This window comes from Loxodonta africana, chromosome 4, assembly GCF_030014295.1.
Source record: "Loxodonta africana isolate mLoxAfr1 chromosome 4, mLoxAfr1.hap2, whole genome shotgun sequence".
Lineage (NCBI taxonomy): Eukaryota > Metazoa > Chordata > Mammalia > Proboscidea > Elephantidae > Loxodonta > Loxodonta africana.
The window spans coordinates 79440806-79725010 of NC_087345.1; the positions used below are offsets into that span (position 1 = coordinate 79440806).

Sequence of the window (284205 nt, forward strand, 5' to 3'; positions counted from 1 at the left end):
GCCCAATCTCTATACCCAAAGACCAGTCAAGCGCAGCAGTGAGCGGGGTGGACGAGAAAGTTGACCTGTAATTGGCTGAGAGATTGGCTGAGAGAACTCACTGCCTTTTGTTTTTCCACTTTTATGGGGTCATGTGTGGGTGGTGGTTTAATCACAAAAAAGGGCCTTGGTAAATACCAGGATTTCACCATCCTATTCTTGTTTTCCATAGTCGAGCTATTTGTTTTTCCCCTAAGACAACTTCATGTTGATTCCCAAGTAACACACGGGCTGTCCCTACCCGAGATTTCACCAGGGGATTATGAGTAGGACGCCCCCCGTCCAAAGGTCCCTAAATCTATAATGGAATTTTATGCTTATACATTCTGCTATACACAGGCTGAAAATGAAACAGACACATAACACAGATGACAGAGATATTCCTGACTTTTCAGGAATTCTTCGATGTTTATGCTGGGGGCAGTGGGTGCAGAGAGGCCGCCCTTGCAGCCTGGCTCTTCCTGACTTTTCAGGGATTCTTTGATGTTTATGCTGGGGGCAGTGGGTGCAGAGGGGCCGCCCTTGCAGCCTGGCTCCCAGCATCTCCCCCTTTTTTATTTTTTAATTTCGCTAGATGAAGATCTGAAGCCACCTTTTGGATAGCTTGATTTAAGATTCGGAAGATGATTGGAAGAAAGAACAACAAAATCAAGAATAAACATAAAGAAATACCCGTGTTTAACAGAATGTTTTTAAGACTATGCTTTTGAATAAAGGAATTTAAGGAATCAATAAATTGTTTGGCTGTTTGAGAAGAGGAAAAATCTTTTTCTGCTTTTGTAATATCTTGTATTTCCATATGTAATTTGTCAATATTAAAACTCAAATCGGAATGATTTCATATGCCCTGGATATGATTTTTGATTTTTTTTCCAATTATGTATGGTAGTATTTACAGGCAGTGGAGTAACACAAATCCATTTGAAACTTACATGGCATCTCAAAGTAAGTCGCACTTTGAGATTAGTGATTTCTTGTCCTATATATAGAATTGCTTCTTCAAGGGCATTAACTTCTTGTTGTAATTTTCTATCAATGGCTTCTTGTGTGGCTAAGGCTAGAGTAATATTTTTACTTAAATTATTTACATAGTTTGCAGTATGAATCTGTTGTGTTAACGCCATAGCAGAAAGTGAAAGAGAAGTTGCTAAAGCTATGAGAGCGGAAATCCCCAGTATTAAAGCTGCTACAAACCGTTTGGCTCGAGATAAAATAGCAGAAGCTTGTTTTAAGGCTTCTAGGCCTGAATCATCATACCAATCTTCTTGTAAATGTACAGGAATCATAATATATTTTGGCTGTTGTAAAATCATCATACTTTCGACAGGAATTGCAGGATTTATACAACTGGTCAGTATACAATTTTCACAAGAACTAACATAATGTGTTTTCTTGTTTTCTATAACAATACTAGAGTGATTGTTGCGGCTAATTAATAACACATATGGAGCAGGTACACAAGCTTGAATATCAAAACTCTCATTATTAAAAGGACGGGACAAAGTGACATTGCCGGCAGCAGTTGCCAGTCTCCACAAAGATGGATGTATGTTACCCGTGAAGGTAGAAAGAATAGGGGGAACCCATCCATTTATATGCCAACGATTAACTTTTTGTGGGAGAGGGACTAAGGTATCTTGCCAATTAAAACGATATCGAGCTGATTGTAAAAATAGACGATAATCATCTTCAGGATTTAAAATACTACAATCAATAAGACGTGCAGACATTTCAGGCAAAGCATATACAACTTGTGAATTATACATACAATTTCTCCAAATAGGAAATCCTTTTGAAGGGTCAATCATAGCCCAATCTTGATTGCTCTTAGAATCCTCAGGAGGCGACTTATCACAGGTAGGAAAAAGAGGAGTGTGTACTTTTGGGATACCTTTAAGAAAGTCAGTTTTTTCTGGAAGGATGAGGCGTAGAGCCCATAATAATCTATAAGGCTGTTGGTTTTGATTTCCATTAGGTGAGTCAGTAATCATTGATTTGAAGCCAAAAGGAATACAGCCAGGGATAGTTTTTTGCAAATTTCTTAATTGAATACAAATAGGAGGATTATCTGACATACCAGAATAGGAATAATTAGAATTAAAGCCCTGAGGGTTCCAAAATATGGTTTCGCCCCCCAGTAATGCAGAATTATTAGTAAATACAGAGGGGGAAGGATCTTCCCAGGTGACGGGATGAAATATAGGAGGTTTTGGGACATAAGCCCAATGTATATCAGCCGTAACAACACATACCTGACAGGAAATGATAGCGAGCATTGCCACAAAAAGAGTACCCGCATTTACGGGAATATATTGATCCACGGTTAAGGTGTGAGCCAGATGAGTAAGTTTTTTTGAGTTGGCCCCAAGTTGGGGGCTCAGCCGCAATGGTTCGATGGGTTCTTGAATAGGGAGTATGTCTCCGGCTTCTCCACCGCACCTTGTCTCGAGATAAAGAGTTGTTGAGGTTTGTAGAGGGTTGTATAAAGTCAGTGAGAGGGGGTGGAGTAGAAGATGAAGAGGAGGAACTAGAGACAGGCGAAGGTGGGGGTGTAGATGGAGCATTTTCAAGAGGCAGATTTCTCAGAAGAGTCATGGGAGGTGTTAGGTTTGTGAGCAGTGAGGGAGGAAGTGTTGGAGGATTTTTGGTGGTTTTTGGGTTTTACATGTCTGATGAGTCTGTCGGGTATCCACAAAGGGGAAGTTTTGTCCTGTAGGAAAACACAAGCATAGCCTCTTCCACAAGAGATTAATGGGTCAGGTCTTTTCCATTTTCCATAACAAGAAACTACCCCCTGGTAAGCAGGTTTTTGCCAGCTGATACCAATCATAAGGAGTCATCCAGCTGGTTGACAGAATATCTATTAACGACAATGTGTATGGAGACAGGGGTCCATATTCTTTGCAGGCATTTTTAACCTCCTTGAGGAATTTATAAGAAAGAGGAGTCCATTCTGCATCCTCATCAAATTCCTCGCTATAATGTACTGGAAAGCACAAAGGGAGGGTAACGTCTCCCTCAGACAAGCCTTGTTTTAAGGATGCTTTGATTTTTGATTTTCCTGCCAGAGAAGGAGGTGGGGGAGGTAAAGGTACTCTATTTCGAGGAGTAAAGGTCAATGATTTAACCTCATACTTTGGAGGCTGTGACTCAATTTGCAACTTTTGTAAAGGAAGAACAATATCCTCATCTTGATGATATCTAGCAGCCTCCTCCTCTAGATCGACTTGCTCCTCTGGGCTCAGGGTGTCATTCGTGATTGGATTAGATAGACCAACAAAGGAGGGGGCTGAAGGGGTAGACACTACAGAAGGATGTTTCTGAAGCAGAGGTGTTTCTTCCTCCTCTAAAGTGGGGTCAGAGTCAGGATTGTCTAGTACTTGGAATGCTTTAACAGAATCGGGAGTTGGGTCAAGAGTATCTCTGATAAGCATCCATAATGCAAAAGCATCAACAGGCACCCCCTCAGGACCACATCTAGTATAATGTTTTTGTAGCTGTTCTCCCACAGCTTTCCATATGTCCAAATTAACCGAGCCTCCCTCTGGGAACCAGGGGCATTGTTCCTGAACAAAATGTAAAAACCGAGCTACTTGGCTTCTAGTCACTGCGGTTCCCCTTTTTTTGAGCATACACGTGATGATATCAATAAACAGTTTCCTTTCTGCAGAGGATGTTTGTCCCATAGTGTTTTTCTAGTATTCTCCTGCTTATACAGGGGTCTAACAACTTCTCATATGTTTTGCCTATCTTTCCTTTCCTATCCCCGTCCTCTCTAACGACGGGGTGGCTAAAGGGAGCTTTTCTCCTTTCTTATCTAGCTCTAGGCAACAGCCCTATCTACCCCGAGACGACGTTGCTTACCTTCAGGTCCCTGTTCGGGCGCCAGTTGCCGGGGGCCAGCCTCGGCAATGAACAGGGTTACCAGAGGAGGGGTAGAGTTCGGCGAAAAAAGAACGAGCTGTAGTGTGTCTTATATTTTCATTCTGCAGAAAAAGAAGGCTCTGCTCTTTATTTTTTACATGGTCTTTTATATCATAAGCTTACAAAAGCATAACATCGCATGATCAATAAAGGGGCAGTACAAGATATAATCATAAACATCATTTCCCAGAGACATAATTTTCCAAGTGACACATAGTACAGTTCCGCATACATACACAAGTACAATGAGTTTTTTGTTTAATTGAAGAGAATATTTTGTTGATATATTTTTACACAAAATAATAATTGACTTCATATTGCTTTACACTTATGCTTAATCTTGCAATACCTTCCACAGTTTTTATAACAATTAATCTTTTTGCAAAATCATTGTTACATAGGCTTTGTCCATCTTGTCCAGGGTGGTCAAGTTCTTGAAGCCCAGCCACTTTGGGTTACGTCATATTGTCCACGATTATGCCAAGGACAATTAGCCCAATCTCTATACCCAAAGACCAGTCAAGCGCAGCAGTGAGCGGGGTGGACGAGAAAGTTGACCTGTAATTGGCTGAGAGATTGGCTGAGAGAACTCACTGCCTTTTGTTTTTCCACTTTTATGGGGTCATGTGTGGGTGGTGGTTTAATCACAAAAAAGGGCCTTGGTAAATACCAGGATTTCACCATCCTATTCTTGTTTTCCATAGTCGAGCTATTTGTTTTTCCCCTAAGACAACTTCATGTTGATTCCCAAGTAACACACGGGCTGTCCCTACCCGAGATTTCACCAGGGGATTATGAGTAGGACGCCCCCCGTCCAAAGGTCCCTAAATCTATAATGGAATTTTATGCTTATACATTCTGCTATACACAGGCTGAAAATGAAACAGACACATAACACAGATGACAGAGATATTCCTGACTTTTCAGGAATTCTTCGATGTTTATGCTGGGGGCAGTGGGTGCAGAGAGGCCGCCCTTGCAGCCTGGCTCTTCCTGACTTTTCAGGGATTCTTTGATGTTTATGCTGGGGGCAGTGGGTGCAGAGGGGCCGCCCTTGCAGCCTGGCTCCCAGCATTCAGGAATTCCCATTCTTTGTAATGTTATCCGTAATTATTTATGACTCACACAGTCTCATGCCTTTGCATGGTCAACACATGTAAACATCTTTCTGGTATTCTCTGCTTTCAGCCAAGAATAATTAATTAATTAGTATATTAGGGATGCCAATAATTGCCTGCCATCCCACAATTTCTTCTAAGGGAACTTGTTTTATGCACAGATTCTCTTTCCCTAAAATGGACCATTCACTGAACCATCTAACTGCTGACCCTCACCATCACTTGATTGGGCCAGGGAGTGTGACACTATGTCCAATGCCATTCCCCTTTCTTCCACCCTAGTAGAAAAATTTCTTTATTTAGGTGTCTGTGGCCAAATGCATTATGATAGATTGAGTACCTACTTGGCTTAAGGGGGTGAATTTTGATTAGTCTAAGACAATCATGATAATTGCCATTTCCCTTGACAATTCTACCAATGAGATGTAAGGGCAAATCTCCTGGAGTTCTTCTGGGTAAGTTTTTCCTTGCTCTTAAAAAGGAACACATGATGGGAACAGTTCGTTTTCAGTCTCCTAGTGTTGTCAACACCTGTGATGTCTGAAGCTTTGGTAACCAACTTGGAATCATGAAAGAGGCCAAACTCAGAGGCAAAGCCAAAAGGCTGAGCATGGCAGAGCAGAAATGTGGAAGGAACCTGGATCCTCAATGAGATCACTGAGGACATGCCCTATGTCCAGATTATTGTTTTATAAGGTAAATGCTTAAACTATTTTGAGTTGGGTTTTCTTTTACTTTCAGCCAAGAGCATCACAAGTGATAAAGACAAATACCTGACTCAAGGGCAGCCGATGCATGGAAAAGTGCCAGAGGCATAGCTAAGGTATGGCAGGTAGGACTCATGCCCTGGGCACCACTTGAGGAGGGACACTAATGAGCAGTTTCTATTGGCCATGGCAGTTTCCATCACCAGCTATGAGAGATCATTCGGCAACTTAAAACTAATTGCCTTAAGTGCTATTTTCCATAGATAGGTTCCTGGGCATCACTCAGTCGTGTTAACGCCAAAGCGTGGAGCTAGGGCCCACACATTTCTGCTTGAAACCAGAGCCACCCTGCAGCTTGAAACCAGAGCCACATACTGGCCTAATCCCATTATGTCTTCTATTTGTGGCAAGCCAGGAAATTTTGTCCCCCTTGTTGTAATAATCACCTTTAGCTTGAACTAGCTTGAACGGCTCACTAGTCCTTGTAACCAAATGAGTCTGATGAGAGCAATTTGGGGAAAAATCCCACTTCCTTAAAGAATGGCTTGGTTATCTAGTGTTCTATAACAGAAATACCACAAGTGGTATTTCTTTAAATATGCTTTAACAAACAAATTTATTTTCTCACAGTTTAGAAGGCTAGAAGTCCAAATTCAGGGTGCTGGCTCTAGGGGAAGGCTTTCTATCTCTGTCAGTTCTGGGGGAAAGTCCTTGTCTCTTCAGCTTGTTTGCCGGTTTCCTGGAGATTTCCATGTGGTTAGCATCAATCTTCCCTCACCTCTGCTTCTTAGCTTTCTTGTTTAATCTCTTTTATATCTCAAAAGAGATGGACTCAAAATACACCCTACACTAATCCTGCCTCATTAACATAATGAAGACGGTCTATTCCCAAATGGGATTATAACCACAGGCATAAAGTTTAGGATTTACAACACATGTTCATGTATTTTCAGGGATCACAATTCAATCCATAACAAGGAATATGGACCTTATCACTTTAGCCTAAAAATCATAACACCCACAAAAAAAAAAAAAAATCCATTGCCATCGAGCCAATTCCAACTCATAGTGACCCTACAGGACAGAATAGAACTTCCCCACAAGGTTTCCAAGGAGCAGCTAGTGGATTTGAACTGCCAACTTCTTGGTTAGCAGCCAAGCTCTTAATTGCTGTGCAACCAGGGCTCCAAAAATCATAATAAATGCATTATATCACACCTTGTCTTTCTAGCTACCTCCATAGAGAGCCCTGGTGGTGCAGTGGTTAAGCACTGGGCTGACAACCAAAAGGTCAGCAATTGGAACCCACCAGTTGCTCCTTTGGAGAAAGATGTGGCAGTCTGATCCTGTAAACATGGCCTTGGAAACCCTGTGGGGTAGTCCTACTCTGCCCTATAGGGTCACTATGAGTCGGAATCAACTCAGTGACAATGGGTAAAATCTACCTCTATAACAAACTAAAGAAGGATCTAAATAAAATCATTTGACATGAAATTGTTCCATTATTATCCTTGATTAGAAACTTTTTTTTTTCACACTCCAGGATCATATGTCACTATGTCACGTTTAGTCACTATGTCTCTTTAGCCTCCTTTCATCTAGAACAATTCCTCAGCCTTTCTTTGTCTTTCATGACTGACATTTTTAAGAGTACAGGCCCATTGTTTTGTTCCCATTTTTTCCTCATTAATCAATTCATATTATACATTTTTTGGCAGAAACACTATATAAGCAATATTATGTCCTTTTCCATGTACAACATCAGAAGGCACCTAATGTCAGTTTGTATTGTTTGTGATAATGCTGCTAACTTTGATCATTTGGTGAAGGTGGTTTCCACTAGATTTGCCCTGCTTGCTTCCCTTCATACTTAACATTCTGTGGAACTATACTTTGAGACTGTGTAAGTATCCTGTTCCCTAGTACATTTCTACAACAAACTTTTAGCATCCATTGAGGATGCTTGCCTGAAAAAATTATTACTATGATACTTGCATAAATGGTGATTTTCTAATTCTTAAATCCCTCATAGAATTACTAGTTGACATTCTACTACAGTCTTCCTCCTTCCATCCCTCACTGCCATTTGCTTCCTTGTTTTTAGTGTCAGCATGAACTTGTGGATTCTTCTTTATTCGATGGGATATAATTCATTACTGTCCTTACTCCTTTCGAAGCTCAGATTACCCCAGGTTTGGCCAGGGGAAGCCCATCAAGCTGGCTCCTGTGTCCCTCCGACATGTTACCATCCTTTTTTGTCGTTGCTGTTGCTGTTGCAGTAGAGTCAACTCCGACTCCCGGCAACCTTACATGTCACAGGAGACGTTGCTGGTCCTGCACCTTTTTTTTTTTTTTAAGCACTTCTTTATTTTCTGGCATAGCAAGTATCCTGGGCTTGTGTTGTATTTTCCCTGCCCTAGCCATTCAAAGAGGAGACATCTCTTCAAGAAGTCCTCGTTCCTTTTAGTAGGGAAGGGCTTTTAGAAAACAAGATTTGGAACTAGATCTCTTCGTTGCTACTTGCCCTTTCAGCAAACAGAACTAGGCAATAGTTGTTTTTTGTTTTTTGGTTTTTTTTTCTTGCCCTCTCCCATTCCGTATTTGTAGCTCCCTTTCTAACAAAATGCTGGCTCCCAACAATATCAGTATAGTTACTTATTTGCTCAATACTATAATGCCCACAAAGTAGTTTCAGAATTGCTACACCTATACCATTACCGACAACCACCTTTTAATCTGCATTCAAGATTTCTTGGCAGATCTTTGTGTCTTTAGGCTGAGGATATACAGTCGGCCCTTCGTATCTGCGGGTCCTGCATCTGTGGATTCAACCAACCGCAGATCGAAGAAATGGGGGATCGGGGGGTGCTGGGAGAAAGTTCCAAAAAACAACGCTTGAATTTGCTCCACGCGGAGCGCTACGCTGAATCCACACAAATGAATGACATGTAAGCATACCCTGCTGTAGCCTCCCGCCATTTCACAGGTGCTGAGTCACTCTTGGAAACCCTGGTGGCACAGTGGTTAAGTACTACGGCTGCCAACCAAGAGGTTGGCAGTTCGAATCTGCCAGGCGCTCCTTGGAAACTCTATCGGGCAGTTCTACTCTGTCCTGTCGGGTCGCTATGAGTCAGAGTCGACTCAGTGACAGTTTTTTGGTTTTTGAGTCTCTCTCTAGCGCTCTTCGTTTGAGCTTTATTCACCCCGCATTCCATTTGTTCGCTACTTATGTTCACCCTTTGTTTCTGAGAAAAAGGGCTCCTAAAAGCAGTGAAGTGGTCAAAGCAATCTCTCAAAGGCAGAGTGTGAGGGGGTTGAGGAGAGCCAGAGAAAGGGGTTGAAAGCTAGTAAGGGCTGGCTAGCTAGCTATGTAAAGCACTACAGCCTCAAGAACTTCAAGATCACGGGAGAATAGCATCTGCTAGTGCCCAGGCAGCATCAGAGTTTCCAGAAGATCTCAAGAAACTCAGAAGAAAAAGGCTACCTTCCAGAACAGGTCTTCAATTGTGATCAAACAACTATTTACCTAGCATTTGCATTGTGTTAGGTATTATAAGCAGTCTACAGATGATTTAAAGTATAGGGAAGGATATGTGTAGGTTATATGCAAATACTACACCATTTTATATAAAGGACTTGAGCATCCACAGATTTTGTTATCCACAGGGGTCCTGGAACCAATCCCCCACAGATATATTATGTTCAAATGTTACTTTGGTAGGTTCTTTTTTTTTTCTTCCTTGTGATTATCCATTTGATATACAGCTCGGTTTACTTGTTTCTGCTTGTATTCAATTTTAGCATTTCTTCCTCAACCTTGCTGATTTAAGTTTGTTTCATAAATATGTAAAGGATTAACTTGGTTCCAAAAGTCAAAACTACACAAAAACACATCCCAGAGAAGTGTCACTCGTCCTATATCCCTTCCATTCTGTTCCCACCCTCCTCTTGTAAGTAACAAATGTCATTAGTTTCTGATTTATCCTTCCAATGTGTCTTTTTATTTAAAAAAACAGATACATGTATGTTTTCCCCTTATATCTTACCCAAAAGGTAACATGCTATCTTAGGCTGGGTTCTCTAGAGAAGCAAAATTAGTGAAACATCTATATATAGAAAGAGAGAGGGATTTATATCAAGGAAATGGCTCATACAGTTGTAGAAGCTGGAAAGTTCCAAGTTCGTGCGTCAGGCTGGAGGCTTCTCCTGACTCACGTAGCTGCAGGGGCTGGTGAACCTAAGATCGGTAGGCCTGACAACAGGCTCACAGGCTGTGGAGACTGACAAATCCCAAGATCAGCAGGTAAGCTGGCAGACCGCTGGCTCAAAGACTGCAAGGGCTGATGAACCCCAAGACTGGCAGTAAGCTGCTAGCGCTCAAGTCCCAAGAGCCAGAGGTCAGATGAACAGGAGCCAGCTGCAGGATCCAGAGCCAGCAAAAGCCAGCCAGCCTTGCCAGAAAACCCAGCTATAATGATGCAGGCCACACCTCCAAGGAAATTCCCTTTCAACTGATTGGCTACTCACAGCAGATCTCATCACGGAAGTGATCACGTTATATCAGATCTCATCATGGAAGTGATTACGTCATTATATGACTGCCAAACTACATCATAAAACTGGCAGACCACTGAGAATCATGGCCTAGCCAAGCTGACACACAACCTTAATGATCACACATACTGTATATTCTCTTTTGCCCTTTGCTTTTTTCACTTAGCAATAAATACTGAAAATCACTCCAAAAAAACTACCTGGTCTCTATTAATGTGTATGTAACATATGTAATCTATCTCCTACATATATACATTTAGGTTATATCCAACATTTTACAATTACAAATAATACTGTAATATATAATCTTATGCACACGTAGCTTTGTATTGCTGGAGGTATTTCTTCAGGATAAATTCCTAGAAGTGAGTTTGCTGAGTCAAAGGGTAAATTCATACGTAGTTTTCTTAGATCTTGCCATAATCCCCTTTATAAGGATTATGCCATTTTGCATTCATACCAGAAATAGATGAGAATTCACGGTTGGTTTTTGTTTGTTTGTTGTTGTTGTTTTAACCATTGATAATACTCACTTGAAAACACAGCCATAGCCAGTATGTCTATCTATATATCCTAAATTAAAATTGATGTGCCAGTGCCAGTGCCCATGCCCGGCCACAACTTATGACTGCCCTGACAGGAAACACAACAGAGAACCCCTGAGGGAGCAGAAGAACAGTGGGATGCAGAGCCCAAATTCTCATAAAAAGACCAGACTTAATGGTCTGACTGCCACTAGAAGGACCCCAACAGTCATGGTCCCCAAACCTTCTGCTGGCCCAGGAGAGGAACCATTCCCGAAGCCAACTCGTCAGACATGGATTGGACTGGACAATGGGTTGGAGAGAGATGCTGATGAGGAGTGAGCTACTTGCATCAGGTGCACACTTGAGACTATGTTGGCATCTCCTGTCTGGAAGGGAGATGAGAGGGTAGAGGGGGTTAGAAGCTGGCAAAATGGTCACGAAAAGAGAGACTGGAAGGAGGAAGAGGGCTATCTCATTCAGGGGAGAGTAATTGGGAGTATGGAGTAAGGTGTGTATAAGTTTTTATGTGAGAGACTGACTTGATTTGTAAACTTTCACTTAAAGCACAATAAAAATTATTTAAAAAGAAAAAAAAATTGATGTGCCAATCCCAAAAGAGTTTTAGTTAGAAGTCCATGGAATTATAATCACCCCCTTGCATCCATAGTTTTTATTATGTGAATTTGGAACCAGGTGGACTTTGGATTTTTTTTTTTTTTTTTTTTTTTACAGCTATGCTTTGGAACAATGTGACTGAGAACCTGGAAGAAGACAGGCACCATGCCCCCAGCATGTAGTCTGGCTGCCACCCTAGCAGGCTACAGTGGAGATATTATCCCCTTAGGATAACCACTCAAATTTATACCCTCACACCCTTGTCATTGTCATTGTCTCAAAGACTGGGTATTGAGTTGTATTCCTCTTCCCTGCAAAGTGTGTCATAGCTTCATCCACATATTTTAACCATGTATGAAGATAATTTCCCGCTTTTGGAAACTTTGGCACCAAGCAAGGAAAGGCTAAACCTGTGGATGTGAAACTAAGTGCCATCAAGAGATATATGCAAGGGGAAGACAGCATACATCAGATGTTTCTTGGGTCTGACTTAATTCATGCTGCAAATGCCAAGAAGCTCAAGGGTGTTGAATGAATTACAATGAGCAGGTGCCTTAAACCCTCACTTTGTTCTTACCATCCTCACATCCCAGGAGGGAAAAGGCATATCTATCTGTCCTAGTCATCTAGTGCTGTTATAACAGAAATACCACAAGTAGATGGCTTTAACAAAGAGAAATTTATTCTCTCACAGTCCCGTAGGCTACAAGTCCAAATTCAGGGCATCAGCTCCGGGGGAAGGCTTTCTCTGTTGGCTCTGGAGGAGGGTTCTTGTCATCGATCTTCCCCTGGACTAGGAGCTTCTCCATGCAGGAAACCCAGATCCAAAGGATGCGTCCTTTCCTGGCACTGCTTTCTTGGTGGTATGAGATCCCCTACTCTCTGCTTGCTTCCCTTTCCTTTTATCTCTTGTAATATAAAAGGTGGTGCAGGCCACACCCCAGGGAAACTCCCTTTACATTGGATCAGGGATGTGACCTTTGTAAGGGCATTTCAATCCCACCCTAATCCTCTTTAACATAAAATTACAATCACAAAATGGAGGACAGTCACACAATACTGGGAATCATGGCCTAACCAAGTTGGCACATATTTTGGGGGCACACAATTCAATCCATGACACTGTCAATGGACAAAGATTGCGGAACCAGCCACACAGCACAGTTCCTCTTTAAGGGAGTCAAGCGGCTCACCCATGTCATGTCTTCATTTTCACCTCCTCAAAGCTCACTTGCCTGGCTGGCTGTCAAGGGAGGACCTTGAAGCTATCAACTATGGAGGATGGAGGAAGCCACCCCACTCTCTCCCACCCTGCATTTGACCACATCTCCCTGCTTATGCTGCACCTCTTCTTTTCCTTGCTCTTTGCTTCTTATCCTTCTTTCCTCATTACCCTGGCCACTTCGCCCGTTGTCCACTAATACTTCAACAAGCCCATGCCGGCCTCCTTCCCCAGACTGATGGAGGTTGCATGGCATAGTGGAAATAGCATAGGCTTTGGACTAAAAAGAGTAGGTGTGACTCTTGGCTCTACATTAATGAGTTGTATGACCTTGGGCACATTATGAAAACCCTCTAAATCTCAGTTCCCTCATCTGTTAAATGGAGATAATAAGACCTACCTTGTAGAATTGTAGGATTAGTAATGATTTTAGTGTAGCTCGATAAATAGTAGTGCTAGTGGTGATAGAAGGAAAAGAGAAAGAACTTCAGCTTCCTATGCAAAAACCTCATGTAAGGAAAGCGAGAAAAGTAACTTTATACTTTTCTTTTCTTTTCATCTTCCAATCTGTGCTCCCTCACTTGAAAAAATAAATTATTTCCAAGGTCTTTTCTAATACTAAAATTCTGTAAATTTTAATGGCAAAAATAAAAAAGAACAAGTGCATATTAAACTCCTATAATATGCCAGGAAGGTCACATAAGATCTCCTTAAAAAAAGGTCAACTCAATTAAGTTAAACTTGCTAGGGTGAAAAATCTTTAGGTTTTGGGTTTTTTCTTCTTTCACACATTATTGCCAATGGTTTCACTGTGTATATGATTAAAGAGAGCAGCAAATGATAGTCATTCCTCTGTACAATAAGGACTTTGGCCTCTGAGGCTATTTTCATATATATGTTCACATTCACACACACACCCCCCACACATATGCACACATAAAGTTTGTTATTAAATACTGTTCATGCCTCAAATTTTCACTGCAATGCTTCATTGCTCTCTAAACCTGCACTGTCTGATATGGCAGCCACTAGACACATGTGGCTAAGAGCACTTGAAATGTGGCTAGTCCAAACTGAGATGTGTTATCGATATAAACTACATACCAGATTCCAAAGACTTCATCTGAAAAAAAGAATGAAATATATCTCATTAATATTTTTTATATTGATTACATGTTGAAATGGTGATATCTGAGATAGATTAAATAAAGTATATGATCAAAATTGATATCACCTGTTTCTTTTTACTTTTTTTAACATGACTACTAGAATTACCAAAGTAGCTCACATTATATTTCTATTGGACAGCACTGCTTGAAACAACTGGGAAGTTCATATAATGTCATCATCAAGTTGGGTGCCATCAAGCTGATTCCAACTCATAGCAACCCCATGTGACAGAGCGGGACTGCCCCATAGGGTTTTCTAGGCCGTAATCTTTACGAAGCAGATCACCAGGTCTTTCTCCCACAGAGTGGTTGAGTAGGCTCAAGCTCCCAACCTTTGGGGTTAGCAGCTGAGCTCTTAACTCTTGTGCTACCAGGGCTCCTTCATATAACATTAGTAATCTCCAAAACAGCTTATTGTCACTAACTTTTAGTAAATTTAATTCTGTGATTTTTTTTTTTTTTCTGCATACTCTTGGGAATAAAATCAATACCCACTCAGTGACTGTTTACATTTTAATTTTTCAGAGTGATTCTCAGGTCACTAGATATTAGTAACTATCTGATGGAGACTGACTGTTATTCTCAGCGGTGTGGCCCCGTTCCAAGGAGCCTGTCAGTAAAAGACCAGGCTGGGATGGCTGCCTTTCCACTTCAGTGTCTAGGAAGTTCATTTCATTAAAATTGAATTAGCTAAATCAATCCAGCTGAGCACCCTCCTGAGTACTGGGACGGCCTTTGGTGGAGATAACAGCATTATCACCAGGGAGCATGGCCTCCTTTTTACTCTGCTTGTCTCCCCTGAACATTACTTTTTGCGTTTTTATTATCTGCAAAGGTTTTTAACCTGTATTTTTTTTTTTTCTGTGAGATTTGCTTTGGTGTGTTCATGAACCCCTTGAAATCATATTCAGAGTTTTGTGTGTGTATGAATTCTTCTACAGAAGATCCGTAGCTTTATTTAGATTCTCAAAGGGGTCCAAGAACTACTGACCTAAGGAATTAAGCATGCCCACCTTTTGTACTAGTTGTCTACTGCTGCAGTATCAAATTACCACAAATTAGTGGGTTAAAACAACACAAATTTGCAGTTCTGGAGGTCAGAGGTCCTACATGGGTCTCACTGAGCTAAAATCAAAGTGTCAACAGCACTGCGTTCCTTTCTAGAAGCGCTAGGGCAGATCTGTTTCCTTGCTCATTTGTGTCGTTGGCTGAGTTCACTTCCTTGTGGTTGTAAAACGGAAGTCCCCATTTCCTTTGTGGCTGTCATCCGAGGGCTGGGCTGTTCCCAGTTTCTAGCGCTGCTCACATTCCTTCCCTCCATTTTCAAAACCAACAACAGTGGGTCAAATACCTCTCATACTTCGAATCTTTCCTGCCTCTTCTTCAATCTCATCCCTCTGATTCACTCTTCAGCCTTTCTCTTCCACTTTTAAAGCCCATGTGATTACGTTAGGCCCATTCGGATAATCCTGGATAATCTCCCTATTTTAAGGCTCGTAACCTTAATTCCATCTGCAAAGTCTATTTTGCCATGTATCTTAACATATCCACAGATCCCAGGGATTAGGGTGTGGGCATCTTTGTGGGACCATTATCCTGCATACCACAACTTTTTCACCCGTTTGTGGTGCTTGCTCCATTCCAAGCAAAGAGGTGAGGCTGGTGGCCAGCGCCTAGGCAGGGTGTCCCTCAGCAAAAAGTGTCTGTGGCAATGTTTGTCCTCAGCAGCTTTCAGTAATTGCTCAGTTACAGCAGGACCATCCAAGCCCCCCACCTACAGACTCACAGCACTTAGGCCCCAGTAGCATCCCCCTTCTTTCTGCTCCTCAGGCAAGGCTGTGACCTCCATGTTTCCACCTTTCCTTCTCTTTAAAAAGAAAAATGAATGAAATTCTTCAGTGGCTGTCTGGAAAATATCTAATAAAATAATTCACCCTAAGTGTTAAAAAGGCTGTGTTCAATGCTTTTTAAATGCTTCTGCTCACCTACATCCTCTTTGTTTTCTTCTTCTCAGCAGCAATCAGCCCCACTTACTCTAATGATTCTCAGGGACTCTGACTCATCACTCTGTCTTCTAGGAGACTCCCCTTTTGTGCCAGACCTTCAGCACCCACCTCAGCACATGGGCCTCCAAGAGAACATCTCGAACCCACATGTTGTTGAGCTTACAGACAACCAGGAAGGAGGTTGTGTTACAGGAGGAAGGCCCAGGTGTCTTGGCCTAAACCTTCTTTAACTTTCTCCTTTATAAGGAAAATCTCCCCCTAGGCATTTCCTCAGAGCATCCCCGTTTTGTAGACAAATAATCAAACATAAAAAGGTATTGAGAATTATTGTCCTTTATCAGCATAGATGGCCTTTTTATTTTTACTTTAAAACAAGATTTAGCAGCCAATCTAAAAAGTTCTTAAGAAAAAAAAGTATTCAGAGATTGTACCCTGGCTTGCTTATAAACTTTCTCTTTCTCTCTCTCACACAAACACACACACACAAACACATCTATTTCTCCTCTGTGTGACTGCAATAAAGATTTAAAAATGAAATCTGTTTTGTTGCTGACAGAATTCCATTTTCAAAACTCAAAGTTGTTCCCTTCATTAAACCATCTCCTTGACACCATAGACAAGATGGCAGGCCTCTTGAGGGCAACACTTACTCATCTACTGGAGGAGCTTGCCATGGCTGAAAGGTGGACGGGACATTTTAATATGGCTGTTTTGATTGGGGACATTTTTTGACAAGGTCTGAAAAACAAAACATTCTCTCTCTCACTTTTTATCACCAGGTAATATATACAATGCACGTTCTTCTTCTAATCCTTATATTCTACCTCCGATCTCTACCTCCCCCCCATCCTCCACCCTACCCCTACACCCTAGCTAACTCCAAAGATGGGTTCACAGTGACGCTCATAAAGCTTCACTTCAAGGCCCCTCACTTGCAAGGCTCCTGGGAGTGTTGGGAGTTCCTTGTGGAGGGGTCTGGGTAGGGCGGAAAGCCATATTGCAATCAGAAAGCATTGTTTCTTAAGCAAGTCTGGTAAATTGCCTAAAGAGATATCAGAAGAAAGGGTCATCAGTCTCCAAAGTGTCATTATTTGTTACTATTTTTTTCTTATCCTAAATAAATATTCACTTTTGTACCTAATTTTGCATGTTTTTTTTTCCTTGAAGCCTCCCCTCCCCACTGTAAAAGCTTCACTCCACAAAACCTGGATCTGTCCCTGCCCACTGCATCACAGTTCCCCAATCCACACCCAGGTCTCAACCCCTCCAACTTCATTCCTAACCCCACCCAGCCCCGCCCTCCCTCAACTGTGGGAACTGCAAAGGTGAGAAGTCAGTTTAAAAACTATTTCTATCACTTATCAGCTCTGGGCCCCGGTTGAGATATTTAAGCTTCAGATGCCTCACCTGTAAAAGGTAGATAATAATAATACCTATTTTGAAAGGCTTTTGAGGGTCATAAATGATGGGTGTAAAGTGCCTGTCATCCTCCTTGGCACTGAGTTTAAAGGACCTAGGGCTTACAACTACTGTGGTATGTGAAGACTGCGGGACACAAACTACACTCAAACCAGGTACATTCTGTGAATAGTTTTAGTCCTTAAACTTGCTGGTTGCAACCCATACCTTATCAAGCAGAGCGATGCTTTAGGTTTGACCCTTGTGTGAACCATCTTAGGGTCCAGTCCTGGGCATCTCACCCTTTGATAGTCTCTAGATCTAGCTCTTTGTCTTTCTCTGCAGTAACCCAAACTCTACCTTAGAGGACTGCTTCCTGCCCGCCCCCCTGAAATTCTTCCCTGCATCTCTTATACATAGCGTTCCTGCTTCCACCCTTATTTCTCACTTGGAAAAAAATGTACTAACTGTTGCTTCCCCCATCTAAGCTACTTTCTAAGGATTTCCCTGGCATCAGTTATTCCTCTAATATTCACTGAGCACCTGTATATGTACAGGATATTTTGTTAGACTTTTGGGACAAAACAAGGAAAATAAGACAAGGCCCTTCCACCTTAACTAGCTTTGTTATTGTTGGTGTTGTTGTTAGTCGCCATTGAGTTAACTCCAACTCATGTCAACCTTATATATAACAGAATGATACACTGCCTGGTCCTGCACCTTCTTCATGATCATTGGTACGTTTGAGTCCATTGTGTAGCTAGTGTGTCAATCCATCGCACTGAGAAACCCTTGTTTTTATTGGCCCTCTACTTTTCCAAAAGAGCCTGGGTGACACAGTGGCCTTTTGCCTCTGTTCTTTGGAAAAACAGCTTTGGAGATTTTTCCCCTAAATACAGAGGAGTTGTCACCTTAGCCCTAGTTCTTTGGAGAAACAATTTGTGGAACATCTCAGGTTACTTTCTACCCCGTTGGGCTGTTACTTTTGCCTAGGGGAGATGCTGGCCTCTGCCAACAGAAAACAGTACTTTTGTATGAGACCTGAGTTGATTGACATCTCATGGGTAATTGAGGTTGAACTCTGGTCTGGTCAGGGAGGCCCTACCTTGTAACTGATGAAGACTAGGATATATAAAGGATTGAAATGCAGAAGTTTTAGAGACCTCCTGGTTGCTAGGAGCCAGGAGGGGAGCATGTCCTTTGGGACAAGCAGGCTCCTCCCAAGCTTGGTTAAAAAATTTTTTTTTTTTTTTACAGGTGACGGAGTTGCCAGCTAAGAGCTAGGCCCGTTAGCTGGAAGAGCTATAGCTGAGAGAGATTGCTGGCTAAAACCTGGGCTGGCAGAGAAGCAGAGCCATGTGGGAGCAGAGCGGTCCCAAAGCTGGTACACTGGCTATAAGCTGGGCCAGTTAGTAGCAGAGAGGCCAGCAGCATAGAGCCCAATGGTGGACAGCCCGAGAGCAGAGAGGCCTGGTAGGGTAATGTTATTCAGCTATTGCATCCCCTCCTAATGGAGTCAGTGTTGCTCTTCCCCAGAATGCTGGGGATAAATTCGGAATGGACTCGGGCTGAGGTACAAGGCCGGGAGTGGCGTGACTGGGCCAGTGGCCAAGGCTGATGAACACCTTAGCAAGAAGAAGAAAAACATCTGGGCCTGGACGTGAAGTCCCTGGGAATGCTGACTGTCCAAGGACATGGGAGAAAAACAATGAGCTTTGATCCCAGCTGGAATGTACATAAGTTCGTGTCCCGGGCTAGGCAGTTGCAGAGTGCTAAACCGGTTCAGCCGCCGCCCTGGGCCACGGTCCCATAAGTACGCTTCCCAGTAAACCATATGTCATGATCACTGGTTCCGGAGTCTTTCTTTGGTCTCTTGGAGATGCAGCCGACCTTGGGTTCAGGTGCCACGGGGTTGTTACACAACAGGCCTGCACAGCAGAGAAGGCAGCTGCCCAGCACAGAAGCTTCACCCACTGATCAGTAGAGGAGGCCAGTGGCAGTAGCCGAGAAAGTCTTAGAGCTGTTCCAGCAGAGAGCTTATCTGCTCCATGAGCCTTTTTGCTCCGGGAGCTGTCCTGGTCAGAAGCTGTCCTGCACTAAAGACAGGATGTGCTGCCCACTTCGGGAACCCTCCCAAACTCTGCTTGTGTGCTTCCTGATGCTCATCCCATGTCGTTCCTGTTACTTCCAAGTTGATCCTGATCCTGAGATGTAGCCTGTTACTTTCGTAATAAACCACCTAACTATGAGTGTGGTCTGTGAGTTCTGTGTGACCATCGCGACAAATTATCGCACCCTGCAGAGAAGCAGAGAGTGCTGTGGGGGGAGCAGCTGGTGTCAGAAATAATGGAGAAGTGGGAAGGCAAAGATATAACTGACCTCCACTTCATAGGAACCAGCTTTGTTCTGATCCTGATTCTTGAATTTAGACAATTAATTATGCCAGGTGACAATGGCAGTACAGAGGGAGGATATCCCAGATGGAGGGGAAATGTGCCCCAGTGTGTCTAAAGGTCTGGCTTGGTTGAAGTGCTTGGAAGAGTTCTGAGAGATAAAGCTGGGAAGGGAAGTTGGAATCCGATTTTAGGGAGCCTGAATGCAGGCTGGAGAGTTCATTATGTAGGCAGGAGGGAGCCCAGGGAGAAGCGGATAATGAAAGGGAGGACAAATAATTGTGATGGAAAATAGAAAAATGTGATCAGCACTGTGCATTAGCCAAGCCAGTGAGACCACAGGGGTGAGGTGGATTGGAAGGGAGAAGCCTGGAGGCAGGGAGCCCATTTCAACGGCATCTGCACCCAGCCACTGTTTACAGGACAGAAACTCTGCAGGCTTAGCTCTTGCAAGGAGACTTTTTACTAGATACTAAGACAAACACTGAATAAATATACACACAAAAAAGCACAAGAATCATTTAAAAAAAAAAAAAAAAAAAAGCTTGTCCACCCCGCCCAAGCTTCTGTTCCTATTACAGCAAACTCTAGCCTAGGGCATGCAGGCCTCGTCCCTCATCCTCCATGACATCTCCCTCTAGAAGCAGTTGCCCTTCCATTTCTCCTTTCCTAGCTTCTCTTCTGGCCCCTTCTGCCAATCCTTTGCTCGCTGGCATTCGTCCTCTGCTCTCTCCTCCTGTCACACTTTCCTCTGCACACTCACTGGGCACTTTCACTGGGTCCCGTGATCTTAACCAGACCCACATATCCAGATGCCTGCTTAACATCCACCTGGAAGGCTTATAGACACTACTACGTTCTTTATCTTCTTCTTAAAATCTGCTGCACTCAGACCACAAGCCAAAACCCGGGGTGGCAGTCCCCTAGACTCTTCCCTTGCTCTCATATCCTCTACCAATTCTATATTCTAAATAGTACTCAAATTCATTCCTTCCTCAACATTCCCATTTCCACTGTCTCAGCCTTCATCATCATTCACTGAATTATTATAACCCATTGCCATTGATTCCAACTCATGGTGATCCTATGTGTTATATAGTAGAACTGCTCCATAGGGTTTTCTTGGCTGTAATCTTTATAGAAGTAGATTGCCAGGCCTTTCTTCCGCAGTGCCACTGGGTGGGTTTAAACCACCAATCTTTAGGAAGAATCCAGCGCAAACCATCTGTATCACCCAGTGGCCTCCTAATTAATTCTCTGCCTCCTCCTACTGCTACCAAAATTATTTCTAAAACATAAGTCTGATCTTGTAACTCTGTTGCTTAAAGCCTTCAGTGGCCCTCCACCCCCGCCCTACCTCACCTCTTCCAGCATAACGTTCAAATTCCTTAGTATAATGATCCAGCCCCCACGTAACATTTCAGGCTCCTCTCTCACTACTCTCTCCATTGTTCACTGATTCATTCAGCAAGGATTCATGGAGCATCTACTTTGTACTTCACGGCATGTGCTGCAGCCACAAGTGCAGTGCCTGGACACCCAGGGTACCATCCTGCCTTTCTGCACAGACTTCCTTCCAAGCAGCTGGGCCGCCCTCTGCAGGCCCCTCTCACTCAGCCTACCTGGAAAATTCTTCTGCTCCAAGACACAGATCAGATGCCACCTCTTCCCTCAAGCCTTCACTGACCTCCGGGTGAAGGTGGCCATTCTGCATTTCTGTCCTCACCACATGCGTGCTCTTCCACTGTACTGCACCCATCACAGTACATGGCACTTGCATGTCTATTTGTCCATCACTTCCCTGCACTTTCAACTCTTTGCAGACGGGGCTTGTGCATGTTTGATTTATCTTCATGTCTCCAACAGCACTTAGTACAGAGAAATACATTAAAAGCTCAAATCTTGTCGATTAATTTCTAAGACCTCTTCCAGCTCTAAAATTCTGTGATTCAGGAACAGGATAAAGATCAATATAATAATTGAGAATCTGTTACATATCCTCACCTCCTCCACCCAAAACTGTACATTTGGATTTTCATATTTGGGGTTTTCTTAAATATCCTGTGGGCAGCAAACAGCAACTGCTGATGCCATGCCAGTGTTAGTACTCTCCTCGCTCAACTCTGAGCCCCATCTGCTTTAAGGGTGTTAAGTAAAATTAACTGTTAACTCCCTGATCTGTGTATTTCTGTGATCACAAACAAGGAGGCGGGTGTCATACCAACTCTTGCCACAAGAGGGCAAAAGTGAGACGCGGTTTGTGTTAAAAACCCTCTGGCCACCAGATGGAGTCCAAACACCAGTTTAATGGAGTCAAGGACTTAATATAGATCAAGTGCACTTATAGTCGGTTTTCCTTTATTCCCTCTGCCTGAAAAGTAAAATCTTTCCGCAGGTGACCACACAAACATCTGGCAGTTGTCTAGAGCTATATGTCATTTTTCTTAGGAAGAGGGAATATAGGAACAAAGAGAAACACCACCAAGAACTTTTTAAAAATTGGTTAGAAAGAGATGTTCTAGCTCAAATTAAAAAAAAAACAAACAGAAATTTGACTGTGGATGGGGTATTTAGGTGAGTCCAAAGAATTTTCACTAATTTTTGTTTAGGTATGGTAATGGTGTTTTGGTTAAGAAAATAACAAATATACATAAGCAGAACAAAATAAACTCTCCAAAAAAGTTCTTGGAGGGGAAATTCCAACCGTAACCATTAAATTATATTCCTGAAAACCTGGCCCTCTCATCATGGAGCAAACAACCTAAATGAGACATGTTTGTGAACTGAAGAAACCCCTCGTAGGAGACAGTTTCGCTGAGCCAGGAAAAAAATTCCAGGCCACGTCCTGCTTCGAGTATCTAGAAGGTAGTTAGCAGCACTGCCTGCCGGGCCAGTACCCAGCACTTGGAGGACTGGGCGCGGGGGAGGGGCAAGGGGGGAGGGGCAAGGGGCTGCAGAAAGCAAATCCTCCAAACCTGCTTGAAGGAAATTGTCCCAACTTGCTTTGCTGTGAAGGGCAGCAAACTCAGGAGAGAGATTTTCATGTTAGTTCTGGACAGATCTCTGGAATTTATATTCTCCTTAAATGCTTTCAGGGCCTCCCATTAAAGATAAGTGGTAATCATTTACCTCAAGTAACAAATTTCCATTGTAAACAAAGAGTCACAGCAAGATAGTACGAAAAAAACTGCGCTGGGGATGCGAAGTGCCACGATTCTGAGGAACTGAGCAAGCAAAGCTGTCAAGGGAGCGTCGTCTTTAAGATTGTAGCCCCTGAAGAGATCATTCCACAGCCCGCTTCATGGACTTGTGCTGTCTCTCCTCAGCTAAAAGAGAACTGTTTATAGGGCACTGATTATAGGAGATATTTTTAGTCAAAAATGAACGTTGTACCCAACCCACAAAATGTATGTGACCCTCACTGACTCACCGCATATTATCCTCTGTCACAGCACCTAGAGATGTCCGTCACATCACTTAAGTCAGCCATTAAGTATTTTGTTTATTGATTATCCCTCCACTAGGTTGTAGGCTCAACGAGGCCAGGGCCCGGGTCTGCTCTCTTCACTGCACGCTCACAAGCTCTTTACAAAATGGCCAAAATGTGCATTTAGTAAACAGTTGCTGAATGAATAAATGAGTGAAGAGAAGGTTTAGTGTCATCCAAATTCTGCCAAATGAAAGAGGAGGGGAGAAACGGAATCCTGGCTGATTTCTACACTGAACATTCTTTTAGGCGTGAGGAGGGCTCTGAAGACTACTGCTGTTTTTCAACACTGCCCAATTATAATCACTATTCATTTACATGGGTTCCCCAAGAGGACTACTTAAGCCAGTTACTGACACTAAAACATAAAGATGTGAAATTTCACTGTTGAGATGCCAATCTATTTGAAGTATGTCCTAGTTTTACTCTTTCAATAGAAGGCCCTACTGACCAATCTCTTTACAAAAACCAAGTCCTCCCCTAACTGAACCTAATCATGGGAGAACCATTAGTAGGTACACTGCAAAGAGCTGGACTGGCGGGTGAGCTACTCCCAGCGTTGAGTCCCAGCTTAGCCACTTACAGCCATGTGACCTGGAGCAAGTCGTCTTTCTTGAGCCTCCATTTCCCACCTAATAATGTCCCCTCTCAGGGCTGTGTGCCTGGCACATGCTGGGCCCTCAGAACTATTAAATTCCCCTACTCTCACCACGAGCCAAGAGTAGCCAAGCCACCCAAGACACCTCAGACTTACTCATCTAGGCATTAGTAAAATTCTACTTAAGAAATGAGAATGCAAGTCACGTCTCCATCGCCTCAACCCCAACTTTCTCTCCCGTCTCCATTTTCATATACTCAGTAGATGTCCACAGCTCACACATACACTCCCTATCTCAGTCGCTGCTACTTATTTACACAGAGCTTTACTGCTCCCCACCACCACCCTCACAAAGTCCCAGTTACATCTTTTTACTTTATCATTCAATATGATCAAATGTCCAAGGGCCAAAGAAGGGAAGTATGTTGTCTTAGGCTGGGTTCTCTAGAGAAAGAAAACCAGTAAAGCGTATAAATATATATAGAGAGAGATTTATATCAAGGAAACAGCTGATGCGGTTGTAGAGTCTGGAATGTCCCAAGTCTGTGGATCAGGATAGTGGCTTCTCCTGATTCATGTAGCTGCAGCAGCTGGCAAACCCAAGATCGGCAGGTAAGCTGCTAGCTCAAGTCCCAAGAACCAGAAGTCAAATGAACAGGAGCCAGCTGCAGGATCCAGAGTGAGCAAAAAGCCAGAACGTCTGCTTATATCTGGATACAGGCCACGCACACAAGGAAACTCCCTTTCAACTGATTGGCTACTCGCAGCAGATCCCATCATGGGCTGATCACATATAAACACTGAGAATCACGGCCCAGCCAAGTCGACACACAATCTTAACCATCACATGTGTTATGGAGGCTAATGTCTTCCTAATCAATGTGCCACAGTCATGCATACAACATAGAGCCACACACAGTGGAGGAAAGGGGGAAATGTCTTTAATGAAAAGGCCTTTCAAATCAACTAGGAAAATCAGTTAAGAAAAAGCAAACTACCCAATAGAAAACAAGAATATAAACAGAAAGAGAAATGTGAAAGACTCATAACCAGGTGAAAATATGCTCTGGTTTACTCATAATTCAGACAAACCAGAAGAATGAGATATCATTTTTCACAGATCAGATTAACAAAAATTAAAACTGACAATGGCCAGTGTCGGCAGGAGTGTGGAAAAGCAGGCACCATTAGACACTATTGACAGGAGTATCAACCGGGCAATTAACTTTATTTACGAAAAAAATCTTAAATACAAAACTCAACCACATTAAATCAACGTCTGTTCATCAAAAGTTATCATTTAAAAAGTAAAAAGACAACAGGTTGGAAAAGGGATTTTCAGAACATTTAACAAACAGCAGACTAGTGAATACAAAATATAAAGAAAGTCTGTGAATCAATAAGAAAGGACAATCTAAAGGAAAAAATGAGCAAAGCCAGTTCATGTAAGAAGGAACATGCACGGTCAAAAAATACGGGAAAAGATGCCCAACCTCACTCGTAATCAGAGAAATGTAAATGAAAACCACACCAAGAAAGCACTTCACACCAAATCTGCAAAAATCAAGAGGTCTGGCACTACCAAATGCTGGCGAGGGTATGGAGTAACTCTACCTGCTGGGACGAGTGTAAATCAGCAAAGCCACTTGGAGAAACAGTTTCTAACGTCACTGAAGACTACCATATTCTAGGAACTGGCAGCTCCACTCCTAGGCATATCCCTGGAGAGATTCCCACATATGTACAACCAGGAGACATACACACACATGTTCATAGGAGCATTGTTTATAACAGAAAAAAAAAAAAATACTGGTACAACTTTAGTATCTGCTAACCAGAAAATGAATACATAAATTGTAGTACTTTCATTATAATTTGAAGTTATTCAGTAGTGAAAATAAGATTTAAAAAGGTACTAACACGGAAGAATTTCAGGAATAAAATATTGAGCGAAAGATGCAAATTTCAGAAGAATGCATATAGCAAAATACCATTTCTGTTATCACACGCCAAGCACTGCACGGGAACAAGAAACACCAAATTCAGAATCATGGTGTCCTCTGGGTAGAAGGGAAGAGACGGCAATCAAGGCAATCAAGAAGGGAAGAGACGGCAAACAAAGGAGGATTTACTCATTTTGGCAATGTTCTGTTTTTAAGCTGGGTGGTGGGCACACAGGTATTTATTCTATTCTTCTTTATGTCTTTTTGTATGTCTTAAATAGCACAGAAGAAAATTTTTTAAAATTTAATGTACATATACTTTCGCCTAATTCCACTGCTAGAAATTTATCTTACATATATATCAATACATCACAAGCATGCAACAATATACAAAGATGCTCACTGTAGCCATTCATTAAAAAAAAATTTAAACCGAGAAACAACCTAAATATATATTAACAAAAAAAAAAAACACATTGCCATCGAGTCAATTCCATCTCACGGTGACACTACAGGACAGCGTAGAACTGCCCCACAGGGTTTCCAAGGAGCAGCTGGTAGATTTGAACTGCCAGCCTTTTGGTGAGCAGCAGAGCTCTTAACCACTTTGCCACCAGGGCTCAAACATGGAAATATTATATAAAATATTCAGTGAAACACTAGAGCCAGACCGCCATTAAAAAGAATAAGATAGACTTGTGTGTGTTGTTGTTAGTTGCCATGGAGTCGATTCCAACTCATGATGACCCCACATGTGCAAAGTAGAACTGCTCCATTGGGTTTTCAAGGTTGTGACCTTTCAGAAGCAGACTGACAGGCCTTGTCTTCTGAGGAGCCTCTGGGTAGGTTCAAACCACCACCCTTTTGGCTAGTAGTATAGAGCTTAATCATTTACCCCACCCAGCCACCTACGAATTGTATGTAAAAAAATACATTTAAGTGAAAGATTCACAAAAGTGGGCCATTTGCGTAAAAACGTTGCTGCTGTTATTAGCTGCCATGGATTTGGCTCCGACTCATGGCGATCTTAACATACAACAGAACAAAACATCACTCGGTCCTGAGTCATCCACACAATTGCCAACATGCTTGAGTTCATCCACATTGCAGCTATTGTGCCAATCCATCTCACTGAGGGTCTCCCACATCCTCGTTGGCCTTCTACTTCAACAAACATGATGTTCTCCTGGAATGATTACCCCCCCGCATGAGACGCCCAAAGCAAGTAAATCAGACAATGTTCTACTGTGATCCATAAGGTTTTCAACGGCTAATTTTTGGAAGCAGATCACCAGGCCTCTCTTCCTAGTCTTAGTCTGGAATCTCCACTGAAACCTGTCCACCATGGATGACCCTGATGGTATTTGAAATACCAGTGGCATAGTTTCCAACATCATAGCAACCTGCAAGCCTCTATACTATGACAAACTGATAGACAGGTGGTGGGTAAAAACATTAGATATGAATATATATGTGTACATATATATAAATTTCCGATTTTTTTTTTTCACAAGAAGCCATTAACTTTGATCATTTCAGCAGAGTGAAAATCTGAAACAGGAGAGAACTTACCCTTTTCCTTTTAAACTTTTCAGAATGATTTGAGTTCCTGTTTTTACCACGAGTGTGCATTGCCTTTATAATGCAAATAAACAGATAAATCAGTGGAAAAAAATAAATAACAGCATAGGATTAGGATGCTGGTTTACCAAAATTTTAACAGCAAAAATTGCATTAAACTTCTTTTAATCATTTTTTTATACTCACCTTTTGGGGGGATTGATACCACTCAAAGAAATGAATCCAAAAGCCTGTTGCTTTGTACAGGATGGTAAATATTACAGCAGTTGAAGGAAATTATTTGTGGCTTTCTCACAGCTTTATATAACTATCCGCCAAGCATTTTACCAATATTTACTTTATTTCAAATCATCTTTCTAAAAATCATAAGCTGCTTTTTCACCTCAAAGATTTCATATTTTAAGAAACACATTCCAAGAGGAAATAAGGACCCGAAGCACGTTAGCAGAGCTGACCAGCAGGCCCCATCGGGTTGGTTTCTCACAGGCCCTAGGGACACAGGGCGTTGCACACCCAGATTCCTGCTTGGAGCTGCTCTGGGCCTGCTCAGCTGGTTCATCCTCCACGGCTGACACCTGGGCAGAACTGAGCTGCTGGCATCATCTCCAGGGTCAATACCTCTCCTTCACAGTGGGCACCCCCAGGGTCTGCAAGGCCTTCCTAGGCTCGGGCCTGGAAGTCCAGAAGTTTGTGGCTGAAAAGCAAGAGAAACCAGCTAAGTACAGAGACAGGCTCAGGGTGCAGGGTATCCCAGAAGCGAAACCCCATTTCCTGGCATAGCCTGGGGGTCAGGAGTGGAAGCAGAGCGAAGCAACTGAGACTGAGGCCCTCCCCAATCCAATGAAATCAGAACTAAGTTGTCTGTATCTATTTTACTTGGCTACTGGGTAAATTTATTTCCAAAAATAAAGGTGAATTTATTTCCACAATAAAAGTTTGGAAACCTGTGAATGAGAGGGTACTCTTAGACATGTGTTTCTAGAATATAATAATAAAACTTTTTACAACTATTTCTCCATTTCTTCAGCAGTTAAAAAAAAAAAAGGCCTGATAATACCTGCCCTCCTGACTAGCAGGGTTGCTGGGAAATCAAATTAGGTAACAGCCATCTTCAGCTAAGAGGCCCTTAGGAAACAAATTTGTTATTTCCTTCCTTCATAATGGAGGGTATTTCCAGTTCAAATAAGATTGTGTCATGCAAACAAGATTGCTAGAAGAAGGAGGAGGAGGAGGAGGAGGAGGAAGAGAAGTCAAAGAAAGAGGAGAAAAACAGCAACAGTTCAGGTACAATTTAAAAAGAGTAGCCTGATGCATGCTATGACATGGGTGAACCTTGAACACATCATATTGAGGGAAATAAGTTAGACACAAAAGGACAAATACTATATGATCCCACTTACATGAAATATTTAAAATAGGCAAATGCATAGAGATCCGAGCTTATTAGTGGTTGCCCAGCGCAGGGGCAGACAGGAAGGAGGAATTACTGTCCAAGGGGCACTGAGTTTCCATCTGGGGTGATGAAAACTTTTGGGAACAGTGGTGATGATCTCACAATATGGCGAATGTAATTAATGTGCTGAATTCGTATACTTGGAGATGGTTAAAGTGGCAACTGTTTTTGTTGTCGTTATGTACGTTTTACCACAATAAAATTTAAAGAGAGAGAGACTGTGGTCAAGCACCTGCCACTTAAAGGAAATATGGGAGAGGAATGGCGAGGTGGGAAGGGAAGTGGAGGAGAGAGGATACTTACATGTATTAAGCACTTGCTATGTGCCAAGCAAGGAGCCCTGGTGACAGCGGTTAAGCACTCTGCTGCTAACCGAAAGGTAAGTGGTTACAACCAACCAGACACTCCATGGGAGAAAGATGTGGCAGTCCACTTTCATAAAGATTACACAAAAAAAAAAAAAAAAAACCCTGTTGCCATCGAGTAGATTCATAGCAACTCTAGGGAACGGAGTAGAACTGCCCCATAGGGTTTCCAAATAACAGCTGGGGGATTCAAACTGCTGACCTTTTGGTTAGCAGCTGAATGCTTAACCACTGCACCACAAGGGCTCCTCCATAAAGATTACACCCTTGGAAACCCGGCAGTTCTACGCTGTCACATTGGGTCACCATGAGTCAGAATTAACTCAGTGGCACACAACAACATGTGCCAAGCTCTGTGTAGTGTGCAAGATGCTTTATATATTTCATTTCTCCTCACGGAATATGATGCAGGTACCATTACCCCCATTTCACAGATGAGAAAACTAAGATTAAGAAAAAATAAACAGCATAGCCAAGGGCAGGCAGAGACACAGCTCCCCCAGGAATACCACTAGGGCACATATTCCTCCACAGCCTTACCACTGGCTCCTTCTTCTACGGCCCTTCTAGGGTGTTCTACAGCCCTATTTCTCTTTTCCATATATTATCTGTAAGACGTGCAGTATTTCCTTTCTATATACAGATGTACTTTTCTGAACTTCCAGCTCCCTGGACATTTCTCAGTTAAGATCCTACTGTCCTTATAAACTCGTATCTGAAAGAGGTTCCTCATCCTGCCCCTCAGAGGCCCCTCTCTACCGGGGTTCCCCACTTCACTCTGCCTCGCAAGCTCAAAATGACCGTCACTTTTTGGTGATTTCTCCTCTTCCCCATTTACAATCACTCAGTTATTTCAATTCTTTCTTCAAAACATCTCTTACCGCTCGCTTTTCATTTCTACTTGTTCCCTTAACACCCAACACCAAAACCAAGCCAAATCGATTGCTGTCAAGTTGATTCCGACTCATAGTGACCCTAAAGGACAGAGTAGAACTGCCCCAGAGGGTTTCCAAGGAGTAGCTGGTGGATTCAAACTGCCAACCTTTTGTTTAGCAGCCGAGCTCTTAACAACTGTGCCACCAGGGCTCCTGTTAACACCCTAACCCTGGGAACTTGTGTCTGCCTGGTTCCTTGTAGAAGCTTCCAACTGGTCTCCCTCTGTGGTTCCAGTTTATCCTGATCACTCTGAGAGGTTTATCGTCCTTAAAAGCCACCTTTATCACAACACTTTTCTCTGCATTCCCACCTTTGGTGGACCACCCATTGCTTTCACTGGCTCAATCCACACTCAGCCCTACACTCAAGACTCAAGGCTGCCTACATCTACTCCCCCACCTCCTACACACACACACACACACAAAACCTTCCTGACCCATCCTCCACTCCTCCACTCCCTAATTTCTCAGTTTAACCAAAAGGATTGCTCACTCTACTGAAAGCCCCCCGAGCGCCATGCTCCTTTTCCTCCCTTCCACATTTGTGGTACCCTGTTCTCTCCACTTGTGACACTCCAGTTTCCCTAGCAGACTGCCCCACCCCCACCCCAGTCTAGGCATTGGGACCTCTGCTTCCCAAACTTCAGACTCATTATCTACACTGTTCCTTGGGCAAGTAATTATGCACAGTCTTGTAATTCTCTTTGGCCTGGAACAGGCATTGGAACTGATTTTGTTGTCGTTAGTTGTGGTGGCGTGGATTTGACTCATGGTGGCCCCACGTGTGCAGAGTAGACCTGCTCCCTAAGGTTTTCAAGGCTGTGACCTTTTGGAAGCCGTTCACCAGGCCTGTCTATCAAGGAGACTCTAAGTGGGTTCAAACCCAGTGAGTTCAAACCAACAACTTTCAGTTAGTAGCCAAGTGCTGCTTAAGGTTTGCACCCCCCAGGGACTCCTTTGAAACCGACTAGTGCTATTTAAAGGAGCCCTGGTGGCTCAATGGTTAAGTTCTTGGCTGCTAACAGAAAGGTCAGAGGTTGGAACCCACCAGCTGCTCTGCAGGTGAAAAGACCTGGCAATCTGCTCCCTAGAGATTACAGCCTAGGAAACCCTATGGGGCAGTTCTACTCTGTCCTGTAGGGTCACTGAGTCAGAATCGACTTGTAGGCACACACCCAAAAAACCCACTGCCATCAATCAAGTCGATTCCAACTCATAGCGACCCTATAGACAACAAGTACACTATTTAATCTCCCCGGTGTCTACATCTCCTCACTCCAAACAGTGTAAACCACTTAAAGGTCTAATAGGTCTTGGTTTCTCCCTGCAGTGCCTAATAGGTAGGTAGCAGGTGTTTGATGATATATGTGTTGATTTCCTTTTTTCTTCCCACATAGTTGGCCTCAAACAAATAGCCAGGGCTGGTCATAATAATAAGCAATAGCCTAAGAAACCTGATTTTGGCAACCACAAATCTATCACAGGCCATGTTCGTCTTAACCCCTCTCCTCAGGGTCCTCCACAGCCATCCAGGACATCAGCGTCTCTCACCCACCTCTCACCCGCTGCTGGTCTGAGAGGTCTCCAGCCAACCATCCCTGTGAGGCCGCCCAACCCGGCTCTGCCTGCTTATTTGGGGATAGTATTTCCAAGTCCTCCCCTGGTTCCAAGCTAAAAGGAAACATCCTTGGTTATTAAAAAAAAAAAAAAAAAAAAAAATTCTTAAATGAAATAAAATAAATAAACTCTGGTACATTTGTCAAAAGCACGCAGGGGGACCCCTGCCCTTGGAAGAGAAAGAAGACACTGCACCTTTAAGTCTGCAGCCAGTTGAGAAAAACAAGCTGTGATTTATATAAGCGGGAAAATCATGTGATTTGCAGGAACGCTCCCTCCTCCTCCTCCGGCCCCCTTCCCGCGTCGCCGCCCGAGCCCTTCCAAGAGTGGCCAGGGCTCTGCTGGCAGGGCGGGCGTGGGCGGGGGGCGCCGGAGCATCCATTCACAGAACCCGGGGCCAGGCGAGCCCAGGGCGGCGGGAACCACAGGGGCCTCCCTCCGCATTTGTTCAATTCTGCTGCTCTTCCCCGGTGGCCCTCTGACGCCGGGAAAGCCGGCCTTGGGCCTCTGGGGAGCAGTGGAGTTTGGTCCCCAAACAACCTCCCCGCGGATTTAGGAGGGCAGGACGCCCCCGCCAGCCCCGCGGTCGTTTGTCCGCCAGTACAAAGCTGCCCACGCGGGCGCTGCGCTCGCGTCCCCTGCCCCCCAGACCGGGTGGGCCTGTCCCCTCTCTCGCAAAAGTATGCGATGGAGAAACTGTGGCTTCCCCCCAAATTCCCAGGGAAAAAGGAAAGCCAGGGGCCCTCACAGGCTGCCTTCTGTGTCCCGGAACACTCGGCAGGGGGAGAGCAATTAAGAACGAATTTGTTTGGGAAAGGACAGGATGATGAAAATCAGCCATTTCTAGAGCTGAGAGGCAGTCGCGTGAAGCCCAGTGGACCTACCTTTCAGACAAAAAAAAAAAAACCTCGTGGCCTTTTCTGACAGAGCCAAAGAAAATAAATACATGATTTGGAGGCCCTAAGAACCAGGGCACAAATCTCTTAGACATTGAAGGGTGCTGCAAGGAGCCCACACCTTCGGAGTTAACTGCCAGCTTCTGAAAGAAAGAGAAATGCTAAGTCTCCTAAGATGCACAACCTGTAGAGTTGGCAAGACCTAAAGAGGTTACCTCAGCCTTCCCTTTTTCTCGGGAGGAATATACCTAGCCCAGCCAGGAACTACCTTCGGTGGGAGAGGCCTAACAATCCCTTCCCAAACCAAGAACAGGATGAAGTTGAGGGGCTTTCTCAAAGTAAAGTGCTGGAAGGAGAAGCAAGAATCCTTCCCGTAAACTACAATGATGGGCTCTGGAAGAGTCCAAGGAAGGAAACCCATGGTTTCTCGGAGTAACCAATTCCAGGGGTTAAACATTTTCCAAGATAGTGTTCAAATTCCGCTTTATTTTCCCCCATTTGTCACCTACTGAGGGTGAGGTATAAGCTTTGGGCTGTCAAAAAAAAAAAAAAAAAGAACATGAACAAAAGAAACTCCTTGTCATTGAGTCAATTTCAACTCATGGTGACCCCATGTATTACAGAGTAGAACTGAGCGCCACAGGATTTTCTTGGCTATAATCTTTACGAAGCGGATTGCCAGGTCTTTCTTCTGTAGCACCGTTAGGTGGGTTTCAACTGCCAACCTTTAGGTTAGTAGCCAAGAGCAAACCATTTTTGCTACCCAGGGACCTCATGGGCTGTCACATGGAGGGAAAACATGATGCCATTAATGAAGTTGCTAATCCATCATCGCACTGTGACCTCTGCCATCAGCCTGTGTACCAGCTCACCCTCCACATGCCACGCAGCCAGCTGGGCCTGGGAGGTCGTCCTGGCCCTCCTTCCACACATTCTTCCAGATCAGATCTTCGTGCTGAGATAGTTTCAGGAAGAGTTCCTCAATGCCTTTGTCACACCCTCAGTGAGAAGATTTTTCCTGAAGGGGAAAGCTCAAGTGGAGTGAATATTCTTGATTATTCTTTAAATCCTGAAGAAGAAAAACACAAATTAAGATAGGGATTCAAGAGAATAGCATTCTGTGTCAAGAGAATAGCATTCTGTGTGTTCAGACAGATACTGACTTCATTCAGTTGTTTGGCGAGTGCCTTCTGTGTGCCTGGCACTGAGCTAGGCACTGGGGTACAGTGTCAACAAGACAGACATGGCCCCTGCCCTGAGTGCCCACATCTGCTCCCTCACTCTGCCTGTCAGGACAGGAGCCTGTAAAAGAGCTTCCTCTCCTCCACCAGCATATGTCTGTCCCCACCCCAGCCCACCCACAGCATGTGTTGCCCCCAACCCCAGCTGCATATGCCTCGTGTTCTGCCAAGAACTTCTGCTATCAGAAGTCACTAACTCTCTGGTGATTGGGTGGTGGACATAAGAAGTAACCTAAAGTTCTATTCAGAACATGAGATAAAAGTTGGCAGCATCCTGGGCCCCTCCTAAAGAGGATATAGCCACCAAAATGTTTGATTTAATTCAGGCCCCACTTCACTCTTGCCACCTGCTTTCTGTCTTCACTCCTTTTCTGATATGTCTGGCTGCCCCATCCAGGTCTTCTGTTTGCTAAACTACCTATGCCAGGAGCCTGCCTATCTCAGAGCCCTCCCTGGCAAATCCACATGCCTTATTCTTAATGCAGCTCATCTGCTTCCATAAGGGGTCCTGAGCCAGTCAGCCCTGCATGGCCAGCATCACCCTCAGGCTCTGCTCTGTGCTCAAATGTCCACCCTTAACCACAGGCCTGTCACCCTCCACCTTCCAGCCCTCCCAGGCCATGCCAGCCCCTGACTTGTCTCCATTCTTTTCCTGAGTTTTCCTGTTTCTGGTTTCCCTCAGCCATTCACAGCCCCAGCCCAATAATGCGCAAAGAGAGGTCTAACAATATGCCTGTGGTGAACAAACATTTTAAATGCGCAAAAGGAAATCAGGCCCCAAACTGAAAACACTCTAGAAGCTACAAACTCTGTTACCTTCAAAGAGGCCAGATCTGGACCTCTGAGGAGTGCAATAACCGAATGAGTGAAATCAGCTCATCTCGTACACTATCTCTTTCAGGAAGTGGGCTTCAGAAAAAAAAAAAAGGCATCCCAGCCCCTGCCAAATTCCACTCGGATTCAAATTAGCCTTCCAGTGAAGTGAGGGGGCTGTGCTAGCTGATCTTTAAGATCCTCCTATCACCAAAGATCTAAAAGACTCTACAGTTCCCCCAAAGAACCTCCTGGAACGTTCCACATTCCCATCATTGAGTAGAAAGTGCATTTGTGCTCCAGGCCGCCAGTGAGGCATGGAGTTAGGTTTTCAGGCTTGTTTCACTCTTTCTCCTTTCCCTGAAAAGGCCTCTGGTCTTTCCCAAGCTGCCGGGGTAGAAGGGAAAATGCAGCTTCCCCGAGCAGAGGGGCCCGCTAGAGGGAAAGCTGGCCCAGGCCCCAGCGCAGGCTCGGCCTCTGACTCTGCAGGGACATTCCTCCCTCCCAACCACCAGGGAACTTCTGGAACTTCTAAACAGCACATCCTCAGGCCAGCCCAGGCCCTGTGGCATCCTGCACCCCAGTTTATAAGCATTTAGTGGCGACTAACACATTTGGCAAACCTCCTCAAGTGTGAGCCAAGCCAGGCCTTACTCCCCAGGACTTGACTGACAAAAGGATACTGGGCTGGGATAAAAATGGGGTCCAGACAAGCCCAAAGCCTTGGTTCTCTGGGCCAAGGCTGGAGAGGACCAGAGGAAATGTCCTCAGCCGGCCTTACTGCGGTCTCCGCCACCACGCAGCCTAGTCCAGAGATCTCAGGATGCATCAGTAATTCCAGGCAGGGCTCCATTCCCAGCCCACACTTAGCCTAGAACCTGGTAAGGGAATCTCCAAGTATTCTCAGCAATAGGAAGCACAATTCACTTTCTTTGCCAGCCTCCTCTGGGGTCTCTGAGTGGGAGCTGCCTTGTCCCTCTCATTGGGCTCCTGTTACATCTAGAAAGTCCAAAAAGCATACATCTCCATGAGCGATGGTCACACCCCCATATCTTTGCTTCCAGACAATTTTAAAGAAAAAGTTGTTTTGAAAGCCCAAGATGTGTTCTGGACTTGGCTTTGGTTCTAGCTCCATTCCAAGCTCCAAAAACAGTACCCTTCCCAAGTATATGGAAATCCTGGAGCTAGCGAGCGGAGCTGGGGGGACCTCAGAGAGCCTCTGCTTCCCAAATTACCCTGGCTGTGCCCTGTCTAGATTTTGCCAGAAGGTATCCAAGAAGAGAAGAGCCATCCACTTTCCTTTCAGACTGTCTAACCAGAGTGACTACCACCTAATAGTCAAGCAAATGACTTGGGCCCCAGTCCACCAACTGTGGGGGCCGCATCACTGTGCCCCCCAACCCCACAGTCCCCCTCACTCCTTTCCCCTTCTGTCTGTGTGCCCAGGATTCTTAGAGGGTTTATGCTTCCTCTGGTGACTTCTTGCTCTGATTTCGTGCTTTCTCATCTCTCAGCCTCCATCTGCATCTCACCTCCTGTGGCTGCTGTCCTCTTCCAGCACCTCTTTATCAGCTGTCACCCATCACCCGCTCAGTTCGTTCACTCCCCGTGAACTCACACAAGACTAACAGGTACAGCAGCAGACTTTTACTCAAAGTTTGGAGAAATAAAGGGAAATCACAGGAAGCAACTTAGAATCTACTTTTGTTAGTTGCCATTGAGTCAGCCCTTCTCCTTCTTCTACTCTTGGTAACCCCATGCACAACAGAACAAAATGCTGCCCAGTCCTGCGCCATCCCCCCGACCAGTTGCAGGTAGGGCAGTTGTTATCCATAGGGCTTTCACTGGCTGATTTTTGGAAGTAGATTTGCCAGGCCTTTCTTCCTAGTCTATCTTCGCCTGGAAGCTCCCTGAAACCTGTTGAGCATCATATCAACATGTAAGCCCCCACTGGCACATGAGTGGTGGCAGTGCACCAGGCCCCTTGGCCAGGAATTGAACTCCTGCATGGAAGATGAGAATTCTACTGCTGAACCACCACGACCATCTGATAAACATTATTCTTCTAAAAACTCCTCAACCGTTCCACACCTCAGAGAATTTCTCACTGTTCCCTGAGTCCCAACCTGTATGAGCTTCTCCACCCTCTCTCTTCCTCCAGGCACTTCTATCCAAACTTCAAATGCCTGTTGGTTTCTCTTGCAGAACCACTTGTCTTGCCCTCAACATGCCCAGAGATCTCATTTTTTCAGCCAGAATGTCTCCCCCATCAGGGTTCATCATAGCATAATCCTCAAGAAAGAACCACTACCTTCAGGGTGGATGCTGCCCTTCCCCCGGAATGACAAAACACTGCCTTTTTGTTTTCTAGGTAACATTTTCTTCCTATCCACCACCACCCCCCCACCGCCACCCTCTTACATCTGGTATCCCTGACAGTCAAGAGATTCTTCCCATCCACCCCAAGTTGCTCTTTTTTTTTTTTTTAATCTTTTCTGTTTATTTACTAGTTTTCAAAATAATAAGTTGGTTCAATACCAATTAAATTCATCCTTCCTCCCACTCTCCCTCCCCCTCCCTTTTTTTATTGTGCTTTAAGTGACAGTTTATAATTCAAGTCAGATTCCCGTAAAAAAAACTTATACGCATATTGTTATGTGACCCTAGTTGCTTTCCCTACGATGTGACAGCACACTCTTTCTCTCCACCCTGTGTTTCTCACATCCATTCAACCAGCTCCCCGTCCCCCTCTTGTCTTCCCATCTCGCCTCCAGACAGGAGGTGCCCACATAGTCTCATGTGTCCCAGATTGCTGCTGTTTTATTTTTTTACTCCTGTATAGGAATCCACTCAACAGTAATGGGTTTGGGCTTTGGTTTATGGGCTTGGAGCACTGTTAATCAGCATCCCTGTTTTGGTTGAAAATGGTGATCCAATTAAAAAGAAGTCAGCAACATTCTCTCTGACTCCAAGAGGGACTTACAGGTAGCTCACCAGATGGGGCCTTTGCCTTCAGCAACCGAGGATCACAGCACGTGGGGGAACCCCTGTGCACAGAGCTCTCATGCTCTCATTTTTCTGCTGACCCTGCCCATATCGCTGTAGGCATATGCTCCATTGTCTTAGGCAGCTAGTGCTGCTATAACAGAAACACCACAAGTGGTTGGCTTTAACAAAAAAAAAAAAGAGAAGTTTATTTTCTCACAGTAAAGTAAGCTAAAAGTCCAAATTAAGGGCGTCAACTCCAAGGGAAGGCCTTCTCTCTCTGTTGGCCTTCTCATCAATCTTCCCCTGGACTAGGAGCTTCTTCACGCAGGGACCCCGAGTCCAAAGGGCGCACTCTGCTCCCAGCATTGCTTTCTTGGTGGTGTGAGGTCCCTCTGTCTCTCTGTTCGCTCCTATCTTTTATATCTCAAGAAATTGCCTCAAGACACAATCCAATCTTGTAGATTGAGCCCTGCTTCACCAACACAACTGCCGCCCATCCTCCCTCATTTACCTCATAGAGGCAGGATTTACAATATATAGGAAAATCACAGAATACCAGGAATCATGGCCCAGCCAAATTGATACATACATTTTTGGGGGGACATAATTCAATCCATGACATCCCTTTTCAAATTGATGGAAAAGAGTCACAGAGGGGTTGCCACTGGAAGAGGAGCCTTCAGGTATTTGTTCTAAACCTAGTTCAATCATTAACTAGCTGTGCAACCTTGGACACATGGTTGAGATATCTCTATTGCAAATATCTATATAAAGAAGATGGAGATGATAGTAGCTAGCCCCCAGTGGGATAATGGCTGTGAATACACTTTGAGAAGTGTGTGCAAGCTGATTCCATCATCTCTAGTTCACTTGGTCAAACTAAAAACATCTCACACATAGGAAGGAAGTTGCTACCTGGAAATAAGAAGGTAGACAGCAAATAGCTCAGCAAATACAGCCTAAAAATAATACTTTGGTTTTCAGACAACATCCCTAAACCATCATCCTCATCAAAGGTGGTATGAAGGGATGTCCTTCACAGTCTAGCAGACTACTCTGTGCCATGAAAAAAAAACCATCTTCATAAAGATACTTCTTTTCTCCATGATTAGTTTTTATTCCAAGTTGCTATCCAGCTTTGCCCACAGGTTGCCCATTGTGTTGCCTGGATGAGGCATGGGAGTGGAGTTCCAATCAGGAGCATAGTCGGGAGAGGGAGGGTAGGAAGCAGCAGAGAAAGAGTTGCATCCCAGGAGCACATGTCCACAAACAGCACCTTCTGACGATGTTCAAAGTACTCCAGTACTTTGACATAAGTGTGGAAAGACTGGCGAAGAGATGCCAGCACAAGTAGGGTGGCTCCAAGACCACAAATCTCGTAAGAAGGTGGTACAAAGGTGGCTTCAGTTTGCAGAGTTGGCTGCCCCTCAGTCTGACCACCGGCTGGTTTCCCTGCTGCTGGGGCCCTGGATCCACAGGATACAGGAGGTAGCAGTCTATCCAGTAAGAGTCTTTCCCTCAGGCCTGAGGAGGAAGGTCAGGTCACCTTGGCCTTTTTCTTCTCTCCCTTTTGCTATCGCTGTCTGGCCACGATGGAGCCCCTGAGTTCTGCAAAGGTTTAAATACTCGACTACTAACGCAAAGATTGGTGATTCAAATCTACCCAGAGGAGCCTTGAAAGAAAAACCTGGAAATCTACTCCTGAAAGATCATAGCCACTGAAAATCCTATGGCGCACAGCTCTACTCTGGCACATATGGAGTCGCCACGAGTCTGAATCAATTCCATGGCAACTGGTTTGGTTGGCTGGTTGTTTGTTTGTTTCCTTTTGTTTCACCACAACCCTCTCTGGTCCTTCTCCCAGCTTTCTTTTTCCCTTTCCCTTTTAGGGGAGACTTGTCGACAGCCCCTTCTCACCCCAAAGGGAAAGATCCTAGGACTCCAAGTCTCTGGCTCCAGCCACACCTCAGGACCGTCTCACACACCTCCCAGGGATCCAGCTCAGCCCAGATGGAAGTCATCTGGTGAAGGCTTCATACTGATTTCACCAATAATTACGTTATGCTCGCCCACACCCATTCCCACATCACCACCTCCTGAATCCACTTTCCACTCACACAGCCAGTGCCAAGAAGCAAACATGGAAGTGAAGCCGAAGGAGCCCAGGCGATTTGGGGACACAACCATGGGGCTATGGGCCCAAGGCTTGGACCACATACGACTTCAGAATCCCAGCCTCGTTCAGCCTAGGCACCCAAGCAGCTGCTGCATCTCAGCTGCAAAATCTATAACATAAAAGGAACCAATTTTTTATTTAAAACAAAGGAAGGGCTATGGAGAGGTTTCCTGGGAAGCAGTTCTCTCACCAGGACTGGCCTGTTTTCCCTTCCCTTCTCAAGAATCTCCAGGTACCTGTCCTTACTGCTGTCCTAGAGCCCTGGCTCCACAGCCAACCAGGGGATCAAGGACCACAGGGCAGAGGGTTGTTGTGGGGCTCTGAAAATGTCACTATGAGTTCCAAAATGTTCTTCTTTTCCATTTGTGGGATTTTAACATTTCTAGTACCCAGTCCTGGTGATGCAGTGGTTAAGAGTTTAGCTGCTAACTAAAAGGTCAGCAGTTCAGATCTGCCAGCCTCTGCTTGAAAATCCTACGGGGCAGTTCTACATTGTCCTATAGGGTCGCTATGAATGAGAATCAACTCGACAGCAATGGTTTTTTGTTGTTGTTATTTAGTACCCTCAGGACAGACCAAGGGAAGTTTGATCCCAAAGGAACCTGGTGAAATAAACTGTTACTACAAATGGGGCCTCATCCCAGCCTCCTCTCCACCCTTTCTCTCAAAGGCAGCCTGTTTAAGAGCAAGCTGGTCCCACACTAACCTCACCACACCTTCTTTGGAGCTTAACTCTGGAGGAGCCAGGGTAAGAGGAGCCTGCCAAAGTGACTCCTCACAGGAAACCATGCAGTGTCCATAGCCAGAAGACACTAACACAGTCTGAAATGTGTAACCCACCACCCCCTCCACCAGCTGCCTTCTCCTGAGCTCCACAAGGAGAGTGACACTGAGGGAAACGAATGCCCCTAGAGGCCTCCAAAGGCCTTGGCCCGCCCCAGCCTTGTCACAGGGTGCTTTGAGGAACCACAGCTCTCGCTTCCCCAGCCTTTGCCCTCACAAAAGCTCCCTGTCAGAGCATCCCCAAGAAAAGGCCTCCCCTTCACACTACTCACTCTCCCCCACGCCCTTCCCCCACCACAGACATGCCATTTTCCTACAAGAGCAGATTCCAAGCCGAGTTAATGTCAGACACTGTCTCCTAACGACATGCTGGAACAAAGGCTGCACATGACTAAGTGTGCTGGGGAGCTTGTCAGGGCTTAGGCAAAACATAATTATAGGGAGAAGCAAAGCCACTCTCAGCAGCCACACCTGGCCGTACAGTAAACAGCACTTCTTCCTGTCGATCTAGGGGGAGCCGAGAGACAGGGAGGCGACAAACCACAATTTGAATCATTTGGGGGAGAAGCTATAAATATAATAATGAGTCATTTGTAAAATATAATTTCATCCAAAAGCCTGGAAAAAATAGGAAAGAAGCTCTTATGTTATTTCAGGCTAAATTGTTCAAGGGTGTTCTGCCAGAACATAGCAAGGGGAGGGGGCCTAGCAATTCTGGTGTTGGGGATGTCCCCTCGGGCCACCAAAAGCCAGGTTGGGGAACAGACACCCACACACACAGGCCTTCCCAAGCTGTCCTCTCCCACCTGGCCCCAAGCAGCACCCCTCCCGGCGTTCTGCCTTGGACACCACCTTCGCCTGTTCCCTCACTATATCCTGAGGTTGGAATGCACAAACTTCTGAGTTCACTCCTTGGAAAGCTGATAAGAATCATGGACAAGCCAGCCTTGCGACCGGGCTGGGCAGCCGGAGAACAGTTTAAGACAGGCACACTGTTTTTTTGGCAAGCTCTTCCCCAGCCCTGGGGCCCTACTAGCCTTTCATGAAGAGGGTGGTGTTTCTTTCCCAGTGAAGTTTCAGGGTCTCTTCCAGAGCTCCGCGTGGCCTCCATCCCAGCCCTGGGCCCCAGCTGCCCTGGGGAACAGAGGAGCCTTTACAAAGCTCTGTCTGGGAGAGAGGCTGGCATCACTTGGCTGGACCCAGGTCACCACTGCTGTTCTGGGGGTTCCCTGGAAGGCAGAGGGAATTCAGAACTCCCCATTCCTGAAAGAGCCAGAGAGGCTCTGGCTCCAGAGTATGAGCTCTGGAACTAGACATCTCCTGGGTCCAGTTACAGCTGGGCCACTTAATATCTGTGTGACCTTAAGCAAGTTACTTAACCTCTCTGGACTTAGTTTCCTTATGTGTTAAGTGGGTTGTTGAAAAGATTAAGTGAGTTAATATGTAAAGCACTTAGAACAGGGCATAGTGAATACTCAGTAATGTTAGCTCATAAGATTATTGCTATTATTTCTAACTGGGCATCTTGGTGCAGCAGGAAACACAGGACAAAGGTACCATGCATACATGGTTGACCTTTGGATAAACCAGGTGATCATAGATAAACAGGGGTCAGGTCCTCTCCTTGCTCTTCCAGCCATTTCATTGTCTCAGCCTGCCTGTTGACCCTACACAAACCCCTCAATCCCTGTAGCTGGAGTTTCCCCTTCATCCCTCCTTACACCCCAGCTCTGCTTCTGAACTGAGCTGCAGATGGGAGGAGGGAAGGAGGGTAGCATTCTACCTAAATGTTGAGGGGCCTAAGTCCACTGGTACTTTAAAACAGCTGAACACATTGTGCAGAGGTCCTAGCCAGAGCAATAAGTCAAGAAAAAGAAAAAAAGGGCATCCAAATTGGTAAGGAAGAAGTAAAAAATATCCCTATTTGCAGATGATATGTTCTTATACACAGAAAACTGGAAAGAATCCACAAGTAAACTAATAGATCTCAGCAAAGGATCAGGATACAAGATAAACATACACAAATCAGTTGGATTCCTCTACAACAATAAAGAGAACTTTGAAGAGGAAATCACCAAATCAATACCATTTACAATAGCCCCTAAGAAGATAAAATACTTGTGAATAAATCTAACCAGAGACATAAAAGATCTATACAAAGAAAACTACAAGACACTATTGCAAGAAACCAAAAGAAACCTACATAAGTGAAAAACACCTTGCTCATGGATAGGAAGACTCTACATTGTGAAAATGTCAATTCTACCCAAAGCAATATACAGATACAATGCAATCTTGATCCAAATTCCAATGACATTTTTTAACGAGATGGATAAACAAATCACCAACTTCACGTGGAAAGGGAAGAGGCCCTGGATAAGTATAATAGAACCTATTATACTGCCGCGGTAGTCAAAACAGCCTGGTACTTGTACAACAACAGATACATAGACCAATGGAAAAGAATTGAGAATCCAGATGTAAATTCATCCATCTATGAGTAGCTGATATTTGACAAAGGCCCAAAGTCTGTTAATTGGAGAAAAGCAAATCTCTTTAACAAACGGTGCTGGCACAACTGGATATCCACCTGTGAAAAAATAAAACAATACCCATACCTCACACCGTGCACAAAAACTAACTCAAAATGGATCAAAGACCTAAACGTAAAATCTAAAACAATAAAGATCATGGAAGAAAAAATAGGGACAATGCTAGGAGCCCTAACACATGGCATAAACAGAATACAAAATATAACTAACAATGCACAAACACCAGAAGAGAAACTAGATAACTGGGAGCTCCTGAAAATCAAACACTTATGCTCATCCAAAGACTTCACCAAAAGGGTAAAAAGACAACCTATAGACTGGGAAAAAAATTTTGGCTACGACATATCCAATAAGGGTCTAATCACTAAAATCTACACGATACTGCAAAACCTCAACAACAAAAAGGCAAATAACCCAATTAAAAAATGGGCAAAGCGATAACTGGGAGCTCCTAAAAATCAAACACCTATGCTCATCTAAAGACTTCACCAAAAGAGTAAAAAGACCACCTACAGACTGGGAAAGAATTTTCAGCTATGACATCTCCGACCAGCGCCTGATCTCTAAAATCTACATGATTCTGTCAAAACTCAACCACAAAAAGACAAACAACCCAATCAAAAAGTGGGCAAAGGATATGAACACACATTTCACTAAAGAAGATATTCAGGCAGCCAACAGATACATGAGAAAATGCTCACGATCATTAGCCATTAGAGAAATGCAAATCAAAACTACGATGAGATTCCATCTCACACCAGCAAGGCTGGCATTAATCCAAAAAACACAAAATAATAAATGTTGGAGAGGCTGCGGAGAGATTGGAACTCTTATACACTGCTGGTGGGAATGTCAAATGGTACAACCACTTTGGAAATCTATCTGGTGTTATCTTAAACAGTTAGAAATAGAACTACCATACAACCCAGAAATCCCACTCCTGGGAATATATCCTAGAGATACAAGAGCCTTCATACAAACAGATATATGCACACCCATGTTTATTGCAGCTCTGTTTACAATAGCAAAAAGTTGGAAGCAACCAAGGTGTCCATCAACGGATGAATGGGTAAATAAATTGTGGTATATTCACACAATGGAATACTACGCATCGATAAAGAACAGTGACGAATCTGTGAAACATTTCATAACATGGAGGAACCTGGAAGGCATTATGCTGAGCGAAATTAGTCAGAGGCAAAAGGACAAATATTGTATAAGACCACTATTATAAGATCTTGAGTAATAGTAAACCTGAGAAGAACACATACTTTTGTGGTTACGAGGTGGGGAGGGAGGGAGGGTGGGAGAGGGTTTTTTATTGATTAATCAGTAGATAAGAACTGCTTTAGGTGAAGGGAAAGACAACACTCAATACATGGAAGGTCAGCTCAATTGGACTGGACCAAAAGCAAAGAAGTTTCCGGGATAAAATGAATGCTTCAAAGGTCAGTGGAGCAAGGGCGGGGGTCTGGGGAACATGGTTTGCGGGGACTTCTAAGTCAATTGGCAAAATAATTCTATTAGGAAATCATTCTGCATCCCACTTTGAAATGTGGCGTCTGGGGTCTTAAATGCTAACAAGCGGCCATCTAAGATGCATCAATTGGTCTCAACCCACCTGGAGCAAAGGAAAATGAAGAACACCAAGGCCACACGACAACTAAGAGCCCAAGAGACAGAAAGGGCCACATGAACCAGAGACCTACATCATCCTGAGACCAGAAGAACTAGTTGGTGCCCGGCCACAATCGATGACTGCCCTGACAGGGAGCACAACAGAGGACCCCTGAGGGAGCAGGAGATCAGTGGGATACAGACCCCAAATTCTCATAAAAAGACCAAACTTAATGGTCTGACTGAGACTAGAGGAATCCCGGCGGCCATGGTCCCCAGACCTTCTGTTGACACAGGACAGGAACCATCCCCGAAGACAACTCATCAGACATGAAAGGGACTGGTCAGCGGGTGGGAGAGAGACGCTGATGAAGAGTGAGCTAATTATATCAGGTGGACACTTGAGATTGTGTTGGCAACTCTTGTCTGGAGGGGGGATGGGAGGATAGAGAGAGAGAGAAGCCGGCAAAATTGTCACGAAAGGAGAGACTGAAAGGGCTGACTCAAGAGGGGGAGAGCAAGTGGGAGTAGGGAGTGAGATGTATGTAAACTTATATGTGACAGACTGATTGGATTTGTAAACGTTCACTTGAAGCTTAATGAAAGTTAATAAAAAAAAAAAAAAAATGGGCAAAGGATATGAACAGGCACTTCACCAAAGAAGACACTCAGGCAGCTAACAGCTACATGAGGAAATGCTCACAATCATTACCCATTAGAGAAATACAAATCAAAACTACAGTGATCTCAGCCCAACGATGCTGGCACTAATCCAAAAAACACAAAATAATAAACATTGAAGAGGTTGTGGAGAAACTGGAACACTTATACACTGGTGGTGGGAATGTAAAATGGTACAACGACTTTAGAAATCGATTTGGCACTTCCTTAAAAAGCTTTTTTTTTAAAAAAGCTAGAAACAGAAGTACCATACGATCCAGCGATCTTACTCCTTGGAATATAACCTAGAGAAACGAGAGCAGTCACATGAATAGATATATGCACACCCAAGTTCATTGCAGCACTGTTCATAATAGCAGAAAGATGGAAACAACCTAGGTGCTCAACAGCAGATGAATGGATAAACAAATTATAGTATATTTACACTATAGAATGCTATGCAAGGATAAAGAACAATGATGTGTCCTCAAAACATCTCACAACATGGATGAACCTGGAGGGCATTATGTTGAGTGAAATTAGCCACAAAAGGACAAATATTGTATGAGACCACTATTATAAGAACTCCAGAAAAGGTTTAAACACAGAAGAAAACATTCCTTGATGGTTACAAGGATGGGGAGGGAGGGAGAGGGGAATTCACTAACTAGATGGTAGACAAGAATTATCTTAGGCGAAGGGAAGGACAACATGCAATACAGGGGAAGTTAGCACAACTGGACTAAGCCAAAAGCTGAGAAGTTTCCTGAACACAACCAAACACTTCGAGGGGCGGGGGTCTGGAAACCATCATTTCGGGGGACATCTAGGTCAATTGGCATAACAAAGCTTATTTAAAAAATGTTCTGCATCCCACTTTGGTGAGTGGCATCTGTGGTCTTAAAAGCCTTCGAGTAGCCATCTAAAAAACGATGCATTTAATTGGTCCCAACCCACCTGGAGCAAAGGAGAATGAAGAACACCAAAGACACAGGAAAATATTAGCCCAAGAGACCAAAGGGCCACATAAACAAGAGACTCCATCAGCCCGAGACCAGAAGACCTAGATGTTGCCCTGCCACCACCAATGACCACCCTGACAGGGAACACAATAGAGAGTCCCTGATGGAGCAGGAGAAAAGTGGGGTGCAGAACTCCAGTTCACATAAAAAGACCAGACTTAAGGGTCTGACTGAGACTAGAGGAACCCTGAAGACATGGCCCCTGGACTCTCTGTTAACCCAGAACTAAAACCATTCCAGAAGCCAACTTTTCAGACAAAGATTAGACTGGACTATAGAACCTAAAATAATACTCACGAGAAGTGTGCTTCTTAGTTCAAATAGATACAGGCTAAATGGGCAGCTTCTGTCCTGAGGCAGGATGAGAAGGCAGAAAGGGATAAGAGCTGGTAGAATGAACACAGGAAGTGTGCTGTCACATTATAAGAATTGCAACTAGGGTTGCATAACAATATGTGTATAAATTTTTGTATAAGAAATTAACTTGAACTGTAAACTTTCACCTAAAGCACAATAAAATAATATAAAAAAAATGAACACATCCTGAGATCTAACTTCAGCCTCTCCTTTTCTCTTTCCTCTGCTCACCCTTTTTTCTTCTCTGTCTCCCTTCCCTCTTTTCTTTCCTTTTCCTCATGCTGAGTGTCCCCTCCTTCCCAGTCTTGTACTCTTCCTCTTGTACTCAAAGCCCCTGTCTTGCCCAAACCACCAGGTCCTTTTTCCCTGCTGCTGAGCGCAGCCTTGAAGGTCCTCAATAAGACTTCTCCCCCTGAGGTGAACCCAACACCCAGAGAGGCCAGAAGAGGTCAACAGAAATAGTCTCCATGTCAATATTCTGCATTTTCCTTTCTCAGAAACCAGAGCTTCACAGCCAGCCCTAGCCCAGAAGAAAAAGTAAGAGGCGCCCTTTCTCCTGTAACTGCCAAACCATCAGTTACCAGATGGCATACTACCCCACCACTGGAGTGTGACCTTCCTCCTCTCTTGGCCTGGGTAACTTCTTTTTTTTTTTTTTCCTCCAGTAATTTTTTAATATTATAAAATACCTGTCAATGTTCACATTTCCCTGAATGTCTTATATTTTCTTTTTCAGTTTGTTTGCTTGAACCAGGAATCTCAATAAGACCCATACATGGAGATGGATTGATATTTCTCTTAAATTCCACCTCCATGTCAATCTCAATCTCTCTTTCTTTGCAATGTACTTTTTATGAAAATAAAATCTGGTTGTTTATCCTATAGAATTTCCCAAGCCTGAAATTTTCTAACTAAAACATGGTGGTGTCATTTAACATGTTTCTCTGTCCCTCGTATATTCTGTAAATCGGTAATTAAATCTAGAGGCTTAACCAGATTCAGGTTCGATTATTATTTTTGTTTTTGTTTGTTGACAAGATTACTTCACATAGGTGGTGAAGTATGCTTCCATCTGGAGCTGTACAATATCTGGTTGTCTCTTTTCATATTGTCTGTTAATCATAGCCTGTTGTGTTGTTGTTAGGTGCCGTCGAGTCAGTTCCGACTCATAGAATGAAACAGTGCCTGGTCCTGCACCATCCTTACAATTGTTATGCTTGAACCCATTGTTTGAACCACTGTGTCAATCCATCGTTGATGGTCTTCCTCTTTTCTGCTGACCCTGTACTGTACCAAGCATGATGTCCTTCTCCAGGGACTGATCCCTCCTGAAAACATATCCAAAGTATGTAACACAAAGTCTCACCATCCTTGCTTCTGAGGAGCATAGCCTAGATCCACTAATTCATTCCCATTGCCATCAAGTCGATTCCAGCTCATAGTGACCCAACAAGACAGAGTAGAACTGCTCCATAGGGTTTCCAATAAGAGGCTGGTGGATTTGAACTGCCATCCTTTTGGTTAACAGCCAAACATTTAACCACTGTGCCACCAGGAGATTGCAAAATGTGATATTTTAATTATACTATTCCTTCTTCATTTATTGGCTGGAACATCCCATTTCCAGGGTCCTTTATTGCTTGGCATAGATCCAGATTTCCACCTGTTACCATTTTCCTTCTGCTTTAAGGACTTCTGTCAACATTTCTTATAGTTCCGTTCTGCACTGATAAATTATTTCACATTTTCATGTCTCAAGAAGTTTTTATTTCACCCTCACTTTTGAAATACATTTTTGATGTATACCTATCAAAAACATCTTTCAAAAATGAAGGCAAAATTCTAGGATGACTTTTTTTTTTTTTCAGTAGTTTAAAGATGTTTCTTGATTGTAGTCTGACTTTCATTGTATTCAACAAGAAGCCTGCTCTCATTTTAATCTTTGTTTCTTTGTGCATAATGTCTCTTTTTGTCCCCTGATGGCTTTTAAGATAGTCTGTTTAGCACTGATTTTAAGTAATTTGATTATGATGTGTCTTGGTGCAGTTTTTAGGTGTTCTTCAGTTTCTTGTGGTTGGGGTTCATTGAGATTCTTTGATCTGTGGGCATACAGTTTTCATCAAATTTGGAATACATTTGGCCATTATTTCTTCAGATATTTCCCCTCCCCCCTTTCCCCAGAAATTATAAGTATATTCTCCAACTGGAAATATATTAGGCTACATGAAATTATCTCAGAGCTCACCAGTGCTGTTTTTCTACTTCTCTTTGTTTCATTTTGGATAGTCTCTATGGATATGTCTCCAAGATCACTAATTTTTTCTTCTGCTGTGTCTAAGTTACTGTTAAACCTTCCAGTGTAATTTTCTTATTTCACACATTAATTTTTTCATTTCTAGAAGTTTTATTTGAATATTTTTTATATCTTCTGTGCCTTTACTTAACATATTTAATCTTTCTTCTACCTTCTTGAGCATGTAATAACTATTTTAATATCCTTGTCTACTAATGTCCTTATTCTAACATCTGGGTCATTTCTGGGTCTGTTTCTATTGATTTGTTTCCTTTCCTTGTTATGGATTATAGTTTCTTGATTACCTGCATGCCTGATATTTTTAGACCAGATGGCAGACACTGTGACTTTTAACTTGCTGAGTGCTGGATATATTTTTATTCCCATACACAGTCTTGAGCTTTGTTCTGGGACACCCAAAACCCACTGCCATCAAGTCAATTCTGACTCATAGCGACCTCATAGGCTTTACAAAATTGTAAATCTCTATGAAGGCAGACTACCACATCTTTCTCCCATGGAGCCTCTGGTTGTTTTGAACCTCTGACCTGTCAGTTAGCTGTCAATAGCTTTAACCACTGCACCACCAGGGTTCCTTGTTCTAGAACCCAGTTAAATTAAATGGAAACAGTTGGATCCTTCCAAGACGTGCTTTTAAGCTTTTTTAGTTTGCTAGTTTTAAGCTTTATTAGTAATGGGGCTAATTTTGCCCCATTACTGAGGTAATCCCTTCTGAGTACTCTATTTGATGCCTGTGATTTGTGAAGTTTTCCTTTGTGGCTGGGGAGAACGAGAGCTATTCCTTGTGTGAGTTCCAAGGATTGTATCCTCTTCTGCTTTGGGTGATTGTTTCCCTAGGCTCAGGCAGTTACCTCACATGCATGCTCTGATTAGCTAAAAACTTGAGGAGACCCTCAGCAGTTTTCTGGATCTCTCTTATCTCTACCTCTATACACCTCTCTTATGTCTGATACATTGCCCTGTAATTGCTAGGTTGGCCTCCCTGGACTGTCAGCTCCATCTCCTCAACTGAGAGAGACTGTTGAACGCTGCCTGGGCTCCTCATCTTTGTGCTGCAGCCTGGAAACTCTCTCAAGCCCACAGCAATCACAGGGCTCACCTCTTTTGTTTTCCTTCTCTCAGGGATCACTGCCCTGTGCTGTCTAATGTCCAAAATCATTGCTTCATATATTTTGCACAACTTTTCAATTGTTTCACGTGGGAGGGTAAATCCCATCCCTGTTATTCCATCTGGGCCAGAAACAGAAGTTGTCCTGGGTAACTTCTACTCAAATTTGTACAGTAAGCCCAGGACCTTGATCCCAGCAGATTTCCCTACGCCCCACCATCATCTCCATTACTCCAAGTTGCATGTCCTTCCTTAGTGAATATGATTAATTTCACAGGTCTCTCTGCAGGGCCGCTATGCTGTTTCCTAGCATGTGAGCTTATTTAAGGTACTGTTGCATCTACACATCTTTTTATCCTCCCTGGTGTCTGGCATCAGTAGATGCTGAATTAATTTTTGGGAGAGTGAATGAAGAGAATCCCAGAGTAACTTGGTCATCACCAGGTAGAACTAAGCAATGATATAGCCCAACCCATAACTGGTCTGTGCTGCTAGACTTGGCACAAATAGGGTCACTGACACTGACAGCTGTCCTCTGGGTACTTCCTTCTTTGTGAGCTGAGCTGGCAGTGTCCAGAGCACTCCCAAGAATGTGCCTTTAAATATCCTGACCTTGACAATCCCAAGGCCCTTGATGGAGGGTGTGTGGAGCTGAGACATATGAGTCATCCAAGATGCCAGAAAAGTATAAGTGCTTCAGTGAGGCTCTCAGAATACTCCCTGCCCTGAGGTGTGGTGGAAGGGAGAAAATAAACATGAAGAAACCTAGTAAACACTCTCCCAGACCTTTGGCATATTCCCCACCTCCCACAGATGTGTCCACAACTCTCTATGTGGTGAAGGGGCATTGACAAAGTATCCCTGGCATACTCACCACCAGCTCACAGTGTCTGGATGAAGCTGCCCCAATAAGGGCAAAGCAGAATCAAGGAGCAGGGGCTCAGGGATTCAGGGCAGGTCAGTCCCTGGAGTGACAATCCACACACTTCCCAACACACCTTGACTCTGGATACCCATGCTTTTTAGGTCTAATAGACAAAGCTCTGCCAAGCTCCCAGTATATGTTTTGCACAGTGCTAGAGACTATGAGGATAAGAGACTATGAGGATAAAAGAAGCTCTGCTGCCTGTCGTTGAGTCAGTTTATTAATTTCCCTGAATGCGATGTTTCTCAAAGCTGGGTTCCCTGGCCACCTGCATATGAATCACTGGGGATATTTCTTAATAATGCAGATTTCTGGGCCCAATCTCAGATAGACAGAATTAGGCTCTTTGAGGATAGCCCAAAAATCTGTATTTTTAATGACCTTCATATGTACACAAAAACGTGAAAACCACTGCTTTAATGTTTCATCCCTGTGAAGGCTGGTTCACTGTGTTTGGGGATTTGAGAATTATGTGAGGAGTTCGAAACTCGCTGGCTATTGCCATCTGGGCTTAGAGTATTTTATGCACTGTAATTCCCTTAGCAAGCTTCCAGTCTATTTGCTTCTGGTTGATTCTATGAGCTAGTATATAAAACCAGAGGTCTTGCTGAGTCTTTGAGTCTGGAATCTGGCCTGGGGATTTCTTTCTCTAAGTAATAGGTGTTAGTGCTCTTCCCAGACACTTGAACTATATCTTGGAACAATTCTAAATAACAGGCTGGGAGGCACCTCAGATCCGATTCTTGCGTATAGACTATATTCCACTTACATCTATGATGGCAGTGATGTTCCCTTTTGTGTGTGTGTGTGTACTTTCTGTGTGCATACATGGAGAGGGGTGTAACTTCAGAACAATTGAGAGCATTAGAACAACAGTGTCCTCCATGTCTCCAGTTTCTCATTTATCTCTAAAATTCTAATCAATTTTTTCTATTTCTCAGATAATGTATGTGGTGTATATTTTTCCTGTATGTACAAGAGAATTTTTTAATGGTCAAAGATCTGCTAACACTTGACAAAAGCTCAATTTCATATTATTCATATTGTTTTTATGTTAACTGCCTGTGATTAAAATTTTCTTGGTCATTAGTTGAGGTGTTATGCATGGCATTTGTACTCCTGGAGGATGTCTAACATTAACATTTAGATTCTTTTGTAGATCCTGCCTATATGGTCATTTCAGACTATATAATGATGCCTTCAATCGTCTACACTGTGCATTTTCTCCAACATTTTGTTGTTGTTTAAGATATTTCCTCAACAGTTTAACAGTTTTTTTAAGGTAATCCAGTACAAATATATCAATATTTTCATTACCTGGAAAAAACAACCCATTTTTAGATAAATACTTTTCCTAAAGCCTTGATTATGTTTTGATTTCAGTAAATTTCCTGTTACATATAGTTATTATACATGTAAACACAGTTTAATTTTTTAAGCAATTTATTTGTCTTTGTCTTGAAGGAAGTAAAAACCAGGAGGTGCTTGGGAAGGGGCTAGAAAAAAAAAAAAAAACTAGGGAGTAGGCTTAATCCCAGTCTTACCTCATGCAATGTATCCCCTCCCCCCGCCCCGTCCCGCCCCCTGCTTCTGCTCATACTAACATACACTGGGCAAAGGTTTTGGGGTTTTCCAGTCCTGCCAGGCTCTAGAATCTCAGCTTTTTTTTACCATAGTCAGAAAGGGCTTCTCTTAGCAAAGCTGTATTTTCTTCCCTCTCTGTTTTCAGGTAGGCTAGTTTGAACAGAAATCCATGAAAACCCATTGCCATCAAGTAGATTCCGACTCATAGTGCCCTATAGGACAGATTAGGACGACCTCATAGGGTTTCCAAGGAGTGATTGGTGGATTCAAACTGCCAACCTTTTGGTCAGCAGCTGAGCTCTTAATTACTGCGCAACCAGGGCCCCTTTGAACATAAGCTTACCTTTTTATAGTACCTTACTAATAGCAACGGGAAGGACCTAACCCAATCCAACACTCTCAGAGTTTCTATTGAGTATTAAACTGCAACAGTCACAGCAGGCACATGATCTGCATCCCAAGATACAATAGAAAATCATATAACTAGCTATATTAGATTGACAATTTCTCAACCCAAAATGTAGGGGTCCTCACTGCTGTCCATGTTACCTCCTTGATTGAACCAATTGCATTTTTTAGGGCCTGCCTCTTGAAACAACCCACTTGTGGTACTAATTTCTGTATCAGTTAGGCTTATCAGGTTGGAATAAACAAAAATCCAACTCAACTGGATTGAACAGCAAAGTGAATTTATTGACACACGTTACTGTGAGGCCAGAGGAAGATCAGCTTCGAGGAAGGTTTGATCCAAGAGTTCATACAATGTCACCAAGAACTCAGCTTCCTGTCTCCCCTACTTTGGCTTTCATGATAGCTTCATCATCATGTTTCATACAGTGGCCCTCCGAGAAGCTCCAAGTTCTTCTCTAACAGTCGTAAAATGGCTATAGCGATTCCAGACCTCACATCATCATACTAGTAGTCGTTATACAAGTCTTGAGAGTCATACTCTCTCACTGACTTGAAATGTGTCAAGTGCCCATTCCTGAACCAAGCCACTATGGTCAGTGGCTTATTGGCTTAGGGATAGAAGTTGGAGATAAGAGTCCATCCCACTCAAATCTCATGGCTAAGGACAGGTAAAATTCTCCAAAGAAGCAAGGATGCAGAGACTTCGTCTCACTTACTTTGGACATGTTATAAAGGGGGACCAGGCCTTGGAGAAGGGCATCATGCTTAGTAAAGTAGAGGGTCAGTGAAAAAGATGAAGACCCTTGATGAGATGGATTGACACAATGGCTGCAACAATGAGCTCAAACATACCTACTATTATGAGGATGGCACAGGACCAAGCAACATTTCATTGCTATACATAGAGTTGCTATGTGTCAGAATTAATTCAACAGCACCAAACGACAACAACATGGTAGAAGGGGGAGAAGTGATACCAGGTAGGCAAGCAGCAAAGTTTACAGCCTAATGTAGAAGGAAGCAGACACCTAAACAATGTTACTAAAATGAGGTCAGGATAGAAATTGGGACAACATTAAACAGGGGAACAAAAGAAGGTGCACTTAAAGTCTGCCTAGAGAAATTCAGAAAGGCTTTTCAAAGAAGAAGTAGAAGCTTTCCTGGAAAGTAAGGAGGCAAAAGATGAAGGAGGGCATTCCACAGAGAAAGAAAAAGCATGTTTAAAGGTGTGGAGGTTGAGAAAGTCTACCACATTCAGGGCACTCCAAGTCCTGCTGGAGAATAGGGTAGAGGGAGTGGCTGGAATAGAAGGAACGCCAGCAGATGGAGCTGGACAGGTAGGCAAGTGCCGAGTCATAAAAGGCCTCATTGCCATTCTATGGATTTAAGAAGTTAGCATGTAGGTGACAAGGAGCTTCTGGAATAAACTGAAGAGAGGAATGACATTAAATTTTTGTATTAGAACAAGGATTCTGGCAACAGAGTAGTAGATGTGTTAAAGGGAGAAAGATCTCTAGACCTAGTCCCACTCATTTCCCCATATCAGTGAATGGCGTGATCATTCCCCATCTGTCTAGTGCCTCCCCTGCCGGTCATGTGGTAAGGCTGCACTTGCCCTCTCCCTTGAAGTCAGGTGTAGCCATGACTAATTTTAGTACTGATTTAAAGGGATTTGCCGCATTCCCTTTCCCTGCCTCAAGTGATTATGAAAGCTCGTACCTAGCTGCGTCCTCAAAGCAGTCACTCTAAAATAGCACACACATGCACACACGCAGGCAAGTTCTATCATACTGACCTGTTTTATTGCCTTCACGATGCTCAACCAGTATAACAAAAACCAATTGCCATCAAGTCAATACCAATTCCTGGCAACCCCATCTGTCAGAGTAAAACAGTGCTCCATAGAGTTTTCAAGGGCTGATTTTTCAGAAGTAGATTGCCAGACTTTTTATTCCAAGGCACCTCTGGGTAGACTCAAACCACCAACCTTTTGGTGAGCAGCCAAGCGTGTTAACTGTTTGTACCCCTCAAGGATGAAAAACTGAGGCCCAGAAAGGGTAAGTGGATTGCCCTGGGCAACACTGCAGCTGGTGAGTGGAGCCAGGATTCACTCCAGGGTTCCCTGACTGCAGGGCCCGTACTTTGCACCCCTACCCTACATGGCCTCTCCTCAATAAATGGCTTCTCCTTCCAGGTGGCACAAGTGGAAAGGAGTTGAGAGCAAGTGGGAATCAGGAGGCAGGCTGTCCTGGCTGGAGTGCTGGAGAGTGAGGTCTCATTGTTGGCCTGGAATGGATCAACTCCTTTCTGCCACATTCCCCAAACAAGGACCAGTATATGCCCAGCTCACAGCAGTCAGGGGCAAGGAAGGACCCACCCACGCCCAGCACTGGCCCCATCAACCTTGGTTGCATGGACGCCCTCTGAGAGCTTTCTCAGGATGCCTACTTCCCGCTGCAACAATCCGGGAGGAGCCCACTCAAAGGGGACATGGAGGCACCGCTCCCTGTGCTGGGATGCCCTGGGAGCAGCTCTTTCTCCCCAGAGCTGTCAGGGACAATCAGAGAGAAAAACCGGGACACTCTCCCCCACCAGGGTATTTTGTATGCTTTGCACTTGCTGCTGCGTTTCCTTCATCTAAAAGCTCTAAAATTTCAAATAAAAAGGTACAATGAAAGCAGCAGCAGGATAAATAGCCACAGTGATCTGAGCTGAAACCCTGAAAGCTTTATTCACATCTTTAGAAAAACTCTGAAGGCTCCTAGTAGCAGCTGCAGTACAAAGCCTCACACTTTAATTCTAAGGCTGCCAGAAATAGGTCTGTCAGGCCTGAAATATCACTGCATTTCATTACTCTTAAATGTGCGTTACCATCTCTGCTTCGTTACCAGCCCCAGCTGGGTATTCTCCAGATCAACTGAAAGAAGTGGGAATCTGGGATTTGTGAGGAAGGGGCGAGGATTGCGTTGAGGCTGGAACACAGGGGTGGGAGGAGAGACCTGATTAGACTGAGGCTCATCCAAGTGGAGGATCTGTTATTAGTGTGTCCCCTACACGGGAAGGCAGGCACTTGGGAGAGTCTGATGTCATCAACTTGGGCGGTGAAGCCAGGAGGAGACAGGGAGGAGGCAGCAGCAGGATGCACGGGTGGGTGGTGAGGAGAGTTGTTGAACCGAATGGGGCCCAAAAAAGCTGTGGGGAAAGGCGTTGAGGCCTTCGTGGCCAGGCGTCAGGTAAGAATCAGTCAGAGGCAAATTAGGCTGTCAAGTCCTGGGGAGTCTGAAATCACAGGCACAAAGTACCCAGTGGAAAATCCTGGAGGGAGAAGGCTGCTGGAGGTTTGGAAGTTTGAAGCCTGGAGTAATCTGCATGTTTGTAATAAAACTAACACTCGGGGCAGCTCTGAATAATTCAGTAGGTACTGGGATCTCGTTACAGTGCATTTCCCTGGGGTACAAAGGGAGAGGGGGCTGACTAGACACAGGCCGGCTGCCTTTGCCTGGCTCTCTGAAAGGGCGTGACAGATGGGCAGACGCTGGCCCACCACCCAGTCACGCTTCGCATGGTGATTGGTTTTCAAAGGCGGACAGGGTTTGTGAATGGAGCCAGCTTGTTGCGTGCTGCTTTCAAATGGATGCGGCTGAGTCGCGTGGCCAGCCCGGGCCCCCTTGTGAATGGAGTATTGCCAGTGGACGGTGAACAAGCCAGAGGTGACTGCCCCTCCCCTCCCCCTATCACTACTGAGGGCGAGGTGGGGGGAGGGGGAATGTCCCTGACGCTTCTCTGCTGATGTTTTTAACCCTCCAGTAGTGCTTGTCTGCTGTAGCCCTGTATCAGTCAGAATTTAGCTCAGCTGCATATACCAAAAAAAAAAAAAAAAATGAAAACAAGATGGAAAACAGTTGGAGGATTAGACAGTTCCTCAAAAAGTTAAATATAGAATTGCCATATGACCCAGCAATTCCACTCCTAGGTATGTATATACCCAAATGAGGGGCTCAGACAGATACTTGTACACCAATGTTCATAGCAGTATTATTCACATTAGCCAAAAGGTGGAAACAACCCAAGTCACATCAACAAATGAGTGGATAAACAAAATGTGGTATATACATACAATCGGATATTATTCAGCCATAAAGAGAAATAAAGTTCTCCTACATGCTACCGCCTGAACCTTGAAAACATTCTGCTAAGTGAAATAAGCCAGACACAAAAGGACAAATATTGTATGATTCCACTTCTATGAAATATCCACCAGTTGCCGTCAAGTCAATTCTGACTCATAAGGACTCTATGGCGACTCTACAGAACAGAGTAGAACTGCCCCATAGGGTTTCCAAGGCTGTAATCTTACGGAAGCAGACTGCTACGTCTTTCTCTCATTGAGCACTTTAACCACTGCGCCACCAGGGCTCCTTATGAAACATCTAGAATAGGTAAATTCATAGAGATAAACCCAAAAAACAAGTAGATTAAAGGTTAACAGGCGCTGAATGGGGAGCTATTGTTGGAGACAGAGTTTTCGTGGTGATGAAAAAGTTTTGGAAACAAATAGTGTTAATGGTTACACAATATTGTGAATGTAATACATGCCGCCAAACTGTACACTTAAAAATGGTTAAAATGGCAAATTTTATGTTATATATATTTTTTGTAGCTGCTATTGTTGTTTGGGAAACCCTGATGGCGTAGTGGTTAGGTGCTACGGCTGCTAACCAAAAGGTTGGCAGTTTGAATCCACCAGACACTCCTCGGAAACTCTATGGGGCAGTTCTACTCTGTCCTATAGGGTCACTATAAGTCAGAATCGACTCGATGGCAGTGGATTTGGTTTGGTTTTGGTATTGTTGTTAGCTGTCATCGAGTTGGCTGTGACTCATAGCAACCAGTCCTTTGCCATCTTCATGATCCTTGATATATTTGAGTCCATTGTAGCACCTACTGTATAGTGCCTTCCAACCTAAGGGGTTCATTCTTTCAGCACTATATCAGACAATATTCTGTTGTGATCCTTAAGTTTTCCTCGGCTAATTTTCAGAAGAGATTGCCAGGCCTTTCTTCCTAGTCTGTCTTAGTCTAGAAAATTCACTGAAATCTGTCCACCATGAGTGACCATGCTGGTATTTGAAATACCAGTGGCACAGCTTCCAGCATCATAGTAATATGCAAGCCACCACAGTACAACAAACTGTCAGATGGGTAGTGGAGATATATTTCACCACAATAAAAATTTTTTTTAATTAAAATTTATTTTTCTCTCTATAATGAAGCCCAAAGATAATCAGTCCAGATCTAATTTGTCAGTTCCATCACCCTCAGAGACCTAGGCTCCTTGCATCCTATTGCTCTGCTGTCCTTAGCAGACCACTCATGGTCCAGGATGGCTGCTCAAGCACCAACATTGTCCAATTTCCAGCCATCAGGAAAGAAGACGGGGAAAAGTGACCCAGGCTACACGTTAGCCATTTTTTTAAGATTTCCCAGAAGCTGCCACACAAAAGCTTACACTTTGTTGATCAGACTTTAGTCACATGACTACACCTAGCCGCAAGAGAAGCTGGGAAATGTAGTCTTTCTTTTACATGGTCATGTGTTTGTTGGAAGATAATTACCTCTGGATCTATCCCATTTCTTCCAGACTATCATTTTAAGGATATAGTGAACAGCTTTGGAAGATAGTATCTCCCTTCAGGGCAAAGGACAGGCATGTTTGCTGCTCATTATAGAAGACCTAGGTTCCCTAAATTCAGTGTTCCTCTCCTAAAATGCAACCCATTGTGTGTCCAGGCATCACTCAGCCCTCTTTGCCAAGCCCTGTGGGAACTGGAGCACAGAGAGCTGGTGCAAAAATGCTGATACTCTTGTTACTGCTCTTGCTGTAATAAACAGTCCTTCATCTCTGACACAGGGTGTTATGGATTAAATTGTGTCCCCGAGAAATGTGTGTTAACCTGGCTAGGCCACGATTCCCAATATTATGTGATTGTTCACCATTTTGTCATCTGATGTGATTTTCTTCTGTGTTATAAATCCTACCTCTATGATGTTAATGAGCCAGGATTAGAGGCAGTTATGTTAACGAGGCAGGACTCAATCTGCAAGATTAGATTGTGTTTTAAGTCAATCTCTTTTGCGATATAAAAGAAGCAAGCAGAGACAAGGGGACCTCATTACCACCAAGCAAGAAGAGCCAGGAGCGCAGGTCCTTTGAACCCAGGGTCCCTGCCTTGACAAGCTCCTAGACTGGGGGAAGACTAATCACAAGGACCTTCCCCCAGAACCAACGGAGAGGGAAAGCCTTCCCCTAGAGCTGGCACCCTGAATTTATACTTTTAACCACCTAAACTGTGAGAGAATACATTCTCTTTGGTACAGTCATCCACTTGTAGTATTTCTGTTATATATAGCAGCACTAGATGACTGAGACGGAGTATTGACTTCTACCAGTATCCATGAAACTGTGGTGTTGTGGTCGTGTGCCATTGATTCGGTTCCGACTCATAGTGACTTTATAGGACAGTGACTTTATAGGGTTTCCAAGGAGCAGCTGGTGGATTTGAACTGCTGACCTTTTGGTTAACAGCTGAGCTCTTAACCACTACACCACCAAAACTACAGCAGGCTAATTCGTTCACTTGCAAATAGGGTAAAATTTCAGACCCTTCACTGTTCTTGACAGTGTTCACCTAGGAATCAGGGTTTCTATTTAGGGTACTTACCAGAAATCTGCCGTGGGCTCCTTCCTAGAGTCTTAAACTGTCTGTCCACACAGGTGTTTTCAAGTACCTCTGCTTCCCCCTACAACCAAGAAAAGGGAAGCAGCCGTAAAGTGAAACTCCAGCCACTTCCAGCATTCCAGCTGCTCTTAAAATGCCTAAAGACAGGGGAGCCAATTACCCACTCTCCTCCACAGCCCTGAGCGCTCTCTCAGGGCCCCGTGGACTTCCTTGTCCTCATCCAGTCGGCTCCCAGAGTGAAGGAGATTGCTGAATCCTGCTTCAGCTTCTACATCTGGAATGACTCTGCTGACCCTTCTCAAAGTTCCCTAGAGCCAAACTGCTCCTCCTTCTCTACCTCTCCCACATCCAATGCCTCCCAGGCCAGATCCTCCTGGAGCTACAACCCTCAGGCTGCCCTTTCTGCAATTGCTGCCTGCCCTTGGATGACAGTCCTCCTCCAGGTAGTGAAGCTGGGCCCCAGCCCTCCCATTTGTACAACACCCCCCAACCCACGCCCAAGATTCTCAGCTAAGCGGTGGAAAGGAAGGCCTCCAGCTCACTCCACTTTCCCCTCTTCTCTGTTGTCCTACAAGCCAGAACTTCGAAGTCACCTCCCGTTGCCATGGAACATAGAGTTGTTATGAGTCGGAACTGACTCCACAGCAACATGTTAATGGGTTAATTCTTCCCAATCCTCCCCCATCCCCATCCGATCGGTAAACCCTGACTCTTAAGTTTAAGTTTCTGTGGAGTCTGTTTTCTCCACAGGAGGTCCACAGCCCTGGTTCAGGCCCTATCACTTCTCACCCAGATACTTATGTCAGCCACCTGCAGGTGCCCCCACCTCCAATCCTCCCTCCACAGAGCTGCTGATTGACCATTCTAAGAAGCAGATTGGCTCATAGCCCATAGTTGCTTCCTACCACCCACTGAACAAATACAAGCTCTTTACTATGGTTCCTAAAACCTATTCTGCTTCTCCAGCTTGTCTTTCCACCCTCTCCTAATCACCCCCTGTGCTTAAGCTACACAGGGCTACTCTGCAGTTTCTCACCCGTGTCATGCTCTCAAAAGCCCCTGTGCCTTTGCACCTGCTATTGTTTCTGCGTGGAATGACCTTCTTCTCTCTCTTCCTGTGCATCTTCCACCTCCTATCCATCTTTCAGGACCCACCTAAGCATGACCTCACCTGAGAAGTTTTCCCTATACTCTCAGCAATCCCAGCAGCTGGGCTCTGTCCCTCTGTGCTGGACACAATGTGTGCACTTATTACCTCCTTTAGGGCACTCCTCACAAGGTATGCAATTATTTGCTCCCATTACCTCTCTTCCTCCAGACCAAACCTCCTGGAGAGCAGAGACGGTAATTGTTTCTCTTCGTGACCCAGTCACGCTCAATAAACCCTGACTGAATGAATGGATTGTTCCTCACTTCATCTCCTGTTCCAAGGATGGCCCAATGGTGAGCTGTAGCCAAGTAACACAGCCCAAAATAGAAGTTTCTTCCCTGAGTGTATTAGGGCTGAAAGATGAGTCCAGAATGAAGGAAAAGGAACAATGAGGCTAGGGAGAGATAGATGGGAGTTTGCCCCTCATGAAGGTCAAGTAATGGGAGCCAGGTGGCAAGGGGCATAAAAAAGAGTCAGGTCCCAAAGGAAATGTGGACTTGGGTGTCTTAGTCATCTAGTGTCGCTATAACAGAAATACCACAAGTGAACGGCTTAACAAACGGAAGTTTATTATCTCACAGTCTAGTAGGCTAGAAGTCCAAATTCAGGGTATCAGCTCCAGCAGAAGGCTTTCTCTGTCAGCACTGGAGAAAGGTTTTGTCATCATCAATCTTCCCCTAGTCTAGGAGCTTCTCTGCACAGGAATCCCGGGTTCTGCTCCCAGTGCTGCTTTCTTGGTGGTATGAAGTTCCCCTGTCCCTCTGCTTGCTTCTCTCCTCTATATCTCAAAGAGATTGGCTCAAGGCACAATCCAGTCTTGTAGCTTGAGTCCTGCCTCAACATAACTGCTGCCCATCCCACCTTATTAACATCATAGAACTAGGATTTACAACACATAGGAAAATCACATCAGATGACAAAATGGTGGACAATCACACAATGCTGGGTGGGAATCATGGACTAGCCATGATTTTTGGCGGACACAATTCGTTCCATGACATTGAGTAAGATCACGTGGAGCAGCATCTGCATCCCCTTTTGGGTGTGTGCATGTGGGGCAGAGTGATGGGGGAGACAGGGAGAGGGTAGCCAGTGAAGGCCTTGGGGTCTGGATTTGTACCATGTGCTACCAGAGCCAACAAGCAGACCCAGAAGGAATCCCTTAATAGCACTCTCAGGAAATCCAGGGCTCAAGGCGTTTCCTAGGCCCCCAAGACAGGGAGCTGAGTCCATTGCCAGGGACTCTGCTTCCTGCCTCATTGCCAAGGAGAGAGACTCTGTACAATGATATCTGGATTACATATTAAAAGGCTTGAAGCCCTAAATGCAATGTGGTATCCTGGATTGGATCCTGGAATAGAAAAAGCACATTAGTGGAAAAATTAGTGAAATCCAAGCAAAGTCTGTAGCTTAGTTAATAGTACTGCACCAATGTCAATTTCTTAGTTGTGACAAATGTACCATGATTAGGTAAGATGTTAATATTAGGGGAAGATGGATGTGGGGTATATGGGAACTCTCCATACTATCTTTGCAACTTTTCTATTAGTCTAAAGTTATTCCAAAGGAAAAATTTTATTAAAAAAAAAAAAAAGACTTCAAACCATAAGCTCAAGATTTAAGAGGCAGGAAGAGAAAGAAAGCATAAATTTAAACAGAAGGAAAAGGAACAAGAAGAAAGGTCACATATCTAATTCTTAGAGTTAGGAACCTGAAGAACTTAGATATATTCATTCATCTTCTCAACAAATATTTATTGAGCACCTACTACATGCCAAGCATTGTTTTAAGAGCCAGGATACAGCAGAAGTAAAAAGGACCTAAATCCCTGCTCTCAGGGAGCTGACATTTTAGTTTGCCGTGATGCTGGAACAAGTTTCAGCAGAGCTTCCAGACTAACACAGGCTAGGAAGAAAGGCCTGACAATCTACTTCTGAAAATCAGCCACTGAGAACCCTGTGGATCACAATTGTCTGACCCCGTTGTGTGTGGGTTCGCCTTTAGTAGCCAACAGACCTTAGTGAGGAGTTCCTAGGTGGTGCAAATAGTTAAGGCGCTAGGCTGTTAACCAAAAAGTTGGAGGTTTGAGTTTGCCCAGAGGCTCTTCAGAAGAAAGGCCCCGCAAACTACTTCCAAATAATCAGCCATTGAAAGCCCTGTGGAGCACAGTTCTACTCTGACATTGAGTCAGAATCACTTGAGGGCAACTGATTTAGGCCTTTGTCTGGTATCTAACCCCATTTGTTTTGAATTGAAATGCGTCCAGCAAAAATATGTGTTGTAAAACTTAACCTCTATGCCTGTGATTATAATCCCATTTGGGAATGGGTTGCCTTTGTTATGTTAATGAGACAGGATTAGCGTAGGGTGTGTCTTAAATCAGCCTCTTTTGAAATAGAAAGGAGATTAAACAAGCAAGCAGGAGAGTTGAGATGGGGTAAAATAGATGTCAAGACACATGGAGATCTCCAAGGCACCAGAAAGCAGAAGCTGAAGAGACAATGACCTTCCTCCAGAGCTGACACAAAGGAAGCATTCCTCTAGAACCAGTGCTCTGAATTCAAATTTCTAGTCTCCTAAACTTGTTTGTCAGCTTATTGTACTGTGGTGGCTTGCACATTTTGGTGATGCTGGAAACTGTGCCACAAGTATTTCAAATACCAGCAGGGTCACCCTTAGTGGACAGGTTTCAGCAGAGCTTCCAAACTAAGACAGACTAGGAAGAAGGACCTGATGATATACTTCCCAAAATAAAATCTGCCAGTGTAAATCTTATGGTTAGCAGTGGAACACTGCCTGATAAAGGGTCAGAAGGTGAGCCCCTCAGGTTGGAAGGCACTCAAAATATGACAGAAAGAGCTGCCTCCTCAAAATAGAGCCGACAATAATGAAGTAGATGGAGTAAAGCTTTCAAGACCTTCATTTGCTGATGTGGCATGACTCAAAAGGGGAGAAGAAACAGCTGCAAACATCCACTAGTAATCGAAATGTGGAATGTACGAAGTACAAATCAAGGAAAATTGGAAGTTGTCAAAATGAAATGAACGTTTGAAGATCTATAGTCTAGGCATTAGTGAGCTGAAATGGACTGGTATTGGCTATTTTGAATCCGACAATCACGTGGTCAGATACTGTACCGAGAATGACAAATTGAAGAGGAATGGCAACACATTCATCATCAAAAAGAACATTTCAAGATCTATCCTGAAGTACAATGCTGTCAGTGACAGGATAATATCCATACACCTACAAGGAAGACCAGTTAATACAACTGTTATTCAAATTTATGCACCAACCACTAATGCCAAAGATGAAGAAATTGAAGATTTCTCCCAACTTCTGCCGTCCGAAATTGATCATCCATGCAATCAGGATGCACTGATAACTACTGGTGGTTGGAATGCAAAAGTCAGAAACAAAGAAAAAGGATCAGTAGTTGGAAAACACGGCCTCAGTGATAGAAACGACGCCAGAGATCACACGACAAGAATTCTGCAAGATCAGTGACTATTCATTGTAAATACCTTTTTTCAACAACATAAATGGTGTCTATACATGTGGACCTTGCCAGATGGAATACACACAGGAATCAAATTGACTACATCTGTGGAAGAAGACAATCGAGAAGCTCAATTTTATCAGTCAGAACAAGGCCAAGGGCTGACTGTAGAACAGACCATCAATTGGTCATATACAACTTCAAGTTGAAGCTGAAGAAAATTGAAACAATTTCAAGAGAGTCAAAGTACAACGCTGTGATGGTTCAGGTTTTGTGTGAATTTGACTAGGCTGTGATTCTCAGTGGTTTGGCAGTTATGATATAGTTTGGCAATTTTGTAATGATGTATTCACCTCCATGATGAGATCTGCTATGAGCTGCCAATCGGTTGAAAGGGAGTTTCCTTGGGAATGTGGCCTGCATCCAATATATATGGACTTTCTGGCAAAGTTGCCTGGGCTGTTGCTCTGCTCTGGATCCTGCATTTGGCTCATCATCACCTGACATCCCGTTCTTGGGACTTCATCCAGTAGCCCACCGTCTTACCTGTCGATCTTTGGTTCATCAGTCCCTGCAGCTATGTGAGTCAGAAGAAGCCTCCAGCCTGATGCCTGACCCACGAACTTGGGACTTGCCAGCCTTTCCAGCCTTGATATAAATCTCTCTCTCTCTCCGTATGTACGAATACCAGATGAGTTGTGGGATGACATCATACATGAGGAAAACAAAAGGCCATTACAAAGACAGAAAAGACCAAAATGGATGTCACAAGAGACTCTGAAACTTGCTCTTAAACATGGAGTAGCTAAAGCAAAAGGAAGAAATGGTGAAGTAAAAGAGTTGAACAGAAGATTTCAAAGGGCAGCTCAAGAGGATGAAGTAAAATATTATAATGAAATGCACAAACACCTGGAGTCAGAAAAACAAAAGGACGGAGCACACTCGGCATTTCTCAAGCTGAAAGAACTGAAGAAAAAATTCAAGTCTCAATTTGCAATATTGAAGGATTCTATGGGCAAAATGTTGAACGATACAGGAATCATCAAAAGATGGAAGGAATACACAGAGTCACTGTACCAAAAAGAATTGGTCGATGTTCAACTATCAGGAGGTAGCTTATGATCAAAAACTGATGGTGTTTAAGAAAGAAGTCCAGCCTGCACTGAAGGCACTGGCAAAAATAAGGCTCCAGGAATTGATGGTATACCAGTGGAGGTGTTTCAACAAAGGGATGCAATGCTGGAAGCATCACTCGTCTATGCCAACAAATTTGGAAGACAGCTTCCTGGCCAATTGACTGGAAGAGATCCATATTTGTGCCCATTCAAAGAAAGGTGATCCAACAGAATGCAGAATTTATTAAACAATTAGTATTAACATCACGCACAAGTAAAATTTTGTTGAAGATAATTCAAAAACGGTTGCAGCAGTACATCAACAGGAAACTGCCAGAAACTCAAGCTGGAGTCAGAAGAGGACATAGAATGAGGGATGTTATTGCTGATGTCAGAAAGATGTTAACCTGTGTTTTATTGACTATGCAAAGACATTTGACTACGTGGATCATAACAAATTATGGATAACATTGTGAAGAATGGGAATTCCAGAACACTTAATTGTGCTCATTAGAAACATGTACATAGACCAAGAGGCAATCGTTCAAACAGAATGAGGGAATACTGCGTGGTTTAAAGTCAAGAAAGGTGTGTGTCAGGGTTGTATTCTTTCACCATGCTTATTCAATCTGTATGCTGAGCAAACAACCCAAGAAACTGGACTATATTAAGAAGAATATGACATCAGGATTAGAGAAAGACTAATTAACAACCTGCAATACGCAGATGACACAGCTTTGCTTGCTCAAAGTGAAGAGGACTTGAAGCACTTACTGATGAAGTTCAAAGACCATGGCCTTCTCTATAGATTACACCTCAATATAAAGAAAAAAATCCTCACAACTGGGCAAATAAGCAACATCATGATAAATGGAGAAAAGACTGAAGTTGTCAAGGATTTCATTTTACTTGGATCCACCATCAACGCCCACAGAAGCAGCAGTCAAGAAATCAAAGGATGCATTGCATTAGGTAAACCTTCTGCTGAAGACCTCTTTAAAGTGTTAAAAAGCAAAGAGGTCACCTTGATGACTAAGGTGTGCCTGACCCAAGCCATGGTATTTTCAATCACCTCATATGCATGTGAAAACTGGACAATGAATAAGAAAGACCAAGGAAAATTAATGCCTCTAAATTATGGTGTTGGTGAAGAATATCTAATATACCATGGACTACCTGAGGGAAAGGTGACCAGAGCCACGTGGGTTTGTGGATGCACACACCTGTTTCCCGGAATTGCCTGTGGGTCCCAAAAAGCACACAGGGTCTAGAACAGGTGTAGAGAAGTCAGTCGTGAGTTCAAATTCTCCTTCTGCCACAGGCACTGCGTTCAGGGGGAGCAGGGCAGCCAGAGCGGGAAGAGGAGACAGAAAGACACGGGACTCCTGTGTGTGCAGTAAGGACCCTGTGTCTTGTCCCTGGTGCGTTTTACATATTAATTCATTGAATCCTCGAGGCAGCCCTTCCAGGTAGGCTGATCTCTGCAGATAAGAAAACCTCTGCTGAGGGAGACAGCTTACCCCAAACTAAGAATTGCCAGGGAGGGCTTCCCGCTCAGATCTGTGGGCTCCCACGGCCTTTCTGGGAGGGAGAATGGGGGAGAGGGGCAGTCATAGATGCATCCTAGAGGTGAGGGGTGGCTGAACTGTACAGCCTCAATTTCCTCTCCTCTAACGGGGACATCTGCTTCACGGGGTTGTGATGACATTAGCGGGCGGGCAGGGTACCCTGCACATAGCGGCCACTTAGCACATGTTTCCCAAAGGGCTCAGGTCCCCTCCTCTCCCACCTTGGGCCTTGGCAGGCCCCTTCTCCCTGCCTTCTGCAGAGGCTCGTTCTGTAAGGAAGATCCAGGGATCATTCCAGGTTTCTAGGAGGACCTGGGTCAGGTCCCTGTGCTCTGGAGCCTCAATATCTTTAGCACAACCCAGAAACCAAGGGTCACAGCAGAAGAAGGAACAAATCTGTCTTGGGAGAAGTACAGCCAGAATGCTCCTTAGAAGTAAGGATGGTGAGACTTGGTCTCATTTACTTTGGACATGTTATTAGGAAGGAATGATCCCTGGAAAAGGACATCACAATTGGTAAAGTAGAGAGAGGGTCAGCAAAAAAGAGAAAGACCTTCAACGAGATGCATTGACATGGTGACTACAACAATGGGCTCAAAGACAGCAATGATTATGACGATGGCGCAGGACTAGGCAGTGTTTTGTTCTGTTGTACATAGCGTTGCTATAAGTTTGAACGTACCTAAAGGCACCTAAAAACAACAAACTGTGAGAAGATAAATTTCTGTTTGTTAAAGCCATCCATTTGTGGTATTTCTGTTATAGCAGCACTAGATAACTACCACAGAATTTGGTACCAAAAGTGAGGCTACTGCTCTAACAAATACCTACAGTGTGGAAGTGGTTTTGAAACTGGGTAATGGGAGGAGGCTGGAAGAGTTTTAAGGTGCCTGATGGTAAAAGCGTAGATTGCCTTGAAGAGACTGTTTATGGCCATCAAAGGCAATTCTTGTGAGGGCTCAGAAGGAAGTGAGGAGGAGAACTATAGGGAAAGTCTCTATCATCTTGGAGAATACATATTGCACCAGGAACGAATGTTGCTAGAAATGTGGATGTTAAATGTGCTTCTGCTGAGGTTTTAAAAGAAAATGATGAGCATGTGATTAGGCAGTGGAGGAAGGGCAATGCTTATTATGCAGTGGCAAAAAACTTGTCTGAATTATGCTCAAATGTTTGGTGGAGGGTAGAACTTTCAAGTGATTAACTCAGATATCTGGCTAAGATTTCCAAGCAAGATCTTAAAATGGCCACGTGGTTTCTCTTTGCAACTTCCAGTAAAATGTGAGAGGAAAGAGATAGACTTAAAAATGAACTGTGCAAAATGAAAATAGAACTTAAAGATTTGGGAAATTCTGTTGTACAAAGTGTACATGTCCTAGAATGTTCACCAAGGATGTGGCTACACAATCTTTTGTTAAAGGGTAAGTCTCTGACTTACTGATGGATCTAACACCATAGCAGAAAATCCATCATCTTAGATGGAAGGGGATAGAGGAAAAAACAAAAGAAAAGAATGCTGTCTGCCTCTTGGAATTCCACAGGAGGAAATAGGCCAAAGGAGCTACATCTGTTGTCCTTCAAGAAAATAAAAGAACCACCCCGGGAGCAGCTCAGACATCAGCAGAATTGTTGGAAGGAGCATGGGAAGCTGGACCTCTCAGTTTCAAAGGATGGGGCCACAGTCTCCTGAATCTCAAAGGGTGTGGCCACAGCCTCCTAGGTTTCAAGAGGCCAGATCTTTGAAAACCTGGTTCCAGAGTGTGGGGCTGCCATTAAGGTGTGCCAGAGGGATGGAGTTGTCACCCAAAGCTAAGGCATTGGGGCTGCCATGCCCAAGGGGCAGAAAAACGGGGCCTGCCAGGACTGAGGGGGTGGGGTCCCCACTCATTTGGACTAGGAGAATGGGGCCACCCAAAGCAGAGTTGCCATCCCAGTGGGCCTGGAAGGCAGAGCTGAAGCCCAGGGCTGAGGGGCCTCCACCCAGAATTCAGAGGGCGTGGCCGACATCCAGAGTCTGGAGGGTGGGGTCAGGGCCCAGATGGTCTCAGAAAACAGAGGATTGTTTCCAAGCCTTGAGAGCTAATGTAAATTGTTCTGCTGAGTTTTGGACTTGCTTTGTGTCTGTTATCCCTTCTTTCCCTGTAATTTCTCCCATTTGTAATGGAAATGTCTACCTTGTGCCTTTCCACTATTGTGCTTTGGAAACAGATAATTTGTAGTCTAGATTTCATAGGTTCACAGATGAAGAGAAATTTTGCCCCCAAAGTCTCACCCATATTTGATTTAGATGATTCAGAAGATGAGATTTTGAACATGGAGTTGACTTCAGACTTTTGGGATGATGTGATGAGGTGAATGTGTTTTGCATGCGGCAAGGACATTAATGCGGGGGGCAAAGGGTGGAATGTTATGGAGTCACATGGGGTTGCAATGAGTCAGAATCACTTGAGGGCATCTGATTTAGACATTACTCTGCTATCTAACCCCACCTGTTATGGATTGAATTGTGTCCTCCAAACATATGTGTTGTAAATCCTAACTTCTATGCCTGTGGTGGAGCCCTGGTGGCGTAGCGGTTAAGAATTTGGCCACTAACCAAAACGTCAGCAGTTGGAATCCACCAACTGCTCCTTGGAGACCCTATGGGACAGTTCTACTCTGTCCTATAGGGTCACTATGAGTTGGAATCCACTTGAAACCAACAGGTTTTTTTGAATGCCTGAATGGACGTTGTTATGTTACTGTGACAGGATTGGTGTAGGGTGTGTCTTAAATCAATCTCTTTTGAGTTCTAGAAGAGATTAAACAAGCAAGCAAGGAAAGCAGAGGTGGGGTAAAATAGATGCCAAGACACATGGAGATAGCCAAGAAACCAGAAAGCAGAAGCGGAAGAGACAAAGACCTTCCTCCAGATCCGACAGAGGCAGAATGGCTTCTCCTAAAGCCAGTGCTCTGAATTCAGATATCTAGCCTCCTAAACTATGAGAAAATAAATTTCTGTTTGCTAAAGCCATCCACTTGAGGTATTTCTATTATAGCAGCACTAGATAACTGAGACACCACTCCATCCTACAGGCGCCAGTGAACAGCTTCAAAAACTGAAAAGTGGAACCAGTTCCTGTTCCTGTCACATAGGGTCAAGGAAGGGCTTTGCTTAACCAGAAGGAGTCAGGATGTCAAGGTGGCTGCTGTATGCCTCAGTTGGACTAACTCCTTCTTGGCTTCTGACTAGTCATGGAACTCTGTGCACCTGAGCTTTCTGTTTGTAAAATGAGCATAGTGTTAAGAAACCATCTTTCCCCCAGAGAGATGCTGAAGCTCTGTAGGCATGAGAGGGTGTTTAGGGATAAAAATGCTTGTATTAACATGATCGTTGTAAATATTTAGATTCAGACCAAGAACTTGGTTAGGGCCCCTCTTCTGCAGTTATTAAAACCTTCTGCTTTTCGTTGTCAAAGAATCCCCAGGATTGAAATAAAAAATTAAAGCAAACGCCCCGCGCTCACCCTGTGCTGGGCGCTGGACTGGGCGGTTAGCTTGGACCAGTTGATGATCAAGGCCAGGACTGAGTCCACGCACCCACTTTGCGTTTGCGCAATCCTGCAGCAGTCTGCAGGAATCACCCGATTGTATCTCCTCCCGGCTCCAGCCCCGGCTCCTAGGGAAGGCATAGGCGGCTGTGCTCCGCTCTGGACCCTGACCTGCGCCTGGGGTGCTTGCTGGTGGCAGTAGAAACCCGAGCCGCGCCCTCCAAGGGGCCCAGCGCAGGCGACCTGGGCCTCGTCCCTTCCCCCTGGGGCCCAGCACAAGCGGCCCCGCCTGGCGGCAGCCCAGCCGCCTTTCAGAGGGAAAGTTGTTGCTCAACGCTGAGGAATGCGGAGCCAAAGCGGCGGCGGGAGGAAGCGGCGGGAGATTACAGCGGCCGACCTGGGCCGTGCTAGGGTGGGCGCTGCAAACTTCGCCCTAATGTAAACAGCGCAGCTCCGGGCGGGGGAAGCGGGACCGCCAAAGGCCCCAGGCCCGGCCCACAGCCTAGGGAGGGTGGACACCGCGCGGCCCGGTCTTGCAGCGTGAGGCTAGGATGGCCCAGCCAAGGTTCCCGCCTGCGGAGGCTGGGTTGGGACAGGGACGCGAACCTCCCACTGAAAACACTAAGCGGTCAGGGATTTCTGTCCTTTTTGTTTATGATTAATACCCCTGAATCAGAACAGTGCCTCCAGCACAGTAAAAAAAAAAAAAAAAAAAAACCTTGCAGTGGAGTGGAATCCGAGTCAGTGACCCCCATGTCCGGCAGATCAAAAAAAAAAAAAAGACAGTTGGCAGTGGACTGGATTACGAGTCATGGCGACCCGTGTGTGTCAGAGTGGAATCGGACTTCACAGAGTTTTCAAGGTGTGGCCTTTAAGGAGATCACCAGGCCTTTCTACCAAGGCTCCTCTGAGTGCCTTCAAACCCCCAACTTTTCAGTTACCAGTCGAGCTGATTAACGGTTTGCACCACCCAGGGACTCCTTCAAACATAGTTGTTGTCAGGTGCGGTGCAGTAGAGCTGCCCCCAGAGGGTTTTCTAGGCTGTAATTTTTTTTAATCTTTATAGGGTCGGTATGAGTCGGAATGGACTCGACGGCAACGGTTTTGTGTTTTTTTTTTTTAATCTTTATGGGAGCAGATCACCAGGCCTTTTTTCCCAGGCATTTTTGAAAGAATGACCTCATCCCTTCAGACCTCGGTTTTCTTCTATGTACGACAAAGGATTTGATCGGAGGACCCTACCAACTCTGCAATTCTAGGATTCTGAGATTAAATCCCATGTGTACTGCTGTGGTTTTGCTTTTAGTTTTTCAGGGACATTTTTAGTGCTACCCTTTATGATGTGCCAGGAGTGAATTTGACACCAGATGGCTTTTTTTTTTTTTTTTTTAAATGAGAAAGAAGACAAAGGGAGGGAGAAAAATATTTTCCAACTGGCGGTGCTGACAGCATTTTGGAAGAGAATCCAGGGAGGCAAAGAGCTGTTTCAGCCTGATGCTTCCTCCTCCCGCACACTCTGCTGCCCCTGGCCTCCACCATAAATGGGGTAGATCATACTGGAGCTTTTTATAGATGAGGCAAATGGAGCATCATCACAGGAAACTCCACCCTGAATTTATACTACCTCTGTCCTCTCTGGCTCTCACAAAGGCCTGGTGCCTGAGCCCCACAGGGTTATGGATTCCAGCTATAGGCAGGGCTCTGACTAAAGGCTGACTCTGGTGTTAATTAGAAGAACAGAGAGACACCTGGCAAATCAAAAGCTAGAAGTCCCTGCCTTGGGAACATTAAGGAAGATAGCCAAAGTGGCAGTGTCTCTTCTGGAATTCCTCTTCTCACACTGGTCCTTGCTCAAAATGGCCTCTTAGCTCAGTTCTTAATATGTTGTGGCACAGAGAAATTCCTAGAATTTCAGCATGGCTGCCTGTGCCAGTTTGGCAGTGTGCATAGTAGTTTCGACCCAGGATGCTACAGTCAGACTGCTTGGGTTCCAATCTTGGCTCCACCACTTACTAGCTGTTTCACTAGAACAAGTTACTTGACCTCTCTGTGCCTTCATTTCCTCAACTTTAAAATGGGATAATAAAAGTTTTCACCTTATAGGACTGTTGTAGGGATTTAATGGCATAATACAGGAAATGTATCAGGTCTGCCTCTTCAACAGACCCTGTCACAATGTAGACACTCAATATTTTCTTATTTGTTCCACTACAGAGCCCCCCAAACGAGGACCTCGTACCAGGCAGATCCTCAAAGTGGCTGCCTTCAAATAGCCCCCTGTTGCACTGTCACCTCTGGGCAAAGGAGTCTCAGCCCAATTGACAAGTCCTTCTCTCCTCCTCCTTCTCATTCCAGGAGACTGGAGGGCGGCAGCACCAGATGGGAAGGAATCATGCATCAGGCTCCAGCTTGATGAACCACCCCCAAAGGAATCTGGGGGCTCAGTAAGAGACAGGCCACCAGTAACCCCAGGGAAGAAGGGAGCAGTCGGTAAGGAGATGGTGAACTGTTGATGCCAGGTTGCAAGCTTTCAACCAATGCAGTGGGCGGAGAGGGGCTCGGGATGGGTGCCCACAGTATAGAACCCTATTTGGAGTCCTTGAGTTTCTGCTGATGAATTGTTTTCTAATTGTTTCAAGTGCAGTGGTCTTGAATCCTGGATAGCCAGCAAGCTTTCTGAGGCTTACCGTTGTGTCTTACCATTGTGGTATCCATTCCACATAAACACACCCAGCAGAAACTACACACAGGCTAGCCTTGCAACATGCTTATTGATTGGCTGAGCTGTTAAAACCAGGGATGCAGGTCGGAGCTCCAGACTAGATGGGCAAGGGAAGACCAGGAGGCAGCTGGGCACTAGGGGACCAGAAGTCTGAGTCATCTGCTGGCCCCGTGTCTTCCCTTCAACCCATGGACTCTCCCTACAAATACCCCACTAAAACTTTCTCAGCTTTATGAACCCCAGAAACTATTGTCCTGGGACAATCTTTAAGCATTAAATCAAAAATATTCCCTGAAGTCTTCTTAAAACCAACAATAGCGTACCTTAACTAGTAAAGAGTATCTGCCTTGAGCATTATGTTCTTTTAAGATGTATATGGGATCAAATTGACAAAAGCAACTCAAAAGATTAGATACAAACCTCAGGGGGTAGTGAGTTAATGTTAATGGGGGAGGAACAACTCAGATAAGGTGAGAATGGTTGCACAACTCGAAGAATGTAATGAATGTCACCGAAATGTGTGTGTAGAAACTGCTGAATTGGTGTATGTTATGCTGTGCATATTCTCAACAACAAAAATAAAATAATTAAAAAAAAAAAGTTCCCAGCTTCCAGAAGGGCGGTGCTATCTAGGCTCCCAGCCTGTCCTGCCAGAGGAGGTGATTTCCATGCTCAGTCTGGGAAAATACATGTCTCCAGCTCCTCTGCCATGCCCGGACTGCAGGAGCCTTTAAGGCAAACTTTGCAACCACCTCTTTCCCTTTATGGAATGGGTGTTGGACTCTCACTGCTCTAGCCAGGAGAGAGCTACCTACCACCCTGACACATCTTCTAGAATCTTCACGTGGTTCTTCATGGAGCACTTCACCCTGTAACACTTGGGGTTGTCATGAGTCGGAATCAACTTATGGGTTTGGGTTTTTTGTGTTGTTGTTGTTGGTCACCTCTCACCTTCCTCATGGACATGCTGCTTCGTGGTTCTACATTTCAGCAGCACTCCCACCTCAGGTTGGAGACTCCATCATCACTCAGATCTGCCCCACCCCCAAATCTGAGTCTCAGATGTTTTTTGGCATCTATCTCCTTTCCTTCCTCCTCTCAGCTCCCCAGTCGGCCTGCTTCGGAAAACCTGGTCCAGTTCCTGGCATATAATCAACATCTCATCAGTGGTTGTCCTCACTGGGGCCCAATAATCCTTTTCATCTTTGGAGGACTCCCTATCAAGTTCCCCATAGCAACTTTTCTAAGCTCCTGCTGCTTCTCTTCTCTCCCTCCCTGCCCTCCTCCTAACAGGTAACCCAGTCCCCACCACTCTGTCAGCAGGAGCAAGAGTGGCCAAGCATCACCTCAAGAAGACATCTATGGCATCTTTCTGCCCCCTTTTTCTCGTCAAAATCACCTCCAAAACAAGGAGAATAAGAAATGTAAACCCAAGCTCCTTCTTCAATTAAATTAGAAGACATTTGGAATCCTGAACCCCATCATATGAAAACAAAATGGATTTGGGAGTGACAGATGATTCCACAGACCCAAGAAAGGCAAGCCAAAAACATCCAGGGGACTATACCTACAAGAGGCATGCTGATTATTCCCTCAGAACCCCAGGAAAGCTCAGGAACTGGAAGTGCCAGTCAGAAGTAAGTCAGAAGGCAGGGGTGAGGCAAGGTCTAAAAACTGAGGGATTATTTGAAGACCTGTCTAAACAGCAATTAAACCCTCAGGAAATCCACCCATACCTAAACAATCAGGTAACTGCCCCTTCTTCCACTCATGCAGGAGTTGAGAGAGATTTTGAAGATACTGAAACAGAATTTTGGGACTTTGAGGTGGGGATGGTAGAGAAGAAGGGCTGGATTAAAAAAAAAAAGCCGAGTATAAATCAACATTCTGAATTGTGTCACTCAGCCCTACTCCTGCCACTCACCTCTCTACTCTTCCCACACTACACCCTGCTGCAGGACTCTGTGCAGGTAGGTTTATAACCCTCAAGCAGGAGACCAGACTAAAGGATCCTTTTCAGGAAAACCAAACCATGCCAGAGGGACAAATCTCTGATAGTGACAACTGGGATTCACCAGTGACAGAGTCAGCCAGTCACCAGATTGCCCTGGCGTGAGCCCACACTGAGAGCTTCCAACTGGCTCTCTAGTGCCTCCCTCCCAAATAAGAATGGGTAGACAGGGATCACCAGACATCTGAGCAAAGTCTCCAGCATGATACAAACCAAAACAACAGAACACATGAAACTAGAGGAAACAGACAATACCAGGATAAGAAAATTCCGAGTTAATATCCTCAGACAGATAAGACACTGCACTCAGAGACCAAGAACATGAAACTGCTAAAAATTAAAACAGAACAAAACAACACCAGGAAACATGAACATACTCTTCACAATTAAAAGGGAGGGAAAAAAAAAAAAAAAAAGCTGCAACAAAATACTTAGCAAATGGATTGGAAAATAAGAGAGGAAATCTCCCAGAAAAACAGAACAAAGAGATCAATAACAGAGAAATAATAAGAAATCACGAGGCTCAATCCACAGGGTCCACTATCCAAATAATAGGACTTGCACAAAGAATGAGCAAAGAAAATGATAGGGGAAGAAATTTCAAGGCAATAAGAAATTTCAAGGAAATAAATTCTCAGAACTAAAGGATATAAATTGTTAGAGCAGAGGTCCTTAAACTTTAGCATGCATCAGAATCACCTACAGGGCTTGTTAAAACACAGATTGCAGGAAACTGTCACCAGGGTTTCTGATTCTGTAGGTCTGTGTTGGGGCCCCAGAATGTACATTTTTAAAATGTTCCCACAGGTGATGCTGAAGCTGCTGGTCCAGAGACCAGACTTTGAGAACCAGTGTTAAATTAAAATGACCCATCAAGTGCCTAGAAAAATGAATGAAAAATGGCCCACACCAATGTACTATAATACTTCAACACAAATGGGATATAAGAGAAAATCTTAAAAGTCAGGGAGAAAGGTGAATTCAAAGTCCCAAGAATCAAAACGGCGAAGGACTTCTCAACTGCAAAATGAAGAACTGGAAGCAAAGGAACAATATTTTTAAAATTCTGAAGGAAAATTATTTTCAACCTAGAATTTTATACCCAGCCAAAACTATCAGTGAAGTGTGAAGATGAAATAAAGCCATATTTAGGTATGCAAGCCACCACTCATCTGTCAGTTTATCATACTGTGATGGCTTGTGTCTTGCTATGATGCTGGAAGCTATGTCACCAGTATTTCAAATACCAGCAGGGTCACCCATGGCGGACAGGTTTCAGCAGAGCTTCTAGACTAAGACAGATAGGAAGAAAGCCTTGGCGATCAACTTCTGAAAATCTATAGATCACAACAGAATACTACCCAGTATAGTGCTGGAAGATGAGCCCCCTAGGTTGGAAGGCATTTAAAATACACGTGGCCATAACGATGGACTCGAGCATACCAATGACAAGTAAGATAGAGCAGGACTGGACAACATTTCCTTCTGTTGTACATGGGGTCACCATGAGCTGGAGCCAACTCAACAGCAGCTAGCAACTACAGGCATGAAAAAGTCTCTAAAATGTTACCTCCCCAGCACTCTTTCTCGGGAAGCTACTGTAGGATGTACTTCAATAAAAGTAAGGAGTAAAACAAGAAAGGAGAAGACACTGGGTCTAGGAAAAAGAAAAGGGCAAAGGGAATTCTTGTCTACTGGCAATAGGCAGTACAAGGATGATAGGTGTGCCACAGGCAACCCATCCAGAGAGAGGAAGGATGGAGCACACCAGGATGGATGTCTCCAAGGAAAAAAAAAAAATAGAACTGATAAGATTACATGACAGGTTTGGCCATATGCAGAATTGTACTGGGAAGGCATTTTACAGAACTGTTGACGGGTGTGGGAAGACAGAGCCAGAGATTAAAAGAAAACCAAGCAAATAAAAAATGAGGCAATTAACTCCAGGAAAAACTAAAAAGTTGTACAAGAAAGGAAATATAAACATAGTATACCACAATAAATTATATTAGAAAAGGAAATATAAACAGAATACTTGCCTTAAGAGTAAACAATATTTACAAAGTCAATAATGAAATCACTGAATATGGATTTAACCATAAATTATTATATAAACATAATGAGGGAGTGGGGGGAAGGAAAGAGTTGAGTAAGAGTCAAAATCTTTGTCTATCAAAACAAGAAGTCAGCAAATTACGTCTAAAATAGATGAATCCGGAATGTCAGGATATATATTATTTAGAAATAGGAAGGAAATGCCAGAAGAAACAACTAAAAGAGTTGAAAGTTGTTGCCCCTGGAGAGTAGGATAAGGGTTGAGAGAAAGGCCGGGGGGGGTTGTTTTTGTTAGAAGCCTTTTAGCACTATTTGATTTTTAAACTATGTGCATGTATTATCTTGACAAAAATAAATATTAATTTTACAAAGCAACTGCACCTTTGGTGCCACATCCTCCAACTACAGCATGCCTGCAGGACTCTGTGTAAACTGGAAGGACCAGGGATTTCCCCACCTTCATCCATTCCCATGGGCGTTACTCAACGGTTCACGCCTTTTCCTCTCTCAAATGCAATCTCTCCATCTCCTCTGGATCCTGCTTCAGCCTGGGAGCTGCACTCCAGCCCTACTGAACTGTTTCCAGAATGTGCTTCTGGGCCTTTGCATGTACTGTGCCATCTACCTGAGAGGCTATTCTTCCCTTCTCCACTCTCACCCCAACCCCATTAATTTATGTTTATACTTCAGGCCTCAGATTAGATAATACATCCTCTGAAGTCTTCCCTCCCAACCCAATCTGGGTTAAACACCCCTCCTTCAGGCTTCCACAGAGCTGTGCTTCCCCACTACAGCCCTTAAGCACACTGCATTGTAACTGCCCCTCACTTGTTTGGCTCTCCCACTAGACTGTAAACTCCATGAGGGCAGGAACCTTGTCTTAGTCACTGTAGCCCTAGATCAGAGCCTAATGCGTGATAAACCAAAAAGCGAAACCAAACCTATTACCATGCAGTTGATTCCAACTCACGGGAACCCTACATGTTTCAGATTAGAACTGCGCTTATAGGGTTTTCAATGGCTGTAATCTTACAGAAGTAGGTCATCAGGCCTTTCTTCTTTTTTTTAATTGGGTTTTTGGTGAAAGTTTACAGCTCAAGTTAATTCCTCATACAAAAATTTATATACATGTTGTTATGTGACATTAGCTGCAATTCCTATAATGTGACAGTACACTTTCCCTTTCACCCCGAGTTTCTTGTGTCCATTCAACCAGTTCCTGTCCTTTCCTGCCTTCTCATCCTGCCTCCAGACAGGTACCACCCGTTTGGTCTCATGTATCTGCTTGAACTAAGAAGGACACTCTTCAAGAGTATTATTTTATGCTTTATAGTCCAGTCTAATCTTTGTCTGAAGAGTGGGCTTCGGGAATGGTTTCAGTTCTGGGTTAACAGAGTGTCTGGGGGCCACAATTTTGGGGGTTTCTACAGTCTCTGTCACACCATTAAGTCTGGTCTTGAATTTGAGTTCTGTTCCACACTTTTCTCCCTGTCCATCCAGGACTCTCTGTTATGTTCCTTGTCAGGGTGGTCATTGGTGGTAGTGGCCACTATCTAGTTCTTCTGGTCTCGGTCTGATGGAGTTTCTGGTTTATGTGGCCTTTTTGTCTCTTGGGCTGATATTTTCCTCGTGTCTTTTGTGTTCTTCATTCTCCTTTGCTCCAAGTGGGTTGGGACCAACTGATGCATCCTAGATGGCCGCTGTCCAGCTTTTAAGACCCCAGATGTCACTCACCAAAGTGGGATGAAGAACATTTTCTTAATAAACTTTGTTATGCCAATTGACCTAAATGTCCCCCGAAGGCCTTTCTTCTGAGGCACAGCTGGGTGGATTAGAACCAACCTTTCAGTTAGTAGTTGAGCACGAGCCATTTGCACCAACCAGAGACCTTACTGCATAAGGGATCAATAATTCCGTAAATGGATAAATGAATGACTCACATTTAGTAGACTCAATAAATATTTGAAGGAATGATTCAAACACACATACACACAAAAAGCCACCTCCCTTCTAAAATACTAAGTCTTTGCCTCCATTCTACCATGTCTTTGGTCTACTCTCTCCTACCTACAAGGTCATACTTCTCAGGCAAGTTGGCTGTGGCCAGTGCTTCAACTTCGAAATCACTCACTCCTGCTGCAACCCCATAAAGAAGCCGGGCTCCCTCATGTGCCTCGGGTCAGCTCCAGTACAGGGCTTTCTAATCATCTGAGTTTCAACTAGAATGGAATGGGCTGGGTAAGGGGCATGTGTTTGCCCAGCCCTGAAGTAGATCAATCCTTTCTCAGCTTCTCTGTTTCCAGGCCCAAAGTACAATGCATGGGGCAGCTGTCAGAGGTCCGGGACCTAGGCTGTGGAGGCTGAACAGAGGCACCAGGTTAGGGCTTGTCTTTGGTCTCCCTGACAAGGATAGCTCTTGGCCTAAACTCAGCAGCTGGCTCCATCCAGGCTTCTCACCTCTCTGTCCATTTTGCTGGCCAAGGGCAGAGATTCTAGCCCTTTAAGCTGGCATGCTCCGGTGACTCCTGGCCAGTATCCTTGAATGGGAAGGAACGCGGCCCCTCTCTGGGGTACATGGAAGCCTGGAGATAAGAAGGCTGAGTGCCTAGCATCACCCTGACACACAGTAGGCGCTGGAGGGTAAAAACCGGCCATTCCTCCTTCCCGAGCTCTTGAGGCCTAAACGAAGTTGGTCCCCATAAGCATGGGAAGAGGGGACCAGAATCAGCATCACAGGAGGGCCTTAAGGTCGCGGGCCTGGGTCAGAGGCGCCCTGCTACCCCACTCCCACCCCGCCAGGGGACCTCAAAGGGCCGCCCTGGGTCTGGAATGCGGCGACCTAAGCAGTGCCCCGATTGGGCCGGAGGAGTGGTGGGAAGGGAGGGAGGAAGGAGGGGCCGCTCCCGGGGCTGGACGCCTGGAGGTGTGGGGGTAGGGCGCTGGAGAGGCCCCTTCTCTCCTTTCCCCACCGCGGAGCAGGGAGGAGGAGGGGGGTAAGAGGTTTGGCTTCATCCAGGGAACCTGTAAATACGGGCCGGGAAACCCGATCTACTCCTGTCGCTTCCCTATTTAGGAGAAGGGCCCCAGTCGCGCGATTAGTGGCTGCCGGGGGCGCAGGTCACGTGGCCGCCCGAGACTGGGGGTGGGGTGGGGACAGTGCACAGGATGTGCGGGGTCCACAGTAGGCGGGAATCCGGCCTGTGTGCAGACTCCCGCCCCAAATAGTTCTACTTGCCCTTATCTTACTCCCTCCTACACTGTGGAGGTGGCAGGGTCGGGGGTCTGCACCGCCCCAGGTTCATCCACCCCACGCGCCCTTTTTGAAAGCTGGGGCGAAGTGTGTCTGTCGGTTTCACCAAACCTAAAGTGTCCTCGGCCGCTTCTCGGCGCCGCTTTAATTAAAAGCCCGGGACATCTCCGACTCCCAGCGAAGGGGGCGGCCAGGGTGCCAGTAGGCTCCAGTCTGCCTCGGACTCCTGTCCTGTGAGGGGTGGGAGAAAGTGCCTGTGGCGCTGCAACGGTAAGGAGCGCCCAGGGGCAATCTAAATTTGCACCCTCCTCCCGCCCCGCCTGCTGGTCTAGTCGACGATGGGTGTGGGGGTGATTCGCTGGCCAGCCTCATCTGGCGCCCCCTTGGATTTGCGCCCAGGGGCAAATGCTCACCTCTAACCACCCCGCCTTGCTACGCCTCTGCGAGGCTGGCATCCTGCCTCCCAGCCACTCTGGCTCAGTGCCCAGGGAGATCCGCAGTGCCTGGAAGGAAGGTGCCGCAGTGCCTGGAAGGAAGGTGCCGCAGGGCCTGGCCTCCCACAAAGCCTACTACGTACCAGGCTGTGTAAGAGGCACTAGCAGGCGGAAACAAAGGCAGTGCCTGCCCCAAAGAGCTTACACTGGCATGGGGAACAGTCAAGTAACCTGAATTAAAATACCGGGTAGAGAAGCATCCAAGTCAGACTAGGGTCTGGGAGAATTTGAGAGTTGGTCCTTGAATTGTATCTTAAAGGATGAGGAGTTACCACAAAGAGGTGAGGGGAAAGGGCATCCAAGCTTTGAGACCTGCCTGCGCAAAGGTATGGAAGCACAGAATGTCAAAGAATCAGATAGGTCCTCTTGGCAGAAACATGGGTGGTGTAAGGAAGGTATGGGAGACGGGACTGTAATTTGGCGGGAGCCATAGCCTGGGACCAGGTGTGCCCAGCTAGGCCTTGGAGCTTCTTCCTGAGAAAGACTTGGGAAACTGCTGAACCATTTCCTATAGATGAGATCAGGGCGGGACAGGCTTAGGTTTGCCTTTTCTGGGAGAATTGGGCAGAAGGTGGGTGGGTCTGGAACCAAAGAAAAAGAGGTTGATTGGGAGGCTGCTGCCAGTCTCCCATGAGAAATAATGAGGACTTGACTTGAGAGGGGAGCAGTGGGAATGGAAAGAAGGAAGAGACCTGACAATACTTAGGAGGGCAAGGGCCACCGTTCATCAGGACTGACCGGGGTTGGGCATGAGTAGGGAGGAAGAGTCTTGGGTGACCTCAGGGTTTTGGTTTAGGGAACGAGGCAGATGAGAGATGCAGGAGGAACAGGTTTAAAGGAGAGGTTAATGACAGTGAGAGTAATACTTACTGAGCACTTACAGTGTTTTAGGCATTCAACACTTTGTATTATCTTATTTTGGAAACCCTGGTGGCGTAGTGGTTAAGTGCTCAATTCGGCAGTTCGAATCTACTGGGGGCTCCTTGGAAACTCTATGGGGCAGTGCTACTCTGTCCTATAGGGTCACTATGAGTCAGAATCGACTCGACGGCAGCTGGTTATTATTTTCTTTAATTCTCACAATTACCTATGTAGTAGGTGCTACTGTTATTGTGTGCCGTCGAGTCGATTCCAACTTACAGCAACCGTATATGACAAAACGGTAACTAATCCACGGGGTTTCCTAGGCTGTAATCTTCATGGAAGCAGATTGCCAAGTCTTTCTCCCACGGAGCTTCTAGTGGTATAGGTTAGCTGCTGAGCACTTAGCCATTGCACCAGCATTTAGCCTGGCACCACCAGCGTTCCTTGGTACTATCGTTAACCCCGTTGCAATGTGAGGAAACTGAATCAAGAGGTTAAGTAATGGCATAGTAGAGTTGGGATGATGAGCATGCCTGCACCATGCCAGGCAGGTCGGCAGAGAAGCTAAGTCCCCTCCCAGTAGCTGCTCCCTCCCTCTCAAGCACCCAGAATCTGGCACTACCATAGCTGTTCATTCACAGTCACTGGGTCTCCCTCCCTCACCCCTCTCCACCTCAGCTCCAGGACCTTGCCCTGGGAACTAGGAGAGGACAGCGCAAGCCTTGCGACAGGAGGGCACAGGGCTCTGGAACCCTGAGGCTGAGATCCCACTTTCCCAATTACGATACAAAACAACCGGAACTGAGACTGCAGAAACAGTTAGAGAAACCAAGAAAATGGATGTGTTCCATTTGTAATCAAAAACCAAACAAGAAAAATGTAACTTTTCAGCAACATCAGAAAGGGTCATAACAGGTCTCCCCCTTGGCCCAGCCCTAGGCTTATATTCTGTGGGGTAAGGGGCAAGGTCCTAGAGTAAGCATGCATCTCCCAGAAAGGAAGCTCCTCAGCTGTGTGTCTTCCAAAGCCTTGGCTCAGGAACACCCTGCCAGCCTCCACTAGCCACTGGAGACTGACAGGGACAGCCACTCTTTGTGAGCCCCACCCCCAATCACCCCACTGTTTGAGTGAGCGTGCTGTGTGTGTGTGTGTGTGTGTGTGTGTGTGTGTGTTGGACTATTTCCAAATTGCCTCTCACCAACCTTCCTGTCAGAGAGGGCAGGGGGAAAGGGATGAAGTGGGTAGGTGGAGCTGGGAGGGAGTTAGTGGGCCTTCTCTCCAGAGAGCTGTTAGGCCTAGAGAGCCCTGGCTTCCACTATCACTCCTAAACCTAATTAAACAGACTAAAGTCACACAGCCAGCAAAACAGCCCTGGGCCTGTAGGCAGGAGGTTATTTACAAAGTTGTTATAAGCAGAAGTTAGAACATCTGCTTGCCTCCCACCTCCTCTACTCCCTTCATTGTAGGAAAGAGGACTTTCTTACTTATCTATCTAGTGCTGCTGTAACAGAAAAACCACAAGTGGATGGCTTTAACAACAATAATTTATCTTCTCACAGTTTAAAACCAAAAAACCCATTGCTGTTGAGTTGATTCCAACTCATAGCAATCCTATAGGACAGAGCAGAACTATCCCATAGGGTTTCCAAGGAGCAGCTGGTAGATTCGAACTGCCAACCTTTCGGTTAGCAACCGAGCTCTTAACCACCACACCACCAGGGTTCCTCTCACAGTTTGTCGTTGTTGTTAGGTGCCATCAAGTCAGTTCCGACTCATAGCAAACCTATAGGATGGAGTAGAACTGCCCCACAGGGCTTCTAAGGAGTGGCTGGCGGATGGATGTGACCTTTTGGTTAGCAGCCAAGCTCTTAACCACTACACCACCAAGGCTCCCTTCTCACAGTTCAAGAAGAAGAATCTCACAGTTCAGGAGGCTAGAATTCTGAATTCAGAGTGCTGGTTCTAGGGCAGGGCTTGAACCAGTTTGTTGCAGTTTGAACCTCTGCTGAGAATTGGCATTTCCACCCCAGATACACTGAATCAGTTTCCACAATTTAGGAAGATTCCCCAGGTATAATACATTTTGAGAACCACTGCTCTACCAGTGGTTTTCAGAATTGGTCCCTAACCAGCAGGACTAGCATTCCCTGGGAAATTGTTAGAAATGCAAATTCTCAGCAGGGGTTTGAACCAGAATGATCCAGTTCAAAGCCCTGCTCAAGGGGAAGGTTTTCTCTCTCTGTTAGCCCTGGAGGAAGGTTCTTGTTTCCTCAGCTTCTGCTTCCTGATTCCTTGGAGATCTCCATGTGTCTTGCCATCTATCTTACCCCGTCTCTGTTTCTCTCATTTGCTTTTTAAATCTCTTTTATATCTCAAAAGAGATGGACTCAAGATACAGCCTACACTTACGCCTGTCTCATTAACATAACAGAGAAAACCCATTCCCAGATGAAATTACATCCATAGGCAGAACCTTATAAGCCAGTTGCCATCGAGGTCATTCCAACTCATAGCAGCCCTATAGGACAGTAGAACTGCCCCATAGAGCACCTGGTGATTCGAACTGCCGACCTTTTGGTTAGCAGCCATAGCTCTTAACCACCCCGCTACCAGGGTTTCCACCATAGGCAGACAGGTTAGGATTTACAACACATATTTTTGGGGATCACAGTTCAATCCATAACATGCCCTATCAAAAAGCCCAGAGAGATTTCTGGTGTGGAGACCTATTCCCAGTAAACTGAGGAAGAGCAAAGAACATGGCATCAAGAGTCTGAGCCTTGCCTGTCCATGTTTTGGGGTTCCAGGTTCGAGTCAAGACTGCCACTGCCTCTGCAGTCTCTGGAGGCACAGGCTTCTCTGAGACTTTCCCTCATCCACCCTCACTCCTTTGCTGCTGGATTCTACTGGAACCCTTGTACCTCTGACCTTGGAAGGGTTTCTGTCTGGGATTTTTTGTTTTGTTTTTTAATAATTTATTTTTGTTGTTGTTGAGAATATACACAGAATATATACCAATTCAACAATTTGTCCATGTACAAATCAGCAACATAGATTACATTGTACAAGTCGTGCAACCATTCTCACCCTTCTTTTGCAAACTGTTCCTCCCCCATTAACATAAATTCGCTGCCCCTAAGTTTCTTATCTATTCTTTCGAGTTGAGTTGTTGCTGTCTATTGATCCTATATAGACAGCTCTTTAAAAGAGCACAATGCTCAGTGCAGTCTGTTTTCTTATGCACAGAACCTAGCTTTCACCTCAAATCAAGAGGTACTTGAGGAGCATCTCCTCTGCATCTCTCTGGGACATCCAGAACCCCCCACACAGAAGGCATCCATAGCATACAGGCGATGAAAACAATGTTGTTTCACCTATGGGTCACAAACCAATGGTGGGTCGTGAAATCAATTTAAAGGGTCATAGCCAGCACCTTGGAAACCCTGGTGGCATAATGGTTAAGTGCTATGGCTGCGAACCAAAGGGTCGGCAGTTCAAATCCGCCAGGCACTCCTTGGAAACTCTATGGGGCAGTTCTACTCTGTCCTATAGTGTCGCTATGAGTCGGAATCGACTCGACAGCACTGGGTTTGGGTTTTTTTGCGTTTGGCCAGAACCTTAAAAAAAAAATTAAATACCATCAGGGCAATAGAAAATACTGGAGTGCGTTCATGTAACAAAGGTAAGTATCATCCCATGAAACTTTTGTTTCAGATATCTCAAAATATAAAATGTGTTTCTTACTGTGGGTCACTGTCAAAAATGTTTAGAGAACTCCTGGAGGAAAGAGGATAGGTAAAGTCAGAGTCAAGATGCATACAGCAAACACATAAAGGCCACCTGCTCTGTGTCAGGCACTACACTAGGTGCAACAGATCCAATAATGAATAAGAATTAGACAGCCCCTAGTGTCAATCCATCTTCAGTCTAACAGTTGCAACACAGGATGCTACGTGCTCTGAGACAGTATGTAACTAAACCTGACTGGTGACCCCATGTATGTCAGAGCAGAACTGCACCACAAGGGTTTTCAATGGCTGATTTTTCAGAAGTACATCACCTTTTTGACTTTCTTCCAAAGAGCCTCTGGGTGGACTTGAAGCTATAACCTTTCAGTTAGCAGTTGAGCACGATAACTGTTTGCACTACCCAGGGACCCTGAGACAATAGGTAGGAGGTTATAAAGCCTGATTCAAGATGGGTATCTGGGAGGGCTTCCCAGAGGAAGTGATTCAGTCAGAGTTCTTAGCTAGATCAGATAGTGACTAGATTCTACTATCGCCTCAATCCTACAGAAGGGAACTATAGTAAAGGGTCAAGAGTTCTAGCCTTAGAGTCTAAAGACGCAACTTCTAGTCCTGCCTCCTCGGTTTGAGAACTTGGGCAAGTCAGTTAACTTCTCTGGACCCTGTTTTCTCATCTACGAAATGGGCATAATATCTGTTCCATCAACCTCAAAGTGACAGAACAAATGGTACAGATAAAAAAAATAATAAACCTCATAGCGACCCTATACAGATAATGTATGTTAAAGTTCACTGCAAACTGTAAAGTGCTATAAAAGGGTGAGGGGTTGTTTCTATGGATGTGGAAACAGAAGCTTAGAGAAGTGAAGTGTCCTGCCTGATGCTACAGAGGCAGGTCCTGAACTAGGACCCAAGTCCTCAGTCCTTCCCCTGCACCTGGACTACCTTGCAAAAGAGTGGGGGCAGGGCCCCAAAGGGCCCCCTACCAAACCACCAAACCCACTGCCGTCGAGTTGATTCCGACTCATAGCAACCCAATAGGACAGAGTAGAACTACCCCATAGAGTTTCCAAGGAGCGCCTGGTGGATTCAAACTGCCAGCCTTTTGGTTAGCAGCCGTAGTGCTTAACCATTACACCACCAGGGTTTCCAAGGGCCCCCTGGCAGCCTGAATACTAAAGATTTACCTTAAGACTCCTATAGTTTTAATGATTTTTTGATAATGAGGGGAGGTAAATATGTCAGAACTCCCCCATTTCCCCTTCTGTTAATCAATTAGGATCTACCCAAGGTTAGTTTTTAAAGTTACATAAGCATCATTCAAAGCATCTGTAACAGCTACTTCCATTTTGGAAAAACAGCATTTCCATTAAAATGGTGTTATATAAAAAGGTTTGGTGGATGTGTATGTAAGAATAGTAGGCACAGCATGCCAGAGCTTTGTTAAGGTACATCCATATCACAACCTCCCCTGTCCTCCTGAAGGAGGAACTGTGGGGAGCAGGTGTTTGATGGTTGTGACCTACATGTCCTGGACCACCAGTGAGACTTGGTGCATGTTGGGCAATGGAAACTACAGCCAGGGGCTGCCCCCACCTCCCAGTAGAGGTAAGTCTTGACCTTTCTGGGAGACACTTCCCTGGCCATGAAGTGAGTTTCATTGGATCAGAACATTAGGGTTGAAAATGGCTCACAAGTCACCTAATGCAATCTTCCTCCACACCACTCTTGAGCTCCCTACCTTCCAAGACAGCCCATGCCACCTATGGACAGATGTAACAGCACTGGAAAAAGACCTGATAGCTAAAATCTGCGTTCCTGGAGCTATCACCTCTTGGGGACAAATGTAAACCCCTCATCTACAGTCTTTAGCAGAGGCCCATGAGAGCTTAAAGAGTTCTGGAGCTTTAGCCTGGGGAGGGTGCCCTGGGGCCTAAAGACCAAGGAGGGAGGGCAGCATGTGTCCACAGAGCTGAAGCTCTTCACCTCTATCCATCCAAGCCTTGAGGCTAGGTCTAGAGGAGTGGGGGAGGTTGGGTTGGGAGGAATGGGGAAACCCTGAAGCTGAGTGACTGGCTTTGAGCAAAGCCCAGCATCTCAGATCTCCTAAAATAAAGTCTGTGGGTCAGACTGCCCTCCGGTCAGCTCCAGCTCTTACATTCTAGAGTCCTACAGCCGCCCCCACATACACTCCCTTCCGGATTCCACGGTTGTACCCTTTTTGGGAAACAGTGGGTCCACAATTCGAGGGCCAAGCAGGAAGTAAGAAAACTGCCCCAAATCCTCCCAACTTGGCCTGAACCGGATTCGACTTCTCAGCTCGACCCGGTTACCCAAAATACAGAACCTGTCGGCCTCCTCAGCGTATGAACACTAAGACACGAAAACCCCATCACTGAATAGGTATACGTGGGCTGTGGAGTGGCCTTTTAAGAGTTGGGAAGGGGGTGTGGCCGAGGAAATGGGCGTATACAGCCCGGTGAGGGGGAGTGGCCCAGGGGCGTGGCCGTAGCGACTGGAATGTTGTTGGGTCCTCGCAACGCATAGTAAGGAGGGGCCACGCCCCTTTTCTCCAAGCGGGCCAATCAGAGTGCTGGAGCGGTTTCAAGTCTCCCCAACCAGCCTGCCCGCCCGCCACCCCACCCCCCTCGGGGATTCGCTTTTTCCGTAACCAAAGAGCAAAGCTCCGGATGACACGCAGCCCCGGCAGTTCATAGGTGGAGGGTCCCGGGACCTAGGACGCTGCCCTGGAGCAAGAAGCGCCGGAGGGCCGTAGAGAGGCCGGGTTCAGAGCGGGGAAGCGCGCGGGGGTGGGCGCTGCAGCCGCGGGTTGTTTATCTGGAGTACGGAGGGGAGGGGGGAGCCTGGAAACCGCCCCGTGTCCCATTTCCTCCTCTTGTTTTCGCTCCGGATTCTCCATGTTGGACGCAAACTGAGGAGCCCGGAGCTGCAGCCGGGGGATCGGGGCTGGGGGCACCCGGGGAAGCCGCTGCCCCGGCCGCCCGCCCTCCGTACAGGCCACCTCCCTTCCTGGCCCAGGGAGGGAACAGGAGGGGGGATGTGAACAGCTGCGGGAGTCGGAGTCTCGGGAGCCGGAGCCGGAGCCGGCCCCCGCCCAGGCCCCCCAGCCCAGCCCAGCGCAGCCCAGCGTGCGCGCCCGCCCGTCCTCCCGCCCAGCCAGCCCGGGCCCGCGGGATTGTTAGATGGAACACGGCTCCATCATCACCCAGGCGCGGAGGGAAGACGCCCTGGTGCTCACCAAGCAAGGTAGGGGCAGCAACTTCCCAAAACTTTGCGTCGCCCCCAGCGGGGAGGGGGCTAGCACTGGCCGGGCCCCAGGTCCCGGCCCTGGGCCTCCTGGGGCTCAAAGCTAGGAGTCCTAGCGAGTGTGACCGGACCCCCTAGTCCATCCGCCCGCGCGTCCGAATCGGCCCTCAGACCCAGGTGGGGGCTGCACGGGTCTCTGGCTTCGGGCGCCCGAGGGGGAGGGGCGGTATCCGTGCAGCTGTCACCGCGTACCGCACCCCTCCCCCCGGGGCAGGGAGACGGAAGGGTAGCGCGCGAAACCGGAGCCCCCTGGAGTCCGCCCCCTCCTGAGTTGGGGGGTGGGGTCGTCACTTTGCAGTATCACAGCGCCTGGCAGCTCCAGGGCCACCCGGAGAGGGGTAGGCAGGGGGACCGAGGAGTCCTAAGCTGGAACGGAGCCGGGAGGGGAGTCCAGCACTTCCCAGGTCCCCTGGTCCGAGGTCGCTTCGTTAGCGGGCGGTGGCGGCGTCCGGCGGGACTTGGGACCAAGTTCACCGCCTGGAGGCGGGGGCGGCCGGGTGGGGGAGGGGCTGGGCCCTGGAAGCGCCGGACTTGGGCGGCCCTTGCTCTGCGCTGGGCCCCGGACCTCGGCGGCGCGGGGCCTTCGCCTGGCTGCCTCCCGCCAGTTTTGCTGAGCAAACAAGCCAGACTCGAAGCCCGCCGAAGCCCCTCCCTGCCCCGGTGCGCTCCCCCGGGGCCGCCGCTGCACACACAGAGCCGCGTTTGTTTCGCCCGGGAGCGGTGTCCCTGGTTACATAATGCGCCGGATGGCCTCAGACTCGGCGTGTTTCCGACTCGCGCAGCGAAAAAAGTGCCAGTTCTCTGTGGGCAGAGGCCCGCAGCCCCTTGCCTTTCTGAGGGTCAGGTGGAGGAGACGCGAGGGGGAGCGCGGGCGCTCTCTGGGGCACGGGAGCAGGATGGCGCCGGGGCCTCCCCGGGGGCGGGGGAAAGGTTGGGGCCCGAGGGTGGAATCTCTTGTTAGTTTGCTCACTGTAGAGGCCCCAAAACTCCTCTTCCCCTCCCCCACGTTCTTCTTCTGGCGTTGGAGAAGGTGCCCAAAACAGCGGACGGGATTTCCACGGAAAGGAGGGAATAGCGTCGTTTTTTTTTTTGTCCTCCCCCGTAACTCCCCGGAAGGGGGCCACTTGGCCCAGAGGCAGGGGAGAGAGCACGCTCATGGGACCAAATCCAGAGTGTCTCTGCCCCCCCCCCCCCACATCCCGCTCCACACACACACAACAAGAACAGGGCGTGAAGGGCCAGTGCTGCAATCCAGTATACTGAAGGCCTAGAGCCTGGGCCGGGCAGAGCCGTGTTTCCTTCTGTTGAGCGTGGGGTCCCTGTGGGTCCCTATGAGTCCGAACTGACTTCATGGCACCTAACAACAACAGAGCCTGGTGGAGGGTAGCTGCGGGGCCTCAGTGTCTCACCACATCCTCCTCACCCCTGGTTTGGCAACATTTGAGTGGTCAACAGGTCACTAATTCCTGGGGTTCACGAACCCAAGGAACTCCCCACTCTTGTCTAGGGACGAAGAAGCTCGGTTGGCAGTGCCAGCCATTCCTCAGTTTTCTAAGTGGAATGTAGGGGGGAGTGCAGTGCATGCTTCCTGAATCACTGGCCTTTTCTCTAAGAAAGCCTGCGGTAGAGAAGGCCAGAGCCTTGCCTGCTCTGAACCCAAAGCCCCTGCCTCCTTGACTTCGGTTTTGGCATTATCTCTCTTCTCCTGACTGTATCACTAACAGACTATGTGACCCAGGCAGCAACTTCACTGCCTCCACTGGATGCTCTGCTCTGCTGAGGGCTGGAAAAGGGAGGCTACCTGTGTGTGTAATTTCATTCCTGACTTTTCCTACTGTGTTCGTAATCTCTCATCCCAGCAAAGGACCCTAAGACTGAGCAAGAGGTGGAGAAATTTGGGTGTGGAAGTATCCGAGAGGGGGCAGTGGTGATGAGAAGCCGGAAGAACAACTCTATGCTTCTCCTCCCAGGTCCTCTACTCTGATGGGCCCATGCCAGAAGTCAGAGATGGCTGGACTGCTGAAGGGCATTTACAAATCAGAGCTGGAAGTTTAATCCACCAGGGCAAATGGAGAGGAACAGAATAAGATACACAGCAGAAGGCAAAGCAACTAGCTACTTGGCAGTGCTGATGTTAGTTGGATTTTCTTGGATTTACTTCTTTCATTTTCTTTTTTTGTGGTTCGCTTCCCTCTTCAAACTTACTATCCTTGGAGGAATCTGAATTCTCAAGCCAGCAGCCAGCCAAGTCTCCCTCCCATTTAATTTAGTCGCATTCCAGAAGAGGCACGCTTCTTTCTGGGCTGCTTGGGCATCCAGCAACCACTCAGCCAGCTTTCTAAGGCCCTCATAATTCACAAACAAAGCCTACATCTTTAAAAAACAAAAAGGCAGATGTTTTAATTGGCTCGTTTAAGAGTTCCTTGTCCAAGAGTTCCTTGTCCACCCCCTACCCAACATTGCATCCCATCTCCCTTGCCCTGCCTCCCTTTGGAAAAGAAGAAAGGAATGTGAGGCAGTTTACTAATAAGTAAATATCTGGAAAGAAACAAATTGCTCCTACCTCGGATGACATTTTAGTGAAGTTGTTTGCCACTGCAGATCTTTAAAATCTTTTCTAGCATTCTGTTCTCTGAGCTTTTAGAGTGTTTGGGTGTGTTGATGATTCAAAAGTAATTACAGTAGGGGAAGTAGAACAAAGTTGCTGAAAGCACTGATGATAAAAGGACCAAAATTGGATCATCTTCCCAGACAAATGGGTGAAATGGCTTCTGGTCCAGCAGGGACAGGGTTGTGTGTAGCATCAAAAACAAAAAAGACGAGTTAATATCAGTTTAGTGAGAGAGTGGCCATTTATCCACAGCCCATACAAGGGTGTCGCTACCTTGCTGGGATATTGTGCCACGGGCTTTGGGGTTACATGGGGAAAAGGCAAGGAAACAGGGCCCTCCCCAAGCCTCCCAGTGTGGACTGAGGGGGAAGGCAACCTCTTCCAGAGCACGAAGTGACCCACAGGTGTTTGGGGGAACCAGGACATTTTTTGTTTTCTGTTAGGCCTGATGCCCCCTTCCTGGCAGGGAAGGAACGATGAGTCCTTGGTTTCCTCTTCTCCCATGGGGAACTTCTGTCAGCTCATGAAAAGGATGCCCCTCAGAGACTCTGACCTTCCCTAAGAATTAAGATGGTAGCACGTTTTTCTGGCTCTTACGGCTAAGCCCTTAACTTGAGAAGCTTAGAAGTAAGTCTTGCTGGAACTTTCTTCCTTTGCTTGCTGTGTATGTAGGGTCCAGGGTGCATGTTGATAGCTGGTTCCATCTGCCTGGGTGGTTCCTCTCACCTCTCCCCTTGATCATCCTCCATTCTTGTCCTTGTTTTGCTCACTCGCAGGTGGCTGCTGAGGCTTGCTCCTGTGTCTTTTTTGGAGTTTTTCCCCTATTTGTGTCTCTTTTGGGGACCTGTGTGGCGACTTAAGCTTGTGTTTGCTCACTCCCGAAGCACCCCAATGGAGTGCTGCTAACTCAGCAACAAGTTTCTAAACGCCTAACATCCAGGGGTTGGGGCTTTGTTGTCGCTCTTTGCCAAGTTAACTTGTAGAGCTTTCAACTGAGCAGTACTTCATAATTGCCACGGAAAACCCCTCAGGGGCTGGCAGAGGTAGTGGTGTTCCCGTCTCCTCCCTTCTCAGTTATAGGGGTCTTAAAGAAACTGGGTGGCAAAGAGGTGCTCATTTCATCCTCCCTGTGGGATTTTCCAAATCCCTTATAATCATGAGTTTTGTCAAAATGGTAAATACTATAGAAGACACGTTTCCAGCCAGGGTGAATTGATGCCTCTAGTCTTTCTGTGGGGAATTAATTAATATAGGAGAATTAAATAATAGTAGTGTTCGTAGCTCGCTGGGAAAGAGAGACAACGTGTAAATATACGTATGAGCATGTGTGTACGTATACACATGTACGCACACCTCTTTTCCTCCTCCTCTTCCTCAGCGTTCTATGTTTTTCCTGCTAGCTTTTGGGGGAATTTTGGGTATTGTCTTTTATTCCCAGCTTGGGAGGTTTGCTTCTCAGATTGGGTGAAGTGGGTCAAGGGAGTAAGTGGGTGGCCTGAGGGATGTTTAAGTTTTTATTGTTACTTCCAAAGAACTGTTCCTGTAGCAGAATTGATTGATTCCGGCCTGAGTTCCAATTTCTGCTTTTTCTTTCCTGTTCACAATAAATGAAATCACTTGAGTGTTTTGAGGGTCTTCTCTGTAAAATAGGATAATGATATTTACATTTCTGTAACGTTTGGTGCTTAGTAGGTGATTAGTAAATGTTAGCGTCTTTCTTTTTCACAGAGCAGGACCACTGCTTCTCCCCCCACCATTCCCCCAGTGACACACAGTGCAAACAGCTCATAGCCACATGGGTTTTATTGTTAAACGACAGGTGGCTGGGGGTCAGAAGGGACACTGATGTGGGGGCTTAGACCTTCTGGAAGCAAATAGCTTTGCTACACAGACCCCTTCTTTGTGGCAGTATGACTTGGGATGGGATTTTTATCTGTGCTAATATGAGCAGCTTGTGCTTTGGGCGTTTGCTGTTCTGCCTGGCACTTGGGTATCTAGGGGTGAAGAGAAGCCAGGGAGCCATGGACCTCTTATGAAGAGTCTCTAAAGAGTCTCTAAATCATCTCAGCTGTTGCTTGCTGCTGCTGTTAGTTGCCGTCAAGTTGATTCTGATTCGTGGTGAATCCAGTTGCTAGACCCCTCAAAGATGGGTATAGTGAATACTCAAGACAACTGTGTGCTGCAGTCCTTTAACATTTGCATTTGCTTTGAGAATTAACGAAATGAACTCAGTGAGATTTCAGATTTAGGGTGTTTTAGTAATGAGGGAAAAAGACTGAAGTTTTGTGGCGAAATAGATGTTCTTCAGCTGTCTCTGTGCTGCTTTGATTTTGGCGTTAGGACGTTGGGAAGGCACAAAGGCAGCATTAGACTGCTTTTCATTCTGCCTCAGCCCCGGGAAGCACAGAATGTACTAACTTGTTTTGGGGACATGGGATTGGGTGTGTCCCTGACGTGATTCTCTCCCTCTTCCGAAATGGAGGGATAATTCCCAGCTGGGATGCAGATGAGTATATTAACATGCACCTCTTAGGAGGGAGCTAGAAATCAAAGTGGAGAAGTGATTTCTTAGAACTGGAAGCCTCTCTGACCAGAGACCCACTAGAACAGAGTTTCTTTGTCTGGCAAAGTACCCAGCCCTTCAGGTGTGAGGATGCCGGCACAGGATCTGTTACGGCAGGACGGGTACTACAGCAAGCCATCTCTGGGTGGGAGGTGGACGTGTCAGGTTCAGTTCTCCAGCTCTGTAGGGGTTAGCCTTGAATCTGATCTCTGAGTGGACCTCCATTTCTTTCCCAAGTGCTCCTAGTTCCCTGCCCTCCTCCACCCCCATCAGGCTCTGCTCTCTCTTTTTACCCTGTACCTTCTTCCATCCTTGACATGTGAACAGCTTTGCATTCTGTCGAAGTTGCTCCTTCCCACCCGCACTGTTCCCAGGAAATGAAAGTGGCCCAACCCCAGTCAGAGCCAAGCAGAGATCATGGGATGACTCAAATGCCCTAATGCAGACCTGCAGAAGCACTTATCTGGGACAGTGGACCCCAGCTCTTGGGTCCTTCCATCCCAGGATCAGGGGCAGGCAGGAAGAGACAGCAGGCCCAGGGCTTTTGACTGGTGGGTAGAATAGGACAAGGCCTCTGGAAAGGAAAGCTGGACCCCAGGGATGGAGCCCTCCAAGGCCTGCAGAGACACTGAGCCGGTCAGTGAGATGGGGGCAGGGCCAAGGGACTTTGGCTGAATCAACCTCCAGACCTAGAATGGTTAATCAAAGACCACCTGGCAACCTCTAGCCAGTGGCTCTCAGCTGAGGACACACATCAGAATCTCCTGTGACACTTGCTAAAAATACAGACATCACCCAGACCAACTGAATCAGAGCCTGGGCAGGTGGGCCAGGCATACGTGAGCACCATACGCTCCCTGTGATTCTGACAGGTGTCCATGGAGAAGAGCCAGGTAAGCGCAGCAGTGGCCCTAGCTGTCTGTTTAGCCTGTGTGGGAGGATTCCCCTTGAGGAGTCGAGTTTTGCTGTTAAAGATCCTGTGGGTTTTCAAGGGGAGTCCTAAAGTTTTCCACATCTGAACGGACAAGGGTAGTAATACTCACTTACCTGGTACTGATGACAGCCAATATTTATAGAGCTTACTGTGGGCCAGGAAATGCTTTGTAGGCATTTTCTCTCTAGTATCTCACTTAATCCTTATAACACCCTTATGAGATAAGAATTATCCCCACTTGACAGATGAGGAAACCTTGAGAGGACTGAGCACCTTGCCCCAGATACATGGGTGGTCCATGTCAGCCAGGACCCCAACCTTGGCAAGGTCCTAGAGTAAAGCCTTAACCATGACCCACGAGGCCTCTCATTTACACTCCACTTTGTGGAGTGCCTTTGAGTCACAAGTCAGGTGATCTGAAACCACCTTGTAAGGGACCACACAGGGGAGACCTTTTCATTCCCGATTGACCAGTGAGAAAACAACCCCAGAGAAGTTGTGCCTTAGGCAAGACTACAAAGCAGTTGAGAGGCTGAACTGGGCCACAGTTCAGGTTTCCTGACTTCTAGCTCTGTGCGCTCTCAGGTGGACACACCTGTACTGGTTGGCTAGTCCTAGGTGAAGGTGTGGAGGCAGGGGAGGAGCAGGTGAGTGCCCCTGGAGGTAGATGCTCCCCTGGCAGGCTCCTTTTCAGCCCTTGCAGAGGCCAGCCAGATGAGGAAGGAACTGGTTGGCCAACCCCTAGAGTTGTGTGTGTGTGTCTGTGTCTGTGTCTGTGATTGGTTTTTGTGGAGTCCTGGGAAAGGCCATTTGCTGGGCTTGGCCCTGTCACTGCCTCTTTGTGACCTCTAAAATAAGTTGGAGGAACTCACTGTGGTCCTTTTTAGTGTGACTATTTTGAGATTGAAACTGATACAAGGATCTGTAACCGCTTAATGGAAACACTGGTGGTGTAGTGGTTAAGAGCCACGGCTGCTAACCAAAAGGTTGGCAGTTCGAATCCACCAGGTACTCCTTGGAAACTCTATAGGGCAGTTCTACTCCATCCTTTAGGGTTGCTGTGAGTCAGAATCAATTCCACAGCAACGGGTTTTGTGTTGTTTTTTTAAGTGCTTTACACCTAATGGCTAGCAGCTAATACTTACTGAGCTTTTACTAGGGCCAGGCTTCACCTTAAACTCTTTGTAATTCTCGAAACTCTGTAATACAGGCAGCGTTAGTCTTCCCATTTTATAGATGAAGAAACTGAGGCCCAAGGCCACGTACGTTGTATGTGGCAGAACCAGGACTTAAAGTCAAGTCTGTGGTACCTTTTGTAACCACTGAATTGTTTCCTGGTCTGAGGAGAGACAGTTGATGGTTCCCTTGCTTTGTCCTGTGCCTTTTCTGGTCCTTCTCTGTCTCGCCCAAAGCAGACTTACGAGTTGGAGGGGAAAGAGGCACTGGTTTCTCCTTTGTGACCAAACCCAAGCATTCCAGGAGTAAGGAGCAGAGGGCCAAGGCAGGGGCTGATATGGCTACCAAGGGGGGTATTTGTGTCCTGTTCAGCAGGTCTCGGTTAGCCTCACAGCCTCCCACAGTGGCTTGCTCAGCACCTCCCTAGGAGGGGAGGCGGGGCTCCAAGCAGGCAGATGTGGTTTCCAGCCCCGGCGATGGCACCTCTGCTCCAGCTGGTCCAGCATGGGGCAGGGTCTCCTGCTGAGGCAGGGGAGGATCTAGTCCTTTGGGTTTTTTTGGATGCCATCTTGATTCTCTCCTTGATGCTTGGTTGAGCCCATAAGAATACTTCCTGACATTATCCAGGAGCCTTGTAGAGTAGGGCTGGGGCTTACAGTAGGGCTGCTGACATGTATATGAGGAAATAATTCCTTGGCATCTTGTCCAGACCAGCTTCGTCTTCTGGGACAACCCTCTTCCTCTCATTAGGAACATGAGGGAAACTACATTCTCAAGATGGAGGCATGGTGACTGGGGCTTCCGTCCCTACTAGGTTTTGAACTTTTTCTCCTGTCATCCTGCCCATGGCCTCCAGACCTGAGGCTCAGCCTCTCCACCCTCACCTCCAGTGTGTTTTTAGCACATTAGAGCTGCCCAGGGTATTTTGGCAATAACTTCTTTAGTGGCTGATTTTGAAATCAACAGATTATCTTGATGATGTTTTAGAATACCCTGCTCCTAAAATTCAGCTCTTCTTCTTGAGTGAAGATCTGTCCCTAAAATTGAGGCCCTGTGTTAAGATCCATGACCAGGTTGCTGAAGGGGGACAGGAAAAGGCAGGAGGCAGGGTATGGGGTGATCTCTCTCCTCCCATCCTCACCTGACAGGTAGCATCAAGAACCCAGGACTGATGTAAGGCACAAGGAGGGCAGCTCTAGGAAGAAGAGAGGGAGATGCAGGGAGCTTTTCTGTCTATAGAGAAGGGGCACTCACAGAGACATCTGTTTGGTAGGGCTGCCCCAGTGTGGAGTGCTGGGGTGAGCCAAACAGTGTGGCTAAAACTAGTTTTTAAAAAAGTCCATGCAGTCAAGAATCACAGCTGCTCTTTGGAACTTTGGGAGCTGGTGCTGGTCCCGCCTTCCTTGTCACCTGGAGAGAATAGTGTTAGCAAGCAGGTGGGCATTGTAGAAACTGGTACACCCTCCCTGTTGTTTTCTCGGTTTTTCTATGTGTGGGATGTCTAGGCATTTCTCACCCTTTTTTCTTCCCCTGCTGACTCACCTGCTGGTCTGAGGAGCCCTTCCGTCCTCCTGGCACTTTGGGGCCCGTCCTCAGCCAAGGCACGCATGCCTCTTGCTGAGGGCCTGGGAGGACTCCTCTCCATGGGGAGCCCCAATCAGATGCATCTTGGCAGCAGGGCCCAGGCAGCCAGCCAGCCAAGAAGGGCCGGAAATGCTGCAAATACTCTCCATTCTCTGATAGCTGAGGGGAGGGAGACCCCTCAGAGAGGCCATTTTATAGTGATATTCAGATAAAAGCCTTTGCTGCCTGGGGCTCTGGAGGGTTAGGGGGAAGGAAGCACTTCTGGGGACTGAACCAAGAAAGCATCCTTCTACATGAATGGGCTTGTTAAAATCTGATAGCCTGAGACCTTGCCCTCTGCCGACTCCTAGGCGGATGTGTGAGGAGGTCCTTTTGCTGGGACACAAAGCTGTGTTATTGGCAACGGTGATAACCTGGACCTGACCTTCAGAAAAAAGGTTAAAAATAGTGTTGTCCTGGCAAAGCCTGTCTTCATCTTGTGTGTGTAAGCGTGCACTGCACATGCTTCTTAAGAGGCAGAGGGAGATAGTGTTCTCACCTGGAACTTGTTGGAGGAGGTGGGGGTGACACAAGGGAAGAGGACAACATTGCCTCAAGGGTGCCGGCTTCACCCTAGAGGGCTTCTAGTCTAACCTGACTTTGCCCTTATTTGCAGAGCACCAGTTGGGGAGTTTGTGAACTAGAAAATAACTTTTGTAGTGGATTTGGGACAGGGCCTTGGAATTGTTTTGGCTCCTTGAAACCTGCTCCTAATCAAAGTTCAGAGACATTTTCCCTTGTCCTCTGTTCTTGGGCTTCAGCTGCATGATGGCAGTGGGGAGGGCTCCTGATCCGTGGCTGGACTCTTAGAATGAGGCCCACACTGTTGCCAATTAGTGCTCCTCTCTCCCTAATTAAAACAAGCACAGCATTTAGCTTCAGAGTTTGCACAGCACATTACTATGACTTGTTTATTGTTCAGTCATGAGGGAGGTCTTGTTGTTATCCCAGTTTATGGATGAGGAAACTGAGGCTCAAAGAGATTGTCTGGCTGTTCCCTCTTAGTAACTGCAGAATCTGGACCCCAGCCCAGGTGACCCTCAGGGCGAAGGGATACCTCCCATGCCCCCCTGACTTCACACCCTGCCTCTGAAGGAAGCCCTGCAGCAGTGAGCTGGAGGGGTAGGCTGGCCTCCCTGCCCTCTTTGAGAGGCCCACTCCATTGGTCTGTTTTGGTCCTCTCCAACATCCAGCCCCCAATCAGATGTTTGGAGCAGGGAGACCAGATGCACTTCAGAAGCTGGGCAGGAGAAGAGGGCTGGGCGTCACAAGGGAGTGTCAGGGCAGGAAGCGGGGAGAGCAGCTGATCATGGCACCCACTGGAATCCTGCCCCCTTCATTGGGGAAACCATGTGCGATGAAATTCCCCTGGACCTGTAATTGTCTTGGGCCCAGTTTTCTTCTCCTGGGGAGGGGGCTCGTGCCCCTCCCCCTCACACATGGAAGAGACAGGGTGGCCTGCACCTGGCTGTCAGGGACACAATGCTGAGTGCTGGCTGAAAGGAACCATTTGAAAGACTCTTTGACATGAGCTTCAGATCCCACCCTGGTGTATGGTTCCCCCTCACCCTTAGACCTCCAGAACAAAGCGGGTCTTGGACCAAAGCTCTTGGCTCTGGCCCCTTCCCCCTCCTCTATTGTCCTCATGCCCATGCATCCCCCCCCCCCCAGGTATCTGCTGCTTGGAGCAGGTGCAGGCCTGAAGTGGGTGCCTGGAGTAGAATTCTCATACTGTGTTTTGCCCCTTTCACCTTTAATGGCCTGCCTAAGAGGACAAAAAAAGGGGGCCGGGGGGGTTGGACCTCAAACCATTCTTTTACCAGCCCACTTTAAAGAGGAATGGAGCAACAGAGAAGAGACCCCTGTAATAGTGCTTGAGAATGGCCGACCCAGCTGTTGAACTAGTAAATGCACATGATGCCCCTGAGCCTAGGAGTCCTTATGCAGTAGTGGTTGAGAGCCTTGGCTCTGCCTTCAGGAAGACCTGGGTTCAAATCCTGACTCTACTGTCATACTAGCTGTGGGGCCTTGAGCATGTTGCTTAAGTTATCTGTGCTTCAGTTCCCCTTCTGTAAATGTAGCGAGGATTAAATGATGTAATGATATGAAGTGTCTAGCACAGGCCTGGCACATGCTCAGTAAACATGATTGAGGCCCGGAAAGACTTGAGTGGTATGCCTTGGGCACCCAGCTCCTTCAGGGCCCAACTTGCCTCTCCTCGTGTAAAGTAGGCTTTTTTGTTTCTTACTGCTCTGGGCTGCTGCAAACCAGTGGCAGCTTCCCCAGGCCCGGCTTTGTAGAACTGACAGGCCCTGGAGGTCCCCCAGAATCACTCACTCAGCTAATCAAAGTTATTGAGCACCTGCCACACAGAGGGCTGGAGGCTGATGGATATACCAGGCCGAGGCCAGTGCAGGCCCTGCCAGAAGGCAGCCATGTTGGGGGGAGGCTGAGGTAGGCCTGATAGGTGCCTAAAAGCAGTGTTCATAAGGGTCAGGAGGACAGGCAGCCTGAGGAAGAATTGAGGGAAGTGGGGAACACCTTGCTGTTGTGGCTCTGGGGTACCCTCCCCAGGGGTGCAGCAGCTCTGTGATCTGTTCCAAACACCAGCCCCCTTTGTGCCCCTGAGGCCAAGGTATTTGTAGTCTCTGAGGCCCAGGGACTGCCTGGTCACATTGTGTTTTTTAGAAGACCCTCATCTCCCACAGAGTCCAAACCAAGCTGAGGAGTGCCCCCACCCCCCAAGCTCCCTGTCTAGGGCAGAGGCATTTCTGCCCTCGGGCCTCCTGTGGTGGGAGCAAGTGAGGCCTGGAGGCCTTACGATGGCCCCAGCCAGCTGCCCCCTTAACCCCCCTGCCTCTCAGGATCACTCAGCCTTCACAGCATCTGTCACAAAGATGCTGAGTGCATTCTTGATGGCCTCTCTTCACGAAAGACTCGGGCTGTGTGGCCTTTTAAGAAAGGCTCTGTGCTCCGGTTAAGCCTCTGATTGTGGTTCTGCGTGAAGAAACCATAAACCAAAGGAAAAGCTATGGTTCAGCTTTGGTCTTGGAGCTTTGTGTCAGCGTCTGCCCTGAGTCACTGGGCTTGGGATTTAATGTGGGCTGTGCAGGCAGGTGGGGAAGCTGGCCTTCCCTCCAATTTTGCATAGATTATTAAGAGTAGGGAGAAAATGCAAGGAATCTCTTACTCTGCTATCTCTAAGTGCTGGGCTCTGCTCTGAATTTTGTCTCCTTAACACAGAAGGGGCCTTGGGGATGTACCCAGTGCAACTTTTTCCTTTATGACTAAATCCGCAGTCCCTGGAAATCTTGATTCTCCACTAGGACCAAGAGCTGAAGAGTGGACATCCAGGTTTTTAGGCCAATTGCTGGGGAGGCCCAGTCATTTTCAAAAAGGTTTCCAGTGGTCATACCCATGTCAGGGCACCTGGCCCTAACCCAGGGAGAGGGGAGAGAGCTTTCTGGACTGACCAATTGGAAGAGCTGCTGTGGTCCAGCAGGCCTCTGCACCTGCAGGAAGTCATTGGCTTTTCTGTTGAGTCAGAGGTGAGTCGTGTTGTTCTCGGGGCAGGGCTGACTGCCACTTGACTGACTGCTGTGTAGGAGCCATTTATTCACCGTTGGTCTTAGGGAATAGAGTATGGTATTTTCTTTTTCCCCTCTTTCTTTTCTCCAGGGGCACAGGCAGCCCAATAACTGGACACTAAATGACTCTCGCATCACCTATTTCTGCAAGGGCCACTTTGGTTTGTGCTCTAAGGACTGAGCTGGGAGCTCTGTGTTACTCCTGGGTGGCCCTTACCACATTTCCTTCCCCTTCCCTTCACCCCTACCCCAAAGAATAACACAGAGGAAGTTATCCTAAACGGCATGTTCTGTTTTTCTTTCCCCACACAAAGAGGCATTGCAGTTTGTTTTCCTGCAGAGTAGTTCCCCATGCTTTACAATGGAATGGCTCAAGCTTAATTCTTAGGCCCATGTCCAGCTCAGGTCTAGGACACGCAGGTCCTTGGGAGAGACCTGTGGCTGAAGACCGTTTTGTGTGTGGTTGTGCAGCGCCACCTGCTGGCCATGGCACCCATCGCGTCTTCCTAGTAGGAACAGTTCTTCCAAAGCAAAAGGACCTTGCAAAAGATACTCTGAAATCCATTTACTGGTTGGTCCTTTCATGCCCATAACTTTCTGTATCAGCTTGGCCTTTTCTGGGGCTGCCTTATCAAGCCTTTTCTGAAAATGGCTTCATACCTCCAAAGTTGAAATAGTCACAGTAGGATTGAGCACCTGCAGTTTAAAAGCAAATACGTCAGCCAAGCACCAGAGGCTAGGTGTGTGTGTCCCAGAGGGATGGTCCACCTGCAGTTTACCAGTAAAGCCGTGTGTCTTTGAGGGGAGGGAGTGTTAAAGAAAGTGACTTGGACCGTGGAAAGGAGACAAGCATGTGAACAAAGAGCATAGCTCTTCCTTGGGTCTGTGGCTGTTCTGGAGTTTTTAGTCTGGAGTCTTTAGGCAAGTTGGGCTCAGTTCTGCAGCCAATGAGCTAGAGTTTATGAAAGCTGACACTGGACAGAACTGCACCTCCTGCTAACTTGAAAGGGACTAAGTTACTGTCTTGTGTAATGGGTAGTCTCCTGGAAGCTGGTGTTAGGGAGTTTTGTCTTTGTAAATTAATTTTGAGGGCACCGTCAGTGGGCTGCTACCACAGCAGAACAACACTTGGGTTCCAGAATACCTGGATTCTATACCTGACCTCGCCTTTGAAGCCTCTCCCAGTGGAATGAAGTAAATCCTCTGCAGCTCAGGTCCCCCATTTCCCAATCCAGAGAGTGGGTGATGCCTTCTGTTTCTGCTTTAAAGAGATGTTGGAATAAAGAATGTGTATGTTCCTATGGAAGCAGGTCACCAGGACTTTTAAGACAGCTTAATTTGGCAATTCTACTGTGATATTCTTCAAAAAGCCTTGCTTCGGTGTAGTATTTCACTCCAGTATGTCAACGTTTTATTTAGAGGTTTGTCTATTTATCTTTATTTTTATCTATTTCCACCATTAAAGTTTTAACGAAGTTAAAAAAAAAAAAGAACGTGTGTTTTCACTATTAACTGTGTTTGGTCATTAAGCAAGCACAGACTGTGTGGCCTGGTAAAGCGCAAAGACTAGAGGGGATATGGGCACGGGGTTACCTGTAGCTGAGGTCTCTGTCATTCTCTCTGCTCTAGGCCTGGTCTCCAAGTCCTCTCCCAAGAAGCCTCGTGGGCGTAGCATCTTTAAGGCCCTTTTCTGCTGTTTTCGTGCCCAGCATGTTGGCCAGTCAAGTTCCTGTACTGAGCTCACCCCGTACAAGGAGGAAACCAACACCATTGCTAAGGTACCTGTATCAGGGTGGCCAGGATGCAGGCGAGGATGGCCTGCTAGTGGGGGATCCCTGCAAACTATGGCAAGTGGGCACGGTGATTTTGCTGAGGTTGCAAAGATCTCAGGCTCAGAGGAGGCCCTGCCACTGTCCTTCGCTTAGTGACCCATATCATTTCTGTTGCTTCCCATTTGGGGTGTGGGCTTCCACATCCAGGTCTCCCTGTAATTCCTGAGGGCCCCTGTGTCCGAAACCTTTATAGGTTCAAGGAATTGTGCAGGGTGTTTTGCATATGTTGCTTTGTATGGTCCACACAGCAGCCCTGCAAGAAAATTTATCAGATTCCCACTTTACAGACATGGAGACTGAGACCCAAAGGGGTTAAGTAGATTCCAGAAGAGTTCATGGTTAATATATATGGTAGTGTCAGGATTCGAGCTCAGATCTCTCTTGGCTCTAAAGCTTTTGTTTGTTGTTGTTTTCTACTACACAAAGCTACCTTCTAAGTCACCCAACTTGCAGGAACCAGGAAACTGAAATGCTACCACTGATCTACCACGTTCTTGACATCCCCTTGCAGCAGCTCTCACCAGTACTGTGAGAGGCATTTGTAAATGTGGGGACATTCTTGATGGGTCACAATGACCAGAAAATATTTCTGGCATTTTAAGGGTAGGACCAACCCTATCCAAAAATAATCCTGCCCCCAGTCCCAGTGATGTTCCTTTCCAAAACACCAAGGCCTAGCCCACCCTTGTCTCTGTAAAAATCAGGCTAGAGAGTCAGGAATGGGAGGAGGTTATGAAATGTGTGGCCAGTTGCCTCCATGAACAACTAACTGCCTCTTTTACCATGAGACCAGAACTGGATGGTGCCTGGCTACCATTATTGACCATTTTGATCAAAGATTCCATAGAAGATTTGTGATCAAAAGGGAGAAAATGCAGAACAGAATTTTAAATTCTTCTGGACGCTAGACTTTCTGGAGCCATGGAGGGCGGAAGAACCCCTGAAACTGCTGCCCTATTAAACTATTAAAAACTGTTTAAACCTTAAACCAAAAATATTCTCTGAAATCATCTTAAAACTGAACAGCAATTTAGCTTAACTTGTAAAAAAGGGCTGCCTTGAACATTATGCTCTTTTAAGGATTATTTACATGGGATCAAATTGACAACAGCAACTCGAAAGATCAGGGAGAAGTGAGTTTACGTCGACGAGGGAAGAACAAAAAAGAGGCTAAAGACATGCACACAAATGAAAAATCACTGCATTATCCAATAAGGAGGAGAGGATAAAATAAGATACAATATAGGAGTGTTACTAAGCAATTAATTTTTATGAGTTTGCAATAACATGGAAGAGTATTGAGTTTTGTAACATTGTCAGAAAAACAGAATGTGAAATGGTATAGTACTGAAGTTACTGGGTGGCTCAAACGGCTAAGTGCTCAACTACTGGCGGAAAGATTGGTGGCTTGAACACACCCAGAGGCGCCTCAGCAGACGCATCTGGCGATCTGCTTCAGAACGTTCACAGCCTTGAAAACCCTACGGAGCAGTTCCACTCTGCACACGTGGAGTTGCTATGAGTCAGAATCAACTCAAAGGCAGGTGATAATGATAACATACATACTGTTGTATCAGGGGAAAAAAAGACTGCTAAAACAAGCTTGAAGGAAATATACTAAAATGCCAACATTGTTTTTCTGAGTGCTGGGATTTTTTTCTTCAAGATTTTCATCAAGAACACTTAATACTTTTTACAGCCATAACATTTTAATTATTAGCAAAAGGGGAGGAAGGCTTTCTGATCTCTCTGCACTCTACCTCCCCTCACACTTCAAGTACCCACAATGTGAGTTCATGTTGGCTTGTTTGATGTTTGTGGGGCTCAGTGCTCCACCCTGCCCCCCCATCCAGGAAACACAGAAAACACATGTTCTCAAAGAGAAGCCTGGGTTCAAGGCCTGAGCAAGAGATTAAAGCACCAGAGTGTGGAGCTGAGATCTTGGTTCTGCTCCTGACCCTCTGTCCCTGAGTCAGCTGCCTGAGTTGTTTTTCCTCAGTTTGTCCCGCTGAGAATGGGAACAACATCTTCTCTGTGCCCCTCAGGCCTGGTGTGGAAATGAAACTGGCCTTTCCTCTTGCCTGTCCACCTCCTGAGAAGAGTCACTGTTGTCATGTTAGGAGCTTCCAGGTTGCCCGGGTCTTGGGGAGAAAGTTGCCCTCCAGGCCTGAAGCAGAAACAGGAGGTTGGGACAGGGCAGGGGAGGCATTGGTGGGTTGGCACTGACCGCCTCCTTCTTTGCTTCAGTCGGATCTGCTCCAGTGTCTCCAGTACCAGTTTTATCAGGTATGTGAATCTGGCAGGGTAAGTGCTCAGAAGCCTGGGACCTGGTGATCCCTGGCCCTCTCCACAGTGTGATGCCCTTACTTCTGGTGCCTGGCCAGTCATCTTCCCACCGTGGGAAGCCATTTGTTCTGGATATTTGCTGAGGGTCCACTATGTGTAAAGCGTATTAGATTTGGGGGAATAGCTGGAGCTACATGCTCTCTTCCCACAGCTCAAGTACATCCCACCCTAACCCTGACCTCCACTCCAATGTCCAGATCACTTTAATTGTCCCAGTGGGAGGCTGGAAACCAAGCACCCAACTCTTATCTTCTCTTTCTCTACCACCTGGCCATCAAGTGGTGCCAGTCCTGGGATAGCGAAATTGAGGGTCTTCCATCTCCATGATCAGCCCAGCTCTTCCCAGAGTTTTCCTGAAAGGAATGATTGGGCTTCCTTGGTGGGCAGATCTCAGCAGCCTGGCTCTGGTTTCAGATCCCAGGGACCTGCCTGCTCCCAGAGGTGACAGAGGAAGATCAAGGAAGGATATGTGTGGTCATTGACCTGGATGAAACCCTTGTGCATAGCTCCTTTAAGGTAACTCCATGTCAGGAGCCTTTCCTGCATCTGTTCTCGAGAGTGTCTCAGTGCTGTGACGTGGCCTAAATTGGAGGATAGAGGATGGCCAGAAGGGGTGGTGGGGCAGGCTCTGGCATTTTGGTAACCCTGGCGTCACAGACATCTGCAGACCACACCAAAGAATGTCGAGCAGTAGCCCCTTCCTCCTCCTAATGACTACCAGTCCCAGTGGCCACATAGCACAGCAAGCTGCCAGGCAGGGCTCCATACAGAGCAGGCCTAAAAAAGGAGTTGAATCAGCCTTAGACTTCGCACCTCTTAGTTTTGAAAAGCAGGTTTTTTTTTTTAACCGAAAGTCCCAAATCTCTTGCAACTGAGATAGAATTTGGGGAAGGGGGTGAGTAGGGAAAACTAGAGAAGATCACACCCTGTATTGGGGTGGCGGGAAGAGCTTCCTGGAGTCTGGAGGGATCTGTTCTCCCTCACTCTCCCAGGGGACAGGGCAGTGGCTGTGCAGGGGCCCAGCTGGTCTGTGGTGGAGGCTTCTTGTCTGCTCTGTATCTTGCTCACGTCATTAACTTTCTGCCTTGCAGCCAATCAACAATGCTGACTTCATAGTGCCTGTAGAGATTGAGGGGACCACTCACCAGGTGAGCTGCTTGCCAGGCCATCCCCAGCCTGGTGGGTGGGCAGCCTGCCTTCTGCCATTCACCTGGGCTCCGGACTCTCTGCCCCCTTACAGTTTGTGACTTCATCCTCTCCCTTTTTACTCGTAATTTCACACCCAAGGCTTCCTTATCTCACAAAAATATTTTCAGTCTCATAAAACAAAACTAAACCTGTTGCCACCAAGTCAATTCCGACTTACAGCAACCCTATAGGTCAGAGTAGAACTGCCCCATAGGGTTTCCAAGGAGCAGCTGGTGGATTCCAGCTGCCCACCTTTTAGTTAGCAGCCGTAGCTCATTGTAGCTTCTAATCACTGTGCCACCAGGGCGCCTTTCAGCCTCATACTCTTCTCTAATTATCACCCTTTTTTTTCTCTTTATAGCCAAGCTGTCTGGAAGAATAATTTGCATTATTTGATAATAGTAATAGCTCATGTATTGGTCACCTCTGCCCATGTTGCTGCACTATTATATGGTGTATTACATTTTCTCTAATCCTGAATAGTTGGTGTCTCTCCCTGTCACAGGCAAGGAAACCAATACAGACTGTTCTCTCTTCTTGGAATGCCCACCCACCCGCAACTAGCCAGTAAATTCTTCTTTCCCAGCCCAGGCCTCTCCCGCTTTGTGAAGCCTTCCCCAGCCCCCTCCTTTTGGGTCCCTAAACTGGATTCTGCTCGAGTACATGGTCGGTACACATCTGTCTAAGTAAAGAATATTAAACAGAATGAAGAGTCTAAACAAGACCAGGCACTAGCCCGGTATAAATTGTTCAATCCAGGGTTAAGGATCATATGGCATTGATAGTGAAAGACCATTTACTCAAAACGGTTGCCCAGAAGGCCTGCCCACTAGCCCAAGAGTCAGGGACCAGTGGAAACAGATGGCCTGGTAGTCCTGGTATTTGTTTGCAAGGCCAGTCAAATAGTAGAGTTATATATACAGAAATGGGGCTTAAGGCTTCTGTGGGATGTTGTTCCTGTCCCATGTCCATTAGAGCCTTTTTTCTCCCTACAAGGTGCTCTGCCAGGCAGAGCTGCAGCCCCTAGTCACAGCCAGGCTTGATCCTTGGCCTGCCCAGACCCTGCCCACCAGCCCTTCACAGTCTAGTTGCGGGTACAGAAATGTACAAAACCCATGGGGAAAAGACTATGGCAGATTTGCAAACAGGCAAACACACACTGTGAACTCCTGGTTAACAAGAAAGGAACATAAATGATTAAAAAAAAAAAAAGGGATGAGATCATAATGAGGGAGGGCTATGTGCAGAAGGCAAGCTTTAGGCAAAGAGTGGCGATGAAGGGGTGTCAAGCTTGGGGAAGCGCCAGGAAAGAGGGAGGGGCAAGTTGAAAGTTGAAGAAATGGCAGGCTAACGGGAACAAAGACGTGACTGCCCAGGGCAGAGCGTTCCTGCTGTGGAGCTAAGGGGAGCTGGCAGATTGGTGGGTGATTCGGACCAGTCCAGGAGGGAGGGTCGGTGCCAGGCAGGAGCACATCACAGCAGACCCAGGCTCTTTTAGCTAGCGAGTAACATGGATAAAGGGGGTTTTGAAGGAACAATTGTAGTAGCAGCTGTGTAAGCTAGATGAGAGAGAGACTGGAGGGGGGAAGTAATAGAATGCAGATGAATGGGATACATTTAGCCAAAGAATCCTTTAGGCCAAATGTGCAAAATCACGATGGCTAGACACAGGGCGTTTGGGGCGGATGGCAGGAGTGAGTATAAGATAGAGGACACCAGAGTGAGAAGCTGGATGCGCCTGGTCTGAGGTCATTGGGAAAAGGTCACCTCTTCCTGGTGCAGTTTGGAGAAGCTCTTTGAGGGCATGAGGTTTCAGGAAACATTTGCGTTGTGCTGATGGTGGCCTGGACAGACCATCCTGCCGGAGCCAAGGACAGGAAGCTCCCACAGAGGCTGTGGCTGGATTCAAGTAATCCAGGATAGGCTGTTTCCATCTGTGAGGCCTATTCTTGATTACTTGTTTCTGGAGGCAGCTGATGGTCCGCCGCTGGAAACAGATGGCTCCTGGGATGCCTGTTTCTTCCTGAGCTGGGTGAAGGTTGGGATTACCAGCCAGCAGAAGCCTGGGGAGGGGGTGATGCTGGTGCCCTGGTCTGTGGGGCACAAGGCTTCTGGCCAGATGTCTGAGTGGCTTGAGTAGGGGAGTCTGGGCTAAGTTTGAAGCTACTTCCTGTTAAAGTGTGAAAGGGACTGATGCTTTAGCCACACAAGGATGCCTCCAACAAGCCACTCTGCTTTTCCTCAGGTGTATGTGCTCAAGAGGCCTTACGTGGATGAGTTTCTGAGACGAATGGGGGAGCTCTTCGAATGTGTCCTCTTCACTGCCAGCCTGGCCAAGGTACCTGGGGGCAGGGGGAGGGAGGAACCAGGAGCAGACGTGGCTGCACAGAGGTAGTCCCGCAGCTCCTCGCTGGTCCACAGGATGCCACGGGGGGGACCCGGACAACGTCCAAACAAAGGGCATGTTCTCTTTTCCCAGTATGCTGACCCAGTGACAGATCTTTTGGACCGCTGTGGGGTGTTCCGGGCCCGCCTGTTCCGTGAGTCCTGTGTGTTTCACCAGGGCTGCTATGTCAAGGACCTCAGCCGCTTGGGGAGGGACCTGAGGAAAACCCTCATCCTAGACAACTCACCTGCTTCTTACATCTTCCACCCAGAGAATGCAGTGAGTAGTCCAGACGCACCCACACGGCCAGGGTTGGGAGTTCCTGCCCAGGTAAACCTTACCAGAGAGGGTATACCACCCCAGCGGACCCACCCAGCCTCTAGGAGCTCTGGGGTGAGGGAAGGGAAGATCTGGTAGTCGGGGGATTTACTCTACCTTTTTCCCTGCCCCAGGTGCCCGTGCAGTCTTGGTTTGATGACATGGCAGACACTGAGTTGCTGAACCTGATCCCAATCTTTGAGGAGTTGAGTGGAGCAGAGGATGTCTACACCAGCCTTGGGCAGCTGCGGGCCCCTTAGCCTTCCCTGCTTCCAAGCAACGGCCACCCCAGTAGGGGACTTTCCTACAATGTGCCTTTATGATCAGCCAGAGAGAGTGAAAGCTGCAGCGCCTCACCAGATGGGGCCTGGAAATAGTGAGAAATGGTTAGAAAGAGCTTTAGGACAGGTTAGATGCCAAGTGGGCAGGTAACAGACCAACAATACCCAGAGCTACCTGCTCCGAGCTGGGTTCCCAAGATGTGTGTATGTGTGTGTGAGTGCGTGTGTGTGTGTATGTGTGACTGGCCTTGAACTGTGGCCACGGGATGTACCGTGTTTCAGGTTGGGGGAGAAGTGGAACCGTCAAGACTCCCCCCAAGTTAGTTCGTCCTCTCTCCAGTCACCCTAAGAGCCACTAAGCTCTGTTAGGGATGAAGACTGTTGAAGGCTCCTTTGCCAAACCCACGGCCTTTCCTCAGTGTTGTAAGGCCTATACCAAGGAGAAAGGAGGGGTCAGAGGCTGCCTTCAGGCGCCCCAGGCACATGCCTTTCTGAAGCCTTTCTCCATCCAGCTGCTGCGGACAGACAACACTTCTGGGAAGATGAGAACTTGTTTCCAGAACCGGCACCCCAGTGGCCATGGGGTCCTGTGGCCCAAGAGCTGGACTTGCCTCCAGCCAAGTGCCCAGCATGGGCCCTTCCTGTGTCTCCTCAGTGGCTGGGGCCGGGCCTGCCTTCCTCACCACCTAGCCATAGTCTTGAACCTGTGGGGAAGGAGGTCTTCTCCCTGCCTTGGAAGAGGACACATAACTGATTTCCGTTCTTTGACTCTGTTTTAAAATTCTCTTTCTAAACTTAGAGTGTTGGGCCTGGTTTGTTTCTGACAAAGTTGCAGTCCGGGCCTGAGATGAATGTGGAGGGGTGCTGGGGATGCAGGGAAAAGGATCCCCAAAGCATGAATGTGTGTGTCCCCTTGGCTTGTAGACCAGCCGAGCTTGGGACTGTTCCATGAGCCTGCTCTTCAGGGATTCTTGGTGGTGCTGGCACAGGGACTCTTGTTCCAAAGGCTGGGCGGGGTGGCTCTAAGCAGCCCCAGCCCCTGCTGTCTCTTGGGCGGCTCTTCCCTGTTGTGTTGTCCCCCCAGGCTGTGCTGTGCTGAGCTCTGTCTGCCCCAGCCGGCATTCTTCCTGGCTGTTGCTCTTTCTCTCCAGGGCCTCAGAGGCACTCCTGATTTTCCTGGGCTGAAGGAGTGGGTGTTCTCCTCACTTAGGTTTGCCTGCCTAACACAGTTACCTCTGGTAACTGGTGCCCAAAGAGCTCTGGTGTAAGTGAGCCCCTCACATACTCACATACCTGTGCTTTCTTGGGTGTCTCTTGCCTTCAAAGGTTCTTAATAGTGAATGCTTTAAAAAAAAAAAAAAAGTCACAAAATGGAAGTTTCCCCAGGGTGGAAAACAAAAGGGGAAGTGCTGCTGTAACCAGGAGCACAAGGGGGGGCCCCCCCAAAAAGGGAGCCCTGTCTCAGCATCACTGCCTTAATCTTGGCTTCCCCTGAGGTTGGGTGGGGTTCTCTCCTCTGCTCTCCTCTGGCATCCCTTCCTTGGGGGTGGGAAGGGGTTCCTCTTCCTTCTCTGTTTTCCTTGGAGGCAGGTGTCACAAAGCCTTTGTAAATTGCTTCAGGTGCAGGACACCTCCCACTCAGGACTCCACCCCTATTATCCTTTTCAATTTCCAAACACTAGGTCCAGCCTCAGAAAGTAACCAGGTGGCCAGACAGGAGCTTGGTGCTCTGAGTACTGGCTGGCTGGTATCTTTCTTTAGCCTTGTGGTGCCACAGAAGTGGAACAGAGAGTCCCCAAAGCCCATGTGGTCATTTCCCCCAGCCTCATTTCCTGGTGCCCTGGGGTCTGCCTGCAGGTCAGGGGAAGAGGGTTCTAGGTTCTAGCCAGGAACTTTGTCTGCTGAAGGAAAGTAAGAGCTGATTCACAGGCCTCCTGTGGCTTCAGATCCAGGCCCTGGCCTAGGCCTCTTTCCTAAAATTGTAGATAACCTAAGGGTTAGTCAGCCCTTGGGTCAAATCTTCTGCCCTCCGAGCCCACCGAAGTTTTTCTGACTAATAAGCAATAAAGAAGCGCTAAGCCTGATGCAGATCCTGGGACCCTTTCTGCCCTCCTCTGGGTTTCCACAGTTTTCTGGGTTGAAGAAAAGCCTGTGTGCCCTTTGCCTACCAGGCTTGTCCGGGTGCCCACAGTGTGACCCTTGAGCAGAGCCCAGGATGGCTTGGCGGGAGTATTCCTGCTGCCTGTGCGTGAAGCCCTGATTTATAGCCCTCGCTCCTGCCGGGACCCAGCTCGCTGCAGTCCTTCGACAGAAATGCCATTCCCACTTCCCCCTTCTCTGCCCTGCCCTGGAGAAGGAACTTGGCCAAATAAACCTAAGCGTGAAGGTCCCTCATGGGGACCAGAGCCAGCCCGAAGTTACTACTTGCTGTCCTGCTTCCAGTTTCACAGTGTGTTAGGAGGCAAGTGATGAATGCAAAACTTGCTCTTCAGAGGAATTAGGCCAGACTCAGTTTTGGAGGAGGGTGAGACTGGCGGAGAGCCATTTCATTCCAGCATCTGTTCTAGGGCTCCCCACAAGCTCTTCCCCATTTGAGACTGGTCTTCAGGAAGCAGTAGGCCACAGTGCCTGGTCAGCAATCAGTTCAAGCCATGCCTGGAATCTGCCCACCTACCAGGTTCAGTTCTTTAAGGTGCCTCTTCAGGGACACAGTGTGTCTCTCTGATTGGGCTTCTATATCAAAAGCCTGATGTTCGTGTCCCTCTCATAGGGGGGAGCTTTGGACACAGGACTAGTTTAGAAAGGGTCAGGTAAGGGTTTCCACTCTGCACATTGTAGAGAGGGGACACTCTGTAGGCCCATGGGTCCCTTACTAGAGAGGAGTACAGATGTGTCCTGGACCCTAAACGCATGTTTAATTGCTGAACAGATAAGAAACCTTACATAAATTTGCCTTCAGTTAACCTGGGACCTTCTGTTTAGCCCTCTCCTGCCTCCCAAAGATTTTGACCATTTTGTAGGTGTGTAAACTCACCTCTCTAAACAAAGGCCCAGAAGTTTCTTTGTCCTAATGCATGGGAGGTCTCCAGGCAGTCATGCCCTGGGAAATGGATTCCCTTGTATTCCGCTGCCCCTGCCCTCTTCCCAAGGCCTCACTCGTAGGGCAGCCCTCATAAGGCAGTCTTGCATCTGTGTCCCAACCAGGCCAAAAATCTGGGGAGGTGAGACCATTTTCCCCTCCAGGCCTCCAGTTGGTTACTGGCACTAGGGCCCTTCAGTCACCTTTTTTGTAAAATGGGATTTAAAGTTTTGTTCTCTTGGTGTTTTTTTTTTTTTTAAGCCCATTAATATCTGCATCCAACCAGGGGAGGGCAGGTTGGAGGAGCTGGCCGGTAGCCCCATTCCATTATCGCTGTGGGACCTGTCCCTGGAGCAGACCCTCCTGTTTGGACTCCGTGAGCTTCTCTTCTTGTTATTATTCTGTTTGACACGGTCCATCTCCTGCTACTTTCCGCTTCCCGACGCCATTTGCAAGGTGGGGGATCACCTTCCCACTGTGACTGGGCTGTGGTATTCTGACCACCTTGGTTACAGATTCATGGTTTGATAAATTTGTTGTATTCAAGAACTTGAAATGTAGGATGCCATTAAGTGTCTGTTTATATTTTTGGAATATTTGTATTACTTACAATTAATAAAAGTGGGTTTAAAAAACCCATCCAGGAATGGGAACTGTCTCTTGACCTTGCTGTTGTTCATTCGGGCACCACCCTTCTTCCCCCACAGCCCTTTTCATGGTGATAAAGCTGTGGCACCCAGGCTGGACGAGCCGCCACAGACTCAGCACTGGGCTTCTGCTCAAGGTTACAGGAGTCTGTCTATATTCTGTGCTTCACTGATGTCCCCAGACCAGGAGCCCGGCACGGCTCCCAGCACATAGTAGTCACTCAAACAGATTGATATATGGCTTGCGGTGGCCCCAAGGAGCAAAACTGGACAACCTAATAACATTCTCCTGGCCCTTCCCAGGCTTCACCTCTGAGAAATGCCCAAAAACTTCTCAGGGAGGCCTGGACATCCTGGGTGCTCAAAGGATGGCACTCCAGCCCCTGCCTCTCCTGTCATCAGCGTAATGCATCCATATCTACAATATGGCAAATTTCATATTTCCTCCCACCCCTTTTCCTGCATTATTGATGGGCTATGCACTTTTAAAAAATCAATTAGATCAGGGCGTGGAGCGGGAGTTAAAAAAGAAGCCTTTAAAAGTCTGCTCTTCATGTTTTGCTGTTTTGAATAGGAACAGATAAAGCTTTCCCTCTGGTTTGAATAAGTCAAGCCCAGGGCTAGGTTGGCCGTGATTGGCCGGGACTAGGAAAATGCGGTTAAGATGCAAACACAAGCAAATATAACCAGTGCCTGTGCAGCCATTAGTAAGCTAAAGCAGCAGAGCCTGGAGCCTCCTGCTTTGGGGTTTGGGGGTGGTGGTTCTTTAGTACTGCTGCTGCTTACTCACCAGAAAACTAAGAAGATCGAGTGGGAGAGAAGGCAAGGTAAGGTCTGCTTGGTTTATGGCTGCATGAGTAGAGCAATCCTACTGAACAAGGAAGAAACAAAAGGAGATTGAAATTTCCTTGGCTTTGTCTTTGAGGATGAGGCTTTTCAAGAGTTGAACCAGGAGTTTGTGACTAGTTTTGCAAACTTCTCAGAGGCCCCTTCTTAGGGACCACTGAGCAGAAAAGAGCACATTTGCAAAAGCTGAAAAAGATGGAGAAGGCTGTCCCCCTATCTCTCCTGGGAGAAAGATGGTATGGTGCAAGGCAGAAGTTCAAACCAGCTTCCTCTGCTTGGGGTTCCTCCATGGGAGTATCTGAGCGTATTAGGGGCTGCTGGCTTTCATGCTGGACTTTCAAAACTACACCCCACCCTAGGGGTGTCTGTAGTCCTCTCAAATGGTGTTCAATTAATAAACTAGAACTTGGGGAGGAAGGAGGGAGAGAGCCCACTTTTGGGGACTTTGATATGACAATTGGAATGACATCTTCTGGGTGTTAGAGTGTGGCGGGGAGTTACTTCATCGAGCATATCCTCTCCTGCATTTGGGGGAACCTGGTCAAGTAAGCTTCCCAGTTCCTAATTCCCTTGCTGGGAAATGGGTCTGCTTTTGGCCTCTGAGACTCACTAATTTTACCAGGTCAGTACTTCCCCATCTCCAAAAAATGAGTTCATTAGCCCTTGCCCCCTTCCCCTAGTTGGGTCATGCCATTTGCCTTCAGTGACCTAAATCTAGGGTCTGAAAAAAACCCGAACAAATATTTCCTGGCAATTCTGAGCAGCACAGGGTGGGGCAGGGCAAGTTATCAAATTAGAAGCTCAAACACTGGCTGCTCCACATCACTGCTTTGCTTTAGTCCTATTAGAGCAGTAGACAAAGGGAGCTTGTTTTTGTTTTTTGCCAAAGTACATATTAGATAATGGCGCATGCTATCCAAACCTGGCTTCACCCGCCAAGGCTCAAGGAAAGAATGGTCAGACATGCTTCTCTTCACAAGCACAATAGGCGTCCAAGTAGCAAACATCCATACAGTCCTTGCCAGGTGGTTTTTTATTCCATGTAAACCCTACAGCTCATCAATCCTGTCTTTTCTCCTTTGCCTCTTGGGAGAAACTAGCGTTCATCTGTTCTGCCTATTATCATCGGATTGCAAGCGTCCTGAGAGCAGGAGCCAGGCATTTTAATTTTACACAGCCCCTACTTGACCATGCGCACGTGTAGGTGCCTAACTCAAGACACAGAGACACACCTTTAATTACAGACGGTGCACAGCCCACACAACTGGCTCTTTAACCACTTCCTCCCTTCTCCCCAACCTCCTGCTCCGTCCAGAAGGAACTGGAGACCTCTGAGTTCTCTGAGGTGACTCTTGCAACAGAGCATCTGCTTCAGTGGGCAGGACACAGCCAGAGCTCCAACTCTCTGGGGGTCTGCATGTGGGAGGGAGTGAGGAGGGCAGCTGCCCACAGAGGAGACCAGGACACACCTGCCTTCCCCTGCCGGCACCTTGGACCCTCTGTCCCCCCACAACCTCGCCATTTTCCTTTCCCTTCTGCAAGGCACAGGGAATATATCAGTCTTACGACAGGAGCAGGAAGCGTTGTTTGAATTTTAAGACAGTTTTTTAAAAAGTCTGTAAAGTAAAAGCCCAAAGAGAAGGTCAAAAAGTCGATTGTGGAGAGTATCTGGCAAGCAGGGAGTCTCGGGAGGGGTAGAGGCAACGAGGATGAGGAAGGCTATCGAGTTTGGATGTGCCCCTGTGCCCGTCCACCCACCATGCACCACTGAAGTTAGAAAAGTTTAGGAAGGACTGCTGCATACCGAAGTGGCTGCAAGCACAGGTTTCAGGGTCAGATTTGAATTTCATTCTAGTGTGTGAGCTAGGGCAAGTTATTTAACCTCTCTGAACCTCTATGTAACCTCTCTGAACTTTACTACGGTATATGAAGAAAATAACTCACACTCACCTTAAGAGAATTAAATGAGATAGCATATGCAAAGTATATCAACAATGGGCTGCACATATTTACAACTGCTACGGAAATAATTGCAGCTATTACCAGAGCTCTTAGTGAGGGAAGTGGTAGGTGGGAAGCAGAACTTCTGGGTAGGATCCCTGTGCCTGTCAGGCTCACAAGTGAACTTGGACAAGTCATTTCCCCTGCCATTTGTGAGATGGTGCGGGACGTGCCACAAGGACACGGCATGGTCGCTAACCAGAGATGGGAAGTGACTTAAGAGAAAGCTGGATCAATGCAGGCCATCAGAGGCATCATCTCCTCTCTTGCTCTGTGACGTTTCAGTCCTGGGAAGACGAACACCATGTCTCTGAGCAGCGCCTTCAGGGCTGTGGGCGACAACCCTGGGATCATCACCTGGAGAATAGAGGTGAGCTGGGAGGGCAGATGGACGCCTCACCACTCGGTCTGGGGCAGAGTCTGGCACCCAGGTCTGCAGATGACCGCCCTGAGTACTCCTCAGTCTGGTTTGGCAACAGTGAGGGGCAGAGACGGCATCAAAGTGCATGTTTTCCCAGCCCTGGCCCCTCCTGGGTGCAGGAAGCAGGTGGAGGAAATGCTCCTAGCCCTGCAGAGCCATGCTCCAAGCAAAAATAAGCTCGCCCTTTATCCAGCCATCTGCTCAGTGAGTCTGCACTTGCAGTAAATGCCTGGAGAGATGGGTGGGGCCCACCCTGCAGGCTCCCAGCTGCTTCAGTCAGAGAAATGGAAAATGTCCTTCACAGGCACCTGGCTCCTGCAAAGTGTGCGTGGTGGGGGGACTACTCAGATGGGCACTGCTCATCTCTTTTCCCATCTGGGCCTGCCCCCTTGGGGTGACTCTCAGCTCCAGATATTTGTAGCTGGGGACCTCCCTGACCAGGGCAGCTCCACCTGCCAGATGTGGGATCCCCTCGAAGCCCGATCAGTTGCTGTTGCACAAAACCCAGAGGTGACCCCTCACCTCACTGTCCTCAATTAGGAGGGAGTCCCAGCTTCCTAGCCAGACACTCAGAGCTCACAGAGGCTCAGGTCAGTTCCGTTTTCTAAGGCTCCCAGTTTATGGAAGAGGTGACAGGTACTATAACAGTTACAAAAATTGTGGTATATTAAACATTTTTAGATTTAACATGCACTTTTTTTTTTATTGTGCTTTAAGTGAAAGTTTACAGCCCAAGTTAGTTTCTCGTACAAAAATTTATACACACATTGTTATGTGACCCTAGTTGCTCCCTCTATAATGTGACAGCACACTCCTCGTTTCCACCCCGGATTTCCCGTGTCCATTCAATCAGCTTCTGTCCCTTTCTGCCGTCTCACCTTGCCTCTGGGCAGGAGCTGCTCATTTAGTTTCATGTATCTTCTTGAACTAAGAAGTACACACTTCACAAATATCATTTTGTATCTGATAGTCCAGTCCAATCTTCGTCTGAAGAGTTGGCTTCAGGAATGGTTTTAGTTCTGGGTTAACAGTCTGGGGGCAATGTCTTCCAGGGTTCCTCAAGCCTCAGTCAGACCATTAAGTTTGGTCTTTTTACTAGAATTTGAGTTTTGCATCCCACTTCCCTCCTGCTCCATCAGGGACTCTGTTGTGTTCCCTGTCAGGGCAGTCATTGGTGGTAGCCGGCCACCATCTAGTACTTCTGGTCTCGGGCTGAAGGAGTCTCTGATTTATGTTAACATGCACATTTTGTATATAACACACACTAGTATGGCTGCAGGTTTCCTCACTTGGAAATGGTGAAGAAAATCTAAATCTGAGGCCGTGCGAGTGGCCCTCCTGGGACAAGTCATACATACAGGTGACAAATCAGGGCCCCAACCCAACTGACTCCAAATATGGGACCTCAGCACGGAGCATGTTACATGCCGGCACTCACTTCCCACAGCTCTGCACGATCTCGACTTTCTTTCACGTCTTGGCCACACAGGGGTGGTCAGTGATGAGAGCTGGGGAACAGTGTTGGAGTCACTGCAGCAGCTGCTTAGAGTCAGAGCTTTTTATTGGATAGTTTATATCCAACTCTTTTCCCTGCAAAGGGCTAGAGGTGGCTCACAGGGCTGCCCACAATACAGCAAGATAAGAGCAAGCAGGAAGCAGGGAGGAGGATGAGGTGAGGGGAAACCAGGACAGAGACCCTAATTCAGACCCAGGGTGATGTTGGCAGAGCTCAGCAGAAGCCAGAAGAGTGGCCACCTGAATCCTGTGACTGACCACCGCACCTTGTAAGGTCTCATCAAGCTCTCCCCATGGCTTGTGCCAAACGATGGTCGGGAGAGGAGTCTTGTGGGGGTGGGGAGGGAGGGGATACAGCCTAAACACACCTTGTCCTTCCAGAAAATGGAGCTGGCACTGATGCCTCTGAGTGCCCATGGCAACTTCTATGAGGGGGACTGCTACGTTGTCCTCTCAGTGAGTACCATCCTCCCACATCCCTGCCAGCCTCACCCCTGAGACCAGTCCTTGGGCTCCGGGGACATGGGTGCTAGTGAGGGAAGGTAATCAGGTCCTGTTATCTGTCTGTTTCCTTCATCGGTGTTGTGCTATCAAAGGCCATCCTTAGCCTGGGTTTTTGGTGCTGCCTCAGAGGGCAGGGGCAGGGCTTTAGCTGAAACTTAGCAAGCAGCCCATGAGCAGCACTTCTCCCTCCTGGGGCCCAGGCCCCAGACTAAAGTGGAGCAGAGGAAGGTCAGATCAATGCAAGGCCCATCTCTGGCCTCAAAATGCTCCTTCTAGTTGAGGAAACGATCTCCCAAATGACTGGCACAGACAGAGCCACACACAAGTATACAGATCAGCACGTGCTAGCTGAGGAAGTGAAGGGCCTGTGGCTCAGGGGAGCAAAGGGAGCAGTAAGTCTTACCATCCAACTCTGACAAGATCCCTGCTGATCCCCACTTATTTTGGGGACAAAGAGCTGTCTGTCTGCTGTCCCCAAATGTGGGGAGGAATTTGGGCCGCCAGAGCTCGAGCCATATAGCAGGCCTGCACAGGGCCCAGGACAGCTGCAGAGAGGGAGAGAGGTCCTGAGCCTGTCCAGGACAGGATACAAGGCACTGTAGGTATGCTGCCATCTTCCCCCGCCAGCGGCAAATGGGGAGGTGAGCTGCCTTCGCCTTCTGACCTCATCTCTTTGGCTACATCCCAGACGCGGAGAGTGGGAAGTCTCCTTTCCCAGGACATCCACTACTGGATCGGGAAGGACTCCTCTCAGGATGAGCAGAGCTGTGCAGCCATCTACACCACCCAGCTGGACGACTATTTGGGAGGCAGCCCCGTGCAGCACCGAGAGGTCCAGGGCCATGAATCTGACACCTTCCATGGCTACTTCAAGCAGGGCATCATGTGAGTAGTTGTGCACAGAGCAAGGCCATAAATAACAATTTACTAAAGAAGAAACCCAAAGGGCCAATAGCATATAAAGAAAGTAATTGGAAAAATACAAATCAAAACAAGGCTATCACTTCAGCCTATTATTGCTGTTGTTAGGTGCCATCGAGTCAGCTCCAATTCATAGCGACCCTGTGTACAACAGAACAAAACGCTGTCTGGTCCTGCACCATTCTCACAATCATTGCTGTGTTTGAGCCCATCATTGCAGCCATTGTGTCGATCCATCTCGCTGAGGGTCTTCTGCTTTTTCACTGACCCTCTACTTTACCAAGCATCATGTCCTTTTCCAGGGACTGGTCCCTCCTGATAACATGTCCAAAGTACACGAGACAAAGTCTCGCCATCCTTGCTTCTGCCTATTAGAGTAGTCCAAATTAGAGAACTCAGTGGTGCCAAGTGTTGGCGAGGCTATAGGGAAACAAGAGTTCTCGTGCCCTGCTGGTGGTAGTGGGGGCTAGCACAGCATTGGGGATAGCGGTCTGATGCCACTTAGGCAAATCCCACCTCTGGGCATATATCTCAAAGAAACGCTCACCCAGGTCAATAAAGGAACGTGAACCAGACTGTTCATAGCAGGGTCATCAGTAGAGGCAGGAAGCTGCAGGCAACGCAGGTGTCCATCACTGGGAGACTGGATAGGAGAATACTCCATGCACACCAGAGTGCTATGCAGCAGCTGGAAGCAATGGGTTAGCTATACACATAACACATGGATAGATCTCAAAAACACAGTGCTTAGTGGGCAAAGGAAGAAACAGACAGATGTATAACAGAAGATCAATTTGTTCTAAAAAAAGGTACATGCATACAAAACAACAGGACACATTTTATCAGAATGAAATTAAAAAAGAGAGACATTAAGCACGTTAGGATGGTTGCTTAGAGCAGGGAAGGGCTGTGAGTGAGGTACGTAGACAATAGGGAAGAGGTAAATACTTAAAACAAGAGAGGGCTCCTGTAAAGAGCAATTATGATAAGGTGCCATGAACTGAGTTTAGTCTACTCAAATCTTTGCACTTGAGATTAAAAAAAAAGGGGTGGAGACAAAGGAATTCCAAAGCACTAGAGAATTCTTTTCACAGTCTGCAATCACCTCTAACTGAGGACCTGCTGGGCCAAAGACAAAGCCCCTATGCTCCAGCATTGCTTTCTGTATTCCCTTAAAAGAGTGGGATGCTGGGTTGGGGTGAGTGCCAGAGACTAGAGAGCAGGGGCTGGTTACACAGATACCAGCCTTAGAGCTGTGGTGTCCTTAATGCCACTGCTGCCCCCTCAGGCGCGTCTCCCCCTCAGTCACTGATATTCCGGCAGTTCCTAGAACAAAACAAGTGCTTTCGTGCCACAAGGGCTTGTAACTGAGGCTGCCTCTGCCCAGGGCACTCTTCCTGCTCATCTTAAAATCTCAGCTCAAATGTCATTTCTTCAGAGACTTCCCTGAACACCCTGTCAAACAGTCACAAGTCTACTTATGTGACAGCAGTTACACCTCGCTTATTTATTGTCCACCTCCCACACAAGCAGAGGCTGCATCTGCATGATTCACAACCATCTCTCCAGTACCTAGTACACAGCAGGGGCTCAGTAAATAACTGAATGGATGTTCCTTCAGCTACAAGAAGGGGGGTGTGGCCACAGGGATGAAGCATGTGGAGACCAACACCTACGATGTGAAACGGCTGCTACATGTGAAGGGGAAGAGAAACATCAAGGCCACGGAGGTAAGTCCTGTCCACTGTCTGTCCTGGCCCAGGCCCTCCCCACCTGGCACTTAAGAATTCCCCCCAAACAATGCCTAGCTCTCATTTGCAGGTAGAAATGAGCTGGGACAGTTTTAACCGAGGTGATGTCTTCTTGATGGACCTTGGGAAGGTCATCATCCAATGGAATGGCCCAGAGAGCAACAGTGGGGAGCGCCTGAAGGTATGGCTATTTCTAGTCTTAGCACTGTCTCCCCTTCTCAGGCCAGATTGTGGGGCTTGCACTCTCTCAGGTGCCTTTTCCTTACTCCTTCCATGCTGGCTCTTCCCCAAGATTAACACTGGACCCTGGCTTGGAGACAGGTCAAGTCTGTGAGCCTGTGACTAATCACCCTGGGTTCTCAGCATCAGAATAACTCCTACGTCTGGGGTCCAGGTTGCTCCATCCGAAGCCATCAGACATAAACGGGGCCCAGATGAGCTGAGTGGTTCTTTGGGCTCTTTTGGCAGGCTATGCTTCTGGCAAAGGATATTCGGGACAGGGAGCGAGGGGGCCGTGCTGAAATAGGAGTGATCGAGGGAGACAAGGAGGAGGACAGCCCAGAGCTGCTGAAGGTCCTTCAGGACACCCTTGGCCGACGCTCCATTATCAAGCCTGCAATGCCTGATGAGATCATAGATCAGCAGCAGAAATCAAACATCCTGCTGTACCAGTGAGTAGATAAACCTGGGTGCTGGATGGAAGCTGGAATGGGAGGAAGGTGTCCCCTAGAAAACCAGGCACCTCTGCCTTGCTCTTCATATTGGGTGCAGCCACCTGGCTTTCTTCTCAGTCCTTTTCAAATGCAGCTCCCAAAAGGACCTTGGTGTTCCCCCACTCAAGGAGGCAGCTATTTTCTGTTCTTGTTAGCAACTCTTCCTGACCTCTTGGGGAGATCCTTCCTTTACTCTGGTCTACATGCTCAGGGATATGGAAAGAGCAATGTTTGAGGGAGAGAAAAGCACAAAAGTCTCCTCCAGAGTCCATCACATTCCTGTCTCCAATTCAAGCCACTCCTGTTCTAAGAAGTCAAACTCTACCCAGAAACTCCACACTAAAACAAGGCGAGGAAACAGGAAAAACATCAAATTGGCTACAAGATGCTTTGTAGCACAGGCTAACCTCTTCCCTTCTCTAGTGTCTCTGACTCAGCTGGGCAGCTGGCGGTCACAGAGGTTGCCACAAGGCCTCTGGTCCAAGACTTACTGAACCATGATGTAAGTAGAGCTTGGGTAGGCTGAGCTTGGGGTGGTCAGGGCTGGCTCCAGAGGCAAACCCTGGGGAAAAGCCTTCTTCATGGTCCTGAGCAGCAGTAACCACATTTATCCCTGACTGCTTCAGGACTGCTACATCCTGGACCAAAGTGGAACCAAGATCTATGTGTGGAAAGGAAAAGGAGCCACAAAGGCTGAGAAACAGATGGCCATGTCTAAAGCCCTGGTAGGAATTACAGATGTGCAATATAGTCCAAGTAATTCTGTCGGTCACACTTCATACCTGTTCAGAGAGCCATTCTGGGTGCTTGGACATATAGTATTGTGGTTACACATGGACTTCAGACAGAAAAACTGGGATTCAAGTCTGGATTTTGCCTTTTCCAGATGAGTGATCTCAGGAAGACTACTTAACACCTGAGTCTCAGTTTCCTCACCTCTAACATGGAGATCATAATATCCATCTCCTGAATTTGTTGTGAGGTTAAATTATATTTGTAAGGTACTCAGGACAGTACCTGGCACACAGTACCTGCTGAAAAAGAGGTAGTAGGTACTACTGAAGGGGCTTTCACGTGTCAAGGTTAATGGCCCTGTCCTCAAGGAGTTTATGATATAGTTCAGACCTATGCAGGTAAACCAAACAAGATGTGCTAACAACACAATGAGCAAATTAGCGTTATGCAAAGCCAGTGGAGTGAGTGCTAAGAGAACACGGCATAGAGGACCTTGCAAAAAGTTAATAATAACCATAATTATGACATGCTAATGAAGAATACCAAAACACTCCACTCAATTCTTTCCTTGAGGCAGATAGCTGGATCCCTAGGCAGCAGTGATTCAAAATTTGATTCTGAGTCCCAGAGGGGAACGAACCTACCAACTGGCTTCAAATGGGGGGATCCCCCAAAAGCAAAGAACCCAGTGCATGCTCCAACTGACGCACCTATCTGGGGCGGGGGGGTGGGGCGGTCTTCAGAGCTTCATCAAGATGAAGGGCTACCCCAGCAGCACCAACATAGAAACTGTAAACGATGGTGCCGAGTCGGCCATGTTCAAGCAGCTGTTCCAGAAGTGGTCAGTGAAGGACCGGACCGCAGGCCTGGGGAAAACGTTCAGCACTGGGAAAATCGGTGAGACTGCCCTCCAGATCATCCGCTCACTGCCAGAAATCTCTAGGTAGCAATGCTTCTCACTCACTTGGCTTTTCTCAACCCCTTTCCTGCAGCTAAAGTTGTCCAGGAGAAGTTTGATGTGACTGTACTGCACAGCAAGCCAGAGGTGGCTGCCCAGGAAAGAATGGTTGATGACGGCAATGGGAAAGCTGAGGTAAGCCAATGATTCAAATCTCAGGGCAGGCAGCCCCGGCACACTCGACGGTTCTTGCTATAGAGGAGGCAGCAGGTGGTTCTGTGTCTGCTTTGCTTTCCTTTTCACCTCTGGTGCCTGGTCATATTCTCCAGGGGTCTTACAAGTCTGCAGTCCTCCCACAATTCTTCAGGAAGGCGAAAGGCAGATAGCCAAATGTGCTATCGGTAACTCACCTGGCAGCTATATTCAAATCATCTCTCAGTTAGCAAAGACAGAGCCTCGATGGGGGTGCACCTGGCCAAGCTGCAGGGATGATCCAGTTCCTCCTGGGATTCAAATCATGCAAATGTGTTGCGCCCTCACCACTGCGAAAGAAGAGCCGGAGGGCAGGGTTCTTCAGGTGGATGTTAGTGCCTCACCACCTGGATTCTCTGTTGATATGGCCCAGTCCCTTCAGGTAGCTATCTCTCCTAACAGGACCCTCATTTTTGAGGAACTGTGTCTCCTTCTACACCCAGGTCTGGAGAATTGAAAACCTGGAGTTGGTCCCCGTGGAGCATCAGTGGTATGGCTTCTTTTATGGGGGAGACTGCTATCTGATTCTCTACACATACAAGGTGAATGGGAAGCCACATTATATCCTGTACATCTGGCAGGTAGGCCTGAGGTGTTAGACCCTGATACTCCTCCAGCCGCTGAGCTGGGGTGGAGGTAGAGAGGCTGATCACTCTCCTCTCACTCTGCAGGGCCGCCATGCCTCCCAGGATGAGCTGGCAGCCTCCGCATACCAGGCAGTGGAGGTGGATCAGCAGTTTGATGGGGCCCCCGTGCAGGTTCGGGTCACCATGGGAAAGGAGCCACGCCACTTCATGGCCATCTTCAAAGGGAAGCTGGTTATCTTTGAGGTGAGGACCTCCAGATAAAATTACCTTTAGCAGGAATGTTCAGAAATAATGGGCCAGCAGGGGGCTACAGTAGAGGAGAGGAGCGGTGAGAAGGAGGGGTTGTGTAGACACACACTTAAGCGAATCCCAACTGCCTAGAGCTTCAAGTCTAAACCACTGCCTAATGTTCTGGGTCTTTCATAATCTGACTATATGACCTGTGCAGGTGTATTTCTCTCAACTCCCTAACACTCCAGACAGGTAAGTCTCCTCATTAGACCTACATGTGCCTTACCCACCTCCTCTCCTCCCCACCAGAATGTGCCCTCTGTTCTCCAATTCTACCCAACTCAAGCCTCACTTCTCCCATGAACTCCTGGCTAAAACACTACAAAGCAGTTGATGAAGTCATGTCCTTAACATCACACAACCCTGAGGTCAAATCTTAGCCCTGTCATTTATAAGCTAGGTTTCTGTGCCTTTTTCCTCATCTATTCTGTGGGATAATAATACCTACTTCACAGGGTTATTATGAGGAGCAATGACTTGATGTCAGTAAATTACCAATCACAGAACCTGGCATATAATAAAGTTCTCAGAATGAAAAATAAAATTACTGGTACCATAACTCAGCTCACCCTGGTCTCTCCATTAGCCTAGAAGCTCCTTGAGGGCAGAGAAGGCATCAAATAACATCACAGTCTCCACAAAAGGCAAGCCAGCATTCTTCTCACATGGTGTTCCTAAGATCCAGACACTGCTTTTCTTTTTTTCTCTAGGGTGGGACTTCCCGGAAGGGAAATAACGAGCCTGACCCTCCGATAAGGCTCTTCCAGATTCAAGGAAATGACAAATCTAACACCAAAGCAGTGGAGGTTCCAGCCTTCGCCTCCTCCCTAAACTCCAATGATGTGTTTCTGCTGCGCACCCAGGCACAGCACTACCTGTGGTACGGCAAGGTAGGAAGGCTGGGCCCAGTGGTTCGATCAGCCCCTGAAAGCCCAGCCCTGAGCCCAGCTCAAGTCAACAAGGTCAAAGGGACTAAAGAGTAGGCTGGAGCAGTTCTCACAAGAGGAGGCTTTTCCCTAAAGATTCTTCAAGGGGATCACCAATATTCCCCACAATTAAGCTTCTGTTATTCTACTCTGTCCTATAGGGTCGCTATGAGTCGGAATCGACTCAAGGGCACTGGGTTTTTTAAGCTTCTGCTGAGAAACTCACTAACAGCAAGAGGTACCCCACAAACTTCTACGGGGATGAAGGCGAAATAAGACAATCTTTCCACACCGGTTTGGTGGATTGTAGCAGGACACTAAAACACAACAAAAACACTGTGCTTTTGTCAATTCAGATTTGTATCTGCATATGTACTAAAAAAACACTCAAATTGTTTTACAAAAGAGACTTGAACCTAAAAAGATACTCAACAATATTAGTCATTAGGGAAACGCAAATTAAAGCCACATGAGATGCCACTGCACACCTACTAGAATGGCTAAAAAAAAACAATATCAAGTGCCAACAAGGACTGGAGACAGGCACTCTCACATGTTGCTGGTGGGAATGCAAAACGATACATTGTCTTTGGAAAACAGTTGGACAGTTTCTTAAAAAGTTAAACATACACATATGATTTAGCAGTCCCACTCCTGGGTATTTACCCAAATGAAGCAGAAAATTGTTTTCACACAAAAACCTGTATACGAATGTTTATAGCAGCTTTATTCATAATTGTCAAAAAATTGGAAACAACTCAATCAGAGAAAGGGTAAACGGAGGTACATCTACACAATGGAATACTACTCAGTGATAAGAAAGGAAGAGTCACTGATGCACACAAGGTAGATGAATTTCAAATGCAATGCTAAGTGAAAGAAGCTAGACTCAAAGGCTACGTACCGTACCGTATGATTCCATTTATGTCGCATTCTGGAAAAGGCAAAACTATAGTGATAGAGAATGGATCGGTGGATACAGGTTAAGAGGAGGGGGAAGGAGGAAGGTTTGACTTCAAAGGTTTAGCACAAGGGGGCCTAGGGTGGGCAGTGAGGAAAATGTTCTAGATCTTGATGGTGGTATTGATAACACGATTCTATGCATTTTAAAAAACTCATAGAACTGTACACTAAAAGAGTGAATTTTACTATTTGTAATTTAGAAAAATAAACTTTTTTTTTTTTCCTCTAAAAAGAAGAGAATCAAAAGTAGGCATTAGAATTCCACTGAAAAAAGGTGCTTTGTCAACTGAGGGTTTTAGAGTCTGGTGCGGCTCCTTGCCACACTTTTTCTTCCCTCTTCAGAGCACTGAAGAACAAACCTGTCTCACTGTCTGAGGTACTGTGGTTTGGTAGCTGGACCCCAGCCACAGAGCTATGCGTTTTAGAAGCTTCTAGTTCCACATCAATGTGCCCATGTGAGACTAACCATCTGTGCTCTCCACACCCACTCGCAGGGGTCTAGCGGGGATGAGCGGGCAATGGCTAAGGAGCTGGCTGGGCTTCTCTGCGATGGCACCGAGGACACTGTGGCTGAGGGCCAGGAGCCAGCAGAGTTCTGGGACATACTGGGAGGGAAAGCTCCCTATGCCAATGACAAAAGGTATGGGAACACAGCATCCCCTGCCTCTTGGCTCCCCCTGCCTCCCAGGCTAGAGAACAGCACGAATTCTAAGGCCCCTTTCAGTTTTAAAAACAATTTCTAAGAAGCTCAGTTCCTCTAAATGAGCTGTATTGCAGACTACAGAAGGAAATCCTAGATGTCCAGCCCCGTCTCTTTGAATGTTCCAATAAGACTGGCCGGTTCATTGTCACTGAGATCACAGACTTCACCCAGGACGACCTGAACCCTGGTGATGTGATGCTCCTGGATACCTGGGATCAGGTAAGACACATCCAGAGAACTCGGAACAAATGATATAATTTAGGTTATTTTTGTATAATATCTCACCCTAGAATAAACACCAGGGTAGCACTGGACCATTCACAGTCACATCTGTCTATAGTGACCAAAGGAAGAGCCTACCTTTTTCCAGGGTTGGAAAGAATAGAATGTTGTTTAAAACTCTCAGCTTGCTTTGGGAAAAGCAGACCATCCTATATTATCATGCACTCTGTTCTCTTAGGATCAATAGCAGCAGATTCCAAGTCTAAAGACACAGACCTTTTATGGAACAATGGGGTGTGAAAGGTATATTTTCAAGGCAACCTCTTCTCTACACCCCATTTTCTTCAGTTTGGCTCAGCAAACTCTGCGCTTCCTCTGAGCTAGGCCTGGGCTAGGTGTGGTGTCACCAAGGTGAAGGGCCTGCCCTGAGGGTTAACAGGCTAATGGGGGAAACCAGACATAGAAACATCATTTTACTATGATGGAAGTAAGCACAAGGTACCATAGGATGGGAACACAAATTAGGGGCACTCGACATAGTTTAGAAGACCTGGTGGTACAGTGGTTAAGAGCTACGGCTGCTAACCAAAAATGCTGGCAGTTCAAATCCACCAGCTGCTCCTTGGAAACTCTATAGGGTGGTTCTACTTCTGTCCTATAGGGTCGCTATGAGTTGGAACTGACTTGACAGCAACGGGTTTGGTTTGATTTTTGGTTAACATAGCTTAGAGACTGAGGGAAGACTTCCCAGAGGGGACAGTTCCTAAGCTGAACCTCAAAGGATGAGTAGGCATTCACAAGGCAATGAAGAGTGGAGAAGACATTCCAGGTAGAGGGAACAGCACAACTGAAAAAGCAAGGCATGAAAGATTATAGTATAAAGGACACAATAAGAAATATTATCAGAACATCAAATAGACTTAAGGAGCATCCTAGAGATGAAGCTGACGAAGTAGGTATGAGCCTTACCAACCCTGTCAGGAAGTTTGAAATTTATCCTGAAAATTCACTAAAATTAAAGCAGGGGAGCAACAGGATCAGCGTGTGCTTTAGGTAGATCATTCTAGTAATTGTAGAAGGAGGGGTGGAGGGGAGGGAAAAAAAAGACCACATAGTGGGAGGCCGGGCAGTAGACTATTATAATAGTTCAGCAAGACCTGCTGAGGGCCTGCATCAGGGCAATGGAGTGGGGACAGAGGGACCATGACAGAGTTGACAAATGCATAGGAGGGAAGGTCGGCTGGCCTCCGTGACTGACTGGATGTAGGGGGCATCTAGGATGACTCCCAGGTTTCTGCCTTAGTTGATTAGATGGATGCCACTCACCAAGAGAGGAGGCTCAGACATGAGTTTAGAAAGGAAGAGTGTTATATTTGAGATGCTTAGAGATAGCCAAAAGGAGGTATTTTGCACCCGGATTCAGTAAGCTAAAGTTCAGAAGGGAATTCAGGACTAGAGATATAGATTTGGGAGATACACATGGGTGGCAATTAAAATCACAAATATCAAGCTGATTCTGGGAAAATCTTTCTCTCTGCTGAGCCAATTGGGCTGGGAAAGTTTTCTAAGGCTGTTAATTGCTGAAGGGGAAAGACAGGGCAGTGTGTATGAACTAGTACTTAAATTTTTGGTACAAACACATTAAAAAATATTAACTCCCTACCATAACAGGTGTTCTTGTGGATTGGGGCTGAGGCGAATGCCACAGAGAAGGAGAGAGCCCTCACTATGGCCCAGGAATACCTGCATACCCACCCCAGTGGCCGAGATACCGACACACCAATCCTGATCATTAAACAGGGGTTTGAGCCTCCAACCTTCACAGGCTGGTTCCTGGCCTGGGACCCTCACATTTGGAGTGTAAGAACAAAAAGAATGGAGAAGACATTCTTACCACCAGGGAACTCAGAACTAAGAGCTCAGTGGGAAGGCAGGGCCCTGACTCAAGGGCTGAGTAAAACCAGTACCCCGTTTCCTCCACGCTCACTCCACCCTCCATTTTACTTTCTTCTCATTCACACCCACCATGGTAGTAAGTCCAGTTGGGGAATTCATAGCTCGTCTCAAGAATAAGCAGTGTGTATGAGTAACAGTTTATAAAGTGCGTGCAAACACATTATCTTTTGATCTTTACGACCATTGGTAAGATAGCCAGGGCAAGTATTATGCTTCCCATTTTATGGACAAGAAAGCTAAGCAGGTAAGTTTTTGTCTAAAGGCAGTTAGCTCATAGACACAGGATTTTTGACTCTTAGTCAACTGCTTTCTCAAGTCTTGCTTGGAGAAGTGAGCGGACCCATTAAAGAATGCAGTGCATGTTTCAGCACCTTCCAATCCTCCATGGCCCCAGAAGTGGGGAGTTGTCATCTTTGCTTATTTCTGACTTGTCTTCTGATTCCCTGGCTTTTTTTTTTTTTTTTTTTCTGCTTCTCCTGAGGACACCTTATTCTGTTTTCTATCTCTTCTCAGGCAGGAAAATCATATGAACAGTTAAAAGAAGAGCTGGGAGACGCTGCTGCTATCATAAGAATCACTGCTGTGAGTTTGTGTTATGGATTTAATTATGTTCCCCCCAAAATATGTGTTGTAAATCCTAACCTTTATGCCCGTAGTTATAATCCCATTTGGGAATGGGTTGCCTTTGTCATGTTAATGAGGCAGGATTAGTGTAGGGTGTATCTTGAGTCAATCTTTTTTGAGATATAAAAGAGATTAAACAAGCAAACAGAGTAGAGATAAGGGAAAAGAGATGCCAAGCCATGAGAAGATTGCCCAGAAGCAGAAGCTAAAAGACACAAGGACATTCCTCCAGAGCCAACAGAGAGAAAGCTTTCCCCTAGAGTCAGCACCCTGAATTCGGACCTCTAGCCTCCTAACCTGTGAGAAAATAAATTTCTGTCTGCTAAAGCCACGCATTTGTGGTATTTTTGTTAAAGCAGCTCTAGATAACTAAGACAGTTGGGTTTGCTCTTAGAGAAGCAAGTCACACAGGCAACCAGAGCCAATGACAGACAGCAATGTCACAGATGCTACATGGGCAAAACCCTGTTGTGTCTCTCTTAGTATTACTCTAGCTGTCTATTTTGATATAAAGATTTTTTTTTAATCAACAGAAAAGCAGGTCTCAGAGCCAAGTTCCTTATTTTACTACCTTCCAGGATTTAAAACAGACTTGCTGTTCAAAAAAAAAAAAAAAACCAAAAACTAATTTTATTATTCAACTTTCTCTGCCATTCAGGAAAGATTAAATTTACTGGCAATATTTTTCAGAAATAATAAGCTTCTAACCCAAGTGACAGTTGTATCAGTGTCTGACAGTGAAGTCCACGGAAATGTAGGTCATCTCCCTCTATTTTAATGGCTAAGGGAAGCAGAGACTCTGCCAGGAACCTTACAGCTCTTTAACATCAGGGTGCGTGCATGGCACCAGGTGTTTAAACCATCTGGCAAACTTATCCTTTGTGCTCTACATACTCAGATTCCAACGCTAATGGTGATTAGCGTCTTTAAAATGTATTTTTAAAAGTATGACTGGAGTTAAAGGCTGGGAATGTAGGGCCTAAGTAAAGGTGCCAAGGAATGGTACGTGATCCCAATATTTCAATGAGATTTGAACACAGCACTTATGCCAAACTGGCTATATATCTATACTATCCAAGGAGCTGTTAAAAAAAAAAAAAAAAATCCCTGGACCTACCTTAGACTTAGTAAATCAGCATTCCTGAGAAGGGCCTCCAAAATCTGAATTTTTTTAGATTCTCAGATGATTCTAACAGGCAACCAAGTTTGCAGTCCATTGTTCTGAAAGTTGATCACAAAGGGTGAGGTAGTATAAGCCAAATGTTATGTGTCATACACAGAGAACCGTGATTCCATAAACACTGAACAGTCTTTTTTGCTGTGTCTACATTCTTGTCTCATCTTACCTAGGACATGAGGAACGTGACCCTCCCCCTGAATTCTGATGACAGCGAGCCCAAATATTACCCTGTAGAAGTTCTGTTGAGAAGTAAGAACCTGGAGCTGCCTGAGGATGTGAACCCTGCCAAAAAGGAGGTGAGTGATTGAAGGCACTGTGTCTGATGCCAAGTGGAGCTCTCGGTGAGTGAAGCACCCATCTCAGTAAACGGCCTACCACAGCTCTGGCACATTGGAGGTCCTCAGCAAACATTTGAGCTACCCAGTAGCTCAAGCCAAAAATCCAGGGCTCATTCTTTTTTTTTTTTTCCCCCCAAGGGCTTATTCTTGATTCTCACCTCCCACATCTATCTATTAGTCTGTATTCACTCCTCCCCACCTGTCCGCTGCCAGCCTAGTCCAAGTCATATGGAAGACTGCAATAGTCCCCCAACTGGGTTCTACCCTGTCCCTAGAATCCATTCCCCACATAACGGCCAAAGAGATCCTTTAGAAGAGATGACACCCTTCGGCTTAAAACACCTCTATGTCTTCCACTTAGAATAAAATCCAGTCCTTTTGCCATACAGTCTGGCCCCCCTCCTCACCCCTCTGATTTTTCATCTCATTGATCACTACCTTCTTTACTTACTACTCTTCAGCCAGTGGTTGCTTTTCTGTGCCTCGAACACGCTCATTCCAGCCTCTGAGCCTTTACACTTACCTTTGCTGCTGCCTGAAAAACATTCTTCCCCGTCATCACAGAGCCAGCTCCTCCTTGTCATTTAGGTTCAGCTCCAATGTCACCTCCCCAGGGAGACCTTCCTTGACCACATGTCTAACACTGCCCCCTCCAGTCCCCTTATACTGGTTCATTGTCTGTCTTCCCCACTAGTAAAATGCTTAAGAGCAAAGATCTTTTCTGTCTTGTTCACCAGGACATTCTCAGCTTTTTAGCGCCTAAAATGGTGCTTGGCAAATAGTGGAAGTAGGCTTTAAGTTTTCACTGAACGAATAGATTCATGATACTGATTTTCCCCTTGAGTGACTTGATTTGGGAAGGGTCTCTGGATTTTCCACAATGTCTTATCTAACCAACTGTTAAGTATCTGGACTACAACTTTCTTGAAAGAAGCCATATCTTAATCGTTACTTGAATACAAAATATATCAATAAATAAATGTTAGGAGAGTTTTATTCTCCCAACAAGACCCACCTGATCTTACATTTGAAAATTTCTGGCCAAAAATGGTAGTTAAGGGCATAAAGCCATTCCAACAAAATCTAATGTCTATAATCCATATACAATATATAGCCATCTATTGTCCTTCTGGGTTGTTTTTGTTATCCTTCTGGCAAGAAACTGGTGCCAGCTGGGACTGTGAGAACACTAAATCCAGTCAGTTTCTTCCACAGGCCAAAATGGGACTCCACTCACAACTACCATAGCCTCCACCAGACTCAGTCCAGCACAACTAGATGGTGACCAGCTCAGACAGGGATCACAATAAAGGGTCCTGGACAGAGCTGGAGAAAAATGTAGAACAAAATTCTAACTCACAAAAAAAAAAAAAAAAGACTAGACTTACTGACCTGACAGAGATTGGAGAAACCCCAAGAGTATGGCTCCCGGACACCCTTTTAGCTCAGTAATGAAGTCACTCCTGAGGTTCACCCTTCAGCCGAAGATTACAAAGGCCCATAAAGCAAAACGAGACTAAAGGGGCACACAAGCCCAAGGGCAAGGGCGACGAGGCAGGAGACAGGAAAGCTGGTAATATGGAACCGAAGGTCAAGAAGGGAGAGTGTTGATGTCATGAGGTTGGTAACCACTGTCACAAAACCATATGTGTACTAATTGTTTAATGAGAAGCTAGTTTATTCTGTAAACCTTCATCTAAATCTAAACTACAATATAAAAAACAAAAAAAAGGAACTCCACAACATGAAGACTTCTCCAATGAATAAGTCTAGTACAGAGTTTCTGAAAAATGCATTCTGCTCTAGGATCACTCTAGGACTCCTTCCACCACCCCCCAACTCCACTGGCACTAATATGTGCCATGTCTTCCCTCTAACCAGAAACTTTGTTTTCTCTCTTAGAATTACCTCTCTGAACAGGATTTTGTTTCTGTGTTTGGCATCACAAGAGGGCAATTTGCTGCTCTACCTGGCTGGAAACAGCTCCAACTGAAGAAAGAAAAGGGGCTTTTCTAAGGCAGGAAAAAACACGTGCCCACTGCAAGACCACAGTAGAAGGCAGATAGTGCCAATATCCCGGAAAAACTTATCTACCAATTTTTGCCTAACATTCAGCTACTTAATATAGATACAACAGGGTCTGCAAATCATAGCATATGCTCCATTTTTTCTCATCCTTGCATTCCTTAGTTGTTTCATACCTAAAATGTTAACCACCCAATTTTGGGGTTTTGTGGCCTTCTGTCTAAAAGCCTCAGTACTAACAATGCATGAATCTCTAACAGTCAAAAGTAAGATAACAAAAATATTAAGCATAAAACATTTAATATTGGTGCCAGGATCTAAGTTTGTTTTAATTTTAAGACAGGCATTTCCAAAACCTATTTAGCCAACAAGTCATTGAAGTTATTTGCAAATACACCCCAAAGTCAAAATCCCAATGCCCAGATCTGTATGTGCCAGAGCATCTTTAACTTTTCAAATAAAGATACCTGTACAAGCAAATGGATTTCTTTTCAGTCTCTGGGTTTGCCTGTTCTAGTAATTATGTCGGAAGAAATGTTTCAGTACTGGTGAAGTGCCACTTTTGAGCAAGCTCGCTGGATAACTAACCTATTGCTGTCGAGTTAATTCCAACTCATGGCGACCCTATAGGACAGAGTAGAACTGCCCCATAGTGTTTCCAAGGAGTTGCTGTGGATTCGAACTGCTGACCTTTTGGTGGCAGCCAAGCTCTTAACCACTGCATCACCAGGGCTCTAATGGATAACTGGGCCACTGTAATTCCTTTTCTGGCACAAGAATGTCAAAACCTGCCTTACAGCTATCCAGGAAACCTCAGTACCACCCACCCATACCCCATTACCCAAGAGATACAAGGCCATGTGTTGTTAATTTCAGTAATGAAGCCAGAACCAGTGTGTATACCACTGCAGAGTGCCTTCAAAGCATGCTACAGACGTCAACAAATAAGCCACATTTTCCAGACAACTCTAACTTTGAATCAGCAATTCCAAAGGAATTCATGTGGCAGAAGCAGTGTTAAGGGGGAAGTTCCAGGGTAGAAGTATAGTTCAAACATGTCACAAAGTGGAAGCAGAACAAAATCGTTCTATGTAATAGAAGGAATAAGCTAGAATGGGTGAGTTAGAAATTTTAGGGAACCATAATAAATCTATGTTAAAGGGAACAGCGGTGCAATTGTTGATGCCTCTTTTCCCAGACGCTGTCAGTTACTTCAATAAGGCCCAAGCATTGTTTTTGAAAATCTGTCACAGGTAAGGCACCCAGAAAAAATGATTCTACCCTCTTTATTATATAAACAATTTTATTTAATAACTCTAGCCAGAAGTATATAATTTCATTATGAACTAGAAAATGAATTCTAGGGTTTTTTTTTTTTTTTTTTTATTGTGCTTTAAGTGAAAGTTTAGAAATCAAGTCAGTCTCTCAGACAAAAGTTTATATACACCTTGCTATGTACTCCTAATTGCTCTCCCCATAATGAGACAGCACACTCCTTCCCTCCACTCTCTCTTTTTGTATCTATTCGGCCAGTTTCTGGCCCCCTCTGCCCTCTCATCTCCCTTCCAGGCAGGAGATGCCAACATAGTCTCATGTGTTTGCCTGATCCAAGAAGCGAATTCTAGGTTTTAAGAGGCTTAGGAAATAACTTCTTTTTGCAATGATGTCCAGAGCTCAGAATAAACATTTCCTCCTGGGCCAAAAGTCTCTGGAATCTATTCAGGCTCCGCTGCCTCTTCGCTTTCACCACATTCAAACCGTACAAAATCCACTACAGACACCCCCTGGGGCTGCACATACTGTCCCAAAGTGATAGAGGGATCCAGCAAGTACGGCTGGGACAGCATCTTGGTTTCCATCTCTCCCCCAGGCTCATCGTCCAGGGAGCCAACAGAGAGAGGGGCCATGCCCACCACATGCTGCCCAAGGCGGCGACCAAGGTCTTCAAGATTTGCTTTCCGCTCAGACGTCTCACAGACGACCAGGGCCCCGTACTTTCCCAGTACCAGGTTGTGGAACGAGGGGCTGTGCATTGCTCCATGAACATAAGAACCAACGTAGAACCCAGATGGCACCTTCACCCATGCGGCTCGTTTAAGGGTCATGTTTTCTCCCAGGTTCCCTATAAAAAAAAAAACAAAAAAAACAACGCTCCACCAGAATATGATGCCTGTGGTAGCACCAAAATACGCACATAGGAGGCCAGGTTTGACAAACAGTCCTTCTGCATTTGGATTTGCTACCAGATGGAGAGAGACCACTTTCAGTTTTTGTTTAAAGAGAAAAAGGTAGGTGCAGGGTAGGGGCTGGAGAGTACCTTTACTAAGCACCAACTCTGTGCCAGGCACTGTGGCATTTAAAAACATGGGCTGTGGTGTCTGTCAGACAGACCCTACGCTCAGGTCTCAGTTCTGCATCTTACCACTGGCTATACGACCTTCAGCAAGTGACTTAATGACATAACCCTATTTACTAATACCACATGCTTAGTTACCTCATCTGTAAAACGGAGATGATACCATCTACCTTCCAGGGTAATTGGGAGAAATAAATAACATGTGTGTCATGGACTGAATTATGTCCCCCCAAAAATATGGGTATCAACTTGGTTAGGTCATGATTCCCAGTATTGTGTGGTTGTCCTTTTGTGATTGTAATTTTATGTCGAGAGGATTAGGGTGGGATTGTAACACCACCCTTACACCTCCCTGATCCAAGGTAAAGGGAGTTTCCCCGGGTTGTGGCCTGCATCACCTTTTATCTCTCAAGAGATAAAAGGGAAGGGAAGCAAGCAGAGAGTTGGGGACCTCATACCACCAAGAAAGCAGCACCAGGAGCAGAGTACGTCCTTTGGACCCAGGGTCCCTGCACCTGAGAAGCTCCTCGACCAGAGGAAAATTGAGGACAAGGACCTTCCTCCAGAGCTGACAGAGAAAGCGTTCCCCTGGAACCGACGCCCTGAATTTGGACTTGTAACCTACCAGACTGTGAGAAAACAGATTTCTCTTTGTTAAAGCCATCCACTTGTGGTATTTCTTGTGGCAGCACTAGATGACTAATACATAACAACACATATTACAGTGTCTGCCACATAGTGGGCATTCAAATGCTGCCCATTATTACTACATTATTTACAGAGAGCTTTAGTAATCTGCCCAAGGTTACATAGCTAATGAATGGTAGAGCTGGAATTAAAACTCAGATCTGACTCCAAGGCAATTAAGTGCTTTTTCCCACCAATTACTATTCCTCCCTAATACCACTGTAACTGACACAAACAACTTCTGATTAGGAAAAAGTCACAAGTGACAGCCCCAGAAAATCCAAAACCCCATGTCAAATGATAGTTTCAACCTTCTCTTATCAAAAATAAAAAGATTACATTTTCAGAGCTGTTTCTAAGAACCAAAAATGGACTTTAGCTTCCCTCTTACTCCCAGGATACTGTTTCCCTCTAAAAGAAGTCCTAATACACCAAAAGGCAGAATCAACAAAGGGGCCTGGATAAATATCCCCGTATTAGCTATAAAACCAAACCCGTTGCCGTCGAATTGATTCCAACTCAAAGCGACCCTATAGGATAGAGTAGAACTGCCCCATAGGGATTCTAACGTATGGCTGGTGGATTTAAACTGCCAACCTTCTCGTTAGCTGCCACAGATCTTAATCACTATGCCACCAGGGCTCCGTATTAGCTATAGGTATATCTAAAAGTCATGAAAAAGGACTATCCAGAAACCAAAATGAGTTTTAAAACAACTCAAAGGATCTACCCAATAGTTAATTCCCAGAAATTGACAAGACTAAAGCACCCAGTTCTTCCAGGATTTCTTAATAAGCCTCCATACGCTGCTGTCTGCCTGCTTTCTCATCCTGACTCACCGAGTCATCATAAACACTGCGTGACTTCATAAGAACAGAATTAATGCCTTGCCTGGAAACTTCAGATAAGCAGTTAAATTCCCAGCAAGCTCCAACCCCAGGCCTACTTCCCTCCATCCACCAAGGACATGTAGGAAGAAAGGAAAATCCCCAACTAGTCCCACCACCATGATCCAGGTATGGTTTTTACAGCCAGCGGGCTCTAAGAGAACGGACCTTCACAATTTCAGGACCAGATTTTTTTTTTTTTTTAAGAGGTCAAATTCCTAAAGACAGTGCTATTAAATTTTCCTGAGTCCCTTTATAAAAAAGGTAAAATGACCTTTAATGTACTATTTCTCCTAAGATGTACAGCAACGTAGCCAAGTGGAAGTCAGAGGGCCATCTCTGCATCTCTGGCCTAAAGTTATGCTTTGTTTGGCCAGCACAGTGATGGCCTGCACACAGTTCAAAATAATTTTAGTTGCAAACAGCTAAAAATTAGGAGATTTTTACATACAAATCTAAATTTTTTAAAGGCATTTGGAAATTCAGACAACACTGGGACCCATTTCTCCCATGATAACAATTAACTAGGGCTTGGTACTGGCTGACTCCTTTAGCACAGCATAAGCTCTTCAGGGTGTCCACTGCTCCCTAGCATCTAACACATGGCCTGCTTCTCACATTTATACTGTCTGATCCTTATGGGCACAGGAACTTATAGTTTTTGATCCAGATTTGGAGGAACACCAAGGGATCCGGTCTTTAATTTCCAGTTTCCAAAATCCTTACAAATACTCACCAATTGCTAGGGCCAACTGATCCTTGAGAGAGCCTTCTCTGTCAGGCCCAGCTGGAAGTTCAGATAGCTCAGTGGAATTCAGAAAGCCCTGAGTGCACAAAGAAAACAAACACAAACCAGTTCTGCACTACTCAAATTATCAAGATAATAGGGAAAAATAGCCACCATTTCTCAGATGACTAAGTATAAATTGATATTTTCATTAAACCAAGGACGTTAAAAATTGGCAACAGGTCTATTTTTACAAAAATGTATTCTACCACTGAATCATCCCCAATTCCATTCCACTTCTATCCTTCAGTCTAACATCTTAGAATACAATTTCCTAGGAGTAAGGAAGAATATTTTCATACAATCATAAAATATGAAAACTAGAAGGTTTACAGATTACTGGTGGGAATGTAAAATGGCACAAATCCAATGGAGGGAAATTGGACAATATCTAACAAAACCATATATACAGTTATCCTTTGACTCTGCAATCCCATTTCTAGGAATTTACCCTGAAGATACACTTCCAACAATATAAAATACATAAGCACAAAGTTATTTACAGAGGCACTACTTCCAATTGTAAAATATTGTAAACAATCTAAATACCCAAATAAAAGAGGAGACTGGTTGAATAAACCACTGTACACCTACACAAGGGAGTACTATGAGCTGGAAAAATACAGAAGAAGATCTCTATGAACTGCTATGGGGTATTTCCAGGATATATTCCCTCCTACCCCAGGATATATCCTTAAGGGGAATAAGCAAATTAAAAGCGTATACACGTATTAGGCCTACATTTGTATAAGCGGAAACCCTGGTGCCATAGTGGTTAAGTGCCACAGCCACTGATCAAAAAGTCGGCAGTTCAAATCCACCAGGCACTCCTTGCAAACTCTATGGGCAGTTCTACTCTTTCCTATAGAGTCACTATGAGTCGGAATCAACTTGACGGCAACAGGTTTTTTTTTTTTTTTTTTTTATAAGAAGTTATTTGTGTGTGTTTGTATCTATGACTCCACATAGAGTCCAGTGGGATTTATTGTAGGATTATGGCAACTTTTCTATAAATTTGATTTTTTTTCAAAGTAAAAGTTAAAAAAAAATCCAAACTAAAGACAAAGTCCCAACTAAAAGGGGCCTGAGTATCTAAACCAAAGCCCGTTGCTGCAAATAATAAAACAGAGGCCCAGAAAAAGACAGTCGGTAAGCGAATGGCCAGAGTTACACATGGAGTTACTGGCAAAGCTAAGACTAGAATGTTTAGTATATTATATACATATTTAGTACACACACACACACTTATTCTTGTAAAAAGAAACACTGAAAGCGTAGCTAGAAACCAATGAAACTGGTTATCTAGGGGAGCAGATGGGAATGGACAAGAAGGGAGAGAAGAGGAAGAAGTAAAACTTCTGAGTATACTTTTTTATAGTTTTAACTTTTGGAATCTTGTTAATGTTTTACATATTGGAAAAGTAAACTCAACAAGGAATTGGAGGAAAAACTAAAAATTGACTAAACAAACACATGACTCTAACCGTATTTCAAATAAATAACATAATCTCATAGACGAAAAAAATAAATAAATAAACCAAATTACTTTCAACAGAGTCCTCTGACCACATACCTTCAATATAAAGACAAAAAGAACTACAAAGAATTCTTCCAGTTGGTAAGTTTGTTATTTGCAGCGGCCAGGTATAACAACTCTGAAACAATTTTGTGCATATTGTAACAGTGAACAAATAAGTAAACATACTGAAGTTGCTAGGAGCCAGGTTTCTCAACAAGGGAGAAGAAAAATACAAAAATAGAAAAAAGGAGAGGGGAAGTAGTGCTGGATTGGAACTGAAACACACACATACACACACACACTTCCTAGCTCTGTCTGCTAAAACAGCAAAGAAGCAAAGACATCTCAGTAACCCAGATCTTGGTTTCTAATACCACTCCCCCACTACCATTCCTTAGAAAAGCGGCCAGTCCCATGGTTGGGGCAAGGAAAGCACAACAAAAGCCCAGAGTATCTTTACATCAGAAAGTTAGGATATGTTCAGAAAATGATGAGAACACATCAAAAGGACATCAGTCAGCTTGAACAGGCTCCCAATGGCCAAATTCAGGGATAATTTGGGCATTCAAATGTTAACAATGACTCTACATAAAGAGTCCAGTGGAATTTATTGTAGGATTATGGCAACTTTTCCATAAATATGATTTTTTTCAAAACAAAATAAAAGTTAAAAAATTCAAACTAAAAGCCAAACTAAAGACTAAGTCCCAACTAGAAGGGACCTGAGTATCTAAACCAAAGCCCCTTGTTGCAGATAAGGAAACAGAGGCCCAGAAAAAGATAGTCAGTAAGTGAACGGCCAGGGTTACACATGGTGTTACCAGCAAAGCTAACACTAGAATGCTTAGTCATATACTCAATACAATTCTAGAAAATAATGTCATCACAGTTTCCATTTGACATGACTTTTTTTACTTAATGCAGTAATAATTACATTTACTAAGAGATGTCAAAAGAAGGATAAAGAGGAGAAAGAAGGTGGTAATAAACCAAAAAAATTAATGTGAACCATAGTTTAATTTTTGCCTCGAAAACAAGGATGAACCAAAAGTAAACTGATACAATTCCTTCTTTGGTTCTTCTATGGACAACGCTTAGTCTCCTGAACTGTGTCTTCTTCAATCTCTCTATTTAGAAGCGCTTCAACAAAAATTTATTGAGCCCCAACTAAGTGCTGGGCCCAGTTCTCTTTTACTAGAGATATAGTGATGACAATCGATCTCACGAAGCTTACGTTCTACTGAGAAAGACATAATAAAAACAAATCAATAAATATGCAATAGATAAGCACCATAATAAAAAGAATGAATGAAGACTAAGGGGATAGAGCACCAGGAAAAAGGGCATTCCTTTCCGAGGAGGTGCAGTACCCATGGATCGATTTTGTGTGGCCTTTCTAGCCATGGTCTTTAAACTCCCACCCAAATGACTATATGGGACTGTGTGATAGGGTAATCATGGGCCACCAAAAGGATTGGTCAGTTTTGCCATCCTGCTGGGTTTGAAATGAGCCACCCCAGAGGCTGGAAGGAGAAGAATCCCAGCACCACCAAGGAAGAACAGCCAGGAGCCAGCATGTCCTTTGGACCCAGAATCCCTGTGCGAGAAGCTCCTGGAAACAGGAGACTAAAGGAGAGCCAGCTGTGACCCGGAAGATGGTGAGAAGTGGTGGCAGGACTGACCGGCAGGAAAGGATGCAGTGAGCTTCCTTCCTGGCCTATGGAGCGAGAAAGCTGAATGCCTTTGGACAGAGAATGACAGCCAGGGAGAGGTGTGCTTCTGAGCTCGGATGGGAAGAGGCTGTCTGGATGGAAGAACTGTATCCTTGAGTGTTCCTGAGCCTGAGCTGTATGTAACCTGTTACCTCCCTAATAAACCCCATAACTGTGAGTATGGTCTCAGAGCTCTGTGTGGCCATTGCAATGAATTACTGAACCCAGCAGAAAGTAGAGTGTGCCGTGTGAGGGACAGTTGGTGTCAGAATAGGTAAAGATGGCAAAGACAGTAGGCATGCCTGATCCCTGCCTCATAGGAATCAGCCTTGGGCTGTTGCTCTTGACTCTCTTTCTTCCTTTTGAAGGTAGAGGAGGTCAGGCACCGCCTCCATGCCGTTTTTACAGGAAGTAACATTTAAACAGAGACATGAATGAAGTAAGGAAGTGAGACACGAGAATATCTGAAAAAATTAGGAACAGCAAGTACGAAGACTCAGAACAAGTTCATCATGCTGGAGACAACCCCCCAAACTCACTTTACTGTATGTGGACAGTTGATCCTTTAGGTTCTGACAATGCAGCAAGGTTCCAACTGCTACTTGCTGGACCAACTGTTGAAATTTTGAATTTCTGGAAACAAAATCTGTCTCACAGTTTACCTGTGGGAACAAATTGATGCTCCTATATAAGGTGTTTACTGACAGCTTCTCAAAATGCCTTAAAAGTAAACCAAGGTAAACAAGCTGCAGACTCAACAAAACAGATATAAATGACTCTAGAATTTCAAAGCCACAACTCCTCTGCTAGCTTGAGGTCAGAAACTGAATGAAGTGATTACAGCTATGCCAATGAGTTGGCAATGACCTACACATTCAGAAGATAGTTCCATTAATGTCCCTGAAGGACTCACTACAAGTTCACCTCTTGCCCATGGCGACATAATTACTTCATTCTTCAGCCACCTCCAACTCCAAATCACTTTTGTTATCAGCTTGTACAGCCACTTCTCTCTCTAATCATATCTGATTCTTCATCAATTATGGTCCCCAAACCTCCTCTAAAACAGTTACTCTCTATTCACATAATTCCTAGCGTTAAACTCTAACTGCTCCAATAAACAGTGACAAGATGTAAGGCTACACTAGAGTCCCAGTTAGGAGTAATATTTTAGACTGGTAAGGCTTTTCTCATGGACATACCCATGCAATTCTCTGCTTAAATGAATTCATAGCTAATAACTGAGGTCTCACAGGTTTAATTCTATCTTTACTGTTCTCAAACAGACATCTTTTAGAATACCAAGTCCACCCCCAAGACTACTGTTTCTGGTATCCAGAATTCTGACAACTCACCTCTACTAACACAGTTGTGTTTCCTTCCTGCAGCAGCCCAATCAAGCCTTCTTTAGTCTTCCTCCCTTGGAGTTTGACAGCTTTGCTCCAGCCCTCATTCTGGGCCTGCTTGTGGAGCCAACTCTCTGCCTACAAATTGTAAAGAAAAAGGGCAAACGACAAAATCACAGAATTTAGAACTGGATGAGGCTCTAAAATATACTCAGGTTCCCTGATTCTTTGTGTTTCTCCTAAATTCTATAATAGAAACTAATCTGTCACTTACTGCTGTCTACCACCAAATGGCAAATATCAGCCATTGTACCCCATGCTTTGAGTAAGTTTAATCTTAACAACACCCCTAGGGGGCAGAGAGTAGTATTTTCATTATACAGACGAGAACACTGCAACTCTGAAAGATTAAGAAAGATGTCTAAAGTCACAGGGTTCGTGAGGGCACCATATTTAAGACCTAGTGCCTCTAACTCTAAAGCTCACACAAACTCTCTCCACTCCAAGCAGCAGGAAAAAGGAGGAAGGTCTTGCATGGAACGTTGTTGTTGTTGTTAGGTGTCCTCAAGTTGGTTCTGACTCATAATTACCCTATGTACAACAGAACAAAACACTGCTTGGTCCTGTGTCATCCTCACAATCGTTGTTATGCTTGAGCCCATTGTTGCAGCCACTGTGTCAATCCATCTCCTTGGGGGTCGGTCTTCCTCTTTTTCACTGACCTTCTACCAAGCATGATGTCCTTCTCCAGGGACAGAGCCCTCCTGATAACATGTCCAAAGTATGTGAGATGTAGTCTCGCTACTTTTGCTTCTAAGGAGCATTCTGGTTGTACTTCTGCCAAGACAGATTTTTTCCTTCTTTTGTCAGTCCATGGTATATTCAATATTCTTCACCAACACCACAATTCAAGGGCATCAATTCCTCCTCGGTCTTCCTCATCCATCATCCAGCTTTTGCATGCGTATGAGGTGACTTAAAACACCATGGCTTAGGTCAGGCACACTTTGGTCTTCAAGGTGACATCTTAAAGAGGTCTTTCACAGTAGATTTGCCCAATGCAACGCATCTTTTGATTTCCTGACCACTGCTTCCATGGGTGTTGATTGTGAATCGAAGTGAAATGAAATCCTTAACAACTTCAATCTTTTCTCCATTTATCATGATGATGCTTATTGGTCCAGGTCTGATAATTTTTGTTTTCTTTATGTTGAGGTGTAATTCATACTGAAGGTTGTGGTCTTTGATGTTCATCAGTAAATGCTTCAAGTCCTCTTCAGTTTCAGTGAGCAAGGTTATGTCATCTGCATATCACAGGTTGTTAATGAGTCCTTCTCCAATCCTGATGCCCGTTCTTCTTCACATGGTTCAGTTTCTTGATTACTTGCTCAGCATAGATTGAGTAAGTATGGTGATACAACCCTGACGCACACCTTTCCAGACTTTAAGCCAAGTAGTATTGCCTTGTTGTTTGAACGACTGCCTCTTGATCTATCTACAGATTCCTCATGAGCACAATTAAGTGTTCTGGAATTCCATGGACTAGCGTTTGTTAACCCTGGAATCCTGAGTCAATTGCTTCCAAGTCAGACAAAAGCTGAGATTCAGTTAAGTCTTACGGGTCAGAAAGCGTTAGGCATTATTTCTGTTCCCTAGAGTGTTAAGTCGGGCCTAGCACACCGCCCTACCTTCTCCACCACACACACCTCTTTGAGATCCCCGCCACAAGCCTCCAGAGCTTTCTTGCAGTTCACAAAAGAGTAGCCCGTTTTCCGCCGCAGCTTCATGAGGAGCTCCTTGCTGGAAGCCGAGTCAGACAGCGAGGGCCCCACATGAAACGTGTTCCATGGCTGGGGCGGCTGAAGCAGAAGGGGCCCCGCCTGGAGATAACAAGGAGAAAGGGATGAGAGGCGGGAACCAACGAGGACCCCTAGGGGGTGGGAAGCATATGCGCACGGCGATGCTCTAAGGAGAAGCGGGGGCTCGGGAGGTGGGCGAAAGGCAGTTCGCGGGGTCTGGACAGCAAAGGAAGGCCGTCCGAGGAAGGACGAGATGGGGTTGAACGGCAGCCGGGAGAAGGGAAGGGAGCGCCCAGGCCGCACGGGAGAGCTGCAGGAAAGGGAAGTCTGACTCTAGAGTCTGTGCCAGGGCCAGGACCCCCTCACCGGGGGGCGTCCGTTCCACGCGACCAAGCAGAGGCGCAGCGACCGCAGCAGCAACATCTCTCCCGGGGCCGCGCACTCCTCAGGCCGGCGCACCTGAGACGACAGGCCTACGGCGTGGCAGTGGGACCAAACCTCTCCAAACGAATGCGCCAAACGAGGATGGAGCCACCTACCGGCCGGAGGGGCAGAGTCGCCTCTCCTACTTGGTCTACTGAGACTACACTTCATTAACCCAGAAACCCAGTGCGGTCGAGTGGATTCCGACTCATAGCGACCCTATTGGACAGAGTAAAACTGCCCATTAGCGTTTCCAAGGAGCGCCTGGCGGATTTGAATTGCCGACCCTTTGGTTAGCAGCTGTAAAACGGAGGATGGCATGAGATAAAGTTGTCACAAAATGATAACGCTAAAAAAAAGATAACGATACCAGACACTTAGGTAATGCTTTACATTTATTTCTAATGTGCTTCGTTATTATTATTCATTATCCACTTCATTATTATCCATTATCAATATTATTATCCATTTACGATTCAGGACAAACTTGTGAGGTAGGCAGGCATGTTCAGAAATTTGTCCAAGGTTCCCTAGGGAGGTAGGCGTGGAATCTCTTCAAAAAACCACAGAGTAAATATTTGTTGAATAAGCAAAATATTTGTTGCACACCTACTGTGTGCCAGGAACTGTGCTCGGCTTCAGCGGACTGTTATTTGCCATCTAGTCAATTCCGATTCATGGCGGCCCCATGTGTGCAGAGTAGGACTGCTCCACAGGGTTTTCAAGGCTGTGATCTTTTGAAAGCAGATCGCCAGGCCTGTCCTCCCAAGTACCTCTGGGTGGGTTCAAACCACCCACGAGGATTAGCGAAAAAAAAAAAACCAAACCCGCTGCCGTCGAGTCGATTCTGACTCATAGCGACCCTATAGGACAGAGTAGAACTGCCCCACAGAGTTTCCAAGGAGCATCTGGTGGATTCAAACTGCCGACCTCTTGGTTAGCAGCTGTAGCATTTAACCACCACGCCACCAGGGTTTCCAACCAGGATTAGAGATAAGTAAGTTACAGCCCTGCCCTCATAGGCAACCTAGTAGTGCGAAAGTAAGGAGCAAACAAATGACTACACGAGACAAGTTAAATCCTGTTAACTTGTTAAATCAAGTTAAGGGTTCCAAGGGAGAAAGAAATCACATCCAAATAGGAGGCTCAGGAAAAGCTATTTTCAGGAAAGAGGTGACATGTGAGAGGACCCATGAAGAGTAATGAAGATTTTGACAGATAGAAATAGCCCTTCCAGGCATGAGATCATCATAAAGAACAAAAGAAGAAGTCAGCAAATCTTGGTGTGGATCTAGGGAAAAAGAATAGACCGTTTGTAATCTGGCCAGAGGTTCCAACACGTATAGGAGTAGGAAATGAAGCAGAAGGGTAGTATTGGAATTACATGGGGATAGACCGAGTACCCAGCAAAGGAGCCTATTCTTCCTTCTGCAGGCAGCAGGAGCTAATCAGAACTGATTTTGGAAGGGCCACAGTGAGAACTGAAAAGAGGTGAAGGCAAAGCACATTAGGAAGGAAGAAATGATGGGGCTTGGAAACTTGAAGAAAAATCAAAGACGAGAAGAATCTAGTACTCAGTCCAACGTTCTTCTGCACAGCGTAACGTTCTGTGATTAGGGCTCCAACTCCACAAAGGATGAAGGAGCTATAGTCCAAAGGACAGCTCTGTGCCTAACCCCAGCTTCAGTGCTGGGAGGACTTGATCCAGTTAGAGCCATGGAGCCTTCCTGCCAGACTCCATCTCTAGAAGTAAAAAATGGATGGTCTGAGGCTTCTTTTTTCTCAGGCCCCAAGGCAGAAAACTGAGTTCTTTAAATGCAGGAATCTTTAATGCTCATTTCTTTCCCTTTAACAAAGTCCATAGAATCTAGCAAAAAAAATCCATTCAGGGTAAACAGACAACAGCAGGACTGGAAGCAATCAGTGACTATCAGCAGCCACTGATCTCACATCCCATTTACCTCCCCACACCTAAAAACTGTGAACACCTTCCCACTCTTCTCTGAGAACAAGAACTGGAAGCCCCCTTTGTGCTCTAAGACTAGTACTACTAGGGTCTTGGACTTTTAGCAAGTAGGCACCTCCCTGTGGATGTCCAAGAATATCTGGGGGAACAAAGAGAAAAGGAGGAAAAAGAGGGAAGGGAAATCCATCCTTTTTGGTTCTTGCATTTATGGCTCTGGAGATATGGCTCTGGAGATATGGCAGCTCCTTCATTAAGACAAGGGATTCAGAGGAGCAGAGGAGTTAACATCAAGTAGGTCTTGGTCCCCTGGGCCTGGCCCTATAGATGTTGACATTCACATCCTCATCCCGCTGGGCCAGCTCCAGCTGGAAATGCTGGGGAAGGAGGTGCTGAAAGAAGCTCTCTGTCCCGTGCTCCTGTCTCATCTTGGAGGCCAGATAGATGGTACCATGGGGCCCGCAGAGGTGTTGAAGGGTTCCCAGCAGCAGTGGGAAGGTAGGCTCCAAGTACACGATATCAGCCCCCAGCACCAGGTCATAGTCTCCAGGGAAGACATGCTGGTCAATCCCCCAGGACAAGGCGCGGACCTGGGCCTGGCCTCCAGCTGGCACATTGGCCTGGACATTGCCCTGGATCTGTTCTAGGGCCAGAGGCAGGTCAGTGATGGTAACATTCCCTCCTGAGAGAGAGGAAGGAGGAGAAATGCAAGTCAGAGGGACCAACCGAGGGCTTTCGGCTCCTGCCTGGAAAGTCCAGAGACCTCAGAGCCTAGGGGATAATGTCTTGACAGCTCAAAGTCTATACTTGGGCTTTTAGTTGCACTAACCTTCACCTCACCCACTGCCATTCTCATTACTCCACATTCTAAAACAACAACATTCCGCTGAGCTAATCTTCAACCTCTCTGCCCAACACACAACAATCAGACATCAGCAAAAGCCTGGGCAGGACTAAGCTGGAGACAGGCTATGCACCCACCTCCACCGACACATGCCCAGCCTGCACGAGTCTGGAAAGCTTCCCAGAAGATGTGACCTAAGGTGAGCCCTGAAGAACAAGCAGGAGTTAGTCAGGTGAGCTTTCCATGCAGAGAAGAGCAAGTACAAAGGCCTGGTGGTGAGACAGCATGTGCATTCAAGGAAGGCTAAATTTTAAAGGATATAGAAGAGAGACAGGTGTCAAGACGTGAAATTAAAGAGGAGAGTGATGACGACATGCTAAGGAGATTCAGACTTGATCCTGAGGGTATGGGTTTTAGGGTAGAACAGGAGGTCAAGATGATCAGATTAGCATTTCAAAAAGCTTCATTCATCCAGTAAATACGTACTGAGCACCTACTAAGGTTGGGGATACAATGGTGAGCAAGACGAAACCTCAGCCTTCCTTGAGCTTCATTCTCCAGGTGCAGACACAGTAGGTACTGCAAAGGTAACTACTAAATCATAATCATGATAACCATTATAGAAAGAGCAGTTGAAAGCACTAAGCATTCATTCATTCAGTAGTATTTATTATATGCCTGAGATATGCTAGGTGCTGAGAATACAGCAGTGTAGCAAGCAGACAAGAATCCTTCCCCTCATGGATCTTACAATCTAGTGGCAAGTAATGGACAATGACAAACAAAATTTAAAAATATACTGTACATCAGATGGTAATAAGTGCTTTGTCGTTGTTGTTAGGTGCCATATAATCAATTTCAACTTACCACAACCCCATGTGACACAGCAGAATTTCCCCATAGGGTTTTCTAGGCTGTAATCTTTACCGGAGCAGATCACCAGATGTTTTTCTTGTAGAGCCACTGGATGATTTTGAATCGCCAACCTCTGAGTTAGCAGCCAAGCACTTAACCATTCTGCCACCAGGTTTCTTGACATAAGTGCTATGGTGATGCATAAAACAGGACAGTAGCAATGGCTAAAAAATGGCTGGATCCTGAATATCTTTTGAAGGTAGAACCAACAGGATTTACTGACAGATTTGGATATGAGATATTAGAGAGAGAGAGGCCTGTTGAGAATGGCTCCAAGATTTTTGTCCTGACCAACTAGAAGACATAACTGCCATTCATTTAGATGAGGGAGACTACAGAAAAAGCAGGTTTAAACAGGAACATCATGAGTTCATTTTGGAACACATTAAGTTTGAGATGTCTATCTGACAACCAAATGGAGATATAGAGTACATTATACAAACAAGACAGAAATGGGAGATTCATAGGGTCATCAGCATAGAGAGGCACTCGGAGCCATAAAATGATATGGGATTGCTTGGGAATGAGTGTAGACAGAAAAGGGAAGGGGTCAAAGGTCTGTCCCTGAGGCCCAGGACACTCAAAAAAGAACCAAAAAAGGTAACTGGAAAGGAGAGCCAGGAAGGTAGGCAGAAACCAAAAGTGTGGTGCCTCGGAAGCCAGAAGAAGTGTTTCAAAGAGGAGGGAGTGTCAAATGCTGCAGTGTCAAGTAAGGGGCTGATAGCTGACCCCTGGATTTAACAACAGGTAGATCATCAGTGACCTTGACTAGAGCAACTGAAGTGGAGGGGGTATGATGGGACACAAGTCTGACTGGGATGGACTGAGGAAAAGAGGAAGACAGGAACTAGGGACAGCAAGTATTAACTCTTTTGAGGAGTTTTTTGCAACATGAAGCAGAGAAATGGGTGGTAACTAGAAGGAAATATAGGATCAAGAGTTTTTTTTCTGATATGGGAAATTGCAGCATATAAATGTAGGTAGATACATAGATACACAGTGTTACATGTATACACAAATAGATAGATATATAGATACAGAGATACATACATGGACATAGGTATCTGGTAGTACAACAGTTAAGTGTTCTACTGCTAACTGAAAGGTTGGCAGTTCAAACTTACCCAGAGGCTCCATGGGAGAAAGATCTGGCGAGCTGCTCCAGTAAAGATTACAGCCTAGAAAACCCTGTGGGGCAGTTCTACTCTGTCACATATGGCCGTTATGAGTCAAAAATGGACTCAACAGGACTTAACAACAACAAAGGTATATGCAGAAAATGCAGTATTTATATAACATGCATTAACCAGGTAGTGAAAGGGTTTCAGACAGAGTACAGCCTGTGTGAAGGCCTCAAGGAAGGAAACCTCAAGGTAGCCTTGAGGAACTAACAGAGGGCAATGTGGCTACAGCACAAGGAGCATAGGAGGCGGTGAGGCAGAAAGAGACTGGAGATGGAGGCAGAGCCATGCTGATGGTGTTGATTCTATCCTGAAAACGAGAAGCCATTGAAAGATTTGGAGGTGGGGGAGGCATGTGATTACAGCTGCATTTTGGAAAGATCAGTCTGATCACCGGGTGGAATGAAGGCCTAGGCAGGGGCAAGGAGAAGCAGGAAGACCAGTTTGGCTAATGACAGGCAGTACCTGGGTTACGAACAAGATCCATTCTTAGCTGTGTCTTCAAGTCGAATTTGTAAGTAAGTTGAAACAGATACACGTGGTTCTTATTTAGTGTCAGTTACTGAAATATCTTAGTATACAGTATTTTACCTCTCTATGCATATAAAGGAAACCCTGGTGGCACAGTGGTTAAGTGCTACAGCTGCTAACCAAAAGGTTGGCAGTTCGAATCCACCTTGGAAACTCTATGGGGCAGTTCTACTCTGTCCTATAGGGTCGCTATGAGTCAGAATCGATTCTACAGCAAAGGGTTTTTTCTTTTCTTTTAATGCATATAAAACACCTAAGAAACACTTCCAGACTGCGCAATGTTTTCATGAGATGAGCATCACAAAGTAGTGAGTGTGTTTGTTATTCAAACTATTGTATGTATTTAACTTGAGTTTTTAATATAATAGGTTTTATGGCATTCATTTATCATTCTTAAGTTCAAGTTGAATGTTCGTAACCTAGGGACTGCCTGTATAGCAGTCCAGACAACTGATGGCAGTGGCTTGGACTGAGGAGCTGTCAGTGAAAAAGGAAAAACATGAGAAAATTCAAGAGATATTTAGGAGATAAAATCAATAGAACTTGAACAACGAATATGAAGGTGAGAAAAAAGGATGTGTCAAAGGTTATGGCTCGGTTTCCCACTGGGTGGAGGGTGGTTGGATTCAATCAGATGTCAAAACCTAAGGGACAAACAGCTTTGGAAAGGAAGATCAAAAGATCTAGTTTGGGCATGCCAAGCTTCCCCATGGGGAAGCATGAAGGCTCTTGTGCAAATCCAGGCAGGAGGCAGCAGTGGTCTGAACTACAGTTGGTGGGTATAGTAATGGACAACTGGGGAAGTATTAAGAACATATAACCCACAGGACTGGCTGATTGCCAGGATGTGAAGGGCGAAGGCAACAGACCAGGTGACACCCAGATTTCTGACTTGGGAGCTGAATAGGGGACAAAAGAAAAGCCAGTCCTGGAGCAAGTGAAGGCAGATAATCCTGTCCATATTATAGGTCTTTTCTCCCCTTTTTAGCATAACCACCTGCCTCTCATCTACCCATGCCTCATGGAAAAACTGCTGTTGACACTCCCATTCTCTCTGATCCCACTGTGTTCATACTGTTCACCCTCTTCTCTTCTGACAGAGCTTCCCCTTGATGGAGTCCCAAGAAGTCAAAGTTAGACATGGCCAAAAGGTATCCACTACTCCCTGTACATACCTAACCATACTTCTTGTACTGTAACATCTTCCCCATCTCCCCCACTAGACCCTAGGCCATTGGGGGGAAGGCAATCTATCTTACCCATTGTTGTATCCCCAATACCTAACATAATGCTTGGCACATAGGAGACTCAGAATACATGTCGGTTGAAGGAATAGAAAAATGAATGCCCACCTCTGGCAAGACTTCCCTTAACGTGACCTAATTCTTTGCTTATGAACAAGGATATATTAATTTGCTTTCGAAGGGAAATGACTCTGTGTTTAAATGATTGTTTTGGGTGTGGAATTTGTCTGCCCGTTAGATTATAAATTAAGAAACTGTTTCCTTTGTAGTTGTTGGTTCTGAACAAAACTTAAGAATTTTTCCTTACCTTTTCCTTCTCCAACTCCGCAGTGCCTGATTCCTACCCGCATCTCCCCCAAAACACACCCTAACCCTCAGAAACCCATAAGCTTGGTTCTCCCAAGGAATCAAAACCTAAAGAATCGAAAACATATTCATGATGAAGCTATAAAGGACTCATGAGGTGTAATAAGTGCAGTTCTCTCTGGTTGTCCCCCTGACAAGGTATCCCCATATATGTATTTTGACAAAAGATAGTGTCCAAAGCTAAGGGGATTTCAAGGACCAGCATTCTCCATGAAACAACCAAAGAGCAAAAAACCAGACACTATTCCTTCTCCTAAAGCCTGCTGATTTTTTTATTTCCTGCCATCAAATCAGTCAATCACCTTGGGTGCTCTGACAGCCAATCAGCCCTGCCTGGCACACAGGTGGGAACGAAAAAAAAAAAAAGTTTATTAAAAGGAAGGGAACCGGCTGGGGCAAAACCACTCCCCTCCCCCCAAGAATCCACAAAGTGACAATTTCTCCACACCCCTGCTCCCCCCAATACCTCCTCCTCCCGCCGCACAGCCAGTTCACGCACCCTGCAGCGCAGCCAGGATCCCCACAATGCCAGTTCCCGCGCCCAGTTCGATCACCTTCTTGCCTCGGAAATCCACGTTTCGACTCTCGAAATAACCGCACAGGCTCAGTGCCTATGGGACAAAAGCAGAAAAAGGGGGGAAAAACAAACAAACAACTGTCGCTGGGATGATTCCCGTTGGGAGGCTGGGAGTCCGGACCGCCCGCGGACCCTCCCGCGGAGAAGCCCACTCCTCACCGCGTCCCATACGCGCGCTGCCACCCCAAGGCGGGAACCGAAGTTCTGCGTGATATTCAGCACGTGCCCACAGAAGCAGAACCGACTCTTCTCCGAGTAAGAGTCCGCGAAGAGCCCGACCTCCCGCGGGAACACCGATTCCGGCTCTGATTCCGGCTCCAGGCCCGGGTCCGCCATCCGCCCGAGCGTGCCCAGGCGCCACGTCCCTCGCTCGGATCCCTGATCTGCAGCGGGGCGGGGGGTGGGGACTGCGGGCCGTTTCGGCGTCCCGGTAGCACGGAGCCCCGCCTCCCCGACTTTGCCCTCCTTCCTCCAGTTTGATTTTCTGGAGGTGGAATGAGGAGCCGCTCCTCCCTCGCCCGGGTCCCCGGCGCACAACCAAGCCGGACCATGCGGGTCGGCCCAGGCAGACTGGCCCGAGACCGGGAGAGAGGAGAGGGAATGAGGATTAATTCCACAATAGGAGGCGGGGTCCCCAGACCCCTCTCACCTGTGGCGCACAGGCGCCTGCAACCAGATAGCAACCCAGACCCAAGCAGAAGCAGGCTAAGGGAAAAAAGAGGTTGGGCTCCTGGGCCTGGCCTTGCCAGCTCAGAGAGTGAGGGTGAGGAGGCGCCCTTCTCTACTCGCCCCTCCCCGCCTAGCCAGCCGAATTCGGCTTGGGTCTTTAAGGGGCGGGGCCTGCTCACAAAGTGCCTGACTGCGTCATTATCGTGCGCCTCGTTCCTCGGTCCCCACGTGGGTTCGGTGGAGAAACCCCGGACTGCGGATTATGGCGGGAGTCGAGACTGGGGACGCGGCCGGAGCAGAGGCCCCGCAGCCCCAGAAACGCTACTACCGGCAACGTGCTCACTCCAACCCCATGGCGGACCATACGCTGCGCTAGTGAGTGAGCGGGACAGGAAGCAGGGACAGGGGGAGAGAAGGGAAGGCGGATTCTCAAAACAACCCAGGGCAGCTCAGTCCAGTATAAAGCGTCGAGAGACCAGGCGTCCTGCGACGGTGGGGGAGAATCCGGGATAGACCAGGGAGAATCATCCGGGTGACGTCTGTGTTGTTAGGGGTGGGTTCGGGAGGTGTGCCAGGGGCGGAGTCGACCGGTTGGGAGTGGGCGTGGCGTTCTGGAAGAAGTCTGTGTAGCGGTGCAGGTATAGGAAGAGAAAGAAATTGTTACTTGAGACTAAAATGGAAAAGGCGCTATGCCGTTTCCATCTTTGGGTTTCATTTGTTGGATTTAATGAAAAGACACACACAGTCCCGCTCACACATTACTTTATCTCCGACCGACAGAATTTATAAAGTAGGGTCCCAGGGACTTAGTCTCTGGGAGAAGGGAAACAAATTGCCGTCCCAGCCAGAGGCACATCAATGCCTAGAAATGGACTTGGGCAGGTCAGCAATCATGGACCTCATGATGGGCCTGTGATTCACACTGAGGGTTAAGGGTGGTTTCCAGTTTGTCCCCTAGAGGCCACAGGGCCTACTGTTACAGAGTTTTTGAGAAATCCTCCTCCCACCCACCTTCCACCCGCACTTCCCCCCAGACACACAGTACCACTTCTGCATTGTATGACCAACCTTCTCACATCTCTCACGTCTTCTCTCCAATAGCCCTGTGAAGCCAGAGGAGATGGACTGGTCTGAGCTATACCCACAGTTCTTCACCCCACTGACCCAAAATCAGAGCCATGATGACCCAAAGGATAAGAAAGAGGAGAGACCTCAGGCCCAAGTGGAGTTTGCAGACATAGGCTGTGGCTATGGTGGCCTGTTAGGTAACACTCTGGCCCTTTCTTTAGGGCAAGGAGAGGCAATGGCCTAGGTTCTGCCACTTCAGCAGGTTTGGTGGGGCCCATAGTTGGCCTTTCCCCTTCGGACCAGACACTGGCACCGTGACATCAGTGTGGAGAGCCTCCACCTTCTCTTCACTCTGAGTCTGTGGACTTTGCCCTGGAGAATGGAGGGGGCTGCCTCAAATGCCTCTTAGAACCTGGGTTGTCCTGTCTGGCCCCACCCCTGGCCCCAATTTCTGCATGAGCCGTTTCACCTGCTAGGTGCTGGCTCAGTGAGCTGGTCAGCACAAGCATCAGAGATTAGCCACTGTGGTCAGTGATCCTGAACTGTCTTTCTCAGGGATTCTAACCCCCTTCCCTCCCCCACCCCCCCCGCCCCGTTACCAAAATTCATTCCTACTGCTCCTCTCTTGTGTTTTCAGGTCCCTCTTGTATCGTTTTGTGTTGTCGGTATTGTCTCAGCCATGCATGCAGGACTGGCTCCTTATTTTTAGATCTTCCCATGCAGATAACTGTGTGACAGAAAGAAAGAGCATGATATTTGAATCAGAAAGCCTTGGTTCAAGATCCAACTCTAAGCCTTCTTAGTTCTATGACCTTGGGCATTTTTCACCCTCAGTTTCCACATCTTTACATTTTACCACAGTGTCGTAAGGCTGAAATGAGACAACATACGAAAATTTAACGTATTTGCAAACGAGCATGTATTCCTAGCCCCCCAACCCCCATTTCCAGTTCTGGTGACAATTTCTGTATCTCCCCTAGTTCTCTCCTCTAGCATAGAGGCATTTATATACAGTGAAACCTGTGAGAGCCAGGACTCAGCAGGACTGCCTTGTTTTACTGGGTCTCGGAAATTTTCCACCTTTGGTAGGGTGCAGTCACCACTCTTCTGTCGCTTTCTGTTTAGTGGAAAATATTTGCGTTTTCCTTCTCTGACAGGTTTCTTCCTTACACAGGTTCTGGCTTTCACAGCTCTTACTGTACATAGCTCCCTGTTACCCACTTGCTGTTCCTGGCTTTGGTAGTTGCAGATTAAGGCTTCCTTTCTTGTGTTGACCCCTTTACACCCCCTGTAAGTCTGGGTTGATGATTGCATTCCTATTTCTGTGTCTAGTGGAACTGTCACCGCTGTTCCCAAACACACTGATCCTGGGCCTTGAGATTCGGGTAAAGGTTTCAGACTATGTACAAGATCGGATTCGGGCCCTACGCGCAGCTCCTGGAGGTGGCTTCCAGAACATCGCCTGTCTCCGTAGTAATGCCATGAAGCATCTTCCTAACTTCTTCCAAAAGGGCCAGGTGGGGCAGGGCCCTGGTGGGTTAGGCTGGTAGGAGGACAGGAGTATGGAGGCCAGGCCCTCATCATCCTGTGTGTGCACGCCTGTGTCACAGCTGACGAAGATGTTCTTCCTCTTTCCGGACCCACATTTCAAGAGGACGAAGCACAAGTGGCGAATCATCAGTCCCACACTACTGGCAGAATATGCCTACGTGCTGAGAATTGGGGTGAGTGGTCTGTTCAGGGACCCTTCCTTACAATCACATGGGGGTGGGTTTAGGAGCTCACGCCACCACTCCTGTCATCTCAGTGCTGAAATTCATGCAGCCCCCTGTCTACACTGACTTTGCCTATGCAGGGGCTGGTATATACCATAACCGATGTGCTGGAGCTACATGACTGGATGTGCACCCATTTTGAAGGGCACCCTCTATTTGAGCGTGTGCCTCTGGAGGAGCTGGTAAGTAGGGGACCTATGGGAATTTGCAAAGATACAGACCTTTCTAGAATGGTTCTGTTTCCTTTGAACCCAGCTTAGTGCCAGGAGGACAAAAGAGGAGTCTAGAAGTCAGGGGCAGTCTGAAAGGCAGGCAAGGACTTTTCTGGACCCTTTCTTCCAGAGTGAAGACCCCATTGTGAGACATTTGGGCACCTCGACTGAAGAGGGAAAGAAAGTTCTACGCAACGGAGGGAAGAATTTCCCAGCCATCTTCCGAAGAATACAGGATCCCACTCTTCAGGCAGTGACCCCCAATCCCACTCAGCTTGGTCACTGACAGCTCACCCTGCTTTAGCTGGACCCCTTCTTCAGGGGCCAAAAAGAAGATCAGGCCCCCTGGACCTTCCCAGCTGAGACTGCCAGGGTTGAGAGCCAATTATCTCTCAAAGAAATTGGGGAACTGGCCAGGGCAGAACCCTGGTGTTCATAACTACCCCTGACTCCTCTCCCCTTATTGCCTCTCCATTGTGAGCAGAAAGCAGAAGAAGCTGACACAGAAGGTCAAAGGACCTTGGACCAGAGGGGATCTTGTAAGATGTGGATTCTTGCTTTCCCTTAGCACTCCTTTCTTTTGAGATCTCTTCTCAGCTGGAATGAAGAACACAGTGCTCCACTGTACATCTAAACTGCCTGCTGGGCTCAAATCACCTGTCCACTTGTGTTTACTTTGCATTCCTAAGGATATTGTGTGTATGTGTGCATATGCGCATGCTGTGGTTATTTCTCAGGAAAGGCTGGAGTGTGTATCATGTGCCCTCTCCCATCTTCCCATTCTCTCCCTGCCTAAGATTGAACCTAGGGAATCTGCTCTCTGTTGTTGCTGTCTCTAGAGAATCCCTGGATGGTATGGGTGGAGACCCTCTCCTTGAGGTTGACCTTCGATTTCAGAGCTGACTGGCACAGAGCCTGGTCGGGGTGGGGGTGGGGGTGGGCGGGGAGTGGGAGAGTAAGGAGCAGGGAGCTACACTGAGGAGGATTCTGAGGCTAAAAGTTGTAGGGGGCTGCTGACCAGAAAGCCCTCCCACCCCACCCCCAGAGAGGACTGAGTCAGATGAGGATTCTGAGCACTCAGCCCTTGCTCAGTCCAGGGACCCAGAGAGAATATCTGAACTCTTCTGAATTTTAAAAAGCTCGTTCATTTCTGCTCCTTAACCCCAAAGTTCCTGTGGCTAGAAATATTTTGACCAAAGACCCCCCACCCCCACCCACCCCTCACTGGAGGAAGCAAAGATGAAGGTTTCTGGAGCCGGTTTAACCCATTAACACACTCAGCCATTTGCCCAACCTGTAGAGGGGAAGGGAGGTTGGCTGGTGAAGGGAAACTTCTGCTCACTGTGCAGAGAAGGTGCAGCTCAGATGAGCCAAGAATTTGGGAATATTTACAGCTGTGCCTCTTCCTGATTTTCTTCCTGGAGGAACTGGAGGATGGGGAATTCCTGAGGATAGGCCTGAGGGGCCTGGCTCCCTGGGAACATGGTGGGATTACCAGGGGCTAACTCATGTAGTTTGCTCACCCAGAGCCAAACCATTTGCCCTCTAGTCAATTCCAACTAGCCTTTCCCTGGAAAGGACCTTTAGGCTGCGGGACTAAGCCACTAGACCAAGAAGAGAAACTGAGGCTTGAGGGTACCACGAGATCCAAAGGAGCCCGCAAAGGGTGCTCTAGCCCCGCCTATGGTTCTTGCGAAGGCACCCGCAGGGTGCTAATCCCCAGCATGGACCACTACAGAGAAGGGATTGGCTGAAGAGTTTGGAGAGGGGGCGTTGCCACCTCCTCGCCCAAGAGTTAAATAGAGGTTCGGGGAAGCAGGCAAGATGCTCCGGAGAAACGCCCTCTTTCGCGGGCTTCCTGAACCAGCCATGACCCAGACCCTTAAGCTTACTTACAGGGTGTGCCATCGCGTCCGCTGGGCTCCCGAGCTGGGCGCCTCACTGGGCTCCAGAGGCGTCTGCTCAGCGCCCCGGAGCTTGGGGGATATCCCAGGCCCGTCCACGCCCGGCTTTCTAGCCGAACTCTTCTGCAAGGGGGGACTGTCTCGGCTACACGAGCTGCAGGTAGAGGGAAAGGGACTCTGTTCCCGGGACTGAGAACTGGGGAAAATGGCTTTGACAACTCCAGAAAGGACAGTCTAGTGCAGAACGTATGCGGGAGGGCCGGTGAGGACAGATGGCCGTGAGTTATGGAAAAGGCAATTTGGGGCTGGGGGCTGTGCCTGGAATTGTGCAGAGTCGGGGCCGAAACCTAGCCGAGGAGTGCGCTCAGAAAGCGCCTTCTCACTGCGGATGTCTGGAAGCCGGTGCAAGCCCGGGACCAGTGCGGGGGAGGTTGAAGCGCGTGGTCCCCGCTGCGCGCGCTAGGCGCGTTCTGCTGCTTAAAGCTACAGGCTGTTCTGCTCGCTCAGTAGGGGCACAGTCTGAGATGGACAGTCCAGGTGGGGAACCCTTAGGGGTTTCTCTGCTTCGGCTCAGCCAGATGACCAAAGAGTGCTCCTGAATGTCTGCTTTGCGCAGTCTTTCCGTTTTGCTCATCACACAAACTTCTTACCGGTGGAAAGGAGGTATTTGGAGCATCGAGAGCTGACTAGCTGGGCGCTCAAGGAGCATAAGCTCCTTTCCCAAAGCCCAGCCAATCACCTTGGCGTTGGCATGGGTTCAAAGCTGGGAGTCCCTGCCCCAGGTCTCTAGTGTCCATTCCGCCCGTTCTCCCAGCTGCAGGGCGCCGCGCGCTTCGGTCCGGTGTGGTTGGCCAGTTTCGGGACCGTACGCACAGTGTACCTGGCGGCTCCTGCGCTCATTGAGCAGCTGCTGCGACAGGAGGGGCCCCTGCCAGAGCGCTGCAGCTTCTCGCCCTGGACCGAGCACCGGCGCCAGCGGCAGCGGGCTTGTGGACTGCTCACCGCGTAAGTCCTCCCTGCACCCCAAGCCCCGAAGCCCCGCAGCCGCCCTCTCCTGCAGCGGGTCCCGAGGCACTCTGTCTGGGGGCATGACGGGAGGTCGGCCGTTTTCCCCAACCTTTTGGCATCTCGGGGTTCCCACCCCAGTCTGTTTCACTCAATTTCGGGTACAGTCCCCCGCCCCCCCCCACCTTTACCTGTGAAACCAAAATGCTAGGAACTGGGGGAACCAGTGGAAGAAGTTAGGCATCAGGACCTAGGTGGAACGTAAGATTTTGTGACTTGGGCTGCCCAGGAACCCAGACCCCTCCAGGGCAGAATATGGGTAACGAGATGGGGAGAAGGGGAGGCGGCGCAGGTAGGGCGGGTTTCTGTACTCTGAGGGAGCAGACACGGCTGCTTCGCTCTCCTGGCCGCATTCCCCTCGGCAGTCGGCCCCGTCGGGCCGCCTCCACACACCCCACCCACCCTGAGGCGCTTCTCTCCGCACCCCCTCAGGGAAGGTGAGGAGTGGCAGAGGCTCCGCAGCCTCCTGGCCCCGCTCCTCCTTCGGCCTCAAGCAGCCGCGGGATACGCCGGAACCCTGGACAGCGTGGTCCGTGACCTTGTGCGGCGATTGCGGCGCCAGCGGGAACAGGCCGCTGGGCCGCCCGCCCTGGTTCGGGACGTGGCGGGAGAGTTTTACAAGTTCGGGTTAGAAAGTGAGTACCAGGGACAGAGGTAGGGGCAGGCATGAGAGGCACCCGACCCGGGGCTCCCAGTGCCCTGACAGCGCCCCCTTCTGGCCAGGCATCGCCGCGGTACTGCTGGGTTCGAGGCTGGGCTGTCTGGAGGCCGAAGTGCCGCCGGACACAGAGACATTCATCCGCGCAGTGGGCTCTGTGTTTGTGTCCACGCTGCTAACCATGGCGATGCCGAACTGGCTGCACCGTCTAGTGCCTGGACCTTGGGGCCGCCTCTGCCGTGACTGGGACCAGATGTTTGCATTTGGTAAGGCGCAGAAACAAGGTGGGGCTAGGGGCCGAAGGGCTGCCCAGGAGTGGTGAGGCATCACTGTGCCTTCTCCCACGCAGCCCAGCAGCACGTGGAGCGACGAGAGGCTGAAGTGGCCATGAGGACCCATGGAAAGCCTGAGGGGGATGTGGCACCTGGGGTGCATCTGACCTACTTCCTGTTCCGAGAAAAACTGTCTGCCCCGTCCATCCTGGGGAATGTGACAGAACTGCTGCTGGCCGGAGTGGACACGGTGAGGGTCTCCCTCCAGGCCATGACCCCGCTTCCAGCCACGGGGCCACCTTCCTGCTGCAGGGGACCCACGGTGGCCCTTTAGACAAACTTGGCTTAGCACCTCCTTTGCCCCAGACTGACCCCATATTCTGTCTCCTACGTCCACCACCTCTGACCTCTTACGTGTTCCCTCAGGTGTCCAACACTCTCTCCTGGGCTCTGTATGAGCTCTCTCGGCACCCCGACATCCAGATGGCACTCCACTCGGAGATCACAGCTGCCCTGGGCCCCAGCTCCTGTGCCCACCTTCCAGCCACTGCTCTGTCCCAGCTGCCCCTACTAAAGGCTGTGGTCAAGGAGGTGCTGAGGTGAGGGAGAAGGAGGGGAGGAGCTAGAGAAAATGTTGGGGAAGGCCTGGGGAACCAGGTAGTGGACAGAACAGGGAGAGAGCAGAGACAAATGGTACTCATGGCCAAAAATGGGTTTGAAAGTTGAGGAAGATGGGAGAGAGCCCCCAGCCTCACCTTGCTGTCTCTGTCTTGTGCTCTGAAACCTAGACTATACCCTGTGGTACCTGGAAATTCCCGTGTCCCAGACAAAGACATTCATGTGGGTGACTACATCATCCCCAAAAGTGTAAGTAGAGCCTGTGAGCCCCTTTTGCTAAGTACATCCCTCACCAGCTTGGGCTTGAGCCCTGTTCTTAAACTCCCCACAAGTCCTCCAAACTCTCCCCTTGGTCTGAATGCCTTTCCGTAGGCTATAAATGGGATGGTGGAGAAATCATTCCAAAAGTAGCACCAGAAAATTTCCCCATCACTAACCAGGGCCTGCCTTTATCCCAGTCAATATGCCCCCCTACCCCATGTCCCTCTCCCACATTCTTAGGCCCAAACTGACAAGTTTGCATTTCTGTCTCACCAGACACTGGTCACTCTGTGTCACTATGCCACTTCTCGTGATCCTGCCCAGTTCCCAGAGCCAAATTCTTTTCGTCCAGCTCGCTGGCTGGGGGAGGGTCCAGCCCCCCACCCATTTGCATCTCTCCCCTTTGGCTTTGGCAAGCGCAGCTGCATGGGGAAACGCCTGGCAGAGCTCCAGCTACAAATGGCTTTAGCCCAGGTGAGAGATCTGGACCTTACACCCTCCCCAGATGGTAGAGACCTGAGCCTTCTAAAGCTGTGAGCTCTTCTCCTCCAACAAGCATAGAAAAACATAAAACTTGGTAGACCTAATCCTCTGAAACATGGCAATCCCATTATAGGCCTGGAGGGCAAACAAGGGAATTCAGACTATTTTTCTCTCTGCTATAATTCCTTACCCTCATTAACCAAAAAGTCCCCCACCTGTGCCACCCCAACATTAACTATCCTAACACTAATTAATGGCCTTTACCAATTGAACCCACCCTTACAGACCCCTCCCATAGTGATAGCCTTCTTCCCCCCTTTCCAGATCTTGACCCACTTTGAGGTGCGGCCTGAGCCAGGTGCTGCCCCAATCAGACCCATGACCCGGACCGTCCTGGTACCCGAGCGGAGCATCAACCTACAGTTTGTGGACAGATAGCCCTCTGGAAGCAGGCTGTCATCATCACGCCTGATCACAGGGACTTATTAGGCACAAGATCAAGAGATGTGTCTTCCTCCTGAGGCTGTCCATCTGACCAAACTGGGTAGAGTGACCATAGCAAAGTACTTGAGGCTGCCCTGATCCAGGTGGGAAGTATGCACTTGGCCTGACCCAGCAGGCCCTGAGAAAACCGTGTTGCTTCTGCCTACTCAGCCCTGCTCCTGGTCATATCATATGCATCCTTCAAGGGCCAACTCAGATCTTAACTCGTAATGCTGGTGGCCTGAGGAGGAATTTAATCACTGCCCTTTTGGGGCTTCCACAGTGTTAATGGATGCTGTCGGCTAAGCATTTATCACAGTACGAGCTAAGTTAATTGTGCATCTGGTCTGCACCTGGTTGGTCTTCCTACTTTGCTTGTGACCTCATTCATGGGAAGGATAAGGCCTTATTCAGTCTTTATATTCTCTGTTATGGCCTATCTCTAACTAGGTGACACCATACATGTTGTCAGATTGACTCTGAACCATGCAGCAGGAGGGATAAGCAGCTTACCAGGCTCCATCTACCACCCTCCTTCCTCATCTTGCCCCTAGGAGGGTGGATCTGCCTGGTTTGTGATTTTTAAAACTTTCTTTGGCTCTCTGATCACTCTTAGGCAGGTTTGCCCAGATACTTAGTTCCCAGGCAGAGACATTAGTGGGCCTGTTCCTGCCGGAGCCTCTACCTTCCTTTATATATTGAAATTGGAAAATATTCATAGTTTTTAAATTAAAAAATCAGATGTTCCATCCTTCACTTTTGACTTATAACTCTCCCACTCTCACTTCCTAGAGGACTTGGAGGCAAGACTCTGACCCCCATCCCCCTCCTTGATTTATCAGGTCCTAGAAGTGACCCCTATAACAGTGGGAGATCAGGATGCCTGACAGAGTGCCTTGCATCACAAACCTGACATACTTCTGTCTGTAGAGAGGACAGCCAAATAAGAGATTCAGGGGGTGGTGGTGAAAAGTAACTGCAGGGGCTGGGTTGTGGAAATGGGTCAGGGAGCTGGGAATTTGCCGAGATGGGCAGAGGTGGCTGGTTCTTTGGTAAGGGGAGTAGCTTTGGAACCTGGACTACCAGGACTGAAGGATGTCCTAGAATGGTCACTCTGCCCTCCCAAGAGAATTTACTTCAGAGAAAGACAGAGATACAAGCAGAAAAGTGGAGTCAAACAGACAGGATGAAAGCCGAGTGTGGGGGTGGCAGAAGCCCCGGGGACACTGAGGCAGGAGGAGGGGTATGGGTAGAGGGAGCCTCTGTTTCCCTGAGTCAGCATTCTCTGGCCCCCCAGGGGCTGGGCATAGTTATTCCGTTGTGATATATACACATTAACTCATCTTCCACCCAAATAAATCTCTCAGCACTCTCCTTGAAACTCCCTCTGTATCCCAGATTATCTTCCCCTTGTCAGGACTTGCCCCTTTCTCCTCCTGCTCCCCCAATTCCAATTAGCTGGGTGTAGATGGAGACTTCATTTCACACTTCCTCCACCTCCCCACCACCTCGGCCCCCTGCCATAGCCATGATTTCATGATCGTAGAAAGTCCATTAGCCACCCAGGCTTTCTGGGGATATCTATGTAAGATCTACAGAGAGGCAGGGCATACCCAAAGCCTGGTGCAGAGACTAAGGCTTGTATACATTCACTGCCCCTCAGCTCCTTCTCTACTGTATGCTCAGTCTACAACTCAACTCCCCTATCACTACGCTTAACTTGAACCTAAGTGATCTAATTTTTAGCAGATTTGAGTTTTGAGGGAGATTAAAAGCCCAGCCTGCTCTCAGAGCCTTCTTCCTGGAAGCAGTAATGAAGATTGTGCCCACCAACACTCTCCATTGCCCACTTGAGGAGGGCAGCGGTTCCCATGACCCTTTCCTGGAGAAGGATCTCTTTAAGTTGGAAAAAGGAAAGGAGAGGGAACCATGCTGATTGCTGGCCTCAGCTCCCATACCAAGACCTCCACTGGTGCTGGGTGAGGGGGATATACTGTCTCACTTGGCCTGATTTTAGGACCCAGGATAGAAGTGGAGGCAGTATGTTTGTGTGGGTGTGTGTGTGTCTATGTTCTTGGGTACATCTAAGCTTCCGTGTGGGACCATCACTAGGGGACAGCCCAGACTTGGCGTAGGAATCCTCACATGTGTATGTATCTACCCAAGCCCCCATTTGCTGGTATAGGTATTGGTAGTCACTCTGATTTGCTGTCTCGCTTCTAATCCCCACCAGTTCTTGAGTGGCAAATCAGTAAAGTCTGGCCCTTCTGTCTCCTCTGGTGGAGAATGTGGAGGGTTATCTCCTTGGGGAAACAGTTTCTCATTGGGAAGATGGAAGATTCAGCTTCAGTCCCCTCTCCACTCTGATCCCCTCATAGGATGGAAATGGATAACCTATCGCCATCCAGTTGATTCTGACTTTAGCAACCCTATAGGATAAAGTAGAACTGCCCCATAGGGTTTCCAAGAGGCGGCTGATGAATTCGAACTGCTGACCTTTTGGTTAGCAGCTGGGCTCTTTACCACTGCACCACCAGGGCTCTGAAAGTGAATACACTTCCATATTTCCAGGTGACTGGGAGGCTAGTCCAGCTTTGGTTCCTACACCCCCAGGCAAGTCTGGAGCCAGCACCATGGACAGCAGCCAAGCCCCCTTTTGCGGAAGGGTAGGGGATCTTGATTTCCTGGGAGATATGCGGGTCCTTGGAAACCCTGGTGGCATAGTGGTTAAGTGCTATGGCTGCTAACCAAAGGGTCGGCAGTTCAAATCCGCCAGACACTCCTTGGAAACTCTTTGGGGCAGTTCTACTCTGTCCTATAGGGTCGCTATGAGTCGGAATCGACTCGATGGCACTGGGTTTGGTATGTGGGTCCTTAACAGAGAAACATGGGGCGCTGGCGGTTCAGTGGTAGAATTCTTGCCTTCTATGAAGGAGACCGGAAACCCTGGTGGCGTATTGGTCAAGTGCTATGGCTGCTAACCAAAAGGTCAGCAGTTTGAATCTGCCAGGCGCTCCTTAGAAACTCTATGGGGCAGTTCTACTCTGCTCTGTAGGGTCGCTATGAGTCTGAATTGACTTGACGGTAGCAGGTTTTTTTTTGGGGGGGGGGGCGTTATGCAGGAGACCTATGTTCGATTCCCAGCTAATGCACCTCATGCGCCACCACCACCAGTCTGTCAGTGGAGGCTTGCATGTTGCTATGATGCTGAACAGGTTTCAGCAGAGCTTCCAGACTAATACAGACTAGGAAGAAAGGCCTAGCAATTTACTTCTGAAAACCAGCCAGTGAAAATGCTACGGATCACGACGGTCTGATCCGCAAATGATCGTGGGGATGGTGCAGGACCAGGCATCTGTTGTTATGTTCTGCTATGCATGGTCACCACAAGTTAGAGGCCAACTCAATGTCAGATAACAATAGAGAAGCATTTTCTCCAGAATGTCCACAGGAAGGAGGCAGAGCAGAACCTTCCCTGAGAGAAGGCCCCAGATTTTGAAAGGCCCCTGGATCTGACTTTATTAGTGTCTGAAGTAATTGTTCTAATTGCTGATGAATAATTCACTTAAAGGACACCATAATTCATACACTACATATCCCCAAGGTCTCAGGAGAAAGGGACTAGGCTTCAGCCTGACCCACATTTTAACCAGTCCTTCCCAAACCTTTTCTCTATAAGCAACAGCCCTCTATGCTGCTGCCTCGAGGCACAATACCTTTCAGTTAATATCTATAGCCTGGGCACATCAGGATCAGGCCTGTGACCCTGAACTTCCACGGAAGCAGCTTAAACTGGCAACTTCTCTGTCTCACTCCAAATGCGTATAAATTAACCTCTTGCCACTTCTCTGGGTTAGCACAGTACCTAGGAAGGACTAATAGAACCCAGACAATTTCCAGAGCAATAATAATGGCTCCAGCCTTCCTTCATACTCCAGACCCTGATGTTTAGGGGGGCAGAGGGACTCTCATTCTTGCAAATAACCACCATCCTTCACATTTACAATGTCCATTTCCTCTCGTATTTCCATATCTATTATATCACTCAACACAAAATTCCAAGGCTCTGTGCAACTCCAGATGAAAAACACATTTTAGAATTTGTTATATCAGCTACTACTTGAAATAAATGGACCATCAAGTAGGCTAGAAATCTCTTTATACCATTACCAATTTTCTTTGCAATGGCTTTCAACCCAGCCCTTGTTTATCCTCATTCCAGTTCTATGAGGTAGACAGGAAAAACACAGCTGAGAGATTTTTTTTCTAAACCATACAACCTGCAGGTGGCAAGTCCACCCCTTAGATACATCTAAGCACTGCCACCTAGCAGCCAATGTGAATTATTCACCAGCAAGTGGGAGTTACACCTTCAACTCAGAATCCATCACTGCATTTGGGATTTGCAACCTGTGCAGAGAAACCTCCCCACACTTCCCAAACCTCCAGAAAAGCCCCAGATGAGAAAGGAGTCTCCACGTGCATATAAATGATTCTTTATGCCCTCCCCCCATTGCATGGGGGGAGCAGCAGGGGAAAGTCCCCCCGCCCTCATGCAGGGAACGGGAGGTCAATGTATACTAGTCTTATTGCCAGATGCCCTGTGGCCATTGGGTAGGGAGTGGGGGATTTACAGCCCCTTTCTTCTGGCATTGGTCCCCCTTCACCAAGTCACTGCAGTAGAGCTGGGGGCCTGGAGGCTCTAGGAGCTGAGGTAAGGATGGTTCTCTCCAGGGAAGAAAAGCTGCTCTCCCCATCTGCCCACTGGCTCCCCCAGGATGAGTGCGAGGAACTGTCAGTGAGGGCTGGATGTCATCCAGGTGTCTCTACCCAGTGGGCAGTGGAGGCTAGACAATGTCTCCAGCTTGTGGCTACCCACAGAGATCCTCAGTGGTGGGAGCAGTAAGTGTGCCCCAGATGCCTGGTTCAGGTGGTACCTCCAGCCAGGAGTGTGGTCGGCAGCCATGAGAGCTCATCTCTGGCCAATGCGTTGACTCAAGACCCCCACTCCTGACATCCACTTCAGACCGTGGTGACCCTCATGACAACCTCACGGCCAGAATGGGAGCTGGAACGGGCATCTGGTGGCCGCAGCTGTCCAAGGAGGTGCAGGATTGTGTAACCACAGCGCTGAGGCAAGAGCGTCCGCATGCGCTGGGCAGCCGGGGGGCGGCTGGTGGCCCCAGAGGCGGGGCCCGTCCGTGAGGTCCTGGGGCCTGCCTTCCCTGCCATCCCTCCCCCTGCATCTCCTCCTATGTCCTTAGTCTTGTCGTAATTCAGGACCTTCCACTGCTGGTTCACTGCCTGCCAGCGCTTGAAGATGCGGTAGACTGAGGAGCCTTCGTGAACGATGAGGCCTGAGAAAGAGGATTAAGAAATCAAGGGTCAACTGCTGCCTAGACTTAGGCCAGAGGTACTTAAGCAAGCATTTCTCCTGAGTGAGAACATAGGGTTGCAATGGGCACTGGGTAAGCAGGAAAGGGAGGGTACCATGATAGCCTTAAAGGCCCCAAATGGCAGAAAGCATGGTCATGAAGCTGAGGGGGTGGGCAAGAAAGTTAAGTGTATGAGTCTGAGGAAGATGTGAAGCAGGTAAGGGGGAGAGTGGTGCCCTCACCTATGCAGACAACATCCATGAAGCCGTACATGCCGTAGCAGATCTGAAAGAGCAGATCCTGCCGTTGCCACTTGGCTGAAGGGCTGAGTGAGGACCAGATGAGCCAGGAGATGCTGGCGACGAGGAAGAGAGAACCCAGAACTATGGCAGCAATCTGGACCTTCTCGATGACTGTCAGAGAGATGGCCTGCCACTGTGTAGGAGAAAGGGTTCCAGAAAGTCACAGAAAGGGATGCAGGGCCAGGACCTGAAGAGGAGGGTGCTCCAGGAGCCTTCCCCAAACCCTTCATGTAGAATTAACATCTGCTTCCTCTCTGTCTTGATCAAACCTGTGATGTGTCATTTCTCACACTGTTTGAGACCACTTGTCTGTCTTATTCTAGAAAATCAAGTGCTCTGAAGCTAGAACACCGAGATTTGAATCCCAAATCCTAACTCAATTACTTACTGCCTGAGTAACCTTGGGAAAGTTTTCTATTCTCTTTGTGCATCAATGTCCTCATCTGTAAAATGAGGATAATGATGATTTTATCTCATAGGATTGTTATGAGGATTAAAAGAGTTAACACACTTTAAGAGCTTGGTACATAGAAAACACTACATGTTTGCTATCATCATCATCATCTTCAGCATTATCTTTTCCTTTTTGTACTCTCCATGCCTAGAACAGTGTCTGGAACACAGCTGGTACAAATATCTTCATGAATAAACCAATGAATGAAAGACTTGTAGACAGTAGACTGTGGTAATGGTGAGGGGGGCGGCTTTAGGAAAAGGGTAAATGAGAAGAAATAAGCTTCTGGTATAGTGGTTAAGAGCTCAGCAGCTAACCACAAGGCTGGCAGTTCAAATCCATCAGCCGCTCCTCGGAAAGCCTATGGAGCAGTCCTACTCTGTCCAGTAGGATTGCTATGAGTCAGAATCGACTCCACAGCAATGTGTTAAAGGATCCCTGATTGTATTGGCTGTAGGACCCTTACCCAAGTCTCAGAGTATTCTCCTTGCCCCTCACCTGCAGTGGGTTCTTGGTGCTGATCGCCAGGACCTGGTACTTGAAATAGCAGAGCTCACAGCTCCAGGAGCCCCTCTCGCTGATCCAGCGGATGAGGCAGGGCTGATGTGTGCAACGCACTGAGCCGTCGCAGCGGCAAGGGCTCAGGAGCTCCCCCTGGAGGAAGAGTGGGAAGGGGTCCTGTCAGCCATCACCACCCTGACCCCACTCTGCTACGCTCCCAGAAAGGGGAATTTTCCCTTCAGGTCAGTCATTCTCCCACCTTAAAAAAACTCAGCCTTTTCACCTAAAACAGGGAGAGAGGGCAAGACCACAGCTGAAAAGAGGAAAGTTAGAATTCAAGGGAAACTTTTCCAGAACAAAGAGATGGCGGATGGAAAGGGGGGGGGGTACTGAGTCTCCTTTTTTCCTTGGATTTGGGGAGGACAGTCTTTAAGTCTTCCCAAAGGAGGGAGAAGAGTGTCAGAGCTTCTGAGCCATGCCTTCCTTCTCCCATCCCATCACCGTAAATTATTTCCCAGATCTGGTACTGACTGGGGTGGGTCACGGTCCTGTTTCCAAGGATCAAAAAGAGGAGAAATCCTGGGGGTGGGTATGGAGAACATTCCTCTTTAATAAAGGAATGAATGCTCTCTCACTACATAGAGACAACCCCTGACCCTATTCTGGGGCAACTTTGTCCAAAAAATTCAAAGAGTGCTCTTTGGAATGAGAGACAAAGTTGCAGAATGGAAAGTGAATAAAAGTGCCCCACAGGGAGAAATATTGAGTGAGGCAATGGCGCCGGCTGGGCCCCTCTCTTCAAGGTGGGAACAGAAGCAGCAGAGCTCTCCTCTCTGCTCACCTCTGAAAGAACAGCCCCCTCAGCCTCCAGCGACCCTGGGTTGAGGAGAGTGGGGAGAAGGGTTACCCCCACTAATAAATGAGAGGGTTATTGAGGCTCCCAGGAGAAAACCCCACCCCTTCCTGGAGACCACTGCCCCCACCCCTTCCTGGAGACCCCTGCCCCCACCCCAAGAAAGCAGTCCCAGAGGGTCCAGCCAGCCCCCCACCTCACCCCATTCCGACTTCGCGTCCTGGTCCCGCCCAGCCTCCTCAGGCCCCGCCCACTCCTCGAGGTCTCTCTAGGCGCCCCAGGTGCGCGCCCCCACCCCTCCCTGCCCGGCTGGGTGCCCAGGCCTGACCTGCTCAGGTCCCTGAAAGCAGATCCTGCACTGGGGGGTTCGGAGCCCGCTGTCTAAGCTGCTGCTGAGCGACAGTGCATCCAGGGCGCCTGGGGGCGGCGGCGGTGGCGCTGGCGGCGGCGGTGGTCCAGCCCGCGGCTCCTTGTCCCCAGCCAGGCCCCGGGCCCGCGGCTCTGACCCGTAGTACTCCTCCTCGTCGCCGTCGCCGTCCCGGGTTGAGCAGCCGGCGAAGGGCGCCCAGCCGCAGCCGCCTCCCCCGCCCCCTTGGGGTTGCGGCTCGGCCCGGGGCCGCCCCCCGCCCGTCAGCACCAGCAGCTTCAGCTCGTTCAGGAACATGCGGAGCCGGGACTTGAGCATCGTCCGGGCGCCGGGAGGGCGGGGGGCAGCGTGCAAGGGGGGGCTCTCGGGCGGCGGGGGAAGGGAGAGGACAAGGCCGGGGAGGGGGCGCGCGCTAGAGAGCGGAGCCGGGCCGGGGGCTTCCGGGCCTGCGAGTGCCGTTCACTGCTGCCTCCGCCGGGGCTCCAGGGCTCGTGGGGCCGAGCAGGCTGGCGGCCCGGGGGCGGCGGGGCGGGCGGCCATGGCTGGGGCAGGGGGCGGGGAGGGGGTTTCAGGGTGCGGCGCCTCACGGGTCCGGGTCCGGAGCGGGCCGGGCGACCGGGGTTAAGCGCCCAGGTCCTCCTGCGGCGGGGCCGCCCCCCATCGCCGTCCTCCCGGCCCCGGTCCCGCTCCGGCTCCCGGATCCGGCTCGGCTTCGGCCCGTACGCTCGGCGGTGGCAAATGGCGTCTCCTTCCGGCGGCGGCGGCGGCGGCGGAGACCCCCCCGGAGCGGCGGGCGGGAGGGGCTGGCGGGGCGGGAGCCGGGGAGCCGGTGAGGGATGGAGGGAGGGGCGGGGCAGGGAGGGGGAACTGAGGAGAAGGGGCCGCGGCTGCGCATCCCCGCCCTGCCCCGCACAAGCAGGTGTCCCCGAGGGCGGGGGCGAGTGTGCTAGCCCGGGAGAGGGTGGAGGGAGGGGAGTGGCCACGGAAAAGGAGCGTGCGCCCGGGCAGAAGAATAGGTGTGTGTATGGGGATAAGGAGGGGCTAGCGGGTGAGGATGGAAGGTGAGTGATCAAAGGACGCAGGTGCACCAGGGAGGGAGAGGCTTTTGCAAAAGGGGAGTGTGCAAAGAAAGCTGTGCAAGAGTCAAAGAAGAATGTGAGAACCAAGGGAATGTGTGAGGGAAGTGAGTGAGCATGGAATGCATTCGAGCAATTCAGTGCTTTTACACAAGACTGTGTGCGTGATATGTGCATGATGTGGGGCTGTGGAAAGGAGGCCAGGGTGTAAGAAATGGAATCAGGCTGTATGTGAAACAGAAGCGTATGATTGTAATGTGTGAGGAAGGTGAGTGAGCAAGGGGAATGCTAAAGGAATGGGAGTGTCTTTCTTGGTACTTTTCTGCCCTCACCACTACTACACTGAAGTGAACACCACACACACACACACACACTTCACCTTTGCTTTTAAGGTGGCCTTGACCATGAGAACCAGTTCTGCTCCCTCATCACATTTTTCTGCCTTACACTCACATCCTCTCCTTCCTTTTCGGAAGCTGAGGGAAAAGGGATTCCGGGGGAGCCCACTGGGTCAAACACACTGGGAAAAAAAATTAATTAGTAGAAGAGTAATTAACAGAAGAAGGGAGGGGATGGAGCCAGGGACCAACTGCCAAACTAAGGCTCCTCAACAGAAGGATATAGAGGAGAGACAATAAGTAAGAAGCATTCATACGTTTTGGATAAATGGATGACGAAATGAATTAGAAAAAGGTGGCTTCTGTTCTAACGACAGTGCCCTGTGGTGACTTCTGTGAAAGATGAGGCTGAAGTGGGGACTGCTGGTACAGAAAGGGAGTTTGACAAACTTCTAGACACTTATCTCAGCTTTCCAGAAGGTTTACAAGCCAACCAGCCCTGCCAACGTGGCCAGTGAAATATTCATCTCAGGAGGGAGCCCCTTAGCCCGTTTAGGCCTTGAGGTTTTTCTTACTAATTAGTGTCTCAGCTGGCCTTGCCAGCAAGGGCCCAGAGCTACAAGTATCAGAGTGGAAAGGGAGGAATCTGTACTGGCATGCCTTCCATTTTGCCCCAAAGCAAGGTTTATATTCATCTTCGAGCCTGAACTCTTACCTCCTCAGCCAGATGGTTAAGGACGATAGGAGTTATGGCGCGAGGAGTGACAGATAGCAGGGTAATAAAAAGGTTTCAGATCTTAGACAGTTTCTCACAAATGAGACACTGGTCCCTTCCCTCCCCCACCTCATCCCCATAAAGGGCTGAGAGATAAAGAAACTGGAGCCAGTATGACAAAGGAAGCCAGAGAAACCCACTTGTTTACCTAGATGTCTGAGCAGGGGCTATTTGGAAAAGAATCTGTGTTCTGGGCGGGGCAAGGGGTAAGAAAGCTGCACAGCGGGGAAAGACGGAAGCACAATGACCCCAAATGAGGAGGTGGCAGGTTCGCAGAAGGGCACAATTCATCCTCATGCGACGTGGTGGTCTGGGTAGGACTGCGGGTGGTAACTTCCTTGCACATGCTCAATCCTATATCTATCTGTCTATATCACACATATCATAGAATCTAAGCACCGAAGATACTTAAAGGTCAAGTATTCCTCTCTCTCACCTATCAATTCTCTGCCAGATGGCATCTGGTGTCTAACATCCCCAGGGATGAGTGCAAGTTTAGAAGGGGGGGCGTTACCTTGGCTTCTTAGCTGTATCACTACTATAAATGGCTAATGGCTAAGACACCAAAAAGGAGAAAAAAAAAAAAAACAGAAGCTAGCGCTGGGTAAAAAATTGTTGAATGAATGAGTGAATGAAACAAAGACGCAAACGAGAATTTTTTTCCGATGGCGATAAAGCAGAACCAAACGACAGCACCACCTCGCGTTTCCCGACTCCCCCAACATGGAGAAACTGAGAGATACGTAGTGAGACTGAAGACGCACTCGGGCTGGGTTTTCTGCTCAGAGTTGGGATTCGGGTGGCCCAGGTTGCCATGGCACCGCCTTGGGTTCCACCCTCTCGGTCTCCCTCCTCCCTGTCGCGGTGAAAGCCGTCAGTCACGTGCCTCGCCGCGTAACCACACCTCTGCTGCTCAAAGCAGTGTCAAGCGGTCACGTGTGATAGCAACAGATCACGTGACCGCTGTCGCCCCTCAGCCCCTTCCCTCTGACCGCTCCCATCCTCTCAAAGCCTCTCTTGGCCGCTCCTCTGCGCATGGGCGGCTGGTCACGTGCCCCGAACGTCCGGCGTTCGCCCCGCCCATCCAGCTTCCGCGCGCCTCTTTGGCAGCTGGTCACATGGTGAGGGTGGGGGTGAGGGGGCCGCTCTAGCTTGCGGCCTGTGTCTATGGTCCGGCCCGTCGTGTCCAGCTGCCGGGGACCGAGCTCGGGTGTATGGAGCTTCAGGACCCGGCTCCGGGGCCCCGATAACGGGCCGTCCCCGCAGCTCCTGGCCCGAGGTGAGGTACGTGCAGTCGCTTCTCAGGAGTCCCCGCCCCCCACAACTCTCCACGCGTGCATTTCGCGGGATAGCTACGGAAGGGTCGCTCGAGGGGCATGGTGTTGTGATATGGTGCTTTGTGGTCGTGGGGAGGTGTAATTTTCGGGACTGGGGTGTAGGGTCTTTGGTGCAAGAGGTGTGTCGTGTGTCCTCTCCTTTGCGCGGGGCGTGGTGGACCAAAAGGAAGAAGCATTTTTTATTCTAGAGGCTCACATGCCCGGAGGGGTTGGTCATTGTTACCTGAGGGACCGGCCCATGGAATTCCGGTTGGGGAGGGGCTGGGATACTGGTGTTGTCTTTATGGTGGCTTTTGTGGGAGTCACTTTGTTGCTGCAGACTGTTACAGCTCTAACCCTGGAAGGGGATTTTGATAATAGGAGTCTCTGTGATTGTAGGGTCTCCTGTGATCTGAGAATGGCCACCCCTCGATATGAGCCAGTGGCTGAGATTGGTGTCGGTGCCTATGGGACGGTGTACAAGGCTCGTGATCCCCACAGTGGCCACTTTGTGGCCCTCAAGAGCGTGAGAGTCCCCAATGGAGGAGGCACTGGAGGGGGCCTTCCTATCAGCACAGTTCGTGAAGTGGCCTTACTGAGGCGGCTGGAGGCTTTTGAGCATCCCAATGTTGTCCGGTGAGAAAATGGTGGAGGGTTGGGAGTGGGTAGTAAAAGGGAAAAAATTTATAGGTGGGGAGTGGTGGTCAGGAGACAAATGGAGACCCTGAGGAAACAAGGGAGGCCATGTTGGATTAAAGGGGAATGCCCATTTGTTCTGGCCAGGCTGATGGACGTCTGTGCCACAGCCCGAACTGATCGGGAAACCAAGGTAACCCTGGTATTTGAACACGTGGACCAAGATCTAAGGACCTATCTAGACAAAGCACCCCCACCAGGCTTGCCAGTGGAGACCATCAAGGTGAGTGGGGTGTACACAGATTGAGAGGTGGATTGGGACCTTTGTAGTAGAACCTGTTGGGGTTTCAAGTATGGTGCCTAGTTTCCAGTGCCTCTGTACCTCCAGGATCTAATGCGCCAGTTTCTAAGAGGCCTTGATTTCCTGCATGCCAATTGCATTGTTCACCGAGACCTGAAGCCAGAGAACATCCTGGTGACAAGCGGTGGAACCGTCAAGTTGGCTGACTTTGGGTTGGCCAGAATCTACAGCTACCAGATGGCACTTACACCTGTGGTCAGTATAAAGATGGTGCCCAAAATGGACACTGGCTGGGTTAGGGAAATGATTGCCCGTAACAATTGAGAAGTTATATTGTGCTTCATGGTAACTCTTAGGGTCTTCATCCAGTCTTCGTGTTTCCTTTAGGTTGTTACACTCTGGTACCGTGCTCCTGAGGTTCTTCTGCAGTCTGCATATGCAACCCCTGTAGACATGTGGAGTGTAGGCTGTATCTTCGCAGAGATGTTTCGTCGGAAGTAAGGGACCCAGGTTTCCTGAACCATCTTGAGTTTCCCAGATCTTATTCATAAAGCACATCCACACTCTGTCTGTCTTTTCACTTAAGTACTATTGACTGCCTTGCCCATAACTAGAAGCTCTGAAATGTCCTGGAATTTGGAACTGCATGTACCTTTAATCTCCATACCTTCTATTTTGAGTTGCTAAGCAATAATCATTCCACTACCATATCTCTGAAAATGATTGCTACCTTGTGCTCTTTCTTACCTTAGGCCTCTCTTCTGTGGAAACTCTGAAGCTGACCAGTTAGGCAAAATTTTTGAGTAAGTGACTGGGAAGGGGGAAAAGAATTTTGCATTCTGAGCCCTGGCCCTGCCCCTGAGGATGGGGGCTGGAAGGACCCTTCTGACCAAAGTTTTCTGTTCCCTGTAGTCTGATTGGGCTGCCCCCAGAGGATGACTGGCCCCGAGATGTGTCTCTACCCCGAGGAGCCTTTTCTCCCAGAGGGCCCCGTCCAGTGCAGTCAGTGGTGCCTGAGGTGGAGGAATGTGGAGCACAGCTGCTGCTGGTACTGGGCATGGGTGTGGGGCAAGATTGGGGTGATAACTGGAGCAGTATATGAGACCCATACCACTGTAGTTACTGACATTTGGTTGTTGGATGGGGTAAAGCTTTTATCGCTGCTATGAATGGCTATCCACAAGAGTGGGCGGTAGAAAATAGGCCATCCCAGGTATTTTTGGGGGTGGGCAGAAGTCTTTTGTTCCACGGTTTCCTGACCTTTAACTCCCTCCTCAGGAAATGCTGACTTTTAACCCACACAAGCGAATCTCAGCCTTCCGAGCCCTGCAGCACTCTTATCTACAAAAGGGAGAAGGTAATCCAGAGTGAGCAATGGAGTGGCTGGAACAGGACCAAGAAAAGGAAGAGAAGCTATCGTTTCCCTTCCTTTGGACACTTGAGTGGAGAGACCCCCCTCCCCACTGATAAGGCAATCTGTGCCTTAGCCTCTGCCTTCATCTCTGAGGCTTTGGATATCCCTCCAACTTTTTACAGAGAATATTTTGCTGCCTTAATGATGCCCATCTCCCACCCCTCCTTTTGAGGCATAGTCTTTTCCCCCCTCAGCGCCCCCCCCAATTTCCCTACACCAGGGGGTATGTCCTGTCTTCCCTTCTTCCATACATTGATACTGGGTTCTTGTTTTTATACAGGAAAAAAAAAAAAATGTGGTCTTTTTTTTTTTTTTTTTTAATATTTCTCTGACTTTACCACTGGGGTTGGGGGTGGGGGGTGGGTTTGGAAAAACCACTTAGTAGAAGGAATTTCCTCAGAGAACCTTAAAGACTTTCCTTAAGTCACAGGGCCGAGGCAGTCAGTGGAGCTCCTTGGATGGCAGAGAAAAGAACGTGTTGCTTCTTTGAATATCGGGTAAAATGACTTTTATTTTGATTTCAGCTGGACTGCCTCACATTGAGTCTTCCTGATTATAAGAAAAAAAATTCTTGGTTGTTTTCTCTGGCTTTATCCCTGGTTTACTTTTGGAGTCAGGCCAGGATGTGCTGAGTGGTCCAGCATATGTGGAAGCAGGGAGAGGGGAAACAGCCAGGAATGACTCCAGCACCCATCTCGTGTGCTCCCAGGAGCTTCCCGCACCCATTTAGGGAGAGGGGAAGTTTTTCTATTCCCTATAATCTTGTTCCGACCAAAACATGTTAAAGTTTAAAGCCTAGCTGTTCAACCAGTTTTAGGGGATGTTGCAAAGGGCCTTTTCTTTTTCTCAAAAAAAAACAAAACAAAACAAAACAAAAAAAACAGTTCTGTAGACCCTAGGTTTTCCCTAAGGGAGGAAGAAAAAGCTTAGGAGAGAAGTCAGAAGGATCCAAAGTCTCATAGAAAGGCACTGGGGTTGGCTCGAGGATCCTTTTGGTTCCGAAATCTCATCGCTAACCAAACACCAAGGATCTGCAGAAACAAAGGGAGAGAGATAAGCACCAATTCTCAATCTCTTAGGCTAAGACATGTTGAGAAAGGGTGTACATGAAGGAACTGGAAAATGTTAACCTCTGTAAAGCTGAAGAAGAGTCCAACACCCCCCAGGATTTTCAGGGCTTCATCTGAATGCTTAAGAAATTTTTCTCCACACATCTGGCACGTGGGGCTTTGGCTCTTGCAGATCTGAGGATAAAACGTGTTTGCAGGTGCTAAGCTGTTGTGTCCCAATACCTATGGTGACTGTCCCTAGAAATTATTTACAAGAAACCCTGTGGGGCAGCCCTACTATGCTCTGTAGGGCCGCTATAAGTCAGAATTGACTCGGCAGCAACCGGCTTGGTTTGGTTTAGTATGTGACTAGTATCTTAAGGAGCCCTGGTGGAGCAGTGGTTAAAGCATTCAGCTGCTAACTGAAAGGTTGACAGTTCAAACCCACCAGCTGCTGGGGGGGAGAAAGATACGGCAGTTGCCTTCTGTAGAGATTTACAGCCTTGGAAACCCTATGGGGCAGTTCTACTCTGTCCTATAGCGTCGCTAGGAGTTTGAATATTAACAGCAATGGGTTTTGGTTTGACTAGTATCCTATAGACCAAAATCCCACCTAGCTAATTCCCGAGACTCTGTCTGTCCTTTCTTCCCCACCAACATATAGCTCCAATATAAGAAAGCTGCTAGAGGGAGAGGGGATGACATTCAGACCCCTATATCTGCTCATTTGGACAGTGTCCTTACCCTGTTCTGCACCCCCGCCCCTCCCCTGGACTCACTGCAGTGCACAAAGCATAATCTTGCTGATACTGGTGTGTGAGGTTGAACAAGCCACAACAATCAAAACTTCTTTCCAGTTCATCCCGGGTCTTGTTGCTCATGACCCACCAAGAAGCATTGATGACGTCTGTCTAGAGGATACATGCAGAGGGAGAAACTATTTGATGCTGGTAACGTTAAATATCCCCCTACATCCTGATCCCAGTTAAAACGCTTCAGTTTCTCTGTAAAAACATAGGGAGTCGACATCCCTCAGAAGTATGAAAGTGTGTGTTGTCATGATTATGCAGATTTGATAAATACCCATCTCAGGTTCTCCTAAATCATCATGAAAAATTAACCAGACATCCAGAGAAAACAGAGGCTCAAGAGTCTGGAAGTAGTGGACCTAAAAACGATCTTTTGGTAGTTGGAGCCAGACTGAAAAGAAGTCAGAGGTTTGGGGGGTGGGTGGGAGGGAAATGTACTTCAAAGGGTATCCCCCTTACCTGTTTGCTTCTGTTAATAGCCAGACATGAGCAAGAGATTCCAAACTGGAAGACGAAGACCAAACCAAGGATGATCATGTACTGAGAGGGAGAGTTACGGAAAAAATAATCCTAGTTCTTTTATGTTCCATCTATAATATTCATCCATCTGGTCTCCTGTATCCTTAGAATTAGAACCACGTAAGCTGAAAACAAAATCATCAGCTCCTGTACCGGGCAGGGCACAACTTGTCCCTGAGGTCTCATAATCTCTAACTTCTTCCTAGACGACTAAGCCCTCCTGAGAGCCCTGGTTCCCCCCATCACTTCAGGTCAGGATACAAAGAATAGCAGAACTTGGTGGTGGTTGACAGCACCCACCAGTCCAGCCACCGCGATGAAGAGAAGGAATACTCCCACAACAATGACTCCCCCGATGATGTGGATGCTGGATACCAGATCCAGGCCCTTACCCCAAGCAGCCACTCCAATGAGCAATAAGCCAACCAGCTATGGGAAACAACTCAATTAGTGCAGGATACGTCTCAGAATCCTATTGTGCAATACAGCCAAAGGCCATACAATGTTGGAGGTTTGGGCAGAAGAGGAGCTCTGAGTTGTGTGTGAATGTGAGGAAGAAAGGGGGTCTCTTCCGACCAGGAGCATCCGTGGGTGCGACTCCTATAGGAGTTCACATGGCTGAGATGGGGGTGGCAGGGGAGACTCTTAAGTATTAAAAATTTGTGTTTTGGGAGAAACTTAGGTTCACAGGTCAGCGGGTTGGGGGTTTATGCTCCTTGCTCCCACCCCTAGACGAACCCCTCTTCACCGGAAGTCCCCCCTCTTCCAACGGAAGTTCCCGAGAATTTTCCCGGAACCCCCAGCACCCTTCTCCCCACCGGAAGTCCCCTGGAGATTCTCCCCAGTCGCTTTTCCGCCCTGAAGCGTCCCGCACCTCCAAAACCTCACCATGTAGACCACGTTGAGGGCGCACAACGCATTCTTGGAGCAGGCAAAGCCGCCGCAAACCATCTTCCCAGCTCTGGGGACCCAGGTAGTCCCAGGGACTAAGGGGGGAGGGTCTTGGGGACTGTGTTCTAGGACCCCGACAGCTTCTGTCTCTTTAAATCGAGCCCAGCCAAATCCGAGCCTCTGCGCCCGCAATGTCCCACCCTGCGCCTGGATTGACGAAGCTCCGGGCTAATCCAGGACGTCGAAGGCCTGAATGCCAATCAATCTTCATTACGTCACTGGCCCGCCTCCCGGCCCCTCCTTTAGGCTCTTCATTGGATGAAATTTAAAACTCAGGACACGGCCTCCAGAGAGTCTCACAGGGACCAAATCTTAAACTTCAATACCGCAGAGCTTTCTCTAGTCGGACTGGAAGAGGGCTAATCCAAAGGAGGAAGCTCTGGAGAAACTGGTGAAGAAGAGGGAGGAGGTGGGGCTTCAAAAGCCCGGCTGTAGGGCTCCTCCTCTCGAGGGAGCACCCTTCCCCGCCCCTTTCCTCTGGCCCCGCAGTGACCTCATGATGACACTATTATTTTGTTGTTATTGCGTTACATTCGGGAACACTCAGAGAAACAAAATATTGAGACATTTAGCCCAGCCTCGGAGGCCCCGGGCTGGGCACAGCAACACCCCGCAAATCCTCACGTTTGCAAGTGTGTCCACTAATATATTTGTACCGTTCGGCATCCCCTCTTAATACAAAAAAGAAAAAACAAACCCAGAGCCGGCGAGTCGATTCCGACTCATAGCAACCCTATAGGACAGGGTAGAACTGCCCCATAGAGTTTCCAAGGAGTGCCTGGTGGATTCGAACTGCCGATCCTTGGGTTAGCAGCCTTAGCACTTAACCACTATGCCACCAGGGTTTCCTCCCCTCTTAATAAAAATAGGGTGTGAATATGCCAGAAATTCAATGCGAAAAACGATGGTCTCCGGCTGGTGCATTTCCGTATGTGACAAAGCCACAGGTACGCACGCCGATGTGCTTAGCCTCTTCACAGAACATACCTACCTGTTCCAGGACTTGCAAAAAATGAGAAAGGGAGGAGTCAGGGATGTGAATCAATATGAAGAGAAGGAGGAGCCTCCACGTTTTCACGCCAGGGTGGGCATGATGGTTGATCAATAAATGCTTATTATTGAATACGTGTTTTAAGGCACAGATATTTTCATGGGAGTGGGGAAAAGCATAGGTCTCTTCCCTGGGGAGAAAGCAGCAGTCTTAGCTGGAACAAATGAAAAGCCTCCCTTCAGCCTCACAGGGTGATCTAGATTTGTCAACACTTAGATCCTATGACTGCTGTACATAAGCAGTATAGTTTTATTGATTAAGAGTCAGGCTGCATAAGTTCCAGCTTCGCCACTTACTAGCTGCATAACCTTTGGCCAGTTACTTAAGCTCTCTGTGCCTGTTTTCCTCATCTGTGAAATGGGGATAAATAACAATACACCTACCTCATGGGTTGTTGTGAGGATTAAATGAGTTAATACATGTAGAATGCTTAAATAGTACTTGGCACATAGTAAACTCTCAATGTTAGTTATTACTCAGGTCATTTTACAGGTGTCAGTTGGTAATTTCAACACCAATTCCCTTATCTCCATCTGCACAAATAATCACATAGCTATAGTCACCTCTCCATACATCACTATCTGGAAGATATGCAGGAGAAGAGGCATTTGGCAGAGCCAGAGAGGTTTGAGTCTTGAAGCAAAGGAACTAGGACAACACCTCCACATCCCTCTTGTCTTCGATTCCTCACCTACTCTCCTCTCTTTCAGGTCCTAAGTCAAGGGCAAGACAAAACCTTAGAGCGAAGGGGAACTGGCTGGCAAGAATCTTGGTTGTGTGGTTAAGTATAAAGTGTATCAGAATTATAATCAGAAGACTAGACCCAAAACTTCGTTTCACCTCTTCCTGGTCTCTCTGAGCCTTGGTTTCTTTTTCTACAGAATAGGGATACTAATCCCACCCCTCAGGACTGTCATAAGGGTGATATATATGAAACTGTGTTATAAACTATTAAGTGTTATAGACATGTTAATTATTGTGAAAAATGTAATTGAACATGGAGCATAGTGGTTTTGTCTGGTTATAGGTTACTAGTCTTCCTCTACAACTCATTCTCCCCATACCTACTTGGTCCCTTAAGCAGCAGGTGGTTGGTCAGTGGGGTAGGTGACTGAGCAATAGTTACATTGCAAGATGTAAGTATTCAGGGCTCATTGGGATATGCAGAGCGGGTGGTGAGTACAAATGTAAACTAGGATGCAGGACTATGAGGGTGACAAATCAAGTGTGTATGGATTCCTGTAAGAGTTCGGGATTGTACCTGTGACCTGGCTTGACACACACTCCCAGAACCAACACCCATCTTAATTGGCTACCTTCTACAGGAGGTCCTAGTACACTTGTTAAGATTCTCCATCCTCCTGGCTGAAGAATCATAGCAGGTACTGGCTGGCAGGGCTGACGGACCAACACTAGAGGGGGTGGGAGGTACAGGAGGTAGTGCTGTCTCAGGCTGTGGGTTTGAACCTCACCAGTCAGGAAGTGAGGCCGACAGACAGACGGAAGGGCGGGCAGGGCCGGGAGTTCTGGGGCACACCAGAAGGGCCTTTTGGGGGCTAGGGCCTGCGGGACCATGGGCTTTGGGGCCAGAGGTTGCTGTTAGCCTGGCAAGACAGGTCTGGGCACCATGAATGCTCAGAGGCAGCTGGCTGTAGCCACAGTGAGAGCAGAAGTCAGACGACATGAGGTGGCCAAGGAGGCTCTGAGCCGCCTCAGGAAGCTTGCAGAGAGAGTGGGTAACCCTGAACTTCGGGAGAGCATCCAGGCCTCACTGGACAGCATAGGAGGTAAGAGAAGGGTCAGCTCCCAACTTGAGTGTATGGGGGACCAGCAAGGGCATGCAAAGGTTAGCCAGGTGCTACATTATTTCCCAATCAGCTACTTCCTAGTCCCCAAGATGGAGCTGGGCTCTAGGGAAGAATACATTCAGGGAGGATGGAAAAACACATGGGAGGGGTCATTTTTACTCTTTCCCCAGCTCTGATCCTTCTCCCAGGGGATCAAAATGCAGGTCACTGCTGAGCTGACCCCCTTGGCAATGAAGCAGTGGGTGAGCACGGGGAAGAAGGGCTGTGACCGACTGATGGTAGACTTGGTCCCTGCTTGGGGAGTCCAAAGCAGGAAGCATTTCGGGGCAGGAGGTTCTGGGATTGAATAATGTATTCATTCCCAGGACCCACTAAGGATCAGAGACCTCTTGTTCTCCAGCTGTAAAGGAAACACACACACACACACACACACACACACGTTGAAATACACCATGCAGAGAATCTCAGGCTCCTAAGCCCACATTAACACTCACACAACACATTCTGCCCAGCCTAATTGCAGAGAAGTCCCCAGGACTCTTCTTGGTCCCCTCTTCTCCCCATGCTCCTGCTCTTGTCTTCCCCCACACACCTTCCGCTCTACCTCCTTACTGCCATTAGAGCAAGTGATGACAACACAGGGAGGAAGTGCTGCCATGGCAACATCATCGCCACATCCTCCTGCCCCCACCCAGGCCTTCAATCCTGTGGTGGGGCCCCGACAGGGACAGCTTTTCACCATTCACAAGGCCCTACCACTAGGGAACTGGTGGAACTGGAGGTTGTCTCCAGCCTACTTTCATCTCATTCATCTCTGATGTGACAGTGAGCTAACAAAAGCAGACTACTTTGCTCATGGAAGCACGTCTTCCATCACATTCTAGTCTCTTCCAACCACTTCAGTCCTCTCCATTCTTAGCTACCTACCTGGGGAGTCAGGAGATGTTCTCCCCCCTCAGGGACCTCTTGCCAGATCTCTCTGATGGTGGAGGCCACCAGAGCACAACTTGGGGAAAGAACACTTTGCTTTCCTAGGGGAACAGTCTGACCCTTTCCATGCCTCCTCCTCCCCCTTGCCCTCTCACCTCTGGTTCTCCAATCCCTTATTTGCCCGGAACTACAGCGACACCTGTCCTAACAGTATTGGGGATTGGAAAGGCTGACCTCAGGGTGCCTCCTAGGGAGGGACTCTAAGCTCCACCCCTATAGAAAACAGGGAGGAGAGAGGTTTAGGTGGTTACTTGGGTATAAGTCCTCTGCTTAGCTCTGGAAAAGGAAAGGGAGAGGAGGAGTGGAGGCTGAAATCTCAGAGGAGACTTCACTCCTTTTGAGTGGTTTGCACACTCCTTCCTTGAGAGCCAGGATTCTGTTCCCATTGAATATAAAAGGAAACTGAGGTCACCAAAGGAAAATTAAGCCAGAGCCAACAATTCTCCTTCACCTTTGCCTTCAAAGCAGCCCATCGAAGGGTACCCTGTCCTGAGAATGGTGTCACCCGGGTTCTACAGGCTTTGTGTAAGAAAGCGTGGTGTGAAGCTGCTGGTAGCCGGGACAGGACCGCCTAGGTGTTGGGTACAGGCTCTGGGAGAACAAAAAGCGCCCTGCATCCTGGTTCCGCCCCCCACCCTCACCCGCTACGGCCGAGCACACCGCCGGCTCCTGCCTCCAAGAGCCGCCCACGGCGGCACTTATTATAGTCTCAGCTGCGTCAGGAGGGTGGGACGCCAAATCAGGGGGAGCTGCGACTCCCCAAGTCCCAGCGAGTGGTCTGCAAGGCTGCTCTCCGCTCCCCCCGCTCTCCCCCCCACCTCTGTCCCAGACTCTGTTCCTTGCCGGCCTAACCCCTTCACCCTTCGCTGCGGGCTGGAGGACTGTGAGCCTTGGACTCCAGGGTCCCTAGCGGGGTGGGGGACACAAAGCAGACGTTTTCCATTCCGCCTACGCTCTTTTTAACCTTCTAAAAGAACCCACCCTGCAAACCTCTGGAGACTGAATGGGAACCCGGGAGAGGCAGGCTTCTGCTGCCTCAACTGCGGGGGGTCGGGGGGTCCTTATAGTCGGGGAGGTAAACCCCCACATGTGGGTAACCAGGTGCAAGGATAGTGCCTCCACTAGCCCAACATTCTCTGGCGGGTTCCCCACCCACCGCACACACGGATCTCTCCTCTCTGCTTATCCCCGCTGTTTCTGAGGCACTCTTGGAGCTACGGTTGCTATGGAGACCGGATGCATTTTGGTAGGGGGGGGTGCAGTCATTTCGTAGACATATCCCTTCTCCCTCCATCTCGAGTGGAGCCTTGACTCACCCAGGCCTGGACTCCCTGAGTCCCCGTATCTCTCCCTCCGCATCCTCCTCCCTTCTACCCCGCCGAGTTCCTTGTTTGTCCCCATCCCAAGGGAACACTTTCCAAGTTCACTTTGGGACAGTCGGGCCCAGATCGAGGCCCCATTAGTGTATTACATGTGTGTGCAGCGGGATGCTGGGTCGTGGGGAAGGGAACACGTCCGGGTACCTAGGGGCAATGAGGGGCTCTGGAAAAGAGATTTCAGGGTTCCCTACTTTCCCATGTCAGCTTTCTCAGAATTGATACTGAGCCTGAGTGTGCTCCGTTTTCTCCGCGGCCTGTCTACCCACACGTCAGCTTGCACTCTTGTCCCTAAATGTCCCACTCACAGTCGCACTGACCAACAGTGGTGTGAAAGACAAGGGGGCTAGGTCTTTGGAGTAGGTGAGTCCAAGTCCCAGGAAATCCAGCCCAGGCTTTGGAAGGAGAATCCAGTCCTGGGTTTTGCGCCGCCCTCGCAGACAGCCGTGCTGGTAGAGAGGAGGTGAGGGGGAGATAGGGTTGGGGGGGCGGGGGGCCGCCTCCTCGTCAACGTGAGGGAAGCGCCCGGACACAGCGCGCATCCGGACGGAGCCGAGCCCCGGCGAGCCCCCCGGACTCTTCGCTCGGATCTCACGCCCCTCCCCTCCTCTCCTAGCCCCTGGACCCGTGGGTTCCCACCTCCCTCCTGCTTCCCTCCTTCCTCCCCCGCCGCCGTCTGTATCTCCATCCCCAGCATCCTCCCTGCGCCCTGCGAATCCTCCGCACGGCCAGCCCCACTAGCTCCCCACCCTCCTCACGACCCCCTCTCCGACCCCAACGGCGGCTCGGATCTCCGGAGCCCCCATTCCTCGTCCTTGCCTCCCCCGCACCGGTTCCTCTTCTCCCCCAGCCTCCGGTTCCCTCTTTTTGCCCCTTTTCCCTCCCTCTCCCCCATTTGCCACCACTACTGCCCTCCCGGCCCTCCCTCGCCCATCTCTGTGTCCCCACCCAGGCCGGGGTACACTGTCCAGCGCGCCTCCCTGGAGCAGCACCAAGGTCCCGGGGCTCCAAAGGGGTGGGGGCGCAGGGCGGGGAGCATGGGGAGGGGGCGCCCCGTGTGATGGGAGGGGGGCGCAAGCGGAGACGGCGGAGGCGGCGGCGACAGCGGAGCCTGGCCAGGGGCTCAGCGGGGTCCAGGGGCTGGGGGCAGCGAGCAGGGTGGCCCCATGGCTGGGCCCCCCTGAGGCAGTCCGGGGGAGTCCCCTCTCCTCCCCAGCTCGGGGGTCTCGGGGCCCCATGAGCCGGGGCGCGGGCGCGCTTCAGCGCCGGACAACGACCTACCTCATCTCGCTGACCCTGGTCAAGCTCGAGTCGGTGCCTCCACCGCCGCCTTCCCCGTCTGCAGCCGCGGCCGGCGCCCCTAGGGTTAGGGGCACCGAGACCGGGGATCCCGGCAGCCCCCGAGGCGCGGAGGAGCCGGGCAAGAAGCGGCACGAGCGTCTCTTCCACCGACAGGATGCGCTGTGGATCAGCACTAGCAGCTCGGGCGCGGGGGGCACCGAGCCCCCCACCCTGTCCCCGGCCAGTCCGGCCCGCCCCGTCTCCCCGGCTCCCGGCCGCCGCCTCTCTCTCTGGGCCGCCCCCCCGGGACCTCCCCTCTCCGGGGGACTGAGCCCCGACCCGAAGCCTGGGGGCACCACCACCTCCTCCCGGCGGCCCCTGCTCAGTAGCCCCAGCTGGGGGGGCCCAGAACCCGAAGGCCGGGCGGGCGGCGGTGTCCCAGGCTCGTCCTCCCCGCACCCTGGCACTGGCAGCCGGAGGCTCAAGGTGGCGCCTCCTCCGCCGGCTCCCAAGCCTTGCAAGACCGTGACCACGAGTGGCGCCAAAGCCGGAGGGGGCAAGGGCGCGGGTAGCCGCCTGTCATGGCCCGAAAGCGAGGGCAAGCCCAGGGTCAAGGGGTCAAAAAGCAGCGCAGGGACTGGAGCCTCTGCTGCTGCTGTCACCGCAGCTGCCGCCACTGCCGGAGGAGGGGGCAGTGCAGCCGCGACCTTTGGTGGGGTCGGGGCTGGGCCCGGGGCCCGAGGGAAGCTGTCCCCTCGGAAAGGCAAGAGTAAGACCTTGGACAACAGTGACTTGCACCCGGGACCACCCGCCGGCTCGCCTCCTCCGCTAACTGTCCCAGCAACTCCGGTTCCAGCCGCTGCTGCCACCGCCGCCTCCGTGCAGCTCCCCGGGCCTGCGCCTCCAATCACGCTGGAACCTCCAGCTCCTGGTCTGAAACGGGGCCGGGAGGGGGGCAGAGCATCCACTCGTGACCGCAAAATGCTCAAGTTTATCAGTGGCATCTTCACCAAGAGCACGGGGGGACCTCCTGGCTCCGGGCCCCCTCCCGCAACCCCTGGCCTGTCTTCTGGCAGCGGGTCCCGGGAGCTGCTGGGCGCAGAGCTCCGCGCCTCCCCTAGTGAGTAGGGCCTGGGCCTGAGAACAGGGAAGGGAGGGCCGGGAATGGTCAGCTTGGGGTGGGCGAGCTGTGTGCAGGATTGAGCTAGGGAAGCTTCTCTCTCTCGGGTGGATGGGTGAACCAGGTTCACTCCTCTGCCAAGGTCTGGGGCAAAAAATAGGAGGTCCTGAAGGGGGGTGAGTAGCCACCACAGCTGTGCGACATAAGAGACTAGTTGATTTCGGATGGACTCAGAGCCTCATGGCTTTCTGGGAAGAGAATTTCCTCGGTCAGAATGGCTGTAGGAAATTGCTCGCAGGGACGCTCCAGACCCCAATTCCAGCCTCTGCTAAAGTCCGAGAGCCTGGAGACAGGACTTTGCCTTGTCCAGAGAGACATTGGAGGTGGAAGTGATGAGAAAGCCTCAGTTTCCCCCTGAGCACCTGGGGCAGGTGGCCTGACAGTGATCTTGCAGAAAGCTCCTCGCCAGGGACAGGTCCTCCCCAGGGCTGAGAGCAGGCTAGTGAGGCAGTAGGAAGGGACTGTTTCTTTCCATGCAGTGAAGGCGGAGTGGGCGGTTTCGGACTGCGTAGGGGCTGGAACTTGCTGAATATTTCAGTGTAAAGTGAGAGGGGGCGGATGGGAAGCCTCACTTCCCCACGGCCCACCAGCGTCCCAGAGCGGCGCTGAAACCCGCCGGGGACTGACCCCGAGTGAGTCAGGGGGTGGAACTGCTGCAAAGGCAATTCTTACCCGGGGAGGCTTGGGAGGTGGTACCGGGAAGGGGGTGTTTTTCCGGGGGGTGTCTATTTTTTTCTGGAGGAGAGAGGCGGAGGATTCGTTGGTTCGGTTCACACTCCCGGGAGGAGAGGCGGGTCAGGGAGCGGGGGCGGCCCCTGGGGTTTGGCTTCAGAGCGGGTGGGAGCAGATGGCTCCGGATCCCAGAGTTCCCGCCGCAGCTGCGGCGCCCCGGGAACGTCCGCCCGGTGTCAGGCGCGGGGGCTGGACCCGGCAGGCGGAGGGAGCATCTTTTCTCCCAGGCCTGTAGCTTCTCTCGGCCAGGGAATGAAGCCCTTCCCCAGTTCTTTTGGAGGTCGCTTGTGGGTATTGTGCGGAAGAGGGAGGCATGGGAATATCCACGCTCCATCCTTTGGGCTGTAGGGGGTGGGGGGCAGGGCCACCGTGTAGCTGACCTTGAAAAAGGGGAGGGAAAGCCCTCACCTCAATTTCTATCCTGTGAAATGGAAGTTGAGAAGAACTCACTCGCTTCTATGTCAGATTCCCAGGGTCTGCCCTGGGAATCAGTGGGGGTGGGGAGGAGCCCCCCTTGCATTTTCCTTCCAGAGGGAAGAACCTGGCCACTGTCAGAGCCCTGGTCCTCTGGTCTGGGGCAGGGACCCACGTTTGGGGATGTGCTTTAAGAGAGATGCCAACTGAAGTATTTTTGTCTTGCTGGCTCTGTTGCTAAGCAACCACTGAGCGGCAGCAACAGCTGTGGGGAGAGGCGGGGATAAGAGGACTGGGGACCACTCTCAAACCTATCCCCTCCACACACCTCTCCAGTCCAGCCATGGTCCTGGGATTAAGGGAAGTTCCAAAGGGAGGAGGGATGAGTGAGGATTGGGAGTCCTGGGCCTGAGCCTCCCCTCTTATTACCCTTCTTCCATTACAGAAGCTTTGATCAATAGCCAGGAATGGACTTTGAGCCGCTCCATTCCTGAACTGCGCCTGGTAAGTAACCTAGTCTCCTTTCCTGTAGGGAAGGCTGACCTCTCACTCTGTACACTCTCAACCCTCTCCCCTTCATCTCTCCCCTTGTTTCTCTCTGTGAGAATGCACAATTGTTGCCAGTTCTCGAGATTCGACCTTTATAGCACCATCCTGGGGCTTGAAATATTCTCACAACTTTGTCTTCTCTATGTACATTCTTCCCCTTTCTTCTGTTTGTCCATGTCCTCTTCCAGGCTGTTTCTCATTGCTGGCATCTCTCCTTTGGTCTTCATGTTCCATTAGCTAGAATTTGGTAAAACTTTCCAACTAGTGCCTAGGGCTGTGACGTCTCACACACACCCAGGTCTAGTATGGTTCCTAAACAAAACAAAACAAACTGGTTCTGAGTTGCTGACATTCTTTGACTTGTGGTCCACTTGGAGCTTGGGGTCATCTCTTGCTACACTCATGCCCAGATCCTCCCAAATGCTCTCTCCTGACTGACCTTCATTCAGGCCTGTAGAATCCTTCTTGGATAATTTAACATTGCCAGTCCCTTTTGGGCTTTCTGCAGTGCATCCAGACCCTAGGATCCTGCCTCTACTTAATTCTCTGTTCCACAACCTTTCCTCAGGGTGTGCTGGGTGATGCTCGGAGTGGGAAGTCATCCCTCATCCACCGATTCCTGACTGGTTCATACCAGGTGCTGGAGAAGACAGAGAGTGAGTTCTTAGGAGCCACAGTAAGCTAAGGGTTGGGATCAGGGATCTAAGATCAATGACTTGGCAGATATGGAGACCAGAGGGAAGGATGCACCCATGATAGCTATGGTACAGGGAGCATGGAGGAGGCTTGATGACTTGTGACCTCAGACCACCTACCATTCCAACCCCTCTGTACAGGTGAGCAGCACAAGAAAGACATGTTGGTGGATGGACAGACTCATCTGGTGCTAATCCGAGAGGAAGCTGGGGCACCTGATGCCAAGGTGAGGGGGCGAGGCCATGGGGTGGGTAGTGTGGCAGGGGTCAGCACTGGCCAAAGGAGAGGGCTCTGGTTTCCCAGGGTCCAGAGGAATAGACTTGTCTGACCCTGCATTTGTTCCCTCGCCCCCCGCAAGTTCTCAGGCTGGGCAGATGCTGTGATCTTTGTCTTCAGCCTGGAGGATGAGAACAGTTTCCAGGCCGTAAGCCGTTTCCATGGGCAGCTGAGCTCCCTTCGAGGGGAGGGCCGGGGAGGCCTGGCCCTCGCACTGGTGGGGACACAAGGTAAGGAGACTGGGGAAGCAGTGCTTTCAGGGGAAGCCCAATGAAAGCCACTAGGGTATTAGCCAACATGAGCAAGAGCTTGGTAAGGTGTGGAAATTGCCACTTAGATTCCAGCAACCCTCTAGAGGGAGCCAGGTCTTCAAATAAGGGAATCATTAAACCAAATACAAACTTCCCAAGGTCTGAGCAGAGAAAAGGGGAGAATGGGGCTTCTATAAGAGCAGTCTCCACTCCTCTCCTGAGATGTCATCTACCTCATGTTCTCACACTGCCATTTCCTAATACCACCACCACGGGACACACAGATCCCCCCCTTACCCCTCCAAATCTCAGACCCTACTGTGGATAGAAGGAAGTCCCAGAGTGGTATAAACAATTAAGCGCTTGACTACTAACCAGAAGGTTGGTGGTTTGAACCCATCCAGAGGCTCCTTGAAAGAAAGGCCTGGCAGTCTGCTTCTGAAAGGTCACAGCCTTGAAAACCCTACAGTGTGTAGTTTTACCTTGCAACACATGGGGTTGCCATGAGTGTGAATTGACTCAATGGCAACTGGTTTGGTTTTGGGTTTAGTGTGAATAGAAAGCCTTTTCCAGTCACCTTTCAAAAGAGCTTATCTAAAAACAAAGAGAAATCACAAAGGAAATGATAGAGAAAACAGAGGACATAAAACTTTTTTGTTCCCAAAGTAGTGATTCAGAGGCTCTCAGCCTCTCCATCAGAGCCAGGAAAAGCTTTTCCAGTACCCACCTGCATCGAGTTGGCAGGACTTTCTGCCTGGATGCCCATCCTGCAGGTGCCTGCCTCCACCTGTTGCTTGCCTCCTGGTTTCCCACTGCAGAGTGAGCAGTCTACCTGTTACTCATGGACAGTCAACCTTTTCCCAGTTAACACCCCAGGTGTCCACCCACTGGGCTAGGGTTCAATGGATTTGCAGGGCAGGGTGATTATCATTCATGAGTCTCAGCCACTGCAGACCTTGTCAGGAAGCTCCACTTGCCTCTAGTGTATTCTTTGAAGACACACACAGAGCTCACCCAGTCAACTTTTACTTCAGCTGGCCATGTGAGTGGGACCTATCACTCAGAAAGGGCTTACACACTCCATTCCACTCAGTCATAGGACAAGTGTTCTCTCTCACCCCTTCCTAGTGGGCCCAGCCTGGGACTGGAGCACAAGGGCAAGGGAGGGGTCCCCTTATCCAGTCCTGCCCCTTTCCCATCCCTTCAGATAGGATCAGTGCTTCCTCCCCTCGGGTCGTGGGAGATGCTCGTGCCAGGGCTCTGTGTGCGGATATGAAACGTTGCAGCTACTATGAGACTTGTGCAACCTATGGGCTCAACGTGGACCGGGTCTTCCAGGAGGGTGAGTGTGGTGAACCCTAGTGTGTATGGGACGTGGGAACCAAGGGGCCCGGCATATTCCTAGAGGTGGGGCATTTAGGACTCTCTATGAGTGGCAGGAAATTAGCTTCCGTGGAAGGGAGGAGAGATGAGGGAGGTCAAAGAAGGTTTCCTTAACAGCCACATGGTCTTTCTGGGCTAGAGGAGCTGGTGAGGGCACAGGTGGCACAGAGGCACAGGGACAAAGAAGTTGGGGCCCATGTCATCTCCTGGGGATTTCTCAAAGCTGGGGATTTCTGAAAGCTGGGCATCAAAGGTAGTCTGGGGTATCTTCGCTGCTCACGCTCTTCCTCCTCCCCTCAGTGGCCCAGAAGGTGGTGACCTTACGGAAACAACAACAGCTTCTGGCTGCCTGCAAGTCCCTACCCAGCTCCCCAAGCCACTCAGCTGCTTCTACCCCCATAGCTGGGCAGGTGAGTTCGGGTTTCAGAGTCTACAGAGGGGCTGGAAAGATGCAGAGGAGGGGCTGAAGACCCAAGGGCAGGGACAGGGCACCCAAGGGACAGGGAGAACAGATGAAAATGGTATGTAGAAAGTGCATTGGACTGGGAATCAACCAGGTTTGAGAAACAATGTCCTTGGGCAAGTCATGCATCCTACCAAGGTTATCAGGAAGATTGTATGGCATAATACATGTGAAATTAACCTTTGTAAAGTATAAAGCACTGTACTAATGCTAGTGAGGATTTTTTTTATTAATGATCATACAAATAAATGTTGACATCAAGGAATGTCTTGGATTCCCCATAACCAGATATAACAGTAGGTTGGTGGGGTGAGGGCATCTCAGCTATTCTGCTGACTCCTTCATCCATCTCCAGGCTAGTAACGGTGGTCACACTAGCGATTACTCTTCCTCCCTTCCATCCTCACCCAATGTCGGTCACCGGGAACTCCGAGCTGAGGCAGCTGCAGTGGCTGGATTGAGCACACCAGGATCCCTGCACCGGGCAGCCAAGCGTAGGACCAGCCTTTTTGCGGTATTGGACATGTTGACCCCCTATCTTCCTGTCCCTGTTATCTTCCCATCTTCCCTTGTCCCCAGGCCACTCCATTGGGCCCTTCATCTGTCTTCCTGTCTTTCCATCAGTGTATCCCCCTTCCCACCCTTTATCTGATGCCAGTAACCATTCCAGAATCGTCGGGGCAGTGACTCTGAGAAACGGAGCTTGGACAGTCGAGGGGAGACCACAGGGAGCGGGCGAGCCATCCCCATTAAACAGGTAAGTAGTCCAGGGACTGGGGGCAAGCAAAGGGGCAGCTGGTCTTAGCTGGCTTTTTTGTAACACATGTCTTTCCATACTCCAGAGCTTTCTCCTAAAGCGAAGCGGCAACTCCTTGAACAAAGAATGGAAGAAGAAGTATGTGACCCTATCCAGTAATGGCTTCCTACTGTACCACCCCAGCGTTAATGTGAGTAGCAGAGACTGGCTGGACCATGCAGGCTGGCTGGGCATGCCCTTCGCAGCTCTGCTAGTCTGTGCCCCTTACAAACACATCATTTCTGGGAAGCCCTAGTCCTTAAGTCTAATAAGCCTGTGCTGGGCACCGTGTGCCCATGCTGGAGATGTAGAGATATCCCCTCAGCAACTTGCAGTCCAGTGGGAGAGCACAGGGGCAGGGCCTCCACATGGCCTGCATTCAGAGAATGCTTCATGGAGGAGACAGTGCTGGTCTGAGTCTGGTGGCCCCATCCTCTGGAAAATTATCCCCACGTGGTCAGGTCCCAGAGCCCGCTCTATCCCATACTATTGACTGATTCCCAGCACCACCAAGGACTCCAACCTTCCCTACACCCTCGGCCCCTGTATCCCTCCAGGATTACAACCACAGTACCCACGGCAAGGAGATGGACTTGCTACGGACAACAGTCAAAGTCCCTGGCAAGAGGCCCCCACGGGCCATTTCTGCTTTTGGCCCCTCAGCCAGCATCAACGGGCTGGTCAAGGACATGAGCACTGTCCAGATGGGTGAAGGCCCTGGTGAGTGGATGCAGCTCATGACAAAGGGTCAGGAGAGGAGCCAGGCCTGGGGAAAAGGAAGGGGTAGTAGGGAACTGGGGGCTGGGACTGGACAAGCAGGAAGGTGGGTGATGAAGAAGGACCACAGAGGGAATGAGGCCAGGAGACAGAGTGGCTCACTGAGGTTTTATCTTCTGGCAGAAGCCACCACTCCCACCCCAAGCCCAAGCCCCAGTCCCAGTTCCCTGCAGCCACCACCAGACCAGACATCTAAGCACCTGCTGAAGCCAGACCGGAATTTGGCCCGCGCCCTCAGCACTGGTCAGTGAGGACCCACCCTCCATCTTACAGATTCAAATGAGTGGGAAATGAATCGGGGAGGGAAGCTTAGAGGCTGGAATGAATGCATGAGTGAACACACTAAGCATCTTCTAAGCCATGGCGTGTTTATCATAATTGTTAAGACAAGTGGGCTCTAGAGCCAAACTGCCTGGGCTCAAATTCTGGCTTCCCACTTGGGCAAGTTACTTGACCTCTCCATGCCTCAGTTCCCTCATCTGTAAAATGGACATAATAATAGTTTCTACCTCAGAGGGTTGCTTTGAGGCTCAAACAAACTGAGAACATTGTCCAGTATATAGCCAGCCATCAGGGTTTGGAATACAGTGAAACCTGGGAGAGCGGAACTCGATGGGACTGCCTTGTTTGTCCAGTCCTTGCAAATTTTCTGCCTTTGACAAGGTGCAGTTTTGCTACTTTTCTATCACTCATTTTAATGGAAAATATTTGAGTTTTCCTCCTCTGGCAGGTTTCAGCATTACATAGGCTCTGGCTTTCACAGGTTTTACTGTATTTGGAAATATATATGATTTTTCTTTTTTTATAATTTGCTGTTTTAGGCTTAAAAATTTTTCTAATGCTAAAATTCATATATATATGTATATGTATTTAAATAGCAAGTAACATTCTCATAAGTAATCCTCACAACAACCTTGTCAAGATTATTATCCCCATCTTAGGGATGAAGAAACTGAGGCTCAGAAGATTAAGTGACTTGCTCAAGGTCTCAAGGCCAGTAAGTGGCAGAGCCAGGATCTGAGTGCAGGTCTGACTCTAAACCACTCATCTGCCCACCTTCCCAGGGATGATCAAGGGGGACCTCCTGGAGGGGTATCATAAATGCCAAAGCTAGTTAAGGGGAGGAGACAGGCTATTGAGAAATCAGGAAATCTGTGGAGGGAGCAACTGAGGCAGCTGTATCCCCTTCTCTAAGACTGTACCCCATCTGGAGACCTGAGCCCCCTGACTCGGGAACCCCCTCCTTCTCCCATGGTGAAGAAGCAGAGGAGGAAGAAATTGACAACACCATCTAAGACTGAAGGCTCTGCCGGGCAGGCTGAAGGTGAGGCCCTGGTGGGCAGTTCCTTTCTCACCCTGGACCCTCACCCCTAACTCCAGATCCCTGGCCTAGCTCCTGCAGGAGGAGGAAAAGTACCTGAGCTGAGTGCTTGACTATCATTACTACTTTACTAATAATTTAATGAAAAAATGGATAGACATCCCTCAGCCCCTATCCTTTCTCCCTGTTCCCCAGCCAATGCCTTTCCCCCCAGTGGCCTCCAGCCCCTGTTCTCAATGACCCCATAAATCTCTAGCTCCTGCTCCTTCCCCTAATGGCCCTCTAGGTCCTGTCCCTGCCCTCAACTCCACTTACCACCCTAGTCCCTGTACCCAGCAGCCCCCAAGCCTATCCCATGGCCCCCAGTGACAACCTGTGACTTCAGTGTCCTCCATTGACACCCCAGCTCCTGGATTCTGTGACCACCGAACCCTTCTCCCAATGACTTCCGGTAATCACCAAACCCATAATAGCCCTTGACCACAGTGATCCTCATTCCTGCCCCCAGTGAACCCCCAGGTCCCAGTGACTCCTGAGCTGCAGTGCCCCCTCATCCCAGGCCTAGGACCCAGTTTCTGTCCCTATCCCCATGTTCACTCAGATCCTGACCCTCCCTACCCCTCCCGGAGACCTGGGTCCTCATTGGTCATGATAACCCCTCCCCACCGCCCCTGCTCTCTGCTGGGTGCTCAGACCCAGGTTCCAGATCTGCCTACTCTCATGGCTCTTGGCTTCCGCTCCACTCTGCTCTGGGGCCACTGACTTTAGTTCTGCTTTTTCTCCCCATCTGTCTGTCCTGCTTTGTCTCTGGCACTCTGTCACTGTCTCTATCTCTCCATCTGCCTCTCTTTTTCTTTTTTCTTGGTCTATCTTTCTCTGTCCATTCTATCTCTAACTCCTTCGCTTCGGGAAACCAGCCAAGCGCAAAATGTGGAAACTAAAATCCTTTGGTAGTTTAAGAAATATTTATAAAGCAGGTAACAAGTGGGGAGCTGGGAGGGGCGCTCAGCTGGGGTGCAGAGGGGTGGGGGTGCCCTGCCTCCCCCTGCATGTGCTTGGGCTTCCTGCTCTCTCCCACCCTTTGCTTCCCCAACCCCCTCCGCCCTACTCCCAGGGGCCCGGGATGGACATCAGGGAGGAAACATTTGGGCAAGGTGGCTCCTGAGTGAACTCTGTCCCTCATGACCCCATCCCCTCCCTCTGCCCAGAGGAAAACTTCGAGTTCCTGATCGTGTCCAGCACTGGCCAGACGTGGCACTTTGAGGCAGCCAGTTTTGAGGAGCGGGACGCCTGGGTCCAGGCCATCGAAAGTCAGATCCTAGCCAGTCTGCAATGCTGTGAGAGCAGCAAGGTCAAGGTAATCAGTGCAGGGAGAGCAGAGGTGAGTGTCTGAGGAATTCAGAGAGGAGCTCTGAGGGAGTGTCAGTGCTAACTCTACTCTCTTCTGCAGCTGCGCACCGACAGCCAAAGCGAAGCCGTGGCCATCCAGGCAATCCGTAACGCCAAGGGGAACTCTACCTGCGTGGACTGCGGGGCCCCCAGTGAGCACAAGGGGGCAGCGGAGGGAACTGGGAGGCGGTGTCAGGGGCTAGAGAGTGTGGTTTGCTGGAGTTCTTAAATGCTGGGGTGTCTATGCCGCCCAGCCCGGAGCCAACCCCTGCACTCCGTTCCCAGACCCCACGTGGGCCAGCTTGAACCTGGGTGCACTCATCTGCATCGAGTGCTCTGGCATCCACCGGAACCTGGGCACACACCTGTCCCGCGTTCGCTCGCTCGACTTGGATGATTGGCCGCGGGAGCTGACCCTGGTGCTGACGGCCATTGGCAACGACATGGCCAACCGCGTGTGGGAGAGTGACACTCGGGGTCGTGCCAAGCCCACGCGGGACTCTTCGCGGTACGTGTGAGGGAACGGGGAGGGACGCTGGGGAGTGCGCGGCTTTCAAGAGGGTGCCCTGGTTAGGGGCCAGAAGTCCTGGGTTGGGGGGTCCCTAGAGCCCTTCCGGTTGATACCCGGTTTTGCAGGGAGGAGCGTGAGTCATGGATTCGTGCTAAGTACGAGCAGCTGCTGTTTCTGGCGCCGCTGGGCACCACCGAGGAGCCTCTGGGCCGCCAGCTGTGGGCTGCAGTGCAGGCCCAGGACGTGGCCATGGTCCTCCTGCTCCTGGCCCATGCGCGACACGGACCGCTGGACACCAGCGTAGAGGACCCTCAGCTCCGTTCCCCGCTCCACCTGGCGGCTGAACTGGCCCACGTCGTCATCACGCAGCTGCTGTTGTGGGTATGTGAAGTGGGGGGGGGGGGCGGTAGGCGGCCAGGGGCCTAACAACAGAAAATACCACCTAGGGCAATGAATGTTAAATTGCTGAATGGTCACACACAGCTTGTCATGGAAACTGCGATGGCCAGTAGAAACTGCTAATTCGCACCTCTCCTCAAGCAGCGCCCAGGGCAGGCACACAGCGCTCTGTCTGCCCGCTCCCCCCGCAACCCTAGGGGGTGGTAAGGGGTTTTTGAGGGAAAACAGCCTAACGCTGGGAGCCCGGTTTCTCCAAAGGGGCCCTGGAGTGGACTTGGAAATCTTGTGGAGATAGCATGCGGGTGTCGGCCCCTGGGGACCGCCCGCGGTGACGCAGCCATTTCTACCCTCTAGTATGGTGCGGACGTGTCCGCCCGCGACGCGCAGGGCCACACGGCGCTGTTCTACGCGCGCCAGGCTGGGAGCCAGCTGTGCGCCGACATTCTTCTCCAGCATGGCTGCCCCGGTGAGGGCGGCAGCACGGCCACCACCCCCAGCGCGGCCACCACCCCCAGCATTACCGCCACTCCTAGCCCGCGTCGTCGGAGCAGCGCTGCCAGCGTGGGCCGCGCTGACGCCCCCGTCGCGCTGGTATAGTTGCCCAGCGGGAGAGACACCCCCCTCACACGGGTCGGGCACTGCTACACCGGGTGGACCGCTGGACAAATGCACCCACTCACCTCTTCAATCCACACCCCGCCCCACGGGAGCACTTCCTCCTCCCACGAGGGCACAGCCCCCACGTCCCAGAGGACACAAACTCACCTCCCGCTCCCCAGTGACGCATGGAGACCCCAACTCAACACGCCCCCTCTGCACTGTTTCCACGCGGATTCCTTTGGGTCTACCGAAGGGCGCGCCCCCGCCGCGGCACTAGACCCTGGGCGCTTGGACCTGCCCGCTTGCGCCCCCTAGGGGTGGGGAAAGACCCAGACCTGCCTGTGCTGGACAATCCTTTGGCGGGAGCCCATACCCAGGCTGGCTCCTGGGGCGACGCCACACCAGAGGGAGGGGTTAGTACGTGGAAGAGCTAGTCTTGGGACCTGGGGCCAATATGGGGAACCCTAGCTTTCCATGTTGATCTCACTGCCGAGTGATGGGAGAAGGGCAGAGAGGGGCAGGACCCCTGCTGCCCATGGGGGTGGGGAGTCCCCAACCCTTTCCGTGAAAGGGACCATGAGGAGTGGAAATCAGAACGTCCCCCCACACCTACCCATGGATGGAAGCTAAAGGGCTGGTGGAGCCAAGAGCCTGGGCCCCTCCTAGCTACTATCCCGGGGGAGAGAAAGGATGGAGCAGGAGCGGGCTAAGAGGGCTGGGGAGGGGCCTTGTAATTTATTGCTTTTTTCCCCATCAAGGGAGTGGGGCGGGCAGGGGCGTGGGGAGGGCTTTTTGGGGTAGGGAAAGCCAAGGGTGGGCAAGGGGTGGGATGGGGTGGGGGTGCTCTTGGGTTGTGAATGTCTGTGACTGTGACTGCGTACCTGTGACTGTGCAGCCCATGGTGATTTGGGGTAGGGGGCACCCTGACAATGGGACCCCTCCTCCACTATGCTCCCTGTCCAGCCCCTCCCTCCCACTGGAGCAGCTCCAGATCCATCCCTCAACCCCATGATCCCTCCCAACCTGGGTTAAGAGGATGTGAAGTGGTTGGTAGGGTTTCCAGGCCCCCCCATCCCATCCCCAGGATGGCGGTGGTGGGGTGGACTTACCTGGCCCAGCCCTGCCTCCTTCAATCAACCCAGCCCCTGGGCTGTCTGTGTCAGTGGTTTCCAGTCTTTTTTTTTTTTTTTTTTGGTAAAATATTTTGCAAAGGACCAGGTAATTTGGGGAGGGATGTAGGTGGGGGCAGGGGGGAAATGCCCCCCTCATCTCCTTCATTGGCAGGTGGTGTGAATCTGCAACAACAATTAAAGAGGAAGTGATTTTGTCTAGGGGGTGAGCTGCTGGTCTGTTTTTGAAGAGGCGGGTCAGGAAACCATGGTCAAGGTGGGGAGCTGAGGGCCAGAGAGGGTGGGGCCAGAGGATGCCTTCCACTGGGGCTGGTAGCAGGGTGGTGGGCACAGAGGTGGTAGGTCAGGTACTTCATTATGTGTGTCACTGCCTGGTGGAAGGAGATGGGCAAGTTGGAGCAGCAGTGGGGACGCTGCGAGCAGAGAAGTCACTGACTCCAGCATTCTGGGAGGCCTGGAGCATGGTGCTTACATGAAAGGGTGGCCTGTGGGGGAAGCTAGGAGAGGTGAGAAGATAGGTAGCTCTGGTTAAAAGCAGGAACTTTGGGTTCAGATCTGATTTCAAAACCGGGCCCTCCACTTCATAGGTAGGCTTGGGCAGATTACCTCAGTGGCGTCTGTTTATTTGTAAATTGGGGAGTATCGATACCCACTCAGAGAGTACCTGATAAGCACTCGAGCCCCAGAGATGACTGCCCTTGGCCAGCCTGCTCACCTTGACCACTAGGTATCAGGCATAGAGCTTACAGTAGGGACATTTTTCCTGGCCCAGTCAGGTGGTGACGAGAGGGAAGGGGTGGGAGATTTCCTAGCTGCAGAGGTTCATGGTGTCCGTGAACTCTACACCCAGCTGATGCAGGCATTTGCCTACCTCCATGTCACCTAGGGCCACCAAGGGCACAGTGGCTGGAGGTCAGTGCCACCGCCACAAGCTGTAGCACTGCTTGGCTCTGCACATATCCGGCCCATTCCCTGTGTGCACCTGAAAATGCTTGCCCAGGCAGAGGGCCCGGGTGGTTTGTGATGGGTCAGCAACTAGTGCAGTTGGGCGCAGGCACCCACATGTCATCGCCTGCCTTTAGGAACCAGTGGACTCACTGCGCCTTCTGGTAGAGTTGGTTTTCGGCCCTTGGAACCAAACCAGCCCCACGAAGTTCAGCTGCAGTTGTGCCACCAAGCTTACAAACAAGATGTGGTCATAGTGCTGGTCCCAGGTCTGATTCACATGGAGGGCCTGGCTCTCCACAGTCCTAGCCTGGGTGAGCATCCAACACAGCAGTCTGACCTAAGAAAGGTCCAGAGGCCCAGGAAAGGTGGATGGGGGAGGGGCAGGTCCAGTGACAGATGTGTGGTCTGGGAACAAAAGCAAGAGGAAAAGGGAGAAGTAGCAAAGACAAAGGACATGGCCATTCCCTTCTTCAGCTCAGAGCCCCTGGACTCCCTCACTTCATCTCCACTTTCCTTCTTAGTGGCAAAAGCTCCCCTCTTCCTCATCCCAAGCTCAGGGTATGAGAGAGTATGGGGAGGAAACAAGGACTCTCAGAAAATTACCTGCAATGGGAGCTACAGGCCAGTGGAAAGTTCCTTTAGTTACCATTCAGCAAAAGATGCCCAAAATGTCAGTGAACCCTACGGCAAATCCCAGATACTAGTAAGCCATTCAATTTGTTTTTATAATTTCTTATTTATATTTTTTAATGGACTGCTTCTTTGGCCTTGTGGGGAGGTGTAAAGGGATGGTAGTGAATGGACAGACAAAACAGTAAGTTCTCCAGGTTGTGGCAGAGTAGAACTCTAGAAGGGGACTCCTTAGATGGGTTCTCTTTTACATCCATGCTGCCTTCACAGCTCATCTTGGGTTGCCTCACTTGGATTCCTGTTGCCCACCACACCCCACCTTCCTCCCCACCCCCTCCTGGCTGCCATCTGCCACGTGCCCTGCTCCCCTCCTTTGTTTGCCTTAGAACAGCTGGGCAGATAGGTCTTCCCCACTGGAGTTTTACCAAAAGGCAAAGTAAGAAGGAATTTATTATTCAAAGTACAAACTGATTAAATATAACGAGGCTTCCAGAATTCTGTTTTCTGATGATGCTAAGATTCCCACCCCATCCAATCAAAGCTAACTCACCTGCCCCAGCCTCTCCTCCTCCCCATTCTAAGGCACCTAATCTTTTCAGAAGTCAGGAGTTGGTTTATAATAAAACGTTATTTGAGCACTTTCTGTGAGCCAGGTACTATGCTAAGAGCAGGACGCACTTTATCTCATTCAATCCTGACAACAACCCTATGAGGCAAGTGCTATTATCCCCAGCTTACCAATGAGAAAACAAAATAACTTGTCCAAGTTCCCACTGCTAGTAAATGGAGGGGTGAGGATTTGAACCCAGCATTCTGACTATAGCTGCATTCAAGGCAGTTTCTAACCAGGGATGAAGCATCCCTCCCCTCATGATAGAAACATCTGAGGAAGCAGGTTTTGTAAGTCTACCCATTAGAATTTTAAAATATGATAATGTAATCATAATATGCAGAATAAACATTAGTCTACATTCAGCAAAAATAGGGTCATCCTCATACAATGTTCTTCAACAACAATTGAATCCCTAATGTTCCATTTTTGGAGGACTGGGAGTTTCATACCCTCTATCCCTTTCTTATGGCTTCCCGGGTGGCATAAAGTTTGTGCTAGGCTACTAATCGACAAGTGGGCAGTTTGAATCCACCCAGCAGTGCCGAAGAAGAAAGGTCTGGCTATCTACTTTCATAAGATTACAATCATTGAAAACCCTATGGAATGTAGTTCTACTCTGACACATATGGGGTAGCTATGAGTCAGAATCAACTCGATGGCAGCAGGCTTTGTTTTTTGATTTTTATTCCTTTCTTACCTTGTGAGTCAGTGGAGAGTCTTCAGAAAGACTGTCTACCTCAGAGATGAGAAGCCAAAGGAGAGCCTGTGCCCATCTCTGCCTTTAGATCCTCTGCATAGGGGGTAGACAGGCGGGAGGAGAAGACAGCCACACCTGCACGTGGCGGTGGGGAAGAGGAGACACCCGATGTCCACTCCTAGGTCCTCCTGCCCTTGGCACACTAGGAAGATAGCATGTGTGGGCAGCAGCCCCCACTCAGGGCATGGCCAAAGGTGGAGGAGGTCTTTCTTGGGAAATGCTGAAGTGGTACAGCCAGGCGGATATGGGGGGGCAGACGGAAATGCTACAGAAAGTTCAGCAAAAGGAAGACCCCGGTGGTGGGGTAACTGTGGTGTGAATTTTGGCTTCAAGGTGTAAAGGGGGAGAGGGTAGGGAAAGAACTGGTGCCAAAGGGACGGAACATAAATGGACAGATGAACAAATAGAGGGAGGAGAGTACTGCAAGTGTTTTCTTTCCAGGCCATTCTGCTTTGTTTATTCATCCTGGACACTTCCTGTACTCCTCAGCTCCTACTGATACCATCTTGGAGGTGTGGGGCAAAGAACAGGATTAGAGAATGTACACACCACCCTGAAGAGAATGCCTAGCCTCATCCCTACTTGAGCCCTCGCCTACCTCCCCGCAAAGAGAAAACAAGACTGATGAATTGATGGTCCAGTTCTTTATTTAGAAACCTGATTGTTTAAGAACACGGTGGGGGTTCTGCACGCCCACCCTTTTTCACTGGGATTGTGTCAAAGGTGGTAGGCAACTTTCTCTCATTTCTTCAGCAACAGATGGAGATGAAGACTCCTCAACTCGGAAGCACAGATTGTAGGGGACAATGTGGACAGGGAAAGAGAGGAAGGAATCCCAAAGCAATCCGAGGGAAGGGTAAAGTGACTCCAAACAGCAATAAAAACCCATTGCTATTGTGTCAGTTCTGACTCACAGTGACCCTGGAGGACAGAGTAGAACTGCCCCATAGAGTTTCCAAGGCTGTAATCTTTACAGAAGCAGACTGCCATATCTTTCTCCCAAGGAGCAGCTGGTGGGTTTGAACCGCCGACCTTTCAGTTAGCAGCCCAGCACTTTAACAACTGTGCCACCAGGGCTCCCCAAACAGCAATAGGGGCAGGGAATTCTCTTTCTCTTAACAGGGGCAGGGGGTTGGGGGTGTCTGCCTTCTTAGGGCCTGCTAAATGGCCCTCCTCTTCCCTACCCTACCCCACTACTCTGGGTAGGAAGCAGGTACGAGCCAACAAGCTAGGGGAGGATAACAGGGAAAGCTGTGAGGAAAGGAAGGGGAGGTGGGACAAATTCTAGGAGAATGAAAATCACAGGCCTGGTGAAGCCTCAAGGGCGGCTCTCAGCAGCAGCAGCAGCAGCACCCATCCCATGGCCCCTCCACACCCCCAGAGCTGGGGCCCATGAAGACCACAGCTCAGCACCAATCTGCTGTTCTGCCTTCAGGGACTCAGGGTGGGATGAAGCGGAGGGGAGTGAGGGAGGCAGGGCCAGTCTAGGAAGATTCTGGATTCCTTGGAGGGTCAACTGCAGTGGTGTTCTCAGAAGTCAAACTCGTCCAGGTCCCCTGTGCCCTCCCCATCCTGAGAGCCCCACACCCGGCGGTAATTGCTTTCCAGCTCCTTCTGCCGTTGCCGCTCTTTCTGTGCCTCCTCAGCTCCCTGCACCTGGTGGGAAGTGGAGTTGGGTGGGTGGTGAGCTGGAGTTACTGACTGGTGAGCAAGGGGACACGCTGAGTACTTGACCGTCCAGGGCATCCAGGGACAGGCAACCTTGGGCGAGGCAGGGATTGAGGACACCCAGTCTCCAGAACTACTAGCCTCATTTTACAGATGAGGAGACTGACACTCAGGGAGTGGTAAGGCTGGGCCATACCTGTGTGACTCTAAATCATGCTCTTGCCCATAGCATGCTAGAGGCTGGGGAAGGTCCAGGGCCTAGGGGTAGGGCGCCTCTCACCAAGATATTGAAGAAAATCTCCTTGAGATTTTTTGTGTCCTCATCAGTCAGCCAACGTGTGTCCTCCTCAGTCCCTTCAGCCCCTGGTCGGACAATTTTGATCTCAATTTTACCTGAGCAAGAGCAGGATGGGCAGTGAGAGGAGAGGAATGCTGGGAGGTTCAGTGCAGGTCCCCTGCCGCCCAGACCCCCAGCCCATCCATGTCGGGCAGCAAGCCCTTCTGACAGCTTGGAGTCCAGCCCCACCCTCCAGGGCCCACCTTCTGCTGTGAGTCCCTCCCTCTCCAGCAGCTCTTTCACCAGCCCCTCGATTTGTTTCAGCTGTGGGTTTTCCCGTTTCATCTCGAGGACAGTCAGATCCTGATTGGGGCCTCTGTGATGGAGCTTGGTGACCCGGACCCGGACTCTGTGCTCAGGATCCTCCTCTTAGAGGGGGAGACACACAGGGAGACACAAAGCAGAGCCATGACTCCCGGGTTTAGGGGCTGTGGTGGTCACAAATGGTTTGGGCAGCTATTCTGTCCCAAACACGTATGTGAGCCAAGGTTCAAACATTCGTGCCCCAGTTCCAGCCTAGAGCGCTCCCTCCACCAACTGCAGCCTCCCTTCTTCCCTCCCTACCCAACGATTCTGCCATCACCTACAGGAATATAACTGTTTTCTGAAGCAAAACTCAGGCCACCTGGGCCAACCACACAGTTTTGATTTGAGAAGCAGATTGGAAAACTGTGGTTTGGTCCTTGGTATGTTGGTACTTTAAAGACATTTCACCAATGTTTACAGACATAGTGGGATGGAAGGTTTGAAACTGCAGCTGTTCCAGTACGCTTGGAATGATGTGTCTCCACACTCACAGGCTTTTGCGGAATGGACACAAGGGGCTGCAAGAAGAAGGCATCACTTCAAGTCTGTCCAGGCAACTGGCTGTGTACAGCTGGGTTGGCCTATTCATATTCTGGCAACTGGGACCTCTCCCAATGCAAAGTCTTAATGGCTGCATCCTTCACAGATGTGTGGTTTCCAGCATATGGGCTCAGAGCCATCTAATTCTTATCTGTCCATCACCCATCATGTGCCAGGCAAAGTGCTAGGCACTGGGAGTACAGGAGCAAACCAGAAAACCAGACAGACACCTACAAGCTGCTTCCCAAAAGGATGACTAGGAGGCAGTGGGAGGAAAGCAACAGTGAGAAGAGTGTTCCAGACAGAGGGGAGAATGAGTGGTCTAGAAAGGAAAGAACATGGTGCTCTCCTGCAACAACAAAGCTGAGGGATAAAGACAGCTGCCTGGCCTGCTCCTTCCAGTCTGACAGTTCTCACCTGTAGGCTGTGGGGACGGGGGAGGTTTTTTGGAGACAACCCTCCTTTTCTGGCGCCTCTTCACCAGCTGTGGACTTTGTTTTTCTTCCAGCCTTTTGATGAGCTTGTTGAGAGTGGACGTCAGGGCCAGCATTGCCCGATCACGCTCCGACTCCTTCTTCAGCCCGTCTGGGTCAAGTTCCTTCTCTGTCTGGAATGCCCAAAGGAATATGGGAAGTCAAGGATCTGGGGAGTAGAGAAGGCCCGTGGCTCATACTCTATAAGCCAAAACCAAACCTGTTGCCACAGAGTCGGCTCTGACTCACGGTGACCTCATGTGTTACAGAGCAGAACTGCTCCACAGGGTTTTCCTAGCTGTAATCTTTATGGAAGAAGATCACCAGGCCTTTCTCCTGTGGTGCCACTTGGGTGGGTTCCAATCACCAACCTTTACTAGTCAAGTGCAAACTGTTTGTGCCACCCAGAGACTTTCATACGTTATAATCCATTGCCACTGAGTCGATTCTGACTCAGAGTGACCCTATAGGACAGAATAGAACTGCCCATAGGGTTTCCAGGGCTGTAATCTTTATGGAAGCAGACTGCCACATCTTTTTCCTACAGAGTGACTGGCAGATTCAAATCGAACCACCAACCTTTCAGTTAGCAGCAGAGCTCTTAACCACTGCACCACCAGCGCTCCTTCATATTCTACGGAAGAGTCTAATATCTAATATCTCTCCAATCTCCCTTCCCCACTGTCCCCTTTTTCGGTCAAGTAAACAACTGCTATTTCTCAGTGCTCTGTCCTGTCCTGTGCTGTGCAAGGTGCTGTAATATACTCTTTGTTCTCTTTTAGTCCCTCGGTCTGTCCTGTCCTGGCAGTGAAGTCAGCTGCAGAAGTGACAGGAGTAAGAGCTGTGCTCACCTCCTGGATGATATTCTCCAGTTCCCGCTCCATGCCAGCCTTCACCTCTGAACGGAGCCGGTCTCGGTCCGATGGGAGCAATATCCCTTCCAATTCCTTCTCAAATTCTCCCAGTAACTGCTGTTCATCCTCATCTTCATCTTCATCTTCCTCCTCCTCTTCTTCTATCTCACGCTGCTGCTCTGCGTCAACACCCTTTTCCTTTGCCACAGGTTCCCTTTGAGGGACTTCTGCAGCATCATCTGCAAGCTGCTCCTGGCCCGTGCTCGGCTTTCCCTGGGGTGTGAGGGATTGGGGAGAGAGAGGCAGACAGTTGGGGTTTCATGGTTGGGGACAAACAATGGTAGGGGCGTGGCAGCAGGGGAACTCAGGGGACTAAAGGAAGGGGTCAGTTCTATTGGGCCTAGTTCAGGCCCAGGACAGGGGTGGTTTTCAGAATGCTCCCAGGCGGGAGGCAGGTTTCAGCCCTTCCTGAGCAGGGCCCATACCTTTTTTGCTCCACCTTTCAGCTCCTCTATCAATCGAATCAAGTCTGCAGGACTCCGGATGACTTTGACCTGCACGTTGTTCTGAAAATCTGAGATGGAAGAACACGAATGGATCCTCTGTGTTCTGAATTCTGTATTGATCGTCTAAAGAAAGGTGATGAGGAGACCAAGGAAGGATGTGCCCCTGCCCCCAGGAGCTACCTGTCTGACAGACACCACTGCCCTAAGGTGGGCTCACAGGTAGGAGAAAAGAATGCTAACAAGCTCTTTCAAGTACTTCTGGGGCCCTTCTGGCCACCACTCCAGTTTCTAGGACTACAGAAGAGATTCTGGGGCACAGGGCTCCTCTTCCCTGGATCCCGATCTCCGCTTTCTACAAATATTAACCATTTATTGAGTGTCTACTCAATTGTAGGCATTCTATAAGGAACTACACATTCATTCTCATTTAATCCCACAATAGTACTCTAAGGTAGGGACTATTACTACCCACATTTTATGGGTTGAGGAAACTGAATTTAAGTGAAATCAGCCAGGATTACAAAGCCAGCAAGAGGCAGAGCCACTGTGTTCTGCGACCTCCCTAAAATGGCATTAGTGTCTACAGAGAGGATTACCTCTCGTGAAAATGAATTAGCTGCTGGCATGGCTGCCCGAACTTCCCTCCCAGAGTTTAGTTCCACCCTCCACACCCCCACACCCTCACCCCTGAGCAGTAAAGGGGAGGAGGGGCTCACTCACCATCAGGAGAGCGTGGAGCAGGATCTGCTGCCTCCACATTTGGTTCCTGCTCCTGGTGAAGAAGAAAAGGGCAGGGTCAGGCGCACAAGCTCCTCCGTGCCTGCCACACTCTTAAGGCAACAGTTTTGGGAATACAGGTATGGGTCACCTCACAATGACCTCTGCTTGGGTAGCCCTCCCCATCCCAAAGCCCAGGTCCAGCTTCACCAGGGAGGCAGAAGCTGGCTCTCACCTCAGCCTGCGCTTCCTCCTCTCCCGGAGCCTGGTCATCTTGCTCATGAATCATCTTCCAGAAATCTGATTCCTTACTGTCCTCCTTGGCTGGGCTTGTACCTGGGGTACAGAGAACAGGGAGGAATCTGAAAGGAGGGAGAAGCAGAAGGGAGCAAACCGAATGGAGTACACGCCCCTCCTCTACCACCAAGGGGTTAGGGTTCATCTTCAGGCTCTCCTTCCACCTCCACCCCCATCAGCTGGCCCAGGACAGTAAGAGCCACAGGAAGGGAAGAAATGGGGGCAAGTTTCCTGGAACAAGTGAAACAGGGTCCTACCTTCTCTCTTTGGGGGTACCACCTCAGACTTGGCTTCACTCCATACCCGGGGGTCCAGGTCTTGCATCTCCTCTATAATTGTATCCCCATAATGCTTGGAGTCTATGAGAAATAGCGTAAAAGCAGCCTGAGGATGCACACATATCTCTGGGTTACTCAGGACTTATCTTCTGCCTCCCTTCCCGTACATCTCCTTCCTCACCTCCACCTTCTAACTACTCACCAGCTTGCCGCTGAATGTAGGCCATGTACTCCTCAGGCTGCAGGGCAGGGTGGCAGAGAATGGCCTGGGGAGCAGCACTGGGGGGAGGCCGGAGGAGAGGGTGGGGGCAGAGCCGAGGAGTCCTAATGGTCAGCACGTAAGAGCAGGACAGGGGCTCATCTACTCGGTCAATGTAGTCCCCAGAAATACCAGCACCCTCGTCACACAGGAACTGCCAGCACAGAAAGGGTGAATATATAGGAACTGCCACCAATAATTAGATTTAGTTCTTAGCTCAGCTACCTTTCATTAAGCATTTACAGTGTGTCAGACTCTGTGCTAAACACTTTATACACATTAGTTCATTTAATTATCACAAAAACCCAGTGAGGGAGGTATTAGTATCTCAACTTTGTGGCTAAAGAAACTTAGCTTGCATGCAGCTAAAATCACTTGTTCAGGCTGATCAGCTGGTAACTGGTAAAAACAGGAGTTAAACCCAGGCAGTTTAACTCTAGGTAACCAATTTATTTTTTGTTTTCAAACAAACGAAATATGCTATATATATCTATACATATATATGTATATTGGGGCAGTTCTACTCTGTCCTATTGAGTTGCTCTGAGTCAAAATTGACTCGATGGCAATGGGTTTTAAAAAATATATATATATATATGTATTATTTGTTTAAAATATGTACATATGGTTAAAAAGAAAACTTCAAACAGTTTTAAGGTCCTTGTATTATTCAGGAAGAGAGTAAAGATATTGATGAATGTTGGCCTTTGATAAGTATACACCATTTGTCTTAGTCACCTAGTGCTGCTATAGTAGAAATACTACAGGTGGATAGCTTCACCAAAGAGAAATTTATTCTCACATAGTCTAGTAGGTTAGTAATCTAAATTCATGGCATCAGCTCCACGGGAAGGCTTTCTCTGTCAGCTCTGAAGGAAAGCCCTTGTCATCAAACTTCCCCTGGACTAGGAGCTTCTCCTCACAGGAACCTGGGGTCCGAAATATATGCCTTCCTCCCGGCACTGCTTTCTTGTTGGTACGAGGGCCCCGACTCTCTGCTTGCTTCCCTTTCATCTCTTGTAGATAAAAGGTGGTACAGGTCACACCCCAGGGAAACTCCCTGTACATTGGGTCAGGGATGTGATCTGAACAAGGGTGTTACATCCCACTCTAATCGTCTTTAACCACAGGCAGAGATTATGATTTATAACACATAGGAAAATCACAAAATGGGAGGACAACCACACAACACTGAAAATCATGGCCTAACCAAGCTGACACATATTTTTGGGGGACACAGTTCAATCCACACCATTATAATTTCTAACATAACTATTATAAGTAAAAGAAAGAGAGGTTCCACTTCTGAAACGGCAAGGTGAGGAGCTCTGCAGATCCATTCCCCAGCAAAACATCCATGTTGTTGTTTTTAGTTGCCATCAAGCATCAAGTCGGTTCCCACTCGTTCCGACTCTGTGTACAACAGAGGGAAACGATGCCCCGTCCTGCACCATCCTCACAATGGTTGCTATGTTTGAGCCCACTGTTGCAGTTACTGTGTCAATTCATCTTGTTGAGGGTTTTCCTCTTTTCCCTGATCTTCTACTTTACCAAGCATGATGTCCTTCTCCAGAGACTGGTCCCTCCCAGTAACACGTCCAAAATAAATGAGACGAAGTATCTTGCCATTCCATCTTCTAAGGAGCATTCTGGCCGTACTTCCTCCAAGACAGATTTGTTTGTTCTTCTGGCAGTCCGTGGTATATTCAATATTCTTTGCCAACACCATAATTCAAAGGCATCAATTCTTCTTCAGTCTTCCTTATACATTATCCAGCTTTCACATGCATACCAGGTGACTGAAGATACCATGGCTTGGGTCAGGTGCACCTTAGTCCTCAAAGAGACATCTTTGCTTCTTAAAGATTTTTAAAGAGATCTTTTGAAACAAATTTGTCCAATGTAATACTTTGTTTGATTTCTTGACTGCTGATTCCACGGGCGCTGATTGTGGATCCAAGTAAGATGAAGTCCTTGACATCTTCAATATTTTCTCCATTTATCATGATGTTGCTTATTGGTCCAACCAAACCAAAAACCAAACCCAGTGTCGTCGAGTCGATTCCAACTCATAGCGACTCTGTAGGACAGAGCAGAACTGCCCCACAGAGTTTCCAAGGAGCGCCTGGCGGATACGAACTGCCGACCCTTTGGTTGGCAGCCATAGCACTTAACCACTACGCCACCAGGGTTTCCGCTTACTGGGCCAGTTGTGAGGATTTTTGTTTTCTTTGTATTAAAGTATAATGCATACTGAAGGCTGTGTGGTCTTTGATCTTCACCAGTAAGTGCTTCAAGTCCTCTTCACTTTCAGCAAGGAAGGTTGTGTTATCTGCGTATCGCGGATTGTTAATGAGTCTTGCTCCAATCCTGATGCCGTGTTCTTCATATAGTCCAACTTCTCGGCTTATTTGCTCAGCATACAGGTTGAGTAAGTATGGTGAAAGGATACAATTCTGGCATACGCCTTTTCCAATTTTAAACCAAAAACATCCATAACTAATAAAAAATTTTAAAAGAAGATGGAAGGGCTATCCATAGATTAATGGACACTTAAGAACCATAGCAACCAAATGTAGCACATGAACCTTATTTGGATTCTGATTCAAATAGAGCAACCATAAGAAAAGAGATAATTAGAAAAATTTGTAAATATTGAATATTTGATTATATTAAGGAATTATTGTTAATTTTTAGTGTGATATGGCTTGTGGCTATGTTTTAAAAAGAGCCCTTATCTTTTAGAGATAAATATAGAAATATTTATGGATGGAATGATATGATGTAGAGGGAGGTAGGCAGGGGGACAGATGAAATGAGACTGGCTGTAATTGTTGAAGCTAGGTGATACCCAGTCAGTTATTATAATAGTCTCTCTCGTTTTATATATACTTTTAATTTTCCATAATAAAAAATTTACAAAAAAGACAATCTTTAAATACTGTTTGCCCAGCAATTATACTTTTAGGAATTTTTCTAATGGATCTATTTATACATGACAATATATGCAATGTAATAATCTTTTGTAATAACAATAGACTGAAAGGAAAACAATTTTTATCAGTACAATAATGGTTGACAAATAATGGTACATTTGTACAATGGAATATTACGCTGCAGTTAAAACAAAGGAGGAAGATCTCTATGTACTGCTGTAGAAAGACCTCTAAAGATTATCATTAAGTGGAATAAAAACAAAGTGCAGAACAGTGTGTATAATATACTATTTCTTGTCTAAATAAAGGGAAAAGGAAATAAATACATCTATTAAGATTGCTTACAAATACACAAAGAAAAGCCGAAAGGATACACAAAAAACTTGACTGGTCAGAGTCAAGTTTGAGAGGGACATTTTTTATTGTACTCGTTTTTATATTTTCTGGGTTTTTAAGCATGGGAAAGCACTATCTATTTAAAAATTAGATGATGTAATTTAAAATAGCCATAAAAATGTATGAGACATACCAAATTTATAAAAGACATACGTAAAAGAGGAAAGTTAAAAATGAATTACTTAAGCATTCATTTCAAGGAGTTGAAAAAAGAACAGCAAAAAATAGCCAAAAGAAAAATAAAGATCAGTGGAAATTAACAGAATAGAAAATAAAAACAATAGAGATGCTTAAGAAAGCCAAAAGTTGGTTCTTTGAAAAAACTAATAAAACTGACTAACCTCTGATAAGACTGAAGCAATAACAAAAGATAAAGGCAGAAAGTACAGATGATTCAGAGGTTAAAAGATAATGGAAGGATGTTATGAACAACTCTATGCCAAAATTGGACAAAATGGACAAACTCCTAGAAAAATAGAACTGACTAAAACTGACCCAATTAGAAACAGAAAACTTTGAATGTTCCTAAAACTACTAAAGAAAATGAATTAAAAATTCAATCTTACACACTCCTCACAATATAGAAACAGCGGGAAGATTTCTTAACTTACTTTTTGAGGCTACGTAATCCTGATAACAAAACGTGATAAAGGCATACGAAAAAGGAAAATTATAGGCCAATATCTCTTATGTGCATATATACAAAACTCCTTATAAAAATGAGTAAATTGAATCTGGTAACGTATAAAAAGGATAGTCAAAGATAATACCTAATGACCGAGGTGAGTTTATCCCAGGAATGCAAAACTGATTTGACATTATTCTCTGAATTTTCATTTCCATGTGCAGACTTTGTCTTCATTTAAAATAAGAATCCCTTCCCTTCCTTGACAGCTCAGATGTAGGTAACACCATGGACCAGACCCTCCTTGAGATATGTCCTTCCAGCGTAGTCTCCTATCTGGCCCCTGCTCTGTCTCCTTAGAAAGGTTCCCTTCTTCTGCCCATGCCTTCCCTTCAATGATGGCTTCCTCAAAATTCTCTCTTACTTTTGTCACTCTATACTGTTTCTTTGGGAGATTTCATCCATTCCCATGGCTTCAATTATGACCAATGTGATAATGACTCCCAGCCCTCTGGGTTCAATTCAGATCTCTCTCCAGAGCAGATCTAGTAACCTCCTGGGAAATTTCTACTTGGATGCCCTACAGCCACTAACATTATCATATTCAAAACCAAACCCACCGTTTCCTTCACCAAATTTATTCCTCTTCCCAATACCTGTCTCAGTAACAGGAACCACCATGTATCCAGTTGCCCAAGCCAGAACCCTGGGAATCATTCTTGACTCCTCCCTCTCACTCTATTGATTGTGCTCCCTAAATCTCTCAAAAAATTCAAGTTCCTTTGTGCCCAGCTCACTTTTATTCCTCACCTGGATTCCCACAACAGCTTCCTAACTAGTTTGCCAGAGTGAGCCTTCAAAAACCAAAATTAATTATGTCATCATTCTGCGTAAAACACTTCAGTGGCTTCCCACTGTCTCAGATTGTCCAAACCCCTCCACGTAGCTACAGAGCCCTTGGTGACCTGTGGCCTGTCTGCTACCAACTGCCTCGCCTCATCTCCCACACTCTGGTTGCCCACAACTCTCCCCTCCAGCCACTGTGAATCCCTATCAATTCCTGGTATTGACCGTTCCCTCTTGCAGCCAGGCCTTCTGCACTTACTGAACCTTCTACCTGGAATGCCGTCTTTTCCCTAATACCCCTCCACAACTGTTGGACTAATTCTTCATCCTACAGTTGTCAGTTCAAAGGTCACCTTTTGCAAGAGGCCTCCGCTTGAACCCTAGGCTCTGTTAGTTCCTTTATCATGTGCTCCCATATGATAATGTACTTCCCCCTGTTATAGTCCTTATCCTGCTTGCTAGACTGTTTCTTTATTGAGAGCAGGACCAGGTTTCTCAGTCACCATTTCGGCTCCAGTTTCTATTAGAGTAGGTCCCTGGGTAGCACAAATGGTTTGTGATCAGCTGCTAACCTAAAGGTTGGAGGTTTGAATTTATCCAGCAGCATCATGAAAGAAAGACCTGGTTATCTGCTTCGGTAAAGATTACAACCAAGAAAGCCAGATGGAACAGTTCTACTTTGTAATACCTGGGGGCACCATGAGCCGGCAACAACTGGTCAGCAATGGTTTTTTTTTTTTTTTTTTCCTTTGGTTTCTATTACAGTAGTTGGCACAGGACTATGTTGTAAACATGAGGAGGATGTAGTCTATGCCCTCAGTTCCTGGCCTCCAAAACCAAACCAAACCCACTACTGACAATTCCAACTCATAAGGACATTATAGGTCAGAGTAGAACTGCCCCACAGGGTCTCCAAGGCTGTAATCTTTATGGAAGCAGATTCCTACGTCTTTCTCCTACGTGGAGCAGCTGGTGGGTTCGAACCCCCAACCTTTCAGTTAGCAGCCAAGGGCTTTAACCACTGCACCACCAGGGCTCCCTGTTCTTGGCCTATTAAAGGTACAAACACCCAAAGAAATAATTAGAATACAATGAAGTAAGTGCTATGACAGATTATTTACCTGTGTGGATGCCTGTGTGTATATATGCATGTGGGTGTACGCATATGAAGCGCTGAAGGAACACAACTATCTTTCTGGGTTTGTCAAGAAAAGTCACAGAAAATAAGTGACATTTGAACTGGCTTATCCATTCCACTCATTCAACAAATAATTCCTGGGTACCCCGTTGGTGCTGGGTACTGTTCCAGGCACTGAAGATACAGCAGAAAACAAGACAGACACTGTCCCTGCCTTCCTGGAGCTTATTCTAGTTGGGGGAGACAGATATTAAACTTAAACAAATAAGATAACTTCAGATGATAATACATGCTTTGAAGAATATTAAACATAGTAGGTATTTACAAGAACCAGGACAGAGGTGTGTGTGTGTCTACATTAGATCTCCCTAAGGAGGTATCATTTGAATATAACCTAAATGAGGGGATGGAGCCAGCCACTCCAGGATCTGTGGAAAGACTGCTCCAGGAAGAAGGAACAATGAGAACCACTGGGTCAAAGGACAGAAGGAAGGCCAGTGTGGCAGAAATGCAGTATTTATATCTCCAGCCCAGACCAAGTACCTGAACTCTAGACTCACAGAGCCAACTACCAACTAGACATCACCACCTGGATGTCTAATAGACATCTAGACTTTCATGTATCCAAAACTAACCCCTAATTTCCTCCCCTAAACCCACTCCTACCCACTTTAATAAATGACAATTCTATCCTTCCAGTCGCTCAGGCTAAAAACCTTTGACACTACCTTTTGAGGGATTTTCATCCATAACATAACCAATATGTTGATGACTGCCAGCTTTGACTCCACCCTACATCCAATCTATCAACAAGTCTTATTGGTTCTACCTTTAAAATATATGCAGAAGCCATCCACTTTTCAGTGCCACCATTGGCACCACCCTGGTCTGTGTGAGGCATTTGGACCTCATCCTTCGGACAACGCACAATCACTGAAGGTTTTCTAGGACTGGGCAGAGAAGTGACCTGTGCTTACAGTGATGTTCTGAAGCCAGCTTACACTAGCTCACAAGAGCTGACTGGTAAATTTTCAGAGATTTTGCACGCCAACTGATGTCACATTGATAGCTTGAAACTGGCAAACACTAAAAATCAGGGCTTTGCCCCTCTAGAAATCTGGGTGTTCAACACTTGCAGCACACCACCTCAAATGCAAATCTGTATTACAGAACAATAACTCTGGTAGGTGTCATGTGGGTCTCTACGGTGTTTGTGAATACACATTAGGATCACCTGAGGACCTTTAACATACACCTGCGGGCCCACCCCCCTAGTTAAGGACCACTAGATCGGGAACACCTGTTAAGAGGGTGTGGGCAGTGATGCAGGAGGGAGGTGAAGGTACCAACCACAGGGACAAAGAGTTTTGAGAGATATCTAGAAGTAGAATGCACAGGCTTTGTTATTTACTCTCAGAGAACTAAGCTCCTTCATATCACTTCTCAGTTTGTAATCATAGGCTCCTTTCTGGGGTTCTTTTGCTAACATGACTTCCAAGAGGGCAAGGGCTGCGTCTGCTTGCCCACCACTGTGTCCCCAGACCCCAGCCCAGGACCTACATACAGCAAGAGCTTACTGGAGAGTCTTTAAGTGAAGAAAGGAAGGATGACATGAAAGAGAAGGGAGAGTCAAGGATGGTACTCAGGTTTCTAGTTCAGGCGACAGAAAAGAGAAATATGGAAAAAAGAGTAAATGTGGTTGGGGATGCTGGGGGAAGATGTAGGAATTGTTGACCTGAAGAACCTCTGAACATCCATGTAGCAACATCCAGCTGGCAGCTGAAATATGTCTGTCTGGGAGAGATTCACTTGACCGTAAGATGCAACTCTGCCCTCTTTCCTTGGAATCTGAATTGTCACTGAGGGAGTGTCAACATCCCTCTCTCAAGACTCACCCGAACCTCGGCCTCCCGGGGCCTCCCATTGAGGTCGCACTTCGACCCATTCCCATAGGTTTGGCTGTGATAGCGCTTCAGGCGATGCTGCTTAGAGGCCTGGAAAGGATAGCAGGCAGGAGAGAAGGGGGACGAGAAAGTTAGCAAGGAGGAAGAATAGCACTAACCCCCCACGGGGACCTTACAGGCCTTGGGAATCCAGGCCCCAGGGGCCTTTGTCCTAATGGCCACCAAGTCCCGAAAATATGCTAGCCAATTCTAACCCTAAGCCAGGGCTCTCAGGATGCAGCCAGGACCCCCTTCCCTCCCAATCCCACACTTCTACCACCTTGGCTGTTTCGTCATCCCAGTCGAAGGCCGATTGGTAGTAGCCAAGATAGAGGACTTCGCCTTTGATCTCTGAATCTGCAAAAGTAATCACAGTGGAGCACCATTACTCCCTTCTGAGAGATGCGAGGAGGGAAGGGGACTGGGGAGTCAGGTCACCTGCCATAACATGTGGCTGAGGGCTTAGGGAGAACAGAGAAGGGAGTCACCTTCCATGTGGTACTGCTGGATGTGGCGTCCATAACAAAATTCATATGTCCACCAGTCCTTTGTCTGACAATAAAAAAATGGACAATCAGGGGGATGGAGTGGGGATGTGTCACCTGGGAACCAGAATCTCTCCTGGCTCCAGGACATACAACTTCTCATCTACTGATATCTCTCTCCAAGTCCACATGCAACTCCCCAAATTCTCAGTGAGCAGACAGCACTGTTTTCTTTCTCTGGCTTGGGGTGGTACCTCTAAAGTCTGTTTCCCACCTGTGGTCTTTCCACTCCTTCCATATATATTTAAATCCTTCTTTACCCTCAGTAAAGACAAAAGAATCATGGTATCCTTGAAGCACTCAGACCAGGGAAACATAGAAGACCCCAATCTCAAATATTAATTAACTGTCTACAACATCCCTTGCACTGTTCTAGACATTAGGGATACAGCTGTGAACAAGACACATTCCCTGACCTCATGAAACTTACATTCCAGTGCAGGGAAGCAGACCAAAAATAAGTAAATAAATAAACAAACTGATGATTCTGTTAACAGGATGATTTCAGCAAAAAGTGCTAGGGTGAAAATAGGATAGTGGGATGGAGAGTGACTGGGGCAGGAGGTGACTTTGCTAGGGTTTACTAGGAAGGCTTCTCTAAGGAGGTGCCCTTCCTATCCCACACTGCCCCTCTTTAGGCACCTCAATCTTTGTTTAGCCCTTATTCTGAGATCTCCTATCCTAACCCTCCTCTACACTGGCAGAGCCACATCGGTGGTTGCAGGATTCTTTGCTCCTTTCCTGTCTGTATGTCTACTCCTCCAGCAGCCTTCTTAACTCCTACAGGTCCTCTAGATCCCTCCTCATTCACCAGCACTCTGGTTCTCACATGGTCTGTTAGTGCCCAAGCCCTGTTCCATCCATTCCAGTCCCTTTTACCTTCAGCAGGCAAGGAGCATCTTTCATCGGGCTCAACAACTCAGGGACCCCAGGCCCTTGGTAAGCAGGTGCCTCCTCCTCCCTTTCACGCTGGAAGTGAATGGCTCCAGCTGGCAGGCGACACTCATAGCGCTGTTTGTACTTAGAGGAGACAATCACCACGTCCGAAGCCTGGCTCTGGGAAAGCAGGGGGGTGGGAGTAGGGGAGCAGGGAGGCAAAGAGAGGCTAGGATCAGGCAGAACAATGAGATTCCTCTTCAGACCCTGGGGAAAAGCCCAGTTGGAGACAGAATGAACCCACAAGTCCTCCAGCTGTGCTCGGTGGGTGAGGGGAGAGAACACTCCCACTTGGCCATCCGGGCGGAGTCGAGTGAGTGTTCATCAGGGACTGGGACCTGGAGGCTGACAGCGGGAAGCCCCACCCTCCCAGCCCCTGGCCCCAAGGGATGGGCTCAGTCTGTGATCCCCAGAAATCATCATAAACCCCATTCTACTCTTCTCGACTCTCCTTAGGCTTCTGCCCCAGACTCCGCAGCTGTTTTCCTTCCCTACATTTTTCTCTTCTATCCCGGATCCTCGCCCCCCTCTATGCCTCCTCACCTGCCCTCCCATGACAGGCAAAGGCAGGATCTCAATCCCATAACGCATCTCACTCAGTTCCTCCAGGTTCAGGCTTCCGACACCGCCGGTCAGACTTGCGGGTAACAGGAGCCCCAGAAGCACCAACCCCAAAAGACTGGACAGCACCGTTTCCGCCGCCATCTTTCGTTCCCCTTCTTATCCCGAGCAACTCTTTCCGCCCTAAACCTGGCAGGGGCTTCATCCCGCCCATTAATAACACAAGGTTTCATTGGCTATAAGTGCTGTCCCTCTTACGTACCTCATTCCCATTTGTAAGCGTGACTACAAAGCTCACCGGGTGGTGGATCACAACTAATGGCCAATCACTCGCTGCACTTGATTGGTCAGAGAGGCCAACCAATCATCGACAAGATCAGACCCCCTTCCACCCTCTCTTCGCTTCCAGGCTGTGTGGTCTTTGCCCTCGGCCTTTTGCAGCGGCTGCATGGCCTTCGCCCGGACGTTGTATTCGTCTCTTATTACTTCGGTGGATATCTTCTGCGTTGTAGTAGGCCCCAGCAAGGCGGAGGATTTAGGCCGAAGGGCAGGTGGGCGTGATGCCCGTTGAAGTTACTTAATATTTGTTGCCCAACAATTATTGTAGAGAGTTGTTAGTTGCCGTCCAGTTGGCTCCGACTTGTAGTGTGACCTTATATATAATAGAACAAAACGTTGCCCGGTCCTGCGCCATCTTCATGAAAGTTGATATGTTTGAGTTCATTATTGTGGCTATTGTATAATGCCTTCCGACCTAGGGTGCTCACCTTCTAGCACTATACTGGACAGTATTCTCTTGTGATCCGTAAGGTTTTTATTGGCTACTTTTCTGGAAGTAGATCACCAGGGCTTTTTTCCTAGTCTTAGTCTGGAAGCTCCATTGAAACCTATCCACCATGAGTGACCCTACTGGTTTTTGAAATACTGGTGGTATAGTTTCCAGCACAATAACAATAGGCAAGCCACCACAGCGTGACAAACTGGCAGACAGGTGGTGGTATTGTACAGAAGCATACCTCTTTTCATATATACATACAACTTTAAGACAATCTAGTAATTTGTGTCAAACAAAGAGAAAGAGAAAAAGAAAGGAGACAACAACAGTAACATTTTGGAAGCTGGAAAGCAAATGGAGAAATGATAATTGCTTTGCAGACTTGAGAAAGTTGATTCCTCAACAGAGGTAAACAAGGGCATGATTGTACCTCCAGGCAGGGCATTGAAAAACCTTCTCTGGCGAATCTGACCAGCCAAGGGGAGAAATCCCAAGATACTCTCATCAGGATTCCTTCAGTGAAATAGCTGAACCAATCCTACAGTTAAGCCATTGGCCTGCATTCCTATCCTGTACATGGACTTTCCAATGAGCCTTTTAATGTGCTCATTCTTAGATAAAAGCAGAGGCCCAAGGATCATTAGGCATTTAAGGAAAACCTTTACTATACGAGAAAGAGACCAAAACAAGCAAATGAGAGGAAACAGATTTCAAGGGACAAAACAAATAAATAAAAATAAAAAGTCCTGAAAACAAAATAAAGCAAACATTAATATCCTCAGAGAGATAAGAGAGTGCATCCATGAGAAAACAACAATAAGCGATTTTAAAAAGTAACTACTATTGAGATAAGCAAAAAGAGCTCTTGGAAATTAAAACCATAGGCAGAAATAAAAGTGGAATAGAAAGACTAGAAGATAAAGTTGAAGAAGACCAAATTTGCTCTCCTTTAGGGGGAAAAATCATATATATATATACATATGCATATACATATACATATACATATACATATACATATACATATACATATACATATACATATACATATACATATACATATATATATAGGATCAGCTCAGGAGGTAGAATGTCTGATTAATAAGAGCTCCAGAAAGACAGAAAGTCAGAAGGGAAGAAATGACCAGTGTAATTATTAAAAAGTATTTCTTTGAATGGAAGGATTGTGTTTCCAAATTGAAAAGATACACTAAGTATTCAGCACAACAAATCAGACCCACACCAAGATGCATTATTGTAGAATTTCAGAATGCTGGAGACAGAGAAAATATTCTAAAAGCTTCCAGAGAAAAAGAACAGGTTTCATACAAAGATCAGGAATCAGAACAGTGTTAGGCTTCTCAACTCTGAAAGCTAGAAAACAATGGAGAAATGGCTTGAAAATTCTGAGGGAAATTATTTCCAACCAGAATTCTGCATCCAGCCAAACTATGGTTTAATTATGAGTCCAGAACTGAGACAATTTCAGATATTCAAGCCCTTAAAATATTAACAGTCTATACATTGCTTTTCAGAAAGATAGGAGAAGATGTATTTCATCAGAACAAGTCAGTTAGTTAAAAAAAGAGGAAGGCATGGAATCTACGGAATCTATGGAGGATTCTTGCAGAACCAAGATTCTAAATAAAGCTACCAGTTTACAGGAAATATGGGAAATAGGAGAATACGTTAAACACCACAGGATTGTTTAACATATGAGGAATAAAACAGGATTAATGTCCCAATCTCTTTAACAAATACATTGCAAGATTTAAGAAATGAAGAAAACCGTTTATATTGAAAGAGGTCTAAGAGATGTATCCACCAAACGCAATGTATAGATCTTGATTGGGTCCTGAATCAAGCTACCTATGAAAATACTTTTATGTCAGGAAAATGGGCACTGACTGGATATTATATGATATTAATGAATTATTATTATTTTGTTGGACAGTATTATGTTTTTTGGGACAGTATTATATTTATGTTAAAATTAGCCCTTATCTCTTAGAGATACGAACTCATGTATTTACCAGTAAGATGGTATGATGCCTGTAAGAATCTGGGGGGAAGCAGTGGTGATATAGATGAAGTGAGATTAATCGTATTTTATAATTTTTAAAGCTACATGATAGGTACATGGGGTTCATGATTCTTTACTTTCTACTTTTGATTGTGTTTGAAATTTTCCATTTAAATAAAAAACGCAGGGAGTAATTTTAACAACAGTTTAGATTTAGTTGAAGATAGAATTAATGATGTTCAGAAGAAATTATAAAGAGTGAAGCACAGAGCAACAAAGAGAGTATAAGACATATGGAGGGTAAAGTCAGAAATCTAACACATGTCTAACTGGAATTCTGGAAGGAAAAGAGAGAAAAAATGCAGCAAAGATAAAGGCTGAGAATTTTTCAAAACTGGTGAGAAATACAAATCCACAGATTCAAGAGGCCTAACAAATTTCAAGCAGGATAGATAAAAAGAAGTCAGTAAATAGACATACCATAGTGTAACTCAGTAACATTAAAGACAAAGAGCAGGTCTTTAAAAGGTGCCAGAATGTGGGTTACACTGGTGTAAACATTTGTCAAAGCTCACTGATCTGTAACAGGTAAGGTCTGTGCATTTCACTGCATGTAAATTTTACCACGATAAATAAAAGCAACCAGAGAAACAGATTACCTTTAAAGGAGCAGCAGTTAGACTGAGAACTGACTTCTCAATAGCAGCCATGGAAGCCAGAAGACAAGTCAATGACATCTTCAGTATATTGAAAGAAAATTGGTTCTACTGGGAATTTTATGCCCCGTGAAAATATCTCTCGATAATGAGAGTGAAATACAAAGAGTTTCAGACAAACAAAAACCAGAAGAATTTGCAGCCAGAAGATTCTCACGAAGGAAAATTCTAAAGAATATACTTTGGACAAAAGAAAGTTATCCTAGATGGGAGGTCTGACATATAAGAAGAAATGAAGAATAACAAAAATGGGAAATACGTTTTAAAACTGACATGAGTATTGACTGTATAAAGCAACAACAGTAATGTATTCTGGAGTTTATATATCAAGATGGAATTAAAACTCATTGAAACAATTACATATACATTAGGAGGTAGGTGAGTCAAGTCAACTTGTTCTAGTTTTCTTGAAATTATCTGCAAGGAGAATGTGCCAATTATTAAGCTATGTGTTTCATCTTCAAATCCACCCTTCTAAAGGTCCCTGGGTGGCACAAATGGTTTGTACTCAGCTGGTAACCAAAAGGTTGGTGGTTGGAAACCACTCCGCTGCACCCAGCTGTTGGAAACAGGCCTGCTTCCATAAAGATTACAGCCAAGACAACCCTATGGAGCAGTTCTACTCTGTAACACATGGGGTCTCCTAAGTCACAAATCAACAGCAAAATCAACAACAAATCCACCCTTCTGAATGCCACTCTGATGCTGGGGCTGATGATCTGCAAACCACCTTTTTTTTTTTTGTCAGCCAACTCACTCTTATGTTCTATCAGTTCTGCTGGAGAAAGACTAGAAAGCTAGAGGAGGAAGAAATGGGTTTCCTTCTTTCTGTTTCTTGCTCTTCCAGAACCAGCTTCATTGTACCCCCGCAGAGGTCCAGGAACAACCAGGGAACTCAGCTCTACCGGGTGCCTCATCTGACGCTCTAGTTGTGATAACCCCCGTCTCTTCCTTTTGCTTCCCTAGCTCCAGGAGCAGTAGCTGCTCCCTGCTCCTCTGTGATACCTCCATGTTCCCTTTTGCTTTTTCATTCCTCCAACATTTATTTCATCAACTCTGTCTATTAAATTCTCCCTGTTAAAGCCTGTCTTAGTTACCTAGTGCTGCTATGACAGCAAAACCACAGGTGGGTGGCCTGAACAAACAGAAGTGTATCATCTCACAGTTCAGGAGGGTAGAAGTCCAAATTCAGGGTGCCAGCTCTAGAAGAAGGCTTTCTCTCTCTGTTGGCTCTGGGGAAAAGTCCTTGTCTCTTCTGGGCTTCTGCTCCTGGGTGATCTTCACGTAGCTTGGCATGTCTGCTTCTTTCGCTTGCTTGTTTAACTGTTTTTATATCTCAGAAGAAATTGACTCAAAATATACCCTACATTAATCCTGTCTCGTTAGCATAACAAAGGCAACCCCTTTCTCAAATGGGATTATAACCACAGGCATAGAGGTTAGGATTCACAACACATATTTTTTGGGGACACAACTCAATCCATAACAGCATGTAATGTGGTTTTTGTTTTTCTGGCTGAACCCTTAGTGATACAGACAACACTGATGTTTAGATTTCAATAAGCCAAATATTTATATTTATGTTGTAGATAAGCAGTAAAGGAGTACGGAAAGAGTGTATAACCTCCAAAGCAAAGGGAAAAATGAAATGAGAAAAAAATACCAAATTTATGAAGTCACTTATTTCAAGTAACACCATTATTATATCTAACACCGAAAAGGATATAAGCAGGACCAATTTACCCACGGCGTACTATCAGTTGTAAGATCCATCCCAATTTCAGAGTATTAAATATGAGTGTATTAAAATATGAAAAAGTGTGTGTCTAAGAGTCAATAAAATATGACATATACTGTTTATAGAGAAGAACATCTAAAATGTAAGGATACAAAATAATTAAAAATAAAAATATACCCTGAGGGAGCAGGAGAGCAGTGGGATGCAGACCCCAAATTCTCATAAGACCAGACTTAATGGTCTGACTGAGACCGGAAGGACCAGGGTGGTCATGGCCCCCAGACCTTCTGTTGCCCCAGGACAGGAACCATTCCTGAAGGCAACTCTTCAGACATGGATTGGACTGGACAATGGGTTGGAGAGGGATACTGGTGAGGAGTGACCTTCTTGGATCAGGTGGACACTTGAGACTATGTTGGCATCTCCTGCCTGGAGGGGAGATGAGAGGGTGGAGGGGGTTAGAAGCTGGCGAAAAGGACACGAAAAGAGAGAGTGGAGGGAGAGAACAGGCTGTCTCATTAGGGGGAGAGTAATTGGGGGTGTGTAGCAAGGTGTATATGGGTTTTTGTGTGAGAGACTGACTTGATTTGTAAACTTTCACTTAAAGCACAATAAAAATTATTTAAAAAATAAAATAAAAATGTGGAGGAGATATATCATGAAAATTATAAATAAAAGCAACTTTGTTGTGGTAGAGACAATGCAATGTTTCATCAAACTAGTTTTATCTTCCTCCTGGTCACACAGATAAACTACCTTTACCAACACATACTGCAGTTAGGTAGAGCTACATGATTCAGTTCTGGCCAGTGAAATATGGGCAGAAGTGATGGCCACCACTCTATGCCTAGATCGTAAAATGCTCTGTGTTTTCTTCCACACTCTTTTTCATCCACCACATGCAGGGTAGATAGCAACTCCCAGAAAGACCTTGGCTGCCACATGTTGAAGATGGTGGACCTCTGTCAGTTGGATTCCTGAATGAATGCGTGGTGCAGAGCATCCTACCACCACCACTTACAACCTATGCTAGGCTCTACTATGAGCAAGTAAATACTTTTGTTGACTCACTGAACTTTAGGGTTGTGTTTAACACTACTAACCCTAACTAACACAGAAACTGACAGTAGAAGTAGAGTACTGCTGTAACAGAAACTGAAACAAAAAGGATTGACTTAGTCAATGAGAAAATTGATACCAGAGGCTCAAAAGATGACAATCTATTTGTGCCAGTAAACTTGCAATCGAGAAAACAGAAACAACTCCAGGTTTTTCAAACACAGGGAATTTAATACAGAGAATAATTTACAAAAGTGTTGCAGGAATCAACAGATGAATGAATAAACAAAATAGTTTATTCATTACAGTACATGCAATGGAATACTATGCAGCCATAAAGAGAAATGAAATCCTGATGCATGCCACGTGGATGAACCTTGAAAACATCATGCTGAGCAAAATAAGTCAGTTGCAAAAGGACAAATACTGTAAGAACTCACTTGTATGAAATAAGCTAATATATAAAAATATATAGAGAGAAACCAAAATTATCAGTGCTTACCAGGGTGGAAAAGAGGGGAAAGGGGGAGTTTATGCTTAGAGAGCATTAAGTTTATGTTAATGGTGATGGAATGACTTAGAAAAGGATAGCAAGAATGGGTGCACAACTTGTAGAATGTAGTCAACATCACTAAATTGTACGTGTAGAAATTATTGAGATGGTGTATACTTTATTATGTATATTCTCATCACAATAAAAGAAAACATTTTAAAAAAATGTTTCTGGAAATACAGTAGCAAAAATGGGAAGATTACCCAAGGATGAGCAAGAGGGGAAATGGTGTTGCCAGGAATCCATAATTGCTTTGCCACTGAGGTTCCTGCTGTTGCAACTAAACTGCCTGAACAAAAACCCAGGATCACACTGCTACTGCTGTCACTACCGCAGCTCCTGCCTTCCAGAACATCCTCTCTACTACCAGGTGAGAATCTTTTAACTACGTTCCTTAGACTCCTTAACCAGCTGGTTTTCTGTTAGGTTCCTTGAACCTAGGCAAATCTATAGAGACAGAAAGTAGATTAGGGGTTGCCTAGGGCAGGAGCCCTGGTAGTGTAGTGGCTAAGAGCTATGGCTGCTAACCAAAAAGGTTGGAGGTTCAAATCCACCAGGTGCTCCTTGGAATCCCTGTGGGGCCGTTCTACTCTGTTCTATAGGGTCACTATGAGTCAGAATTGACTTGCTGGCAATGGGTTTTTTTTGTGTGTGTGTGCTTTAGGGCTGAGGGTAAGTGATGGGGGGTTGGTTATGACTGCTAATAGGTATGGGGCTTCTTTTTGTAGAGATGAAATATTCTAAAATTCATTGTGGTTATGGGGTACAATTTTGTGAATATACTAAAAACTATTGAATGGCACACTTCAAATTGGTGAATTGTATGGTATGAGAATTATAGCTTGATAAAGGTTTATTTTTTAAAACGTAGAAGTATGTCACTTCCAACCTAGATGAGAGAAAAAAGATGACATGATTAAAACAAAGTAAAACAAAGGCAAGAAAGGAGAGAAAAAGAAACAGAACAAGTGGGATAAATAGAAAGCATAAAATTAAATGTTAGACACAAATCCAAATATATATACTACGAATAAATGTAAATGGATGAAATTCTTCAGTTAAGGACACTGTCACACTAGAATTGATCAGCACCTTTTAACTCACTCAGTGGTCCATCTTGCCTCCCCAGTAGCATCCCTCCCTTTATTTCCTGGCCTTCTGTCTACTACTATTTTCCTGCGATAAATCCAGGAAGGCCAAACTTCCCCCTTTTTGTGTAAACATGTTAAGAAAATATCAGCGGAATCCCACACTGCATCTTAAACACCAGTGCTGATTATATAGCAGGGACTCCAAAAACACTTATGGATTGACTAGCGGGCAGCTTGAAGTCTGAATTTTTACTCTCAAATATTGGAAGCCAGCTTTCCTGGAGCCAATACTTAGAAACAACTATCCTTCTAGTCCAGCTCCAGGGCTTATTGCCACCTGACTTCTACTGTCCCTAAAAGTCCAGTCAATAAGACCTTGCTCAATAGCTACTCAGAGTAATTAAATCAGACAGTAACTCATCAGTGGTAATATCTCTCCCACCACCACCCGATAAAATTAGAAACATAATTTTAAGCTTCTACGAGATTGGAAAAGGTTGTATATAATTTGAAAAAGACACAATAACAAATGTTGGCAAGGAAGTAGAGAAACTAGAACCCTCATACCGTCCTGGTGGGAATGTAAAATGGTACAACCACTTTGGAAAACAACTTCGCATGCTGTTGTTTGCCATCCAGTCCGCTCTGACTCGTGGCGACTTTATGTATAACAGAACGAAATGTTGCCTGGTTCTGTGCCATCTTCGCGGTCGTTGGTATGTCTGTGTCCATTGTTGTGGTTATTAAACTTAGAATACAAACCAGCAAATTCCACTCCTAGGTGTCTCTACACAAAGGCTTGTAAGTGAATGTTCATAGTAGCATTATTCATAACAAACAAAAACTGAATTCAAATGTTTATCAACTGGTGAGTGGATAACCAAAATATGGTACACCTATACAGTGGGATATTGTTCAGCAATAAGAAGGAATGAAGTACTGATACATGCTATGACATGGATGAACCTCAGAAACACTATGTAAAGTGAAAGAAGCCGGATGTAAGAGATTTCATATTTTATTACTCCATTTACATGAAATGTCTTGAGAAAACAAATCTATAGGGAAAAGAGAGCAGATCAAGGGTTTCCTGGGGGTGAAAGTGGGAACTGAGCAAAAATGGGCACAAGGGAACTTTTTGAGGTAATGGCAATGTTCTAAAAGTGGATCATGGTGGTGGTTGCACAACAATAAATTAAATAAACATCATAAAACTGTACACGTTCCATGGGTGAACTTAATGGTAGGCAAATTATATCCCAAAGCTGTAAAAAAAAATCTTGGCCAATTTAGAGTGAAATAAAAGGGCAAGACTAAGACTTAGATAAGATTGTAATGTCTAGAGATTTGCACTTGGAATTTTAAACTATAAAGGAATGTAAGGAAGGGATTAGTATAAAAGTCAGGATGATGGTTACTTTCTGGGGGAGAGTGGAGACTGAGGTTGAAACAGAGTGCATGGAGGACATTTTGGGATGTCTGGCAAAGTTCTATTTCTTTACCCGATGGAGTTTATAAAGACCTTCACCTTCCAATAACTCATTAAGCTGTACATTTGTTTTGTGGAATTTTCTGTATTTGTATTTTATTTCACACACACACACACACACATCAAAGGAGACTTGAAAGAGGATAAAAACTAAACATAAAATCAGTTGATAGCAACTGAGTACTGGGTATGCTTGTATGTGTATATATATTTGTAAAAATACAGATAACATGACATTTGCCAATTTGACATTTTTCACATGGTAATGTCAAGTTTTTCTTTATAGGGATGGAAAATTTGGCAATGAATATTGGCAATGATTGTATAACTTGATAGATGTAATTGGTTTTATGGTTCTGTATGTATTTAATTTGCTTTTTCCTCTAATATATGATCGACACAATTAAGCCAGTACATAGACACTGTTCATCTTTGATTCATTTAATAACAAAATATGTTTTATAAGTAAAAAAAAAAAGGAACCATGAAATTGCTATACAAAGAATCAATCACATTTCTATATACTAGCAAAATGTTATAAAATTAAATTTTTTGAAAGATACTATTCACAGCCCTCAAGCACTACAAATACACACCTTCTCTAACTGGCTTGCTCATCTCTGAGTCTTCTCCTGACATGTAAATACTGGCCGACTCTCTTCACTCTACCATACAGGACGCTAACCTCCAGGTAACCCACAGCCATGAAGACCCTCGCCCTTCTTGCTGCCATTCTTCTGCTGGCCCTCCAGGCCCAGGCTGAGCCACTCAGACAAACAGCTGACAAGGTTCAAGCCCAGGATAAGCCTGGTGCAGAGGACCTGGACGTGGTGGTCTCCTTTACAGGAGAAGAACACTCAATCCAAGAGGCTTCAGGTGAGATCAATTGGCTGTAGGGGGTTCCAGCTCCAGTTGTGCCTCAAACTAGCCACAGAATCATTAGAAAACAAAAAGCATTGGAGTTAGAGGCTCTTCGAGGGCAATTTCAGCACCAAAGGATTTGGTTCCATGATGTGTGTGAGTAAAATTCAGATGCTTCAGCTGGAGAGATGACACCAGTCCTATCAGAGGAACTTGTTATGCATGGAGACTGTGCTTGAAATGGGGATGTGTGGATGAGGCAGAATGAGAAGTTCGTAGCCCTAAGTTTGAGATGTGTATTCTAGGGTGTGGGAGCAGCATATAAATGATAGACTGGGATAGGGGAAACTGTGATGCTGCGTGACCGACACATAACTAGTCAGATTTCTTTTGATTTCTGTCAAAAATGTAAATTCTGACCATCCCAATGGGACAGGTATTATGTCTGTTGTAAGCAGACACGTGGCTTCTTAGCATATCTCTATTAGTCTGGCTCTGCCTTTCCTTTCCTCCTTGCCCACTGTGCCTGACAAGACTTCTCTTTCCCCAGACCTTCAGACAAGAACCACCTCCTACTGAAGCATCAAAAGTTGTGGTTACCCTGAGCGTAGCATTACTACCTGTAATATCAGAGAGGGTCTCTAATCCTGTGTGACCAACATTGTTATTTATAGTTATTCCTGTTTACCCCATTGAGGTTGATCATGGCTGCGGTCCCTAATTTGATCAACTTGACACACCCACTCAACCCAGCGTATAACTTCTCCAGGATCCCCTGCTTGCCACTCACCCCTGACCCAGTACTCAATGCCTGATGCTTCCTCTGTTTCTCCAGGTGTAAGGAGCAACCTTACCTGCTACTGCAGATTTGGATTATGTCTTTTTCCAGAACGTCGCTATGGGATCTGCATCCGCAATGGTATTCGCCTCGCTTTTTGCTGCCGTTGAGCCGCAAAAACAGACAAAAGAGTTCCTAATTTGCTTTCAAGGTCTATAAGAGCGTTGCTATTTTTCTTTGTACCTTGTCCTCAATTTCCTTTTCCCAAATAAAATCCTTGCAGCAAGTTGAAAAAAAAAAAAAAAGATACTATTCACAAAGGCAGAAAAATAGAAAGTGCCTAGTAAATCTAACAAAATTGTGTAAGATCTCTGGGAAGAAAACAATAAAAGTTTATCGGCAACCATTAACAAAAACTTCTTAGACTTTTGAATTACTTAGAACTATTTCTCTAATTTCCAAAGGTATATTGTTTTGTGGTGCTCTTTTAGTTATTGATTTATAACTATTGCAATTTGGTTAAAGAACTTGCAACATACATACCATGTTGCAATTGTGACTTGCTGATGTTACATTCTCAGGTCAACTTCCAAAGACAAATAAAGATGGGAATTATAAAGATACTGATAATAAAAGGCAATAATAACGAAAACTTTTAAAAAATGAGGTATTCAACTTACATCAGAACTAACTTACAACAGAGTTGTTGGAACAGAGCCCCGTCGTATGTAGGGGACTAACTCTGTATTCAAAAGAGTTGAAAGCCTATTGCTGTTGAGTCCATTCTGACTCAGTAGTGACCCTATAGGACAGAGTGTAACTGCTGCATAAGGTTTCCAGGGAGCAGCTGGTGGATTCAAACTGCTGACCTCTTGGTTAGCAGGTGTAGCGATCGACCACTGTGCAACATGTGGTGTGTGCAACAGGGCTCTGAAAAACTTGAGGCAGGGTATAAAAACAGCGTAGGAGAGGTGTCTGACCTCTAACTTAAGGAGGGGGAAGGAGAATCAAGATCAACCGGACAAGGCTGATTCCTATGAGGCAGAGGTCAGACATGCCTCCTCTCTCCACCTCTACTTCTGCAGGGTTTGATAACTCATTGCAATGGCCACATAGAACTCACAGACCATATGTACGATTACGGGGTTTATTAGGGAAATAACAGGTTACCATTCAGGCTCAGAAACACTCAAGGATACAGTTCTTCCATCAGGGCAGCCTCTTCCCGGCCATGCTCACAGGCCCACCTCTCCCTGGCCCCAGCCGCTGCCCACATGTACCCAGCTTTCTCAATCCTTGGGCCGAGAAGCCCACTGCACTATCTCCTGCGGGTCTCTCCTGCCTATCTCTCCTTCCTTGGAGGTGGTGGGCTTTTCTATTTCTTGCCTCTGGGGTGGCTCATTTCAAGCCCAGCAGAATGGCAAAACTGACCAATCCCTTTGGTGGGCCACGATCGCCCTATCACATGGTCCCGCTCAATCACTTTGGTGGGAGTTACAAGACCATGGTGGGAAAGGCCACACAAAAGCAATTCATTACACTGCAGGGCACCCCCTGGTTTTTTTTAGCCATGATTCTTTTGTATCTGGAGGATAACTTCCCCCTCCCAATCATTTTACCAGTCCAAAACAGTCATTAACCATTAGTCCTTCAGTAGGACAAAAGTGTCCTAAGGGTGAAGTTACTCAGATACCAGCCATTCAGGTCTGCTGCTGGTGTCCATCTGATTTGGTCAGGTTCTCCAATAGTTTGTCTTGTCTTCACCCTTTCTGGCCTCTGACAAAATTCAACTAAAAGAAGACTATTCCCTTGTTCTGAGCCTTACTTGAGGTATCAGCATAGCAAAACCTTTAAGGGACTTTAGGTTCAGCCACTGTACTCCAGCCCAGCAGCGTCTCCCCCTTAGTCTCCTCTTTCACAGTTACAGCTTCTACAATAACAGTTTTTACAACCACAATTAACCCTGTTAACAATCAATGCTCACAGCTGAATCATATAATCCTATCAACATCTTTCCCCCCCTCTCTCTTGCCCAGACCCAAAAGGAAAAGAGGGAACTATTCAGTGCGGATCCTCTGTTGTCTCCTTCATTTAATGTAAGCACACCCAGAAAAGCGTGTAAGCCAGACACTTCATACCTTTATCCCTCCTCCTCCCCATTTTAGATAACCAATGTTTAAATTGCCATCCCTATCAAACCAGTATTCTGAGGAGACAAACATGCTCCTTGGTCTTAAAGAATCTTCTCTTCTGGTTGGAACTTCGAGCATCTACAGCCATAAGCAAAGTCCAGTTCCAAGCAAGCCACCGTATTGCAGCAATCTATATCACCTCATGATGTCAAACATCTTTCTCTTCATTCAGTGGGGTTCTGGTCAGCTCATCCCTAGCCATCCAAGCTAGGTCAGCCTTAGGCTGAGTAGCATAGCAACCTTAGGCTCAAGAGTTCACACACAATTATTGGCACTTCAGACAGCCACTTCACACTCTCTTATCCCTAGCCCCTTTGGGCTATGTCATCAGGTTCCACTTGTAAACTTAAGGAGTCCACAGACAACTCTCTTCACTTCTCACCAGCCACCCTTCTCTCTCTCTCTCATCCCTAGCCCCTATGGGCTGGGTCAATGGGTGCCAATGGAACAAGTCTAAACTCAGCCTATCTCTTCATTGCTGCACTTCCCCCACTTCCACCCATGAGTGGGCTCAGGTGGTCACCACATGCAAGCAGATCAAGCTGTCTACTCTCTGGCTTCCTTTAATTTCCAGTGACAGAAAGGGGCTCCTTCTGCTGGACACTGAGTTTTCCTGCCTCAATGCATCTAACACCAAACCACTCGCTAGAAATTCAAAAAGCAAAAGAGTCATTTTTTTTTTTTTTTTTTCTGTAGTCCTTCCTTCAAAGGCTAGTCTTCTGTTCTCTCAGTGGTTCTGGGTGGTTCTTCCAGTCTTTTCAAATGTAAATCTGGGTGGGACTTAGGCTGAAAGCCTGAGCCCCTCCTCTATACTCCCGGGCTGGGCCACCGCATGCAAACAGCTTCCCTTGCCCCGGCAAAACCTACATCCCCTTTTTGCATATCCAATCAAGCACTGATTGAAGGTGGAGTTATGCACACTCTGTAATCTATAACACCCAACACTCCCTTCTACCATACACTTAGGTCTGCTTTACAATGCTAAATAGAAGAAACATTTAGTATCCGTATCCATAGTACATTCAGTTAAGCACATAATCCTAAACTCATAACACTTTTAAAAAAAAATTTACTGTGCTTTAAGTGAAAGTTTACAAATCAAGTCAGTCTTTAATGCAAAAATTTACATACACCTTGCTACATACTCCTAGTTACTCTCCCCCTAATGAGACAGCACACTCCTTCCCTCCACTCTCTTTTTTCGTGTCCATTCAGCCAGCTTCTGACCCCCTCTGACCTCTCACCTCCCCTCCAGACAGGAGATGCCAACATAGTCTTATGTGTCTACTTGATCCAAGAAGGTCACTCCTCACCAGTATCATTTTCTATCCCATAGTACAGTCCAATCCCTGTCTGAAGAGTTGGCTTTGGGAACGGTTCCTGTCTTGGGCTAACAGAAGGTCTGGGGACCATGACTTCCAGGGTCCTTCTAGCCTCAGGTAGACCATTAAGTCTGGTCTTTTCATGAGAATTTGAGGTCTGCATCCCTCTGCTCTTCTGCTCCCTCAGGGTACTCTGTTGTGTTCTCTGTCAGGGCAGTCATTGGTTGTAGCCAGGCACCATCTAGTTCTTCTGGTCTCAGGATGATGTAGTCTCTGGTTCATGTGGCCCTTTCTGTCTCTTGGGCTCATAATTACCTTGTGTCCTTGGTGTTCCTCATTCTCCTTTGCTCCAGGTGGGTTGAGATCAATTGATGAATCTTAGATGGCCGCTTGCTAATGTTTAAGACTCCAGCCGCCACTCTCCAAAGTGGGATACAGAATGTTTTCTTAATAGATTTTATTATGCCAATTGACTTGGATGTCCCCTGAAACCACGGTCCCCAAACCCCCACCCCTGCTACGCTGGCCTTTGAAGTGTTCAGTTTATTCAGTAAACTTCTTTGTTTTTGTCTCATAATGCTTTTTAAAACATTCCAGTTTCATCTTGGTTTCTCCACACCTTAACTATCCTCCCATTAATATGCATATAGTCTTGTGCCTCTGCCTGGGTAGAACTAGTAACCCTGGCCCGCTATTAAGAATCCTGCTTTTCTGGTTTGGTTTTTGCCCCTGTGACTCAAGCTGCAGCTTTTCAGCCATTACAGGTGACAACAACCAAAGTAACCATCTAAGAATCAAAAGTTTCACTTCCCAAGTCTCTTTGAATGCAATGGGTTCACCACTTGTACTCTGGTTAAAAATAACTAGAGTCAAGTGGGTTTTAAAGCATAGTTTAATAGTCACAGTGAGTAGGAGACAAGGGGATCATTCTCAAAGCACTGTCTCCCAGAACAAAGGGCTGGGAGAAGTTTTATACTATGCAGTAAAAGGGAAGTTATACATATTCATTAAATTCTAGGGAAATAGCATGCATATTTAAAAGAAGAGCTGGGCTGAGACTTAGCACAGAAGTGGGTGTTGGACCTCTCTCTTCTAAATTGGGTCTGGATTTTATCTGGTGACATATGTCCAGAGTTTTTAGTTCCTTGACACAAGTTTCTTGGTTCCTAGGCAGGACTCATTGTGCAAATGGGAACATCTAGTGGTCAACCAAATCATTTCTGCTTGCACAGGATCCTGGTTTCAGTAGGTTTGCCTAAAAAGCAATCCTAAGAGGAAGCATTAAGGGAAATCTGATTGCTTACCATTTAAAATTTAGCCTCAGGTTGAGATAGTGGTTTCCTTTATGTCCACATCTTGCTTGCTTGGGAATTTTCTTTACACCCTGTGTTCACAGCTTTACCTCAGGACCCCAGACCTGTCTCATTTTCATTCTTTCCCTTACAAAGTACTATGCTCTCCTGAGTCTGGAGCCATTGCAAAGAATCCTACTTCTTGTGCCAACCACAAAAATGGCATAGGAGAGGTATCTGATCTCCTCTAACTTCACAAGGGGGAAGGAGGATCAAGATCAACAGGACAAGGCTGATTCCTGTGTGGCAGAGGTCAGACATGCCGCCTCTCTCCACCATCTTTACTAACTCTGACACCAGTCATCCCTCCCACAGCACTCTCTATTTCTACTGGGTTCAATAAGTCATTGCAATGGCCACACAGAGCTCACAGACCATACTCATGATTATGGGGTTTATTAGGGAAGCAACAGGTTACTGTTCAGGCTCAGGAACACTCAAGGATACAGTTCTTCCATCAGGACAGCTGCTTCCCAGTCATGCTTGCAGGCACACCTCTCCCTGGCTCTCAGTCTCTGCCATAAGGTACTCAGCTTTCTTGCTCTGTGGGCTGGGAATCCCCTTTCCTTTGGGTCTCTCCTGCCTGTCTCTCCTTCTTTGTTGGTGGTGGCCTCTTCCATTTCCTGCCTCTAAAAAATTTCAAGCCCAGCGGGATGGCAAAACTGACCAGTCCCTTTAGTGGGCCACAATTACCCTATCACATGGTCCGACCCAATCACTTGGGTGGGAGTTACAAGACCATGGCGAGAGAGACCACACAAAAGCAATCCATTACAAGGCATAGAGACGCCAATAAATATTTACACCAACATTCCTTGCAGCACTGTTTACAGAAGCCAAAATGTGGAAACAAGCTAAATGCCCATCAACAGATGAATGGATAAACAAAATGTAGTTATATACATGTAATGGAATACTACTCACCCAGTAGGAGAAACAGAGTCTTAATACATGCTATAACATGAATGGAGCTTGAAGACATTGCTGTTGTTAGGTGCTGTTGAGTTGGTTCCAACTCATAGTGACCCCATGCGCAACAGAACAAAACACTGCCCGGTCCTGCGCCATCCTTACAATCATTGTTATGCTTGAGCTCATTGTTGCAGCCACTGTGTCAATCCACCTCCTTGAGGGTCTTCCTCTTTTCCGCTGATCCTGTACTCTGCCAAGCAGGATGTCCTTTACCAGGGACCGATCTCTCCTGACAACATGTCCAAAGTATGTAAGAAGCAATCTCGCCATCCTTGCCTCCAAGGAGCATTCTGGCCGCACTTCTTCCAAGACAGATTTGTTCGTTCTTTTGGCAGTCCATGATATATTCAACTTTCTTCGCCAACACCACAATTCAAAGGCATCAACTCTTCTTCGGTCTTCCTTATTCATTGTTCAGCTTTCACGTGTATATGATGTGATTGAAAATACCATGGCTTGGGTCAGGCGCACCATAGTTTTCAGGGTGACATCTTTGCTCTTCAACACTTTGAAGAGGTCCTTTGCAGCAGGTTTGCCCAATGCAATGCGTCTTTTGATTTCTTGACTGCTGCTTCCATGGGTGTGGATTGTGGATCCAAGTAAAACGAATCCTTGACAACTTCAGTCTTTGTTTATCATAATGCTGCTCATTGGTCCAGTTGTGAGGATTTTTGTTTTCTTTATGTTGAGGTGCAATCCGTACTGAAGTCTGTGGTCTTTGAGCTTCATTAGTAAGTGCTTCAAGTCCTCTTCACTTTCAGCAAGCAAGGTTGTGTCATCTGCATAACACAGGTTGTTAATGAGTCTTCCTCCAATCCTGATGCCCCGCTCTTCTTCGTACAGTCCAGCTTCTGGGATTATTTGCTGAGCATACAGATTAAATAGGTATGGTGAAAGAATACAACCCTGACGCACACCTTTCCTGACTTTAAACCAATCAGTATCCCCTTGTTCTGACCGAACAACTGCCTCTTGATCTATGTAAAGCTTCCTCATGAGCACAATTAAGTATTCTGGAATTCCCATTCTTTGGAGTGTTATCCATAGTTTGTTATGATCCACACAGTCAAATGCCTTTGTGTAATCAATAAAACACAGGTAAACATCCTTCTGGTATTCTCTGCTTTCAGCCAGGATCCATCTGACATCAGCAACGATAGTCCTGGTTCCACGTTCTCTTCTGAAACCGGCCTGAATTTCTGGCAGTTCCCTGTTGATACACTGCTGCAGCCATTTTTGAATAATCTTCAGCAAAATTTTGCTTGTGTGTGATATTAATGATATCGTTCTATAATTTCCACATTCGGTTGGATCACCTTTCTTGGGAATAGGCATAAATATGGATCTCTTGCAGTCAGTTGGCCAGGAAGCTGTCTTCCATATCTCTTGGCATAGACGAGTGAGCAACTCCAGCGCTGCATCTGTTTGTTGAAACACCTCAATCTATATTCCATCAATTCCTGGAGCCTTGTTTTTCACAAATGCCTTCAGAGCAGCTTGAACTTCTTACTTCAGTACCATCGGTTTCTGATCATATGCCACCTCTTGAAATGGTTGAATATCGACTAATTCTTTTTGGCATAATGACTCTGTGTATTCCTTCCATCTTCTTTTGATGCTTCCTGCGTCGTTTAATATTTTCCCCCAGGATCCTTCACTATTGCAACTAAAGGCTTGAATTTTTTCTTCAGTTCTTTCAGCTTGAGAAACGTCGAGTGTGTTCTTCCCTTTTGGTTTTCCATCTTCAGCTCTTTGCACATGTCATTATAATACTTTATCTTCTCAAGAGGCCCTTTGAAGTCTTCTGTTCAGTTCTTTTACTTCATCAATTCTTCCTTTTGCTTTAGCTGCTCGATGTTCAAGAGCAAGTTTCAGAGTCCTCTCTGACATCCATCTTGGTCTTTTCTTTCTTTCCTGTCATTTCAGTGACCTCTTGCTTTCTTCATGGATGATGTCCTTGATGTCATTCCACAACTCATCTGGTCTTCAGTCACCAGTGTTATATGCGTCAAATATATTTTTCAGATGGTCTCTAAATTCAGGTGGGATATACTCAAGTTCATATTTTGGCTCTTGTGGACTTGCTCTGATTTTCTTGAGTTTCAGCTTGAACTTGCATATGAGCAACTGATGGTCTGTTCCACAGTCGGCCCCTGGCCTTGTTCTGACTGATGATATTGAGCTTTTCCATCGTCTCTTTCCACGGTTGAAGTCAATTTGATTTCTGTGTGTTCCATCTGGCGAGGTCCATGTGTATAGTCACCATTTATGTTGGTGAAAAAAGGTATTTGCAATGAAGGAGTCGTTGGTCTCCGAAAATTCTATCATTCGATCTCCGGCATTGTTTCTATCACCAAGGCCATATTTTCCAACTACTGATCCTTCTTTGTTTCCAACTTTCCCTTTCCAATTGCCAGTACTTATCAATGCATCTTGATTGCATGTTCGATCAATTTCAGACTACAGCAGCTGACAAAAATCTTCTTTTTCTTCATCTTTGGCCCTAGCAGTTGGTGTGTAAATTTGAATAATAGTCGTATTAACTGGTCTTCCTTGTAGGCGTATGGATATTATCCTATCACTGGCAGCATTGTACTTCAGGATAGGTCTTGAAACTTTCTTTCTTTTTTTTTTTTAATAATTTTTATTGTGCTTTAAGTGAAAGTTTACAAATCAAGTCAGTCTCTCACACAAAAACCCATATACACCTTGCTAAAACACACCCCCAATTACTCTCCCCCTAATGAGACAGCCTGCTCTCTCCCTCCACTCTCTCTTTTCGTGTCCTTTTCGCCAGCTTCTAACCCCCTCTACCCTCTCATGTCTCCTCCAGGCAGGAGATGCCAACATAGTCTCAAGTACCCACCTGATCCAAGAAGCTCACTCCTCACCAGCATCCCTCTCCAACCCATTATCCAGTCCAATCCATGTCTGAAGAGTTGGCTTCGGGAATGGTTCCTGTCCTAGGGCAACAGAAGGTCTGGGGGCCATGACCACCGGGGTCCTTACAGTCTCAGTCAGACCATTAAGTCTGGTCTTATGAGAATTTGGGGTCTGCATCCCACTGCTCTCCTGCTCCCTCAGGGGTTCTCTGTTGTGTTCCCTGTCAGGGCAGTCATGGGTTGTAGCCAGGCACCATCTAGTTATTCTGGTCTCAGGATGATGTAGTCACTGGCTTATGCGGCCGTTTCTGTCTCTTGGGCTCATAATCACCTTGTGTCTTTGGTGTTCTTCATTCTCCTTTGCTCCAGGTGGGTTGAGACCAACTGACGCATTTTAGATGGCTGCTTGCTAGTGTTTAAGACTCCAGACGCCACTCTTCGAAGTGAGATACAGAATGTTTTGTTAGTAGATTTTATTATGCCAGTTGACTTAGATGTCCCCTGAAACCATGGTCCCCAGACCCCTGCCCCTGCTATGCTGGCCTTTGAAGCATTCAGTTTATTCAGGAACCTTCTTTGCTTTTTGTTTAGTCCAGTTGTGCTGACCTCCCCTGTACTGTGTGCTGTCTTTCCCTTCACCTAAAGTAGTTCTTATCTACTATCTAATTAGTGAATATCCCTCTCCCACCCCCTCCTCCCTCCCCCCCGTAACCACAAAAGAATGTTTTCTTCTCAGTTTAAACTATTTCTCAAGTTCTAATAATAGAAGTCTTATATAATTTTTGTCCTTTTGCAACTGCCTAATTTCACTCAGCATAATTCCTTCTAGGTTCCTCCATGTTATGAAATGTTCCACAGATTCATCACTGTTGTTTATCGATGTGTAGTATTCCATTGTGTGAATATACCATAATTTATTTATCCATTCATCCGTTGATGGGCACCTTGGTTGCTTCCATCTTTTTGCTATTGTAAACAGTACTGCAATAAACATGGGTGTGCATATATCTGTTCTTGTAAAGGCTCTTATTTCTCTAGGATATATTCCAAGGAGTGGGATTGCTGGATCGTATGGTAGTTCTATTTCTAGCTTTTTAAGGAAGTGCCAAATCGATTTCCAAAATGGTTGTACCATTTGACATTCCCACCAGCAGTGTAGAAGTGTTCCAATCTCTCCACAGCCTCTCCAACACTTATTATTTTGTGTTTTTTGGATTAATGCCAGCCTTGTTGGAGTGAGAGGAAATCTCATTGTAGTTTTGATCTGCATTTCTCTAGTGGTTAATGATCATGAACATTTCCTCGTATATCTGTTAGCTACCTGAATGTCTTCTTTAGTGAAGTGTCTATTCATATCTTTTGCCCATTTTTAAATTGGGCTATTTGTCTTTTTGCAGTTGAGTTTTTGCAGTATTATGTGAATTTTAGAAATCAGGCGCTGATCAGAAATGTCATAGCTAAAAACTTTTTCCCAGTCTGTAGGTAGTCTTTTTAATCTTTTGCTGAAGTCTTTGGATGATCGTGTTTAATTTTTAGGAGCTCCAAGTTGTCCAGTTTTTCTTCTACGTTCTTTATAATGTTTTCTATACTGTTTATGCCATGTATTAGGGCTCCTAACGTTGTCCCTATTTTTTCTTCTATGATCTTTATCATTTTAGATTTTATATTTAGGTCTTTGATCCACTTTGAGTTAGTTTTTGTGCATGGAGTGAGGTATGGTTCTGGTTTCATTTTTTTTGCAGATGGACATCCAGTTATGCCAGCACCATTTTTTAAAAAAACTGTCTTTTCCTCATTTAACTATTTTGGGGCCTTTGTCAAAGATCAGCTGCTCATATGTGGATGGATTTATGTCTGGATTCTCAATTCTGTTCCATTGGTCCATGTATCTGTTGTTGTACCAGTACCAGGCTGTTTTGACTACTGTGGTGGTATAATAAGTTCTAAAATCAGGTAAAGTAAGGCCTCCTACTTTATTCTTCTTTTTCAGTAATGCCTTATTTATCTGGGGCCTCTTTCCCTTCCATATGAAATTGGTGATTTGTTTCTCCATCTCATTGAAGAGTGTCGTTGGGATTTGGATCAGAATTGCATTAAATGTGTAGATCGCTTTTGGTAGAATAGACATTTTTATAATGTTAAGTCTTCCTATCCATGAGCAAGGTATGTTCTTCCACTTATGTAAGTCTCTTTTGGTTTCTTGCAGAAGTGTACTGTAGTTTTCTTTGTATAAGTCTTTTACATCTCTGGTGAGATTTATTCCTAAGTATTTTATCTTGTTGGGGGCTACTGGAAATGGCATTGATTTGGTGATTTCCTCTTCGATGTTCTTTTTGTTGGTGTAGAGGAATCCAACTGATTTTTGTATGTTTATCTTGTATCCCGATATTCTGCTGAACTCTTCTATTAGTTTCAGTAGTTTTCTGGAGGATTCCTTAGGGTTTTCTGTGTATAAGATCACGTCATCTGCAAATAGAGATACTTTTACTTTTTCCTTGCCCATCTTGATGCCCTTTATTTCTTTATCTAGCCTAATTGCTCAGGCTAGGACTTCCAGCACAATGTTGAATAAGAGTGGTGATAAAGAGCATCCTTGTCTGGTTCCAGATCTCAGTGGGAATGTTTTCAGGCTCTCTCCATTTAGGGTGATGTTGGCTGTTGGCTTTGTATAAATGCCCTTTATTATGTTAAGGAATTTTCCTTCTATTCCTATTTTGCTGAGAGTTTTTATCACGAATGAGTATTGAACTTTGTCAAATGCCTTTTCTGCATCAATTGATAAAATCATGTGATTCTTGTCTTTGGTTTTATTTATGTGGTGGATTACATTAACTGTTTTTCTAATGTTAAACCATCCCTGCATACCTGGTATGAATCCCACTTGGTCATGGTGAATTATTCTTTTGATATGTTGTTGAATTCTATTGGCTAGAATTTTGTTGAGGATTTTTGCATCTGCATTCATGAGGGATATAGGTCTATAATTTTCTTTTCTTGTGGTGTCTTTACCTGGTTTTGGTATCAGGGATATGGTGGGATCATAGAATGAATTTGGTAGTATTCCATACATTTCTATGCTCTGAAATACCTTTAGTAGTAGTGGTGTTAACTCTTCTCTGAAAGTTTGGTAAAACTCTGCAGCGAAGCCGTCTGGACCAGGGCTTTTTTTTTGTCGAGAGTTTTTTGATTACCTTTTCAATCTCTTCTTTTGTTATGGGTCTATTCAGTTGTTCTATCTCTGTTTGTGTTAGTTTAGGTAGGTAGTGTGTTTCTAGGAATTCATCCGTTTCCTCTAGGTTTTCAAATTTGTTAGAGTATAGTTTTTCATAGTAATCTGATATGATTCTTTTAATTTCAGTTGGGTCTGTTGTAATATTGCCCATCTCATTTCTTATTTAGGTTATTTGCTTCCTCTCCTGCTTTTCTTTTGTCAGTTTGGCCAATGGTTTATCAATTTTGTTGAGTTTTTCAAAAACCAGCTTTTGGTCTTGTTAATTCTTTCAATTGTTTTTCTGTTTTCTGTTTCATTTAGTTCAGCTCTAATTTTTATTATTTGTTTTCTTCTGGTGTCTGCGGGTTTCTTTTGTTGCTCATTTTCTATTTGTTCAAGTTGTAGGGATAGTTCTTTGATTTTGGCCCTTTCTTCTTTTTGGATGTGTGCATTTATTGATATAAATATGCCTCTGAGCACCACTTTTGCTGTGTCCCAAAGGCTCTGATAGGAAGTGTTTTCATTCTCATTGGACTCTATGAATTACTTTATCCCATCCTTAATGTCTTCTATAATCCAGTCTTTTTTGAGCAGGGTACTGTTCAGTTTCCAAGTGTTTGATTTCTTTTCCCTGCTTTTCCTGTTATTGATTTCCACTTTTATGGCCTTATGGTCAGAGAAGATGCTTTGTAATATTTCAGTGTTTTGGATTCTGCTAAGGCTTGCTTTATGACCTAATATGTGGTCTATTCTAGAGAATGTTCCATGTGCACTAGAAAAGAAAGTATAGTTGGTTGCTGTTGGGTGGAGTGTTCTGTATATGTCTACGAGGTCAAGTTGGTTGATTGTGGCATTTAGATCTTCTGTGTCTTTATTGAGCTTCTTTCTGGATGTCCTGTCCTTCACTGAAAGTGGTGTGTTGAAGTCTCCTACTATTATTGTGGAGCTGTCTATCTCACTTTTCAATGTTGATAGAGTTTGTTTTATGTATCTTGCAGCCCTGTCATTGGGTCCATAAATATTCAATATGGTTATATCTTCTTGGTGTATTGTCCCTTTAATCATTATATAATGTCCTTCCTTATCATTTGTGATGGATTTAACTTTAAAGTCTATTTTGTCAGAAATTAATATTGCCACTCCTCTTTTTTGATTGTTGTTTGCTTGATATATTTTTTTCCATCCTTTGAGTTTTAGTTTGTTTATGTCTCTAAGTCTAAGGTGTGTCTCTTGTAGGCAGCATATAGATGGATCTTGTTTTTTAATCCATTCTGCCACTCTCTGTCTCTTTATTGGTGCATTTAGTCCATTTACATTCAGGGTAATTATGGATAGGTATGAATTTAGTGCCATCATTTTGATGTCTTTTTTTGTGTGTTGACAGCTTCTTTTTCCCACTCGATTTTATGTGCTGAGTAGATTTTCTTTATATATTGTCCTTTCCTCATGTTTGTTGTTGTTGATTTTGTTTCTGCTGAGTCTGTATTTTTCCCTTATATTTTATTTTGATGAGTAGGATAGTTTGTCTCCTTCATGGCTACCTTACTATTTACCCTTATTTTTCTAAATTTATGACTAACTTTTATTTCTTTGTATCACCGTACCTTCCTCTCCATATGGAAGGTGTATGATTACATTTCTTAGTCCCTCTTTATTATTTTAATGTTGTCTTCTTTTATATAATAACATCACTGTTACCCTGTGTTGGGCTTTTTTTTTTTTTTTTTTTTTGGATTTCCTTGTCTAAGTTGACTTCTGGTTACTCTGCCTAGTGTTGTAGTCTTGAGTCGATACCTGATATTATTGATTTTCTAACCAAAGAACTCCCTTTAGTATTTCTTGTAGTTTTGGTTTGGTTTTTACGAATTCCCTCAACTTGTGTTTATCTGGAAATGTCTTAATTCCACCTTCATATTTAAGAAACAGTTTTGATGGATATATGATTCTTGGCAGGCAATTTTTTTCCTTCAATTTTTTAAATATTTCATCCCATTGCCTTCTTGCCTGCATGGTTTCTGCCGAGTAGTCCGAGCTTATTCTTATTGGCTCTCCCTTGTAGGTGACTTTTCTTTTATCCCTCGCTGCTCTTATAATTGTCTCCTTATCTTTGGTTTTGGCAAGCTTGATTATAATATGTCTTGGTGACTTTTTTTTTTAAGATCTACCTTATGTGGAGTTCGATGAGCATCTTGGATAGATATCGTCTCATCTTTCACAATATCAGGGAAGTTTTCTGCCAACAAATCCTCAACAATTTTCTCTGTGTTTTCTATTATCCCTCCCTGTTCTGATACTCCAATCACTCGTAGGTTATTTCTCTTGATAGAGTCCCACATGATTCTTAAGGTCTCTTCATTTTTTAAAATTCTTTTACCTGATTTTTCTTCAAATATATTAGTGCCAAGTGATTTATCTTCGAGTTCAGAAATTCTAGCTTCTACTTGCTCAATTCTGCTCCTCTGACTTTCTATCGTGTTATCTAATTCTGTAATTTTATTGTTAATCTTCTAAATTTCTGATTGCTGTCTGTCTATGGATTTTTCCAGCTTATTAAACTTTTCATTATGTTCCTGAATAACCTTTCTGAGTTCTTCAGTTGCTTTATCTGTGTGTTCCTTGGCTTGTTCTGTGTATTGCCTCATTTCCTTCCTGATGTCTTCAAGGGTTCTATATATTAAACTTTTGTATTCTACATCTGGTAATTCGAGGAATGAATTTTCATCTAAAAGATCCCTGGATTCTTTGTTTTGAGAGCTCATTGAAGTGATCATGGCCTGTTTCTTTATGTGACTTGATATTGACTGTCGTCTCCAAGCCATCTATAAGTTATTGTATTAGTTTATGCTTGCTTACTGTGTTGTAGCTCCTTGCTTTGTTTTGTTTTGGTGTACCCCTATGGGTTGCTTGAGTGAGCTAGGTTGACTATTTTCACCTTTGGAGCTCTGGCAGTCTGTCCCTAGCTGGCTAGAGCTGTTATCAGGTGTATAAGTCTAGGAGTCCATTCAGTTTTCTTGTATGAATTCAGCTCAGGTTTCCAGGTAGCTGATATCAAGTGTGTGGTATGGGCTCTGTCCTACAGTCTCAGAGGGGCAGGGGTGATTAGTGTGTATACCCATATCTGATTGCAGCAGGGGTCACACTCTGAACAAGGCAGGGGGCTGAGAAGCAACCCCAAGTGTCTCCGAGGAAGATGCATCTCTGTTCCCTTGAGCGTGCTGGTGGGTGGGCTCTGCAGAGGGACCATGGGCACCCAAAGAGTTTGTTGTAAGGACTGGGAGGTACAAGTTATCCCTGCGCCCCTGTTGCGGGTGGCTGGGTGACCCAAGTGGAGCCACCAGTCTTTAGGTCCCTGTTGTGGGTAGGTGAGGACCTTGTTTAATAGGCATATCAATGTCGAACGTCAAACACCCATCTCTCCACCACAGCGTTGAAATGGTTGGAGTTTGCCAAGAAGAGCCTATTCTCCTGAAATAGGCCCACACTGGTCCTTGCAGAAGGGAAAGGTACTCAAGATCCACAGACGGTTTATGCCTGGACAGGAGCCGCTTCTGTCCTGAGCTCTCCCAGTTAACAGAGCTAGCAAATTATCTTTTTCCCCCAGTTGGAAATTTTTTCCTTCCCCAAGGCCAGAAGGACAGCTCCAGGTGCTCACCAGGGTCTATCCCAGGCCTAGGGATTCAGCCTCTGAAGCTCGGATGGGGTTGGGGGGGCGCGGTAAAATATACGCAAGTACTTAGGTTTTGCTGAGAGCGCCCTTCTGCTCAGGTTCCGGAGGTGTGAGTGGGCTGTGTGGCTGGCTGCTTCTTCCTGAGGAAACTGCGGCTGAAGGCTAATACCAGCCTGCCACTTCCACCACCGGCTCTCCAGAAATGGTGCCTGAGGGCTCCCCGCGATTCGGGTCCGGTAAGTCCTCTCTGCTTCTGAACAGTCTCTTCCTTCCCCTGTCCCTCAGTTCTTTGTCTAAGCTTGCCTTTGATGCTCAGGGTTCCCAGCTTGTCACAAATATACTCGTTTCACTTGTTTTTTCTGGTCTTTGTTGTAAAGAGGGCTCGACGGAAGCATCTGTCTACTCTGCCATCTTGGCTCCGCCTCTTGAAACGTTCTTTTTGACGATGAATGCAACACCATTACTCTTCGAGTTATCATTCCCATCACAGGAGACTATATGATTGTCCGATTCAAAATGGCCAATACCAGTCCATTTCAGCTCACTAATGCCTAGGATATCGATGTTTAGGCATTCCGTTTAATTTTTGATGTGGAGGAAATTAAAGACATTATGCTGAGGAAAATGTCAATCACAAGAGAACATATATTCTATGAACTCACTTGTATAAATAGATAAGAACAGACAAATGTATAGAGATCAAAGTTTATTAGTGGTTATGAGGGGTAGGCCCCATACATCTGTCAATTTGTCATACTGTGGTGGCTTTTGTATTGCTGTGATGCTGGAAGCTATGCCACCTGTACTCAAATACCAGCAGGATCACCCATGGTGGAGAGGTTTCAGTGGAGCTTCCAGACTAAGACAGACTAGAAAGAAGGACCTGGAGGCCTACCTCTGAAAAAAAAAAGAGCCAGTGAAAACCTTATGAATACCAGCAGAACATTGCCTGATATAGTGCCAGAATGTGAGCCTCTCAGGTTGGAAGGCGCTCCAAATACAACTGGGGAAGAGCTGCCTCCTCAAAGTAGAGTCGACCTTAATGATGTGGATGGAGTAAAACTTTCAGGAACTTCATTCACTGATGTGGCATGACAAAAAATGAGAAGAAACAGCAGCAAACATCCATTAATAATAGGAACGTGGAAAGTACGAAGTACGAATCTAGGAAAATTAGATATCATCAAAAACAAAATGAGAAATAGAACTACCATACAACCCAGAAATCCCACTCCTCGGAATATATCCTAGAGATACAAGAGCCTTCACACAAACAGATATATGCACACCCATGTTTATTGCAGCTCTGTTTACAATAGCAAAAAGCTGGAAGCAACCAAGGTGTCCATCAACGGATGAATGGGTAAATAAATTGTGGTGTATTCACACAATGGAATACTACGCATCAATAAAGAACAGTGATGAATCTGTGAAACATTTCATAACATGGAGGAACCTGGAAGGCATTATGCTGAGCGAAATGAGTCAGAGGCAAAAGGACAAATATTGTATAAGACCACTATTATAAGATCTTGAGAAATAGTAAAAACTGAGAAGAACACATACTTTTGTGGTTACAAAGCGGGGAGGGAGGGAGGGTGGGAGAGGGTTTTTATTGATTAATCAGTAGATAAGAACTGCTTTGGGTGAAGGGAAAGACAACACTCAGTACATGGAAGGTCAGCTCAATTGGACTGGACCAAAAGCAAAGAAGTTTCTGGGATAAAATGAAAGCTTCAAAGGTCAGCGGAGCAGGGGCAGGGGTCTGGGGAAAATGGTTTGCGGGGACTTCTATGTCAATTGGCAAAATAATTCTATTATGAAAACATTCTGCATCCCACTTTGAAATGTGGCATCTGGGGTCTTAAATGCTAACAAGCGGCCATCTAAGATGCATCAGTTGGTCTCAACCCACCTGGAGCAAAGGAGAATGAAGAACACCAAGGTCACACGACAACTAGGAGCCCAAGAGACAGAAAGGGCCACATGAACCAGAGACCTACATCATCCTGAGAGCAGAAGAACTAGTTGGTGCCCGGCCACAATCGATGACTGCCCTGACAGGGAGCACAACAGAGAACTCCTGAGGGAACAGGAGATCAGTGGGATGCAGACCCCAAATTCTCATAAAAAGACCATACTTAATGGTCTGACTGAGACTAGAGGAATCCCGGCGGCCATGCTCCCCAGACCTTCTGTGGGCACAGGACAGGAACCATTCCCGAAGACAACTCATCAGACATGAAAGGGACTGGTCAGCGGGTGGGAGAGAGATGCTGATGAAGAGTGAGCTAATTATATCAGGTGGACACTTGAGACTGTGTTGGCAGCTCTTATCTGGAGGGGGGATGGGAGGATAGAGAGAGAGGGAAGCTGGCAAAATTGTCACGAAAGGAGAGACTGAAAGGGCTGACTCAATAGGGGAAGAGCAGGTGGGAGTACGGAGTAAGATGTATGTAAACTTATATGTGACAGACTGATTGGATTTGTAAACGTTCACTTGAAGCTTAATAAAAGTTAATAAAAAAAAAAAAACGAAATGAAATGCATGAACATCAATATCCTAGGCATTAGTGAGCTGAAACGGGCTGGTATTGGCCATTTTCAATCAGAAAATTATATAGTCTACTATGCCAGGAATGACAAATTGAAGAGGAATGGTGTTGTATTCATTGTCAAAAAGAACATTTCAAGACCTATCCTGCAGTACAATGCTGTCAGAGATAAGATAATATCCATACGCCTACAAGGAAGACTAGTTAATAGGACCATTATTCAAATTTATGAAACATGAGCCAACCACTAAGGCCAAAGATGAAGAAATTCAAGATTTTTACCAACTTCTGCAGTCTAAAACATGCAATCAAGATGCATTGATAATTACTGCTGATTGGAATGCGAAAGTTGGAAACAAAGGTGCATCAGCAGTTGGAAAATAACTTGGTGATAGAAATGACGGCGGAGATCACATGATAGAATTTTGCAAGACCAATGGCTTCTTCACTGGAAATACCTTTTTTCAACAATATGAACAGTGACTGTACATGTGGACCTGGCCAGACAAAATACACACAGGAATCAAATCAAATACGTCTGTGGAAAGAGACGATAGAAAAGCTTGATATCATCAGTCAGAACAAGTCCAGGGGCTGACTGTGGAACAGACCATCAATTGCTCATATGCAAGTTCAAGTTGAAGCTGAAGAAAATTAGAACAAATCCACGAGAGCAAAAGCATGACCTTGAGTATATCCCACCTGAATTTAGAGAAGAACTCAAGAATAGATTTGATGCATTGAACACTGATGATAGAAGACCAGATGAGTTGTAGAATGGCATCAAGGACATCATACACAAAGAAAGCAAGAGGGCATTAAAAAGACAGGAAAGAAAAGACCAAAATGAATGTCAGAAGAGACTGTGAAAATTGCTCTTGAACATTGAGTAGCTAAAGCCAATGGGAGAAATGATGAAGTAAAAGAGCTGAACACAAGATTTCAAAGGGTAACTAGAGAAGACAAAGTAAAGTGTTAGAATGACATGTGCAAAGACCTGGAGTTAGAAAACCAAAAGGGAAGAACGCACTCAGCATTTCTCAAGCTAAAGGAACTAAAGAAAAATTCCAAGCCTAGAGTTAAAATATTGAATACTATAGGAGCCCTGGTGGCTTAGTGGTTAAGAGGTTGGCTGCTAGCCAGAAAGTGGGCAGTTCAAATCTACCAGCTGCTCCTTGGAAACCCTATGGAGCAGTTCTACTGTCCTAGAGGGTCATTATGAATCGGAAGTGACTCAGTGGCACCTAACAACAAAACATGGGCAAAATACTGAACGACCCAGGGAACATCAAAAGAAGATGAAAGGAATACACAGAATCATTGTACCAAAAAGAATTGGTTGACATCCAGTTATTTCAGGAGGTAGCATTTTATCAAGAGTCAATGATACTAAAGGAAGGAGTATAAGCTTCACTGAAGACATTGGCAAAAAACAACGCTCCAGAAATTGACAGAGTACCAATTGAGATGTTTCAACAAACTGATGAAGCACTTGTTGAGAAGTGCTCACTCCTTTATGCCAAGAAATATGGAAGAGAGCTAACCTGGCCAAATGAAGAAATCCATGTTGTTGTTGTTGTTAGGTGCCATTGAGTTGGTTCCAACTCATAGCGACCCCATGTACAACAAAACAACGCTGTTCCATCTGCACAATCGTTTTATATTTAAGCCCATTGTTGCAGCCATTGTGTCAATCCATCTCATTGAGGGTCTTTCTCTCTTTTGCTGACCCTCCACTTTACCAAGCATGATGTCCTTCTCCAGGCACTCATCCCTCCTGGCAACATGTCCAAAGTATGTAAGACGCAGTCTCACCGTCCTTGCTTCCAAGGGGCATCCTGGTTGTATTTCTTCCGAGACAGATTTGTTCATACTTTTGGCAGTCCATGGTATATTCAATATTCTTCTCCAACACCACAATTCAAAGTGGTCAATTCTTCTTCGGTCTTCCTTACTCATTGTCCAGTTTTCACATGCATAGGAGGCGATTGAAAACACCACGGCTTCAGTCAGGTGCACTTGAGTCTTCAAGGTGACATCTTCACCTTCCAACACTTTAAATAAGTCCCTTGCAGCCAGTTTTCACAATGCAATTCATCTTTTGATTTCTTGACTGCTGCTTCCATGGGTGTTGATTATGGATCCAAGTAAAATGAAATCCTTGACAACTTCAATCTTTTCTCTGTTTATCATGATGTTGCTCATTGGTCCAGTTGTGAGGATTTTTGTTTTCTTTATGTTGAGGTGTAACCCATACTGAAAGCTGTGGTCTTTGATCTTCTTCAGTAAGTGCATCAAGTCCTCTTCACTTTCAGCAAGCCAGGTTGTGTCATCTGCATAACGCAAGTTGTTAGTGAGTCTTCCGCCAATCCTGATGCCCCATTCTTCTTCATAGAGTCCAGCTTCTCTGAGTATTTGTTCAGCATATAGATTGAATAGTTATGGTGAAAGGATACAACCCTGACACACACCTTTCCTGTCTTTTAACCACACAGTATCCCCTTGCTGTGTTTGAACCACTGGCTCTTGATCTATGTACAGGTTTCTCACGAGCACAATTAAGTGTTCTGGAATTCCCATTCCTTGGAATGTTATCCATAATATGTTATGATCCACAGAGTCGAATGCCTTTGCATAGTCAATGAAACATAGGTAAACATCCAAATCCATACTTAGGCCTATTCCAAAGAATGGCGATCCAACAGAATGAGGAAATTATAGAACAGTATCATTAATATCACATGCAAGTAAAATTTTGCTGAAGATCGTTTAAAAGTGGTTGCAGTGGTACATTGACAGAGAATTGCCAGAAATTTAAGACGGATTCAGAAAGACATTGCTGATGTCAGATGGATCCTTGCTGAAAGCAGAGAATACCAGAAAGATGTTTATCTGCATTTTATTGACTTTGTGGATAATAACAAATTATGGATAACATTGTGAAGAATGGGAATTCCAGAACACTTACTTGTGGTCTTGAGGAATGTGTACATAGACCAAAAGGCAGTCATTCGAACACAACAAGGGTATGCTACACGGTTTAAAGTCATGAAAGACGTGCGTCAGGATTGTATACTTTTACCATACTTATTCAATCTGTATGCTGAGCAAATAATCTGAGAAGCTGGACTACACGAAGAAAGGGGCATCTGGATTGGAGGAAGACTCATGAACAACCTGTGATATGCAGATGACACAACCTTCCTTGCTGAAAGTGAAGAGGACTTGAAGCACTTATTGATGATGATCAAAGACCACAGCCTTCAGTATGGATTACTTCTCAATATAAAAAAACGAAAGTCCTCATAATTGGGCCAATAAGTGACATCATGATAAACAGAGAAAAGGTTGAAGTTGTCAAGGATTTCATTTTACTTGGATCCACAATCAATGCCCTTGGAAGCAGCAACCAACAAATCAAATGACATGTTTATAAAGACAATGTTCTACATTCTACTTTGGTGAGTAGCATCTGGGGCCTTAAAAGCTTGTGAGCAGACATCTAAGATATCCCACTGGTCTCACTCTGTCTGGAACAAGGGAGAGTGAAGAGAACCAAAGACCCAAGAGAAAGATTAGTCCAAAAGACTAATAGACCACAGCTACCACAGCCTCCACCAGACTGAGTTCAACACGACTAGACGGTGCACAGCTACCACCATCAACTGCCCTGACAAGGATCACAGTAGAGGGCCCCAGACAGATGTGGAAAAAAATGTAGAACAAAATTCTAACTCACAAAAGAAGAAAAAAAAAAGACTAGACTTACTGATCTGACGGAGACTGGGGAAACCCTGAGAATATGATCCCCATACACACTTATAGCTCAGTAATGAAGTGCTCCTGAGGTTCACCCTTCAGCCAAGGATTAGACAGGCACATAAAAAGAAATGAGACTAAATGGGCACACCAGCTCGGGGTCAAGGACGAGACGGAAGGAGGGAACAGGAAAGCTGATAATGGGAAACTCAAGGCTGAGAAGGGGAGAGTGTTGATGTTTCGTGGGGTTCGCGACCAGTGTCACAAAACAATGTGTGTATTTATTGTTTAATGAGAAACTAGTTTGCTCTATAAACCTTCATCTAAAGTACAGTAAAAGTTTTTTAAAAAGAAATCAAACGACACATTGCCTTGTACAAATACGTTACAAAAGACTTCTTTAAAGTGTTAGAAAGCAGAGAGGTGGGACCAAGATGGCAGAGTAGTCAGATGCTTGCTTCCCGTGGTCCCTCCTACAACAAAGAACAGAAAAAACAAGTGAATTGATTATATATGACAATCTAGGAGTCCTGAACATCAAAGGCAAAGATGGGGAACCAGATTGAGCAGCAGGTGGGGGGAGAGATGGTTCAGAAGCAGCGAGGAGTTGCCAGACCTGACTGGGCGGGAACAGGCACCCTTCAGGCTGCATCGGCTGGCGTGGGCAGTGAGTGAGGCAAGTGGTGATGTTTGGGATGCATTTTCCACATCAGGAGAGACTGAGCGGCAGAGACTCCACTCAAGCCTCCAGAACCAGTGAAAAGCGGCACTCAATTGGCAAAAAATAAGTACACACATCTAACCTACTTCCCTTTTGGGAAGAACCTCTCTCCCATTTACCTGCCCCCTCCCTGCTCTGCACAAGGTCCCAGGCTGGCTTCAGCGATTGCCACGTCCTCTGCGCTGGAAGTAGGACCCATCATGCACCCTGATCCACTGTCCAGGTTTTCGAGAGGGAAAAAATTAACAAACAGGAAAAAATAATCTGCCAACTTCCCTAAGATGGGAACTCAGGGCAGGCATAGCCCCTTTGCCTAGGCACGGGCATAAGGGGTCCATGGATTTTGAATGCCTTTCGCCCCTGCGTAGACCAGCATGGGCCCATTTTAACAGTTAGGTGTGATGGACTGAATTGTGTCCCCCCAAAATATCTGTCAACTTACCTGGGTCATGAGTCCCAGTATTGTGTGATTGTCTACCATTTTACACAATTTCCCTGTGTGTTGTAAATCCCATCACTATGATGAAATGAGATGGATTAGTAGCAGTTACATTGATGAGATACACAAGATTAGTGTCTTAACCCAATCTCTTTGAGATATAAAAGAGAGAAGTGACCAGAGAGACATGGGCAATTCATACCACCAAGAGACCAGCACTGGGAGCAGAATGCATCCTTCATACCTGAGGTTCCTATGCTGAGATGCTCCCATACCAAAGGAAGACTGATGACAAGGACCTTCCTCCAGAGCTGACAGAGAGAGAAAGACTTCTCTTGGAGCTGGTGCCCTGAATTCAGACTTCTAGCCTATTGGACTGTGAGAGAATAAACTTGTCTTTATTAAAGCCATACACTTGTGGTATTTCTGTTATAGCAGCACAAGATGACTAAGACAGCAGGCCTTCATTAGCACCGTACAACAGGGTATATACCTGAAGCCTATTTTCAACTGTATCAGCTATAAAGTTGGAGTGGCAGATTCATGACATTTGACACCACTCTGCCCATTGAGCAGGGTCCACACATACCCACATCAGGAGCCTGAAGACTGGTGGCTCCACTCATGCCAACTAGCCACCAACGACAGGGGTCCAAGGATAAGTGGAGCCTCCCAGTCCTTACAGCCAACAGCATTGGGTGCCCATAGTCCAGCTGCAAAACCTACCTACCTAGCTGCTTTAGGGATCAGGGACACACTTTCCTCCCAGACACTTAGGGGCAGCCATCAGGCCCCTGCCTTGCTCAGTGCATGACCCCCTACCGCACCCAGATACCTGTGCCTACTCCAATCATTCCTGCCTATCTAGGACTGTAGGTGAGAGTCTGCCCCACACTTGGTGACCAACTGCCTGGACACCTGGTAAATGGACTCCTGGTCTCACACAGCTAGGAACAGTTCTAACCACTTGGTGACAAGATGTGAGAGCTTCAATGGTGCCAATAACCAAAATAAGAAACATGACCAGCCTATTGGGGAATATTAAAACAAAACAAAACAAGATGCTAGGACTTAAAACATAAAATAAATAAATATAATAACTTACTAATGGCTTGGAGACTGCAGTCAACAACAAATCACATAAAGAGGCAGACCATGATGGCTTCAGCCGGCTGCAAAAACAATCAAGAAACCTTCCAGAGAAAGAGAATTTCTTGGAATTCCTGGGGGTAGAATTAAAAAGATTAATATACAGAGCTCTTCAAGATATCAGGAAGGCGGTCAGTCAAAATGCAGAACAAGCCTAGGAAAACACAAACAAAGCAATAGAGCAACTTAAGAAAGTTATACAAGAGTATAGCAACAAATTTAACAGGTTGCAAGAATTCATAGAGAGACATCAAACTGAAATTCAAAAGATTAACGATAAAATTTCAGAATTAGACAACTCAATAGAAAGTCACAGGAGCAAAGTTGAGGCAATATAAGTCAGATTTAGTGAGACTGAAGATAAAGCAGTTGACTTACTTGAGGAAAAATCAGATAAAAGAATTTTTTAAAAAATGAAGAAACTCTAAGAATTATGTGGAACTCTGTCAAGACAGGAAACACTGGTGGTGTAGTGGTTAAGTGCTATGGCTGCTAACCAAAGTGTCAGCAGTTCAAATCTGCCAGATTATCCTTGGAAACTCTATGGGGCAGTTCTACTCTGTCCTATAGAGTCACTATGAGTCAGAATTGACCCAATGGCAACAAGTTTGGTATTTTTTGTTTTCTATCAAGAGAAATAATCTATGAGTGATTGGAGTACCATAACACGGGGTGATAACAGAAAATACAGAGAGAATTGTTGAAGATTTGTGGGCAGAAAACTTCCCTGATATCATGAAAGATTAGAAGATATCTATCCGAGAAGCTCATCAAACCCCACACAAGGTAGATCCCAAAAGAAAGTCACCAAAGCGTATTATAATCAAGCTTGCCAAAATCAAAGATAAAGAGGTGATTTTAAGAGTGGCTAGGGACCTTCATTAGCTGATGTGGCATAACTCAAAATGAGAAGAAACAGCTGCAAACGTCCATTAATAATCAGAACCTGGAATGTACGAGGTACGAATCTAGGGAAATTGGAAATCATCAAAAATGAAATGGAATGCATAAACATTGATATCCTAGACATTAGTGAGCTGAAATAGACTGGTACTGGCCATTTTGAATTGAACAATTATATAGTCTACTATGCTGGGAATGACAACTTGAAGAATGGTGTTGCATTCATCGTAGAAAAGAACGTTTGAAGATCTATCCTGAAGTACAACAGTCAATATCAAATCACATAAAGAGGCAGACCACGATGGCTTCAGCCAGCTCCAAAAACAATCAAGAAACCTTCCAGAGAAAGAGATAGGATAATATCCATACGCTTACAAAGAAGACCAGTTAATACGACTATTATTCAAATAAACAAACCAACCACTAGGGCCAAAGATGAAGAAATAGAAGATTTTTATCAGCTGCTGCAGTCTGAAATTGATCGAACATGCAATCAAGATCCATTGATAATTACCGTTGATTGGAATGCAAAAGTTGGAAACGAAGAAGGATCAGTAGCTGGAAAATATAGCCTTGGTAATAGAAACAATGTCAGAGATCGAATGATAGAATTTTGCAAGACCAACGACTTCTTCATTGCAAATACCTTCTTTCACCAACATAAACAGTGACTATACACACGGACCTTGCCAGATGGAACACACAGAAATCAAATTGACTACAACTGCAGAAAGAGGCAATGGAAAAGCTCAATATCATCAGTCAAAACAAGGGCAGGGGCTGACTGTGGAACAGACCATCAATTGCTCATATGCAGGTTCAAGATGAAACTGAAGAAAATCAGAGCAAGTCCACGAGAGCCAAAATATGATCTTGAGTATACCCCACCTGAATTTAGAGACCATCTGAAGAATAGATTTGACGCATCAAACACTAGTGACCGAAGACCAGATGAGTTGTGCAAGGAAGGAAGAGGTCACTGAAAACACAGGAAAGAAAGAAAAGACCAAGATGGATGTCAGTGGAGACTCTGAAACTTGCTCTTGAGCATTGAGCAGCTAAAGCAAAAGGAAGAATTAATGAAGTAAAAGAACTGAACAGAAGACTTCAAAGAGCGTCTCGAGAAGACAAAGTAAAGTATTATAATGACATGTGCAAAGAGCTGAAATGGAAAACCAAAGGGGAAAAACATGTGCAGCATTTCTCAAGCTGAAAGAACTGAAGAAAACATTCAAGCCTCGAGTTGCCAATAGTGAAGGATTCTAGGGGGAAAATATTAAACAACGCAGGAAACATCAAAAGAAGATAGAAGGAATACACAGAGTCATTATACCAAAAAGAATTAGTCGATATTCAACCATTTCAAGAAAAAAAAAAAAAATTTTTTTTTTTTTTTATATAATCAGGAACTGATGGTACTGAAGGAAGAAGTCCAAGCTGCTCTGAAGGCATTTGCGAAAAACAAGACTCCAGGAATTGATGGAATATCAATTAAGATGTTTCAACAAACAGATGCAGCACTGGAGGTGGTCACTCGTCTATGCCAAGAAATATGGAAGACAGCTTCCTGGCCAACTGACTGCAAGAGATCCATATTTATGCCTATTACCAAGAAAGGTGATCCAAACAAGTGCGGAAATTATAGAACAATATCATTAATATCACACGCAAGCAAAGTTTTGCTGAAGATCATTCAAAAACGGCTGCTGCAGTATATCGATAGGGAACTGCCAGAAATTCAGGCCGGTTTCAGAAGAGGACGTGGAACCAGGGCTATCGTTGCTGATGTCAGATGGATCCTGGCTGAAAGCAGAGAATACCAGAAGAGTGTTTACCAGTGTTTTATTGACTATGCAAAGGCATTCGACTGTGTGGATCATAACAAATTATGGGTAACATTGTGAAGAATGGGAATTCCAGAACACTTAATTCTGCTCATGAGGAACCTTTACATAGGTGAAAAGCCAGTTGTTCGGTCAGAACAAGGGGATATTGATTGGTTTAAAGTCAGGAAAGGTGTGCGTCAGGGTTGTATTCTTTCACCATACATATTCAATCTGTATGCTAAGCAAATAATACGAGAAGCTGGACTATATGAAGAAGAATGGGGCATCAGGATTGGAGGAAGACTCATTAACAATCTGTGTTATGCAGATGACACAACCTTGCTTGCTGAAAGTGAAGAGGACTTGAAGCACTTACTAATGAAGCTCAAAGACCACAGCCTTCAGTATGGATTGCACCTCAACATAAAGAAAACAAAAATTCTCACAACTGGACCAATGAGCAACATCATGATAAACAGAGAAAAGATTGAAGTTGTCAAGGATTTCATTTTACTTGGATCCACAATCCACACCCATGGAAGCAGCAGTCAAGAAATCAAAAGACGCATTGCATTGGGTAAATCTGCTACAAAGGACCTCTTTAAAGTGTTGAAGAGCAAAGATGTCACCTTGAAGACTAAGGTGCACCTGACCTAAGCCGTGGTATTTTCAATCACATCATATGCATGTAAAAGCTGAACAATGAATAAGGAAGACCGAAAAAGAATTGACCCCTTTGAATTGTGGTTTTGGCAAAGAATATCGAATATACCATGGACTGCCAAAAGAACAAACAAATCTGTCTTAGAAGAAGTACAACCAGAATGCCCCTTAGAAGCAAGGATGGCGAGACTGCGTCTTACATACTTTGGACATGTTGTCAGGAGGGATCAGTCCCTGGTAAAGGACATCCTGCTTGGCAGAGTACAGGGTCAGCAGAAAAGAGGAAGACCCTCAAGGAGGTGGGTTGACAGTGGCTACAACAATGGGCTCAAGCATAACAACGATTGTGAGGATGGCGCAGGACAGGGCAGTGTTTCGTTCTGTTGTACATGGGGTCGCTATGAGTCAGAACCGACTCGATGGCACCTAACAACAACAACAACAGGGATAAACAAAAAGTCGTCTGCAAAGGAGAGTGAATGAGACCAAAGTTGGACTACTCAGAAGAAACCATGCAGGCAAGAAGGCAATGGGATGACATATATAAAGTCTTGAAGGAAAAAAATTGCCAGCCAAGAATCATATATTTAGCAAAACTGTCTCTCAAATATGATAGTGAAATCAGAGCATTTCCAGAGAAACAGAAGTTTAGGGAATTCCTAAAAACCAAGCCAAAATTACAAGAAATACTAACGGGAGTCCTCCAGTTAGAAAATCAATAACATCAGATAACAAGCCAAGACTAGAACACAGGACGGAACAACCAGATATCAACCCAGATAGGGAAGTCACAAATAAATCAAAGCTAAAACAGTGAAAATAGGGAAACAGAGAAGTCAATATGTAAAAGATGACAACATTAAAACAAAAAAGAGGAACTAAATAATGTAGTAGTAAATCTTTCATATGGAGAGGAAGTCAAGGCAATACAAAGAAATAAAAGATTGGTTTAAACTTACAAACATATAGGTAAATATTAAGAAAACCAAAAAGGAAGCTAACAATCCTACACATCTAAATAAAAAAAACAAGAAAAACATAAAGAAAAAAGACTCCGCACAGAAAATTAAGTGAAACAAAGAAACTGTCAACAACACACACACACAAAAAGACATCAAAGTGGCAGCTCTAAACTCATACCTATCAATAATTACACTGAATGTAAATGGACTGAATGTACCAATAGAGACAGAGAGTGGCAGAATAGATTTAAAAAACATGATCCATCTATATGTTGCCTACAAGAGACACACCTTAGGGACAAAAAAACTAAAACTGAAAGGATGGAAAAAAATATATCCAGCAAACAACAATCAAAAAAGAGCAGGAGTGGCAATATCAATCTCTGAAAAAACAGACTTTAAAGCAAAATCCACCACAAAGGATAAGAAAGGACGCTAATAATGATTAAAGGGACAATACACCAGGAGGACATAACCATAATAAATATTTATGCACCCAATGACAGGGCTCCAAAATACATAAAGCAAACTTTAACAGCATTGAAAAGAGAAATAAACAGCTCCACAATAGTAGTAGGAGATTTCAACACACCACCTTCAGTGAAGGACGGGACATCCAGAAAAAAGCTCAATAAAGACACAGAAGATCTAAATGCCACAATCAATGAACTTGATCTCATAGACGTATAGAGAACACTCCACCCAACAGCAGCCAAGTATACTTTCTTTTCCAACACCATGGAACATACTCCAGAATAGATCACATATTAGGCTATGATGCAAGCCTTAAGAGAATCCTTACATCAAAATATTACAAAGCATCCTTTCTGACCATAAAGTTGTGAGAATAGAAATCAATAACAGAAAAAGCAAGGAAAAAAAATTTAAATACATGGAAACTAACAACACCTTGCTCAAAAACTACTGGGTTATAGAAGAAATTAAGAACAGAACAAAGAAATTCACAGAATCAAACGAGAATGAAAACATCCTACCAGAACCTTTGGGACACAGCAAAAGCAGTGCTCAGACGTCAGTTTGTAGAAATAAAGGCACACATCCAGAAAAGAAGAAAGGGCCAAAATCAAAACACTAACCCTACAACTCTAACAAATAGAAAGAGAGCAGCAAAAGAAGCCGGCAGTCACCAGAAGAAAGTAAATAATAAAAATTAGAGCAGAATTAAATGAAATAGAAAAAGAACTGGAAGAGTTAACAAGTCCAAAAGTTGGTTCTTTGAAAAGTTCAACAAAATTGATAAGCCTTTGGCCAAACTGACTAAAGAAAAACAGGAGAGGAAGCAAATAACCCAAATAAGAAGTGAGATGGGCAATATCACAACAGACCCAACTGAAATTAAAGGAATCATAAGAGAATACTATGAAAAATTGTACTTTAACAAATTTGGAAACCTGGAGGAAAGGGACAAATTTCTAGAAATGCAGTACCTTCCTAAACTAATGCAAACAGAGGTAGGACAATGAAATAAACCTATAACAAAAGAAGAGACTGAAAAGGTGATTTTAAAAACTCCCAACAAGTACGACAACAACAAAAAACCGTGGCCCTGACAGCTTCACTGAAGGGTTTCAGAGAGTTAACACTACTACTACTAATGGTATTTCAGAGCACAGAAAAAGATGGAACACTCCCAAACTCATTCTATGAAGTCAGCATAACCCTGATACCAAAACCAGGTTGAAAAAACAAAAACCAAACCCATTGCCATCCAGTTGAGTTTCCAAGGAGCACCTGGTAGATTTGAACTGCTGACATTTTGGTTAGCAGCTGTAGCACTTAACCACTACACCACCAAGGTTTCCGTTAAAACTAGGTAAAGAAAGCACATAAAGACATAACAAAGAAAGGAAATTACAGACCAATATCCCTCAAGAACATAGACCCAAAAATCCTCAACAAAATTCTAGCCAATAAAATTCAACAACATATCAAAAAAATAATTCGCCACAATCAAGTGGAATTCATACAAGGTATGCAGGAATGGTTGAACATTAGAAGAACAATCAATGTAATGCATCACATAAATAAAAGTCAAGAGCCACTTGATCTCATCAATTGATGCATAAAAGGCATTTGACAAAGTCCAACACCTATTCATGACAAAAACTCTCAGTAAAATAGGAATAGAAAGGAAATTCCTGAACATAATAAAGGGCAGTTATACAAAGCCAACAGCCAACATCATCCTAGATGGAGAGAGTCTGAAAGCATTCCACTTGAGAATGGGAACCGGACAAGGATGCCCTCTATCACCACCCTTATTCAACATTGTGCTGAAGGTCCTAGCCAGAGCAACTAGGCAAAAAAAAAAAAAAAAAAAAGAAGAAGAAAAAGAAGAAGAAGGAAAGAAACAGCATCCAAATCGGTAAAAAAGAAGTAAAAATATCTCTGTTTGCGATGATATGATCTTATACACACAAAATCCCGAAGAATCCACAAGAAAACTACGGGAACTTATAGATGATTTCAGCAAAGCATCAGAATACAAGATAAACATACAAAAATCAGTCGGATTCCTCTACACCAACAAAGAGAATTTCGAAGAAGTAAGCACCAAATCAATACCATTTATGATAGCCTCCATGAGGATAAAATACTTCAGAATAGATCTACCAGAGACATAAAAAACCTATACAAAGAAAACTACAAGACGCTACTGCAAGACACCAAAAGAGACCTACATAAGTGGAAAAACATACCTTGCTCATAATAGGAAGACTCAACATTGTGAAAATATCTGTTCTACCCAAAGAGATCTATACATTCAATGCAATCCTGATCTAAATTCCAATGGCATTTTTTTAGTGAGATGGAGAAACAAATCACCAACTTCATATGGAAAGGGAAGAGGCCAGGGTAAGTAAAGCATTACTGAAAAAGAAGAACAATGTGGGAGGGCTCACACTACCTGATTTTAGAACTGATTATACCACCACAGTAGTCAAAACAGCCTGGTACTTGTACATAGACCAATGGAACAGATTTGGGAATCCAGATGTGAATTCATCCACCTATGAGCGGCCGATATTTGACAAAGATCCAAAATCCATTAAACGGGGAATAGACAGTCTCTTTAACAAATTGTGCTGACACAACTGAATACCCATCTGCAGAAAAAATGAAACAAGACCCGTACCTCACACCATGCACAAAAACTAACTCAAAATGGATCAAAGACCTAAATATAAAATCCAAAATGATAAAGATCATGGAAAAAAAATAGGGACAATGCTAGGAGCCCTAACAAGTGGCATAAGCAGAATACAAAACATAACTAACTTTGCACAAACACCAGAAGAGAAACTAGATAACTGGGAGCTCCTAAAAATCAAACACTTATGCTCATCCAAAGACTTCTCCAAAAAAGTAAAAAGGCAACCTACAGACTCAGAAAAAATTTTTGGCTATGACATATCTGATAAGGGTCTAATTTCTAAAATCTACAAGATACTGCAAAACTTCTACAACAAAAAGACAACACAATTAAAAAATGGGCAAAGGATATGAACAGGCACTTCACCAAAGAAAACATTCAGGTGGCTAGCAGATATATGAGGAAATGCTCAGAATCATTAGCCATCACAGAAATGCAAGTCAAAACTACGATCACATACTATCTCACCCCAACGAGGTTAGCATTAATCCAAAATGCACAAAATAGTGAATGCTGGAGAGGTTGTGGAGAGACTGGAACACTTTTACACTGCTGGTGGGAATGTAAAATGGTGCAACTGCTTTGGAAATCAATTTGGCACTTCCTTAAAAAGCTAGAAATACAAATACCATACGATCCAGCAATCCCGCTCCTTGGAATATATCCTAGAGAAATAAGAGCCCTCACATGAATAGATATATGCATACACATGTTTATTGCAGCACTGTTCACAATAGGAAAAAGATGGAAAGGTGCCCATCAGTGGATGAATGAATAAACAAAGTATGGTATATTCACACAATGGTATACTCAATGTTAAAGAATAACGATGCATCCGTGAAACATCTCATAACATGAGTGAATCTGGAAGGCATTATGTTAAGTGGAACTAGTCAGTCGCAAAAGGACAAATGCTATATGAGGCCACTATTATAAGAACCCAAGAAAATGTTTAAACACAGAAGAAAACATTGTTTGATGGTTATGAGGGTGGGGAGGGAAGGAGAGGGGTATTCACTAACTAGGTAGTAGACAAGGATTATCTTAGGTGAAGGGAAGGACAACACACAATACAGGGGAAGTCAGCTAAACTGTACTAAACCAAAAGGTAAGAAGTTTCCTGAATACAACCAAACACATTGAGGGACAGAGTAGCAGGGGCAGGGGTCTGGGGACCATGGTTTCAGGGGACATCTAGGTCAATTGGCATAACAAAGTTTATTAAGAAAATGTTTTGCATTCCACTTTGGTGAGAGGCATCTGGGGTCTTAAAAGCTAGACAGCGGCCATCTAAGATGCATCAATTTGTCCCAAACCACCTGGAGCAAAGGAGAATGAAGAACACCAAAGACACAAGGAAAATATGAGCCCAAGAGACAGAAAGGGCCACATAAACCAGGGACTCCATCAGCCTGAGACCAGAAGAACTAGATGGTGCCCAGCTACCACCAATGATTGCCCTGACAGGGAACACAACAGAGAGTCCCTGACAGAGGAGGAAAAAAATGGGGTTTAGAACTCCAATTCAGTAAAAAGACCAGACTTAACGGTCTGACCGAGACTAGAGGAACCCCAGAAGACATGGTCCCCGGGACTCTGTTAACCCAGAACTAAAAACCATTCTTGAAGCCAACTCTTCAGACAAAGATTAGATTGGACTATAACACAAAAAATGATACTCGTGAAGAGTGTTCTCCTTAGTTCAAGTAGATACAGGAGACTAAATGGGCAGCTCCTGTCCAGAGGCGAGGTGAGAAGGCAGAAAGGGAAGGGAGCCTGTTGAATGGACAAGGGAAATACAGGGTGGAAAAGAGACATGTGCTGCCACAGAGAGAGCAACTAGGGTCACACAACAATGTGTGTAAAAATTTTTGTGTGAGAAACTAACTTGAACTGTAAACTTTCACTTAAAGCACACACACACACACACAAAGCGTTAGAAAGCAAAGGGGTCACTTTAAGGATTAAGGTGTGCATGCCCCAAACCAGGTGTTTTCAATCACCTCATATGCATGGACTGCTAGAAGAATGAACAACTCTGTCGTGGAAGAAGTACAGCCAGAATGCTCCTTAGAAGCAAGAATGGTGAGACTTCGTCTCACATACTTTGCACGCGCTATCAGGAGGGACCAGTTCCTGGAGAAAGATATCACGCTTGATAAAGTAGAGGGTCAGTGAAAAAGACGAAGATCCTTAAGGAGTTGGATTAATACAGTGGCTGCAACGATGGTCTCAAGCATAACAACAATTATGAGGATGGCGCAGGACTGGGCAGTATTTTGTTTTGTTGTACACAAGGTCACTGTGAGACAGAACCGACTTGATGGCACGTAACAACAACAACAGGGGAGGGAGGAAGGAGGAAAAGGGGAGGCTAACGATGACGGAAATACACATTGATTAAGGACAGGGTTGCACAGCCAGTTACCGTAATTGATGTCAGTAAGTTATACACCTGTAAAACATTGAATTGGCAAAAGATGTGTAATAGATCTATTCACAACAATGAGCAAAACAAAAAACAAAAAAAGAATAGCTCTGAGACTGGTTATGTACAACCAAAAACCCCACAGGATTTGGTTTCTTGATTTGAAGGTTTAGGGTCATGGTTTCAGAGGACATCCCAGCTAATTGGCCTAATAACATGTTTAGTGCTTCCACTCTACCCTGGTGGCGTAATAGTTAAAGAGGTACAGCTGCTAACCAAAACGGTTGGCAGTTCGAATCCACTAGGCGCTTGTTAGAAACCATATGGGGCAGTTCTACTCTGTCCTATAGGGTCTCTGTGAGTCAGAATTGATTCGACGGCAGTGGCAGCAGTGGGTTTGGGGGGAGAGCAACTCAAAAAAGGAGGGTGAGAATTGTTGCACAACTTAAAGAATGTAATCAATGTCACTGAATTTCTACATGTAGAAACTGTTGAATTAATATATGTTTTGCTGCATATATTCTCAAAACAAAACTACCATAGAGGTATTGAAAGAATGAGCCTTGAACTTGGAGAAGATATTTGCAACACATGACCTTCAAGGGACAAGTATCCATAATATATAACTAACTATAATAAAACTGAAGATATAGACAACATAATAGAAAACTTGGTAGGTGAGGAAATCCAAATAACCAATAAACTCATGAAAAAGGTTCTTAACCTCATATGTGGACATTGAAAATTGAAATCAAACTGAAATATCATCACCCAATAAATGGATCAGCAAAAGTTAAAAGGTCTGATTATACAAAGTGTTGGCAAGAGTGTGAAATAGTAGGTACATCCACACACTCCTGGTGGGAGTATAAATTGCTGAAATCACTTTGGAAAAGAGTTTGGCATTACCTAATAAAGTTGAATATGACCTATCCTATGACCCAGCAATTCCATTCACGTGTTTGTACCCTAGAGACACCCTTATACCTGCACAACAGGATGCATGTTCAATAATATTCATAGAAGCCTAGTTCCAAAGAGCCAAAAACAAAACAACCCAATACCCACCAACAGTAGAAAGGATAACTAAAAAATTATTACATTCATATGATGGGATATTACATAGCAAAGAAAATAAAATGTAGCCACATGTGGCACATGAGGTCATATTACAGATATAATGTTGAACAAAAGAAGCAAATCACGAAGGAATACATATACAATGTTTCCTTTTTCTAAAATTTAAAACAGGTCAAATAAAATTGTATCATTTATGGAGGTATGCTTAGCAGTAAAAATAAATGGAAAGCAGAAAACTGTTCTTACACAGTAGTAAGAGCAGCATGGGGTGTGGGCAGGGGATGTGGTCAAGAAGTAAAACACATATAGGAATGTAGAAGAAAAAGAAAGGGAATAATTAAAAATCCAGATAGTGATTACTGGAGGAGAGAAGCAGATGTAATAGGGAGGATCATTTAGGGGATTTAAAGCAATGACTCTTGGACTTTTTGGTCCCAGGATTCCTTTACACTCATAAAAATGATTGAGGACCCCAAAGTGTGTTAGTCTATGTGTGTTATGTTGTTGTTGTTAGGTGCCATCAAGTCAGTTCCAACTCTTAGCCACCATATGTACAATAGAACGAAACACTGCCCAGTCCTGCGCCATCCTCATAATCGCTGTTATACTTGAGCCCATTCTTGCAGCTGCTGTGTCAGTCCATCTTGTTGAAGGTCTTCCTCTTTTTCACTAACACTCTACTTTACCAAGGGTCATGGATTAAATTATGTCCCCGCTAAAATGTATGTATCAACTTGGTTAGGCCATGATTCCCAGTACTCTGTGGTTGTCCTCCATTTTGTGATTGTAATTTTACGTTGAAGAGCATTAGAGTGGGATTGTAACACCACCCATACCCAGGTCTTATTCCTGATCTAACGTAAAGGGAGTTTCCCAGGGGTGTGGCCTACACTGCCTTTTATCTCTCCAGAGATAAAAGGAAAGGGAAGCAAGCAGAGTTGGGGACCTCATACTACCAAGAAAGCAGCACCAGGAGCAGAGTGTGTCCTTTGGGCACGAGGTCCCTGCTCCTGAGAAGATCCTCGACTGGGAGAAGATTGAGGACAAGGACCTTCCCCCAGAGCCGAGAAAGAAAGCCTTCCCCTGGAGCTGACACCCTGAATTTGGACTTGTAACCTACTAGGCTGTGAGAAAATAAATTTCCCTTTGTTAAAGCCATCCGCTTGTGGTATTTCTGTTATGGCAGCACTAGATGACTAAGACACCAAGTATAATGTCTTCTTCAAGAACTGGTTCCTCCTGATAACACGTCCAAAGTAAGTGAGATGAAGTCTTACCATCCTTGCTTCTAAGGAGCATTCTGGTTGTACTTCTTCCAAGACAGATTTGTTCATTCTTCTAGCAGTCCATGGTATAGTCTTATATTCAATATTCTTTGCCAACACCATAATTCGAAGGCATCAATTCTTTTTTTATTGTACTTTAGATGAAAGTTCACAGAACAAACTAGTTTCTCATTAAACAGTTAGTACACGCATCGTTTTATAACATTGGTTAACAATCGCATGACATGTCAACACCCTCTGCTTAACGTTGGGTTCCCTATTACCTGCTTACCTGTTCCCTCCTGCCTTCTAATCCTTGCCCTTGGGCTGGTGTGCCCCTTTATTCTTGTTTTGTTTTATGGGCCTGTCCAATCTTTGGGTGAAGGGTGAACCTCAGGAATGACTTCATTACTGAGCTGAAAAGGTGTCCAGGGGCCATGCTCTCAGGGTTTCTCCAATTTCTGTCAGGCCAGCAAGTCAGATCTTTCTTTTTAGTTAGAATTTTTGTTCTACGTTTTTCTCCAGCTCTGTCCGGGGCCCTCTATTGTGATCCCTGTCAGAGCAGTCAGTGGTGGTAGCCAAACACCATCTAGTTGTACTGGACTCGGCCTGGTGGAGGCTGTGGTAGATGTGGTCCATTAGTCCTTTGGATTAATCTTTCCCTTGTATCTTTAGTTTTCTTCATTATTCCTTGCTCCCAAAGGAGTGGTACCAGTGGAGTATCCTATGTGGCCACTCACAGGGTTTTAAGACCTCAGACCAAAGGCACCAATTCTTCTGTCTTCTCTATTCATTGTGCAACTTTTCTATGCATATGAGGTGATTGAAAATACCATGGCTAGAGTCAGAACCACCTTAGTCCTCAGAGTGACATCTTTGTTTTTTAACGCTTTCAAGAGTTGCTTTTATAGCAGATTTGCCCAATGCAATGTCATTTGATTTCTTATCTGTCAATATTTACCATATTAGAAATTGAAACTGAGAAAAATTTTTTAAATATTTTTAATTTCCTTGACGCATAAAGTTTTTTTTTGCATTTTTAAAAAAAATTTTATTGTGCTTTAAGTGAAACTTTACAAATCAAGTCAGTCTCATACAAAAATTTATATACACCTTTTTTTTTTTATATATACTCCTAGTTGCTCTCCGCCTAATGAGACAGCACACTGCTTCTCTCTACCCTCTATTTCCATGTCCATTCAGCCAGCTTCTGTCCCCCTCTTCCTTCTCATCTCCCCTCCAGACAGGAGCTGCCCACATAGTCTCATGTTACTTGAGCCAAGAAGCTTGCTCCTCACCAGTAACATTTTCTATCTAACAGTCCAGTCCAATTCCTGTCAGAAGAGTTGGCTTTGGGAATGGCTCCTGTCTTGGGTTAACAGAAGGTCTGGGGACCATGACCTCTGGGGTCCTTCTAGTCTTGGTCAGACCATTAAGTCTGGTCTTTTTATGAGAATTTGAGGTCTACATCTCACTGCTCTCCTGCTCCTTCAAGGATTCTCTGTTGCTATGTTCCCCATCAGGGCACTCATTGGTTGTAGCTGGGCACCATCTAGTTCTTCTGGTCTCAGGCTGATGTAGTCTCTGATTTATGTGGTCCTTTCTGTCTCTTGGGCTCATAATTACCTTGTGTCTTTGGTGTTCTTCATTCCCCTTTGCTCCAGGTGGGTTGAGACCAATTGATGCATCTTAGATGGCCACTTGCTAGCATTTAAGACCCCAGAGGCCACTCTCCAAAGTGAGATGCAGAATGTTTTCTTAATAGATTTTATTATGCCAATTGACCTAGATGTCCCCTGAAACCATGGTTCCCAAACACCCGCCCCTGCTACGCTGGCCTTCGAAGCATTTGATTTATTCAGAAAACTTCTTTGCTTTTGGTTTAGTCTAGTTGTGCTGACCTCTTCTGTATTGTGTATTGTCTTTCTCTTTCACCTAAAATAGTTGTTGTCTACTATCTAATTAGTGAATATTCCTCTCCCTCTCTCCCTCCCCACTCTTGTAACCATCAAAGAATATTTTCTTCTCTGTTTAAACTATTTCTTGAGTTCTTATAATAGTGGTCTTATACAATATTTGTCCTTTCGCAACTGACTAATGCCCCTCAGCATAATGCCTTCCAGATTCTTCCATGTTATGAAATGTTTCACAGATTCATTGCTGTTCTTTATCAATGCATAGTATTCCATTGTGTGAATATACCATAATTTATTTATCCATTCATCCTTTGATTGGAACCTTGGTTGCTTCCATCTTTTTGGTACTGTAAACAGTGCTGCAATGAACACGGGTGTGCACATACCTGTTAGTGTAAAGGCTCTTATTTCTCTAGGATATGTTCCATGGAGTGGGATTGCTGGATCATATGCTAGTTCTATTTCTAGCCTAAAAATATTTATTTATGAATTCATTTTAAATAACAATTATAAAATCACTGCTTGGTACCATAATATTTGTTATGAAAAAATAACCATATTTTAAAAAAATAGTGAGAAGAAGGGCACTGTTTTACCCTTTTGCAAATCCCTTTAACGTGCAACTTAATAATAGAAGACAAATGGACTCTGGTATCTGCTTCTCTGGTCAATAGGTTGTTTTGGTAGAAGTATATGAAGACAAATACAATTAAAAAATGGGCAAGGGATATGAACAGACACTTCACCACAGAAGACATTCAGGCAGCTAACAGACACATGAGAAAATGCTCAGGGTCACTAGCCATTAGAGAAATGCAAAAGAAAACCACAATGAGATAGTAATTAGTAATCTGACTTTACTAAAGCCAGTAAATTTCTGTTAGTCCTTACACTAGCCCAGATCAGATTTGGCCTGCCCCGCATGTGCAGGATGGCCTGCTGTGACTGCTAATTGACCTCAACAGAGGATGCAGCAACAGGAGGAATGAATCAGAAGGAAAATTACCACGTGGACCCCGTTTTGAAGCAAGAGTTCCAACAAGAACCACGTCACCTCCTGTTTCCAGGCCACCTTCTAGAGTTTTCCCTTCCCAGAACACCTGCACAGATGCCATCTTGCTGCCCAAATGACTTATAAGCCCTGCTTCCCTGTAGCTTGGTGAGCTGAATCTGAGGAATTTCCTCCTGGCTCCTTGCTTTGCCCATTGCAGTAAAGTTACTTTCTCTTTCTCAAAGACCGGTGTCCAGATAATTGGCAAGTCTGAGAGAGTTGGACAAGTACCCACCTTTCCAGGTTCAGTAACAATATCTCACCCCGACATTACTGGCACAAATCAAAAAACAGAAAATAAATACTGGAGAGGCTGCAGGGAGATTGGAACTCTTATGCAATGCTGGTGGGAATACAAATGGCACAACCATTTTGGAAGACAATATGGCACTTCCTTAAGAAGCTAGAAATAGAAATACCATACAATCCAGCAATTCCACTCCTAGGAATATATCCTAGACAAATAAGAGCAGCCACACAAATAGACATATGCACACCCGTGTTCATTGGTGCATTATTCACAATAGCAAAAAAATGGTAAAAACCTAAGTGCCCATCAACAGATGAATGGATAAACAAACTACGGTGCGTACACACAGTGAAATACAATGCAGTGATAAAGAACAATGATGAATCGGTGAAACATCTCATAACATGGATGAATCTGGAGAACACTATGCTGAGTGAAATAAGTCAATCACAAATGAACAAATACTGTATGAGACCACTATTATAAAAACTCTTGAAAAGGTTTACACACAGAAAGAAACAAACTTTGATGGTCACAAGTGAGGGGAGGGGTGGAGAGGGAAAGCACTAACTAGATAATAGGTAAGTGGTAACTTTGGTGAAGGATAAGACAGTATACAATACTGGAGAAGACAAAACAACTTGACCAAGGTAAAGTCATGGAAGCTTCATAGGCACATCAAACTCTCGTAGGGATAGAGTAACTGCTCTGAGGGCTAGGTACCATGGTCTCAGGGGACAATTACCTCAATTGGCATAAGGAAAATGTTCTACAACCTACTTTGGTGAGTAGCGTCTGGGGTCTTAAAAGCTTATGGGTGGCCATCTAAGGTATGTCTACTGGTCCCATCCCATCTGGAGCAGAGGAGAATGAAGAAAACCAAAGACACAAAGGAAAGATTAATCCAAAGGACTCATGGAACAGAACTACTACAGCCTTTGCTAGACTGAGCCCAGCACAACTAGATGGTGCTTGGCTACCACCACCGACTGCTCTGACAGGGATCACTATAGAGGGTCCTGGTCAGAGCTGGAGAAAAATGTAGACCAACATTCGAACTCACAAAAAAGACCAGAATTACTTGTCTGATGGAGACTGGAGAAACCCTGAGAGTATGGCCCCCAGGCACCCTTTTAACTCAGCACTGAAGTCACTCCTGAGGTTCATTTTTCAGCCTAAGATTACGCAGGCCCATAAAACAAACAATAATACCCATGGCTCAAAGACTTATATGAGACTAAATGAGCACATCAGCCTAAGAGCAAGGATGAGAAGGCAGGAGGGGTTAGGAAAGCTGGACAAATGGAAATGGGGAACTCAAGGTCGAGAAGGGGAGAATGATGACACGTCACAGGATTGGCAACCAATGTCACAAAACATTATGTGTATTAATTGATGAAAAACTAATTTGCTCTGTAAACCTTACCTAAAGCACACACATATACACACGCGCACACACACACACACACAAAAAAAACCGTTTGGAAATGGATTAAATGACTAGCCAAAAGCTTTGCATTACCTGAAGAAGGAGGCTAGGGAGTGAGTGCTTAACTACTAAAGTGTACAGGATCGATTTGGTGGATGATAAAAATGTTCTGAAATTGGATTATGATGATGGTTGTGCAACTCTCTAAACATACTTGAAACCATTGAATTGTACACTTAAAACAGGTAAAGTACATGGGGAAAATCCGGCCTCACACACCTATGTAGTTGGAAGAGTATTAATTATGGATTTTCTTCTTTGATCTTACACCGCAACTCCACAAGTGGTAGATTCTTAATGGTTAGTTGCAATGTGGAATCTTAAACCATATCAATAAACTTTTTCTGCTTTGTTATTTTAAAATCCATCTTACACTTTGATTGGATCTTTTACCCACACGTGATTTTGTAACATCATGAATTGGTCATTGGGAAATCATTGGTTCACTGAGTTATATACACCTTCCAAATGTTGACACATTTCACAATGTAATATTAAAAAAAAAAAGTCACATTCGTTGATATCACACCAGTCTCATCAGGACAGTCGTGAAGTATTGGGAAGCTGTCAAGCTCAGGTGGAAGGTACAAACTTTTCAAAATTCTAATTTTTGCTTGAAAGCTCCAATTTTATCATCGGCAACAAAGACTGTCGAGGTGTTTTCCTTGAAGTGACAGGCTCATTTTGTTAATTTTTGCAAACATGTCTGCCAAATAACCAAGTCTCAATAAACCTAGGACACTGTTCTTTTAAGTAAAATTGGTGTTCCACGGGGGAAAAAAAAAAAAAAGTCTAGTTCTGAGCAATCTAAACAATCACACCAGTGCTTCTTCCCCCACAGTAAGCTGCAAAAGTGCTTTCTGAGTACTTCCCATGTTATCATACAGAATTTTAAAAAATTTGTACCTCAAGGGTCGAGATTTAACAAAATTAGTAGTTTTAACTGCTTACTTCAAGGACATTCTTAAGTGAAATTGGGGTTATTTACTGCAAGCGTGTGGCAGCAAAGAATACAGTAATAATACCACGTTTGGTGCCACTGCCATGCTTTCTGCTAGGGGACCAGGAGTTTTATCCATAATTGCTTTTGCATGTCAGAGCAAATGTCAACCCAGCGAGAAAAGCAAATAATACCTTAGTATTATTATGAAAATAGCTTGAACTCATGGACCCCCAGAAAGGGTCCGTAGACCACACTTTTAAGAACAGCTGGTTTGAAGGAACTAGTAATGTTTAACTTCTTAAGCCAGGTGGTGGGTACACAGGGATCAGTTTTATAATTCTTGTTTAAACTGTAACAATTATATTAGTTTCAGTGTGTGTATACATATGTATATTTCTTCTATATACGTATATATATATAAATACATACATATACTTATATATAATAAGGAAATGGCAAAAGTGTCAAGAAAAAATATTGACAAAAAAGTGAAAATGCCCAGTAATAACAATAGCAGTAATAGCTAGCACTCCCTGTGCCAGGCCCTCTTCCCAGCATTTAATTGTGGTACACCCTATGATGGAATACTAGGCAGCTTCAAAAATGATGATAGACGATGACTGCCCTGACAGGGAGCACAACAGAGAACTCCTGAGAGAGCAGGAGATCAGTGGGATGCAGACCCCAAATTCTCACAAAAAGACCATACTTAATGGTCTGACTGAGACTAGAGGAATCCCGGCGGTCATGGTCCCCAAACCTTCTGTTGGCCCAGGACAGGAACCATTCCCGAAGACAACTCATCAGACATGAAAGGGACTGGACAGTAGGTAGGAGAGAGATGCTGATGAAGACTGAGCTATTTATATCAGGCGGACAGTTGAGACTGTGTTGGCATCTCCTGTCTGGAGGAGGGATGGGAGGATAGAGAGTTGGAAGCTGGCAAAATTGTCACGAAAGGAGAGACTGGAAGGGCTGACTCATTAGGGGGAGAGCAAGTGGGAGTAAGGAGTAAGGTGTATATAAACTTATATGTGACAGTCTGACTTGATTTGTAAACGTTCACTTGAAGCTCAATAAAAGTTAATAAAGAAAAATGATGATAGACTACTTGGAGGGAGTATAAATTGGTATAACCTCCGGAGGACAATTTGGCACTAACCATCCAAATTTTAGGAAACCCTGGTGGCATAGTGGTTAAGTGCTATGGCTGCTAATCAAAGGGTCAGCAGTTCATATCTGCCAGGCGCTCCTTGGAAACTCTACAGGGCAAGTTCTACTCTGTCCTACAGTGTCTCTATGAGTCGGAATTGACTTGACAGCACTGAGTTTGGTTTGGTTTTTTAATCCAAATTTAATATGCACATAATCCTTTCACTTAAAAATCCCACCGCTAGGAATTTATACTAGGTTTTATGTTGGGATATGTGTAATTTATTAAAAATTACAGGATGATATGATACATAAATTCAGAGTGATATGTTATATCCTTTTACCCTGAATTATTTGCCATGATTGGTTAAGTGGAGAAAAAGGAGCAATTTGTAAGTAAGCATATGACTTTAAACTTATAGACATGTTTACCACTACACTAGGCTACCACACTCAAAGATAGACCAGTGAGTGAACAGTTACATGCTTAAGAAGTAAACAACCTGAAATCGTAAATATATGTATGTAAAATAAAATTTATAAGGAAGTAACATCTGTTGTACACAGCATTACTCCCTGGGAATGTAATCAAGATGATGCAATATTGAACCAATAGAATGTGAGGCTTGTCTAAAACACCAAAACTTGAGTGAGCATACAAATTCCAGCCTGCCACCAAACACTGGAGAACAATAGCATTAGTGTCCCTGAGTCTCTCTGGAGTACACTGGACCATTTCACACAGGCCATGAAGTCACTATGACTCCCTTACATTGCTTGGGGTAAAGAACACCCATGAGCAAAGGGTCACTTTGATGCATCAGCTGGGAGCCAACAGTGGCTAAGTGCAAAGACTTTTAGACCAAATCCTGGGACTAAGGTACCATAGGCCTTTCCTCTTTGTTAGCTCTCATTGCCACTTAATTGCTTAATTGACTGATGGTTTATTTAACCTTGTTGAATGAGAATAAGCATAGTTTGTAGTTTTCTTGGTTATCTCTTCCGATTGACCTCTTTGAACTGGCCCTTTCCTGTAACCCAAAAATCTAAATTAAAGGGCACTCTCAAACATAATAATTGACATTTGGCTCAAATAAGAGCAGACATATTCACAAAACTTCACCAAATATGTTTATTGCAGCACTGTTTACAGTAGTAATGGAAACAAGGTATCAATCTGGACTGTGTAAATAATTTATGATATAACCATAAGAAGTAATAATATGCAATTTTTAAAAATTGAGACATATCTTTATGTGCTCTCATAAAAAGACCTCCAAGATACATGTGTCATGTGAAAAATGTTCACATGGTTCAGTGGGTATACTATAATACCTTTTTTGTCTAAAAAAAAAGACATATAAGTAGACGAACTTTATAGGGCCACTTCCCATCAAAGGTGACAGAGTGAATTCAAAAGAAAATCCTCCACTGAGTGAAATAAGTCAGACACAAAAGGACAAATACTGTATGATAACACTTACATGAAATAAGCAAATATATAGAAATCAAGAGTGATTAGTGGTTACCAGAGATAAGAGGGAGAGGAAGGAAGGGGTTTTTGCTTGGAGTGCATTGTAGGTATGTTAAGTGTGGTAGGATAGTTTGGAAAAAGAAAAGAAAACTGGATGCACAGCTTGAAGAGTGTAGTTAATGTTACTGAAGGGTACGTGTAGAAATTAATGAAATGTTGCATGTGCTATTGTCTGAACATCACAATAAAAAAAAAGAAAGAAAGAAAATCTTCCCTTGGCTCCAGACAAAATGACAGATAATATATTCCAAAGATATATTAAAAAGACAAGCCGTATTAAAAAAATGAAATAAGCAACTCTTTGAACAGGGAACAGAAGTATGGCGACTGGGGGCTGAAGCTACAGGCCTGCTAGGCCACAGGACCGGAAATAGTGGCTGCCAGGAATCCAGCTTCTCTGGGAGTCCACTAGATGTTCCCCTGTATGACAGGTGAGTATTTGAGTGGTGACCACTAGCTGGACTCTGTCCACTAAGAGCTGCTTGTCTGGTGTGATTGCAAAGAACAGAGAGGACTAGGCTAGCCAGCCCTCTAGGCTACCATGCCAAATTAGACTATGCCTGCAGCTGGCTGGGGACAGGACCAGCAACATGCCCCCTGGACCAGAGCCCTGGGTATCAAATGTAAATCCTGGTTCTGGACTATGAAGACAACAAAACCACGCAACATAGAAGGATGCAGCGAGGAGAGAGGGAAACCAGCCGCAGAGTGCATTGGCATGTTTAGCACCCCTTGCAGCCTTTTCTTGGATACCCTGGTAGTTCCGTGGTAGAATGCTCCCCTTCTATCCAGGTTGGATTCCCGGCCAATGCAACTCATGCACAGCCGCAACCCATGTGTCAGTGGTAGCTTATGTGTTGCTATGATGCTGAACAGGTTTCAGTGGGGCTTCCAGACAAACATGGACTAGGAAGAAAGGCCTGGCAATCTACTTCTGAAAAATCAGTCAGTGAAAACCCTAGAGATCGCAATGGTCAGATCTGCAATGGATGATCAGGATAGCACAGGACTGAACAGAGTTTCCTTCTGTAGTGCTTGGGCTCCACCCAGGGTCAGGGACCAACTTGGAGGTAGCTAATAACAACAACAACATTTTCCTAATGTATCTGACTATGCAGCAGAAGCTGGAGTGGTAATACTACATTTCCCAGACTCCCTTACGGTTTGTGTTCCTGGTGTCAATCAAATCTATGCCTGAGAAACCTGAATTGAAATCTGCCTTAAATGGGTTGAGGGTGGCAGACCACAAGTATGGAAGGTGTATGCTTTGCTGATGTGGATTGTTGTAGAGGTGGTGGTCCTTCGTTGTTAGTAGCTTCTCGTTTCTGAAGCTTTCTGCAGTTGTGACCTCAGTTTTCTTGTTACCTAAGGAGGTGTGTGATCCTGAAGCCTACGAGCTGTAAGTTCTGCCTAAAGTCATGTTGACTGAGTTTCCACTGGCATCTAGGAAAGAGCAGGTCTTTGTTGCATAAAACAAACAAACAAACAAAAAAAGATTCATTGTTGAACATTTGGCTTAGCTGACCTATGCCTGCCAATTGTCAGTAGCTTCCCAATCATTGTGACAACCAAAAAATTCCCCCACGACATGGAATACTACTTAGACAGGAAGAGAAATGAAGTCTTGATACATGCCACAACATGGATGGAGCTTGAAGATATTATGCTGATTGAAATAAGTCAATCACAAAAGGACGTATATTGTGTGAACTCACTTATATGAAAAGACAAGAATAGGCAAATGTATAGTGACCAAAATTTATTAGTGGTTATCGGGGCAGGAGGGAGGGGGAAAAGGGAGTTTTTGCTTATGGAGTACTGAGTTTCAGTTTATGGTAGTGGACAAATCATATAGATTAAGGGTAGGGTTGCACAGTCAGTTAATGTAATTACTGTTGTTAAGTTGTATACCTGTAAAAAGTTGAATTGGCAAAAGTTACGTGACAGATATATTTACAACAATGACAAAAAGAAATAGCTGCTGAGGCTGCTATGAACAACCAAACACCTCATGGGATTTGGTTCCTTGATTTGGCGGTTTAGGGTTGTAGTTCCATGGGACATCACAGTTAATTGGCCTAATAACATGTTTATTGCTTCTGTTCTACTTCTTATTTCTTTGGGTAGTGTCTGGGATCTTAAAAGCTTGCAAGGACCATCCAAGATACAACAATTGGTCTGTATTTGCCTGGAGCAACAGAGGAAGAAGAAGAGTCAGGAATAGGAGGAGGAAATGGAATGCGTGGTTAATTAATTGTTTCCATGAATGACTGCTTTCTTTGCCATGAGACCAAAAAAACTGGAGGGTACTTGGCTACCATTACTGAACATTTTAATCAAGGATTCTACAGAAGAATCTGGATCAAAAGGGGGACAAGGTAGAACACAATTTAAAAGTCTCGTAGAATCCAGATTTTCTGGAGCCATGGAAGCTAGATGAACCCTTGAAACTTGTTTTGAGATTATCTTTAAACCTCAAACGAGGGGACTGAATTGCTGGGCTGAGGGCTGTGGGGACCATGGTCTTGGGGAACATCTAGCTCAATTGGTATAACATAGTTTATAAAGAAAATGTTCTACATTCTACTTTGGTGAGTAGCGCCTGGGCTCTTAAAAGCCTCTGAGTGACCATCTAAGATACTCCACTGGTCTCACCCCTTCAGGAGCAAGGAAGAACGAAAAAAAAAACTAAACATACAAGGGAAAGATTAGTCCAAAGGACTAATGGACCACATCTACCATGGCCTCCACCAGACTGAGTAGAGTACAGCTAGGTGGCGCCCAGCTACCACTACTGACTGCTCTGACAGGGATCACAATAGAGGGTCCTGGACAGAGCTGCAGAAAAATGTAGAACAAAATTCTAACTCACAAAAACAGACCAGACTTATTGGCCTGACAGACTGAAGAAACCGTGAGAGTATGGCCCCCAGATACCCTTTTAGTTCAGTAATGAAGTCACTCCTGAGGTTCACCCTTCAGGCAAAAATTAAACAGGCCTATAAAACAAAAAGGAGGCTAAAAGGGCACACCAGCCCAAGGGCAAGAACTAGAAGGCAGGAGGGGACAGGAAAGCTGATAATAGGGAACCCAAGGTAGAAAAGGGAGTGTTGACATGTTGTGCGGTTGTTAACCCATGTCATAAAACAATACATGTACTAACTGTTTAATGAAAAACTAGCTTGTTCTGTAAACCTTCATCTAAAGTACAATTAAAAAAAAAAAAAAACCTCAAACCGAAAATATTCCCTGAAGTCTTTTCTTCTAATAATTTATTTGTTGTTGTTGTTAAGAATATACACAGCAAACACATACACCAATTCAAGTTTGTACATGTATGATTCATTGATATTGATTACATTCTGCGAGTTGCGCAACGATTCTCACTTTCCTTTTCTGAGTTGTTCCTCACTGCCCCCTGAGGCTCCTGTCTATCCTTTTGAGTTGCCATTGCAATTTGATCCAATGTAGACAGATCTTAAAAGACCATAATGCTCAAGGCTGAAGTCATCTTAAAACCAAACAATAGAGGAGTAACTAATATCAGCAACTCAAAAGAATAGGTAAGAACCTTAGGAGGCAGTAAGTTTATGTTAGGGGAGGAGGAACAACTTGAAAAAGAAGGGTGAGAATGGTTGCATAACTTGAAGAATGTAACAGTGTCACTGAATTGTACATGTAGAAATTGTTGACTTCTGCTGTGTGTATTCTCAACAACAAAAATAAAATAAATTATAAGAAAAAAGCTGCCCCCATATACTTCTAAAAGCCTCTGGGGGGCACTACCATCCAGGGCAAAAATCCGCCTTTCAAACCACTTTATAAGCCACCTAATTGTTGTTGCTGGTAGGTGCCACCCAGTCAGTTCCAGATCATAGCGACCCCATGTACAGCAGAATGAAACATTGCTCCATCCTTCACCATCCTCACAATAGTCAGTATGTTCGAGCCCATTGTTGCAATCACTGTGTCAATCCATCTTGTGGAGAGTCGTCTTCTTTTTTGCTGACCCTCTACTTTACGAAGCCTGACGTCCTTCCCCAGGGATTGGTCCCTCCTGATAACATGCCCAAAGTAACCGAGACGAAGTCTCTCTATTCTCGCTTCTAAGGTACATTCTGGCTGTACTTCTTCCAAGGCAGATTTGTTTGTTCTGGCAGTTCATGGTATATTCAATATTCTTAGCCAACACCATAATTCAAATGCATCAATTCTTCTTTGGTCTTCCTATTCATTAGCCAGCTGTCACATGCATATGAGGTAATTGAAAAGACCATGGCTTGGGTCAGGTGCACCTTAGTCCTTAAAGTGACATCTTTGCTTTTTAATACTTCAGTCTTTTGCAGCAGATTTGCCCAATGCAATGCATCACTTGATTTCTTGACTGCTGCTTCCATGCATGTTGACTGCGGATCCAAGTAAAATGAAATCCTTGACAACGTCGAACTTCTCTCCGTTTATCGTGATGTTACTTATTGGTCCAATTGTGAGCATTTTTGTTTTCCTTATTCTGAGGTACAATCCCTATTGAAGGCTGTAGTCTGATCTTCATCAGTAAGTGCTTCAAGTCCTCTTCATATTCAGCAAGCAAGGTTGTGTCATCTGCATAACGCAAGTTGTTAATAAGTCCTCCGCCAATCCTGATGCCCCATCCTTCTTCATACAGTCCAGCTTCTCTGATTATTTGTTCAGCATACAGATTGAATAAGTATGGTGAAAGGATACCTTTCCAGATTTTAAACCGTAAAGTACCCCTTGTTCTTTTTGAAAAACTGTCCACGTACAGGTTTCACAGGAGCACAATTAAGTATTCTGGAATTCCTATTATTTGCAATGTTATCCGTAATTTGTTATGATCCACCCAGTCAGATGCCTTTTCATAGTCAATAAACACAGGTAAACATCTTTCTGGTATTCTGTGCTTTCAGCCAAAATCCATCAGACATCAGCAATGGTATCCTTCATTCCGTGTCCTCTTCTGAATCTGGCTTGAATTTCTGGCAGTTCCCTGTCAATGTACTGCTGCAGCAGTTTTTGAATTATCTTCAGCAAAATTTTGCGTGCATGTAATATTAATGATATTGTTTGACAATTTCTGCATTCTGTTGGATCACCTTTCTTGGGTGTAGGCATGAATATAGATTTCTTGAGCCACCTAATACCCAGTCTGTCGCCTGCAATGAATCCTAGCCAAGACACACATGTGAGGAAGATAAGCTAGCAAACTAAAATTTCAAAGCGTGTCTTTAAAAGTAACACCATGAAACACAGTCCACAAGCTCAATAAACAAGAAAAGTCACTCTAGAGTAAATGTAAATAATAGCGTAGCCTGAAAAATCTTTAAAATAAGCATATGTTAAAAAAATAAGTATGTTTAATACCCTCGAAGGTAAGGAAATTAAAAATACATGACAACTAAATACAACAAGTGATCCTTGATTAGAATTTTTAAAGCCTATAAAGAACATTTTGAGACAACTGCAAAAATTTGAATACAGACTGTATGTTAGTGGGTTTGTATCAATGATATAATCTCCTGAGTTTGATAATCATATTGTGATTATTTAGGAGAATGACCTTGTTCTTATGAGATACATACTGAAGAATTTAGAGTTAAAAAGCCACAATGGCTACAACTAACTCTCAAATAGTTCCACAAAAGAATGTATCCTTACATCAACAAAAAGAACATCGAAGAGGAAATCACCAAATCAATACCATTCACAGTAGCCCCCAAGAAGATAAAATACTTAGGAATAAATCTTACCAAAGATGTAAAAGACCTATACGAAGAAAACTACAAAGTACTACGACAAGAAATTAAAAAGGACATACTTAAGTGGAAAAACATACCTTGCTCATGGATAGGAAGACTTAACATAGTAAAAATGTCCATTCTACCAAAAGCCATCTATACACACAATGCACTTCCGATCCAAATTCCAATGTCATTTTTTAATGTGATAGAGAAACAAATCACCAACTTCATATGGAAGGGAAAGAAGCCTCTGATAAGCAAAGCATTACTGAAAAAGAAGAAGAAAGTGGGAGGCCTCACTCTACCTGATTTCAGAACCTATTATACAGCCACAGTAGTCAAAACAGCCTGGTACTGGTACAACAACAGGCACATAGACCAATGGAACAGAATTGAGAACCCAGATATAAATCCATCCACGTATGAGCAGCTGATATTCGACAAAGGCCCAGTGTCAGTTAATTGGGGAAAAGAGAGTCTTTTTAACAAATGGTGCTGGCATAACTGGATATCCATTTGCAAAAAAAATGAAACAGGACCCATACCTCACACCATGCACAAAAACTAACTCCAAGTGGATCAAAGACCTAAACATAAAGACTAAAACGATAAAGATCATGGAAGAAAAAATAGGGACAACCTTAGGAGCCCTAATACAAGGCATAAACAGAATACAAAACATTACCAAAAATGATGAAGAGAAACCCGATAACTGGGAGCTCCTAAAAATCAAACACCTATGCTCATCTATAGACTTCACCAAAAGAGTAAAAAGACCACCTACAGACTGGGAAAGAATTTTCAGCTATGACATCTCCGACCAGCGCCTGATCTCTAAAATCTATATGATTCCGTCAAAACTCAACCACAAAAAGACAAACAACCCAATCAAGAAGTGGGCAAAGGTTATGAACACGCACTTCACTAAAGAAGATATTCAGGCAGCTAACAGATACATGAGAAAATGCTCTCGATCATTAGCCATTAGAGAAATGCAAATTAAAACTACGATGAGATTCCATCTCACTCCAGTAAGGCTGGCATTAATCCAAAAAACACAAAATAATAAATGTTGGAGAGGCTGCGGAGAGATCGGAATTCTTATACACTGCTGGTGGAAATGTAAAATGGTACAACCACTTTGGAAATCTATCTGGCGTTATCTTAAACAGTTAGAAATACAAATACCATACAACCCAGAAATTCCACTCCTGGGAATATACCCTAGAGAAATAAGAGCTTTCACACGAACAGATATATGCACTCCCATGTTTATTGCAGCTCTGTTTACAATAGCAAAAAGCTGGAAGCAACCAAGGTGTCCATCAACGGATCAATGGTTAAATAAATTGTGGTATATTCACACAATGGAATACTATGCATCAATAAAGAACAGTGACAAATCTGTGAAACATTTCATAACCTGGAGGAACCTGGAAGGCATTATGCTGAGCGAAATGAGTCAGAGGCAAAAGGACAAATATTGTATAAGACCACTATTACAAGATCTTGAGAAATAGTATAAACTGAGAAGAACACATACTTTTGTGGTTACGAGGCAGGGAGGGAGGGAGAGGGTTTTTTTTTACTGATTAATTAGTAGATAAGAACTGCTTTAGGTGAAGGGAAGGACAATACTCAATACATGGAAGGTCAGCTCAACTGGACTGGACCAAAAGCAAAGAAGTTTCCAGGATAAACTGAATGCTTCAAAGGTCAGCAGAGCAAGGGCAGGGGTTTGGGGACCATGGTTTAAAGGGACTTCTAAGTCAATTGGCAAAATAATTCTATTATGAAAACATTCTGCATCCCACTTTGAAATGTGGCATCTGGGGTCTTAAATGCTAACAAGCGGCCATCTAAGATGCATCAATTCATCTCAACCCACCTGGATCAAAGGAGAATGAAGAGCACCAAGATCACACGATAACTAAGAGCCGAAGAGACAGAAAGGGCCACATGAACCAGAGACCTACATCATCCTGAGACCAGAAGAACTAGTTGGTGCCCCGCCACAATCGATGACTGCCCTGACAGGGAGCACAACAGAGAACTCCTGAGGGAGCAGGAGATCAGTGGGATGCAGACCCCAAATTCTCACAAAAAGACCATACTTAATGGTCTGACTGAGACTAGAGGAATCCCGGCGGTCATGGTCCCCAAACCTTCTGTTGGCCCAGGACAGGAACCATTCCCGAAGACAACTCATCAGACATGAAAGGGACTGGACAGTAGGTAGGAGAGAGATGCTGATGAAGACTGAGCTATTTATATCAGGTGGACACTTGAGACTGTGTTGGCATCTCCTGTCTGGAGGGGGGATGGGAGGATAGAGAGAGTTGGAAGCTGGCATAATTGTCACGAAAGGAGAGACTGGAAGGGCTGACTCACTGCGGGAGAGCAAGCGGGAGTATGGAGTAAGGTGTATGTAAACTTATATGTGACAGTCTGACTTGATTTGTAAACGTTCACTTGAAGCTCAATAAAAGTTAAAAAAAAAGAATGTATCTTTAATATGCATATATATATATTTATAGATAGAATATGTATACATACATATATACATAAGATATATGGAAAGAAGTTCATTGTAGTTCTTGGGGCTTAAAAGCTTGCAAGCAGCCATTTAAGGCATTACAATTGGTCTCTATTCACCTGGAGCAACAGAGGAAGAAGGAAAGTCAGGAATAGGAAAATATGGAATGTGTGATTAATTGCCTCCATGAACAGTTGCCTCCTTTGCCATGAGACCAGAAGAACTGGATGGTGTTCAGCTACCGTTACTGAACATTTTGATCAAGGATTCTATAGACAAATCCTAATCAAAAGGGGGAACATGCAGAGCAGAATATCAAATTCTCATGGACTGCAGATTTTCTGGAGCCACAGGGGCTGGATAAACCCTGAAACTATTGCCCTGAGATAATCTTTAAATCTTAAACCAAAAATTTCCCTTGAAGTCTTCTTAAAACCAAACAATAGTTTAGCTAAGCTTGTGAAAAATGTCTGCCTTGGGCATTATGCTCTTTTAAGAACTATGTATATGGGAGCAAAGTAAAAGCAGCAACTTGAAAGATTCGATAGGAACCTCAGGGGACAGTAAGTCTATGTTAATGGAGGAGGAACAACGCAGAAAATGTTGGTGAGAATGGTTGCACAACTCGAAGAATGCAATCAATGTCACTGAAGTATGCATGCAGAAACAGTGAATTGGAGTATGTTTTGTTGTGTATACGCTCAACAACAACAAAATAAATTTTAGAAAGGATATACAGAAAACAGAAGAGAGAAAAGGGTGGGAATGTGACAAAATCTTCATAATGACTGAAACTAGGGGAAGGGTATATGGATGTTCATTGAGGGTTAGTTGTAACCATTGCAACTTTTCTGTAGTTTTGAAAATTATCAAAAATAAATGTTGAGACAAAAAAAGAATGAGATCTTCAAAGAGATAAAAGAAGGAATAATATCCATAAAAATAATTGCTATTGTCAAACAAGACAAGTGGGTTTAAAACAAGAATAATTAAATATGCAAAGTCTATTAGAAATCTTTGAAATTATATGTTGGTAGCAGCATAATTTTTTTTTTCTTCTTAAAGAAATTGCAAGAAACTGATAGCGTTTTACCCACACAGAAAAGGACTGGGAGTGGGGGAGCTTTTACTTCTCATTTGTGCTTTTCTGGACTTCTTGAATTTTCAAAACACGTGTTTGCATTGTTTTATTAAAAGAAAATTCAACAAAGATCCTGGGCAAGAAGGTTACTGCCCTTTTTTGCCTTTGAATATTTCTGTATAACAATGCAGTTTCATTGATTTTGTAAATACCATCAAAAAAAAAAAAAAACCATTTCCATCGAGTTGATTCTGACTCCTAGCAACCCTACAGGACAGAGTAAAACTGCCCCATAGGGTTCCAAGGAGCAGCTAGTGGATTTGAACTGCCAGCCTTTTGGTTAGCAGCCGTAGCTCTTAATACTACGCCACAGGTGTGTGTCATTTTTTTTTTTAAAGGAAGAAAAGTTTAAAAAATAGAATGGCTATTATTATTTATTTAACTTTATAAATGTCTATGCAGACCTATATTTATTGACTTGGAAAGAAGTTTACAATGAAACTAAGTGACAGAGACAGGTTCCAGACCGGTATGCAAAATATTATTCTTTTCCTTTCATGTAAAATCGAAATAGGGATGGTAGATTAGACAAAAGTATTGTACCAATGTTAAATTTCCTGAAGCTGATAACTGTGGTATCTGAGAACATATACTCT

At 46.0% G+C, this 284205-nt stretch overlaps 11 protein-coding genes across 21 annotated transcripts; 6 read left to right on the top strand and 5 right to left on the bottom strand.

The window, feature by feature from the left end:
- The first annotated feature begins 88709 nt into the window (after positions 1-88709).
- On the top strand, positions 88710-113757 carry CTDSP2 (CTD small phosphatase 2). Of its 2 annotated transcripts, XM_003405169.4 has the most exons (8): positions 88715-89109; positions 103293-103441; positions 105743-105781; positions 106256-106357; positions 106933-106989; positions 109275-109367; positions 109509-109694; positions 109868-113757. In XM_003405169.4, exons 1-8 carry the CDS (start codon positions 89046-89048, stop codon positions 109991-109993), a joined length of 816 nt encoding a protein of 271 aa, XP_003405217.1. In that variant the 5' UTR covers positions 88715-89045; the 3' UTR covers positions 109994-113757. The 2 variants fall into 2 exon arrangements, with proteins under 2 accessions (XP_010596708.1, XP_003405217.1); XM_010598406.3 differs by lacking the exon at positions 106256-106357 and having other exon boundaries at positions 88710-89109.
- Positions 113758-113871: 114 nt separating this feature from the next.
- AVIL (advillin) lies at positions 113872-134627 on the top strand. Its single transcript, XM_003405168.4, has 19 exons — positions 113872-116957; positions 118905-118979; positions 119716-119912; positions 121570-121678; positions 121770-121880; positions 122168-122370; positions 122836-122914; positions 123039-123137; positions 123891-124044; positions 124140-124240; positions 124741-124878; positions 124969-125127; positions 125886-126065; positions 127559-127704; positions 127842-127986; positions 129661-129849; positions 130459-130527; positions 131920-132045; positions 133990-134627. The coding sequence occupies exons 1-19, from the start codon at positions 116892-116894 to the stop codon at positions 134101-134103; spliced, it is 2460 nt and encodes an 819-aa protein (XP_003405216.1). The 5' UTR covers positions 113872-116891; the 3' UTR covers positions 134104-134627.
- An 835-nt stretch (positions 134628-135462) lies between these two features.
- Positions 135463-145705, bottom strand: TSFM (Ts translation elongation factor, mitochondrial). 2 transcript variants are annotated; one of them, XM_010598402.3, is made up of 6 exons: positions 145572-145705; positions 145095-145286; positions 143416-143544; positions 142600-142722; positions 138779-138866; positions 135463-136234 (listed from the first exon to the last, which is right to left on the bottom strand). In XM_010598402.3, the coding sequence occupies exons 1-6, from the start codon at positions 145626-145628 to the stop codon at positions 135828-135830; spliced, it is 996 nt and encodes a 331-aa protein (XP_010596704.1). In that variant the 5' UTR covers positions 145629-145705; the 3' UTR covers positions 135463-135827. The 2 variants fall into 2 exon arrangements, with proteins under 2 accessions (XP_010596704.1, XP_003405619.1); XM_003405571.4 differs by having other exon boundaries at positions 145113-145286; positions 145572-145704.
- Positions 145706-146010: 305 nt separating this feature from the next.
- EEF1AKMT3 (EEF1A lysine methyltransferase 3) lies at positions 146011-153698 on the bottom strand. The gene is made up of 3 exons (XM_003405570.4): positions 153409-153698; positions 153172-153283; positions 146011-148273 (listed from the first exon to the last, which is right to left on the bottom strand). Exons 1-3 carry the CDS (start codon positions 153583-153585, stop codon positions 147882-147884), a joined length of 681 nt encoding a protein of 226 aa, XP_003405618.1. The 5' UTR covers positions 153586-153698; the 3' UTR covers positions 146011-147881.
- A 323-nt stretch (positions 153699-154021) lies between these two features.
- On the top strand, positions 154022-157886 carry METTL1 (methyltransferase 1, tRNA methylguanosine). 2 transcript variants are annotated; one of them, XM_064283971.1, is made up of 6 exons: positions 154022-154293; positions 155020-155183; positions 156319-156503; positions 156639-156710; positions 156842-156943; positions 157104-157886. In XM_064283971.1, the coding sequence occupies exons 1-6, from the start codon at positions 154181-154183 to the stop codon at positions 157257-157259; spliced, it is 792 nt and encodes a 263-aa protein (XP_064140041.1). In that variant the 5' UTR covers positions 154022-154180; the 3' UTR covers positions 157260-157886. The 2 variants fall into 2 exon arrangements, with proteins under 2 accessions (XP_064140041.1, XP_064140040.1); XM_064283970.1 differs by having other exon boundaries at positions 156597-156710; positions 157104-157885.
- A 128-nt stretch (positions 157887-158014) lies between these two features.
- LOC100657886 (25-hydroxyvitamin D-1 alpha hydroxylase, mitochondrial) lies at positions 158015-164318 on the top strand. The gene is made up of 9 exons (XM_003405167.4): positions 158015-159037; positions 159692-159882; positions 160375-160577; positions 160666-160866; positions 160950-161122; positions 161299-161471; positions 161661-161739; positions 162028-162225; positions 162559-164318. Exons 1-9 carry the CDS (start codon positions 158798-158800, stop codon positions 162670-162672), a joined length of 1572 nt encoding a protein of 523 aa, XP_003405215.2. The 5' UTR covers positions 158015-158797; the 3' UTR covers positions 162673-164318.
- A 1652-nt stretch (positions 164319-165970) lies between these two features.
- Positions 165971-171018, bottom strand: MARCHF9 (membrane associated ring-CH-type finger 9). Its single transcript, XM_010598378.2, has 4 exons — positions 170531-171018; positions 169347-169502; positions 168335-168527; positions 165971-168074 (listed from the first exon to the last, which is right to left on the bottom strand). Exons 1-4 carry the CDS (start codon positions 170885-170887, stop codon positions 167740-167742), a joined length of 1041 nt encoding a protein of 346 aa, XP_010596680.2. The 5' UTR covers positions 170888-171018; the 3' UTR covers positions 165971-167739.
- Positions 171019-173851: 2833 nt separating this feature from the next.
- On the top strand, positions 173852-176948 carry CDK4 (cyclin dependent kinase 4). 2 transcript variants are annotated; one of them, XM_064283972.1, is made up of 8 exons: positions 173852-174042; positions 174474-174710; positions 174858-174993; positions 175099-175266; positions 175399-175508; positions 175764-175814; positions 175924-176059; positions 176290-176948. In XM_064283972.1, the coding sequence occupies exons 2-8, from the start codon at positions 174493-174495 to the stop codon at positions 176380-176382; spliced, it is 912 nt and encodes a 303-aa protein (XP_064140042.1). In that variant the 5' UTR covers positions 173852-174042; positions 174474-174492; the 3' UTR covers positions 176383-176948. The 2 variants fall into 2 exon arrangements, with proteins under 2 accessions (XP_064140042.1, XP_064140043.1); XM_064283973.1 differs by having other exon boundaries at positions 173852-174037.
- Positions 176949-177282: 334 nt separating this feature from the next.
- TSPAN31 (tetraspanin 31) lies at positions 177283-180036 on the bottom strand. 5 transcript variants are annotated; one of them, XM_064283974.1, is made up of 6 exons: positions 179691-179937; positions 179064-179231; positions 178743-178823; positions 178254-178385; positions 177556-177669; positions 177283-177456 (listed from the first exon to the last, which is right to left on the bottom strand). In XM_064283974.1, the coding sequence occupies exons 1-6, from the start codon at positions 179751-179753 to the stop codon at positions 177382-177384; spliced, it is 633 nt and encodes a 210-aa protein (XP_064140044.1). In that variant the 5' UTR covers positions 179754-179937; the 3' UTR covers positions 177283-177381. The 5 variants fall into 5 exon arrangements, with proteins under 5 accessions (XP_064140044.1, XP_064140045.1, XP_064140046.1 ...); XM_064283975.1 differs by lacking the exon at positions 177556-177669 and having other exon boundaries at positions 179691-180036; XM_064283976.1 differs by lacking the exon at positions 179064-179231 and having other exon boundaries at positions 179691-180017.
- A 147-nt stretch (positions 180037-180183) lies between these two features.
- AGAP2 (ArfGAP with GTPase domain, ankyrin repeat and PH domain 2) lies at positions 180184-198757 on the top strand. Of its 2 annotated transcripts, none has more exons than XM_003405165.4 (18): positions 180184-182591; positions 189031-189089; positions 189703-189790; positions 189971-190056; positions 190189-190336; positions 191565-191699; positions 192041-192150; positions 192559-192717; positions 192874-192960; positions 193046-193150; positions 193557-193719; positions 193900-194019; positions 194972-195100; positions 196306-196454; positions 196548-196638; positions 196772-196994; positions 197123-197378; positions 197751-198757. In XM_003405165.4, the coding sequence occupies exons 1-18, from the start codon at positions 182432-182434 to the stop codon at positions 197991-197993; spliced, it is 2511 nt and encodes an 836-aa protein (XP_003405213.1). In that variant the 5' UTR covers positions 180184-182431; the 3' UTR covers positions 197994-198757. The 2 variants fall into 2 exon arrangements, with proteins under 2 accessions (XP_003405213.1, XP_010596658.2); XM_010598356.3 differs by lacking the exon at positions 180184-182591 and adding an exon at positions 186174-187379.
- A 3942-nt stretch (positions 198758-202699) lies between these two features.
- OS9 (OS9 endoplasmic reticulum lectin) lies at positions 202700-218419 on the bottom strand. Of its 2 annotated transcripts, XM_003405161.4 has the most exons (15): positions 218218-218419; positions 217618-217794; positions 216682-216745; positions 216474-216550; positions 216146-216244; positions 208253-208463; positions 208030-208131; positions 207711-207811; positions 207479-207530; positions 206738-206826; positions 206250-206525; positions 205343-205532; positions 204283-204447; positions 204023-204135; positions 202700-203730 (listed from the first exon to the last, which is right to left on the bottom strand). In XM_003405161.4, exons 1-15 carry the CDS (start codon positions 218377-218379, stop codon positions 203605-203607), a joined length of 2004 nt encoding a protein of 667 aa, XP_003405209.1. In that variant the 5' UTR covers positions 218380-218419; the 3' UTR covers positions 202700-203604. The 2 variants fall into 2 exon arrangements, with proteins under 2 accessions (XP_003405209.1, XP_003405210.1); XM_003405162.4 differs by lacking the exon at positions 204283-204447.
- Positions 218420-284205: the final 65786 nt, after the last annotated feature.

Excerpts from the sequence above, each read along its gene's own strand:
- CTDSP2 (XM_003405169.4), top strand. The coding sequence starts at position 89,046 with ATGGAACACGGCTCCATCATCACCCAGGCGCGGAGGGAAGACGCCCTG. Across the intron at positions 106,990-109,274 it reads TTGAGGGGACCACTCACCAG|GTGTATGTGCTCAAGAGGCC; the intron begins GTGAGCTGCTTG and ends GCTTTTCCTCAG. Across the intron at positions 109,695-109,867 it reads TCTTCCACCCAGAGAATGCA|GTGCCCGTGCAGTCTTGGTT; the intron begins GTGAGTAGTCCA and ends TCCCTGCCCCAG.
- AVIL (XM_003405168.4), top strand. The coding sequence starts at position 116,892 with ATGTCTCTGAGCAGCGCCTTCAGGGCTGTGGGCGACAACCCTGGGATC. Across the intron at positions 116,958-118,904 it reads TCATCACCTGGAGAATAGAG|AAAATGGAGCTGGCACTGAT; the intron begins GTGAGCTGGGAG and ends TTGTCCTTCCAG. Across the intron at positions 132,046-133,989 it reads TGAACCCTGCCAAAAAGGAG|AATTACCTCTCTGAACAGGA; the intron begins GTGAGTGATTGA and ends TTTCTCTCTTAG.
- TSFM (XM_010598402.3), bottom strand. The coding sequence starts at position 145,628 with ATGTTGCTGCTGCGGTCGCTGCGCCTCTGCTTGGTCGCGTGGAACGGA. Across the intron at positions 143,545-145,094 it reads AGGTGTGTGTGGTGGAGAAG|GCAGAGAGTTGGCTCCACAA; the intron begins GTAGGGCGGTGT and ends TACAATTTGTAG. Across the intron at positions 136,235-138,778 it reads TCAGTTGGCCCTAGCAATTG|GGAACCTGGGAGAAAACATG; the intron begins GTGAGTATTTGT and ends TTTTTTTTATAG.
- EEF1AKMT3 (XM_003405570.4), bottom strand. The coding sequence starts at position 153,585 with ATGGCGGACCCGGGCCTGGAGCCGGAATCAGAGCCGGAATCGGTGTTC. Across the intron at positions 153,284-153,408 it reads CAGCGCGCGTATGGGACGCG|GCACTGAGCCTGTGCGGTTA; the intron begins GTGAGGAGTGGG and ends TTTGTCCCATAG. Across the intron at positions 148,274-153,171 it reads GATCCTGGCTGCGCTGCAGG|GAGGGAATGTTACCATCACT; the intron begins GTGCGTGAACTG and ends CCTCTCTCTCAG.
- METTL1 (XM_064283970.1), top strand. The coding sequence starts at position 154,181 with ATGGCGGGAGTCGAGACTGGGGACGCGGCCGGAGCAGAGGCCCCGCAG. Across the intron at positions 156,504-156,596 it reads ACTTCTTCCAAAAGGGCCAG|CTGACGAAGATGTTCTTCCT; the intron begins GTGGGGCAGGGC and ends CCTGTGTCACAG. Across the intron at positions 156,711-156,841 it reads CCTACGTGCTGAGAATTGGG|GGGCTGGTATATACCATAAC; the intron begins GTGAGTGGTCTG and ends TTGCCTATGCAG.
- LOC100657886 (XM_003405167.4), top strand. The coding sequence starts at position 158,798 with ATGCTCCGGAGAAACGCCCTCTTTCGCGGGCTTCCTGAACCAGCCATG. Across the intron at positions 160,578-160,665 it reads TTACAAGTTCGGGTTAGAAA|GCATCGCCGCGGTACTGCTG; the intron begins GTGAGTACCAGG and ends CCTTCTGGCCAG. Across the intron at positions 161,472-161,660 it reads GTGGTCAAGGAGGTGCTGAG|ACTATACCCTGTGGTACCTG; the intron begins GTGAGGGAGAAG and ends TCTGAAACCTAG.
- MARCHF9 (XM_010598378.2), bottom strand. The coding sequence starts at position 170,887 with ATGCTCAAGTCCCGGCTCCGCATGTTCCTGAACGAGCTGAAGCTGCTG. Across the intron at positions 169,503-170,530 it reads GCTTTCAGGGACCTGAGCAG|GGGGAGCTCCTGAGCCCTTG; the intron begins GTCAGGCCTGGG and ends CTCTTCCTCCAG. Across the intron at positions 168,075-168,334 it reads CATGGATGTTGTCTGCATAG|GCCTCATCGTTCACGAAGGC; the intron begins GTGAGGGCACCA and ends CCTCTTTCTCAG.
- CDK4 (XM_064283972.1), top strand. The coding sequence starts at position 174,493 with ATGGCCACCCCTCGATATGAGCCAGTGGCTGAGATTGGTGTCGGTGCC. Across the intron at positions 174,711-174,857 it reads GAGCATCCCAATGTTGTCCG|GCTGATGGACGTCTGTGCCA; the intron begins GTGAGAAAATGG and ends TGTTCTGGCCAG. Across the intron at positions 175,815-175,923 it reads CAGTTAGGCAAAATTTTTGA|TCTGATTGGGCTGCCCCCAG; the intron begins GTAAGTGACTGG and ends TGTTCCCTGTAG.
- TSPAN31 (XM_064283974.1), bottom strand. The coding sequence starts at position 179,753 with ATGGTTTGCGGCGGCTTTGCCTGCTCCAAGAATGCGTTGTGCGCCCTC. Across the intron at positions 179,232-179,690 it reads CCCTCAACGTGGTCTACATG|CTGGTTGGCTTATTGCTCAT; the intron begins GTGAGGTTTTGG and ends TGTTTCCCATAG. Across the intron at positions 178,386-178,742 it reads CTATTAACAGAAGCAAACAG|ACAGACGTCATCAATGCTTC; the intron begins GTAAGGGGGATA and ends TGTATCCTCTAG.
- AGAP2 (XM_010598356.3), top strand. The coding sequence starts at position 186,215 with ATGAGCCGGGGCGCGGGCGCGCTTCAGCGCCGGACAACGACCTACCTC. Across the intron at positions 189,791-189,970 it reads GGTGCTGGAGAAGACAGAGA|GTGAGCAGCACAAGAAAGAC; the intron begins GTGAGTTCTTAG and ends CCCTCTGTACAG. Across the intron at positions 192,961-193,045 it reads GAGCCATCCCCATTAAACAG|AGCTTTCTCCTAAAGCGAAG; the intron begins GTAAGTAGTCCA and ends TCCATACTCCAG.
- OS9 (XM_003405161.4), bottom strand. The coding sequence starts at position 218,379 with ATGGCGGCGGAAACGGTGCTGTCCAGTCTTTTGGGGTTGGTGCTTCTG. Across the intron at positions 217,795-218,217 it reads TGCCTGTCATGGGAGGGCAG|AGCCAGGCTTCGGACGTGGT; the intron begins GTGAGGAGGCAT and ends CTGCTTTCCCAG. Across the intron at positions 206,827-207,478 it reads TGCTCCACGCTCTCCTGATG|ATTTTCAGAACAACGTGCAG; the intron begins GTGAGTGAGCCC and ends CTTCCATCTCAG.